We start from the raw sequence: 288,358 nt of genomic DNA, 5'->3' as shown, positions 1-288,358 counted from the left end.
TGGTCAATCTGATGAAATTCTGGGCTCTACCCCAAACCCCAGAAGAGCTCAGATTTTATCTGCTGCAAAAACTGAAATTCCAACTAAGATTTCATTTGAAAATGAGAGTACAGCTGCTTTTAACAAACTTTAAACCACTATATTATACCATGCTATCTTATGTTCATAAAATTGTAATTGAAGCTATAGAAATTAATTATATTGCTAAATTAGAAGACTTGTGGCAAGAAGGTACACCCTACTTTTGTCGGGTAAGAGAATGAAGAGGGAAGGTAGAAAGAAAACAGAATGGTGAAGTAAAACAAAAACCTAGGAAGGAGCATTTCTAAGAGGAAGGTGCAGTAGACTGCAGAAAATTCTATACAGAGGTCATAAAGAATGAAGACTAGAAAAAAAGATACCGTGTTTGGCAAGCGTGAGGTCACTAGTGATCTTTAAGAGATTAATTTTAATTTAGCAAGTGAAAGCACAAGTTATACTACAAAATCTTCAGAGGTGGAGTGAAGGTTGAGCAAGGGAAGGTAACAAATACAGCATACTCTCAACAATTTTGAGAAAGGCTATTATAATAACAGTGAATGTGCTAGAACTCATTCTAACTGCTTTACATGTTAACTAATTTAATCCTCAAAACAACCTACGAAGTAGGTACCATCATTCTGTTCCTTTACAGTTGAGGACACTAAGACATGGTAAGGAGACAGAATTGCATGATGGTGTGTATGTGTATATATGTGTATATCAATATACATATATGGTAGATATATACAAATATATATATATATATGATAGTAAAGAGTTCAACAATATAAAATTGAGTGAGAGAAAAGGTTAGCATGATTAAGAGTTTTCTCATGATAGGGAGCCATAATGTGTTTACACTGCTAATAACATCAGTGTAAGCTGGTGATGCTGGCCAGTCACGTCAGTTTACCAGGTATTGGTAGACTTAAAACGAAATAAGAATAGGCTGGTTTTTACTGAAACTATCAAAGCTACAGGCTCCCATTCAATAAAACCACGAATGAATAGGGGGGAAAATGTAATTATCTCCAAGGCTTTCAAAGACACAATACATTTTCCTGGTGCTTACAGACCACAAGATAATGAATGGATGGACAAAAAGCTATTTTGCTGATTAGCTCCATCATGTATTTGTACCTAAAAGAAGAAACAATTTTTTTAAAAGGAAAAAGAAAGGATTATCTGAAGATAACTGAGCTATTCTACAGCCAGAAATCTGTAAAGTTTACAATGAGAAAAAAGTATTAGTATCTAGTAACATTTTGTCATCTTCCTGCCTTCCAGTATTACTTTTTTAAATCAACTGTGTACTAAAGTTATAGGGCATGTAAAATGTTAATGTAGTAATGTAATACAGAAGGAATTTCATGAAAGGTTAATCTAACTTGTAAGCAGTAAATAGATGTTTCAATCTTTATTGCAATATTAGACATAATTATGATATTTCTTATAAGTGGAAATAAATTAAAATAGAGTAATATATCCAGTTGTCCCCATTTCCCCAGTGAATCACTTCCTACTCTTTGCCCCCATAGAAACTACCTCTATTATTCCAAAACATTGTGTCAGATTCCATTTAATATGTGTATCCTATACTAAACTGTATACTACTTTAAATATAGAAGTTATGTTCTATTTTATACAGAACATTAAAAAATTAATTTTTATAAATGAATACATGAGTGGACAAACATGAAGAAAATTATAGCTTGGCATTACATTAAATACAAGTGGCTATTGATGATTGTGAGAATGACAATTTTTTTTTTTTTTTTTTTTTTGAGACAGAGTCTTACTCTGTTGCCCTGGCTAGAGTGCAGTGGTGTCATCACAGCTCACTGCCACCTCAAACTCCTGGGCTCAAGCAATCCTCTCACCTCAGCCTCTGGAGTAGATGGTAGTACAGGCATGAATTTTTGTATGTTTTATAGAGACAGGGTCTCACTCTTGCTCAGGCTGGTCTCAAACTCCTGACCTCAAGCGATCCTCCTGCATCGGCCTCCCCGAGTGCTAGGATTACCAGAGTGAGCCGCCTCACCCAGCTGACAATGACAATTTATATACTTTGGAATAAGACCTTTCCAAAGAGAGAAACATTCTTTAAGTGGTAAGAGAATAACTCTCCTTGAGATCCATCAATAAACCTAAAGATAGGTGAAACAATAGATAGAAAAGAAAGTTGACATGGTCCATAGCATTTGTGGAGTAGAAATTACATAATATTTTGATTTCCAACAATAAGTTTATAAACATTGATAACACTAATAAAGGTGATCATTTTTCTACAGCAGCATTTCTCATCTTTGGCTGCACATAAAACTACCTGGGAACTTTTTTAGAATTTTGAAATTGGGTCCTCATTCTCAACAAATTCTGACTTAATTCATTTGGGGTGAGTGCTGGTACTGTCATTTTTTAAAATCTACCCATGAGACTTAAATGTGAAATGAAGACCAGGGCCTATAATTCTTTTTAAAATCAAATTTTTGAGGTGTAATTTACATTCAATAAAACTTGCCAATTTAAGCATATAATTTGATAAGTTTTGACAAACAAATGGTCGGTTAACCACAACAATCATGAACATTTCCATCACCCAAAAAACTTTTCTCATACCTGTGAACCTGAAAAAGCCAATCCGTCAAGATGAACTTAAGCGGCTAACTGGGCCTACATTTAAAATAGAGCCAAACATCCATTTGCTTACTAGAGGTCACACATTCTGAATTCCTGGAAAACCCACACAGCTGCTTAACCCTAGGACTTTTATAGCTGACTGTTCTGTCCATGTGCCTGAACCAATCAATAGGCCATGGCCTGTATTGACCAACCAGAACTAAGCAAGTTTGAATCCTTTGTTTACATAAATGGATCTGACTGGGAATCTGGATGAGACCATTCCCTATAAAAGCCAATCCTTTCCTCTGTTCTCTGGCATGCACCTCCCTTTTACACCAAAGGCTGTGTCATCCCAGTTTGCAAACTTTTCCCTGGAATAAATTCTCTTTCCTCTAAATTCCATTTCAGGAAACTTTTGTTCACACACCCTATTCTCCTCTCCCCTAACAACCACTGATCTAACTTCTATCATTATAGCTTTGGGCTTTATAGAATTTCATATACATGAAATTGTATTGGATGCAGTTTTTTGTGTATGGCTTCTTTTATTTATGATAATGCTTTTGAGATTCATCAGTGTTGCTAGGCTAGCAGTAGTTTGTTCGTTTTATTGCTGAATAGTATTCCATTTGTATGGATATACAATAATTAATTTACCCATTCACCCATTTGGTAGGCATTTGGGTTGTTTACAGTTTGGGGCTACTATAAATAAAGCTGCTATGAATATTCAAGCATATGTCTTTAATATGAACATACAAGGTTCTTCAAAAAGTTCATGGAAAATACTTATTATGAAAAGATTATGCATGGATTTCAAACTTTTTGCACCAAAATAAATTCATACTTACTTGCTATGTCTGAACAGGATTCAGTTTGAGATACTAAGAAGAATCAGACAACAGTTTGAAAAAAGCCCCTATGAAAGGAACGTGAATTCCACTAAAATTGAAGCAAGACAAACATCAAATTTACTAAAAAGTGTGGGTAGAAGAATAGTGAAATCACCGATATTTTGCGAAAAGTTTCTGGGGCCAATGCCCCAAAGATATCAGCAATTTACACACAGGTGAGGTGGTGCACAGCAGCTACTCAGGAGGCCGAGACAGAAGAATCACTTGAGCCTAGGAGTTTGAGACCAACCTCGGCAACATAGTGAGACCTTGTCTCTGAAAAAAAAGAAAGGGAAACCACCAGTTTACAGATGGATAACTCATTTTAAGAAGGGATGAGACAATGTTGAAGGGGAAGCCTGCAGCAACAGACCATTCACATCAATTTGTGAGGTGAAAAAATCATTTTGGTCCTGCCCTAACTGAAGAGGACTAACAATTAACAGCAGAAACAATAACCAACAATGTAGACATCTCAATTCGTTCAACTTACACAATTCTGACTGAAAAAGTTGAGCAAACTTTCCACTCAATGAGTGCCAAAACCACTGCACCCAGATCAGCCACAGCTAAGAGCAGGGCTTTCAGTGGAAATTTTAAACAAATGTGATCAAGATCCTGAAGCATGTTTTTTTTGTTTGTTTGTTTTTCTGAGACAGAGTCTCACTCTGTTGCCCAGGTTAGAGTGCCGTGGTGGCAGCCTAGCTCACAGCAACCTCAAACTCCTGGGCTCAAGCAATCCTCCTGCCTCAGGCTCCCGAGTAGCTGGGACTACAGGCATGCGCCACCATGCCTGGCTAATTTTTTCTATATATATTTCTAGTTGTCCGTATAATTTCTTTCTATTTTCAGTAGAGACAGGGTCTCGTTCTTGCTCAGGCTGGTCTTGAACTCCTGAGCTCAAATGATCCACCTGCCTTGGCCCCCAGAGTGCTAGGATTACAGGCATGAGCCACCGTGCCTGGCCCTGAAGCATGTTTTTGAAGATTATAATGGGAGATGAAACATAGATACCAGTACAAGCCTGAAGACAAAGCACAATAAAAGCAATGGCTACCAAGAAGTAGAGGTAGTCCAGTCAAAACGAAAGCAGACTGGTCAAGAGCAAAGATCACAGCAATAGTTTTTTGTGATGCTGAAGGTATTTTGTTTACTGACTTTCTGGAGGACCAAAGAACAATAATATGTGCTTATTATGAGAGTGTTTTGATATAGCCAAAGGTTTAGCAGAAAAATGTCCATGAAATCTTCAACAGAGAGTCCTTCTTCACCACGACAATGCTCCTACTCATTCCTCTCATCAAACAAGTGCAATTTTGTGAGAGTTTTGATGGGAAATCATTAGACATACACCTTAAAGTCCTGATTTGAGTCTTTCTGACTTCTTTTTGTTTCCTAATCTTAAAAATCTTTAAAGGTCACCCATTTTTTAATCAATAGTTAATAATGTAAAAAAGACTGTATTGACATCATTAAATTCCCAGGACCCACAATTCTTTAGGAATGGACTAAATGGCTGGTATCATTGCTTACAAAAATGTCTTGGAAAAAAAAAAAGTGTCTTAAACTTGATGAAGCTCATGTTGAGAAATAAAGTTTACATCTTTTATTTTTATCTTTTTATTCCACCTTTCCACAAACTTTTTGAAGCCCTTTTGTATGTTTTCATTTCTCTTAGGTAAATATCTAGGAGTAGGATTGCTGAATTTTATGGTTAAGTGTATGATTAGCTGTATAAGGAACTATTTTCCAAAGCAGCTATACCACTTTGCATTCCCATTAGCAATGTATGAGAGTTCCAGTTGCTCCATATCCCTGCCAGCACTTGGTATTGTTGTTCTTTTTGGTTTTAGCCATTCTAATGTGTTTGTAGTATAGGTATCTCCTTGGGTTTTAATTTGTAGTTATTTCTCTAATTATTAAATTATAATAAGTATACAAACAACTTTTATTAAGGCAAGGAAACCGCTAGGGAGAAGAGAACTTCACCTTTAGCTTCAATAGTCTATTTCTTAAGAATATAACAATGTTATACTGCCTTGAATACCACATTCATCACTCCATAATAAAGAGAAACAAGCAAATGACCAAAAAACCTGTATACATAGAACTTTTCAAAAACAGGTTTCAGAGACTCTTAGAGTTATAAACCCACTCAGTTTATAACCTCCTGCCTACATAGGATGGCAACAAAATGTAATCCTTAGAAGTTTAGGCTTTAGTGTCCAACCTGGGTTTGTACTCTAAGACAGGAAAATACAAAGTATTATAGAAAGACTTCCACCAAGAACAGGTGAACAATTATTTACTGAGCCTTACACATAAGTGACTAAATGTTAATTCGATGAATGAATCAAGAACTAGTTTGGCCAGGCATGGTGGCTCACTCCTCTAATCTTAGCACTCTGGGAGGCTGAGGCAGGAGGATTGCTTGAAGTCAGGAGTTCTGAGGCCAGCCTAAGCCAAGAGACCCCATCTCTACTAAAAATAGAAAAAATTAGCCAGCCGTGGTTGTGTGTGCCTGTAATCCCAGTTCCTTGGGAGGCTGAGGCAGGAGGATCACTTGAGCAGCATTCTAGCTCAGGCAACAGAGCGAAACGCAAAAAAAAAAAAAAAAGAACTAGTTAATTATAAGCTTCAAGGGTATTTTTTATCTATGTAATGTTTTAAAAATCAGAAACATCCAGAAATTAAGCCACAAAATGCTAGTAGTATCTTGTAGGCTCCAGTTACATTTAAGAGATATATCATACTACATAAATATAAAAAAGTTATAAAAAAGTTCTTTCAATAAACACTTACTGAGCACCAGCCTAGGGCAAATCATATTACACATTCTAACAGGGAGAACAGTTATACTGAAAACCAAAACTTAATCAGTTGACTATAGATGCTTATAGAAAGTATCACAGTAATTTAGCATATGATCATACAACGTTAAAGCTAATATTAAAATGAGTGTTGATTTCCTTAGTCTACCAGCTTAATGATAGGCTAAAAGTGTCCAAGAAGCATGCTGTCTATATCAGGAAATAAATGAGCCTATAAATAAACCACAAGGTAGAAAATTCAAAAGTAATCTGGAATAAATTTTGAACATCAAACACTAATTCTAAGATACATGAATTTAGGGTTTGGGAACAGAAGTTAAGACACTGTTCATATGCCTTCAGGGTTATCCATTTCACAAGACAAGTTATAAATAGTATGTGTGAAAAAGAATCTCATAGTAATCTGTTCATTCATACATGTATACCCTGAGTACTGTATTGCACAGTCATCATTTTTTATCAAGAATGATGACAAGTTTAACCTTTAAAAAACAACCTGTTTGTCAAAAAAGTTCCACACATATCAAAAATACTAAATAATCAGAGCTGGGGACAGTGGCTCATGTCTGTAATCCCAGAAACTCGGGAGGCTGAGGCAGGAGGATTGCTTGAGCCCAGGAGTTCAAGAGCAGTCTGGGCAACATAGTGAGACCCTGTCTCTAAAAAAAATAAGAAAAATTAGTGGGGAATTGTGGCATACTCCTGTAGTCCCAGCTATTCAGGAGGCTGAGGTAGAAGGATCGCTTGAGCCCTGGAGTTCGAGGCTGTAGTAAGCTATAATCACACCACTGCACTTCAACCTGGGCAACAGAGCAAGACCCCGTTTCTAAAAAAAAAAAAAATATATATATATATATATAAAGTAATCAATCATACAAATTGAATGAAGCAAATTGAAATAATGCTTACCTAAGCTTACCTAATAAAATGAATATGATGATATCTAATTTAAGTCATATTCAATGTAATAAAGTTTAAAATTCACATGAAACTCTGTTATGTAACAAGAAACAAATATGACAAGATGTTAAATGGGTTAAATTGTGTTACCCCCAAAAAAGATATGTTGAAATCCTAACCCCAATAACTCAGAACGTAACCCCAGTCTTTCATAATGTGACCTCAGAAAGAGGGTCACTGCAGATGTAATTAGTTAAGATGAGGTCATACTAGAGTAGAGTGAGCCCCTAATCCAACATGACTGGTGTCCTTGTAAGAGGTGGCCATGTGAAGACAGAGACATACAAGGAGAACGCCACATAACCATGAAGACAGAGACTGGAAGTTTTGCAGCTGTAAGGCAAAGAATCCCAAAGACAGCCAGCAAATCACCAGAAGCTAATAAGAGGTAACAAAGGATCACCTATAGGCTTCAGAGGGAACATGGCCCTGTCAACACCTTAATTCCAGACTTCTAGCCTCCATAACTGTGAGACAACAAATTTCTATTGTTTTAAGCCAACCCAGTTTGTGGTACTTTGTTACAGTAGCCATAGGAAACTAATACAGCATTTTATACTATTAATAATACATACATTTCTCCTATACAATAATTTACTGACTTAATGTTAATGCATTGATTTTCTAAAGTATCATACAATAAACGACTATTTTTGGTGTATAGTTTTATATATTTTAACACATGTATACACTCATATAATCCTCATCATAATAGGAAGCTGACAGTCAATGCCCTGATTATTAATAGCCATTGCTGAAACAAGAAAAATAAAATTATTTCACATAGGCATAAATAAATTTCCAGCCTTTTCACTTTAAAATTTAGAAGTTATACTCATACTTCAATAACATTATATTTTAAAAATTCCTGAAATAGATATAACCTCTAAAATAAAGTCCACTATGTTTAGTTTATCTATTATCTTTAAAATCTAAAACTTTACCTTGAGAAAGTCACCTTTTATAAGAATTCATTTAAATCTTTCATTTGAAGAAACTGACAAATCACCATTCTTCACACAAAACAGATAGTCAACATAGAAGACGCACTTATGTTGTAACCACTCTTCCTACTTAATGCTATCAGTTTATTATATGCACAAGTCTGGAGTTTTCCCCAGATCTTCCAAAACCACACTCATACTAAAAATTATTCAGGCTTATCTCTCTCTATCTCTCTCTCTCCTCTCTCACTCTCTCTGTCTCTTTCTCTCTCCCTCTCTTCTTCCCTCCAGTTTTACAACACTGAGAAGTCCATTCTGAACATTCATTTATTATCTAACACGCATTTATGGAACATTAAGATGTGTGCAAGTCTGATCTGTTGGGGTGGAGGGCAAAGGAGAGAATTCATTGCTCAAAAAGAAGGCAATGTGACTTAAAACTTGGTATTTCTACGCTAAAAATGTTACCACTTATGCTTTCAGGGAATCCAATTGCCTTCTGTGACAGAATATATTAAATATAAATTAAGTCATTTTCCCCACATGAAGTTTTATTATGACTTTATCTATTCTATTACAACTTACACGTGATGGTGTAAAGATTTTTAGTTATAGATATCTTTTGTTCCCCCAAACAATATAGATTAAAACAAATTACATATAAAAACCAACAACTATAATACTTATTACTGATCCATTTCACAAAAGTTGTACTATAGAAAAATTTCACAGACACGTTTATTGATGACACACAAATGCACATAATTAGAAACTTACTACGTGATGTTTAAGTTGTGGGCACTTCCTGAAATGGGCCTCTTTTTATTACTATCACTGACTTTGTAACTGTACCTTTTCACATAAGGTAATACTTAGCATTGTGGCTCTAGTCTTGAAGACTATCCAAGGATAAATTATGTGTTTATTAGAAAAACTATAGACTAAAAATATGGGGTTTTGTTGAAGTCAACTGCTAGAATCTACTAAAAATTTCTGGATAAATATTTATATAACTAAGATATACCAGGTATAGAAGGCCCCCTGCATGCCTTTACCCCATTTTTAAAAATCAAAATATCCAAACAAATATTTTTGTGTTTAAGAGAGAAAAACTGCTAATGCTTCCTTTCCTTCAATCAATTCAGATTTCCCTGAGAAGCCACAAACCTTTAAGTTCTACCAAACACAGAGAAATTAATTTAAATATGGTGGATAGCAAAAGGGTCAAAATCTTTTAACACTACTTGTAAATCATAATTGTTCTAGTCTTATAGTATCTGCAGATTCCTGAATAAGTATTTTCCCAAGGTTTATTACTCCTATTTCCATGGGCTTCCAACACAGGTTTAAATGCAGATGCTTAAAACATCTGAATATTATTACCTTTATAATGCTGAGACATCAGACTGTAAGTCTATTGACACAGCTTCAGACTTACAGACATCCATGAAAAGAATAATTTGCAATTTTTCCCTTTTAAAAAGAATAATACTTCTGATTCAGTACTGCTATATAAAAGAAATGTTCCTGTGAGCATAACAAATCTGTAGTTCTCTCATTTGTTACATCAAGCTGCAAAAGTTTTATTTCTGATTCAAAATCTCATGTTTTCTTCAGAGATTCCGATTTTTTGCCAGAGTCTATGACTTCCCATCACCAGATTCCATGTGGAAAGTAATCAGAAATTACAGAATTTACTCTACTTACTCTTTGTACAAGTTTTTGTTTGTCTTTAATTTCCTTAAAAACTTTTTTGTGTTGTTTTTTTTTCATTTAAATTCCCTTATGAATCTTTTCTTTAAAAGGATGTTGTTATAGAAATACCCAACTTTCCTTCCTTCCTAAAGCATCGGCCTTCAGTAATCTCCCAGTTCTGAGGTTCTATGGCTTGGAACAGTAAGAAAATAGGTAGAATTCTTAATTAGCACCATTTAGAAATTAAATTGAGTTTGAAGTGAGGTTATAAATTTAAGAACACGATTACTATCTTGTTATATACAAATCACTTCCTCACTCATCTCTTGGCAATACTTTTATAAAACCCATCATCTAGATTAAGTCATATACTCATAATTTTAAATTTAGGAGATGAGGAATTACTCTCTAGTTTTAAATATTACAAGGCGATTCATGAAAAAACACAGAACTCAAAAAGATACAGAGAATTGTCCTTCTCTTCCATATTTATTAACAAAAATTAAGGTCAGAAAAATAAAGATTACACAGCTAGTGGTTCTTAAATAGCATTACCTAAAAGTGACTCATTCACCTATATTCATCTTTAAGATCCAAAGTGAATCAGAAACTACGTTTATATGTGTCTTTTTTTCAAGGTCCCTGAAACTATCATATTAGAAGCCGTCACCCATAAGCACACCAACTATCATATTGTAAAGGAGAAATACCTGATTCAAACACAATCTAGATTACAAAAAAAATCTGATTTCATCTGGAACTTGACATTTTAGTCACTTTAAAAACAGATAACTGACATGAACAGAAGCCTTTTCGAAAGAAGTTAGACAAATGGCTGATAAACATATGAAAAAATGCTCAACATCACTAATCATCAGGGAAATGCAAACCAAAATCACAATGAGATGTCCCTTTACCCCTGTTAGAATGGCTTTTATTAAAAAGTCCAAAAACGATCAATGCTGGTGTGGATGCGGAGGGAAAGGAAAGCTTATACTACCTTGGTAGGACTGCAAATTAATACAACCTCTATAGAAAACAGCACGGAGATTTCTCAAAGAACTAAAAGTAGACCTACCATTCCATCCAGCAACGTTCAAAGGAAAAGAAGTTATTTTATCAAAAAGGCACCTACACTTGAATGTTTATTGCAGCACTATTCTCAATTGCAAAGATGTGGAATCAGCCCAAGTGTCCATCAATTCATGAGTGAATTAACAAAATGTGGTGTAGGTATACCATGGAGTACTACTCAACCATAAAAATGGACAAATTAATGCCTTTTGCAACAATTTGGATGGTACTTCAATTTTAATTTGGATAGGTACTTCACTTAGGATAAGTGAAGTACCTAAAGAATGGAAAAACAAACACCTCGTGTACTCGCTATTAAATTGGAACTAACTGATGAGCACACGTGTACAGAGGGAAATAAAACTCAGTGGAAATCAATCGGGGGGAGGCAGGAGAGGGGGAGGAGGGAAAATCTACCTAACAGGTACAATGAACACTATTTGGGTGATGGGCACTCTTATAGCCATGACTCAAGCATTACAAAAGCAATCCATGTAACCAAAAACATTTGCACCTCGTTAATATTTTGAAATTTAAAAAAATTATAAAAGAAAATAAATACCTCTTTAAAAGTCTTCCTCTCTCTCATTTGCTCCCTCAAATTTGAAAATTCTTTCAAATATATCTCTTACTATAAGACAAATAAAGGGCCAATAACCAGAATCTACAAAGAACTCAAGCAAATCAGCAAGAAAAAAAATCAAACAACCCCATTAAAAAGTGGGCAAAAGACATGAACAGAAGCTTTTCAAAAGAAGATAGACTAATGGCCAATAAACATATGAAAAAATGCTCAATACCTCTAATTATCAAGGAAATGCAAATCAAAACCACAATGAGATGTCACCTAACTCCAGTGAGAATGGCTTTTATCAAAAAGTCTCCAAACAACAGATGCTGCTGTGGATGCAGAGAAAAAGGAACACTTACACACTGTTGGTAGGACTGCAAACTAGTATAACCTCTATGGAAAATAGTATGGAGATTCCTCAAAGAACTAAAAGTAGACCTACTGTTTGATCCAGCAATCCCACCACTGGGTATTTACCCAAAGGAAAAAAAGACATTTTGTCAAAAAGACACCTGCACTTGAATGTTTATAGCAGCACAACACACAATTGCAAAGACGTGGAATCAACCCAAGTGCCCATCAATTCATGAGTGGATTAATAAATGCAGTATATGTATATCATGGAATACTACTCAGCCATAAAAAATGAATTAATAATATCTTTTGTAGCAACCTGGAAGGAACTGGAAACTATTCTCCTAAGTGAAGTATTGCAAGAATGGAAAAACAAACACCACATTTAATACTCACTATTAAATTGGAACTAATCCATCAGTAATCATGTGCACATATGGAAGTAAAACTCAACAGAAATCAAGCAGATGGGGGGTGGGAGGAGATGGGTAAAATGGTAAAATCACATCTAACATGTACAATGCACACTACCTTGGTGATGGGCACACTTATAACTTTGACTCAAACTGTACAAAAGCAATTCACGTAACCAAAACATTTGTACCCTTGTAATATTCTGAAATTTAAAAAATCTTAAAAGTTAACTAAACTCATAGAAAGATTAAAGTTTACAGATTAATGGAGAAATACCTATACTCATTTTCATGTTCTCAACATTTCTGTATCAAAGCTGTACACCTTAATTACCTGTTTATTCAAGTCATTCTTTCAAAAATATACACAAATACACAAAGGACTAATCTCTTTCAAATAAACAAAATTTTCTCAATCCACTGCCATCATATTCTGGGATAAATTTACATTTCACATTTGCAAAACAAATTGTGGCATGCTGCTGTTTAAGAAACAGAAGAGTCAACAATTTTCAATAACCAGAAGCAGATTACTTTATATAAAAACATCATGAAGTACTACTCTTCAAAGGAAAAGATTTTCAAATATGTTAGTTTTACCTGAGAAGAGGGCTAGATGTTTGCGGTTTGTGTGTATATATGTCTGCCTGCGCTTGTTTAATCCTAAAAACAACCTCCCTTCAACTCCTTTAAAAAATCAATGTTTTCTTCTATAAATATGAGCACATAATGTGCAATAAAATGCATAATGTGTACTTCCAGAATGCTGTAATAATCCAAATAGACAAAAATTAGTGTTTTAAGTTTCCACACAGCAAGTCAATGTTAAACAATGTCATTCTTTTTCTCCTTAACCATTCCACAAATCGGAAGCACTGTATTCATATATTTAACATAATTAACAAACTGACTAGAAGCTCGAGAGGAGTAAAAGAAAAAGAAATCATTTTTCATTTTCCCACAAACAAAAAGATAAAACAAAAGCAAATGCAATGACTTGTTAAATGAGAAGCATTTGAAAATCCCAACGTGACCAGCTTTTGATTTACCCTCGTCTGACAAGGAAGAGAGACCCAACCCCCATTCCAGATTGTGTGGCTTCCCCCCCCCTTGGGTGGGGGCGTGGAGAAGAGAAGCTGTCACATTTCCATCTTCGGTTATTGTTAGTCTGCAGCCTAGATTCCCAATCATCACTGGTCCAGGGGAAAAAATACTAAAGGAGACAATTAAAATTGTCTGAAACGTGCAGTATTTTGTTGGGTTTTTTTTTCTCCCAATGTTAATTACACCCAGATTCAATCTGCTAGGACCATAGATTGCCCGTGACAGGCTGTCCCTCAAACACTCCCTCTAAGAACGCTTGCTCCACATTCACTAACAATTCTTACCTCCCTAAGCTTAAATTAGAAAAACGCATTTTAGAAATTATTACATCCAAAAAGGCATACCTCCCCATTCTCTTTGCCTTTGGTGTGAGGAGTAGAGTGAAGAGTGAAAAAGATCTATTCGCTCTTCTAACAAAAAGAAATGGGGGTAGAGGGCCAGTGTATAAAAGAGCAGCAGTGGATCTGAATGAAATGTTGAGAAAAGTTTATGTGACTTGTTTGTCCTTCAGCAGGGGTACAAGAGTTGGGCAGAAGGCCAAGGTCTCGGCCCAGGGCTGGGGCAAAGAGGAGGCACCTGCGAAGAGGAGGCCGGGGATCAGAGAGGAGCCAGGGGAGAACCTACCGACTTGCAGCACGTTCTCCACGGAGCCGCTGTCCAGCAGACGGATGCCCCGGCGGAACGGGAGCCCCTCGCCACCGCAGCCAACCGCGCCAGCCCCCGCGCCCAGCCCAGGGGACGCTCCCGCCGCCGCGGCCCCGGGGGCGGAGCTGGCCGGAGCCGCGGCCCCCGGGGGTGGCGGCGGCCCCTCCTCGGCCGGCGAAGCCCCCGTGGCGCCTCCAGCCGCGCCGGCGCCGGGGCCGCCCCGGTACTGGAAGCTGGAGTACATGCAGATCTCCCGCTCATTCCGCGGGAAGGACCAGTAGACGATGCGGCGCTGCACAGGCTCGGGGATCCGCTCGAAGCGCTCCTCCACCCGCTCGTACGCCCACTTTTCCGCCACCGTCTTAGCGGCGCAGTCCAGCAAGGACTCCGGCTGCAGGTGGGGGCGGGCCCCGAGGGCCAGGCAGCTGCTGCCGACGCCCCCCACTCCTCCACTGGCTGCCCCGGGCGAACCGCGAGGGTGATGAGCCTGCGGGCTGGACCACGAACACAGCCGCTTAGCCGGAGAGACCGGCGGTGGCGACAGCAGCTCCTCTTGCTCACCTCCTTCCGCCATTGCTGGGGACTGACTGACTGACTGAGGCGGCGGCGGCGGCGGCGGCTCTGGCTGAGGCTGAGACCCCGGCCACGGCCACGCGCCCCGCGCAAGCGCCCGGCGGCGGAGCCCCGGGGAGTGTTAGGGGCGGGGCGAGCGAACCCGCGAGCCCGCCGGCCCGAGTGGGGAGTCTGGGCCGGTCGGTCCCGTGCGCGCGCCGCGAGAGCCGCCTGGGGCGGCCTGAGGACTAGCGGCAGGCCGCTGTCTCGCGCTGCGGGCGCGAGAAGGGACGGGAGCGAGCGCGGGCCCGCAGCGCGCCCCAGGCGCAGACAGCCTGGAACGCGCGCCGAGCGCTCGCAATGGGCCGGCGGCCGCCTAGGAGCGAGGAGCGCCCCACACCCGTGTCCACCCGTGCGCCTCCAGACCACCTGCCGCGGCCAGAAAGGAATGGACTGTGCGGCCAAGTGAAATGGCGGGGCCATAAACCGTCCGAGGAGCTGCCTCCGTGCAGTTATAGGCTTGCGGGGCATGAGAAGAGAAAAACTCAAAATCAGCTCCAGAGGTACCTTGACGTGACAGGAGGGAGACTGGCACAGCCGAGCGGAGGATCGAGCATAAAGATACTGGGAAGGAAGACACTAGGAAAAAAATCAGTAAGTTCGAGTGATGAAAGCCCCACTCACGCCACAATATATTAATCAGATAAAGTCTGTGGGCCCCAGCCCCCTCCCCCAACGAGGCAAAGTCCCACCAGCCCCTGATGGGACAATGGGGCGCCAAAATCTCACCGCCAGGTGGGGTTTTTTGGAGGGTTTAGCACCTTGCATCTTAGTATACTAAACGCTTTTTATGTGGTTTTTGGTAGAATTCTCTGATCCCCTACCTCCAGTCTAAATTAGGTCTTTCATGTTTTCCTTACTTGGCTCAGTCTTCTACACCTTTATACAGTATTGCTTATAAAGTTGCACACATACTTTTATGTATGAGTATTTGTTTAATGTCTGACTGCCGAACTGACTGTAAACTCCGTGAGAGTGAGAAGCGTGTCTATTTTCTTCATTATAATTTATCCTCCCCCTGGCACATAGTGAGTGCTCAAAAATGGCAACTTCATAACTAACTCCTCCATAAACAACACGGAGTTGTAAGTGACTTGCTTCCTGCTCAGTCAAGAAAGCTCAGATTATTTTAGAATTTGCTGATAACTAATCTCTACAACTTTAAAAGTTTCCAGGAACTATATTGAAAGAGTTCCTGTAGTTGAGTTTGACCTTCAAAATGAACAAGTTCTGGAATGTAGGATAAAGTCAGAAGAAAGTGTTTCGAGACACACTGGGGCCAAAGTAGTTCGGTTTTGCTGCAATCTCAAAATTCAAGACCACAGGTTACACAGTCAGAATTGGGTGTGAATCACACGTGTTGTGTGTGATGCTAATCATGACTCAGTTAAATCATTTGTAAAAGGTCGCTTACAAGAATTAGAAATAATTCAAACTGAGTGCTTATTCCGTGTAGTAGGTTTTCAGTAAATATTTGTTTATATCTGTAAATATCTGTAAACGGATTACTGTGAATTATCATAATCCCTACTCCCCCTTGAATCTGGTACCACATTTATAGGCTTTCATGACACATTCTTTTCCTTCCTACAACTTATCAGAGTTTATTTTGGGAATGATTATTTCTTTAATGCCTGTCTCCCTGACTAGACTATGAGCTATGTAAGGGCAGGAACCATTTCTATGTAAGGGCCTATACCTAACACTTGCCGTAATGCCTGCACATGGAAGATGTTTGAAAAATATTTGCATTTTGAATTAATGAATATGCCACTCTAATTTAATCAGTTGTTAATAGAGATTGGGACATAAGAAGAAAAGTTACTTAAACATATTGTGTTAAGCTTGATTCTTATAAGTTTAACTTAACTCGGTATTTTTTATTTTTATGACATTAAACAATACAGAATAGCACAAAGAATAGTGTATGCCCATATTCTCACCACTCATAATTAATCATTATTTAATATATCTAAAGTCTACTTTAACCACCTCCATATAGCATCCCCAGGAGCAACTATAACCTGATTTGGAGTCTATTTTAAATTGGGTGTATGTGTATATGTATGTAACACTGTTTCGTGTATATTTCATTTAATTAAATGGTATCACACTGCCTACAATTATACTGGTTCCTTGCTGTTCCTATGGGTACACAAAAGTCTCACTCATTCCTTTTAAGTGCCACAGTATAGTCCATCTTAAGAACGTATCACAGTTTATTTTAAAGCCTAATTCCACTACTTGTTAGCCCGAGAGAGAGAGAGAGAGAGAGAGAGAGAGAGAGAGAGAAGTGATGTAAGCCTTCTATATTTCAGCTTTCTGGTTTGTAAGATGAGGAAAGTAAGAGTACATACCTAATAAGCTTGTTTTGTAATTAATATATGTGAATTGCATAGAATGTACCTAGCACCTGGTAGATAATAAATGTTAGCTATTTATGTATTTATTTCACTAATGATGGACATTTAGGTTTTTTGTTTTCCTTATTACAAACAGTACTTCAATGAACATTCGGTGCTACAATGAACACATTTGTCTAGGTCTCCTTATGCATATATTCTAGAAGTTCTCCTGGGTATACAGCTAGAATGGAATTGCTGATTATAGGATATAAACACTTTCTATTTTACTAAATGCTGCCAATTTGTGTGCCAGTGTAGCTGTACCAATGTATTAGTTATCTAGTGCTAAGTAACAAAGTACTCCAAAACTTAGAGGTTTCAAACAATAGCAATTTATTATCATTCATCGTTTCTATGAGTAGGGAATTTGGGAACAGCTTGGCTGTGTAGTTCTGGGGTTCTGCCTCAGGATCTCTCGTGAAGTTGGCAACACATGTTGGCTGAGGCTGCAAAGTCTTGACTGAGGGCCAGGTGCAGTGGCTCACGCCTGTAATCCTAGCACTCCGGGAGGCCGAGGTGGGCGGATCATTTGAGCTCAGGAGTTTGAGACCAGCCTGAGCAAGAGCGAGACCCCGTCTCTACTAAAGAAAATAGAAAGAAATTATATGGACAACTAAAAATATATAGAAAAAATTAGCCGGGCATGGTGGCGCATGCCTGTAGTCCCAGCTACTCAAGAGGCTGAGGCAGGAGGATCACTGGAGCTCAGGAGTTTGAGGTTGCTGTGAGCTAGGCTGACGCCACGGCACTCTAGCCCAGGCAACAGAGTGAGACTCTGTCTCAAAAAAAAAAAAAAAAACAACAACAACAGAGTCTTGACTGGGACTGGAGGATCTTCTTCCAAGTGGCTCACTCACCTGGCTGGTAAATTGGTGCTGGCTTTTGGCAGGAGGCCTCAGTTCCTTTCCACGTGGGCCTATCCAATGGGCTGCTTGAATGTCCTCACAGCACGGTGGGTTTCCCCAAAAAAGAATCAAGAGAGTAAGATAGAAGCTGCCATGACTTTTATCACCTCGCTTCTGAAGTCACACACCATCATTTGTACTATATTCTATCCTGTCAGGCCAGCCCTGATAAAATTCAGTGTTGGAAGAGACTATACAGAAGCATAAACACCAAGAGGAGGCAAAGATTACTGGAAGCATGTTGGATATTGTCTAGCATGATCAACTCCCACCAGCACTGAATAAAAGTACTAGTTTCCCTATATCCTCACCAATGTGCAATGTTGTCAGAACTAATAATTTTTGACAGACTGTAAACAAGAAATGTTTTCTCTTTATTTTTCTTTGGTTACTGATAAAGTTGAGCATCATTTTATACATTTTTTGGTTATCATATGTCCTCTTCTGTTAATTTTTTTTTCTACTGGATTGTCTAACATTTTCTTGATTTGCAGTATTTTATTTGTTCTGGATAGTACTTCTTTGTTGTATGTGTTGCAAATATCTTCTTCCAGTATGTCTCTTGTCTATTAACTTTGTCATTGTATCTTTTGCTATACTTTGCTATACTGAAGTTTTAAATTTCAATGGCATCAAATACCTAACTTTTCTTTTATGTTTTGCATGTTATTTTATTTAAGGAAGCCTTTCATATTTTATATTTTCTTCTAGTAGTTTTGGAGTTTTTCACTTTTAGATCTTTTTTTCTCATCTGGAAAATTTTTCTATGTATCTAATTTTAATCTTTTCTATAAGAAGAGCTGTTAATTGCTCTAAAACCATTTGTTGAATAGTTCAGTCTTCCTTCCATTGATCTGTGATATTTTCTTGTCTTATATTCATGGGCTTTTTCTGGGTCTTTTTCTGTTTCACTTTTTATCTATTCCTCTTCTGCTAATACATTGTTTGAACTAATAATTAAATTTTGTAACATGTAATTAAATTTGGAAATGTGCAAATGACTGGTAAGCTCTTCGTTGTCCTTGTTTTTTGAAATTTTCTTAGCTATCCCTGCACTTCTTTAATACTTCCATATGAATCTTATAATCAATTTTACTACATTTCCCAAAGAATCCTGCAGGGATTTTTCTTAGAATTACATAGAATTTATCAATTAGTGAGTATCTTTATAACTGAGTCTTCATATATATTGCATATCTCTTCATTTTTTTATTTCAGAATATTACAGAAGTACAAACGTTTTGGTTACATGAATTTCTTTTGTGCAGATTAAGTCAAAGTTATAAGTGTGTCCATCACCCAGATAGTATGTACTGTACCTGTTAGGTGTGAATTCACCTATTCCCTCTTCCCCCCTCCCACCTGCTTGATTTCTGTTGAATTTTACTACCATATGTGCATATAAATGTTGATCTATTATTTGCCAATTTAATAGTGAGTTCATGAGGTTTTTGTTTTTCCATTCTTGTGATACTTCACTTAAAAGGATGGTCTCCATTTCCATCCAGGTCACTACAAAAGGCATTAGTTCACCATATTTTTATGGCTGAGTAGTACTCCGTGGTATACATATACCACATTTTATTAATACACTCATGAATTGATGGGCACTTGGGTTGATTCCACTTCTTTGTAATTGTGAATTGTGCTATTATAAACATTCAGGTGCATTTTTGATAAAGTGTCTTTCTTTCCTTTGGGTAAATATCCAGTGGTGGGCTTGCTAGATCAAATGGTAGGACTACTTTTAATTCTTTGAGGAATCTCCATACTATTTTCCATAGAGGTTGTACTAGTTTTCAGTCCCACCAACAGTGTATAAGTGTTCCTTTCTCTCCGCATCCATGCCAGCATCTGTTGTTTGGAGACTTTTTGATAAAGGCCATTCTCGCTGGAGTTAGGTGATATCTCATTGTGGTTTTGATTTGCATTTCCCTGATAATTAGAGGTATTGAGGTATTTTTCATATGTTTATTTCATATGTTTAATTAGAGGTATTTTTCATATGTTTATTGGCCATTAGTCTATCTTCTTTTGAAAAGCTTCTGTTCATGTCTTTTGCCCACTTTTTAATGGGATTGTTTGATTTTTTTCTTGCTGATTTGCTTGAGTTCTTTGTAGATTCTGGTTATTAGTCCTTTATCAGATGTATAGCATGCAAATATTTTCTCCCATTCTGTAGGTTGTCTATTTGGTCTATTGATTCTCCTTGGCTATGCAGAAGCTTTTTAATTTAATTGGGTCCCATTTATTTATTTTTGTTGTTGCTGTGATTGCCTTTCGGGTCTTCTTCGTAAATTCTTTGCCTAGGCCAGTATCTGTAAGAATTTTTCTAACTTCTTCTTGTAGAATTCTTACAGTTTCATGCCTTAGATTTAAGTCTGTTATCCATCATGAATTACTTTTTGTGAGTGGTGAGAGGCGCAGATCCTGTTTCAGTTTTCTACTTGTGGCTATCCAGTTTTCCCAGCACCATTTACTAAATAGGGATTCTTTTCCCCACTGTATGTTTTTGTCTGCTTTGTCATAGACCAGATGGCAATATGATGGTTTTAGATGGGTTCTCTGCTCTGATCCATTGATCTAGTCTCTGTTCTTGTGCCAGGACCTTACTTTTTTGGTTACTATATCCTTATATTAGTAGTATAACTTTAAGTCTGATAGAGTGATGCCTCCCAATTTTTTCTTTTTGCTTAAGGTTGCTTTGGCTATTTAGGGTCTTTTCTGGTTCCATACAAAGCATAGAATTATGTTTTCTAGATCTGCAAAAAATAATATTCGTACTTTAGTGGGGATTCCATTGAATCTATAAACCACTTTGGGTGGTATAGACATTTTAACAATGTTGATTCTGCTGATCCATGACCATGATATGTTTTTCCATTTGTTTATATCCTCTGCAATTTCCTTCCTCATTGTTTTGTAGTTCTTCTCATAGAGGTCTTTCATCTCCTTGGTTAAATATATTCCTAGGTATTTTGTTTTCTTTGTTGCTATTGTGAAAGGTATTGAGTCTTTGATTTGATTCTCAGCTTGACTGCTGTTGGTGTATAGGAATGATACTGATTTGTGTACATTGATTTTGTAGCCCTGAGACTTTGCTGAATTTATTTATCAATTCCACGAGTCTCTTGGCAAAGTCTTTGGAGTTTTCTAGATATAAGATTATATCATTAGCAAAGAGCAATAGTTTGACCTCTTCTTTCCCCATTTGGATATGCTTGATTTCCTTCACTTGCCTGATTGCTCTGGCTAGGACTTCCAGCACTATGTTGGACAGAAGTAGTGACAGTGGGCAACCTTCTCTGGTTCCAGTTCTAAGTGGGAATGATTTCCATTTTTCCCCATTCAGTATGCTGTTGGCTGTGGCTTTGTCATATGTGGCTTTTATAATATTGAGGTATATTCTATCTATGCCTATTTTCTTAAGAGTTCTTGTCATAAAAGGGTGGTGAATTTTGACAAATGGTTTTTCTGCATCTAGTGAGAGGTTCATATCATTGTTGTTTTTGCTTCTATTTATGTGGTGAATCACATTTGGACCATGCTTGCATCTCTGGGATGAAGCCCACTTGATCATGGTGGATTATTTTTTTTGATGTGCACCTGAATTCAGTTTGCTAGGATTTTATTGAGAATTTTTGCATCTATTTTCATAAGGGATATTAGTCTATAGTTTTTCTTTTGTTGTGCCCTTTCCTGGCTTTTGTATCAGGGTGATATGGGGAGGATTCTTTCCTTCTCTATTTTATGAAATAATTTCTGCAGTACAGGTTCCAGTTCTTCTTTGTAGGTCTGGTAAAATTCAGCTGTGCAACCATCTGGTCCAGGACTTTTTTTGTTGGGAGATTTTTTATTGCTGCTTTAATTTCATTACTTGATATTGGTCTGTTCAGGAGTTTTATTCCTTCCTGATTGAGCCTAGGGAGGTTGTGTGTTTCCAAGAATTTGCCCATTTCCTCAACGTTTTCAAGTTTATGTGCATAGAGATTTTTATAGAATTCAGAGATGGCACTTTGCATTTCTGTGGTATCAGTTGTAATATCTCCTTTTTCATTTCTGATGGGGCTTATTAGGATCCTTTCTTTTCTGTTTCTGATTAATCTAGCGAGAGGCCTGTCAATTTTGTTTATCTTTTCAAAGAACCAACTTTTTGTTTCATTAATCTTCTGTATAATTCTCTTATTATCAATTCCATTTAGTTCTGCTCTGACGTTACTTATTTCTTTTCTTCTGCTGGGTTTGGGATTGGTTTGCTCTTCCTTTTCAAATTCCTTGAGATGATTCATTAGTTGTTGATTTATGATCTTTCTGTCTTTTGGATGTATACATTTATGGCTATGATTTTCCTCTTATGACTGCTTTTGCTGAATCCTACCGATTTTGATAACTTGCGTCCCTTTTTAATTTAGTTTGAAGAATCTTTTGATTTCTGTCTTAATTTCCTCCTTGACCAAATAACTATTCAGCAGTAGATCATTTCATTTCCATGACTTTGTGAAGAGTTGAGTGTTTTTGTTGGGATTGATTTCTAATTTTACTCCACTGTGGTCTGAGAAGATACATGGTATAATTTCTATTTTTTAAAATTTGTTGAGGCATGTCTCGTGGCCTACAATGTGATCAATCTTAAAGAATGTTCCATGAGCTGATGAGAAGAACGTATATTCAGTGGTTTTGGGGTAGAATGTCCTATAAATGTCTGTCAGGCCCATTTGTTCCAGAGTTCCATTTAAGTCCATTGCTAACTATGTTTAACACTCTTTGCTTATTTTCTGCTTGGAGGATCTGTCCCATTCTGTCAGTTATGTGTTGAAGTCCCCGGCTATTGCTGTGTTGCTATTTATCATTTTATTTAAATCAAGTAAGGTGTGCTTTATGAATCTAAGCTCACCTGTGTTAGGTGAATAAATATTTAGGATTGTTATGTCTTCTTGTTGAATTGTTCCCTTCACCATTATATAATGACTATCTTGTTCTTTTTTTACTTTTCCTTTCTTTCTTTTACTTTTGCTTTTCTTTCTTTACTTTTACTGATTTGAAGTCTATGTTATCTGATATGAGAATGGCTACACTAGCTTTCTTTTGGTTTCCACTTGCATGGAATATTGTTTTCCATCCCTTCCCCTTGAGTCTGAATGAGTCCTTGTGGGATAGGTGTGTTTCCTGGAGACACAGAAGATTCTATGATGGGGTATATCATTGTTCTCCCTGTCATTGGTTAATATTTGTGTGATAGCAGATATTTGTGTGACAGCAGATACTTGGTTTGTATTTTTTTATCCATTGTCCATTTTTAATCCATTTTAGCCTCTGTCTCTTGAGTGGGGAGTTCAAGCCATTTACATTTATTGAAAGAATTGGTAAGTGGGGTGGATTTCTGTTCATCCTGTTGAGTAGAACTTTATTGTTTTGTTTTACCTCTTGAGCCATTGTGGTATCTGAGCTCTGAACTTTAGCGTTTCAGTGGTTTTACACTGGTGGGTGTGTATTGTTGCCAATTCATGTATAATGCAGTTCTGAGTACTTCCTGCAGGGCAGGTCTTATCTTGACAAGTTTCCTCAGTGTTTGCTTGTCTGAGAAAGTCTTTATTTCTCCCTCATATAAGAAGCTTAATTTTTCAGGATATAAAATTCTAGGCTGGACATTATTCTGTTTGAGAAGACTGAGAATGGGATCCCAATCTCTTCTAACATGTAAGTAAGGTCTCAGTTGAGAAGTCTGGAGTTAGTCTGAAGGGTTTTTCTTTGTAAGCTGCCTCCTGCTTTTGCCTTACAGCTCATAGGAGTGCCCCTTTTATGTTTACTTTGGCCAGTCTAATGCCTATGTGTCATGGTAATTGCCTCTTTGCAATGAATCTCCCAGGGGTCCTTTGAGCTTCTTGAACCTGGATGTCTAGATTTCTAGCAAGGCCAAGGAAATTTTCCTCAATTATTCCCTCAAGTAGGTTTTCCAACCCTTGTGTATTTTCTTCTTCACCCTCAGGGATGCTTATGATTCTTATGTTAGGCCTCTTTACATAGTCTCATATTTCTTGCAGGTTTTGTTTGTTTCTCAGTTCTTTCTCTTTGACTGTCTTGTTTAACTTGAAGGTGTTGTCTTCAAGCTCTGAGATTCTTCTGCCTGCTTTAGTCTATTCTTAAGGCTTTTCAGTATGTTTTGTATGTCCTTGAATGAATTTTTCAAAATTTTTTAAAAAATAATTCAATCTCCGTAGTAAATTTTTCATTCATTTCTGGCATTGTTTTTATGGTTTGTGTTGTGTTTCTATTTTCTCTTGTATTTCATTGAGCTTCCTTACAATCCATATTCAAAATTCTTCATCTGTCATTTCAATCTTTTCATTTTCGTTGGTATCCATTGGTAAGGAGTTATTGCTTTCTTTGGGGGGTGTTCTTTCTCTGTGATTTTTTTCATGTTTCTGGAGTCCTTTTGCTGGTTCCTTCTCATCTGGCCTCTTGGTCAAGACCTGAGAGTGCCAGGCCTGACTTATGGGCCTGTCTCCCAGTCCCCCAGGATCAATCCCTGAGCATGCCAGGCAGAGGAGTGCTGGTCCTAATTTGTGTATGGGGTGTTCTAGCAGGTTTTGTGTACCTCTCGGGTTACTCTGACCTGCTGTATTCCCCTGTTCCCAACAGTGTGTACTGAGTTAGATCCCCCAGCTTACTTTTGGTCATGATGGGTGGTACTTATGAGTGTGAATCAGCCACAACCTGTTTGCTTGAGTTGGAAGATTCTATGATAGGCTATATCATTGTTCTCCCTGTTATTTGTTAATATTGGTGTGATAGAGACAGCTGCCAAGGTGTTCTTTTGTCTCTTTGGTAGACTCTGGTCCCCTAGGTGTAGTACTTGAGTGCCCCAAGCTTTAGGAGGGAACCTGTAGCTCCCAAGGGGTTTCTTGATCTCCGTCACCCCCAAGGTGGAGAGAGGAGCAAGGCAGTTTCTGGCTAGGTTGTGTGATGCTGAAAGGTTTTGCCAAGTCTCGGCAGGGCTCAGACATTGCTTTTTCTATCTCTTCATTTATATAGGTCTTCTTTAACATGCTTTGTTAAAGAACCAGATATTTTATTATTACTTTTATATTTATTCTGTGGCCTCAGTAATTGCTAGTTGTTTCCAAGATACCATTAAAAAAGAAACAATCTCAACTCTGGTACTTTGCCATCTAGTTAGTGAGATAAGATGAAACATATGAAAGGTTAAATAACAATAGAATCCTTGGCTGGGCACAGTGGCTCATGCCTGTAATCCTAGCACTCTGGGAGGATTGCTTGAGCTCAGGATTTTGAGACCAGTCTGAGCAAGAGCAAGACCCCATCTCTACTAAAAATAGAAAAATTAGCCAGGCATCACGGTGTGCGCCTGTAGTCCCAGCTACTTGGGAGGCTGAGGCAGGAGAATCGATTGAGCCCAGGAGTTTGAGGTTGCTGTGAGCTAGGCTGATGCCACAGCACCCTACTCAGGGCAACAGAGTGAGACTCTGTCTCACAAAAAAAAAACACACACACACACACACACACACAAAAACAGTAAAAGCAGTAGATATAATAAACTTCAGATGATTGTCAAAAAACTTGAAAAAGTAGTAATTATTTTGAGAATCAAAAGAAAGGTCACTCTCAGTAGAAATTGTGAGAGAAATCTCTACTAGATTTATTTCATCTAGATCTTGGAGAATGAATAGGACTCAGATAGGCCCACAGTCTTAGGGAGGGAATTTCAATTGGGTTGAACAACTTCAGCAAAAAACCAAAAGCTGGCAAATATAAAATATTTTTATGAAAAATAAGTTTGGCTATAAAAGTAGAAAATAAAGATTAGAAAGGTCTCTTAAAGACAAATTATAGTTAATCTTAAAGGCCAAAGTAAGGAATTTGAAATTGAGCATATAATATGGGCAATGGGGAACAAAGACTGTAAAGATTATTAGACATCCATATGGCATTATAATGCTGAATATAATGTATTTTTGACATCTTTTCCCCATTAGTCTGTGCTTTGTATTTAGCACATAATACATCCTCAATAAATGTTTTCTGAATAAATGAATTATTTGGAGAAGCCATTTGAAAGGGAGAAATGGGAGACATAGAAACCTCTTAGGAACCTATTCCAATAATCTGGTCATGACTTATTAGTGGCCTCAATTTAGATAATGACAGTATGAAAAGAAAAAATTTCCATGAATATAGTTTGTCTGTCTTGTTGTTCCTAAACACTGACATAATAAATATTTATTGGTTAGTCTAAGTGCAGTGGTGTTTACAACTAATTTTTGTGTAAACACACAACATGCAACCAGTGTTTACAACCAGTTACAGATTCCTTTGTTCCTTCTCCACTCCCAGTGCTTCCCTTGACCAGCCTTAAATAAATAAATAAACATTTATTTATTACCATCAATGCTGTGCCTTAGAGTAACAAGATGATTTTTTAATACACTGTTAAGCTACATTTCATGTTTTATAATATATTTGCCATTTTAAAACAAATACAAATAAATAAACTACTAGTTACGAGACATTGTAAGTTAAATATATTGACAGTTACCAAGTTGTTAAGACCATTTGGGCATTAAGAATGGAAAAAATATATATGGGACTGTTCTAGGACTGAGAATTGATACAGAAGTTGTTTCAGGAAGATAAGGAGGCAAGGATATCTAATATTAATGATATTTAAAATTTATAAAGTGCTTTACAGTTTTCAGCTGGGAAATAAAGCATTGCTGAAGAAAATCCACTGACTTATGCCAGCCAAGAGTACTACCCCATCCTAATTTCAACTGGGTCCTAAATTCTGCTTAGTAACCCTATTATTCATTCCTAATTGATTAGTACCTTTATCCTTATTTTATATATGAAGGAAGACTCAGAAAAGTTGTGTCTGAAGGCCACTAGCAAGTGAGTGGCAGAACCAGGACTCAAATCCAGTTTGTTGACTTCCGAGTCCAGTGAATTCTCATTTCTACAATGAGGAGCCAAAGGATTTTGTAAGGGTAGCATCAAAGTGACCATATATTATATCTCCTGGATAGGGACTCAAATTTGGCCAGAAAGGGCTATCAGACTGATTAACCTAGAAGGGGATAAGCAATTAGATTTCTCAATGAGGTATGAGAACCTTTCCGTTGTCTATAATCAAATAGTAAAACTGGAAGGAAAGAAGGAAAAAGAAAGGCAAGAACAAGAGGAAGGATATGAAGAAAACGAAGGAAGAGAAGAAAAGGTGAAACAGCAGTGACTGTGGTAAGAGACCATAATGCATTGGAAATAGCAGCAGGTGGGATAACAATGAGATCCAAAGCAAGGACTTGTTGATATGTGGCTTGTATGGAGTAAATATGGAAGTCCGTAATGTTGCTGAGAGCTATGTGAGGCTATTGTTGACATCTGCCAGCTCTTTGCAAGGTTAGCCTAAACCCTGGCTCAGATTAAAATAATACCAGTTTGTTGATGCTGATGTTATTGTTCTAATGCTTTAAATACAAAGGTCAACATACAGACAATGTGGAGCTTATAGTCTAGTTTAGGAAACAGACATTAAGCAAATAAACACATAAATATATAAATACAGATGGTAATAACATGGCATACAAAACATTTGGGAATCTGCAAGATGTGGCTGGGAATAGCAAGTACATTAAATTGATTGGAACTTAAGTTTGTGGTGAGAAATAGTGGGAAAAGACTATAAGAGAGACAGGAGACATTGTGAAAAGCTTTAAAATGCTAACTTAAGGAACCTGTGTTTTCTTAGGTTGGCAGAGGGAGGCTGATAAAAGTGTTTTGAGCAGGTGAGTAACATGATAAAGGGCAGTGTCTTAGGGAAATCAATCATTCAGAAATATGTAGGATGAATCAGGAGGAGGATAGAGCCCAGGGTCAGAGGATGAGTTAGGAGCTATACCAGCAGTGTGAGAAGGAGATAATAAAGGCCTGTAGAGGGCATGGGACATATACACATCTAGACATAGGGCAAACAGGGGCTGAAATCTAGCTTGGATTCCATGTGCCCATCCCTGCACCAGCCGGGTTGCACCTGGGTACATTTTACTAATTCTCATCAAGTGACCATATGGGCTAGCAAAGGCTCTGGGCCTGTGTTACTTCTGTTTGATCCCTCTCCTCTGGTGAGAGAATTGATCCATTTCAAAGAGATTTGGGGAGTCTGAAGATATTAGTATTTCTTTTATAAGCATTGCAATGTCCAAGGTGAAAACACAAATATCAAAATCAATGACCAAGAATAATACATGACGTGTTAATACAGCTGTTTAGATGTCAGGAAAATTTTGAGCCAACCTCAGAAACAAATTTTTTAAATTGCATTTGTGAAACAACCTCAACCACTCGGCATGGAATGAAAATCAAGTGATAAGATGAGGGTAAGGGATAGAGTAATGCTCAGAGATGAGGATTCAGGGATCATCTGGCAAGTAAACTATATGCAACCCAGAGTCACTTATTTAATAATGAAATTTATCCTGGTTTCCATTTCAAAATGTGGAAGATAGACACTTTGTGCTTCCTGATAACACTGACTTTGACTGGGGACATATTAAACACTAGATGAAGTGGGGATGGGGAAAGATATTTGGGAAATGGAAAAGAAGACCATGACTCAAATGATTTGAATTGATTGGACTTACTACCCTACTGCCATTTTTCTTGTAGTAGACTTTGTGGTTGTCTTCTTTAAATCCATTACACTACTCTCCATTTGTGGAGCAGCCATAAAATTAGAGGACTTTAGTTCCAAGGGTAAGCCCCTATTTGTCTAATCATTTGTGTAATCCCATATCCCATTCCAAAGTGATTTATTCTGGGATAGATATAAGTCAATAAGTGTATGGTATTTTCCCGGTCATAGGGATTGGTTCAGGAATGAGTATAACCCACTGAGCCTATGAGATATGTGGTTTGCTAGCAACTTGCAGGAAAAAAGAAATGTTCTCACTCTCTTAAGAGAGCTTGCAAAAGCAATTCTCCTAGTGCCCTGACACAGAAAAGGAGGTTGTTGGTAGCATGTTGTGAATACAAAGGTAACCCAGGCTTGGGTTGAAGCTGACACACCAGAAGACTTATGGGAAAGATGGAAAATAACTAGATTTCTGATGGCATTGTTGAATAGCTGAATCAAACCTACTTGAAGCCCTCAACTGACATCTAGTTACATGAATCAATAAGTCCCCTTTATTATTTTTTCAGTACTTTATTGAGGTATAATTTATGTATATTAGAATGCAAAAGCCTTAATTATACAGGTTGATGACTTTTTACATATATATACACCCATGAGGCTTTTATGTACATCAAAAGGTCCCTCATGTCTCTCTCCAGTCAATAACCCCCCTCCTGAGATACCTATTATTCATTTAAATGAAATAATATGGTATGAATTCTTTTATGTCTGGTTTTATTCACTAAGTATAATGTTGTTGAGAGTCATCTATGTTATTCTCATGATAGTGTGTTCTGTTTTTATCCTGAGTAGTATTCCATTATATAAATGTACCACATATTCTTTGTCCATTCTCCCTCTGATGGACATTTAGGGTGTGTGTTAGTCAATATGGGATTACAGGCTGGGTGCAGTGGCTGACGTATAATCCTAGCACTCTGGGAGGCCGGGGCAGGAGGATCACTTGAAGCCAGGAGTTCAAGACCAGCCTGAGCAAGAGCAAGATCCCCGTCTCTACAAAAAAAATAGAAAAACTAGCCAGGTGTAACAGTGCACACCTGTAGTCCCAGCCACTCCCAGGATACTGAGGCAGGAGGATCACTTGAGCCTGGGAGTCTGAGGTTGCAGTGAGCTATGATGATGCCACTGTACTCTAGCCCAAGTGATAGACTGAGACCCTGTCTCAAAAAAAAAAAGAAAACACCCAAGATGGGATTATATGTGCAAGAGATTTATTAGAGGTTATGCTTAACAGGGAACACAGGGAGGAAGCTAAGAGTTAGGGAAGATTGTGAGAGCCATCAGATCTCGATGCAGATGAAGCAGAAAAGAAAGGAAGATTGAGTGGGAGGGCCTTAGACTGCAATGCAGTTCTAAGAAAGGCAAGACCAAATTAGCCCATCAAAGAAGTCCTGTATCTCCCAGGAATGGGCCTGTCTTAGTACCACTTTTGCACCCAGTCACTGGGTAGGAGCAGTTTATGGAAAGCATAGCCTGTGGGTAAATGCAGGGGTGGATTTTAGAGCACAGCAGCTAAGGCTGTCAGTAAAGTATGCTCCCTTACAGCCAGAGATCTGAGAAGAGCATTTTCATGCTGCCACAGTTCATTTCTTGCACCTAACAGATTTATTTCCCCAGGCAAGATCAGACAGCAGATCCTTCATGGTTCTCTTCCTGAGGGGAAACTCAGAAGAGGAAGGTTAGTGGGATGAACTGCATTCCCCATCACTACAATTGGTCTTGGAGCCACAGCTAGTACTCATCTTCCTCTTCCTGCATTCTCTATTCTGAATTCCCTTCACCCTCAGTTATCACCTAAGCAGATCTTGGAGCTTGCTTAGTGGTATGACCCAAAACCTCAGTTCATAGGGTTCTGAGCCCTTAGCAATCATACCTTTCTAGGCCAAGATCATCTCATGTAGTCACAGTTATAGTGGGGCAGGGAGGGACCCAGGTAGACCCCTTCAGTTCTACATGTATTCTTCCTTGCGTAAAAGGAACACTACCTCCTTCTGCTTGTAGGTCAGTGACTCCTGCCAGCATGCTAACTCCTCTTCTTACCTGCTAGTCCCTAGGCACAAGGAGTCTCTGGTGCCCTGGCAGCAACTATAACTTAGGGTGCAATGGATTCAGACCTTTAATCCTGCAGAACCTAAAGTTGTGGGGACAGGAAGCACAAAGTCTCCCAGAAGGTCATTGAGAATGATGATAAGTGAGGCCACTCCTTTTTCTACTCCTTGGTTTCTGCACCTACATCTCCTTTCTGTTGGATACTATATAGAGATCCCTAATTTAATGCATAATCATCATCTTGAAGAATGGCACCCCATCCCTTCAAAACATTGTCTCTGAGCTGAGCACTTCAAATGTGCCTGTAAAAGGACATTTCAGCATTTCATGAGGCTGGCTGGAAAATGTGTTATGTGATAGACCAAGGCCTTCCCTTCTACCTGCATACCATCCCAGCTCACTACTAGGGAAAGTTTTAACAATGGGACTGACACTTTATTGCACCAGGGGATGTCTGTGCATCATTTAACACCAAGGATGGGGGCCTCATTACCAGTCTGCATCTTATTTCCTGTTTTCTTGGACTTCTTCTGGTACAAACTGTCCCAGATTGGTTCTCCAGGAAGCAGAATTCAAGACAGACTTGGGAATGCAAAAAGTCTCTTGGTGAGTAACACCTGTGAAAAGAAAAAGGAGGAAGTGGGATGGGCAGGCAGAAGGGTCAGACCATGATGCCAACCTGACAAGGTCTCTGCCAGCCCAACAGAGAGCTCCAGGGCAAAAACTGCCCATTAAAGGAGTCCTGCATTAAGCTCACAAGCTGAGGCAGACCCTGATGAAGCTAACAGCTATTAACAGAAACTTAGCTAAACACATTCCTTGCAGCTGAGCAGAAAGTTCTCCTGAAAGGGCCATATGAGTGGCACAGTTGTGTGTCTGCCACCTTTCCCTCTCTTCCGTGCACCCACCCTATCAACTTTTCCAGGCACCTCCACGTTCTGAGCTTTCCTAAAGTTTGCAATATAAATAAACATTCTTCTTTGTGGATTCCCCCAGACCCCCATAAAGACTCCTGGGTTTCTTCTTTCTCCATTCTGCAAAGACAGTTGTGCAACTCAACCACACTGTGACTTAAAACTGCTGCAATTTGATTACTGGTGGATCTGTGACACTGTTGTTTAGAAGCCAATCCAAGAGGCCTCCAGGGTAAGAATCAACACAATTAAAGAAGTACTATGCCAGAAGTAGAGAATAGAATGGTAGTTTCCAGAGGCTGGGGTGGTTAGGAGGGAGGGGGAGTTAGGAAGATGTTGGTCAAAGGATATGTATTTATAGTTAGATAAGAGGAATAATTTTAAGAGGTCTATTGTACAGCATGGTGACCACAGTTAATGATAATATATTGCATTCTTGAAAAATACTGAGAGTGGATGTTAAGAGTTCTCACCCCAAAGATAACTATGTGAGATAATGCATTTGTTAATTAGCTAGATTTAACCATTCCATATGTATATACACTTTAAAATGTCATGTACATGATAAATGCATTCTATTTTATGTCAAAATAAAAAATAAAAGAAGTACTATGCCAAGTTTTCATTCATTGACTACAAGCTCAGTTCCACAAGCTAGAAACAGCATTCCTTCCTCAGAAATCCCCACAGTCTGTGTTGTAGTGAGGGCTGTTTGCTGAGAGGGCACCTGAGAACCCAGCAGGTGGGAACAGAGGGAAGGTAGGGGAGAGAGCCCAGGAATGAGAGAGAAAGGGAGAAGAGATCATATCAAAGGCAAAGACCCTAAAGATAGTCATTGGTCCAGGAAAAACCAAGGATGTTGGCTGCTTTTTGCTGTTTCTTGCCTCTTCCCTGCATAGTGTCATTAATTGTTAATCAAAGAATTTAGGTTTCACATTTCTTCACTGTTCCTCCGGATCATTCAGCCAATAGCTCCTGTAGAGACTGTAGCAGTAGTTACTGCACTGGACTGCCAGGATAACTGCTATTCCCAATCATTTTGCCTTTAATTTGGCTAATCCTCACATAGGATCTTGCTCACAAGGAGAAAACAGGAAGAACTGTCACCATAATCACCACAGTCTTCTTGAAAAGTGGCAATCGCAACAAAATCTGTGGAATTTGTGGCATTTCTTTTAATGTTCCATATGTCAAAGAATTCTGCACAGATATATAAGCAGAACCTTTTAACCCTAATTTCTGCATAAAATATTTTTAAAGTTGGTTGGTTCTCTGATCTATTTTCCAAGGTGGCTATTCCAAATCTTCTTCATGAAGACACTACTTAAAGCTCTGAACCCATCATTCTTATAATTTATTTTTATATTTATTTTTTAATTAATTAATTGATTGATTTTTTTTTCTTTTTTTTTGGAGACAGCGTCTTGCTCTGTTGCCCCGGCTAGAATGCAGCGACATCATCATAGCTCCCTGCAACCTCAAACTCCTGGGCTCAAGCAATCCTCCTGCCTCAGCCTCCCGGGTAGCTGGGGCTACAAGCACACACTACTGACGACCGGCTAATTTTTCTATTTTTAGCAGAGATGGAGGCTCACTCTTGCTCAGGCTGGTCTTGAACTCCTGAGCTCAAGCAATCCCCCGCGTTGGCCTTCCAGAGGGCTAGGATTACAGGCATGAGCCACCCCACCCAGCCAATATGAATTTTTTTAATGCTGAAAACATATGGAGATAGGGAGTTTATTTGACAAGAGGGAACATAATGAGCTTTAATTTGTCTCAGTTGCCCTATTTAGAAAGAACATGGGTGTGGGACTAATGAAGCTTAAAATTTTGGAGAGAGAGGTTTAAAGGAAAGATAACTCTTAAGGTCATTGGCAGTTATTCTTAGTGATAAGTAGTAGTACCTTAGGTCCAAATAGAACGGGGAAATAATGCTATGGGGAAAGCAGCATTAGAAACATAATCAAGTCACATAAATTGCTTGAAATTTCTAGGAATGATCATGTATTTACACTAAGCTTCTAATTCTTCTTGGGCTGAAGTGAGAGATCTGGAGACCGAAAAATAGAAAAGTAACATATTCATCAGAAAACATATAAAACATAGGGGGGAATGAAAAGTCCACCTGGAATCTGTGAATTACAAATGTTTATACCTTCTTTCAGATACATTAAAACACTACATCTAATGTTACACTCTCTCATTTACACATTAAATGATGCACCTTTTCTGGGCCTCTAAACCATGTCGTTCAACCTCCCACATCCATCTGTAAGTAAATTATGAACTACTTTTGTTTCTTAAGTTCAAACCATAACTCTCTCATTTTAACCCTCACAGATGTCCTTTCAACATGTTACTCATATGCTGAGTGGAGTTCTGACCATGAAGCCATCAGAACTCCTCACTAGAAAATATCTAGCCAGCTAATTACTTTGTATTTCTATCAAATGCAGTTGCTTTTTATGCCACAAGTTCTACGGGAATCAAGATTTTAAAATATAGGAAATTTACTGGGTGCAGACATAATTCAGATATAGAAAGAAAAACCACTAACTCTTTCCTCCCAGGAACAAAAGCTAAGAGCAGGTAAGAATTCAGAAAGTTACTCATCAGTGCAGAAGTATAGGCTTAGAGTCTTTCCTTTGCTGCCAGGGTGGTGCTGAGTTCAGCATAAAGGCATCCTTCAGTTGAAAGGCCTTGCCACTCATCAGCGATGCTCCCTTTGGTTAATTAGAAATACTAAAATAACATGGGAATAATTTTGCTAGCCTAAAAGAGCATGAATAAATTATATAAAAGCCATGAGTAAACAGAACATTCACATTAGCTTTTCATAATGGTTCCCAGCTCAACTTCACAGACTTGAAAAGGCTCCAAAATTCAGTGTGATGAAAAGTCACATTCAACTGGCCCCAGCCACACTTCAGATGCATAAGTAGCTCTTGTGCAAAAGACAGCATGTGTAGGGGTAAGGAATCTGTTTCCCTGAAATGTATTTTGGCCGTGTTATCTTGTGTACTTAAATAGAAATAAGGGGTGAATTTTTTGGCCCAGGATGCAGTATGACCTTGTAATAAATTATTTCTTATGATGACCCACTTCAGGGGCTTTGGTTGGGTGGGGGTGACAATAGTGAACTTCTCTCAAGTCCCAGAAGGATACAGAGTAGTGGTTCTCACCAGAATGAATGTTCTCACAAAGAGGAGGACAGAACTCTCATGATACACTGTGTCCCTCCTCCCCTAAGGGGGACAACCACACACCTGGTCAGGGCTGCCCCTAGGGAGTGCAGGGTACTAGAAAAAAAATTTTTGTCACAGGGCCCCTGTCTATACAAACAATTTAATTCACCCCAAATCAATACCATTCTGGTAGCCTAATTTCGTGCAATTCTATTTAAGAAATGCCTTGTTGGCTAGGGAGTATCCAGTCTCCAGGCCACCTTTTTAGAACTGGGACCCAGCCATGGAACCCTGGAAAGACTCCATAGCATGAGTCTCACAGTTCCTCAGAATATCTGATCAACTCAATTACATGAAGTAAAAATAATTAGAAAATGATATTTTAAATAATTCAGTTTTCAATAGTATCAAAAATCATGAAATAGGTATAAATTGAACAAAGCATTTGAAAAACCTGTACACAGAAAACTATAAAACATTTGTAAGTGATATTTAAAAAGATACAAATAAATAGAGAAATATATCATGTTCATGGATGAGAAGACTCAATATGGGTGTCAATTCTCCCCAAATTGATCTATAGATTTAATCAATTTAGGCAGGGTATTTTTGGGTAGAAATTAAAGAGCAGGCCGGGCGCGGTGGCTCACGCCTGTAATCCTAGCTCTGGGAGGCCGAGGCGGGTGGATCGCTCGAGGTCAGGAGTTCGAGACCAGCCTGAGCAAGAGTGAGACCCCGTCTCTACTAAAAATAGAAAGAAATTATCTGGCCAACTAAAAAATATATATACAAAAAAAATTAGCCGGGCATGGTGGCTCATGCCTGTAGTCCCAGCTACTCGGGAGGCTGAGGCAGTAGGATCGCTTAAGCCCAGGAGTTTGAGGTTGCTGTGAGCTAGGCTGATGCCATGGCACTCACTCTAGCCCGGGCAACAAAGTGACACTCTGTCTCAAAAAAAAAAAAAAGAAAAGAAATTAAAGAGCAGTTTCTTAAATGTATATGGAAATGCAAAAGACCTAGAATGGATCAAACAATCCTAGAAAGGGAATAAAGGAGAGGACTTACACTACTTTACTTCAAGACCTATTATAAAACTATCATATTAAGGCCAGGCGCGGTGGCTCACGCCTGTAATCCTAGCACTCTGGGAGGCCGAGGTAGGTGGATTGCTTGAGCTCAGGAGTTTGAGACCAGCCTGAGCAAGAGCAAGACCCTGTCTCTACTAAAAATAGAAAGAAATTATATGGACAGCTAAAAATATATATAGAGAGAAAAATTAGCCAGGCATGGTAGCACATGCCTGTAGTCCCAGCTACTCGGGAGGCTGAGGCAGGAAGATTGCTTGAGCCCAGGAGTTTGAGGTTGCTGTGAGCTAGGCTGATGCCACGGCACTCTAGCCAGGGCAACAGAGTGAGACTCTGTCTCCAAAAAAAAAAAAAGACTGTGTGGTATTGGCATAGGATAGACACATGGGTCATTGGAGCTGAACGGAGAACCCATAAACAGCCTCACAGGTATATGGTGAGTCAAAGGCACCAAACTGACCTGAGGAAAATGGAATCCTTTCAACAATAGTACTAGAATAGATGAATATCCATATAAATAAAATGAACCTCAACCCCTACCTCACACCAGATAAAAAAATTAATTCATGACAGACCTAAACAAAAAACCTAAAGCTGGACTTCCAGTGGCACAATCGGTTAGTGTGCGGTATTTATACAAAAAACCCAAATTTAAAACTTTTAGAAAAATGGAGACCTGGGAGTAGACAAACTTTGTTAGACATAATGCAGAAAGCAATAATCATAAAAGATAAAAGTGACAAATTAGATTTCATCAAAATTAAAACTTATACTCATCAAAAAATGTCATTAAGAAAATTATAGGCAAAACCACAAACTAGAAGAATATGTTCACAAAACACATCTGACAAAGGACTTATATTCAAGATATATAAAGAATTATTAAAATTAATGTTAATAAACAGGCAAATTAGTTGAACAGACACTTAAAAAAGAAGACATACAAAAGGCCAATATGTACACAAAAAAGTGCTCAATATCACTACTCACCAGGAAAATGCAAATTTAAACCACTATGTGATACCACTAAATACCCACTAGAATGGCTAAAATTTTTAAAAACTGGTATCATCAAATGTTGGAAAGGAGAACTCTCATACGTTGCTAGTTGGAATGTAAAATGGAACAACCACTTTGGAAAAATGTTTGGTAATTTTTTATAAAGTCAAACATAAACCTACCCTTTGGCCAGTAATTTCACTCCTATGTATTTAGCCAAGGGAAATATTAATAAGAAAACATATCCACAAAAGTATTTGTACAAGCAAATAACCCAAACATTCTTCAGCAGTTGAATGGGTAAACAAATTCTTACAAGTTAATGTTACTAAGAAATAAAAAGAAACAAACTACTGATACATGTACCAATGATGGAAAAATCTCACAAACAATGCTAAGCAAAGAAGCTATGCACAAAAGAGTACGTACTGTATGATTCCATTTATATAAAGTTCTAGAATAGGCAAAACTAGTCTAATGTAAAAAATAATCAGAACAGTGGTTGTCTCTGGAGGTTAGAAGGAGGGATTGATGGAGAAAGAACACAATAGAGCTTTCTATATCATAAAGGTGTGGGTTATAGAGGTCTATCCACTTGTCAAAATTGTATAATTAATTTTTTTTATATTTCAGTATATATAAATTTTACCTTAAAAATGATTGTAAAAACAAAATAAGGTGAGGTGAGTGGGTGGATGAAACTAAAATGGCAGAATGTTGGTAATTACTGAAGGTGGGTGATAGATACATCAGTTCATTATACTACTCTGTTTACTTTGTATATGTTTGCAGTTTTTCATAATAAATGGTTTTTTTGTTTTTGTTTTTTTATTTCAGCTCATCATGGGGGTACAAAAGCTCAGGTTATATACATTGTCCATGTCCCACCCATCCCCCTGAGTCAGAGCCTCAAGCATGTCCATTCTCCAGACAGTGTGCCTGGAACTCACCATGTAGTCTTACCTCCATCCCCTCCCCCCACCCCTCACCTCCCCAAGTCAGCACCTTCAAGCATGACCATTCCCCAGATGGTGTGCAATGCACTCATCATGTAGGCGTACACCCATCCCCTCCCCCCACCCCCCGTCTCAGTCTGATATCCAGTTGGTATCCTTCCCTGATGTGCATTTAGGTGATGATCAGGGAAACCAATTTTCTGGTGAGTACATGTGATGCTTGTTTTTCCATTCTTGGGATACTTCACTTAATATAATGAGTTCCAACTCTCTCCAGGAGAACCAAAGAGATGTCGTATCATCATTATTTCTTATAGCTGAGTAATACGCCATGGTATACATATACCACAGTTTACTAATCCATTCGTGGATTGATGGGCATTTGGGTTGTTTCCACATCTTTGCAATTGTGAATTGTGCTACTATAAACATTCGGGTACAGGTGTCTTTGTTATAGAATGACTTTAGCTGTTTGATGGGTGGCAGGCCCGGCTGATTTTAAAACCATTTATTAGTTTTTCATAATAAATGGTTTTAAAATCAGCCGGGCCTGCCACCCATCAAACAGCTCATCTAGCACCTAAAGCCTATTTAAAATCTCTTCTTCCACTCTGCTCAAACCCTCCATCTCCCTTCCCATTCTCAGTAGATGACCTTGTCTCCTATGTCACAAAGAAAATAGAGCCATCTGACAGAAACACTTTTGACCTCCTACCCCTAAACCTACAGCTCTACCAGCATCTGCACCCACACCTTTCTCTTTCCCTCCTGTTTCAAAGAAAAGGGTAGCATTTCTTCTGTCCAACATCAGTCCCTCTACGTGGGCCCTAGAGCTTCCCCTAACCACCATCTCACTTTCTCAGAGACCTCGTGCCTCTGTCCTCTACCTTCTCCCTGGCTCCTTCCCATCAACATTCCACCACAATCAAGTCTCTCTCATCCTCCAAACAAAGCAAAATGAAACATAAAACCCTGACTCCACATTTTCCCCTACTACTATTGTATTGTCCCCCCTCCTCTTCCACAACCAAATTTCTTCAACAGTTGTGACACGTATTGCCTCAACTTCTTCCCATTTTACTCACTCTTTGGCCACATCAGTCTGGTTTCCATTTCTACCACTTCATTGAAATGGCTTTTTACTGAGATCACCAGTGATCTCCATGTCACTAAAGCAGAAGAATATTTTTTAGTCCTTATCTTGCCTGCAGCCTCATTTCACAACTTTCTCCCTCAGTCTCTATATTCTAGCTATCCTAGGACAAGTGTGGCAGTTGAGTCCTCCAGGAAGTAGATGCTGAGATGGAGCAAAAGGTTTACTGGGGAGCAGTAGCACTTGTGAAGGGAAAAGGGAGGAAGCAGCTTTGGGGCAGAGGGAGCCGTGAAGGTGCCATGCAGAACTGTCAAAGTCTATGCCAGTCCAGTGGGAGCTTTAGAGCAAAGATTGCAGGAGTCCCACATTGGGCAGAAAACGCCAGGACCTTGTCCGACAGTCTTAGTCACTGGCTGGGCCATCTGAGAAGAAACTGAGGTGGAACTGAAAGAGTTAACAGCTAGAAACTGTCAGTTAACCTTACTCCTCATGGTCTTTTCTTTTTCTATTTTTATTTATTTATTTATTTATGTTTATTTTAATTTTTGTAGAGACAGGGTCTCACTATGTTGCCCAGGCCAGTCCCGAACTCCTGGGCTCAAGCAATCCTCCCATCTCAGCCTCCCAAAGTGCTGGGATTACAGGCATGAGCCACCCTGCGCAGCCTCATGGTCCTTTCTTGAAGGGAAGCAGCCATTTCAGTGTCTGTCACAAGGGGCCACAGAACAAAGGCTCCTACTAAAGTCTAGGGGATTAGGGAACATTTCCTAAGGAAGTGACATTTAAACTGAGGCCTACCGGATAGATGAAAGTTGCCCAGGACAGTGAGAATATCCACACTAGGGAATAGTATGTGTGAAGCCTCTAAATGGCAAAGGTGTTAGATCCTTGGAAAAAAGACCCATATGGTTGAACACAATGTGCTTAGCACATACAGTGCACACTCAAGACATGACTCTTTTTCAAACTGAGTGTGTATAAGACTTTCTTGAGGATGTCTAGTAAAAAATGCAGATCCCTGAGCCCCACCCAGAGGTTCTAGTTCAGTAGGTCTAGTGCACAGCCCAGTCCCTGTATTTCAGTAATGACTTTCCCCAGGGATTCCAGCCTAGGCATTCACGAAACACATTTAGAAGACTGTGATAAACAGCAGCTGTTATTATTATCTCTTTACTTGTCTGTCTCCCATGACTACGGGTTCCTCTTAGAGAGTGTTCTAGTGTAATTGGTTCCATGAACAAATTTCAATGACCTCTATATGTTTTTTTAATAATCCTCTCCCTTAATTATTAACTACTTGAACTTTTGTGTTTGTTTCCCAGAAATGATGGATTTTCTGTAAGCCAAAGAGTTGAGATTCTGAAGGCCCCAGGGCAGACTTCCTGATGCCAGGACTCACCACCCCTTCAACCTGCCCCAAGGCACATGCCCCCTCCTTAAAAAGCCCCAGATCTAAATTAGTCAGAAAGACGGATCTGAGGCAGCTTCTTCCGTTCTCCTGACAAGATGTCTGCCACATTAAAAAATTCCTTTCTTGTTTGGCAATACTCGTTGTCTCAATAATTGGATCTTTGTGCAGTGGGCAACTAGACCTAAACTGAAACCCCCTTGTGATTTTGACAAATACTAGCACTGTGTATAAAATATGCACTCCATAAACATTTGAGGAATGAGTAAATGACAAAAAATTGAGGCAGGGCCATGCAATACCTACAAGTACTTTGTAAACTATATGTAACAAGTTCTATGCCATAAAGCAGTGACTTTCAAACTTTCTGACCATGTCCCACAGTAATATATACATTTTACACAGTGACCCAGTACACACACAAACACACACACACACAACTAAAACAAAAGTTTCACATACTAATACTTACCCTTACTGCATGTGAAGTATTTTGATATTTTCTATTCTATTATCATTTTCCAAAAAAATATTGTTTTCATGTCCCATTAATGGGTCTTATGCAGTTTGAAAAACAATGGGCAAAGTGCTTTCTCTGCCACTCCCCCCTCACTGAGCCTGCTCCCATTCTACCAGCTATGATTTGCCCTTGCTAACTTAGCAACAAGTACCCAGGAGTACTCTGCATGCTTCCTTCTCAAGTATTGCACATGCTGCTTCCTCTGACTAAAAGGTCCTTCTCACATTCCTTACTTGAATAATTTCCACTTATTCTTCCTGTCCAGTAGCCTGAGATGCTTTCCCTTCCATGGGCTAAGGACAGCACAGTGTTCTTATCTCTGTCCAACCACTTACCACTCTGTATGGCAATTGTCTGTTTACCTGTCCCTATCCTGCAGCATGCTGTGAGTACTTGGAAGTCAAGAATTGGACAAAACAAGCACTCAAAAAATGCTTGTTGAATACCTGAATAAAATGCAAAGTATTGTTATGTGCTGTTTTGAGAGGGGAAATCTGGGTCCTATGAGAAGGGAGAGTGAGCTGAACGATGCAATTATGTTGTTAAAAAACATGAAACTTCTGTAAACAGACCAGGAGAAACTTCATTCTTCTATGTTTCACTATAGAAGGTTCCCTCCAGTTTCTATGACTCACTAAAACTATTCACTATTTTAGTCAGGTTTTAGTTCAAATAGAGTGTAGATTTTTGCTGTGTGGTTTTCTTACAGAGCCTGAATATCTAAGAATTCTAAACATAAATGTCAATAGAAATATTGATTCACAGAGACATGATAAAAGCTTTGGTGCTGGAATCAAATCAGACTGGGTCAAGTTCAAGACAGTGACCTGAAAGTGCCCAGCATGATGGCCATGAAATCAGCTGGACACACAGCCCTTAGAGAAAGGGAGGAATTGATATTACAAGGTCTTGGCCAGAGCTGTGGCTCACGCCTGTAATCCTAGCCAAGGATTGGAAGGCCAAGGCAGGAAGATTGCTTGAGGCCAGGAGTTTAAGACCAGCCTGAGCAAGATGAGACCCCCATCTCTACCAAATATTGAAAAAATTAGCCAGGCACAGTGATGCGTGCCTGTAGTCCCAGCTACTTGGGAGGCTAAGACATGAGGATCGCTTGAGCCCAGGCATTTGAGATTGCAGTGAGCTATGATGATGACACTGCACTCTAGCCTGAGTGACAGAGTGAGATCCTGTCTCAATAAAAAACAAAATTAATTAAAATATTAATTAGAAATAAAACAATTTGCAGCTCGTCTACTGCCAGACACTGACTCCTAGCCCCTGTTCCACAAGCCGTAACTATAGCTTTCACTGAATAAGAGACTGATCCCAGTAACTTTACCCTGATAAGAAGACCACCAACCACAGACTGGTTCTGGCTGGTTTACTGAGGCTGCACACTTGCATGCCTTTGTGTCCTGAAAAGACCTTTTGACGTATAGGCCTAATTGTAAACATTTAAATGTTAAGTCTACACCCCAAATTAAACATGGTTCATATGTAACATACATGTTTATTCAATGTGCATGCATTAGGACCACCTTCCTGAATATTCATAGCTCCTCCTGTTACATGTTGAATATGTATGTATACTTGACAATATTTAAACTTAAATTTCTGTCTTACCCCTCCCTCTCTCCAAGTGCCTATTTCCAGGCTTTGGCCAGAGGTTATACTGCCCAGCCAGTCAGAATGGCCACCTTGCAGGCTGTGACCATTTATTAGAAATAAGGCTTTCCTTTCTACATTATAAATTGTATGATTTTTAAGTTAACAAGGCTAAAGGAAAAAACAGACTGGCTTTTTCCACTCTACTCTCACATCCAACACAATGCACTTCTGTGACCACAGGGGTTTTTTCCCACACACACCAAACAAGTCTCCAGCAGACACTAACAAGGTATCCTATAAGTCAAGTCAATTCTGACACTATTTACCTAGGATGGTGTCAGATCCTACAGGTTGAGGGCCCAGTTCTGCAAGACTGCCCCCACTTATGACACCAATTGCAAGTAGTAGGTTGTTGCCTATACTTCTGACCCACTGGCTACAAACTGGGGTTCCCATAACCCCCTCCTTGAGTTCAATTAATTTGCTAGGACAGCTCACAGAACTCGGGAAAATACTTTACTTACACTTACCAGTTTATTATAAAGGATATTACAAAGGATATAGATGAGCAGCCAGATGAAGAGATGGATAGGGTGAGGTATGGTGGTGGTTGGGGCAGAGCTTCCATGCCCTCTCTGGGTACCACCTTCCCAGCACCTCCATGTGTTCAGTGACTCAGAACCTCATCAACTCTCATTTTCTTGTATTTTTGTTTTTTGAGACAGGGTCTTGCTCTGTTGCCTGAGCTAGAGTGCAGTGGCATCATCATAGGTCACTGCAACCTCAAACTCCTGGGCTCAAGCAATGCTCCTGCTTTAGCCTCCCAAGTAGGTGGAACTACAGGTGTGCACCACCACACCTGGCTAATTTATTTTTTATTTTTTTGTAGATATGGGGTCTCACTCTGTTGCTCAGGTTGGTCTTGAACTCTTGGCCTTAAATGATCCTCTTGCCTCGGCCTTCCCAAATGCTGGGATTACAGGTGTGAGCTACCACACCCTGCTGATATTCTGCTTTTTAAACACAATATTCTACAGAATTATATTTTAGTGTATTGGACTGATAGCATGCTTACTTTCAGTGCTGTTAAATTTATGTCATTTTTAGTGATTCTGTTATCCTCTAAACTTGAATGTGAAATATTGTTGACATTAATGAAAAATCTAGTGACAAGTTCTTCAGATTATATGAACAAGTAAAATAAACCACTCATGGAAGCTGATGTATCATAACAATGATCATAACACATCTTTGGTGTGGTCAAGAGTTTAGGGCCAAGAATTTCAGTCAATACACTGATTTATTTGTTTATAACAAAAACATCCCATGAGTGCTCATGCGTGCCAGTATGTGGTAGCAGTGGGGAGTACAAAGATGAATCAAACCTGGTTCCTGACCTCAAGAAATGCACTGGATCTATCAGCATTTTCCCAAAACCTGATTCTGAGTTTGTAAACTTGTTTTCTACATGTTTTACTTTGATGTAGCAAAATTCAGTAGGAACTGCAAACTTTAGATCTTTGATAAGTGTCTTCCATAGGGCAGCCTGGACATTATTTCAATCTTCCACAGACTGACAGTGAAGCCACAGGACTGTGGTGTCTGACTGAAAAGAGATCCTTGCATATCATTGTTTATGTGCTTCTAGAATTTGACTTTCAGCACATAACAATTCTTAGAAATATAAAGGAAAACTGCATAAATGGACACAGAGATCATACTCCTGGATGTCAGTCCTTTCCAAGTTAATATACTGTTAAGTGTGATTCTAATCAGTCATCGAATTAATTTTTTAAATATTAACATGGTTTAAAGATAATTCAAATATCTTCTGAAAGAATATAAAAGTCAACATTTTAAAAAATAAGTGAAGATTAGTCCTTCAGAGAAGCTTTAAATATTTTACAAAACAATTAAAACAGTGGTAAATTAGTCGTAGCCAGAGCAATCGGGGAAGAGGAAGAAATAAAAGGCATCCAAATTAGAAAAGGGGAAGTCAATTGTCCCTCTTTGCAGACAACATGATCTTATATTTAGAAAAACCTAAAGAATCTACCAAAAAACTCTTAAAACTGATAAATTCTGTAATGTTGTAAGATGCAATATCAACATACAAAAAGCAGTACCTGGCCGGGTGCTGTGGTGCATGCCTGTAGTCCCAGCTACTCGGGAGGCTGAGGCAGGAGGATTGCTTGAGCCCAGGAGTTTGAGGTTGCTGTGAGCTAGGCTGACAGCACAGCACTCTAGCCTGGGCAACAGAGCAAGACTCTGTCTCAAAAAAAAAAAAAAAGCAGTGGCATTTGTATACACTCATAATAAACTAACTGAAAAAAGAATCAAGAAGGCAATCCCATTTACAATAGCTACAAAAATAAATAAATAAATAAAATATTTAAGAATAAATTTAACCAAAAAGAGGAAAGAGGCCAGGCACAATGGCTCATGCCTATAATACTAGCACTTTGGGAGGCCAAGGCAAGAGGATTGCCTGAGGCCAGGTGTTTGAGACCAGCCTGAGCAAGAGTAAGACCTGTCGCTACAAAAAAAATAGAAAAATTAGCTGGGAATGGTGGCATGTGCCTGTAGTCCCAGCTACACGGGAGGCTGAGGCAGGAGGATTGCTTGAGCCTGGGAGTTTGAGGTTGCAGTGAGCTATGATGATACCACTGCACTCTACCGAAGGTGAGAGAGTGAGGCTCTATCTTGGAAAAAAAAATTGTTAAAATGACCATGCTAGCCAAAGCAATCTACAGATTCAATGCAATCCCTATCAAAATACCAATGACATTTTTCACAGAAATTAAAAAATCTTAAAATTCATATAAAACAAAAAAACAGCCTAAATAGCCAAAGCACTCCTGAGCCAAAAGAACAAAGCTGGAGGCATACCACTACCTGACTTCAAAATATATTACCTATATTAGGCTATAGTAACCAAAACAACATGGTATTGGTATAAAAACAGACAGTTATACCAATGAAAATGAATAGAGAACCCAGAAATAAATCCATGTATTTACAGCCAACTGATTTTTGACAAAGGCACCAAGAACATAGATTGGGGAAAGGATAGATACCCTCCTCAATAAATGGTGCTGGGAAAACTGGATATCCATACACAGAACAGTGAAACTGGACCTCTATCTCTTGCCATATACAAAAATCAACTCGATGTGGATTAAATACTTAAACATTAGACCTGAAACCATAGAACTACTAGAAGAAAATATAGGAGAAACACTTCAGGACATTAGTCTAAGCAAAGATTTTATGGTAGACCTCAAAAACATGGGCAACAAAAACAAAAACAGACAAATGCGACTATATGAAACTAAAAAGCTTCTGCATACTGAAGAATACAATCAACAGAGTAAAAAGACAACCTGTTGGATTCGAGAAAATATTTGCAAACCATTCATTTGACAAGGGACTATTATCTAGAATATGCAAAGAATTCAAACAACTCAACAGTAAAAAAACAATCGCATTAAAAAGTGGGCAAAAGACCTGAATAGACATTTTTCAAAAGAAAACATACAAATGACCAGCAAGCATATGAAAAAATGTTTACTATAACTAATCATCAGGGAAATGCAAATCAAAACCACAATGAGGTATCATCTTACCCCAGTTAGACTGGCTACTGTAAAAAAGACAAAAAATAACAGATGTTGGAAAGGATGCAGAGAAAAGAGAACTCTTATACACTGTTGGTGGGAATATAAATTATTACAGCTATTATGGAAAACAGTATGGAGATTTCTCAAAACACTAAAGATAGAACTTCCATACAATCTAGGAATCCCACTACCAGGTATTTATCCAAAGGAAAGGAAATCAGTATATCAAAGGGATACCTGCACCCCTATGTTTATTGTAGCACTATATACAATAGCAAAGACATGAAATCAACCTAAGTGTCCATCAGTGGATAAATGGATAAAGAAAAATGTGGTATATATACACAATGGAACACTATTCAGCCATAAAAAACAATGAGATCCTGTCATTTGCAGCAACATAGATGGAAGTGGAGGTCATTATGTTAAGTTAAATAAGCCAGGGCCAAAAGATAAATACTGCATGTTCTCACTCATATGTGAGATCTAAAAAGTTGAAATCATGAAGGTAGAGAGTAGAATGATAGTTACCATAGGCTGGGAAGGGTGTATGGGGTGGGAAGGATGCAAAGAGGTAGGTTCGTGGGTACAAACATACAGTCAGATAGAAAAAATAAGTTCTAATGTTCAATAGCACAGTAGGGTGACTATAGTTAAATGTATTGTATATTTCAAAATAGCTAGAAGAGAGGATTTGAAATGTTCCCAACACATAGAAATGATAAATACTCGAGGTGATAGATAGCCCAAATACACTGACTTGATCATTATACATTCTATGCATAGAATATATATATAGAATATATAAATGCATAGGTTGGTCCAAGTGCAGTGATGTTTACAATTAATTGATCACAACTAGTTATAGATTCCTTTGTTCCTTCTCCACTCCCACTGCTCCACTTGACCAGCCTTTAAAAAAAAAACTATTAAAAAAAGAGAATATATAGGCCGGGCGCGGTGGCTCACGCCTGTAATCCTAGCACTCTGGGAGGCCAAAGCGGGTGGATTGCTCGAGGTCAGGAGTTCGAAACCAGCCTCAGCAAGAGCAAGACCCCGTCTCTACTAAAAAATAGAGAGAAATTATCTGGCCAACTAAAATATATATATAGAAAAAATTAGCTGGGCATGGTGGCGCATGCCTGTAGTCCCAGCTACTCGAGAGGCTGAGGCAGTAGGATCGCTTAAGCCCAGGAGTTTGAGGTTGCTGTGAGCTAGGCTGACGCCACGGCACTCACTCTAGCCCAGGCAACACAGCGAGACTCTGTCTCAAAAAAAAAAAAAAAGAATATATAAATATATACAAATATTATGTATCAATTAAAAAAGCACAGGACATTAAAAAAAAAGAGTGAATCTTCTCTCAGAAGAATTCTAAATAATACATGTAGATGCTCCTACCTTGAGGAAGTGGAGATGAATTTCTGCCCTCTCCCTTTTTAGGATGAGCTAGACATAGTTACTCACCATGAAAGGCTAAAGTAGAGAAATGGGGAAATAGTAACTTTATAGTGTAGAAATCTGGCAAACACCACCTTAACCAAGTGATAAAAGTTAACATCATTAATGATGTCCTGTGGGTATCATTTATTGTTGATGGGATATCATGAGAAGCACATTTCACCTCTGTGATATTCTTTCCAAAAATCTATAGGTCCAGTCTAATCATGAGAAAACACTGGACAAACCCATATTGGGGAGCGTTGTACAAAATACCTAGCCAGTATTCCTCAAGACTGGTAAGGTCAGGAAAAACAAGGGAAGACTGAGAAACTGTCACAGACCAGAGAGACAGAGAAGACATGGCAACTAAACACTAGCATGTAGACATATGGATAGAGAAAAATTAATGTATTGGAGATGTATTTAGAGACAGAACCAATAGAATTTGGAGTTGGAATTGATGTGGGAGTAAATAAATTTGAGAACTCATGAATAATCTCTAGCAGTTTGGCTAAGCAACTACTGGGTGGTGGAACCATTTGGTAAGATGGAGAACAACGGAAAAGAAGGTGGGAGCAGGCAGAGAGGATGATGGCAGTTTTATATGTATACAGTTGAAGAGAAAATTCTTGCCTGGAGATAAAGTTGAGCAAAATTGGCATATAGATGGTAACTGAAATAATGACCATGAATGAGATAATCTAAGGAGAGAGGTTAGTGTGGCAAGAAAGATAAGAGCTAAAGAAATAGTCCTAAAATATCCTAATGTTAGAGGATGCATAGGGGAAGAAGAGCCAGGCAGGAGACAAGGAAGAAGCAATCAAAGATATACAATAAACTTCAAAAGAGAATGGCAACATGGAAGCCAAGAATAGAAATTGTTAAATGCTGCCAATGGTTGAAGTTTCCCTTGGATTTAGCAACATGAGGTTATTGACCATCTCAATAAGAGCACTGGAATGATAGGAATATAAGCCAGAGTAAGTGGTTTGAAAAGGGAAAGGGATAGGACTTCTGGTTTTATTTCATTTTGTTTTATTTTCACTCCCTCCCCTCCCCTGTGCCAGGACTTCTGGTTTTAAGATGGCAGAATGATCACTTACAGTGGTCTCCTAAAGATATAGGACAGGCCTTTAGCCTTGGCTTTGAGAAATGCATTGGTGGGAGGAGCACCAGCATCCCTGAATGGTTCTATATTGGCCATTCTTCACAAGTTAGGAATGACAGTGGGTGATGCTGCCATTGAAATGAGCTCCCTGAATTCAATGTGTTTGATAAGATCCCAGGTGGCAGAGGCCAAGCAGAGCACTCAGGTGTCAGAGATAAAGTGGCCATCTCTCTTGCTCTCTCTCTCTTATTCTCTCTCTCTAGTGTGTATGTGTGTTGTAAAGACAACCTGAAGGAGAGTGCTTTGGTAGAGATAGACAGAAGTACACCTTCCCTATCCTGCCTCAAGTCTGTGTCGACTCTACAACTCTCTGTCATAATCTAGTTTGAGGAGACTTGATCATATCACCTTTCCACGTCACCTAACCAACCTTCACAAATAGTTGACGTTTTGCTGACTGTACCTAATGAACAAGAAGTCACATAACAAATACCCTAGATGCCTCTGTAGGACACATGCATACCAGAGGCTGGGAAATAAACATCATAAAAATTAAGGAGACGGCTATGTTCTTAATGTTTATGCCCCCCACCCCCGACCAAACTCATATGTTGAAGTCTAATCACCAAGATAATAGGGCCTTTAGGAATGGAATATGTGCCTTTATAAAAGAGGCCCCAGAGGGTTAGCTAGCTAGCTCCTTCTATCCTGTGAGGACACAGCCAGAAGGTGACCATTATGAATGAGGAAACAGGCCCTCATTTCCATGTAGATGCTCCTCACCAAACACCAAATCTGGCAATGTCTTGATCTTGGAGTTCTTAGCCTCTAGAACTGTGAGAAATAAGTTTCTATTGTTTATAAGCTACCCAGTCTGTGATATTTTGTAATAGTAGCTGAACAGATTAAGACAGAGACTATTATATTGAGGAAGTTTCCAGGGGTCTAGTGGTCTAAGGCATATCAAGATATGTTCTGCAAGGTGAAGGACAAGTTGCATTTTACACTACCCACCAGTAAGGAAAGAGTATAGTGCCTAGTGAATCTCTTTAGATTCTGGCAGCACATACACCACATTTGGTCCTGTTGCTCTGACCAAGTAACCCACAAGGTTGCCAGGTTTTGGGGGGGTTGGGTTTTATTTTTAGAAACAGGGTCTCATTATGTTGTCCAGGCTGCTGGAGTGCAGTGGCTATTCACAGGTGCAATCATAGCATCTTACTACAGCCTCAAACTCTTGGACTAAAGGGATCCTCCCACCTCATCTTCCCGAGTAGCTGGGACTACAGGCACACACTACTACCACACCTGGCTTAGGCTGCCAGTTTGTTTGTTTGTTTGTTTTTTGTGACAGAGTCTCACTTTGTTGCCCTGGCTAGAGAGAGTGCCGGGGCATCAGCCTAGCTCATGATAACCTCAAACTCCTGGCTCACGCGATCTTCCTGCCTCAGCCTCCCGAGTAGCTGGGACTACAGGCACAAGCCACCACACCCAGCTAATTTTTTGTTTCTATTTTTAGTTGACTGGCTAATTTTTTTCTATTTTTAGTAGAGACAGGGTCTCGCTCTTGCTCAGGCTAGTCTCGAACTCCTGACCTCAGGCAATCCTCCCGCCTCGGCCTCCCGGAGTGCTAGGATTACAGGCATGAGCCACCGTGCCAGCCAGGCTGCCAGTTTTGGACAGGGCCCAGATCAAGGAAAGGAAGCAGACCTAGACTTCCATGCAAGCTGGTCTGCTCCTAGGGCCATATGACCAGCAGATCCAACGGTGCTCAAAGTGTTTGTGGCAGACAGAGATAAAACAAAACCTCTGCCATGTCATAATAAGATAATCATAGCTTAAACCGTCAGTACTTTGGAAGAAAGTTATGCTTTCTTCTGCAAATGAGCATTCTTTTTATGAAAAGCAGCTCCCATAGAGACTGAATAATGTGACCAGTGCACATCAAATGTTATCATGTGACCTGAGCTGCCCGTCATGAGCTAGATATTCTATGACCCTCCAACCCATAAATTTGACAGGTGCAGCAGCATTCCATCATCAACTGGAAGTGAGAGATACAGATATGTATATACATGTCTATATCTCATATAGGACATATATGATATTGGCCTTGAGCTGGTCCTGAAGATACAAGTGAGATGCATGAGCAGGTGACTCAGACTCCTATGGCACCTACTCCTGCTGCATTAACTCCCATCCTTCAACTCACTTTTATAGTCTATGACCAGTTAAATGAGGAAGAAAAAATCCAGGCCTGGTTTTCTGATGAGTCTGTCTGCACAGCGCGGGGTGGGTACCATCTGAAAGTAATGGCCAAAGCCCACAGCCCCACTCAAGGTTGGCTCTAAATGAACGGGAAATCTTCCCAATGTACATAACTTTAAGCAATGCACTTGATTGTTCACTTTGCCTGGAAGGCGAGATAGCCAGAGGTGTGTGTTTACACTACTTCAAGGACAGTGGTTAACAAACAGTGACTTAAAAGAAATGAGATTGGAAAGAAGTCTGAGTAAGAGGCATGTGGATAGACCTCTCACAATGAACACAGAATATGAGAATATTTGTATCCCATGTGAATGCTCACCAAATGGCAACCACTTCAGAGAAGGCTTTTAATAATCAAGTGGACAGGCTGGACACAGTGGCTCAAGCCTGTAATCCTAGCACTCTGGGAGGCAGAGGCGGGAGGATCACTTGAGCCCAGGAGTTTGAGGGTCCAGTGAGCTATGATGATACCACTGCACTCTACCCAAGGCAACACAGTGAGACTCTGTCTCAGAAAAAAAAAATCAAGTGGACAATGTTACATATGCTATAGATGTTAGTCAGCCTCTTTTTCCAGCACCCTACCTCCCACCATTCTTGATTAATAGGCTCATGAACACATGGGCCCTGGTGACATGGATGGAAGATATGCATGGGATTATCAATATCGGCTTCCTCTTACCAAGGCTATAGTCACTGATGGGTGTTCAACCTGCAAACATTAGAAACCAACATGAAGTCTTTGATATGATACCATTCCCTGGGGGACCAGCCAACCACCTTATGGCAGGTTTGTTATGTTGGCCTCCTTCCATTATGAAAGTGCAGCAATTGATCTTAGCTAAAATAGACACTTATTCTGAATATGGATTTGTCTTCCTGGCCTGAAATGCTTCTGGTAAAACCATCATCCTTAGATTTATAGAATTCGTAATTCACTATCATGTTACTTCACACAGCATCTCTTCTGACCAAAGAACTCACTTTGTGGCAAAGGAATAGCATCAATGGGTCCATGTCCCAACATCCTTAAGCATCCTTAAGATAGAACAGCAAGAATGTCTTACTAAAAACTAAGTGATTCTGCCAACCAGGTGACAACATCTCACATGATTGGGAGGCTGTCCTTCAGGATACATGCACTAAACCATTAATCAATATACAGTGCCATTTTTCCCCTTAGTCAGAATACCTGGATCTGGGAGCCAAGGGTTAGATATGAGAGTTGTGCATCTTCCCATTAACCTTTACCACCAAAAGTAAGAGTACTGAGAATTACCTTGAAATCCCTTGTGTTCCACACATATTCCTCTCTACTCCTATCTCTAGCATCCCTAATATTTCACTTGAAAATGTTTGTTTCCTATACCTATAACTTTGGGCTCTCTGCGTTTAGGGGTCTTAGTTCCAAAAGAAGGAATGATTCCACTAGGGTACACTCTACTGAAAGGTGAGACTGTGACTTGGCCACTTTAGGTCTCTCTGAACCAACAGCAAAGAAAGGAGTTAATATATGGCCACTGTAAATAATATTATCTTTTTCAAAGTTTTAAATTTTTTAATATAGAACACTTCACAAATTTGCATGTCATCCTTGTGCCAGAGCCATGCTAATCTTATTTGTATCATTCCAATTTTAGTATATGTGCTACCAAAGCAAACAAGATAATATTGATTACCATGAGGCAATAGGACTGCTAATAACACAACAGGAGCAGAGAATTTTACTGTGTATAGAGGTATGTAAATGTTGGACAATAACTGTACATAAACGTGTATAAAAATTGGACAGCAATTCATTTCCCATCTCATGTGAAAAAGACATATTAAAAATTGGACAATGTTCATGAAAAGGCCAACAATTAAATTTCTTCTTTTGTTTAGAGAAAATGCTTGTCAGTTGTATCTGAATTAATAGCAGGGAATCTGATGAAACAGCAGAACAAAAGTTAGCATCATTTAACCTCTCTCTGCCTTTCGGAAGTTTGGAATAAAGACCTGCAGGGTCATTAAGTTCTCTCTGTGGTAGCAGGATGGATGTGGTAGTCTCAATCCATCTATAATAGATGGGTATCTAGTCTAGCCTTAGAAATCTACTCTTATGAAGATCGCTCCACAGCCTCCCTTGGCAGCTCTTAAGTGTTCTTAGAATTTTAATGTTTATTAAATCCAAACCTCATCAACTTATTTCCAAAGCACAGACAATGGCAGGCAGAATCTATTGTAACGATTAGTCACCTGTCTCTCCCTTGCCAGGTTCTCATCCTATATGGGCACTTTCCAATGTCAAACTACTTCCTTTCTCTCCCAGTTGCCAGCCTTCCTTCTACTCAGTCTTTCTTACATCAGCTCTGCCCTCTTCTGCTCCCATGCACACCCCGAGTCTCTTTTTCTGGGTACTTGACTCTCAGTCTCCTCTAGACTGAATTGTGGGGGTGCTCCTGATTCCAGTTGGTAGTTTGAAACTTTTTAGTTGCCTGTCTTGCTTTTTCTAAAGAGCATTGCTTTAGGCATGGGATTAATACTATCTAATGGCATATTACTGTACCTGGCTAAGGTAAATTGATGCATGTCACAAATGTTACCTTTGTGAGAAATAATCTAGCTTTGAAACTTTTCACTTAGCGATGCTTATATTACCTGTTTAGCCATTTTTACACCATTTTCAGCTATATATTTTTTACTTATTTTTATTGACAAAGAAGACCGAACTGCCCTTAGGATGGTTTGGCCAATGTTTGGTTGGGGAGTTATGAAAAGAGTAATTTGATTTTAAATGTTCCTGCTCTGATCATTCATCCAACAAACACTCATTACTTATTAAGCACCTATTATGTTCCAAACACTGGGCCTTTAGCATGAATAAGACTCAGACTTCCTTTCTAGCACTCACCTCCTCAGCAGGGAGCCAGGCATTTTGATTAATAATTCTAATAAAATATAATAACTGCTCTAAGTGTCATAGGAGCACAATGGAAGTCAGCTTAGTCCCAAACATTTCCTGAGTGACTTCAGTATGACTGTCAAGAGCTGTGCTGAGCAGAGAGGGGTGGTAGGGGGGCTACACAGATGAACCATATATGGTTCCTACCCTCAGGAGCTCACAGCCTGGTGGGGAAGACCAAATGGGGCAAGAGGCCTTGAAGTTTACCAAGAGAAAATGCCTGGACTGAGTCTTGCAGGATGAGAAGATAGTGGGCACAGAGAGGTGGAAGAGGAAACTCTTTAGGCTGGGTAACAGCCTGAACAAAGACACAGAGGCATAAAGCACGGCGTGTGCTCAAAGAACCACAGACATTTGGTACTCAGGAGGGTAAAGAATAATCCCAGCAGTGGTAAAAGATGAGACCACAGGGAGACACAGAAGCCATGAATGAGCTACAGCAGTGGTAATAGAGAAACCTTTGTGTTTTAGAAAGATCACTCAGGTTGTGAGGTGGAGGGTAGGGTTTTGGCTTGGGCAAATGGGTAGATTTGGTTCCATTTACTAGCTAGAGAACATTGGAGGAGAAGATATGTGTCATGCAGGGAGTGAGGGAGGGGGTACAGAAAGTTCAGTGTGGGGTACATTGAATTTGAAGTGTCTCTGAGACATCAGAGAGGAAGTATTTAGCAGGAGCTTGAATACATTATGTGGTATATCCAGGCAGATGTCAGGACTGCAAATTTGTGAGTGGGCCGGGCATGGTGGCTCACGCCTATAATCCTAGCACTTTGGGAGGCTAAGGAAGGAGGATCACTTGAGCCCAGGAGCTCGAGACCAGCCTGAGCAAGAGCAAGACCCCATCTCTTCAGAAAACAGAAAAATTGCCAGGCATGGTGCCACTTACCTGTAGTCCCAACTACTTAGGAGGCTGAGGCAGGACGATCACTGGAGCCCAGGAATTTGAGGTTGTAGTGAGCTGTGATGAGGCCACTGCATTCCAGCCTGGGGGACAGAGTGAGACCCTATCTCAAAAAAAAAAAAATTGTGAGACATCAGCTTATAGGTGGTAGTTAAAACCAGGAAAAGTAATAAGACCAAATATGCCCAAACGTTAAAATATTAATATATAAAAATGAGTGCCAATTTCTTTATGACAATCTTCTGGTCAATAAAATGAATAACCTAAGTTGCAATAATATAGTTTTCCCCATGGTATTTAATGAAGCTTCATTTAATTTTCCATTTAATTTTTATTCCATTTGAATATTTTAAAATGCAGGAAGAAAGGAATCATGGAGGTATGAGCTTGGGACAACTTTTCAGTGAAAAAACCTGGCAAACACTAACTCAGGTAGGTGATCGAGGTTAACATCATCAGTGATAAGTTACGTTCATGGCACGTACCCTTGATACGGAGGGCATTGCTCCTCTGTGGTCTTCCTCCCTAAAAACCCATGACCCCAGTCTAACTATGAGAAAAACATCAGACAAACCCAAATTGAGGGACATTTGCAAAAAAAGCAAAAAACCAAAAAAACTCTGGCCAGTGCTTCTCAAGGTCATCAAGAACAGGAAAGTAGAGTATCATAGACCAGAAGAGGCTGGGAAAACACGGTGACTAAATATAACGTGGTATCCTGAATAGGAGCCTGGAACAGAAGGAAACACTTCAGGGGAAAAACTGGCGAAATTCTAATAAAGTGTTTAGTTAACAGTAATATACCAATGTTGGTTTCTTAATTGTGATTCATGTACCACGGTAATATAGGATGTTAACAATAGGAGAAACTGGGTGAGGGGTTTATGAGAATTCTCTGCACTATCTTTGCAACTTTTCAATGAATTTAAAACTATTATAAAATAAAAAGCCTATTTAAACAAATACAGCCACTAAACATTTTGTCCCACAGGCAAAAAGAGGCTTTGTGAAATGAAAGTTTCAATAGTATTGCTCGTGTGCCCACTGATGAGTTCAATACAGTGCTTCTCAAACTTTAATGGGCCTCTGAATTACCCAGGGATCTTGCTTAAAAGCTAGTGCTGATTCAATATTCCAGGTAGAGGCCTGACAAGCTCTCAGGTGATGCTGAGACTGCTGCCTTGTGGATCTTCTCTTGAGCATCAAGGGTCTAAGCAAAAGATCAACAACCTTTTTCTGTAAAGGGCCAGATACTAAATATTGTAAGCTTTGTGAAATGTGCGTCTCTGCTGCAACTGCTCCACTCTGCCATTCTAGAACGAACACAGTCATAGCCAATATGCAAACAAATGGGCATGGTTGTGTTCCAGTGAAACCATATTTACAAAACAGGAGGCCGACCAGAGTTGACCTGTGGGCTATAGTTTGCCTCGTCCTGGTCTAATAATGTATGTAAAATCAATATATCATTCTTGTAATTGACATTCATGAGCTTATCTCCTGAGTGCCCAATAATTCCCTCAGACAGTATATGGTAATTTCCCCTACCTGCGGACCCACCTCCCACACCCACAACCTATATGGTTCCAGGAGCAGAGCACCCACTGCCAAGTTCCCACAACAGGACTCAGACTCCAGCCTCCAGCTGACTGGCTCCCAAGGAGCATGATTTATAACACATTCATAGACATTCATAGACTCATAGACTTTCCTCAAGATTCTGGAATAGAGTCTAGGAGATTCCTGCCTCACTCTGCCAGTCTGTCTTTTTAAATGGGGGATATATAAATGTGCAGAAGAAGGTTTACTTTTTTACCCAGTGGATTGGGATGCAGAGAAAGTCACTAATGAGAAAGAAGGAAGGAAATATGCAGAGAGATACCAGGGTGAGAGCTGGTAAGAGGCTTCCTAGGTGCCCCAGAGCACTGCAGTCCCTGCTCCAGGCCATTGCTGAGGTCCAGCTACTTCCTGGCCCGGGGGTGTCGTGAGATGATTCTTACGTGAATTCTTTTTTTTTGTTTTGTTTAAATCTAGTATACTTCTGTTGCATGTAAACCACAGTCCTAACAGCATTAGCAAATAATAAAAGAGTACTTCAATAGAATTCAAATTTGGGAGGATTTTTAAAAAAAAAAATCAATTTATAGATCATTGCAGGAGCATATATTTTCATTTGAAACTGGATCTCCCTGACAAGAGTATGTGAAATTTCATAAATACTAAATTACATCTGTATCTAATAATCTACATAGTAATAAATCATTTTGTCAGTTGTATAGTAACTCCTAGCCCCTTACTTTAGTTAGGGCTCAGTGGCAGAGAAGAAAAAACTACTGCTTTGTACAGCAAGGTATTAAATGACTTACGAGACTGGCCTGTAAAGGAAGCTGTTGCTCTCTCCAAGAACAGGAAACTACCAGTAGCCACTAGCTCTGGAATCATACACCTCTTCCACTTCAGGAAGCTACCTGCCAAATTAGGGAACCATCACTTGCACTTCCAGGTCCAGACCAAACTGCTGTATGACCACTGGGACCAGAAGGATAGATGCCTCAAATTCTCCTTCTCTTTCTCCCCACTTAACTCAGTTTATTTTCAGGTTCTATGTGAATGCATTTGATTGAAGGAAACTAAAAGTTTCATTCAGAACCCTGGCAGCAAAGGAGAGGAGTCTGGGAAATGTAGTTTAGCTTTTCCGTCTCTGCGTTGCAGGAAGACATACTGTAATGAGACTGGAGCAGATGTTGAGTGAGCCAGTCCACAGAATAAGCCGCACCCCTAATTCACCACACAGTTGTAAAACAAAATTATATTTTTGTGAATAAAATATAAACATGAGCAAACAAGAAATAACACAGTAGCTCACTGTACTTGTCAGACGGATGCTACATAATTCAGACTTTTCCTGTTTCTGCCAGACAGTGTTAGTTACACATTCATTCCTACTTAGCCAACTGGAATAGCATTTAACATCTGAATGTTTATGATGAGTAAAGAGATTTATTCACTCATTCATTTACTCAACAAATACTTTTTTGGGTGCCTGCTGTGTTTGTGCCAGGCATTACTTCTGTGCTGGGCTCTAGCAGGAAATAGTGGATGTTACAGCTTACCAGGTCAACACTCCCTGTGAAAATTCTCTCTTTATCCTCCATGAGGCTGAAAGGAGTCAAAGGGTCTGTTGACAAAGGCAAAGACAAAGCAGTTGCAGTGGTTGATGACCCTTAAATATTTGGCTTCTTTTAATCCCAAAGGTATAAACTTTTGGTCAAAGCATATAATGAAATATAAATCAACTACTGCCTTAAATATTGGGTAAAAAAAATCTACATTTAAGAATTACTGATTTATGCCTGCTATGATTTGATGTGTCCCCCAAAGTTCATGTGTTATAAATTTTATCTCCAGTACAACAGTCTTGGGGGGGTGGAGACTGATAGGAGGTGATTAGGTCCTGAGGGCTCTGCCGTCATCAATGGAATAATCTTGTTATCACGGGAGTGGGTTAGTTATCTCCAGAGTGGGTTGTTATAAAAGTGAGTCTGGCTTTCTTGATCTCATGTGCACTCTCTTGCCCTTCCACCTTGCACCATGAGATGACAAAGCAAGAAGGCCCTTGCCAAATACGAGCCCCTCAATCTTGGGCTTCCCAGCCTCTAGAAGTATAAGAAATAAATCTCCGTTCTTTTTAAATTACCCAGTCTGTGGTATTCTGTTTGTTAGAGCAACACAAAATGGACTAAGACAATGTCAAACCAAAGGGAAACAAAGAATTGCTCATGAATGTGCTGATTCATTCATTCAGTATTCACTGAAAACCTATTTTATTATATTATCTATTATGTTATCTATTGCTGCATAACAAATTACCCCAGAACTTAGAGGTTTAAAACAACAATAATCACTTATTATCTCTTAAATATTGTATCTCTCACAAGATACAAGTTGGTGGGGTAGTTCTGGCTCAGAATCCCTCAGGAGGTGGGAATTGAAGCTGAAAGTGTGGATGAGCTTACAACCCAGGGAGAGTGCTCAGAGGGAGAAGCACAGGGGACCTAGAGTTTCTGCATCTCCAAATCTACTAGAAGGCTCGAGGAGCAGGGATTGAACCAGTTATGGTTCCTGCTACGGAGGGGCTTCCTGTCTGATGGAAGAGATGTATCACTGACCACAATTACAGATGGACCCAAGCTGTAGCTGGGTCTGCCTGGAACAGCAGAGAGGGTTGGCATCCCGGTTGCATATTAATAACTATGTGATTTGGGGCAGGTTACTTAAGCTCTCTGCTTCAGTTTCCTCCTCTGTAAAGCTCCCTATACATAATAAATGTCAAATAAATGCAACTCCTATTATCCACATTATTATCATATTTAGGTGTTGGGAAGACATTGGATGGATTTCAGCAGGAAAAGTATCCTGGTCAGATCTGTGTCTTGGTTAGATGGCTTGGACAGTTTGTGCTCTGTCCCTGCTCTGGGCTAACTCTTCCCCTCACTGAGTTTCCTTCTAGCTGCCCCACGACTGAGCCCCACCAGATCCCTCCCGGCCCCAGCAGCAACTCCACAAACTCTGTTGGTTTTTGCTATGCTCCTATGCCTTGGAATCAGGATGAATTATTGTTCCTTGTTTCACCGCTGTCCACTTGCATTGTTGCTGCTCAAAGAAACTGATCAGGTTTATTAAGCATGACCTCTCTTTTGTGAGCCCTATTCAGGGTCTGCTGATCTGTACCTGTCTGCTGCTTTCATGGCTCGGCTCTAGTGGAGAAGCCCTAGCCTCCATTACTGCGCTGGTGGGGGCAGGGACAGGCGGCTGGGTGGCCACATCTTTTGTTGTTTGCAGAGACTAATGCACCGAGCTGGATCAGACAAAAGCAGGATGCTCTGCTATAGTGAGCACAAGGCCCTTTGTTGCCATGGCTATGGAAAAAAATAGGAACAAAGAGGATAAACGTTGCATCCAAATATGCTAATAATTAACACTTAGCACCATCGATATAAAAAGCACTTAATGCTAAATTACAATGATCATAATAGCTATTCTTTGTTCAGCCCTACTCCATATGGCTCCATGGCTTGGTAGCTAAGCACATGCGAGCTGGAGCCTAACTGCCTGAGCCCAAATCCTGGCTCTGCTATTTACCATCTCTGTGACCTCGGGCCAGTTACTGCAGCTCTCTTGTCTCAGACTTTTTCTATAAAGCACAAGCACAGCCAAAGAATGTACACAACCCACAGGGCTACATGAGTTCACATTGTGCTTCTAAAGCCCTTAAACATGGCCTGCCACATAATAAGCACTCAATCAATATTGTATTTTTATTTTATTTTTCCAATGTTATCCTTCAGAAATGATGTATTTTTATATGCTAGATTTAGGACTTTTATACACATTGATCAGCAAAGTTAGACCTCAAAACAAACTTGTGACATAGATATTATTATTATCCTTATTTATAAGTTGAGGAACTCAAGACTCAGAGAGGTTGAGTAACTTTCACAAGGTCACCCAGCAAGAAAGTAGCAGAACCCAATTCTGTCTGACTCTAAAGTCACGTGTATTCCACTACACCAAGTCACTGTACTCCATAACCTCCTGGCAAGAGGTCCCATATCAATGGAATGGCAAATTGTTGATGGCTGTCTCACAAATCCCTCTTCCCTTTGGTCACAGTTGGAACACACTACGTGTTTTCAGAATGAAGGACAGAGGCGTCCTGTGTACAAGGAAGCTTAATCAATGGTTTTCACCTTCTCCAGCCCTGAATTATGCCCAGGCCCCCAGCCTGCCCTAGAATGTACAAGGCTCATTTCACTGGTAGAAAGTAGAAGGCCAGCTGGGGACGGACAGAGACGTGACACAGCTCTGGTGAGGATTTGCTCAAGCTCCACCTCTCTGATGACTTGGCTGGCAGACTGGAGCCACAGGGGAGCAGAAACTGGCCACAGGGAACAGCTCATACCAGGTCCAGGGGCTGGGCATGCCTGAGGCCAAGCTGGCCCAGGACAGATTTTGCACGCTACGAGCCTCTGGACATCACCAGGGAAATGCAGTGAACCTGCATAGCTCAAAGTCTGTCGTATTTGCATAGCAGCTTCCTGCCAGAGATCTTAAGATGACTGAGGGATGTTTGTATTTTGTTTTCTAATGCAAAGGACTCCCAGAGTCTGCCTTATTACACCTCCCGTGGAGGGGACATCTAGCAGCCAGACCAATGAGTGCCCATCAGGGCTCTGAACCCTGCCCATCCCAGCCAGGCCTCAGTCCATATCCCTACACAACCAACTCTCCGTTTAGTATTCAAAAGCAGCTCGACTCCTAAATGACCTCCAGGGCAAAAGAAAACTTAGCCTTACAATATCTCTGGGAAGGAGAGGAGCCTGGCTATATCATGAATTGCAGCCACTCCCTGAGCGTGACCCTGCCACAGCCCCCCATCCCCCGACCCCTCACTTGTTCCTCCCATTTCTGGTGAGCTCCTGGTGACTCCTCCCTGTGCCTCTCCCATGTCCAGATGTCCATTTGCAACCAGGTAAGAGCTGGCAGGGTCCATCCTGGACTCTGGGAAACACAGCCCTGGCTTTCAGTGAGGACACAGCCTGGTGTCGGGATAATGGATGTCCTAGGGTATGTCCACACCTAGCTCAAGGCAGCGGAGCCCACTCATGTGTGGACAGGAAAGCTGTCAATGCTATATGCCCATCCCCCACCCCCTCCCACTCCACCCCCCACAACCCCGCCAAGCCCCGATCACGGGCCCTCTTCCTCAATTTCTTCCACCTGCACCTGCCTCTTGCTTCCCGCTCACATCCCTGGGCTCCCAAATGAAGACCAGAGCAGCAGGAAAATGGCCAGGCTGCAGATTCAGTGAAAATAGCAGGAACTCTGTAGTTGGACAGACATGAGTTTGAATTTTGTCATGTCACTTAACAGCTGTGTAACTTGGGTTGGTCACTTAACCTCTCTGAGTCTCAGTTTTCTCATTTCTGAAACGGAATAATCTATACTCTTAGGGTTTCTATGAGGATTAGAAACAACATGTTATAAGTGTTATACCCTGTGGCACTCGCTAAACGGTGGCTACTGCCAGACAAAGGTGGGTCTCTTTATATTCATTTAAAGTGTATATACTTTTGCTCCCTAAGTTCTTATAACCACCAGGCTGCATGCAGGGTCCACCTGCCAGTTATGTTGCTGTGAGGGGCTTGGCTGGGTTGGAGCTAAGTGCTCTTGCTGGGCCCAGATCTTGGTCTGAGGCAGACATGAGAGTTTTGTCCCCTCTGTCTGTGGTTGGGTTACCAAGTCTCACCATTTCCTGGGATTGCCCCAGTTTTAGCACTGAAAATTCCTTGTCCTTGGAGCACTGAAATTTCAGCCCTGGGAAAACTGGGGTGGTTAGTCACCCTATCAAGGCAGCTAGCCAGGGTGGATGAAGAAGGTGTCAGACCTGAGAGAAGAAGCTGGGCTTCCCATAATCCTTCCCAGTTTGCCAGATGGATATACCAAACTGGGCACCACTCAGCCCTTCCTTTAGTCCCCAGCCAAGACCTGGTTCAACTGAGGCCAAGGGTGACACCTAGAGATTACATGAAAACTGCAGTCTGGGAATCACCCAGTTGGAACGTAAGGCCTTAGCCGGTTCATTAATAAATATTTACTGAGCTCTCAACAAGTGCCAGCCCTTGTGTTAGGCTCTGGGCATAGGTCTCCAGGGTCTTTGGAGGTATCCTCAGGTGAGTGAAATGTATGCAGAGACCTAGTGGTTGAGAAACTATTAGCCAGATCAAGGTAGTAGGGAAAGAAAACATTCCAGGCAAGAGAGAACAGCAAAGACAAAAGCTCTGAGTGGGAAGGAACATGAAACTTTCAAGAAACTCATTACAGTATGGGGAAGGGAGATAGTGGTGACCAAGAAAAAGCTGCATAGTTTGTCAAGGCCTACTAACCTATGAGAAAAGTTTCTGTCTTTACCCTAAGAGTGATCAGAACTTATCAAAGGATTTTTAAAAGTAGGACAGTAACAGAATTAGGTCTTCATTTCTCAAAGCTAACTCTGGCTGCACCATGGAGATTGATTTAAAGAGTAGCAAGCCTGGCTGGGCGCGGTGGCTCACGCCTGTAATCCTAACACTCTGGGAGGCTGAGGCGGGTGGATCGCTCGAGGTCAGGAGTTCGAGACCAGCCTGAGCAAGAGCGAGACCCCGTCTCTACTAAAAATAGAAAAGAAATTAGCTGGACAACTAAAAATATATAGAAAAAATTAGCCGGGCATGGTGGCGCATGCCTGTAGTCCCAGCTACTTGGGAGGCTGAGGCAGAAGGATTGTTTGAGCCCAGGAGTTTGAGGTTGCTGTGAGCTAGGCTGACACCACAGCACTCTAGTCCAGGTAACAGAGTGAGATTCTGTCTCAAAAAAAAAAAAAAAAAAAGTAGCAAGCCTAAAGCCAGAGAGGCAGTTAGGTGATTTCAGTGTCCAGGTGGCATAGACAATAGTGACCTGGATTTAGGTGGTGACAAGAGGAGGAAGAGAGATATGATGGTTGGAGAGATATTATGGAAATAGAATGGGCAGGGCCATGGTGAGTGACTGGAGGAGAGAGTTGAGGGATAGGGAGGTCATTCAAAAATGACCTGCAGGTTTCCGGCTAGGACCACTGGGAGAGCAGTGGCACAGCTGCTGAGATGGGAAGGACAGGGAGGACAGGGAAGGACATGGGAAGATGGGAAGAGGGAGGACAATGTTGAGCATGATGGATTCGAGGTGCCTTTGGGACATTCAAGTCAAAATGGCAAATAAGCAGTTGAATAAAGGTTAGGAAAGGAGATTTAACTTATGGACCATCTGCACGTAGATGGTAACCAAAGCCCTCAGCAGCACCAACACTTAAAAGTGAGCAGAAGAGGGCTAATATGGCAGAAGAAAACCAGGCGAGTATGGCATTATGAAAGCAGGGACAAGAACGTTTCAGAAAGGAGAGAGTGGTCGACTGTGCAAAGACTTTTTGAAAGGCAGTGAGATGAGATCTGAAAATTATCCACTGGACAACATGAAGATCATTGGTAACTTTAGAGCCTTTTAAGGTGGAGTGATAGAGAGAAACCAAATTAGAATCAATTGTGCTGAGGCAGGAGAATTGCTTAAGGTCAGAAGTTAGAGACCAACCTGAGCAATATAGCAAGGCACCATACAGTCCAGGCCATGAAGTGAGACTCTGTCTCTTAAAAAAAAAAAAAAAAAAAGAATGAGCTGTGGATAAGTAGGAGGTGGAGAGGTGAAGAGGAAGGGAGTATAGGTAAATTGAATAAATATGGCTAAACTATCACAAGTCACCAGTGGGAGTGTAAGTAGGTATAAGCATAGATTTAAAATACACATAGGCTTTACCCCAACAATTCTACATCCAAGAAATTAGTCTACAAATGTACTTCATATGTGCACAAAGACCCCCAGAGAGGATGTCTACTGAGGCATTTAATTATTTTATTTATTTATTTATTTTTGAGACAGAGTCTCACTCTGTAGCCCTGGGTAGAGTGCAGTGGCGTCATCATAGCTCACTGCAACCTCAGACTCCTGGGCTCAAGCCATCCTCCTGCCTCAACCCTCCAGGCAGCCGAGACTACAGGCGCATGCCACCACACCCGGCTTATTTTTCTATTTTTAGTAGAGACAGGGTCTCACTCTTGCTCAGGCTGGTCTCGAACTCCTGACCTCAATCAATTCTCCCGCCTCAGCCTCCCAGAGTGCTAGGATTACAGTTGTGAGCCATTGCGCCTGGCCTACTGAGGCATTTTATAAACAGCTAAAATGTAATACAGCAGCTAAAATGTTCCTCAGTAGGAACATTTTAACACCATTAAATTAACTATGACATATCCATACAACAGGCTATTACAGAGTCATTAAAATGATCATGGTAGATTTATATATAATGAAATGGAAATATATCCAAGACTGGATGCATTAAGAAAAAAGGATAGCCATATATAAGTTTGTATAAATGCACAGAAAATGCTAAAAAAAAAAAAACAAGATACATGAGAAACTCTTCTTAATGGTTAGTTACCTCTGTAGGGTGGTCAGGGTAAGGGGAACCTTACGTTTCATTTTATGTTTTTTGGTATGTTTGGATTTTTATTTTGAGCATGTACAATGAAGATTATATAATATATATCTTTAAAAACTAATTTTTAGACGTTTGCTACAAAGGGGAGCTAAAACAAAGCTAAAACAACAGTTGTAGAGATAAGCAGAATAGAGAGAGAGATTTCTCTCTCAAATCTCTCTTTTTTTTTTTTTTTTGCTTGTTGTCCTTTTTTCAGGTGAGAAAGACCTGAGAATCTCTCTTAAAAGGGAGAGAGTGAAGATACAGAAGAAAGAGGAAGATCAGTTCAGCAGGCTCACAAATGATGAGAACTTAGGTGACATCTTGGTGTAGTCTTAGCCAGGTGGGATTCTTCCTTCATCATGGCAGAAGAGGAGAGGGTGTTTTCAGTAGGTCTCTGGATTTGGTGGCAGTAAGTTAAAGTAAATACCAACAGATAGTTCTCACTCCCCTTCTATATCTAGCTAGGGCCCCCAGAGACCTGGAGAAGACCCTGCCCTGGGTCTATTGAGTTGAAAACCCACCTCTTCCCCAAGAATCTCCCAGTCTAGGGAAGCATTTGGTGACTGACAATTGCCAATGAAGCCTCCAGACCTTCGCATAAGCTGTGCCCTTCACCTGGAACACTTCACTCCTTGCCTACCTTCCAGCCATAAACACACCCTTGTCAATTCCTACTGGACCTTCTGGTAGTTGAAAAGTCCCTTCCCCTGGGAAGCCTTCCCTAGTCCTCCAGACAATATTCCAAGCAACAGCCTCCTCACTGGCCTCCCTAATCTGCCCTTGCTCCTGTCCAACCTATTATCAACACAGCAGCCAGAGAGGTTCAGTGGAAATGTGGAGGCCAAGCTTGTCACCCCTCTGCTCAAAACCCTCCAATGGCTTCCTATCTCAGTCACAGTAAAAGCCAAAGTCCTAAAGTGCTACAAGATTTGGCTTGTGACTGCTACTGTCCCCACTCCCTATCTTCCTCCAGCTGCACTGGCCTTTTGATCTAACACACCAGCCCCATTTCTGTCTCAGGGCTTTTACACTTTCTCCTCTACTGGGAAAGAACCCTCCTCCCCAGACAGCCATCTGGCCGCTCCCTCACCTCCTGACACAAACTACCACAACATTGAGGACTGCACGCTAAGTGAAGTGAGCCAGTCATAAAAAAGACGAATACTGTATGATTCCCCTTACATAAGGTTCCTAAAGTAGTCAAAATCACAGAGACAGAAAATAGATTGGTAGTTGGCTGGGGCCAGGGGAAAATGGAAAATTATCGTTTAATGGGTACAGATTTTTACTATAGTTGGGGAAAATGAAAAGAGTTTTGCAGATGGACGTTCGTTATGCTTGCACAGCAATATGAATGTACTTAATACCACTAAACTCTACACTTAAAGATACTTAATATGGTAAATATTATGTGTATTGTGCCATAATAAGAATGTTGGGTTTTTTTATTTCAAAATATTAAGGGGGTACAAATGTTTTTGGTTACAGGGATCGCTTTTGTAATGCCTGAGTCAAAGCAATAAGTGTGCCCACCACCCAAATAGTGTTCGCTGTACTCCATAAAAGATGTTTTTAATGTTACCTTCTCTGAGAGGTTTTTCTGGGTCACCTGTAGTAAAATGTCACGCCCTCCACAAGCCGGGAAAGGGACGGAGACACTTGGGAGCGAGGTAGGGGCGAGTCCGGCGAGGCAGGGGCGTGTCCGGACAGGCGCGAGCTTCCGGGGCCGCCTCCGCCGGGAGGGGGCGGAGAGGCGCCTCGGGAGAAGCTAGAGAGGGGAGGGGACGGGGTCAGGATTTCGGAGCAAGGGGAGCGTCCCTCGGTCACCCGCTGGGCCTAGGCCGAGGGCTGCTGCAGGGACGCGGCTCCGCGACCTCGGTTCCTGGGCCCTCCACCGGCAGCCTCCACCTCTGCTGCCCCGACCGCCGCAGAAGCGGGAGCGGCGGAACCACCACCCTGCCCCTTGGCCCCGCGCGCCCTCGCGTGGCGTCCGCCGGTTCTCCTGCGTCTCGACCTGGGCGCCTACCCTAAGCACCCGTAGCCCCAGCAGCCCCAGTCGCGGCCAGGCTTGGAGAACCCATTTTGCGAAAGTTCTGCAGGGCCCTGACTGTAAGGGAATCGTGGGTCACGGCCCGGACGCCAGCAGAGCTGCTGGAAGTGGATTCTGGCCGCGACGGAGACCAACATCCTCGAGCACTTCTACTCCGAGCCCGCCTCTTCAGAGACCAGACTGTGCCCTGGGTCAACGTCAAGCACACCATGCCCAGCCAAAATCGCCCTTTTCTATCAGACAGCCCTCATTTAGCCTCCAGAAACCTTCCCCTCTCCCTTGGGAGTAGGTGCGAAGTCAAGGGCCAGGAGTCCTGTTTTGCTCCCTCTGCCTGTACCTGGGGCTCTTGAGTGGAAACCCCTGTGGCTGGACCAAAGGCCTGGAGGCTCTAGAGCTGGTCACTTGGGCCCCTGACTATGAAGGGTCAAGATAGCTCATTCTGCCCCAGCACTCACAAAGCCCTACTATCAAGTTCCCCAAGAATCCACCACCAAAACCACCGCCCTCCCAGTGCCTTCCCAGTGCTCAGGCCTAGAGGGGAGTAGCCCTACTATACCTGTTATTCGTGATCCTACTGCAGTCTCTCTCTTTGTGACCCCATGACCTTTGCTACTTTATCTACCCTGGCCCCACAGACAGCCAGGTCAGAGCCACCATCTGTACCAGCCCTGGCCCTACACAGCCAGGCCCAGGTTCACAGGCTAAAACCTGGGCTTCTTGCCAGGCTGTAACTCCCTGGCTGCACACACTGTGCACCCTGAGAAATCTCAGCACAGTCTAGTAGCTAGTAATGGAGACACTTTCCCATTGGTGGGGAGGGCAAATGAGGGCCTCTAGCTACCCACTGTCTAGTCTCTCATCATCCCTGAAGTCATGTAGGACCCCAGCACAAGACCAGGGTTCAGCATCATCCTGTTCATCATGAGGGATCTGGGGAGGAAGCAGAGCTGGCGTCACACTCCTAGTCTGACAAACAGGAAAAGCTGAGCATTGCCCAAGGCCATCTTGTAAGTGAGCAATAAAATGGGGCTGGGCATAAGCTAGGGCACCCTTCCCCTGTGGCAGTCCCCACTCTTTCCACTGTGCCTGGAAATAAGGGAGAGTGAGAATGAAGAGGAAATGATAGGAGTGAGCCAAGGTTTTTTCTGGGCCATTACTGAACTTCACATTGACAAGGCTGTCTGTCCTTTGACCCATGCCAGTTTCATTCCTGTCCTCATCCCTCTAGCAGGCCACACACCACCCTCTAGGAGGTACCACTGGCATTGTATGAGATAGAATAAAACAACAATAACTACAATAGCAAACAGCTACTATTTACTGAACACTTACTCTATCTCATTTAATCACAACAACCCTACAAAGTAGGTAGTATTATTTCCATTATTTGCTCCAAATGAGCAAACTCAGAGAAGTTAAGCAACTTGCCCAAGGTCATACAGCTGGTAAGTGTTGGAGGTGGATTTCAAACCTAAGTATGTCTGGTTTTTGGAACACACAGTCTCATATTCACTGGTCTGCAGTAGCACCAAGTGCCTTTCACCACCACTGACCAGCTTCTGGGTACTGCCCCCCTGCCTGCAGGCCTGATCACCCAGCCAGGCCTCTGTTTTCTAAGCCCTGGCCCCCATGGCATCTTCTCCCTTTTGCCAACAGATGAGGCTTCCTGACAAAGGAATCTCTTGCCATGCCTTGGAGTGTGGTATTCATGTCACATGCCTCCCCAACAGTATGCGCCATTGATGCTCTGAGAATCTGGCTCACATTCGCACTGAATTTTTGCTTATGCCTTTTGTCCTTCTTGGATGCCCTTCCCTAACCCTTCAAGGGCCACCCAGCTGAAGTCCCAGAAGACTTCTAATTGCCTCGATTCAGTCATCTCACACAATTGGATCCCAGGGCTGGAAACACCCCTAGAAAACTCTTCTGGTCCTTCAAGTCAGGAAGCTGCAAAGAGCAAGGAGGGCCTTAGGTTTAATCCTAATAGGGTGGGGAGGGGGAAGGAAGACACCTGTGCAATGGTTCCTTTCGGTTCTTGAACCATCAGGTTTTTCCTCCAAATCTTGCCTGGGACAAGAGGATAAACGAAGTTGAAAAGCCGGGTGTAGTGGCACCTGCCTGTAGTCCCAGATACTTGGGAGGCTGAGGCAGGAGATCCCTTGAGCTCAGGAGTTGAGACCAACCAGAGCAACATAGCAAGACCGCATCTCCTAAATAATGATAAGAAGAAGATGCTGAGAAGAGTAGTATTGAAGAGACAGGGCTGAGAGATTTGCCAGAATGAAAGGAGAAACATCTAAGAGCAATATAGATGGCCCATTTTCCTATAACATCAAATTTTCTGGATCATTTTGGGGAGGGAGTGAAAAATCTGTAGCTTAAAATATTTTATTATTTTATTTTATTGAGATAGAGTCTTGCTAGAGTACAGTAGTATCATCATAGCTCACTGCAACCTCAAACTCCTGGGCTCAAGTGACATTTTAATATATTTTTTAAAAACATTGAAAAGAACATTAAGATTTAGAGGCAAACTCCAGAACTGTAAAGAAAAAAAATGAAAGCTAAGAAATTCCGTGCTTTTGGAGGGAGAATTCGTCCGCCTCCCCCAACCCGGCGGAGTCCCTTCGCTGAGCGGTGGGGGGATGAGTGAGAGCCTTGAGCCTGGCACCGAGTGAAGGCAGCTATTGTGGTCTCTTGGTCCCGGGCAGGGAGGCTAAGTGCCCAAGGTTGCGACCCGGCCTGAGGCCCTGGGAAGGAGAAGCCCAGCGTCCCCGCTGTACCCTCTGCGACTGGCCTGGCGAGAGGGGTGGAGAGTGTCAAAGGCGGAGTCGGGAGCTCCGCCCCTTTTCTCCTGCTCAGGCTGAGCTGCGGCTCCGCGTGGTTCTCACAACTCGCAGCTCAGCCCCAGTGGACGTCAGGCAGCTCCAACTGGGCCGGCGCTGCAGGAAGAACCGCGAGCCTCAAAGGGGTCGACCAGCGACTTCTCCCTGGAAAAGAGCGAGGAACGCGCTCTGCAGGAAGAACTGGACTCCTCCGGCCTCCGATTACCAGCCTGAGACTGAGAGCACCGGAGTCCCAACCCACAAGTGAGCGTCCCCAGGAGGACTAGTCGAGGTCGCCATCCCATGCGCCATGGCCGCGCTCGCCCGCCGTCTGTGCCACATCGCCTTCCACGTTCCCACCGGGCAGCCCCTTGCCCTGGACCTGCAGCGTTTCTTCGGCTTCCGACCCCTGGCGGCGCGGGAGGCGGACGGCTGGCGGCAGCTGGCCCTGCGCAGCGGCGACGCTGTTTTTTTGGTAAACGAGGGCCCGGGACCCGGGGAGCCGCTGTACGGCCTGCACCCGCGGCACGCGGTGCCGAGCGCCACGAACTTGTGCTTCGACGTGGCGGACGCCGGTGCCGCCGCCCGGGCGCTGGCTGCGCGGGGCTGCCGCGTTCTGGTGGCCCCTGTTAGCGTCCAGGACGCGCAGGGCGCCGCCACCTATGGCGTGGTCAGCTCGCCCGCCGGCAATCTCAGCCTGACCTTGCTGGAGCGTGCCGGGTACCGCGGGACCTTCCTCCCCGGCTTTGAGCCCGTACCCTCCGCGCCGGGCCCCAGCTGGGTCAGCCACGTGGACCATCTGACCTTGGCCTGCACCCCCGGCAGCTCCCCCTCACTTTCGCGCTGGTTCCACGACTGCCTGGGCTTTTGCCACTTGCCGCTGAGCCCAGGTGAGGATCCGGAGCTGGGCCTCGAGGTGGCAGCAGAGTCCGGGCCCGGGGGGCTGCGGCTTACCGCCCTGCAGACCCCACCAGGCAGCATTCTTCCCACCCTCGTGCTGGCTGAGTCCCTGCCGGGGGCCGCCGGAGGACAGGACCAAGTGGAGCAGTTCCTGGCTCGGCACAGGGGGCCGGGCCTGCAGCACGTGGGGCTGTATACGCCCAACATCGTGGAGGCCACCGAGGGGGTGGCAGGGGCCGGGGGCCAGCTCCTAACTCCCCCTGAGGCATACTACCAGCAGCCAGGCAAAAAGAGACAAATCCTAGCGGCAGGGCGGGAGCCTAGCCTTCTGGCCCGACAAGGAATCCTGCTAGATGGTGATAAAGGCAAGTTTCTGCTTCAGGTCTTCACCAAGTCCCTTTTTGCTGAGGACACCTTTTTCCTGGAACTGATTCAGAGGCAGGGGGCCACAGGCTTTGGCCAGGGCAACATCCGGGCCCTGTGGCAGTCCGTGCAGGAGCAAGCTGCCAGGAGCCAGGAAGATTGAGGAGGGCCATAGCCACCAGTCCTGCAGCTCTGGGCTAGCTGAAGCTGAGAACTGCAGGAGGCGGAGCCAGTGAAAGGCTTTCCCCGGGGCCAGGTGTGACCTGCTCTTCAGTAACTGCCAGAAATTGAGTCTCTCACTGGACTCCAAAGGGAGAACATTTTTAAAACTATAGACCATTTCTTACAAACAACTTATATCTAATACATACACACAACATAAGGAATAAAAGAATTTCACAATCAGGAAATAGAATGTAACCAATACTTTTGAAGCCTGGTTGGATCCCATTTCCTTCCCACTCCCCCCCCCCCCAAACTCTGAGATTATGAACCCTTTTTCTGTATTGTTTCACTACATATGTATCCCTAAAAAAATGATTTCGTATTTGAAGCAGGAATTTAAGCACAAATCCTCCCCAGTGCTTCCCCTGCCCCTAGGGAGCAACCGCTGCAAGTGGGGAGTGGCTGAGTCAGGACTGAGCTTCCAACCACCTGCTCTAGGGTGACGCCCCTGCTCCAGTCAAAGCTGGCCTGAAACCTAGGCAGAGAGAGTTGGGTGTCAGCCACTGGCTGGTGCTCCCTGCAGCTGCCTTCACCCTCTCCTGGGGGCTGGGGGCAGAGAGATCACTCTGGACAGAACACTCCCCCTCCATCTGCCCAGGACTGGTTGGGAGCTCAGCTGGTGGAAGTCAGGACCAAGAAGGACTTCACCACTTTCTGGGTCCCTCAGAGGTGAGGAGTGAGGGAGCTAGGGAGAGGGTAGAAAGCTCTCCAAAATGACTACAAAAATAAGCACTTTATTAACAGCAGGATTCTCAGGTGGTGGGGTCTTCCAGAGGTGTCACTCGGTTACACTGTTGGGGATGGGTGCATCAGTGGAGACAAGGGGCTGAAAGAAACTATCCAGGATTTGCTGGCCCCGGCTGGTCTTTTTCCGGCTGGATGGAGTGGACACCCGGGACCTTTTGGAACCCTGTGCAGAACAGAGGGGGCACAGGGAATCCTCTCCTCCCCCGCTTGCCCCACTCTGCTTATTTAGCTCAGGTTCTATGCTGGAATGTTGATGAGCCTTCAATCTGCCACCAGTATCTGCCCCTTCAATCAGCTCTCCAAAAGGCTGCCCCAGGGAATCTTCCTAATATGCAAATCTGACTCCCTTGGTCTCCTGAGGTCTGGTGTTTAAGCCCTGACTTGAGCTGGGCAGGCCCTCCTGACCTCTCCAGATAAACCAACTGCTCACAACCGCAGACCGTATTGTGCCCCACCTTTGCTTATACTGCTCTTAGGCCTGGAAAGAACATCCTTACTGCTGATTCCTCTCCTAAACCTGGAGAAAACCAATCATTTCTGGGACCCAGATTACCAGCTGCTTCCTCCAAACAGCCTTTCCTGATCCTTGCCTCCCAGATAGAACTGATGGCTCCGTACCTCATATCCCACAAAACCTAGTACACATATTTCATTCACCTGTGACACTGGACTGTCACTCATCGTTTTGCTCCTGTCCCCTTACCCTGCATCCCACACTAAAAGGTCCCCAGGTCAACAACTATTCCTCTACCCCTAGTGAAACCGGAAGTGGAGAATATTCATCCAAACGTGCATCAGTTAACTAATTGAAAACTGTGGATTCAGACCTGGAGAGAGATGGTTGGGTGAGGACAGAGACTCACCTTGCAGGTCCCTGGCTGTTGGCCCTCATATACACGGAACACCTAGCCAAGAAGAGGGGGAGAGGACAGGGCTGGCACCTTCTCTGAAAGAGCCAGACCCCTGTGTTCTGCCTTCAACTTCATGCCCCAGCACTTCCGTTTAAAATATGCTTTTTTGTCCTGTTTACACAGTAATAGGCTCATGTAGAACATGTAAGAAACACAAAAAAGCACAAAGACAACAAAAGTAGTGCCTTTTTCATGGCAGTGGAGACAGCTGCGGTGTGAAATTCCTCCCGTGTCAGCCAGCGCGCGCCAGGTGGTGTGGTGGTCACTGGGGTCTGCCCCTCCAGGGCCAGACCATATACTTGGTATGTCAGCTTGATGTGAGAGAAGATGTGGACCACCTGGGGGTGGGGGCAAGAGGCTTAAATAGCCTGTAGGTAGATATGGCCTCAAAAGCCATCATTCCTGGCCCCTCCATTGCTCACTCACCTCCCCAAGGTGCCGGAGGTGGGCGGCTGGGAGGGGCCCAGCCCAACTCTGCAGTTCCTGCAGCAGGGCCTTGTACTGATGCTTCTCTGAGGGCTCCAAGGTCACAGATGGGAACTCCCACAGTCCTGCCAGCAGACCTGAGGGAGGGCAACAAGGCAGTGCTGAGGGGCTGGTTAGTCCTTCAATCCTCCCTGGCTGCACATGCCTCTGCTCTCCAGGTACCTGACTTGGGCCTCTGTACCAGCAGAATTCGGGCACCCCCAAGGGCCCTGGGCTGCTCCAGAACGCAGGTAGCCGAGCATTCCTCCCTGGGGGGCCTGCGGCTGGCCTTTCGGGGAAAGTTGGCTACTCCCAGCGTCCAGTCCCAAGGCTCTGTGGTAGGCAGGCACAGCTGGCACTGTCCAGTGGTGGGAGCTGGGAATAGAGATCCCCGTGCTCCACTCAGGCCAACAGGGCTTAGGTGCCAAGCCCAGAGAGCAGGCCTTAGCCCAGCTCTGCAGAACCTTACTTGGGTTATAGGAAGAACTGGGATGAGGTTTCTGCAGGCAGCTCCCTCACAGGGCCAGGAAGGGCTAGGGCAGGGGCTAGGGCTGCTGCTCACCACACTCCTCCACGTCAGGACTGCCCAGGAGGCTCCATGAGGCTGAGAGCTGCTCCCGCTCCACCTGAGAGGCATAAGGTGGGTGTCACAGGGCAAGGGTCACTCCGGAGGACCCCTCACTGCTCCTTCCCCGGTAGGCTCACTCTCTGGTGTGCCCGGCACAGGCTCTGCACAGGACACTGGCTGCAGTGTGGACGCTGCGGGGTACACACTGTGGCCCCCAGCTCCATGGCTGCTTGGTTGAAGTCCCCGGGCCGGGCTGGGTCCACCAATTGCTGGGCTAAACTCCTATAAGAAGGGATCATCACTGTGAGCCAAAGCCCCTTGGGAGACACCCCTTCTAACCTCCCCCGTTATACAATACCCTACCAGAGCTGCTGGGAGATAACGGTGTTGCTGGGATCAGCACCAATGGCTCGAACACGGCACAGCACCCGTACCACATTCCCATCCACCACACCGGCTGCCTGGCACAGAGGAGCCTGGGAGTCAGCCTGGGCTGACAGGAAGGAGGCTGAGCATGCACAAAGTGGGGGTGGGCTATGGACTCACCTGGCCAAAGGCAATGGAAGCAATGGCCCCAGCTGTGTACCGTCCCACGCCAGGCAGGAGCCGCTGCAGAGTCTCTGCTGTACGTGGCATGTGACCCCCTAGCTCCTCTACCACCTGGTTAGGGTGGGAAGACTCAAGTTTATGAGACACCAAGGTCCCTAGACTCCTACCCTCCTGCCACCCCCTTACCTTCCGAGCTCCCTCCTGCAGTCGCCGGCCTCGAGAATAGTAGCCCAGGCCAGCCCAGAGCTGGTTCACCTCCTGTGGATGATGTCAGAGGTCAAAGAGATCATTGGTCAGTCCCTCGGTTGTCCCCATTCCCCCTACCTTAGTGTGGTTCTCACCTCCAGGGAAGCATTGGCCAGGTCCTGCAGTGTAGGCCACTTCTAACCCCCAAGGCAGGCAAAAAGAGATGAAGTCAAAGGTGAGAGTGGTGGAAGAAGCCTCTACACTCACCCCAAAGTACAGGTTCTCATCTGGGTCTGACCCATGACCCCCTCCCCTTCCTCCCTCGGAGTCACCTGCATCCATCGGGTATAGTAGTTGATCACCGTGGCAACCTGGGTCTGTTGCAGCATGACCTCTGATACCCACACTGGGGGAGAGGGGGTGGCATGAGGGCACTGCTGATCTGCCTTGTTCCCATCCCGCAGCCCCCAGACCTGAGGGCTTCAAAGCAAAGTGGCCCTGCTCTCAGGAGAGGTACTGACCAGCATATGCCCGCCTGTCCAGGTCCACCTCATCCTCCGCCTGTTAATGCAACCCCAGATGGGGAGTTAGTGTGGAGGGGGCTGGGTGCCAGCCTCCCCCACCACTGTCCCTCGCCTGCCTACCCGTCTTCTCCAGGGTAGGTCCCGCTTCTCTCGGTCGTACCAACTCAGCAGTTTCTCCCGGAAGGCTATGACTTCAGCTGTGTCTCTGAATAGATGGTATGGGGAGATGGAGGCCTGCAATACCACCTCTTCAGGCTGCCTGGCCAGACCTGCTGAGACCTCAGGACACTCAGGAATCGTCCCTGCACAGCCTGTACACCAGGGGCCCAGCACACAGCAGCTTGTGGCAGTGTGTTTCTGCTTAGGGATTCCCCCACCCCAAACCCTTGCTTAAGCTCTGGAGCTGCAGTCAGACCAGAGTTGTGTATAGCCATGGCCAAGTTTCTGGCCGTAATTTTCCCAGAGTGGTACTGTTGGCTCTCTTGTCTCTAGGTCATAATGAAAACCTAATAGTTTCAGCCAGGCATAATGTATACCTGTGTAGGGCCTTCCTATTTCCAAAACATTTTCAGGCTCATAAACTCATTTGATCCCACAAAAACCACATGAAGGAAGAAATGCAGACTACTGTTCCATTTTACTGGTAAGAAAACAGTGATGTAGAGCAATTATCCCAAAGTCACACAGCAACATAGTCAGAATTAGACCCTTAATTAGTCTCTTAATGTCTTCATACATACCATGCTCCCTTCCCAGCCTAAATCGCCCCCTTTCGTGGCCAATGAAACCAGCCTTGGGCCAGGACCGAGATGCTCACCATCAGGGCCAGAAGGCTTGGCCTGGCTGCTGAGGGCATCTTTCTCCCTTCCCTCCTGGCTGGCTGCCTGCTTCCTGTGACCACTTCCCATGGCTGCTCGTGGCTTCCTCATGGCCTGGAACAGAGACACCCAGCTAGAATAGCCACGATGAGGCTGAATCTTGAGGCTCTGCAGAGCTGGTAGCCACCTCCCTCCCTACACCATTCATATGGTGTCTAGCTTTTCTCAAGCACTCTCTAGGTGCTCATGGGTTTCCTCTTGCTGTGACACTGAGGTGCGACCAGTATGGCTAAGCAAGTGGCCTCAGGGGGACTCCAGCAGAAGTATAGCCCTGGAGACATGCAAAGAACAAGAGGACAGGGCTGGACCAGAGCCTCCTGTTTGGGAGCACTGGTGTGTCCAGGACACGTATTGTGACTGTGCTCGTGGATAGGGGTTGTTTATGGGTATCTGGGAGCATGGGGCAGGGGACAGGTGTCTCTGATTAGAGTTATTAGTATGGTTACACTGAAATAGCCTTTAGCAGTCATCTAGTCCAAAACCTTCATTTTATAGAAAGGAAAAAATCAAGGATCAGAGAGGGGAAAAGATCTGCCTGAGAACAGATGGCCAATCAGTGGAGGAATAGAGATGAGCTACTTTTTATTCCTAATTCCTAATCTTCCTGATCTAGTAAATCATAGCTGGCTAACCATTAGTAGTAATGAGAAAATGCAACCGGTTGATCTTTACTGCTCCCTGACTGTTCTTCTGGCTGTTTTCTCTAGTAGCTAACAGCACTTAGTGAACGCTCACTCTGTGCCAGACCCCACAAAGTGCTTTACTGGAGCTCTCACCAAGGTACATGCTAGAATGACCTCCACCTTAGTTATGAGGAAACTGAAGCTTGTTGAGACTAAGCAACCTGTTCTTTCAAATCCAGTGCCTGCACTCCTACACTCTGCTATATTGCAGTCTGTACTGAGCCTCTGTTTCCAACTTGGAACCTTTGACTTCACCGCCTCATTATCATCAAAAGAGCTTGCTTCCTCCTTGAGAAAGAAAAAAAAATGATACAAAGCACAATCAGCAAAGAAAAAAAACCTGAATGTACAAACCTACCTCCATTTGCACTGTCCTAAGCTCCTCCTCCTCAAGGTCTTGCTCCTTCAATCCCTTCCAACCAACACCACCCTCTCCATAGCCGAACTCACCTACTGCCATATTTCATTCTACAATCCACTCTCCAAAGAGCAAAGCAACCTTCCAGACATGATCATGTCACTTCCTTCCTTAAAACCTTCAATGGCTTACCATTAAATCCTTGAACAAATATTTATGGAGTGCCTACTATGTGCCAACCAGTTTTAGGTAATTAGAACGCTTCAGTAAATAAAACCTTAAAGATTCCTGCCCTCATGAAGGTTATATTCTAATGGGGACAGATGACAAATAATGCATGTCAATAAGTTATATATGATGTTGTGATAAATATTAGCATAAAAAGGGAAAGCAGAGCAAGTGAAGGGGACAGAGTGCCAGGGTGCGTGGTGGAATGTTGCAATTTTATTTTGTTTTTGGGGGGTTTTCTTGAGACAGAGCCTTGCTGCGTTGCCCAGGCTAGAGTGCTGTGGGTGTCAGCCTACTTCACAGCAACCTCAAATTCCTGGGCTCAAGCGATCCTCCTGCCTCAGCCTCCCAAGTAGCTAGCACTATAGGCGCATGCCACCACGCCTGGCTGGTTTTCTCTATTTTTAGTAGAAATGGGGTCTTGGTCTTGCTCAGACTGGTCTCAAACTCCTGAGCTCAAGCAATCCTCCCACCTCGGCTAGTACTCCCAGAGTACTAGGATTACAGGCGTGAACTACCACACCCAGCTGGACTGTTGCAATTTTGAAGAACCTGGTCCTATGACTTAAAGCATATGGATATCCATGGGAAAGGCATTTCAAGAAGAAATGAGTGCAAAGGCCCTAAGGAGGGTGCCTGGTCTGTTTGTGGTATGGTAAGGAGGCCAATGTGGTTAGAATGGAATGAGGCGGGGCCAAGTAGCAGGACGGTGTGGGAGGTAATCTCTCTTCCATAGAAATGGGGCTAGGGTCACAAAGTACCTTATAGGCCACTGGAGGACTCTTTGGCTGTCACACCCTTGCTCTTAGAATAGGGGCCGGGTGCAGTGGCTCACGCCTGTAATCCTAGCACTCTGGGAGGCCGAGGCGGGTGGATCACTTGAGCTCAGGAGTTCGAGACCAGCCTGAGCAAGAGCAAGACCCTGTCTACTAAAAATAGAAAGAAATTATATGGACAGCTAAAAATATATATAGAAAAAAATTAGCCGGGCATGGTGGCACATGCCTGTAGTCCCAGCTACTAGGGAGGCTGAGGCAGAAGGATCGCCTGAGCCCAGGAGTTTGAGGTTGCTGTGAGCTAGGCTGACGCCATGGCACTCTAGCCCGGGCAACAGAGTGAGACTCTGTCTCAAAAAAAAAAAAAAAAGAATAGGAGCCAATCCTCTTACTACAGCCTTGTGTGTCCAAGGTCAGGGCCCCACCCACCTCATCCCTTTTCACTATGCTCTAGAGCCATGGTCACCTGAATTTAATTGCTTCAGTTGCCTACGTGTTTGTCTCTCTGTCCAACCTGGGGCTTCACGCAATCCATTTCCTCTCCTTGGACATCTCTTCTATGCTTGACCTAACATCTAATCAGTTTTCAGGTCTATCCTTAAATGTCCAAATCAGGTCCTCCAGTCTTACCCTCTCATGTACTTCACCATTGCAGCTCTTCTTCCAATTTTAACTTCACATGTATTTGTGATTCTTCTGGTCAGTGTCTGCTTCCCCCACTTGTTGTAAAAAACTACATGAGTCCAAGGACTGAGTCTCTTCTGTTGACTGTTGTCCCCAGAACCAGTGCCAAGTAAACTATACATAATAAATACTTGTTAAATGAATTAAGGGTAATAGAATGGCAGATAGTCAAAGGAGATTTTCCCTCTTTTAAGACGGGAGAAACGCAAACAGTTCTGAATAATAATAAAAAGGACTCAGAAAAGTTGAAGATGAACTAGAAACAGTGAATAACCAAGGAGAAAGCGTTAGTGGACCAAGAGGGGACGGGAACCAGAATGCTTGGGAGGGACTGGTCTCCAGTAGAAACAACGCTCTTGAGTCATGTTCAATCACCCTCTACGTCAATTATACCACCTAACCACTGTACAATTTGTCCCTTCCTCGCCATCCCTACTCCCAGAGTTTTAATTCAAGTCCGCATTATCACTTGCTTGGATTATTTCAAAAGCTTCCCTGACGGTAGCTCTACCTTCTCTGCAGCTTTGTCCTGTGCCCTGAGCTCCGCCTTTCACTGAGCTCTCCATCCTCTCCCGGGATTCGCCCATGCCTAGAACATCCTTCTTCCCCCCCCACCACCACGCCCCTCTCCTTGTCTAACTCCTAGATGTGCTTTAAGGTCAAATTCAGGCAGTGCCACCTGCCCCACCCGACCCCCGGGCCGCGTGGATGAGGACAGCATGACACCGAACCCCCACGTTCCCGCCCGGAGGTACTGGAAGAAGACATTACCTCCCGAGCTGCCTCCCGCGCCGGCGCTCCGGCGCACCCCAAGGGGCGTGGCTCCGTGCGGCGAGCCCGGTGCACCAGCCAATAGGCTCTTAGCGCGCGCCGGGAGGACTCCCCCGCGCCCCCCCACGGAGGGCGAGACCCCGCCCCATCCCCTACGGCCGGAGCCGCGCCAGGAGACGAAGCGGAAGTCCCGCGTGCCCACAGGCGACTCAAGCTGGAGACGCGCAGCGTCATGGCCGCCGACAGTGACGATGGCGCAGCTTCAGCTCCAGCAGCTTCCGACGGTGAGCGCCTTCCCAGGGGTCGCCTTAAAAGCCTGTGCGCTCCAGGGAACGGGTAGGCCTCGGGTTCATAGTTGTAGAGGCAGACCTGAAGTCCAGAGGACTAGCTCCGCCTGAAGCAGCCACGAGCCGACTACAAGTCCCGGTGTGCACTACAGCGCGGGCGGCGAAAGCCTCAAGCGTTGGGAACATAGTCAGGACTGGTGGCGTGTCGGGAGATGTAGTCTGGAGCTCATAACTGTTAGTAGATGTGATTCAGTTCAGTGGAGCAGGTCCACGAGAAGTATGACGTATTGGGAGGTCTCTTGTGGGGCATTATTTGTCTGGCTCTGGGGAATACTGGGAACAAAAGTCACTTGTGGCTGCTGGGAACAGAAGTATGGATCCTTGTGGTATATTAAAGGAGTTGAAATCCTCAAGCCCTACAAAATATTTTCTTGCAGCACGTGGGAAAAAGGAACCTCAAAGGTCATCTAGTCCAACTTTGCCCTTTACAGATTGTGACATTAATGGGGAAGTAATTTTCCCAGGCTCACACAGGCCACTAGAAGACCCAGGCTTTCTCTCCCCAAATTCAGGGTACTGTCCTACCGAGAACACATGAAATACAAAAGCTACCAATGGAAACTGCCCCCGCCCCCCAATGGCCTAGCTTGGTGACTGTTTCCCCGGCTTGGGTCCTTGGGTGAGCATGAACATCCATCACCTTCCTTACTCTCAGGTGGTGTCAGCAAAAGCACAAAATCTGGGGAAGAGCTAGTCCAGGTTCCTGTGGTGGATGTGCAAAGCAACAACTTCAAGGAGATGTGGCCATCCCTCCTGCTGGCCATAAAGACAGCTAACTTCGTGGCTGTGGACACGGTGAGGGTTGGGAAACAAGGAGGGTGGGTGGTTATGGAGAGGATGGTGATGGGGGCCTATCACCACTTCCCTTTACCCACCTGTAGGAGCTGAGTGGGCTTGGGGACAGGAAGAGTTTGCTGAACCAGTAAGTATAAGCGCTATTCTCTTTAGTCTCAGACCTCAACTCTGGAGGGGGTGGAGGGTCACAATCCTGGGTGGTTTGGGTCGTTCATCAGGCTAACTCCCAGCCACAGCCACCGCCAAACCCAACCCCAAGGTGCATCGAGGAGCGTTACAAGGCTGTGTGTCATGCTGCCAGGACCCGTTCTGTCCTCTCCCTGGGCCTTGCTTGCTTCAAGCAGCAGCTTGACAAGGTATGGGCTGATCTCTTCCCCATCCCAGGTCTATAGCTGGTGGGAGGAGGGTTGAGGTCCTGGGGAACATCAGGTATGAGGTTTTTTTTCTCCCAAATCTTGATACAACAGATGCTCTTTCTCTCCCAGGGCAAACATTCCTACCTGGCTCAAGTGTTTAATCTCACCCTGCTTTGCATGGAGGAATATGTCATAGAACCAAAGTCTGTGCAGTTCCTGGTACAGCATGGCTTCAACTTCAACCAGCAGTATGCCCAGGGCATCCCCTACCATAAGGGCAACGACAAGGTAGGCTTCCAGACTCGAGTGTGCCCCTTCTGTGACTTCATTTCTTCCTATACTAGGCTGGATGCCTGCGGAGAATCTGCTGCTTAGGGAGTATGAGGAATCACTAGTGACAGGGCTGAGGAAACAAGACTGATAGGAGGGTGGGTAGCATTGGGTTAGGTAGAGAGGGAGAACTTTCCAGGTGGGGGGAGCCTGGGATAAGTGTCCTACAGAAGAGGCTTTGTGGGGGACTCTGTCCTTCCCAGTAACCCCATTACTTCCACTTAGGGTGATGAGAGCCAGAGCCTGTCAGTACGGACACTGTTCCTGGAGCTGATCCGGGCCCGCCGGCCCCTAGTGCTACACAATGGCCTTATAGACTTGGTGTTCCTGTACCAGAACTTCTATGCACACCTCCCAGATAATCTGGGAACCTTCACCGCTGACCTGTGTGAGATGTTTCCAGCAGGCATTTATGACACCAAATATGCTGCTGAGTTTCATGCTCGCTTCGTAGCCTCCTACTTAGAATATGCCTTCCGGAAATGGTGAGGAAATGCCTGAGGGAAAGGGGTGGGGCCTGATAAGTGCCTATTTCATTCACTTAAGATATTTATTGAGCTCCTACCATGTGCCAGGCACTGTTTTAGGTGCTGAGGATTCAGCAGTGAACAAAACAGACAAAAAACCCTGCTCTCATGGAGCTTATATGCTAGTGGACCAATACCCTTTGCGCTGTTGCAGTGAACGGGAAAATGGAAAGCAGCGGGCAGCTGGCAGCCCACACCTTACCCTGGAGTTCTGCAGCTATCCTTCTAGCATGAGGGCTCATATTGACTACCGCTGCTGTATGCCCCCTGCAACCCACCGCCCTCATTCCACCAGTGTCTGTGACAATTTCTCGGTGAGAATACCTGCCTATTTACTGGGGGAGGGGAGGTTCTAATGCCTGGAACCCCTTTCTAAGCCTTTTTCCCACCTCTAGGCCTATGGCTGGTGTCCCCTGGGACCACAGTGTCCACAGTCCCATGATATTGACCTTATCATTGACACTGATGAGGCTGTGCTGGAGGACAAGCGGCGACGGCGACGGCGTAGGGAAAAACGGAGGAGGGCTTTGTTGAACCTGCCTGGGACACAGACCTCTGGGGAAGCTAAGGATGGTCCTCCCAAGAAGCAGGTCTGTGGGGATAGCCTCAAGGTTGAGGAAAAAGAGCAAAGGGTGGCTGATGATGAAACTAAGAACCTGTCTTGCTCTGAGCAAGGTCACAAAAATGATACGGAGCTGGGGCTTAAGGCAGCAAGGCCTGAAAAAGCTGACATGGCTACCTCAGAAGTGCCAGGGAGTCAAGCCAGTCCTAACCCAGCACCAGGGGATGGATTGCATCGGGCTGGTTTTGATGCCTTTATGACAGGTTATGTGATGGCCTTTGTGGGAGTGAACCAGGAACCTCAGCCCTACAGCTCTGGACCCTGGCTCCCTGAATGCCACAACAAGGTGTATCTGAGTGGCAAAGCTGTACCCCTCACAGTGGCCAAGAGCCAGTTCTCCCGTTCCTCCAAAGCCCACAACCAGAAGATGAAGCTGGCTTGGGGAGAAGCTGACCCAACTTCTACCTAGCACTTGGGGCCCAGGAAGAGCAACTGAGGGTAGAACAGAGGTATCTGGGTCCCTCTAGCCTGTAAATGTCATACTCAACTACTACTGAGTTTGGGGGAGGGGGAGTGGTCCTGGCAAAGATACTGCTGCATTGACCTGGACATTCTCCTTCACTCCAGAGGCTGAGGTACAAGGGCACAAGAAAGTTGACCAGCACCTGTAATACCAACTTTATTTATTTTTAAATCTGAAAGTGTCTTGGGAAAGTTTTACAAAAAAAAAAAAAAATCAACAGAAACAAGTTATGAAAATATTTGACCAGCTTCATCTTTGGTTATTTCTTATTGCGGCTCTATAAGGACAGACTGTTCCCGAAGCTCCAGGCATAGCAGGAAGGGAAGAAAATCAGTCCGTATATAAACTGTTTAACCAATTGAGTGTATCACATGTTGACAAATACATAGAGCAGACCCTACGGCCTACAAAACCAGCCCCACTCCCAACCACAAGGTTGAAAGTTTTATGGGGCAGAACATTAAGACTCCATTATAAATATGAAAATAGATTAATCAACTGGAAAAGGTTTTTGAATAGGTTAGCTAAGAGCCATGACCACCATGCTGCCTTGCCCTCCCCTTGCATAGAAATGTGACGTGGTCTGACCACGCAGTAAGTGCAAACAGCAGTTATTCAAGTGTCTTAGACATACTGGCGAGAAGCACCCCAGTCTTCAAGTCTGGGAAACAGTCATGCCCTTTATGGCCTTTTGGTCAGCTCTACGGTCCATCCAGTAGCCTTATTTGCCCCAAGAAAGGGCAAGAAACAGACTTGGGGTGGGAAAAGAAACAGGGGTCATAGCTGCCTGCCAGCTCAGCCTAGAACTAGGGGTCCTCTGGTCCTATATGGGGTCGGGGGTCGGGGGTCTGGTGGGAGCCAGAGCTCCTTGCTGGATTTCAGAGGCTTGGTATCAGGTGTTGGCCCTAGCTAGGAAAGCCTCTCACTGCTGTCTCCCCTCTCATACACAGCCAGTGGGCACTGGGAGCCCAAAAGTTGAGCCTGGCTTGGTCTAGCCTGCTTGCTTTGTGGGCTCCAGGGAAAAGTCAAGGCTGTGTACCAAGGGGGCCCTGTGGCTTCAGCTGAAGGTCCATCCCAAGGTGTGGCAGGGACCAACTCCCCTCACCCATCCTGCTCTCCCTGGGTTTGCCGGCCTATGCCTGAGATGGAGAAGGAAGCTGGAGCCAAGCCTCTTGGCTTTTCTTCTTCTACCTCCATCTCCTCAGAGGCACTCGCAGGGCATGTACTGGTCCCCTGGGGCCTGGGCCCAAAACCGTTTTCTTCCTGGAGACTAGAGCAGTCCATGGCCTCATGGGTTGGAGCAGCTGGTAGGGCAGATGCCCGGAATGGTGGGATCTCCTTTACTCTGTACTTGAGACTACTGAGGCGTGGTGGGGGCCCATCAGATAGTGATTCTTCCTGGCCCACAAATGGACAGGCTTCTTGACGTAAGAATTCAGGTGACCCAGGCAAGGAACGCCACCGGCGAGCAGGTGGTGGGGCCAGGGGCTCCTGCCAATCAGCCAAAGGCATAGTTCCGGGCCCTGGTGCATCCAGGTCAAATACAAGGGAGATGACAGACTTGCTGGGCAGGTCAAAGAGCTTGATCTTGCCACCCTTGAGGTCCTGGCGAGCACTGAAAGGGTTGACTTTGGGGGTATGGGTAGCACCATCTCGTGGCCGGTAGTAGGGATCCAAGACACTCACTGTACGTGGGGGTTTACGGGAGAAGATGTCTGACTGGCTTCGAGACAACCAGATGGTACGTCTTGGGCGTGGTGACTTGGGGGGGATCTTGTCATCCAGTGAGCTCAGTCGCTTCACCCCAGGTACTTTGTCCAAGAGTCCTGAATAATAGTGAGTCAGTCTGGATTACTCTCACTAGTCATAACAAATAGAAGCAGTACTTTACCACAAAGTGTTTTCACTCACGAGAGCAAAGTAGGTACTGTTCCATTTCATCAATAAACAGACTCAGAGGAGGGAAAAGCCAGAACTCTTACAGAGTCCCATACTTTTTCCATCATCATTCCCTCCCCTTTTGCTTCTGGTCCTGGGATCTTGCAATCACAGCCCTAGAGGGCAAGACCCCACACCCTAATTTCCTCCCTTGGGGTCAGGTTGGAATCTTTGATCTAATCTCTTACCCTTGGCTGTGGGCTGTAGCTTCCTCTCTCTCTCCTGCTCTTCTTCCTGTAAGCGGCTCAAAATTTCCTCCAGGGTCTTCCCAATCTCCACAAAGGATGGGCGCAGTTTGGGGTCCATCTGTAGGCATCCACACCAGCCATTAGCCTTGCCCTCCATCTCCCACCCCAAGGATAGCATTTGAGTCTGTTTCTGGCATCTTTTAAGATTCAGATAGACAGCTAAGAGATCTTTTCTATAGGCCCCAGGTAATGAGGGTGATTCCCAGGGCTAAGGCCTAGGAAGATGCTATTGCCTACGATCCTCCTCTGTCAGTCTCCTTTATGTGAGTTTCTTATGTGCCTTATTTGGCACAAAACCCTCCGAAAGTATGTTCACATTGGTTTATTCTGTTCCTGAGTTCTGTTGCTAATGTGTTTCTGGGAGGTACCTGATCAAAGCCCAGTCACTTGGTCATAACAGGTAGGTCCAGCCCACCAGAGCTGTACACATGAAGGCTAACAAAAGCCTTTCTTGTGTGCTTCAGGACCAGCTGGATCCACCATCCAACAATAAACCCTGACCAGAATCCCATCGACACCCAAGGCAAGGGGTGGTGGGTCTGTCCTGCAGACTGAGGACCAGATAATACAGAGCAAATTTTTCTTTTCTTGGTCCAGGGCACTGGAGAGCCTCACCGGGCCCAGAGGGAGGGGAAGGTATGGTTGCTGTCACTCTTTCAATGAAAATGAGGCCTTCTGAGGCTAACTAGCAGCCTCTACAGTCCTAGCCAGGTGAAAAGGGTTCGGCCAGCCTCTGACCAAAGCCAAGGGGAGAAAGACACTCACATTACAGCAGTTGAAGGTGAGCTGCAGAAAGTCTGGGGGACAGTCTCCCACCATGTGCTGGAAAGCGTCGTAGTCCAGCCCGAAATTCTGTGGATGGGTATGGTGGGGAGGGTATAGGGGACATGGGTAGACAGGTCATTAATCTCCCTACTCATCCTGGCCTGCTCAGAAGAAGAGGATGGGAGCTGCCCCTGAAAAGTAGCCACACACTCAGTTCCAGCAACTCCACCCCAAGGACAAAGCAGTTGCAGAGCCTCAATCCAGCCCCATCCCAGTGGCGCTGATCCCCATGCCTGCAGCTCACCTCTGTGCGGGGAAGATAGTCCGGATCAGCCTGGATGCGGGCGATGATCTCGCAGAGGATGATACCATACGAGAACACATCTGCCTGGTGGGTAGTCAGACCTCGGTTTCCCTCTCAGTGGGCTGAGGGGTGGGGTGTCTGCCCCCCCATGTCTAACAGCCCAGGCCTGGGCTCTATTGCCCATATTTCATCCAAGCCACCCACTGGGCAGCTGCCAGTACCAGACCTACTCTTAGCAAGAACACCCTGAACATAAAGGGTGATCCTGGACACTTTCTGCTAAGAGTAGATTCTAAAGAGAACCAGGCCTTGAGATACCCCCAGACTTACCTTCTCATTGTAGGGCTCATCTCGGAGAACCTCAGGTGCCATCCAGAAGGGTGAGCCCACTACGGCCAATTTCTCACACCCCATGCTGTGGAGGAAGATTATACAGAAAATGAGCTTGCCACTTCCTGGCACAATGGGATCTTCCTCTCCTCCAAGGACTAGGACTGACCAAATTTAAGGGAGTTGAGGTTGAACTGTAATCAAGTGCTGGAATTTTCCCTTAGTTTCAGCCCCCTTTCCTCAGACCCCAGCATTCATTAGGGCTACTCACCTGACATCAGGGATCTTCTCAGCCAGGCCAAAGTCAGCAACCACTGCAGAATAACCGTTCTCATCCCTCTTTATCAGGCAGTTCTTGGGTTCCCAAAGAAGAGAAGATAATGTGGCTCAGACGTAGGGATCATCCAGCCATAGTTATCACCCAACCCTCCCTTCCTATCACAGGGCACCATGTCCTCTGCTCCTTGGTGAAACACACTCTTAGGCTGGCCCCAGTAGTCAGATCTGGGGGCACTAAGCCATGTGAAATGAATTAGTCCTGGATCTTGGGTGGCTTCCCTAAGATTCACTTCATACTCCAAACACAATTTGTTTTTGCTTTTTAAGTGCTAGGTGCACTTTTAGAGATACCTCAATGAACAAAACAAAAACTCTTGTCCTCTTGGAGTTTACAATCTTAGTGGAGGAAGACAGACTATCAAGCCCCTGCTTCCTCCACCCTCAGGATGCAGAGACCCCAAAACCCAGGCCTGACCTTGCCAAGTTAATAAAGCATAAGACAAGTGCCTACATTAACTTTCACTGCCCACAGGATCACAACTAACCTCTATGGCATTAAAAGTCTATGATTTGGCTCCATCCAACTGGCTTACTCCCCACACTCCTACTCCTGGTGCCCCTATGCACATATTCTCATCCAGACTTGTCACAGACAAGCTTGACTTACCAAGCCTAAGCAGGCCCTTCAGGCCTTTGCCTTTGCTTATACTGTTCCTTTCCACTTGGAATATGCTACACTTTCACCTCTCCATCTCAAACTCCTTTAACTCCTCCTCTATGCCACTTCCTCTTGCAGTCGAGCAGAGAGGCTGTGAGCTCCTCAGGAGCAGGTTCTGGTTTGGGCCTGCCTTCCTTACAGTATTTAATTCATGGGAGAAGCTGAGGATATGCTCGCTGAACAAATGCTCCCATCTTCAGAGAAAGGGTGAACCCAAATGACCTATAAACAAACATAGCAGCAACTAGCTCTCCCCACATAGCTGCATTCAAAATAGCCCTACACCACTCTGGCTTAAGAGGCACCTCACCCCACCCCCTTCTCCAGAGGCAGCAGAGCAGGGATCCTTGGCTCACAGAAACATTTCTGGGGCCAGCAAGACCCTATCTGACCCAAACCATCCCTCCCTCCTCCTTGCCAGCCTTGGCATCTAGTTGCTAAGACATTGCCAAATCACTTCCCTGCTTACTCCGCATCAGGTACAAATTAATCCCTTACTCTGGCCTTAATGTGATTACACTATTCCCCATCCCCAAGCTGGAAGGAACCTGATTCGTCACATCGCCTACCCTGGATCCCAGGTAGAAATGCATCATCTCTGGCTTCCAAGTAGGACAGTCACTGTGCTTGTCCTGGTTTTGGCCCTGCTGGCTCAGCACCCTAGTCCCCTGACTTTGACTGTCTGTGGGAAGATGGCCCTAGGCCAGCCTGCCTATTAGGCAGCCAAAGCCCCAGCTATCGGGCACCAGCCTGTGAGGTAGTGGCAGCTCAGATCTGTCACCTATTTCTCTCCCATCTTAGAAGACAACTTGCCTAGAGTAAGCACTAAGAGAGGCCCAGTCAGACTTCCCTGAGACAAGAGGTAACCTTTTCAGGTTAGAAAAGCAGCCCAGGCTGCTGCTGCCTGGCTCCAGTTCCTCTTTGTCCTCACCCCTACTATAGTACATCACACTGTTGCAGAGTGACTTACATGTTTGCCTCTTTAAGGGCGGGAAAGGATCCCATTCATCTCTGTATCTCTAACCTAGCACCGGCACACAGGAGCTTGGCAAAAGTTTATTAAGTGAAAGTTTGATCTGATGACTGAAGCAGCTGAGCTTCTTTTAAAAGCATGTGTCAAATGCAAACAGTAATCATACATTTGACTCCATAGTAAGGACGGAGCTGACAGAGGCCACAAAAGGGTGGCCACGGATGATGCATCTCCTGGAAACCTACACAAATTCTTCAGAACTAGGCCAGAGTAGACACCTGAGAGAAGTTCCTGAGGTGTCTTGGAACAGAACAGTCAGTATTGACACTGAATAAAACCACCTGAGCAGAGAACTGCCGCGTCCATTTGTTATTGTTTGCTCTAAGCTAAAGCTATTTCCATAACAACAATAAAAAGGCTTTCAATGTGCCATCACCTCTTTCCCCTCACCCCCAACAAACTCCATAAACCCAGTTAGCATCAGGTAGCAAAAGACTGGTTCTACATCTCAAGAAAGGTTAACATGTTCTTTTCACAGCACAGGGAGATCAGTGACTGAACTGCCTCAGAGACTGCTATAGTCAAAGTCTCTTAGAAGATTATCAGTTTTGTTTTGATGTGTTCCATCCCTTGCCCTCAACCCTCTCATGTGGTCCCATACCTTTACTTACCATAGCTGTTATGTAATGACCTCCTCACTTATCTGTCTCCACAACTAGACTAAAAGCCCATGGAGTGTACATATTGGATTCCAGTCATTTCTATGTTCCCAATACTGTGTCCTCTAATAGCACAGTAAAATGGTTCTCAGAAGCTATTGATGGTTCTCATTATAAAAAATAACTCCAGTGTTCCCTAATAGCCACTCTCTACATCCTTCCAGCATTCAACTTTGTTCCTAATTCATGTTCTCTCCACTCTCTGAAAATTGGCAGTTCTGTTCCTAGTTGTGTGGCATAGCCTAAGACCATAGCCAGATAGGCTTTTCACTCTGGGGAAATCACCAGAGTGGCTTCTATGGAGTCAACATGGAACAACAATCAAGAACAACCAAGAACTAAAGGTCCGATTCGTAATTCATACACATACTCCCAACAGTAACCACAGTGGTGCTTTCTTGATGCCAGGCTGTAATGGTATTAAGCAAAAACAAACTGCTCTCTTAGCTACTTCAAGAGCCAAGGCTCATGTATACTTGTACTACTTACTTCTAGAGCTACTGGTAAAAGCTTGTGTGTGGTTATTGCCAGTTCTTTATGGAGCTCATGAACTGAATATTTTTAAAGCCACACTGCCTCCCACTCCCTTCTAAGTAAGCTCTGCACAAATCCATTTCAGGCTGCTGCTTACAAAATTAGACCAGGCCGGGCGCGGTGGCTCACGCCTGTAATCCTAGCACTCTGGGAGGCCGAGGCGGGTGGATCGTTTGAGCTCAGGAGTTCAAGACCAGCCTGAGCAAGAGCGAGACCCCGTCTCTACTAAAAATAGAAAGAAATCATCTGGCCAACTGAAATATATATAGAAAAAATTAGCTGGCCATGGTGGCGCATGCCTGTAGTCCCAGCTACCTGGGAGGCTGAGGCAGTAGGATCGCTTGAGCCCAGGAGTTTGAGGTTGCTGTGAGCTAGGCTGGTGCCACGGTACTCACTGTAGCCCGGGCAACAAAGCGAGACTCTGTCTCAAAAAAAAAAAAAAAAAAAATTAGACCAAACAGCTGTATCTGGCAGACTTTTCATTCTTAAAGCAGTACTGCAGTAGCTGCTGACATGTAAATCCTACAAAGGCAATACTACTTGCAGGAGGTATGCTGATAGGAAAGTAGGGATCCTTTTGCCGCTACCACAGGCTCAGAACCATTTGGAAAAGGCATCTACTTCTCTCTGTCCTGGTTTACCGACTTAGAACATGTTCCCACTTTAAATCCCTCCTGTTAGCTCTGGTCTGAGAAGCATGGACTAATCACTCCTGTAAGGTCAAGGATAGAATCTCTTTTACAGACTGGGAACACTGAGGTCCCAACGGCACTGAAGTAATTTGGAAAGGTGGGACAAAACTGGGCCTGGGACCCAAAATCTCATCTCTGCAGCAGATGTTTTGGCCTCTTGCTATCAAGCCCATTCCCCGAAACAGAGCCAGGAAGCCCCCACTCTCACAGGCTCTGTGCTAGGTGCTATGAATACAAAGGTAAATAAGAGGAGCGCTTGAGAAACTAATGCGCTGATGGGAAACACAGAACAAAACAATCAAATATGAAGTGTACACTTCTAAAATATAGGTAACACTGATCTTAAAGAAATCAAACATGGACCCAAGGTTGACAATGAAGACATAGTCTGGAAACCTCAGAGCCCTCTGCTGTCCCATGAGCCTTATTTCTCCTTGGGGCTTCTCAATCTTAGGGTCACTGCCACCACCACACAAGTGTCCTGGGTGGGGCTGCTCTGGCCTGGGTATGGACATACAATCTTCTCCCTGATTCCTGCAACATATACAACAAGGCTGGAACATTCAGACAAAACTTTACCACAAAAAGCTCAGAGATGATAAAAGGGTAATGAACACAAAAAGAATCTCAAATTAGATAGTTTATAAAGTTTATAAGACTCACTTGTCTTCAACTTGAGATCCCCTACAGTGCCTTCCTCTAGAGCTTGCAAAGGTCATTTGTTCTTTTTTTTTTTTTTTTGAGACAGAGTCTCACTTTGTTGCCCGGGCTAGAATGAGTGCCGTGGCGTCAGCCTAGCTCACAGCAACCTCAAACTCCTGGGCTTAAGCGATCCTACTGCCTCAGCCTCCCGAGTAGCTGGGACTACAGGCATGCGCCACCATGCCCGGCTAATTTTTTTTTTCTATATATATTTTTAGTTGTCCAGATAATTTATTTCTATTTTCAGTAGAGACGGGGTCTTGCTCAGGCTGGTCTCGAACTCCTGAGCTCGAGCAATCCACCCACCTCGGCCTCCCAGAGGACTAGGATTACAGGCATCCTAAGTCATTTGTTCTTTATCCTTAACACTTTAAAATCCAGACCCAGGAAAGCACAGTGCAGAAACAGAGTTCTTTCTCCTAAGTTCCTAGTTTCTTGTGTCAAGCCAACTGACACTGGGAATACCCACTGCCTATGAGAAAAAACAAAGGACAGTGGTCTTACCCTATAGTCCAAAAAGGTTAGTCATTTTTTACAATACAACACAACAAGCCCACACAGAACCACACTTGAACACTAGTGTGGTGGGACAAAGTGCTTTCGGGGCATAGAAGGGAACATGATGAACTCTCATGAACTCTCTTCCTCCAGAATGATCTTCCCTGCTCTGAAAACCTATGTAGCTTAACACTCACTTATAAAGTGCTGTGCACTGTCTTTTAATTATTTCCCAACAAGACTGTAAGTATCTCCAGATCAGAAATTCTTCTTTTCTAATATTCCTTCACCCATGGAGCCAGGCACAGGAGATACTCAGGTAGGTGTGGGGAAAATATCTGTATAATTGATGGATAATTTGTCACAAACTCCGTCCACCTTAGAAGAAATAGTACTGAGTAGAAAGCCAAGATTTGCTTTTGACTAGATGTCTGAGGCAAGAGTATCACCTTAAGGAAGTTATCTAAGTTGATACAATCCCACCCATTTGCCTAAAACAAATGCAGTTTTCTTAGTCTGGATTTTCTAAAACATTCTCACGGAGAAGAAATGACTGATGAATAAATAAAATATCACCTTCCAGGTCCCAACTGTCCAGTTCTTGAAGTACTAACATAGATAAAGGGCTTCTTACAGCTAGGTCTCAGCTAGTTTCCAGTTCTACGTGTCAGTCTTGTGCTCCTATAGTGCGGCTGACTGTAAATGACTCTGCCACACCCAGTGGCCCTACAGTCACCTCCCCAAAGGTATTTTCTGTACCATAGTTTATAAACCAACAGCCAGGGTCTATCAGGTGGAGTACTGCTGTTTGAAACACCAGAACCGTTCCAATGGTATGGTAGCCAGGCACTTACTTATTAGCTCAGAGTACAGCTGTTTTGGTTCTCTTTGCAAACTTCTTCCTATAACAGGCTCCTCTCCCCCCTTATCTGTGACAGAAGTGGTATAGGATTATGTGTATGCATGTATGTATGTGTGCACGTGTATGTGTAGAGAATGGGGAATGAAATGACAGCTGTTCTTAGGCAGGTACAAAACTGCTATACATCTCCCTAGAAGACTTGAATTCGGTTCTTGGGCAGAAGTCATATTAGATATGTTAGATGGCCTTATGGTTCATCCATTAATCATTAAACAGTACTATTTATATAAGCCTTGTCACAGTGGTATCCTGGGCCATTTGGCTTTAGGGTGCCAGGTTTGTAGCATGGCCAACATCCTCTGAAAGCAACTCTTTTCTAAACTGGTCACATAGCAATTTGGACAAGAGAATACTACAGAGACCAGCTGACACCAAAGAGGAACTGGCAGGGTGGCAGAAACTCAATCACACAGACAGAAAATGGGTCAGTACATTATGGCCCTCAAAACCTGTACTCAAGTGACTAAAAATCATTGAACTCCTTAGCTAAGAGCTATGTCCTGGGGGCCATGGGAGAGAAAACTGACAGGCCCCCACACCGCCTTGACTGCTGTCACTCTTACAGAGCAAGAATCTCTGAACCCTCCTCCTGTCATCTGCTCCTGCAACACACATTCAGGAGAACTGAAGTCAAATGTGAAGGTTCTCAAGATGAATGTGTTGCCTGGCTCAACACTGAAAGGTACCTGCTCTGAGCTGATATAGGCTTTTTAAGGACTAGCTACCTATAAAGAGTAATGAGTTATGTCCTCTGTGATTAAATGTTAAATCTATAAGAGATCTACATATTTCTAAACTCATTAGTGACTAATTTCTTAACACAGTTTTCTTGGTAAAAGAAAAGGATAGTGTCTCTCAAAGATTTGTCAAAGTAAAGCCTTCATACCTTAGACGTGAGGTCCCGATGAAAAATGCCTTTGAAGTGAAGGTAGCTGAGGCCCACTGCTATGTCATAAGCCAGTTTTACCCTCACAGTCCAGGGCAAATGCAGGTTACTGTCTAGCAACTGTTCCAGGTTCCCGGAGTTGATATACTGAAAAACAGAAGGAAAACCCAGCTACCATTTATCAGAAGTGTTTAGGCTGATGATTTACAGAGTAGACACCTAGAAGACAGAGACCATATGTTTTGTTTTGTTTTGTTTTAAGTTACTAAGGGCTTATTCTGCATCCAAGCACTATGGTGGGTGCTGCACACAAAGGTATCTTCCTTTTGAGGAGATCCCAACCTATTAAGGGATACAAATAATATCATATGGTAAATATTAAAATGCAGTTATATGCAGACATGCACCACTCAGGATAAAGTTACTAACTCTGTCTGAGCATGACAGAGGAAGCTGCACAAGGAAATGAGGAGTCAGAAAGGATGACATGAAGTACCAGGAAAGATGGACAGTCCACACAGAGAGAACAGCATATGCAAAGCTATAGGTTAAGTGCATTCAGGAAACTAATTTACTCAATATGGCCAGAGTGCATGTATAGGAGAATCAGGAAGTGAGGCTGATATGTTTTGCTAAGACATGTGGACTTTATCCTGTCTGTAGGGAACAAAAGAAGCCTTTTAAACAGGGGAGCAACATGGTCATATTTTCTTTTTAAAGAAAAGATTATTTTAGCAATAGTATGATAGACAGATTAGAGTGGAGAATATAAGAAAGGAGAAACAAGTGAGGCAATTATCCTGGTTAGAGAAGGGCATCTAAGTCAACGCGAAAGTAGAGTCAATGGGACAAGGCAAGATTCAAAATGTAGGTAGATGGCAGAGTAAAGAAAACTTGATGATTGCCTGGATCAGAGAATGGGGACAATAAAAAGCTCTAGGATGATCCCAGGCTATTGGTCCCTGGATGTCATTACTAATTATCTAGAATATAGGGAAAGGATTAGATTTTTAGAAGAGGCAATGTTAAGAGATACTGAGTTCAGCTGGGACAAGTTGAATTTAAGGTGGAGATGTCCTATAAAGAATTATTTTAGGCCGGGTGCGGTGGCTCATGCCTGTAATCCTAGCACTCTGGGAGGCCAAGGTGGGTGGATCGCTCAAGGTCAGGAGTTCGAGACCAGCCTGAGCAAGAGCGAGACCTCGTCTCTACTAAAAATAGAAAGAAATTATCTTGCCAACTAAAAATATATATATAGAAAAAATTAGCTGGGCGTGGTGGCGCATGCCTGTAGTCCCAGCTACTCAGGAGGCTGAGGCAGTAGGATCACTTAAGCCCAGGAGTTTGAGGTTGCTGTGAGTTAGGCTGACGCCACAGCACTCACTCTAGCTCAGGCAACAGAGCGAGACTCTGTCTCAAAAAAAAAAAAAAAAAAAAAAAAGAATTATTTTAAAGTTTAAGAATAAAGTCTGGGCAACAACATTGAGCTGAAGCAGTAATGGAGTCCAGGGAATGTATAAAACTGTCCAGGGGTTAACATGTAAGATGGGAAATTAACAGAATCCTAAGGAATGGTAAAATTTAAAGGAACAAGCAGAGGAAGAAGAACCAAGCAACAATGTCATCGTAGATTTTAAAGAAGGACAACATTCTAAAAAGAAAATGACCAGAATATCAAATGCTACAGATCAAGTAAGATGAGCTTCAAAAGTGTCCACTACAAAGTCACTGACAGCCTTAGCCAGAGAATTTTCAGTAAAGTGGTTAAAACTAGAGTAAGACTGAAGTGAACTGAGGAATGCGTAGGAGATAAGGCTATGGAGAAATTATGTGAATATGTACTCTTCAAGAAATGTGGCTATTCTTTATCATTCCTATATACCCATAAAGGGCTGATTTTTGCTCTTTTTTTAAGAGGGAATAAGTATATTTATACATAGAAAATAATAATAGCAGCTAATATTTAATGAAGTGCTTACATTGGGCCAGTACTATTCTAAGAACTTTACATATATTATCTCATTATTCTGCACAATAACTCTATGATATAAATGTACTATTGCTCTCATTTTACAGAAGGCATTTAGAGGTTAAGCAGCTTGCTCAATGTTATCCAATTATTAAGTGCCAGAGACAGGTAGGCTCTGCAGTCTGGCTCTAGAGTCCATACTCTTTACCACTACATTGCACTGGAGAGTCAGAGAGACCATGGCATCTGAGTCAGAGAGCCTCATGTAGCATAGGAGCTCAAACATGAATTTACTCAAAACTTACATGATGTATTCTCTCTCTTTCTTCCAAGGGAGAAAAAGGGAGAAACTCCTCTAAGCCTAAAATTCATGTCTTAATACTTATTTTTGGGGTGTGATGTTGAATTTACAAAGTACTGGGGAACCTAATGGGATAAGAGGCAAGAGATCTAAATTCTAGTCTAATTCTGCCTAATTGCCACTTACTTTGGACAAACCAACTAATGAAGTTATGTATCCTTCATTTTTCTCAACTACAAAGTAGTTATTATAATTCCTGATCTACCTAATTCACAATGTTATTATGAGAATCTGATAAAACATTTGAAAGTGCTTAGAAAAAATTTAAATGTCATATGACCTGAGATTTTCTGTTGTGATAATATGAGCACCAAAATGAACCAGTTGGGGGCAGCACCATGCAGCACTTTAGATCCTTGGAAAGGACAGATCAGTTTGGCAAGACAGAAAGAATGGCTAAAATAATACATCCTCTAGTCTAGCTTCTCAAAAGAGAAACCTATTGATCTGCTTCATCCTGCTTGATAATCCATCTTTGAGAATCTCAAAATAAGGAATAATGACGGCATAAGTACAGTGCCTTCTTCTCTTCACTCTACTTGAATCTACCCAAGGTTCACATTTGAGCTGCCCATTTTCTGAAAAGAAACTGAGCTTGTGAATTCCAAGCTACAAGGCGGCAATGAAACTGACATCTAATCATGCAGGCAAATTTCTTTCTTACTTTTTTAATTTATGTTTTGAGACAGAGTCTCGCTCTGTCACCCAGGGTAGAGTACTGGTCTCAAACTCCTGAGCTCAATCTTCCCACCTAGGCCTCCCAGAGTGCTAGGATTATAGGCGTGAGCCACCACACCCAGCCCAGGCAAATTTCTTTAGCTCTGAGAGTCAAAAGGTCTGAAGAGATGGTTCGAAGGTCTTTGGCATGGTGACAGTGTGATGGAACCCCTGTCTTTACAAGCCACTCAGGTTTCCCAACTGAGTGTCAGGCAGAAGAGACTATGATGGGAACACTGTATGTGCACACTCTGCAGGCCAAGTGAGGCCAGGACTCTTGGTTCTGGTTCAGAGGAACACGTTTACTCTGTTCAGCAATGTCTCTAAAGGCCTGAGAAATCCACAGACCAAGCCAGAGAGAGGAGCACAGGAAAAAGGTGAGACAAGATGAGGAATCATGCTGCTAATAGATTTTGGCTTTTCTAGGCAAGATGGAAAAAGCATAAACCAAGGACCAGAGAGGGAAACCAAATGGAATTTGCTTTTACAACCCATTTCTTTTGCCTGCCTTTGATGAATACATTGGTGGGATGATAAGCCTCTGGGCCCTCAGAAACCACATCTCAATGTCTCAAGACCTTTGCATATATGAGGAAAGGTTTGAGATCTGTCAACAAGGAAGATTTCTAAGTTGCTACATACTATATGTGCCCATTAGTTGGAATGTTCACTTCCCCATAGGCAGTTCCCAGTGCAGACTCAGCTGGTGTGGCCTCTGAACAAATCCCTCTGCAGGAAGCAGAGGCAAGAGCAAACTGCACTAGCACATTCAGCTATTCCGGATGGGGATAACAGCTGCTTTGCTTTCGTTTTCTTCCAGACCACTCCCTCAGGCAGCCCTATAAAACAATCTAAGGCATTGGCAATACATTTAAATAACTTAATAGAGAAGTTTTAACATTTTTATTGTTATTTTAAACTTTCAAGTTCAGAAAACTATAATACAGCCAATCAAATGTGTTATAGATACTTCAAGACCTCTCACTGACTGTTATCTCTAGCAACTTTACCTATACCAAAACCTACATCTCTTCCTCATGGTCTAATAAAATATTATAAAAGAGTTTCTTCCATTTTTCTTGTATTTGATACTTGGTTTCATTAAAGATACAGATTCTTTTTCCTAGAAGGCACTGAATAACTAAATATGTCTTGGCAACTAAATCATATTATGTAAATAAACCTTTATTACTAAAATGCAAGAAATCATATGCCAACATCTTTTTAAAAATACCAAAGGGGGCCGAGCATGGTGGCTCACGCCTATAATCCTAGCACTCTGGGAGGCTAAGATAGGAGAAGTGCTTGAGCTCAGGAGTTTGAGACCAGCCTAAGCAAGAGTGAGACCCTGTCTCTACTAAAAATAGAAACATTAGCTGGATGTTGTAGTGTGTGCCTGTAGTCCCAGCTACTCGGGAGGTTGAGGCAGGAGGATCACTTGAGCCCAGGAGTTTGAGGTTGCAGTGAGCTATGATCACACCACTGCACTGTACCCAAGTCAGCACAGCAAGATTGTCTCAAAAAAAAAAAAAAAAAAAAAGACATATAATCAACTAACAATTTTTTTTCCACACAAGAGAATAACATGATCAGATATGCTACACAGAAATATCATTCTAACAGTAATGTAAAAACTGTATGGAAAGGCCTGGAAATAAGGCTGGGAGAACAGATAGGATAACAAAGCCCTGAATAGGACAATGGCAGCAATAATGGAAAGGAGGTTAATATCTGAGAGACAACTCAGAAGTAGAATCAACAGGATTTGGTATTTGATCAAAGGTAGGGAGTAATTAAAAGAGATAAGTTATACAAAGACAGACCAGCATGGTGTTTAGCTGCTACTACAGTACTAATTCTTCTCACTATCAATATCTTATTATTATTCTCATCCCTCCCCTAGGTTATTCCACTAGCCTTCTAATTAGTCTTCTTGCCCCCTTTTGCATCTTGAAAAGATTTAGCCCTCATTCCAATCCATTTTCCACAATTCAGACAAAATAATCTTTCTGAAATGCCAACCTGAAGTCACTCACCTGCTAAAATTATGCAATGATGCTCTATTACTCTTAGGATAAAACCCATAATCCTTAGCATGGCACACAGAGCCTTTCAATCCTGCTTATAAAGGTCTGACACCTGCTTACCTGCACATGTGTACACATTGCTGGTCCCTTTACCTAGAACATCCTCCTCCACCTAGGCCTGGTTAATATTCACTCATTATTGAGGACTCAGTTCCATTTACTGGCAACCCATAGGCAAGGTCAGGGGTAAGAAAGACATTCTATGCAAAAGGAACACAAAGATAACAAAATAAAGGGATTATCAGTTATTCTTTTTTTTTTCTTTCTTCATAAGTACGGGAGAAGGGATGAAGCTAAAAAGTTAAGATGGGCAGTAGAGTGTAGTGGGGAAGCCCACAGACTACAGTTAGACTGCCGAGGATTGAATCTCATCTCTGACTACAACTAGTTGTGTCAGTAAGTTGATATATGTAAAATGCTAAGAATAATGTCAAAGAAAGTTATCAATATGTCAGTTGTTATTATTTCTATTATCATACATATTATTAGTATAGAAGTTCTGGTATACCAAGATGAAGTATCTATAATTAATTTGGCAGACCATGGGGGGGACCACTGAAATTTTACAGGTAAAGGTACAATATGATCTGATAAGGACTGAATTATATCCCCCAAAAAGATGTGTTCAAGTCCTAAACCCTAGTAACTATAAATGTGACCTTACTTGGGAATAGGGTCTTTAATCAATTTAAGATGAGGTCATACTGGAGTAGGGTGGGGCCTTTATCTAATATGACTGGTATTCTTTTTTCTTTACTTTTCTTTCTTTTTTTTTTTTTAGAGACAAGGCCTCACTCTGTTGCCCAGGCTGGAGTGCAGTGGCACAATCACACAATCATAGCTCACTGCAGCCCCGAACTTCTGGGCTCAAGCGATCCTCCTGCCTCAGCTTCCCAAGTAGCTGGGACTATAGACACATGCCACCATGCCTGGCTAGTTTTTTTTTTTTTTTTTTTTTTGTTTGGAGAAGGAGTCTTGCTATGTTGCTCAGGCTGGTCTTGAACTCCTGAACTCTGGTATTCTTATAAAGAGAGAGAGAAGAAACACAGATACACAGGGAAAATGTCATGTGATGATGGAGGGAGAAATTGGAATGACACATCTGTAAGCCAAGAAACACCAAGGATTGGTAACAACCACCAGAAGCTAGGCAGAGGCAAGGAAGGATCTTCCCCTAGAGCCTTCAGAAAGAACATGGCCCTGACAGCACTTTGACTTTGGATTTCTAGCCTTGAGAATAAAGTTTTGTTGTAATAAGTCACTCACATTGTAGTGCTTTGTTATAGCAGCTCTACAAAACTAAAATGATCTTTCTGGTAGCAGGACAGAAGAGGAAGTAGAGGCAGTTTTGGAGGGTGTAACAACAGCCAGATAAGAGGTGACCAAATATCTGACTTAGAGTGCTGTTATGGGCATGAAAAAGTAGACTAGAATCAATATGCAGAGGTAGAATCCAAAGGATTTAGCAACTGAGTGGTAGATATGAGAAATGACAAAAAAGAGTCAAAGGCAACTCAGAGGTTCCAAATTTGGATGTTTAGAACAGCAATGGGAAGGGATATCAGACTCTTACCTGACTCATTGTTTCATCAGTAAGTCAGAAACCTGTCAGAAACCAGCATCAATATCAAACAGCCAAGTCAGTGGCTTATCAGACCTTCTGCTCTTCAGATGAGCCCTGTGCAGAGAAGGGCTTGCGCCCCGACCTAGTTTTCATTGTAGCCCAACAATGCCTTTGTGCTAGCCACTGTATGTTTGTTGGTCAGCTCCAAACACAAAGGCTAGTCGACATCCCATCCTGCTGGCTTGGTTTAAAGAAGAAAAGAAAGCTTTGTTACTGCCCTGGGTAATTCCAGGACAGGCATCCCAAGAGTGCCCTGTGGGAGGCTTGTGTTCCAAAGGAGCCTCCTGTTCTCAGTTTGAGGATCTACAGCCACTGCCAAGACCTGAGTTTGCCACAGTTCAGCCTCTACTCCAGGAGGTTCACCAGGGCCTGCCTGACTCAAAAAGAGAAAGAGAAGACCAGTTCTGGGTACAAAGTAAAAGGCTTTACTAACCCAGTATGTGTTTCAGAATATTTAAATGTTTCACTCTCCCTGCCTTCACATATGGCTTATCTACTGCCCAGAATATCATTCTTCCCCTTTGTAGCTTTGCTAATTTTTATTTGTCCTTTTAAATCCAACTAGAGGCCGGGCGCGGTGGCTCACGCCTGTAATCCTAGCCCTCTGGGAGGCCGAGGCGGGTGGATCGCTCGAGGTCAGGAGTTCGAGACCAGCCTGAGTGAGACCCCATCTCTACTAAAAATAGAAATAAATTATCTGGACAACTAAAAGTATATATAGAAAAAATTAGCCAGGCATGGTGGCGCATGCCTGTAGTCCCAGCTACTCGGGAGGCTGAGGCAGTAGGATCGCTTAAGCCCAGGAGTTTGAGGTTGCTGTGAGCTAGGCTGACACCACGGCACTCACTCTAGCCCAGGCAACAAAGTGAGACTCTGTCTCAAAAAAAAAAAAAAAAAAAAAAATCCAACGAGAGCCCCTTATGTAAGAAGGCATTCCCTGATACTCCATCCCATTCTTTGTGCCACTTTAGCATCCTGTACATATTTCCACTATTGCTTATTACACATCACACTGCACTATTACTTTGATGGCAGGAACTAGGTCCTTCTCAACTTTGTAAGCCCAGTATCCAGTGAACAATAAAATTGCTGAACGAACAAATGCACAATTGTAACATCTTGAAACATTCTTGTCATCCTTTATTTTAATAAATGATGAAATCAAGCCCAGTGAATTTAAACAACTTGTCTATGATTATTCAACTAGTAAACAGTAGAGTCTGGATTTGCATCCAAGCCTTTTGATCTCAAAGCCCAGGTTTCTTCTACTCCAGGAGCTTACACTTGTGTAGGGAAGCTAAAGCAAAAACAACTTTAATAAATGGAAGAATGTGTAATAAGAGAGATACAAAAATACTATATAGGAAAACATAAGTGGAGGGAAACATTATGACCAAATAAGTGGTGGTGGTTGGCTGGGGGGGGGGGTGGAGGAAGGCACACCAGCAAGAGAAAAAGAATCAGAAAAGGGTTTATAGGGATAAGTAGGCTTTGGGCCAGGTCTTGATTGGAGGAAGATTTCTATAGGACAGAGAGAAAAAGTATTTTCCAGTCTGAAGAAACAATATGAATAAAAAGGCAACACAACAGACACAGTGTCTCATGCCTATAATCACAGAGCTTTGGGAAGCCAAGGCAGGAGGATTGCTTGAGGCCAGGAGTTCAAGAAAAAAGCAAGAAAACACAGATCATGTTCAATAAACAACAAAAAATCCAGTTTGCCTGAATTACAGAGTATTTGCTAAAAAAGAGGAGAACTAGGAGAAAAAAGGTAGGATTATGCTAGGGCATAAAGGACTAGTGTTTATCCTGAATTCCATTTTTTAAATTTAGCTGTGCATCAAAATACTCTGTAAAGCTTTATTTACTTATTTAATTAAAATTTTATTTATTTTTTTATTTTTTTAATTTCAGCATATTATGGGGGTACAAAAGTTTAGGTTACATACATTGCCCTTGCCCCCCCCAAAATCAGAGCTTCAAGCGTGTCCATCCCCTAGACGGTACACATTGCACTCATTATGTATGTATACACCCATCCCATCCCCCCAACATCTGCCCGACATCCGATTAATGTTATTCCTAAATGTGCTCTTAGGTAATGATCAGTGAAACCAATTTGATGGTGAGTACATATGGTGCTTATAAAAAAATTGTTTTATATAGACAGGATCTCGTTATGTTGTCCAGACTGGTCTCGAACTCCAGTGACCTTCAAGCAGCCTATTTATTTTTAAATACAGATAGATACCTGGGCCTCACCCAAGACTTTAATCAATGAGGAAATCACTGAAGGTTTTTGAGCCAAGGAATGCCATTGATTATTCATTTATCCATTTAATCAACAAATATGATAAGCAGCTACCATTTGTCAGGCACTGTGCTAGGAACCAATGGATGTCAATGTAAATAAAACGGTCCTTGCTGTCTAGGAATTTATAACTTACATATACAAGCAGTCAATTTAAATCAATAATAAATACTATTTTATTATGAGAGCACATAGGAGGGGTAATAAACTAATCTTAGGAGATCAGAAAAGGCTTCTCAGAGAAAGTAAAATCTCACCTGGGGCCTGAAGAATTGGCTGGGTCAAGGGGAGATGGAGAGATGTGTTCTGGGCAGAGGAAAGAGCTGATGCAGAGACCCAAAGGTGAAAAGGGTCACGTCCCACTTGTGGAACTGAAAGAGGTTCAGTACAGCTGTAGTTCACAGTTGAGATGAGCAGAGATGCTAGAGAAGTAAGCAGTGGGGCCACAGAGATAAGCAATAGCACAATCAGATGTTTTAACTTTACCCTGAGGACAATGAAGAGCCATAGAAGGGTTTATGTGGGGAGAAACAAAATTAGATTTGTTTGGTTTCAGAATAAGAAAAAAAGAAAAAGAAACAAAATTAGATTTGTATTAAACACTGGTACTGGCATAAAGACAGATACATAGACCAATAGAATAAAATAGCCCAGAAATAAACACTCAAGTATCAATGGGGAAAGGACAGCCTCTGCAACAAATGAGAAATGCAAATCAAAACCACAATGAGGCCGGGCGCGGTGGCTCACTCCTGTAATCCTAGCACTCTGGGAGGCCGAGGCGGGTGGATGGCTCGAGGTCAGGAGTTCGAGACCAGCCTGAGCGAGACCCCGTCTCTACTAAAAATAGAAAGAAATTATCTGGCCAACTAAAAATATATATAGAAAAAATTAGCCGGGCATGGTGGCACATGCCTGTAGTCCTAGCTACTCGGGAGGCTGAGGCAGTAGGATCACTTAAGCCCAGGAGTTTGAGGTTGCTGTGAGCTAAGCTGACGCCGTGGCACTCACTCTAGCCCGGGCAACAAAGTGAGACTCTGTTTCAAAAAAAAAAAAAACCACAATGAGGTACCACCTTGCACTCATTAAGGTGGCTACTATTAAAAAAATAAAATAAAAAATAAGTGTTGGGGAGGATGTCGAGAAATTAGAACCCATATGCACTGTTGGTGGGATTGTAAAATGGTGCAACTACTATAGAAAAAAGTATGGAGGTTCCTCAAAAAATTAAAAATAGAACTGTCATATGGTTCAGCAATCCCCCTGCTGAGTATATACCCAAAAGAATTGAAAGTAGGGTCTCAAAGAGATATTTGTACACTCATGTTCATAGCAGCATTATTTGCAATAGCCAAGAGGTGGAAGCGACCCAAATGTCCATTAACACATAAGCAGATAAACAAAATGTGGTATGTACATACAATGGAATATTATCCAGCCTTAAAAAGGAAGGAAATCCTGTCACATACCACAACATGGATGAACCTTAAGGACATTATACTAAATGAAACAAGCCAGTCACAAAAAGACAAATACTGGCCCAGCACAGTGGCTCACATCAATAATCCCAGCACTTTGGGAGGCCAAGGTGGGGGAGGATTGCTTGAGCCCAGAAATTCAAGACTAGCCTGGGCAGCATAGCAAGACCCCATCTCTAAAAAAAAAAAAAAAATAGCCAGGCGTGGTAACATACGCCTAGCTGAGGCAGGAGGATCGCTTGAGCCCAGGAGTTGGAGGCTACAGTGATCTGTGATCATACTACTACACTTCAGCCTGGGCAATAGAGCAAGATCTTGTCTCTTAACAAAAAAAAAAAAAAAGAAAAAACACAAGTACTATTGATTCCATTTATATGAGGAGTCAAATTCATGAAAACAGAAAGTAGAATGGAGGTTACTAGGGGCTGGGGAGAGGGGGAAATGGGGAGGAGTTGGGTATAGAGTTTCTGTTTTACAAGATGAAAAGATCTGGTGGTAGTGCATGCCTATAGTCCCAGCTTCTTAGGAGGCTGAGGCAGGAGGATCACTTGAGCCCAGGAGTTCGAGGCTATAGTGCTTTGTGATCACACCTGTGAATAGTCACTGCACTCCAGCCTAGGCAACATAGCAAGACCTTGTCTCTAAAAGAAAAAAGAAAGAAAGAAAAATATCTGGAGATCTATTGTACACAATATGAAAATACTTAATGCTAACTACTGACCTATACACTTAAAAATGGGTAAGATGGTAAGAAAAAAAAGGATTTGTATTTTAGAAGGACCACTCTGACTGGCAATATAGATTATAGATTTAAGGTTTGAAACAAGACTGACAGGGAGACTAGTTAGAAGGTTGTGGCAAGAGATGATGATGGCAGAAAGAATTGGCATAAGATAAATGGATCCAAGATAGTAAGGAGGTAAGATGGACAGGACATGGTAATTGGTAAGATGTAGAAAAAGAGAGAGGTCAGGGACAAAGGAAAAGGGAACTATCATTTCTATGAGAGCTAAGTATTATACTAATACTTTTATAAATTATTAATTCATTTACTATTTATTGAGCGGCTACTTGTGCCAAGTACCACAGAAGACTTCAGACAATTATTCTGCCACCATTATAGAATAGCTTCTCACTTTTTGAGGTTCATTAAACTGGCCCTTGACATAGTCTCTGCTTAATAATTATTTCTTGAGTAGGAAACAGACACAGCAATTGTTATAGGAGGGTGAGATGAGCTAAAATGAGCATGTAAGAAAATAAATACCTATGATTGACTTTGGAGACTATTGATCTAAAAATTTCTTATCTAAGTAAACAATGGTGACTAGGATAACAAGACAAGACCAACATAAAGAGAAAGTAAAGGCAGAAAATGATTATGTATCAGGTACAGGAATGCAGACATATCCTTGAGTAGTAGGAAAGTGTTAGAGTATATTGGGAGACCACCTTCCTTCCATAGTCCTACTTGGTATAGACTCCAAAGTAGGAAGAGCTCTCAATACAGCCTATACAGATCCAACTCCTTGGCATGATACCACTTATCAAGTTAAGAAAAACACACTTGGCAAATCTTCTATTAGAAACACATCTAGCCTAAACTAAAAAAGAGTTCTGTGAATTCAACTGTCACACTAGTTTAACAATCATGAGGGGATTAGGAGAAAGATTAGCTAGAAATCCCCCAAAGAACTTTCTGAATCCTTCTGCTGTCCTCTCATTACCAACACTGTGAAAGGATTCATCAAACAGATGGCCAAACTGACCTTGAAAGAGGCAGATATCTTCGTGGCTAACAGTTTAACTGTTGGCAGCTAGAATGTTGAGAAGCACTATTCATTCATTCATTTATCCATTCATCCAACAAATATTTATTGCATACTTTTATGTGCCAGTTACCAACAATGGCCAAGCCCAAGGAGCTTAAAGTTTAGTAAGTACAGGATTATTGTCAATCAGAACTTGATTTAAATCCCAGCTCTGCCACTTAGTTATGAGACCCTTAGATAAATTAATCTCTTTCTGCACCTCAGATTTCTCATCTGTAAAATGGGGAAAATATTACCTATTTCATGGTATTGTGTGATAATTAAACAATATATTGACAGAAAGAAAAAAAAGCTTAGCAGGCCCTGGCACACAGAAAGCATTTAGTAAGAAAAACTGGCCAGGCACCGTGGCTCATGTCTTTAATCCCAGAACTTTGGGAGGCTGAGGTGAGATGATCACTTAAGGCCAGGAGTTCAAGACCAGCCTGGGCAACATAGCAAGACCTGTCTCTACAAAAAAATAAAAAAACTAGCTGGTGGTTGCTTGTAGTCCCAACTACTCAGGAGGCTGAGTGGGGGGGAATCGCTTGAGCCCAGGGGTTCGAGGCTGCAGTGAAGTATGATCATGCCACTCTACTCCAGCCTGGGTGACACAGTGAGATCTTGTCTCAAAAAAAAAAAAAAAGAAAAGAAAAGAAAAGAAAGAAAGAAGGAAAGAAAGGAAAAACCACCTAGTGATTTTCTTTATTTTTGCTGCTCAGGAGGTAATGCAGCAGGTGAAAAAATGAATTCTTCCAAATCAATGAAATGTTTTCTAATGAAAAGGTTGATAAACAGGATTTAAGCAAGAAAGGTATCACTCAGAGTCCTCCAAACACTGACTCTATGAATATCTCTCTACTTGGCTGTCCACTAAATATTTCAAACTTAAACCTGGTGTTCAAAACTGAACTCTTTTTTTTTTTTTTGAGACAGAGTCTTGGTCTGTTGCCGGGGTTAGAATGCAGTGACATCATCCTACATAGCTCACTGCAACCTTAAGCCTCTGGGCTCAAGTGATCCTCCTGCCTCAGCCTCCCAAGTAGCTGGGAATACTGGCATGCACCACCACACCCAGCTAATTTTTTTTTTTTTTGAGACAGAGTCTCACTCTGTCTTCCTGGGTAGAGTGCAGCGGTGTCATCATAGCTCACAGCAACCTCGAACTCCTGGGCTCAAGTGATCCTCCTGCCTCAGCCTCCTGAGCTGCTGGGACTACAGGCGAATGCCACCATGCCGGATATGATAGAACACTTTCATGTCTACACAGCTGGTTCCCTCACCTCTTTTAAGTTCTTGCTAATTTTTTCTATTTTTAGTAGAGATGGGGTCTCACTTTTGGTCAGGCTGGTCTCGAACTCCTGAGCTCAAGTGATCCTCCAGCCTGGGCCTTCCAGAGTGTTAGGATTACAGGCACGAGCCACTGTTCCTAGACCCCTTGGACATGATATAACACTTTCATATCCACAGAGCTAGTTCCCTCACCTCCTTTAAGTTCTTGCCTCTTCTGTGAGGCCTTCTTAGTCCACATATTTAAAATTGCAAACCATTTAGCGCTTAACACCATATATATTACAATTTGTTTTCTTATTTAATCTAACTCCTCTGCCCATCCTTTGCTGATTAAAATGTAAATTCCAAGAGGGCAGGGATTTTTATTTGTTCATTATGGTATTTCTAGTATCTGGAATAGTGCTGAACACATGGTATGAACCAAATAAATATTTTTTTGAAGAATAAATGAACCTGAAGCAAGCAAGCAAGTCAGGGAAAAACTGCTTTGGATAAAGTAAACTAAATGAACTCTTCTATTATTTGTGGGCTAGATTGCCAACCTCAAATTCTTGTTTCTCAAATGTCATAGGGAGTTACTAAAAATAAGAGGAGAAAACATGTATCACAATTTAGAGATTTTTTTGTTACTAAATGACCAAAGCAAAAAATTAAATAAAAGTTACCTTTTTCAAAAGTAAAGCAAATGCCAAAACATATTTATAGAAACATTGTTTTGCAAGTAGAAGTTTAAGTGAAATAAACTTCTAATTGTGAAAGGATTTGAGATGTGACATTTCACACTATTTTTGATTTCTGGTTCTTTCTACTAGGGCTAATTCAGCTTTCCTAGAGCTGGATCTACACTAGACAATCAACTATAAACACATCCTAAGCATATACTATGAGCCCAGCCACACACGGCATTATCATAGGCCCTATCCAGAAGACTGAGTTCCATTAGAGAACCTGGGATTTGACACAGCTTGAAGAGTAGGAAGGAAAAGAAAAATAAGGGCATTCCTAGTCCTGGAAGACACACCTAAAGCCAAGGTGTGCAGAAAACAGCAAAAAGTCCCACCTAACTAAAGTGAGGGATTCATATTCCAAAACCAGATTAGAAAGGGTCCAAAACAGAAGTTTTTGGACAGAAGCATTACGTTATGCCTGATGAAGATTATTCAGGTACTGGTATATCAAAAATGAAGCAAAGGCTGGGCACGGTGGCTCACACCTGTAATCCTAGCCCTCTGGGAGGCCGAGGCGGGTGGATTGCTCGAGGTCAGGAGTTCGAGACCAGCCTGAGTGAGACCCCGCCTCTACTAAAAATAGAAATAAAAATTATCTGGACAACTAAAAATATATATAGAAAAAATTAGCTGGGCATGGTGGCACATGCCTGTAGTCCCAGCTACTCGGGTGGCTGAGGCAGTAGGATCACTTAAGCCCAGGAGGTTGAGGTTGCTGTGAGCTAGGCTGACGCCACGGCACTCACTCTAGCCCGGGCAACAAAGTGAGACTCTGTCTCAAAAAAAAAAAAAAAAAAAAAATGAAGCAAAGAAAGACTACAGACAGAAAAACCAGCTACAAAGCATTTGTATTAATAGGAATCCAGGTATGGAATAAGATCATGGCAGTTGAAATGGAGAGAAAGAAAAATAATCAGACATCACAAAGAAGAAAATAGGATAGGACTAGAGAATGATTAAATTCAAGTGATGAGGCCAGGTATGGCAGCTCATGCCTGTAATCCCACACTTTGAAAGGTCAAGGTGGGAAGATCACTTGAGGCCAGGAGTTGGAGACCAGCCTGAGCAACAGCAAGACCCCTGTCTCTACCAAAAATAGAAAAAATTGTCCAGGTGTAGTGGCACACACCTATAGTCCCAGCTACTTGGGAATCTGAAGCAGGAGGATCACTTGAGCCCAGGAGTTTGAAGTTGCAGTGCACTACGGTGATACTACTGCACTCTACTCAGGGTGACAGAGTGAAACTCTGTCTCAAAGGAAAAAAAAAAAAAAAAGACCCCTGTCTCTACCAAAAAAAAAAAAAAAAAAAAAGATACTGCAGTGAAATAAAGATGGTAATTGAGAGATAGAGTCTAAGTCCTCTACTCTTGCATCAGAGCTGGCCTTAGTAACTTGCTTGGCCAATAGAATGCAGCTTAAGAGACCTTCTGGAACTTCCAAGGCTAAGTTATAAGACATCTCTTGCAGCTTCCACTTGGGTGGCTTATACATCTCACCAGTTACTGCAAGTTAAGTCTAACTATCCTGAGATAACCATTCTGTGGGAAGCCTAAGCCATATGGAGATAATCTAGAGAATGAGACCCCATGTGGAAAAAGAGGAGTCAAGGAGCACCACAGCACCAGACATGCAAATGAAGAAGCCATCTTGGAAGAAGCCAGCTGAGCCCTCATAGCTGATACATATGGATCAAAGACCTAGCCCTTTTGAATATCTGAGCTATAAAATCACAAACAAAATAATTTTTTTTTTTTTTGAGACAGAGTCTCACTCTGTTGCCCGGGCTAGAGTGCCATGGCATCAGCCTAGCTCACAGCAACCTCAGACTCCTGGGTTCAAGCAATCCTACTGTCTATAGGCATGCGTCACCATGCCCAGCTAATTTTTTATATATATTTTTAGTTGTCCAGCTAATTTCTTTCTATTTTTTAGCTAGAGACGGGGTCTCACTCTTGCTCAGGCTGGTCTTGAACTCCTGAGCTCAAATGATCCACCTGCCTCAGCCTCCCAGAGTGCTAGGATTACAGGTGTGAGCCACCGCGTCTGGCCCAAAATAATTTTTTTTAAGCCACTAAGTTTTGGGATAGTTTGTTATACAACAATAGATAATGGGAATAGGCATCTTTTTTATCCTAAGCCAGAGCTTAGCAAAGTGCCTCGCCCACAGCATAGTCACTCAAAGTGGTGTGTGTCAAGGGAATCTCTCTCTTCCCTCATATTTTCTCATATTTTTAATTTTCACATCTTTGTCATTTCACATCCTTGCAACTTCGCACCCAGCTCAAGGCAAATAAGGCCAGGAGACTACTCTATACTGGGCCACACAAAAATAAGAAACAAAACAGGCAAAACCAAAACCAATATCACAGCATACCAAGAAACTGGAATCGGGGTCGGGCTTGCTCATTTTTATAAATAATGCATGAGTTTGGTCACTGAACCCATGGAGTTTCCTTTCATTGTAAGCCGTCTGATTATATAAGGCTTATTATAAGTCTGATCAAACCAACTCAGAAGCAACACGTATCAACCCATATAAACAAGAAATTTCCAAAGTAACTACTCTAATAAAGAGAGAAGGTATACGGTGAGGTGGGAATGAGGAATGAGAGGAGGATGAGAGCTATATAAATAAAAAACTCTTTGCGACAGCCTGCAGGGCTAATCCATTCCATTCCCTTATGAGCCAAAAGCATTTCTTTCAGTACTAAATGTCTGTTTGACTGAGGTGGCTTTGCTATAAAAAGACAGAATCATCTCACTAGGCCAAGGAATATTCTGCAATTACAGAATTAGCTGAGTGGCTCTCATTGCCACAGTAGAAAACAAGAATAGTCTCTCCATAACAGAAAAGGCAAGAGAGACCTAGACACCAAGCAATTCAATTGTTGTCTCTTTTGACAGAGAGTATTGTCTGGCACTTGATACCCCTGCCTCACAGCCATATACCCTACCCAATTCCTCAATGCCCAATCTTCTAGCCACTGAGAGGTTCTGCACTAAGAAGTTCCCATACTGCTTGATTGGAGGATATATCCTTCCTTGTGCCTTTCCTAACAATATTTAAAAAGAAAACATAATCTGTCCAGAGGCATCTGTTTCTCTTCTCTCTCTCTCTCTCTCTCTCTCCACCCCCCCAGCCCCTACCCATCTTGGATATGGAAGAGAAAATACATATATTAATATATAAGTCAGTGGAAGCTACTTTTTGATTATGAATGATACACAATTTTGCTTTTTGATGAACTTACAATGAGAAGGAACAGGGTCTCTGAATAGCATCTATTTAACTGCTGAATTAAACCAATACTTAACCTAATAAAGTGCTAGAATTCCAGTTATATGAGTTCTTTTGTTGTTTAAGGCCATTTAACTATTTTCTGTTACTTGCAACCAAATACTTTCTTATATACCCAATAACCAAGAAATAGCTTTTCCAAATAATCCAGAATACATAAAAAGTGTGTCAGGGAACTGAATTCTACAAAAACTACACATGCTACACAAGACCCTCTGCTTAGCACTATGTGGAATATAAAAGCGAATTAATGACAGCATGTTGTAATAGAAATAGGCTTAAAGTCAGATAAACCTGGATCCAATCCTACTTTGGGGAAGTCACTTAATTTCCTTAAGCCTTAGTTTTCTCATCTATAAAGTGGAAGAAATAAGACTATATAATTGTGAGAATTATATCTAATATAAAGCACCAAGCATAGTGCTCAGCCCATAGTGAGTATTTAATAATTAGTAGTTGTTATGGTTTAAAAAATGGGAGAAAGCATGGTGAGGTGGTTCACCCCTGTAATCCTAGCAACTCAGGAGGCTAAGGCAGGGAGACTGCTTGAGGCCAGGAGTTGACCAGCCTGGGGTGCATCGTGAGACCATGTCTCTAAAAAAAACAAAAAAATGAAAAACAATTAGCCAGGCATAGTAGTACACCTGTAGTCCCAGCTACTCAGGAGGCTGAGGTGGGAGGATTGCTTGAGCCCAGGAGTTAGAGGCTGCAGTGAGCTGATGGCTCTATCCTGGGTGACAGAACAAGACCCTGTCTCTGTTTTTTTTTGGTTTTTTTTTTTTAAAAAAAAAGGAGAGGAGAGGAGAGAGGGGGAAAGAAGGGGAGAGAGAGAGAGAAAGAATCTTACCCTCAAGTAGGGTAGAAAAAAAATAATTATGATCTGCTGATTGGAATATTTATAGGGTATGGGAGATTGCCAACAAGGGTTTCAATTCTTCACCCCCTACTGAATCCATGCCCTTTGATATACAACTTTGCAGTACAGTCCTGATGTGGAGAGGGCATAATTTCCACCCATGACTCAGGCATGTGATTTGCTTTGTCCAATGGGATGTTAGCCAAGTAAACTTGAAGATAAGCAGAGTCATGAAAAGCAACTGTGCGAATGGGCCGGCATACTATTGCTATTCTGGCATCATCTTAAAAAAGGACATGTCCAGACTAGCCCACTGGCCCCAGGAGGAGGAGGAGCTAGAGCAAAGAAGCCTCAGCAAATCCCAGCCTAGAGTAGACCACCAGCTGACCTGACCTGCAGATGCATGAGTGAGCCTAAGCAAGACCAGCAAAACTGCCCAATCTAGTCCAGCTCAGTTCAGCTGACCCTGGAGATGTATGAGAAAGAAATGTTTATTGTTGTATGCTTTTGAAGTTTTGTGTGAAGTGAAGATAAATGACTAATCGTGGCCGGGCAAGGCTGCTCACACCTGTAATCCTAGCACTTTGGGAGGCCGAGGCGGGAGGATTGCGGGAGGTCAGGAGTTCGAGACCAGCCTGAGCAAGAGCGAGACCCCCATCTCTACTAAAAAATGCATCAGGCAACTAAAAATAGAAACAAAAAATTAGCTGGGCATGGTGGTAAGCACCTGTAGTCCCAACCACTCCGGTGGCTGAGGCAGGAAGATCACTTGAGCCCAGGAGTGTGAGGTTGCTGTGAGCTAGGCTGATGCCACGGCATTCTTGCCTGAGCAACAGAGCAAGACTCTGTCTCCAAAACAAAAAGACTTATGGTGCTCAAGGGCTGTGCTAGATATTAATAATTTGTTTTTATGATCCTTAAAGAAAGCAAGTCAAATTATAAGGCAAATAAACTTAGAAGTCTCCAGAGACCTGTGCCATCATGGTCTTTGCCAATCCCCTTCTGAAAATAACCAAGAGCATTTAGATATCTGGGCTTCATCACCATCAGCCTATTAACATCATAATAAAAATATTAAATATCATGACACAGGGAGAACATCATGTGAAGATGAAGGCGGAGATCAGGGCAATGCTTCTATATGCCAAGGAACACCAAAGAGTGCCAGCAAACCACCAGAAGCCAGGAGAGAGGCGTGGGACAGATTCCCCCTCCCATCCCTCAGAGGGAACCACCCCGGCTGACACCTTGATCTCAGACTTCTAACCTCCAGAATCACCAGACAATAAATTCCTGTTGTTTAAAGTCAAAAAAAGATATTAATATCATAAGCTATGTCAATATCTCATTAATGATACTGGAAAGACTGGCAATAAACACTCTTTCATAAAGCACATATTGTATGCTGTATATGGCTACAAACAAGCTAACAAGCAGCAGATTAAGTAAAACATGGCCAAGAGAATGTTGCATTATGATCATTCATTTCTGCCATTTCCACTACACACCCCGCTTTTAAATAAGTCACATGATCACAGATTTTAAAGGATGTTCTCTGTCAGCAAAACCAACACACAAGCCTTTCCAATGAACTCACATTTCAGAGAACAATCATATACACAGAAAATGCAAAAAATACTTCTACGTTTATTAGTGTCAGAACTCTTGTAGATAGAAGGCTTGAGAGAAGGGGAGAGCTGTCTTTGAAGAATTTATAACTTCTAAGAATAGAAATATACAGAAAATGTTTCTTGATCTGGGGTGCTGGTTATGGGTGTGTTCATTTGTAAAAGTTTAATGAACTGTACCTTTCATATGTGTGCTTTTCCTGTTATGTCAGACTTTGGTAAAGTCTTAAAAAATTTAATGATACTAACAGCAGTATAGTACTAAGTATAGAATGAAAAACATTAACAATTCAAAGTTCAAAGGAGGGATTAGTCACTGTTAATAATACAAGTTCTAACAGTTAACATGTATTAAGCAATTTCTATATGCCAGCACTGTGCCAAATAAGTATTTTATATTTCATCCTCACAACATCCCTACCAGGTCAACCTATCAGCAGCATTTGCCACAATTAATTACTTCCTCCTTCAAACTTTCCTTTCTATTCCAGCCCAACATGCTCTCCTGGTTTTCTTCCCACCTCACTAGCTGCTCCTTCTCAGTCCACCCTTCTCCCCAGACTTAAAACTGAAATAATACTCTAGGGCTCACCTCCTGGTCCTCTTCTCTATCTATACTCCCTGGGCCAGGTACTACCATTATTATTCTCATAATACAGATGAAAACACTGAGGCACAAAGAGATTCAAACCTAGGCAATCAAGACTTCACAGACCATGCTCTTAACCTCCTCACCATTCTGCCTTCTTTGGCATTTCATTTAAGTGGCTGGACACAGTTATACACATTCCATTCTAGTGCCTTCAGTAACTGAGAAAAGAGTGAGGCACATGGGACCCTGCTTCATAAGATATTAAGGACTAATATCAGGCACCAAGCCAGCAGGAAACCAATACTCTTGCAAATTCTATTAAACAACTTTCCTTCCTAAGTTTCTTCACTTTGTACTTTGGTAATTACTGCTCAAGGAGGAATGTGAAAACATTCTAGAACATAGATTCTCAAAAGTAGATGCTCATGAAATAATCTGGGGAACTTTTAAAAATACAGATGTGCTCTATGCAGACCTATTAAACCTAGAAGATTCCAGGAATCTGTGTTTTGAAGGAGCACCCAAACAAATTCTGAAGCTGATAACTTGGTAGCTGAATTTGTTCTAGAGAGAGTTTTCTGGGGCTTCAGTGGATAAGTAATGAATATCACATATTTATTTTCCTAGCAGAGGCTGGAAATGAAATGAGAATGGAGATGTAAACTGATTCCAACAGGTAATGAGACCAATCAGGAAACCAGAGAAACAACTGTGGAATTCTAGATCAGGACATCAAACATTTCCAGGTGGTCTGGGAATCTGTTGCCACAAGACAGTGTGCAGTCAAGTGATACCATCCCTTGGCTTAGGAGGGAGTCATCCAGGCAGCAAGAACTAATTTTACACTTGAGCACTCATATTCTCAGAGTACTCACCAAGTGTTATGAAGGAATATAAGGATATTAAGAGATACGGCCATTGTTCCCAGGCACCAGAAGAAATCGCTGTTAACACTACCATTTTCACATACATATATGCACATACATTTTGTTTACATATGCAAGCAACACTGTGGAACCATAAATTCTGAAACTAAGGCAAAGAAGTCATTTCAACACACTTTTTGAAGTCTTACCTCTGTAAGTGCATGCAACTGTCCTTGATGAACACACACACCCATGAACCTAAAAAACAAAAAAGATTTTAACAAATGAAACGAACACAAACATAATTGTCATATGGAGAAACTAGTTAACTATGCATTAGAATCAATCCAATACCTGTGAAGCCCCCTGGATTCCTGTACAACCCTGTAGCCTCTTAATCATGACTGAGATGCCAGGTTGATAAATTTCTAAATTTACCACGAAATATCTGGTTGTAGCAAGACCTAGTGGTAAAAAGAAGTGGAGGAAAAGGGAGGGTAGTAAGCCTTAAGAACAGCAGGATATAATGGAAAAAGCACCAAATGGAAATAAATAAATTTGATGCTGGTTTCAGCTATGCCAATACCTGACTACATGCTCACCACCCTCCCCTCCCCCCACAAAAAAAGAAAAAAGAAAAAAGTCACTAACTCTGCGACTCAGTTTCCCCATCTATAAAGTAAGCAGGTTGGACTACCCAATCTGAAGGTCTATAATTTAAAAACAACAAACTGGAAAAAAAAAAACCCATACATTTGCTGGGTGACAAAGGACTAACTTCTTTAACATACAAGGAATACGTCCAAATATATAACTAAAAAGATAACTCAATAAAAAATAAGTAAAGGTATGTACATAGTTTACAGAAAATTAAGTATAAATGGCTAATAAAAATACCAAATTATGCTCAAAATCACTCATATTTAAAGAAATGCACATTAAAACAAGGAGATACTACTTTTTAAATCTATCAAATGAACAAAAAGATTAAGATTGATAATGCTCAGTGTTGTCCAGAAGGTGAGGAAACTTACATACACCATTGAGTTCTTGGCACAAATTTTTCAAAGGGAAATTGACTATATCTAGCAGAATTTTTAACTGCTCCAACTATTCCACTTCTAGGAGTTTATCTTACAAATATATTCAATACAGGTGAGCAAAAATACCTGTAAAAGGATGCTATGGTCTAAACTATTGTGCCCCTCCACCCCCAAATTCATATATTGAAACTAAATCCCCAGTATGATAGTAGTAAGAGGTGGGGTCTTTGCGAGATGATTAGGTCATGAGGGCTCTGTCTTCATGTATGCGATTAAGGCCCTTATAAAAAAGATGCCCAAGGGAGCTTGTTTGCTCCTTCTGCCATGTGAGGGCACAACAATGAGGCACCATCAATGAAGCAGACAGCCCTGCCAGACACTGAATATGTTGGCACCTTAATCTTGGACTTCCTAGCCTCCAGAACCATGAGCAATAAATTTCTATTGTTTATAAATTACTCAGTCTAAGGTACTATGCTATCGCAGCCTGAACAAACTAAGACAAAGGACAGCTACTTTAACAGTGTATATGAATCTAAATATCCATTAAAAAAAGACTGCTTAAATATTTACGGTATACTCACGGACTGAAATGCTATATGGCCATTACAAAGAATAAAGTAGATATTTATGCACTGATGTGGGAAGATGTCAAAAATATATAGTTAAATGAAAACATCACGCTATAAAACAATATAGCATGATTCCATTAGTCTAAAAAACTGTTTATATATTAATAGAAAATGTCTAGAAGCATTAATAGGTGGTACTGTACAGAGGAGGTAAAAGGTGATTTGCATTTTTTATTTTACATACTTCTATTATATTTGAAGTTTTTTTCAACCAACAGGTTATATTTATATTTAAAAATAAAAACCATAAATCAATGATTATGACTGATGACCATAAAGTAGGAGAAGATAAATATCATAAAGCCAGTAACAATAGGGGTTTGGGTTACTGAGAAGGAAGTCTCATTAATAATACCAAAGTCTAAACTAAGTTCTATTATAGTTTAGAAGGGCAAAGAAAAGGGAAGAGACTGACTATAGCAGGAGTGCAAGGCACATCAGTGACTGTGTTGGAAAGGACCATAAAGTTCCATGAAGGCAGACAACATGTCATATTCTTCTGTGTGTTCACAGCACCTAGCAAATATTAATAGTATGAAAATTCAGTAAATGATTGCCAAGTGAAATGGAACCGAGTAAGGAGAGTGCCTAGTTGGCTATAATATCACAGTAGAGTTTTGAGACATGCTGCTTCCACATTTCAACTAATCTGGAACTATCAGTTTCTCCAAGGGGTGGTTTCTGGACTGCTAGTTTTCTATAAGTTCATCTAGAGACATGACGGGAACTGGAGAAAGGAAAGAACCTGAGGAAAGATCTAGTTAGTACTGAAAACAGGATGCAGGCTCCAAAGATTAGTTGAAACTTACCTCTGGCTTAAAAGAGATGGGAAGTGAAACAACAGAGTAATTAAAAGGGCTCTGAAATTAGAGGATGTGGGTTCAAATTCCACCTCCACTACTTTTACTAGCAAGCATTAGTTTCCCCTCTGTGAAAAATGGAGATAATAGTGTCCACAACATAAGGTTGTTAGAAAAATTGAAATAATAAATGTAAAATATATAGCACCGTGACTGGTACATAGTAAGTTCAAAAGAAGATAAGCAATTATCATAATTGTAACTCAGAACGGGACTAGGTAAAAATCAAATTTAGTCAAAAATCAAATTTGCCAGATGGCTGGCAAGAAGCTGGTTTCTATATACTTACTCTCCTCTCCATTCTTCAACTGTTGTCCCTAACCCTACTTCCTGCTTTGTAGAAGTGGAACATTTGACTTCATTCACCTGTCATTTTCTTCACTATGTAACCCACCACCTAATATGGAAGAGAGTGAGCAGGGGGAATGTGAAGCAGGTAAAAGGCTAACAATGAATACAAGCAACACAGAGTGCTGAAGGATTAATGTGGGATGCTGAAGCTGTTTTTAGCCAGCATGGCAGTATCTATGAGATATACACACAGAGCATCTGAGAGTTTCTGTCAACATCAATAATTTTAGCTGGGTAAAAGAAAGTAAGCTGCACTGAAGTAGAGGAAATTTGGACAAGATGAATAAGAAGACAACTGATCTAAGAGAGCATCATTTGTACAGATGTCTTTAAAATAGGCTGCTGAGTACAGTGACGTGAGCCTGTAGTCTCAGCTACTTGGGAGGCTGAGGCGGAAGGATTGCTTGAGCCCAGCCTCGGTAACATAGTAAGACCTCACCTAAGAAAGATAAGAAAATAAATAAAATAGGTCACTCTTCTTAAAATGTTATATGAACAATTCCCCAATCACTGGAATTATGAGAGTGAATATGCCATTTATTTATTAAACAGGCCGGGCACAGTGGCTCACGCCTGTAATCCCACCACTTTGGGAGGCCAAGGCGAGAAGATCGCTTGAGCCCAGGAGTTTGAAGTTGTGGTGAGATATGATGGTGCCACTGCAATCTAGCCTGAGTGACCAAGTAAGACCTTGTCTCTTAAAAAAAAAAAATTATTAAACAATTAGTTATTGAGTGGCTACTATGTGTAAGGCATTAAGGACAGGACAGCAAATAAAACAAAGTCCCTGCTCCCTGCTCTCGCAGAACTTTCATTCTAGGGTCATTCTGTTGGAAAGCAATTGTAATAAAAAGATAAGTGGGTATTATGCAGAATGTGGTTAAATCGTATTCATAAATTGCTATTTCTAGTCAACCTCTTACAGAAAGAATGCTTCTCTGAGATTAAATGATATCCTGCTTGGGAATAATTCTATTCCCATTGTCTTACCATAGCAAAAAGTATTAAATTAAAATATGATAAGCTACATTTCCTCCCTCATTAAGGCTTTCCAAACTATGATGGGCACTAGCAGGAGTTGGCTAACTATGCACCTGTTTTTATAAACTCAGTTTTATTGGAACATAGCCATGGTATTGTCTATGGCTGCTTTGGTGTTATGACAGCAGAGTTGAATAGTTGTGACAGAGACTGTATGCTTGCAAAGACTAAAATATTTACTATCTAGCCCTTTATACGAAAAATCTGCTGACTACTTCAGTTTGAATGTCCCCTCCAAAACTCATGTTGAAACTTAATTCTCAATGTGGCAGTATTAATAGGTGGGGTCTTTAAGATGTGACTGAGTCATGAGGGCAAAGCCCTCATGGATTAACCCATGGATGGGCTCAAGTGATTCTCCCACCTCAGCCTTCTAAGTAGCTGAGACTACAGGAGTGAGCCACCATGCCTGGCTGGTGGCTTTATAAGAAAAAGAAGAGAGACATGAGCAAGCACCTCAGCCCCCTTGCCACATGATGCCCTGAGCTACCTTGCAACTCTGCAGAGAGTCTCCTCCACCAGCAAGGACCTTACCAGATGCAGCCCCTTGACCTTGGACTTCTTAGCCTCCATAATCATAAGAAATAAAATTACTTTATAAATTACTCAGTTTCGGGTATTCTAAGCAACAGAAAACAGACTTAGACACGAACCTAGAGCATAGGAATCTACCCATTTCTACCTAGGAGACATTAAACAAGTTAATATTTATAAATCTTTTCCTCATCTGCAAAAACAAACATGAAAATAACACTACCTTAAAAGGCTGTTATGAGAATTAAATGTAAAATTTCAAGCACAGTTTTCAGCAGTATCTAGTGCATGCTCAAATAAAGATCAGTGACGTTTATTAACAATCCTAAATCATGCCGTCCTTTACATGGCTACCAGTTACCTTTTCAAAATACAAAATATGTCATTCCCTTCTTCATAACCCTTCAATGGCTCCTTTCTGCCTATAGAATAATGTCAAAACTCCTTACCACAGCATTTAAAACTCACCATCATCCACTCCAACTAATCTTTGGAACCTCACATTTTTCCATGCGCCTTATTCTTCACCCATCTCTCCCTCTCCTCTGGCTCTATCATTCTGGCCTACATATATATACTTAAATTTCCCCCATCTTAAAAAATCATTCCCTTGCTCTCTCCCTAAAATGTGAATCTAATTCACACTTTTCATTTGTTACCAAACTGTAAGAGTAAGTTACATTCTCTATGTATATTTCTTTAATTTTTACTCATTCCTAAATTCATTATAATCTGCTTTCTGCTCACATAACTCTTTTGTAACTTTTTTCACTATGGAAGATTCAGAGCTTTATTTATCTCTGCATTTCCAGTACCTAGTATATCATCTGGCACACAGTAAACAAACTCTCAGTAAAGATTTTTTGAACGGTATGAATGATTTTTATGACCTGGAAATGTGGTTGAAGTTCCTCCCTTGAACTGGAATATTATATTTACTGGAAATCATTCTTACAAGATTAGCTAAAAATTCACCTTCTCTATAAGAGATCTCCTGAATGCCCTCAGTTAGCATCAATCCCTTCTCTCTCTCTCTCCCTCCCCCCTACAGTACTGCTAGCACTTTTCACTCTCCTTTGAATGATTGCTAATTAGCATTATGTGAAGTGGTCTGGGTCTGGTGTCGGACTGCTTAGATTTGAATCCTGGCTCTGTCACTTACTGGTGACCTCTCTGCATTTCAGTTTCTCCACGTGCAAAATGGGAATATTAACATTACCTAATCATCTGGTCATTGTAAACACAAAATGAGATAATCTGGGTTCCTGAAACATAATAACATAATAAGCACTAGAAAATGTTAGCTCTTCTTGTAACATTTCTTCTGACTCCTTTCCCAGACTGGAATATAAGTAAGTTTTTCTGGTTTTGTTTTTTTTTTTAAGAGGTGAGGTCTTGCTCTGTCGACTAGGTTGGAGTGCAATGGCACGATCATAGCTCACTGTAATCTCAAACTCCTAGTCTCAAGCAATCCTCCCACCTCAGCCTCCTGAGTAGCTAGAACTATAGGTGTGTGCCACCATGCCTAGTTAATTTTGTATTTTTGTAGAAACAATCTTGCTATGTTACCTAGGCTGGTCTCAAACTCCTGGCCTCAAGTGATCCTCCTGCCTTAGCCTCCCAAAGTGTCGGGGTTACAGGAATGAGCCACCACACCCAGCCCTAAGTAAGGTTTTTAAGAGTACAGATATTGTCTCATTTGTTTCTATATACCGTGTCTGACACATGTTTTGTATGTAAGATGCTAAATAAGCATTTATTGAATAAAGAAGCAATAATCACCAAATTAGTTTCACAATATAAATTCATTTTACAAGAAAGAACATCTAGAGGCAGGTACAAGGCTAGAAAGCCAAGAGGGATTCGATTTGATTTGATTTGATTTGATTTGATTCAATCAAATATTTAAAAAGAAGCCAGGCAATAGGATTCTACTAAGAAAACAATCACTATATTCTAAAATCATGGATCTTCTAGAAGCTGAAAAGACCTGGTTTGGGTATGATACACCCTTGCTTCCCTTGCTCCCAGGCCCACCATCTCTACGTCCACACCATCCACATAGGTGTCACACACAGCACATTCAGGCAGGCACTGGCTTCACATGACACTTTTCTGCCTTCTACCCATCCCCTAACTCATATCACTATATCACAGTTGTATCACCCAACTCTACTTCTGTGTGCAACTTTTCTGCCTAACCTCTACCACCTCATTCCTTATATAGAAAACCACCACCACCACATCCAAAATGGTGTCACAGAGCTGGCAAGCTGAGACAAGCAGTAGCTTTATATTGGAAGAAGAGCTTGAGTAGAGTTAGTCAATCCAGTTGCTATAATCAAAATATACTTTAAATGGGAAATATTACTCATCCTCGACAGGGAAGCGATATGTGCCTAGGAAAGCATGTAGTATCAATAATAAGTTTCTACCGAGATTTTTATTACTAATTAAGTAGTGGATGAAGCCTAAAATCTTTTTTGGTACAAGACAGGACCCAAAATAAATAACGTTCTGAACGATTCTTATCCCTTCCCCTCCAAAATCATGCCAGCTAGAATTACTTAGCTCAGGAAGGGAGTGCTTTCTTTAATGTATGTGCTTAAGAGTGAGTGATTACTCAACTTGTTATTTTTAGTTTCATATTATACACACATTCATAGGGAGAAGAAAGAAAGGTTGCTTTTGTATTTCAGAACAGTGCTCCCCAAATTTTAATGTGGAAACTAATCAATGAGAAATCTTATTAAATTGCAGGCTCCTATTCTGTATGTCAGGGGTGGGGCCTAAGAGTTTGAGCATCCAAACTCCCAGGTGATGCTGATGCTGCTCGATCCAGGGACCATACACTGAGTAGCAAGACTCTGTCTAGACAAAACAGTTTATTACTGCTCTAAAGTTAGTAAAATCAACAGGAAACTCTCAACTCTGATACTATTGGTAAACTGGACTTTGACCAGAGACTTAATTTAATTTGCCTAAGTCTTTCCTATAGCATGACTTACTATGCCCCATAACATGTCATTACCATGTTTTCCTGCACCTTTGCCTTTTCTCAGGCTGGTCTCACTGGCTAGAATGCCCTTCCTCTCATTTCCACATACAGTCATGCTTAATGATGGGAATATGTTCTGAGAAATGTGTCATCAGGTGATTTTGTCACTGTGCGAACCAGGCAACTCCCCACCTAGGTTATATGGTGCATTCTATTGCTCCTAGGCTACAAATCTATACAGCATGTTACTGTACTGTATATGGTAGGCAATTATAACACAATGTTAAGTACTTGTATATCCAAACATAAATAAAGGTACAATAAAAATACAGTATTACAATCTTATGGGACACCACTATCATATATACAATCTGTCAATGACTGAAATGTCAGTATGCAGTGCATAATTGTCATTAGATTCTACCCATCCTCAAAGCCCAGTTTTGTTTTGTTTTTTATGAAGGGGGTGGGGGGAGTAAAGTTCAGTTCTTTTGGTTTTGTTTTTCTGAGACACAGTCTCCCTCTGTCACCCTGGGTAGAGTGCACTGGCATCATCATAGCTCACAGCAACCTCACTCCTGGGCTCAAGCAATCCTCCTGCCTCAGCCTCCCAAGTAGCTGGCCCTGCAGGCACACGCCATGACACCTGACTAATTTTTCTATTTTTGGTAAAAACAGGGTCTCTCTCTGGCTCAGGCTGGTCTTGAACTCCTGAGGTCAAGCAATTCTCCTGCCTCAGCCTCCCAAAGTGCTAAGATTACAGGCATGAGCCACCACACCCAGCCAAAGCCCAGTTAAAATACTTCCTTCCCATGCTTCTGAATTACCAAAGCATACCATCTATACTACTTTCCTATAGCATCATTTCTTATCTTAAACTATGTTTTATCACATGCCTTATATCTTCTCCACTAGACCATAAGCTTCTTAACAGCAAGATCTCATTCGCTTGCCTGGTATATACACTTGCTGGATAAATTTAAAACACAACTCTGATCACACCAAATTTTCTGAGTGCCTACTATGTGCCAGGCACTGGTAATAATGATAATGACGACAGTAATAGCTAACTCATATTATGCAGGCATTGTTCTAAGTGCTTTACATTATATTAAGTCATTTAATCCTCACAATAACCCAGTGAAGTAATGCTTTTATTATCCCAATCATACCAGTAAAGAAACTGAGGCACAGAGAGATTAAGTAACTTGCCCCAAGTCATAGAGCTAATAAGTGGCAGAGCCAGGAATCCAACCTAGTCAGTGGGTTGCAGAGTCTGTACTCTTAATCACAATGTTGTATTACCTCTCCATACAGTTATAAAAAGGATATAAAGATGAACAAAATACAATCTCTTCCCTTGAGAAGCTATATGCTACTCAAAAAACTTTTGTAGCAACTCGCAGCTTCTGATTAAAGTCCAAACTCCTTAGCATGTTATTCAAAGGTCTGAATTATCTGACTCAAACCTCTCTTGCCTTATCTCCTATTATGTCTACCTGCATTCTATTTTAGTTATATAACCTGCCACTCCTAAATATGTTCTGAATTCTTCCTCTTCTATGTTGTTGTTAGAATGAGGCTATCTGCAATCCATTTCTTAAAGCTCTACCAATTGTTAAAAACTCAGCTCAAAAACATCCCCAAATAATGGCAACAACAATAATAGCACCAAACATTTACATAATATTTAGTGTGCCACACACACAGCCACATATTAAGTCATTTATTAATAATCTCTAAGTTAGAGATGTAATTTCAGATATTTCTCTGATCTTTCCAACGAAAATTAACCTTTCTCTTCCTTATACACTCATATCAGTCTATTTAAACCTCTATTGTAGTACTTACCAGGTCCTGCTTTCTATATCGAGTTTTATCTACATCTACCTCTTCCACTAAACTAGAAGGTTCTTGAGGGCAGAGATCCTATGTGTCAAAGAGAATGGCTACTTGTTCATCAAATTCCTTCCCTTTTCCTCCTGAAGCAGACTACATTTCCCAGTGTTCATTACAGTTGGTTAAGACCATAACAGTAAGTTCTGGCCAGTGGTATATGGGCAGAAGTAACTATGCTATTTCCAGGCCTGTCCCATAAAACTTCAACATTATTCTCCATTCTTTCTTCCTTCATGCCAGCAGATACAGAAGATCCAGTGGAGGAATCGAAGGCCCTGTCCTAAGTGAAAAAAAGCTCCTCTTCTACCACCATCTAAGATGCATTGGCCTGGGACATGAATAAGAAACAAACCTTACAGCCAATAAGATTTTAAGTTGTTTATTACAGTAGTCAGCCCACCTGGACTAAATACACCATATAGTTTTATGTTTCTTTATATATTTAAAACATTGCCTTATTCATAGTTAGTGCTCAGTAAATACTTACTGAATTTAATTAAAATTGTTATTCCAAGGCATGACCTTTCCTAAGCCCTACTATTAGCCAGCAGTCTCCAAAATGGGGAATGAGCAAGACTATCCATTGGAGGATAGGAAGAAAATTAGAACTTATTTTTTATATAAAAAAGAGAAATTGAGTTTTATTAATATTAAATTATGGGTTAATAGTAGCACATGGGGATGTGCTTAAACATATTTTCCTAACCGGATATTCTGACAGGCAGACTAATTCCCCCATGCCCGGATGTCCATGCCCTAATCCCCAGAACCTGTGAATATGTTCTGTTATATGGCAAGGAGAATAAATTAAAGTTGCTAGTCAGTTAACTTTAAGAGAATCTGGGCACGGTGGCTCATGCCTATGATCCTAGCACTTTCAGAGGCCGAGGTGTATTACTTGAGCCCAGGAGTTCGAGACCAGCCTGAGCAAAATAGTAAGACCTCATCTTTACAAAAAATAGAAAAAAAAATTAAAAAATTAGCCAGGTATGGTGACATGAGCCTGTAATCTCAGCTACTTGGGAGCCTGAGGCAGGAGGATTGCTTGAGCCCAGGAGTTTGAGGCTGTAGTGAACTATGATGACACCACCATTGTACCCTAGCCTGGGCCACAGAGCAAGACTCTGTCTCAAAAAAAAAAAAAAAAAGAGTTGGGGGAGATTATCCTAGATTACAAGGTGGGTCCAGTGTAATCACAAGGGCCTCATAGGTGAATAGGAAGCAGAAGAGTCAGTATCAGAGTGATGCAATGTGAGAAAGACTCAGCCTCATTGCTGGTTTTGAAGATGGAAGGGGGTTAACGAGCCAAGGAATGAGAGCAACCACTAGCAGGTAAAAAAAAGGAAATGGATTCTCCCCTAGAGTCTTCCAGAGAGGAATGCAGCCCTGCTGACACCCTGATTTTAGCCCAGTGAGGCCCATGCCAGATTTCTGACAAACAGAACTGTAAGATAATAAATTTGTGTTGTCTTAAGCCACTAGGTTTGTGGTCATTTGTTATGGCAGCCACAGAAAACTAATTATAAGTCCATAATCAAAAAAAAAAAAAATTATGGGTCGCTATTCTGTGCTACAATGTTCAGAGACCTAAGACAGATTTTAGGCTTTGGCTCTTTCTAAACCAGCATAAGGAAAATAACATTAACATGTTCCTTGGTGGCATTCACATTCAGTCAGTCAAATATTTATCCAACTCACAGTTCCACATAAAGCTAAGAGGAAAACATTAAAGGTTAAATGTTGTCCCTCCTCAAAAAGTTAACTAAGAAAAGTGAAGAGAGAGATGTGATAGCAGTCTAAAACACATTGTGTAAGCCAGGTGCCATGGCAAATCCTTGTAATCTCAGCTAGTTGGGAGTCTGAGGCAAGAGGATCACTAGAGTCCAGGAGTTCAAGACCAGCCTAGGCAACACAGGGAGACAGCCCCCCATCCCAAAAAATAATAAAATAAAACACATCTAGCTGTCCTTATTCTGGTAAAAAAAAAAAAAAAAAAAAATCACTGACACAACCGGGTCAGGTGGCTCACACCTGTAATCCTAGCACTCTGGGAGGCCGAGGTGGGAGAATTGCTTGAACTCAGGAGTTCAAGACCAGATTGAGCAAGAGCAAGACCCCATCTCTACTAAAAATAGAAAAAATTCACCGGGCATGGTGGTGTGCGCCTGTAGTCCCAGCTACTTGAGAGAATGAGGCCGGAGGATCACTTGAGCCCTGGAGTTTGAGGTTGCTCTGAGCTAGGCTGATGCCACGGCACTCTAGCCCGAGCAACAGAGTGAGACTTTGTCTCAAAAAAAACCACACTGACACTGCTGTTAGACATGGACCTCCCCAAAACTGCATAACAGCACTTGGTAGGAAGAGTTCTGTGGCCACTGTGTCAAAGCTGTCAAGACAATTATTATTATTATTATTTTTTTGTGTGTGTGACAGAGTCTTGCTGTGTTGCCCGGGCTAGAGTGAGTGCCCTGGTGTCAGCCTAGCTCACAGCAACCTTAAACTCCTGGGTTGAAACGATCCTACTGCCTCAGCCTCCCGAGTAGCTGGGACTACAGGCATGCGCCACCATGCCCGGCTAATTTTTTCTATGTGTATATATATATATATATATATATATATATATATATATATATATATTTTTTTTTTTTTTTTTAGTTGGCCAGATAATTTCTTTCTATTTTTAGTAGAGACGGGGTCTCGCTCTTGCTCAGGCTGGTCTCGAACTCCTGACCTCGAGCAATCCACCCGCCTCGGCCTCCCAGAGTGCTAGGATTACAGGCATGAGCCACCACACCCGGCTAAGACAATTATTATTTATTGCTCACCTACAATATCCCTGGAAATTGTGCTAGGTGCTTTATATGTATTACCTGAGATGAATTTACCTTCATTTTATCATCAAGGAAAATGAGGTTCAGAGCATTTAAGTGACTTGACAAAGGTTAGAGAGAGTACTAGAATCTGGATGTCTGGCTTCAAAGCCTATGTTTTGCCCTGTGACAATGGGTAAGAAGAAAAAAGGCCAATGGTTCCATAACTTAATTTCTGAGTAATAAAAAAGAACTGCCTATCTATGAACCAATGAAAATCTAGCTGGTTTGCTTTATAAGCTTTTCTGCTGCCAACTTTGAGCAATAAAGCAGTGTCCATATCATAGGAGTTCTTCTGACCCATGTGGTCTTTCCAGAAAATTATTTGACTCTAAAAGTTATGGCAATACCAATTAAGAGGCTTGAAATAAACCTATAACACAGTGTTAAAATATGGGCATAATTTTGATACTAATATACTTTTTAAAAGGCCTACATTGGGCCCAGTGTGGTAGCTCACACCTGTAGTCCCACCTACTCAGGAAGCCAAGGAAGGATTGCTCGAGCCTAGGAGTTCAAGGCTGCAGTGAGCTATGATTGCACCACTGTACTCCAGCCTGGGTAATGGAATGAGACCCTGTCTCTAAAAATAAAATTAAAATTAAAAGGCCTACATCTAAAACACTGAAACTCTTCTACAAAAATAACCACTTAAAAAAGAAAATAACTAGACATGCACATGATTTTCAAAAAATTCTCTTTGTTGCATTATTTACCACTGTGATAATTTTGAAACAACTTTAATGTCCAACTATAATTGAATATCTAAATAAAATTTTTATATATAGTGATATATTTGTTAAAAACACTGAAACTTATATTGGTTTACTATTCTTTTAAAACAGTACGTTTTTCCATAAGTTTTGATGTTTTTATCTGATTTCCTCCCATAATTTTGGAAGAAAGGGACCTGTAGCACACTCTACCAGACTCCACTAAGTTTTAACATGTGGCACAAAATGAACTGCTTTGTATTTTATTCACAAATAAAGCAAAGATACCATCACTCTCTTAGACTATAAAAAATTACCAATAACAACAACAACAACAAAAAGATGACCAAGAAGAGAAGGCAATGGCTCAGCTCTTAAGTCCCAAAAGAACTATGAATCTAGACCCATAAAAAGGCAGTAATATCTTTGAGTAAGGCTTGCTGCAGTTCAAACATGTTTTAGAGGTATTACATCATGGAAAACAGGTTGTGCTAGGTCCTAGATATGAGAACCCATAAGGAAAACTCAGCTGAACAGACATTAACCACCGGAGCCTCACATCGGGTGACACTAAACAGAGCTGACTCAGTCTGGCTTTCTCTCTTCTGCCTACAGTTTTTACAGTCCAATTTTAAGATAGCCAAAGGCCAAATAAACATTGTTCAGCAATCAGATCATGTCGATAGCACTACACATAATAACAAGAAAACCAACCAAGTTCATGGTCTAATTTTACTTTTTTCTTTTAGTAAAGCAGTACAAGTATCTAAAAATTTAAAAATTAGATCTGCTTGCTTATAAATATTAAAGCAGTTTAATAAATATAAAAACACTCTAGATTTCTGGGAAGAAAACAAGTGTCCTCTATCTTGAATAACAACTGAAATTAATGAGACTAAGAGCCAGGCACAGTGGCTCACGCCTGTAATCCCAGTACTCTGGGAGGCCCAGGAGGGAGGATCGCTTGAGGTCAGGAGTTCGAGACCTCAGCAAGAATGAGACCCCCGTCTCTACTAAAAATGGAAAAAAATTAGCCAGGCATGGCATGGTGGTGCACGCCTACAGTCCCAGCTACTGGGGAAGCTGAAGCAGGAAGATGGCTTGAGCCCAGGAGTTTGAGGTTGCCGTGAGCTAGGCTGACACCACGGCACTTTAGCCAGGGCAACAGAGCAAAACCATCTCAAAAAAAAATAAATAAAATAACATAAACTTTTTGTTAAATACTTATAGATTGAATTCATTCTTAGTCTCAGATTTTGTTTTTTTGTTTTTGTTTTTTTTTTTTTGAGATAGAGTTGCCTCTTGCTTCAGCCTCCTGCATAGCTGGGACTATAGGCGCACACCACAACATCCGGCTGATTTTTCTATTTTTAGTAGAGACGGTCTCACTCTTGGTCAGGCTGGTCTCAAACTCCTGAGCTAAAGCAATCCTCCTGAGCTCAAGCAATCCTCCCGCCTCAGCCTCCCAGAGTGCTAGGATTACAGGCGTGAGCCACCACGCCCAGCCATTACCAAAAAATTTTAAACCACATTGCTCAAAACTGCCATGCAAGCGGCAAAATGTCAAGTCTCCAGACAAAGGCATAACTATTAATACATATACATGCAGCGACTTTAAGTATTGCAAAAATGCTTTTTTTTTAAATTCAGGAAGTTCAAAAGAGAACTAATGTCCATAAACCCAAACCCGAAAAAGCTTATTCTTCCTTCTCAAATTTATCCTTTATTCTAACATTACTTATAAACTCACATCAAAATGGCAAAATGTAAATATAGACTTCAATTTATGTGAGCATACTTCTGAAACAATATTCTCACAATGATTTATTTCTTCTCCCTCTCCCAAAGTGAATGAAATGTATAGAGGAAAGAAAACTTCAATCTAACAAGCATGTTTCAAGCAATTACTATGTACAAGGTTTGTGCTCTCCACAGATAAACAGAAGACTTAAAAATTTTTACTGCCTATCAGATATATATTAAGCACAGTGCCAGGCAAGTAGGGGTTATAGAAATAAACATGATGGTCCCTTCTTCAAGGAGTTCACAGACAGCAATGATGGTGATGTACAACATTTGTTCAGCACTTAAGAATATGTCATACACTGTTCTGAATACTTACCTCATTTAATCCTTATAAAAACATATGTGATATTATGTTTTAAAGATCCCTTGGGGGGGAATATATGTATGTGATAAGTACATCTCCATTTTACAGATAAGAAAACTAAAGAGATTAAATGGCTTGCCCAAGGGCACACAACTGGCAGAGTTGGGACTGGATTCTTAACTCTCAAACATTAAGCTATAAAGCCTCAAAATATGATGCTTCAGATTACTGTAACAGTAATAACAATAATAAAAATTATAATAGTTAAGATTTAATGCCTTTGTAGTGTGATAAATTATTTACGTGTATTATCTCATTTAATCCTCCCATCAACCTGGTACATACCTAACTCCCTATTTCACAGATGAGAAAACTGAGATTACAGATATTACACAATTTGATCAAGGTCCCCTAATTACCATGAGACTAAACCATCTTGAATCTCTCCTCTGAATTCCAGACTTCTTGGTCCAACTGCTAACTTGCTATCTCCTGATCTCCCATTCCCCAAACCTGTTCCCCACAAAGTCTTCCCCAGTGTGATTATGGCCATTCACTTCCTCCAGTTGTTCAAGTCAAAATATAAGTAAGAGTCATCCTTGACGCCTCCCTTCCTGTGCCAATATCCCACATCCAATCCATTAGGAAATGCTAGGCCTCTTTCAAAAATATTCAGAATTCAGCTATTCCTCTCCACCTCCACTGCTACCACATGGTCCCAGCCACCACTGATTCTATATGGATTATTGCAATAGCCTCCTAATTTGATTTTCATCAGGTATACACTTACATAGCTTCAAATAGGTATATAATGAAAAATAACAGTCCCCCACCCTGCCCATACCACACTGAATCTACTCCCCAGAGGGAACCACTTTCAACCCTTTTAGCTGTTTCTTCTATTTTCCTCCATACATCTAGCTAACATACTTACACTATTATTTCTGACCTTATCTACTGACTTGCCAGTGTAGAGGCTGACGATTCAGGACTCTTAAACTACTTCCCTTCCAATACTGTTATAACACAATTTTGGGTAAAATCAATAGGGGGGAAAATCCAGACTCAAATATTTACATTATTTTCACTCATTATAATTACTACTAGGCCAAGTACTATATTATGATTACATTTTTATTTTTTGTGTTTTACCTCTTTTTCATTTGCTTAGTTACTATATGCCTACCACTAACTCATTTCAGAGCCTCCAATAGAATTGTAAAGTTCTGGCCGGGCGCGGTGGCTCACGCCTGTAATCCTAGCACTCTGGGAGGCCGAGGCGGGTGGATCGCTCGAGCTCAGGAGTTCGAGACCAGCCTGAGCAAGAGCGAGACCCCGTCTCTACTAAAAATAGAAAGAAATTATCTGGCCAACTAAAATATATATACAGAAAAAAAAAAACTTAGCCGGGCAACTAAAATATATATACAGAAAAAAAAAACTTAGCCGGGCATAGTGGCGCATGCCTGTAGTCCCAGCTACTCGGGAGGCTGAGGCAGTAGGATCGTTTCAGCCGAGGAGTTTGAGGTTGCTGTGAGCTAGGCTGACGCCACGGCACTCACTCTAGCCCGGGCAACAAAGCGAGACTCTGTCCCAAAAAAAAAAAAGAATTGTAAAGTTCTTCTGAATATGGATTTCCACCCTGCCAAACACATCAAAAAATCTATAAATTCTGTTCTCATAGCCCCTCCCCAACATCTCTGCTGGACATCGTAATCCTTCTGCACCAATTTGAACTGCTTATTCTGTAGACTGTTGCATAGCAGTCATCTTGGGACTTCCTGTTATTTTTCTACTCCCCTTCTTTCTAGATGTTATAGCTTCCATTTTATTTTTATTCTGTTATTTTGTTTACCCCTTGTTTTGATGGGACACATCCTCCAGTACGTTCAGAATAAAGGGCACATGAGAGGCAAATTTTTTGAGAATTTGCCTGTCTGAAAATGTCTTTCTTCTCTCATGCTTGACTGGTAGTTTGGCTTGAGACAGAATTCTAAGTAGGAAATGATTTTCTCTCAGAAAGCACTGTTCTATCGCTCTAGATTCCAGAGCTGGTGCTGAGGCCTAATACCATCCTGATTTTCAACCCTTTGTATGGAATCTGGGGTTTTTTTCCTGTAAGTGCTTAGAATCTTCTTTTTATTACCTATATTCTAAAACTGCATAATGATTTGCTCTGAAGTGGGTGTTTTTCTTTCATTGTCCTGGGCACCTAGTGGACCTTTTCTTTTCTCTCTTTTTTTTTTTTCTTGAGACAGGGTCTCGCTCTGTCACTCAGGCTGGAATGCATTGGTGTTAAATCATAGTTCATGGCAGACTCAAATTCTGGGCTAATTTAAAAAAAATTTTGGCCAGGTGAGGTGGCTCATGCCTGTAATCCTAGCACTCTGGGAGGCCGAGGCGGGTGGATTGCTCAAGGTCAGGAGTTCGAGACCAGCTTGAGCAAGAGTGAGACCCCGTCTCTACTAAAAATAGAAAGAAATTATCTGGCCAACTAAAATATATATAGAAAAAATTAGCCGGGCATGGTGATGCATGCCTGTAGTCCCAGCTACCCGGGAGGCTGAGGCAGGAGGATCGCTTAAGCCCAGGAGTTTGAGGTTGCTGTGGGCTAGGCTGATGCCACGGCACTCACTCTACCCTGGGCAACAGAGTGAGACTCTGTCTCAAAAAAAAAAAAAAATTTTTTTTTAGAGACAGAGTTACCTATTAGTTGCAAGAAATGGGGGTGTGTAACTTCCAGGCCCAGTCATCCCTTAAAAGACTTTCAATAGTCCTCCTATTTTTAGCCCAAGCCTGATACTCACCTTCAGTTCCTGAGCTTTTTAAAGTTTCTGTGATGCAAACTGACTTGTGTCTAATTGGTGTCAGCTTCCAGAGATATCTCTATAGGTACTGCATACAATGGTGAACAAGATAAAGTTCTACCTGCATGGAGCTCATCCAATATTGGAGGCTTTAAGCAATAAGTAAAAAAAAATGAATGAATAAGATATTTTCAAAAGTGATAAAAGCTATAAAGATAAAGCAGGGTAAGGGAATCCACAGTGATATGGATGGCTATTTTAGAGAGGCTAGTCAAAAAGGTTTCTTTGAGGAGGGACTATCTCAGAAGCATGTCATATGATTCTAGGATAAAGACAATCTAGGAAAAGGCCAAAAGTAAGTACAAAGACCTTGAAGGGAGGGAGGGGGAAGCTTGGTGTGTTTGAGAAACAAGACTACTCAGCGTGGTTAAGAATGGTGATCTAGGCCCTTTTGTTATAACAGTGAACACTGTTATATGGATGGAAACATCCAATATGTGGAAACAATAAAAAAACAAACAAAAAAAACAGAATGGTGATCTATCAGAAATAAGGTCAGAGCAGGTAGGCCAAATCATTTAAGGCCTGGTAGGTTGAAGCACAGAGTTTGGATTTTATTTGAAGGGTGACAAAAAGCCATATTAGGAAACTCAGCAGAGAGATGACATGATCTGATTTACCTTTTAAAAATTCATTCTGGGCTGGGTGAGGTGGCTCAAAGCCTGTAGTCCTAACACACTGAGAGGCGGGGGCAGGAGGATCACTTGAGCTCAGGAGTTTGAGATCAGCCTGAGCAAGAGTGAGACCCCATCTCTACCAAAAATAGAAAATATTAGCCAGGTGTGGTGGCATGCATCTATAGTCCCAGCTACTCAGGAGGCTGAGGCAGAGGATCACTTGGGCCCAGGAGTTTGAGGTTGTAGTGAGCCATGGTGATGCCACTGCTGTCTACCCAGGGCAACAGAGTAAGACTCTGTCCCCAAAATAAAAATAAATTATAATTCTGGCTATTGTGGGGGAAAAGGGAAAACCAGGAGATCAATTAGGAGAGTTAAGCCAGAGTAGTAAATGTGGAGGGGGTAAGAAGTAGTCAGACTTAGGACATGCTTTAAAGATAATGCTAAACTATTTGATGGTTTGAAATAGGGTGTAAGAGAAAGACATTAAAGATGACTTTCAGGTTTTTGGCCTAAGTAACAGATGAATAGTAGTTTCATTTACTGAAATGGGAAAGGAATGGAAAGGAAAAAATGGAGTAGGGCAGGAAATTAATCAATAGTGGGCCATAATGGGTACTCAGTAAATGGCAGCCATTGTTTATATTAAAAGTCATCCTCTTTCTGGATTGTACTACTTCACTACCCACAGACAATGACATAAATATTACTAAAGCTTATTCTATATTTTATTTTACAAAATTTTTCTGGTTATATGAAATTAGAACTTAGACTTGAGTCCTAAATCATTGGACCTTCTACATTGGCACAGTGAAGAGAAAAAAATGTTAAAACACCCTTACCAATATGTTTTATAGTATTACAAAAGATGCTTTGAGAACTCTCTTTAGACTCTTTCACCTAGTCACCCACTAGGATTACACTGGTAAAATCAGAGAGATCCACATGAATCCATCATTTTCAAATACTGCCCATTTATTCTGGAACACACCCAACACCCACACTGACACATCCCTAAGATAATATATTTTTAAAACCTAATCATTTAAAAATTATTCAACATGAGGTGAAATAACTTTTCCTGGAAACACAATTAGGAAATGGTGGGGCTGTATAAAGTATATAAGAGAAAGAGTGGACAATAAGGCTGGAAAAACAGATTAAACCTTAACTGTCAGTCTAAAGGATTGATTGATGGATAGATGGATGGATGTCTAAAGGATCTTTGACTCAAATCTGAAATCAATGTGAACCAGGAAAGGTTTTTAAGAAATAAACTATAAAATTAGATGTGTGTATTAAGAAGAATAAAAAAGAGAATGAAGATTTAGGGGAAATAATTCACTTCAAGTAAAAATTAAGAGGGCTGAATTATAGTAGATATATAAGGGAAGGAATAGATATAAGTCTTTATTGATTTAGAATCAAAGCTTAGCTTCTGATTAAAAGTAAGGAACAAAAAGAATAACTAAAGATAACTGTGGGATATATCAGAATGGGTAACTGGAAAAATGGCTATCTTATCTAAACAAATGAGACTGGACAAATATCCTGCCATGTCCTCATAGCATTAGCTGATGTTAGTCTGTTTCCTACATGTTGTTTTTTTTTTTTTTGAGACAGAGTCTCGCTCTGTTGCCCGGGCTAGAGTGAGTGCTGTGGCGTCAGCCTAGCTCACAGCAACCTCAAACTCCTGGGCTCAAGCGATCCTACTGCCTCAGCCTCCCGAGTAGCTGGGACTACAGGCATGTGCCACCATGCCCGGCTAATTTTTTCTATATAGATTTTTAGCTGTCCAAATCATTTCTTTCTATTTTTAGTAGAGACGGGGTCTCACTCTTGCTCATGCTGGTCTCGAACTCCTGAGCTCGAGCGATCCCCCTGCCTCGGCCTCCCAGAGTGCTAGGATTACAGGCGTGAGCCACCGCGCCCAGCCTTCCTACATGTTTAATTTACTTCCTAAGGAGACTATCTGGGAGACAATCTGCCTCTATTTCTCTTGTATTCATCATGTTATTACCTAGCACAGGGATGGACTGAGTAGTTCCAAGTAAATATTTGGTGAATTGAAGGCATATTCTTCATTTTAACACAATGACAACCATATTGTTGCAAATGAATTTTGAAGGGGAGCTAAAACAGTTTTGAATGAAAATTAGTAGATCATAATGTGGCCTAAAAAGAAGTTAGCATAAGAGTGTGAATGAGGAGTCTAAAAGAAATATTAAATTTCTCATGGCATGAAGAACAACAAAGAAGTATGAGAACAAACCCTAGTATAGGTCCTCAGAAAGGCCATTGGGGAGTAGAAGTGAGCAGGGCATGGAATTGGGTTACAGATCTTGAGCACAAGACTTCCTGGCATAAACAACGTTATTCAGAAAAGGTCCAAACAATCAGTCCCTACACTCAACAAAGTACTTCACTGTTCCTCTTTTTAACTGATAACTTAGAGCAACTGATGATAAAACTATCAATCTTAACTGTTCCCATGTACAAAAAAAATACACACAAAGGAAGAAAATTTACATACCTACTGCCTCTATGACTTACCAGGACCACTCTTTTCCTTCCAAATAGCAATTATAGGAGGGAGGGAGACAAAAGGAAAAAGGGAAGTACAGAGTTGGGGTCAAGAAAAAAAGAGAAAACTACAACAAAAGTTCAGCTTACTCACTCCTGCTGGGCACACAATAGCTCTGGCAGCTGAGGACCAAGGCATGCCCAGAGGATTAGATGCCTTACCATCTGGCAGATCATGCAGATAGTCTTCCTTCCCAAGTAGACTTTCCAAATCATGAACACAATAATTTTCAACTTTTCTTTCCTTTTCTTTTTTTTAAGCAGGAGACTCTTTCTTCAAACTCTTAAACATAAGTTCAATATGAAACAGATAAAAAGTGGAGCTGTACTGGCTAGATGAAGCTGAGAGGTGAATGGAAACCTCATCAGCTCAGCAACCTCCCTCCCCTGAGACGGGAAGATCATTCGAGGTCAGGAGATCAAGACCAGCCTGAGCAAGAGTGAGACTCCATCTCTTAAAAAAAAAAAAAAATAGAAAACTTAGCCGAGCGTGATGGCATGTGCCTATAATCCCAGCTACTTGGGAAGCTGAGGCAGGAAGATCACTTGAGCCCAGGAGGTTGAAGTTGCAGTGAGCTATGATGATGCCACTGCACTCTAGCCTGGGTGACAGAGTGAGACTGTCTCAAAAAAAACAAAAAAACCTCCCTCCCAGGGCCAGCTCCTGATTTAACATCTGTGAAATATGCTAAGGTTCTATGAGATGGATTCTTCTGAATTTAGATCTAATCTCTATTTGGGAGAAAACTCTTTCATACTTCTGCCTCAGCTTCTGCACTTATAAAAGAGAGCATTCAGTCCAGCATGGAGACTCACACCTATAATCCTAGCACTTTGGGATGCTGAGGCAGGAGGATCTCCTGAGGCCAGGAGTTTATCAACCTGGGCGGCATAGCAAGACCCTGTCTCTATAAAAAATAGAAAAATTAGCCATGTGTGGTGGTGTGCACCTGTAGTTCCAGCTACTCAGGGGGCTGAGGCAGGAGGATCACTTAAGTCCAAGAGTTTCAGGTTGCAGTGAGCTATAATGATGCCATTGCACTCTAGCCCAGGCAACAGAGCAAGATCTTTTCTCAAAAGAAAAAAAAGAGAGAGCGTAGAGTATTTATAGCTTGAAAACAGACTAAGAGCCATATTAACAGTAACCAAAAAATTTACATCATTTAGTGTTAAAAGTAAATTGCTAATACAACTAAGAAGCATTCAGAAAACACAGATTCTAAGAACTTTAAGAATAAAACATAGTCATGCTCAGTTTGATATTTAAGGAGTCCTAGGGAAGTATAATAAATGTTTCTAGTGCTTTAGTACTGCCTCTGGGTAACAAAAACAAAGAGGACTTAGCTTGCTCTAGGCCACTGATTAGGATAATTTCCTTGTATTATATTCAAAATATACAATGAAAAGTGAAAACACAAAAACATGAAAGATATAAACTTAGAAGCTTCTTTTAAAAATTAATTCACTTCCAGGCTTTTAAACTGCAGTATATTGTAGACAGATGGCTTATGCAGAACAAAAACAATTACTATCATAGTACAAAACCACTGTGGTTAACAATAATTATAATTGTCATGTATTATACTTAGAGTGTGACAGTTCCTGTGATAGAACCTTTATATACATTATCTCATTTGTCCACTTATTATGAAGATCAAGATAGAGTTAATACTATCTTTCTTTCTTTCTTTTTTTTTTTTGATACAGGATCTCACTCTGTCTCCCAGACTGGAGTGCAGTGGCGTGATCACAGCTCATGGCAACCTCCGACTCCTAGGCTCAAGTGATCCTCCTGCCTCAGCCTCCCAAGTGGCCGGGACTATAGGCGCATGCAACCATGCTCAGCTAATTTTTTTATTTTTATAGAGATGGGGTCTTGCTGTGTTGCCCAGGCTGATCTTGAACAGAACTCCTGGTCTCAAGTGATCCTCCTACCTTGGCCTCCCAAAGGCCTGAGATTATAGACATAAGCCACGGCACACCTGACCTAATGCTACCTTTTATACATTAGAAAACTTAGCTGAAAGCAAAGAATATTACATTTTGTAAGTTGCAGGCAGGAGGATCATTCCTAAACAATGGGAACAAAAGGAGATAAGCTAGGAAAGCCTCTCGAGGAGACAAGGAATAGGAATGGTAACAATGGTCTCATCACAACACTATATGTTTCTAGCCTGGAACACATGTATGTCTAGTGAAACAAGGGCAAAGACATAGGTGGACTCTAGCCCAGCATTGTCCAATACAATGGACATTAGCTTCATGTGGCAATTTAAATTTAAACCAAATCAAATAAAATAATTTCTTGTTTGCACTGGCTAATTTCAATGCTCATTAGCCACATGTGGCTACTGGACAGCACAAATATAGAACATTTCCACCACTGCAGAAAGTTCTATTGGTCAGCACTGCTTTAGCAAAAAACCCTTGAATGTATTAAAAACAGTAGTAGGCACACAACAAATATTTGGTGACTGACTGAATGAATAAAAGACAGACAAGCTGTGTACGGTAGCTCATGCCTGTAATTCCAGCTATTTGGGAGGCTGAGGCTGGAGGATGGTTAGAGCCCAGGACTTTGAGGCTATGAGTTTATGATGGTGCCTCTGCACTCCAGTCTGGATGACAGAGCAAGACCTCATGTCTTAAAAAAAAAAAAAGGACAAAAAAAAAAAAAAAAAAGACAGAGAGGCTGCTACACGACAGAGGAAAATAATAGGTAACATTTACTGAGCTCCTACAACAAGCCAGGTACTATTCTAAGTGCTTTACATGTACTAATTTAATTAATCCTCAATAACTACTTCATGATGTATTTATTACCATTATCTTCATTTTACAGATGGGAAAACTAAGGCTCAGAGAGGTTAAGTAACTTTCCCAAGACCCAAGATTTGAATCCAGGCAGTTTAATCTATAATCTGGAGCCTTCATTTTTAATCATACTCTATTACTACTTTTATTTAATACACAAATCATTACGGTATACTTTTATGGGATATAATGTGATGTCTTGATATAAGTATATAATGTGGAATGATCAAATCAAGCTAATTAATATATCTATCACGTCATCATTTTTATAGTGAAATATCTGAAATTTGCTCTTAGCAATTTTGAAATATACTACATAATATGTTATTAATAATTATAGTCACCATGCTATGCAACAGATCTCAAAAACTTATACCTCCTGTCTAACTGAAACTTTGTCCTTTGACCAACATCTCCCCATTCCCTCCCCCCAACTCCCACCCTATGGTAACCACCTCTACTCTTTACTTCTATGAGTTCTAGTTTTTCAGATTTCACACATAAGATCATGCAGTATTTTTTCTTCTGTGTTTGGCTTATTTCACTTAGTGTAATGTCCTCCAGGTTTATCCAGTTGTCACAAATGATAGAATCTCCTTTTTTTTTTGAGACAGAGTCTCACTCTGTTGCCCAGGCTAGAGTGCAGTGGCATCATCATAGCTCACAGCAACCTCAGACTCCTAGGCTCCAGGGATTCTCCTGCTCAGCCTCCTGAGTAGCTGGGACTACAGGCAGGCATCACCACACCTGGCTAATTTTTCTATTTTTTGTGGAGACGGGGTCTCACTCTTGCTCAGGCTGGTCTCAAACTCAAGTGATCCTCCTGCCTTGGCCTCCCAGAGTGCTGGGATTATAGGCGTAAACCACCTCGCCCAGCCTGAATTTTCTTCTTTGTAAAGGTCGTAAGTATTCTATTGTGTATATATGCCACATTTTCTTTATTAATTCCTCAGCTGATGGACACTTAGGTTGATTCCAAATCTTGGTTACTGTGAATAATGCTGCAGTCAACATGACAGTGCAGCTATCCCTTTGACATACTGATTTCAATTCTTTTGGATACATCCCCAGAAGTGGGATTGCTGGATCATGCAGTTCTATTTTTAGTTTTCTGAGGAATTTCCATAATGGCTGTACTAATTTACATTCCCACCAACAGTGTTCAAGAGTTCCCTTGCCATCACTTGTCATCTTTCATCATTTTGCCAATAGCCAATCTAACAGGTATTAAGTAACGTCTCATTGCGGTTTTGTTTGTCTGTCTGTTTGTTTGTTTGTTTGTTTAAATAGGCAGGGTCTCAGTTTGTTGCTCAGGCTGGAGTACAATGGCATCATCATAGTTCATGGCAGCCTCCAATTCCTGGGCTCAACTGATCCTCCTGCCTCAGACTCCCAAGTAGCTGAGATTATAGGCACGCCCTACCACGTCAGCTAATTTTTTTTATTTTTCGTAGATATGGGGTCTCACTATTGCCCAGGGTGGTCTCAAACTCCTGACCTCAAGTGATCCTCCTGCCTCCTCCCAAAGTGCAAGGATTACAGGCGTGAGCCACTATAATCCAAAAATTTACTTAAAGTCACTCTTTCATGCATTTGCCCATCCAGTTCACGGTGAGGAGGATAAGGAAAGGAATGAGGAAATAGAAAAAGGTTGGCAGGAAATATGCCAAAATGCTAACTAACATTCATCTTATTCCTAGATGCTGAGATTAAGGGCAATTTTTATTTTCTTGTTTTTACTAACTCTATTTTCTAAATGTTTCCATAGCAATTTTGTATCACTTCTATAATAATAGTGAAACAATAAAAATATGACTTGAGCAAGATGAAAATATGATCATCTTAAAACTTCCTAAGCAGAATATCAAGTCAAACCTCACTCATTCACTCTCAAATATGGTGGAAGCTCAAACCGATTTCTTGGCACCAGTCTTCCTAAAGCTAAACCATACTGTATCTTGCCGTCAGTTACCCTGTCATGCTATTCCCTTCTCAGAATCCAATATACAGAGCATAAAACACAAACTTTTTGGCTTTCTGCAAAGCATTTCTGAATAATTTGGCTCAATTTTACCTTTCTACCTTTATCTACCAATACTATCAAGTCCTCAGTTTTTCTAGGAGAAACCTGGTACAAAGAACTCAGGCCTCAGAGTCAAAGACCCTAGCCGATACATAATCTCTTGGCCTCAGTTCCTTCAATGGAGAACAGTTGTGAAGATTAAATTTTTAAGTAAGTAATGCACTGAGCATTCAACAAGCCTTCAATAAATGGCGTTTCTCATTATTGTCATTATTAGCCAAATGGGCTTTTATTCACTGACTTCTTAAAAAGCTTTGCACGTTTATATCTGTGCTTTATGTATCACTATTTTGCTCCTTTCTGAGTTCCTTCCCTATCTTCTAAAATCCTATTAAAATTCAAGGTCCAGTTCAAGTCCCCTCTTCCAAGAAGGCTTCCCTTGACTCTGCCAAGTTAATATGCTCTCTCACTCCTTTGAATTTCTACAGCACTTAAAATTTATTCTACCCAAATGGTGGTGTCTTAGTTGATTTATTAAATATTAGTTCTTTTTCCATCAATGTAAGTCCCCAAGCAGAGTATAATTCCTTGCTAGCAGACACTCTATCTTATATATACCTTGATACCTTTCTGATGTCACACACCTAACCAGGCATAAACTAGATGCTCAAAAAATGTGTTAATCTGATTTATGGATTTGAAAGAATGTCATTACAATAAAAATACTAATATTTTTTGTAGCGGACTATAAAGTCTACATAAAGATAGAAAGTTTCAAGTAAGCAGTATAATTTAATTTCATGATTTAGTACCATTGACCAAATAAATAAGACATACTTAAGCCATATGATTTCTCTCTAGTGCAATATAAGTATATAAAATATTAGCAATAAATGACCCTAAGTAGATAGCACTTTAAATTTTTCAAAGTGTCTTACACATAAGCCCTAATTAAATTTATATTGAATAAATTGTCTTATTTGGTCTCATTTGAAAATATATTGCCTCACTAACATATCAAAACAATGAAAGTGAGAAAGATTCAGATACCAATTACTAGAAAGTGATGATTATAACCTTATTACATAAAAAAAATAATTCTCAAAGGCAAACTGCGTCTCCTCAACTGAGTGCTAAAAGTTAAGGGTAGATAGTTTCAGAGCATAATTTCAGTTTTATTTTCACTCACCAATTTAATTATGATTCTTCATAAAGCAATTAGGAAAATTAAATAACCACATGAAGACCAGTCTTTTCTCTATGATAAATTACTAATCAGCAATAGGAAACAACTGCTCTAATGAGTTGCTACTAATATTGTAATGAGAGTAAAGCAACTTGAGAGACAGAGGAAGTTGCTTTATTAAATGCAGTTAATTACCAGAAAATTAAGTCTCAGTGGGTAGAAAAAGACCTAGAGTATTGCTGAACCCCAGCAAGAGAGATTCAGCATGATAAATCTTGAATCCATCTCTTTAGCTGTCAGTGCTATTCTAGAAAACCTCCAACGTTTTAGCTTTCTCACTGGTCTCCAGAAGGAAGGAAAAAGCCATTACCTAAGGATGTTGGGATGGGAGAGTCGATTCATGAGCTGCACTTCTTTCAACATGTTTGCCCGGTTGCTGCTCAACGTGTTCATTTTAAGAGCCATCACCTGACCAGAAGCTCGGTGGCGCACCTAGAAAATAAAATAGACCAAGAAAAGAAAGTCAAAGGGCAGCAGTTATACATGAGGTCAAAGTCTCCAAATGTAGAATATGCCAAGATATGTTAAGGCCAGTTTAGATAAAATAGACATTCAATTACATTAAAGTCTCACTTCCATTAATGAAGATGAATTTATTCCACCCAAGACCAAAATTGTTTCACATTATCTGGGCAAAAAACATTGTTAATAACATGTTAATACTTTAGGAAAAATATGCAGGACATTTTTTAGGCTGCTTCCTTATGACTGACATCAGTGAGTCTTATGATACCAACAGAAAAATTCCCTTCTGTGGAACTTTTAAGTGTGTACAAAAAAGATATATGCATAAGCCTTATATAACACTTAACGAACTATAAAACTGTCTTTATAAGATACTAAACCTACATACACAACATCTCCCCCAAGCCCCATAAAAATATATCTATAAGAAAAAAAGCATTGCATGTTAAATATATAAAAAAGTCAGTAAAACTTTTATAACTAATCTTGTAGTAACTCTACCCAAATAACCTTATAATTACTTAGAGACACAAACATGGGCCACATCACTTGCACCACCATAGCACCCTGCAGCCTCCAACACCTGGGCTCAAGACATCCTCTACCTCAGTCTGCAGAATGCCCTACCATGCCTGCCAGTTACGAAAGTCTGCCTCTAAAAGCATTCATCCTCTATAGAATTCAATCTATTTTACATGTGTAAATATTATTTTATCATTTCAATGACACTTCACAGGTTTAAAAAACATAATACTTTACTTGTAAAAGAAAAAACAACTATGTTTTCACCCTCTAAATGTGGTCTCAGTAGTAGCAAAATGAGACTACCAGCGAAAATATTTTACCTTACTCAAAAGAAGTTCAATTATTCACTGAGATGTGTGTGTTTTCTGATGAGGAATTATGAATGAGGCAGTACAAAAATCATGAAGTACAAAGATTTCACTACTTTCTGATTAAAAAAAATTCACTTCAGGCCAGGCGCAGTGGCTCATGCCTGTAATCCTAGCACTCTGGGAGGCCGAGGCGGGAGGATTGCTTGAGGTCAGGAGTTCGAGACCAGCCTGAGCAAGAGTGAGACCCTGTCTCTACTAAACATATAAAGAAATTAGCCAAACAAAAATAAAAAAAATTAGCTGGGCATAGTGGCACATGCCTGTAGTCCCAGCTACTTGGGAAGCTGAAGCAGAAGAACTGCTTACGCCCAGGAGTTTGAGGTTGCTGTGAGCTAGGCTAATGCCACGGCACTTTAGCCCAAGCAACAGAGCAAGACTCTGTCTCAAAAAAAAAAAAAAAAAAATCATTTCAGAATTTGCACAACAGGGAGGATTTGATATACAAAAATGTCAATATCCTATGGACTTTAGGAATATTATTTCAATATGTTATACTTGACCATGTATTCCAATAGAAAATGTGACAACCTATTTCACTTTTTAACCTCCAGAAACTCCTTGTAATGACAATAGCCCCAGAAGTTTAATATAGCTGTTAATACAGGACAGACATCACAGCTTATCTTAGAATTCAAAGAAATAATGTTTCAGAGTGGCCAGAAAGGAGGAGGGAAGTGGGGGGCGGGGCAAAACACTCAGAGCCACAGGAACCTTGATCAGAAAAACTGAGGCAGAGCACTGGCTGCCTCTCTCCTCTTCTAGATCACTGAGTGAGATTTGGAACCCAATTCTCTTCTCAGTGCATCAATGATTCTGTTGTCATGCACCTCGTGACTGATGAAAGAGAAGTAGCTTTCCTTTTCAGATCCTGCATGGATAAGTTAAAAGAAACATTTATATACAAAGAGCTCACTGACAGTATTTTTCCAACTCTATTTACAGAAGACATCTGTGTTTTAATAAGGGCTCTTCATCTTTTTTCCCCCCATTATCTGAAAACTATCATCCTGAGCTTTTATCAAAATGTCTGTTTTTAGGAAAGTCTGATATTAAAATAATGCGTGAAATTCAGAGATAGCTGCATTTCAGATTAATCAGAAAAAAACTCACTTCCTTAAGCAAATGGACAAGATGTTGAGCATGTACATAACTTACTGTATTTTATCTTTCATCTGTATAAAATATTCTTTCTCTTCTCGCCTCTTATCCCCCTGCCCCAATTCTCCTTATCTTTCAAGGCCACATTCAAATATCTCCTCCTTTGTGAAACCTTTAACTCTCTCTAGGAACTATTTGTGGTTTCTTTCTTTATACCACCTCAGAACTTCATTCATAACACCAGTATAATACTCATCACATAGTTGTGTACATAAATATCTTCTTACTAGGTTATAAAGTACCTTGAGATCAATACCTATACTGCATTCATCTTTTGTCTTGCAGTGCCTTGAAAGCTTGGCACATCATCAAGGGCACAGTGAAAATAGTGGCAACATTAAATGATACTTCTAATATACTAATACTTTCTTACTGGCTAGTGTATCATTCATTTATCCAGGTATTTTGGGGGGGGACGGTGCCTGGTCTCCTTTCTTGCTTCCTTCTCTCTCTCCTTCCATCCCTTTCTTCTTTTTTGGTAGCAGAGTTGGGGGAAGGATGTAAACAAAAAAGTAGTATAAGATTTGGTCACACCTTTCCGAAGTTTATTGTCTGTAAAGAGGCAAACAGTAAACTATATGACTAGTCAGATAAGAAAGAGAATGAAGTGTCTAAACACAGCACAAGAGATATTTATATAAATGTTGATGGGATGAGCATGTAGGGAAAAACTTCAACAGACTTCAGTTAAACCTCAAGGGATTAATAGATTTAGATAGATTATGTTTTTCTTTTAAAGTATAGAACAGACTATAGGTGATAAAGGAAGAAAAAAGTACCATTAAAATCAGGGGTCCACAAAATATGAGGAATCTGCCTAAATGCAGGAGGATCTTCATTCTAAGTTACCAAACATAATAACCAGAGGCAAAACCACAAAAATTAATTAGCTCTCAAATCTACTTAGATTTTCAGAGTAAAGGGAAAGTTTTTCCTTTATACATAGATACTTGTTATTACTAATAAAAGGATTTCAAACAGATTTATATCTTTAAACATATTTAAAAATAATGTCCTCAAAAATTAAAAATAGAATTACCATATGACAAAGCAACTTTATTAGTACTTCTGGATGGCTGGGCGCGGTGGCTCACGCCTGTAATCCTAGCACTCTGGGAGGCTGAGGCGGGCAGATTGTTTGAGCTCAGGAGTTTGAGACCAGCCTGAGCAAGAGCAAGACCCCATCTCTACTAAAAAAAATAGAAAGAAATTAGCTGGACAACTAAAAATATATATAAAAAATTAGCCGGGCATGGTGGCGCATGCCTGTAGTCCCAGCTACTCGGGAGGCTGAGGCAGGAGGCTTGCTTGAACCCAGGAGTTTGAGGCTGCAGTGTGCTATATAATCAGCCACTGCACTCTAGCCCAGGCAACAGAGCAAGACCCTGTCTTTAAAAACAAACAAACAAACAAATAAAAAAAGACTTTTGAGCCAGGTATGGTGAGTCCTGAGTAACTGGGACTACAGGCGTATGCCACTATACCCAGCTGATTTTTAAAATTTCTTTTTTAGAGATGAGGTCTTGAGGTTTTGAAGTCACACTATATTGTTCCTGGCCTCAAGCAATCCTATCGCCTCAGCCTCCCAAAGTGGTGGGATTACAGGTGTGAGCCACCAACTTTACAGGCATGAGCATCCAACTTAAAGGCAAAAGTTCTATAGACCAGAGGCTTCTATTTCACATGCTCAGAAGTCCAAGGACCCTGTAGGTTCTAAGGAAGTTTCAGCAGCAAACCAAAACAAGCAAAAGCCACAAATATCATCAAATAACAATACTAAGTCAGTAGAAAAGTCTGGGCAAACAAGAGTTTCTCTACCAGCATGGTGGTAACCTAATGAATATACTCTATGACCCCATTAATTCCTCTGGACAAAGCATAAACAAACAGAAGATAAAAATAAAAGGCCAATCAGAAGGCAGAAAACTATATAAAGGATGATCAGAAGAATCTCATCACTTCTTAAAGTTATTGATCATAGACAACAAGAAAACATAAAATGGCATTAGGTAAGTAACAACCAGGAACAGAGTTTCTCTACACTCTGCATGAGCCACTACATCCAGCCAAGTGAACATTTTACAAAGAAACACTCAATAAATTTGACAAAGATATATCATGTTTCCTCGTTTTCGCTCCTTCCTCAATCTAATTTGTCTTGGCAAGCTATCCGTATTTCAATTTAAGTCACTTCTCTCTTTGTCTTATCATATACAAATAAATCTAGCCTGTTACAACATTTTTATTCCAATACCCACTAGCATCTCTGCTCTTTAGTTTTCCTTCTTACAGAGTGGCTCTGATTGTCTTCCCTTAAGTCTAAATTTAGTTTATGAGAGTAAAAGCATCTAACAACTTCAATATGTCTTCTAGAATAGCCAGACCCCAAAATGTGCATATTGAAATCTATGTTTTTAGGCCAGGCTCAGTGGTTCACACCTGTAATCTAAGCACTTTGGGAGGCCAAGACAGGAGGATTGCTTGAGGTCAGAAGTTCAAGACAAGCTGGAGCAAAATCGAGACCCCACCTCTACCAAAAATAGAAAAATTAGCTGTGTGTGGTGGTGCACAACTGTAGTCCCAGCTATTCGGGAAGGTGAGGCAAGGGGATCACTTGAGCCCAGTAGAGTTTGAGGTTGTGGTGAGCTCTGATTGCACGACTGCACTCTAGCCAGGGTAACAGATCTGGTAAGATGCTGTCTCGAAAAAAAGGAAAAAAAAAAATCTACATTTTTGCTAATTTAATTTTTAATTTTTCCTTTATTATACAATTAGGGTATCATGTTGGGTTTTTTTTTAATTATGAGGAATGTACTAACGTAAGTTACCTATCAATTTCATTTCAGGGTAGTTAGGAGTATGTTTAAAAAGTTATAAAATAGCAATAACATAGCTAACATTTATAGCACACTACGTTCTTCTGTGCAACTGCTTTATATATGTTAAATCATTTAATCCTCAAAATAATCCTGTGATGCAGATATTATTAATATCTCCATTTTACAGCTATAGAAGCTGAGGCACAAATAGATTACATTACTCTCTCAAATCATGCATCTAGTAAATGGCAAAACCAGAATTGGAATGCAGACTATGCAAAGACTATTGGGCCTGATAGGATTAGAACAACTGATCTAAGGGGAAAAAGCACTGTTTGAACACTGCATAATAATTACTCTGTCAAGGAATAATAATCACGATCTTATATGTATCTAACAACATAGTCTTATAATATATAAAACAAAAACTGACAACATAAGGCAAATTTGACAAATCCATGATCTTCGTGAGATATTTTAACATACCTCTCAGAAACTAAAAGCTCAAGAAGACAAGAAATGTGTAAGGATATGGAACATTTAATAAGAAACTTGACATGCTTGATCGAATCCTGTCTCAACAAAGATAGGCTTTTATTTTTTTCAAGTATACATGAAAAAATTTGCCAAAATGCTACTAAATGAAAATTATAGGAAGCCATTGGTTTTTTTTGTTTGTTTGTTTTTGTTTTGTTTTTTTTTTTGAGACAGTGTGTCGCTTTGTTGCCCTGGCTAGAGTGAGTACCATGGCGTCAGCCTAGCTCACAGCAACCTCAAACTCCTGGGCTTAAGTGATCCTACTGCCTCAGCCTCCCGAGTAGCTGGGACTACAGGCATGCGCCACCACACCTGGCTAATTTTTTCTATATATATTTTAGTTGGCCAGATAATTTCTTTCTATTTTTAGTAGAGACGGGGTCTCGCTCTTGCTTAGGCTGGTCTCGAACTCCTGACCTCAAGCGATCCGCCCACCTCGGCCTCCCAGAGTGCTAGGATTACAGGCGTGAGCCACCACGCCCGGCCGGAAGCCATTGTTTTGAACTAAACTCCTGCACTAGGCCCCAACAGACCAGACTAACAATTAAAATGGAGTCACCCAGGCTAAAGTTCCATGTCACCAAATCTAAACTAACACTACTTTAATCCTTACACAAAAGAAGTAGCCTGAAGTAATCTAATGTTAACTAATCAGTTACTTTTCTATTATTTTATCTCCCTGTCCCTGCCTTATAAGATCTTTGAAAGGACTAATACATATCCTTCATTCTTTGCTTCTGGCTTTCTTCACTCTTCTCTGTCTATAAAGCCAACAACTTCTGCTCAGCTCACTGGAACACTTTGTTTTAGGACATGAAGTGTTAACAGATTCTAGAATAACAATAAAGATAATTGAGATCTTTAAACTAAATTTGTTATAATTTTATCCTTTGACAGATCTAGCTACCACGAAGGGACCTGAAGGAGACTGCTGGTGACCCTGAGATTCTTTGAGGAACACAGAAAGGTGCTAACCTCCGCTTCCCTTGCCCCTCTTTTTTTTTTTTTTTTTTGGAGAGAGAACCTCTGTCTTCCTCATGGACCCTTGAGAGTTGTGAGTAAATCCCTCTCAGGTCTGAGCTCTGCTGTCTTTTGCCTTTGGTCTTTCTGATCTCTTTGGCTTTTGGGGTACCAAGGATTAGTTTGTGCTGTGAGAAAGTGCTTTACAGTGGGGTACCTAGGGTTAATTTGTGCTCTGGCAAGGCACATGACTTTTGGTTTTGCAGTCATTGACAAATCTCTGGTAAGGGGTGCAGCTTTTTGCCCCCTCTTTGGAGACATCTCATCTGTGGTTCCATAAAAAGTTTGAGTCAAGTACCCAAGAATATAGCTGGACAGAAATATGGGTTACATCTCACTTGCTGCTGGTATATGGATGGACAGAAATGTGGGTTGCATTCCATTTGCGGCTAGTGTAAAAGGCTGCAGTTTTATAAGATAGAACCACCTGAAAATTCAGGAGTGACTTAAAATTTCCTGGACAAAAACAGAGCTATGGCCTTGAACTCATCTGTTATAATAGAAAACAAGTATTAGTGGACAATACTAATTATCTACTCAACATGTATTCTCCCCTTTTGCCTGACTGGTAGAACTCCAATTAATGGCAATGTGCTCAGTTAAAACACTCAATCTGGCAATCTTCCCAGCCCCTAGAAGAGTCCAGGTGGCATAGCCCTAGTAAGAAGTCCCAAGTGGGAATTGCTAGGTGGGATTTCTGGGAATGCTACTGTTTTCTTGATGAAACTGTCCTTTTTCCTTCACCCTTTTTATAGCCTGGAGCAAAGATGTGATGATTTTATCAAGAGTAGTTATATCTGGGAAGGGTGCTAGGGAATATAGTACTGCACAACAGCTACACAGCATAGAAGTTTTTTTCAAGATTTCTTAGGGAAAATTAATCTCTTATTTGAATAAGCCTCTGTATTCAGGTTTCTCTAACATACTAGAAAAGACAATCCTAACTCAACTGCAAAAGATTAAAAACAAATGGATTAAAGTTCAACTGCAGATGCTAGAAAAACAGAGTAAACCTAAAAAAAACTATAATAATAAAGATAAAGCCAAAATTATAAAATAGAAAACAAAGAAACAATAAAGATGTTCAACACACCAAAAGCTAATTTTGGGGAGGAAAAAAACTAATAGAGATTGAGTATAACTAATCTGAAAATCCAAAATCCAAAATTTTTTGAGGGCTGACATGACACTCCAAGGAAATGCTCATTGGAGCATTTAAGATTTCAGATTTTCAGGGGATGTTCAACTGGTAAGTATAACACAAATATTCCAAAATCTGAAATCCAAAACACTTCTGCTCCCAAGCATTTCAGATAAGGGATACTCAACCAGTAAAATGAAGAACCGTATCTCTCCAGTGACTCTGATCAAAAAAAATCTTTTGGGCAAAGACTCTGTCTCAAAAAAAAAATTTTTTTTATCTTCTGGTCCCTGCATTCTAGACTCATCTGAGGCCTGCCATTCCTTTACATGCACCCACTAGACTTTAAGGCAAACCCAATTTCTCACCATTCCTAGAATATCCCATGCTCTTATTCCTTTGTACCTGTGTACATGCTTTTACACCTGCTTGGTATATCCTTCCCCTGCTTGTCCTGCCTGACAAGCTCTTTCTTATCCTTCAAGAAAACTCAAGGGTGACCTCCTCTAGGAACCCCTTCAAGCAAGGTTTTTACCTGTATCCAGTACTAAGGCATACTTTCACACACTTAGCAACTATGTATTGAGCAATAGCAGACCCTTACAAAATGCTCTCTTTTAGCAGATATTGTATTTTAAATGTACTTCCTGTCTTCTTCTACCCTAGGCAAAGAACTCTATTATGGCAGGATTTTATCTTATTTATTTGTCTATCCCTGGCACCTAGCTCAATATCCTACATCTAAATAGCATTAATTAAATATCTACTGAGTAAATAAATTAATATAGTAAATAATTACAATGTTTATTACATGCTAGAATAGAGGTATCAGCAAAGTGCCATGAGATCACAAAAGGGAAAACAACCACCCTCTCTCTCTTCTCACTGCAAAATAACACACTCTAGAATCAGCTTTTTGTAATCATCTTTCACATGTTTTCATACATGTCATTTACAGAAATACTTCTGTGCACTGAGTGAATCCAGAATGTACATACAACTTGTTATGCTTTCAGTTTTTGTTTTTCCAGCTGGATAATCAATAAAGGAAAAGATATTAGGACACAGTTCCTAGCGTGAATTAAAAGTAAAACCCAAAGCCCCCCACTAACTGAACGGACCCCATGCCAGTCCAGGGGACCCCAGAATAACCTTAAAACTGAGTTTTCAGCCATTATGGGATGGGAGGTGTAAAGCACAATTACACTTGTGAGTTTTCTCCTCATAAATATTCATGACTCCTCCTATAGCTTGTTAAATATATATATTTAGCCACCCCACTCAGTATAAAATCTGTTCCCACATATTCCTGGTTTGTGGCCAGAGCAGTGTTTCCCAGCCTGTCAGAACGGCCACTACAGGGTAAAAACTCTTCACAAGAAATAAAGCTCTCCTTTTTCCAAAGTATAAAGCTTATGGGGTTTTTTTTTTTAAGTTAACAGCAGCAATATGCACACAGTAAAATTTGCTGTCTTTGGCTAGGCATGGTGGCTGACACCTGTAATTGTAGCACTCTAGGAGACTGAGGCATACACCTGTGGTCCCAGCTGCTCAGGAGGCTGAAGCAGGAGGATGGGTTGAGCTCAGGAGTTTGAGGTTGCAGTGAGCTATGATGACACCCCTGCACTCTACCTGGGGCGACAGAGGGAGACTCTATCTCAAAAAAAAAAAAAAAAAAAAAAAAATTGCTGTCTGATAAATTATCCCTTCATGTCACCTAGTGCTGAGCTTAGCCCACAAGAGGCATTTGCAAAATTCTTTTCTAATTAATTAGTAGCCCAGCTTTCCACATCAGCTCTGAAGCAAATGCTAAATGTACTGAATATGACCAAAAATTACAATCACACACTGCTGTGTATGAATTGTAAGTATACATGTGATACAAATGAGAAAGATCTTATATGAAACACATCAGTTCACATACCCCAAAACATTGAACCTCTCCAGGAAAGTTCCTTCTTGAAAACCCCAGTACTTCAAAGGGGTTGCAAAATAAATAAATGCAACAGGGAAAACAAAAGGAAATTTAGCAAGAAGCAGTTTTGAAAAGCAATAAGGAAATGTAACAAAGACCATTTCCAAGGTGTGGAGCCCCAAGAAGCATTAGGCCATTATCATCTTCTTCCTCCCAGCCTTTTCAATGCTAAAATCCTTAAAAAAGAGTGGTGGGAGGTAGGAAAGTAAGTTCTTTTCCCTCTTTATTCTCTCTTTTGTAAATCCCTCCAATATGTTTCACTGTTTGGAATTTATGTTTCATAGATTTGGCAACTTTCCTGATCTTTAGAAACTTATCTCTGACTGCCATTCCTCTTTCTTGCCATTTTGTTCATTTCTCTAAGTCTGAACTGGAGACAGTTTGCTACTCTCTTTCTTCTCCACACCCTCTGCCAAATAAAGGTAACTCAAGGTTCAATACTTGTTGCTCTATTCTTTATTCATACTCTTTTCCTTGACTTTTTCTTTTGTTTTTTATTTTTTGGGTTTTCTTTTTTTTGGAAATAAATTCTTGCTATGTTGCCCATAGCAACATGGTAGTGGCTCATGCCAGTAATCTTAGCACTTTGGAAGGCCAAGGTGGGAGAATCACTTGAGACCAGGAGTTTGAGACCAGCCTGGGCAATATAGCCAGACTCCATCTCTATTAAAAATAAATAAATAAATAAAAAGTAAATAAAGTAAATAAAAACATTTTCTAATGGTTAATAATATACTCAATTCCCAAACAAGACTGCTTTTATGTAAGAATATTATTGTATAATTAAGAGGTTTCTCTACATTTGTTATTCCTTATACCCTATTCCTTTTTTTTAAATTAATATATAACATTTGTATAAATTTATAAGATGCATGTGATATTTTGTTATATGCATAGAATGTGTAATGATCAAGTCAGTATTTGGGGTATCTATCACTTTGAGTATTCATCATTTCTATGAGTTGGGAACATTTCAAGTCTCTCTTCTAGCTATTATACTTAGAAATATACTAGCTATTAACATTGTTATTAACTATAGTCACCCTACTCTGCTATCGAACATTAGAACTTATCCCTTCTATCTAACTCTATGTTTGTACCCATTAACAAGCTTTCTTCATCCTACATATCCTTCCCAGCCTCTGAACTATCATTCTACTCTCTACCTCCTTGAGATCAACTTATATAGATCCCGCATATGAGTGAGAACATGTAACATTTGACTTTCTGTGCCTGGCTTATTTCACTTAACATAATAACCTCCAGTTCCATCTATGTTGCTGAAAATGACAGGATTTCATTCTTTTTTTTTATGGCCGAATGGTGTTCCATTGTGTATATATACCACATTTTCTTTATCCATTTATCCACTGATGGACACTTAGGTTGATTCCACATCTTTGCTATTGTGAATAGTGCTGCAATAAACATGGGGGTGCAGGTATCCCTTTGATATATTGATTTCCTTTCCTTTGGATAAATACCTAGTAATGGGACTGCTGGACTGTATAGTAGTTCTATTTTTACTTTTTTGAGAAACTTCCATACTGTTTTCCATAGTAGCTATACTAATTTACATTTCTACCAATAGTGTATAAGAGTTCCCATTTCTCTGCATCCTCACCAGATCTGTCATTTTTTGTCTTTTTGATAATAGTCATTCTAGCTGGGGTAAAATGGTATCACACTGTGGTTTAGGCTGGGCACAGTGACTCACGCCTGTAATCCTAGCACTCTGGGAGGCCGAGGCAGGAGGATCACTTGAGCCCAGGAGTTTGAGGTTGCTGTGAGCTAGGCTGACACCACGGCACTCTAGCCCAAGCAATAGAGTGAGACACTGTCTCTAAGAAAAAAAAAAAAATTATGCTTTGATTTGCATTTCCCTGATGATTAGCAATGTTGAACATTTTTTCATATACCTGTTGGCCATTTGTATGTCTTATTTAAGAAATGTGTTTATGGCCGGGCGCGGTGGCTCACGCCTGTAATCCTAGCACTCTGGGAGGCCGAGGCAGGTGGATCGCTCGAGGTCAGGAGTTTGAGACCAGCCTGAGCAAGAGCGAGACCCTGTCTCTACTAAAAATAGAAAGAAATTATCTAGCCAACTAAAAATACATAGAGAAAAAAATTAGCTAGGCATGGTGGCACATGCCTGTAGTCCCAGTTACTCGGGAGGCTGAGGCAGTAGGATCACTTAAGCCCAGGAGTTTGAGGTTACTGTGAGCTAGGCTGACGCCACGGCACTCACTCTAGCTCGGGCAACAGAGTGAGACTCTGTCTCAAAAAAAAAAAAAAAAAGAAATGTGTTTATGTCCTTTGTTCACTTTTTAATGGGATTATTTGTGGGGGTTGTTTTTATTTTTACTGTACAGTTGAGTTCCTTGTATATTCTGGATATTAGTCCCTTGTTGGATGAATAGTTTGCAAATATTTTCTCCCATTCAACAGGGTGTCTCTTCAATCCATTGTTTCCTTTGCTGTGCAGAAGCTTTTTAATTTGATATAGTCCCACTTGTCTATTTTGTTGTTGCCCATGCTTTTGAGGTCTTAGCCATAAAATCTTAGCCTAGACCAATGTCCTAAAGTGTTTCCCCTATGTTTTTTCTAGTAGTTTTATAGTTTCAAGTCTTATGTTTAAGTCTTCAACCCATCTTGATTGGATTTTTGTATGTGGTGAGAGATAAGGGTCCAGTTTCATTCTTCTGCATATGGATATCCAGTTTTCCCAGCATCATTTATTGAAAGGGTGTCCTTTCCCCAATGTATGTTCTTGGTGCCTTTGTCAAAAATCAGTTGGCTGTAAATATGTGGATTTATTTCTGAGTTCCCTATTCTGTTCCACTGGTCTGTGTATCTGTTTTTATACCAATACCATACTGTTTTGGTTACTATAGCCTTGTAATATATTTTGAAGTCAGGCAGTGTAATGACTCCAGCCTTGTTCTTTTTGCTCAGGATTGCTTCAGTTATTTGGGTTCTTTGGTTATATATGAATTTTGTATTTCTGTGAAAAATGATATTGGGTTTTTGGGTTTTTTTATAGCTACTATAAATAGGATTATCTTCTTGGTTTCTTTTTAAGTTCATTATTGGTGTACAGAAATGCTACTGATTTTTGTACATTGATTTTGTATCCTGTAATGTTATTTTACTGAATTTATCAGATCTGAGAGATTTTGGTGGATTCTTTAGGTTTTTCTAAATATAAGATTATGTCATTAAAATAAAGATTATCTGCAAAGGGGGACAATTTGACTTCCTCTTTTCTAATTTGGATGCCTTTTATTTCTTGCTCTTGCCTCATTGCTGCAGCTAGGACTTCAAGTACCATGTTGAATAAGAGTGACAAAAGTAAGCATCCTTGTCTTGCTCCAGTTCTTAAAGGAAAGGCTTTCAGCTTTTCTCCACTCAGTATGATGTCAGCTGTGGGTTTGTCATATATGGCACTTATTATGTTGAGGTATGTTCCTCCTTCTATGCCTAGTTTGTTGAGAGTTTTTATCTTGAAGAGATGTTGCATTTTAGCAAATGCCTTTTCTACGTCTATTGACTTAACCCTATTCTTGATTTTGAAGGTTACCTTGACTTCTGACTACCTGGAGCAGTTCGATTCTGAAATGGCTGGTTTGATATGAGGAAGCAGATAAGCATACATGCACACGCACACACACACACACACACACACGTTGCTTATGGATATTTTGGGGGTTGAGGATGGTTCTGAATATTCCTAGAACTACTTTGCTTCTCAAATAATCTTAATATGTACTGACATCTTATTCAGAGCAAACACTCTGAAAACTGGTATGTCACAAATGCCTAATAGGCTTTCTCCTAACCTTTACCTTCAAGTAGAACATCTACTACCTGACATCATCCTTACTGTTCAGTTCTTCTTAGTCATCTTACAAAAACTGCTTTATATACCTCCAGGACTATAGAGCTTAACTCTTTTCTGACAGAGCGGTTATTAAAACAAACAAGCATTGCATCTTGTTAGAACAGTATTACACAGGTTTGATGAAAATTCTCTTTACAATAAGGTCTCAGAGAGCCATACAAAGAAGTACAAACACAACCATAAAATAAGACATAGACAATTTGAGAAAACCCTTGAGTATTTTAGATTCAGGCTGCAACAATGGTGACATTTAAAAAGAAAAAGCTTCACTCTCTAGAAAATTTCACAAGTTACAGTTTGGAAAGTTAAAAAAATTATAGTCAGTTTTTGGTACAGTTGCGACACTGAGGCCATTGCAGAAGCATTAGCATTTTGACACCCAGTATCTAAGTTCTCAGATCGTGACCAAACAGAGAATATAAAACCTTTACCTATCCAAGCACAAAAACAAAACATCCCCAAACAAAATAACATTCACTTACTAAATTATTCCTCTTCCTTTCCTTAAACTGCAATTGTTAATATTGCTACAAATTTAATGTTTGCATGATAAACCACATGTGCACTAAATAATAAATATATAATCATGAATGTGAATAAATCAATTTTTCAGTACCAAACAGCTGGCAGATATCTCGCTCTTTTAGTTCATAAGTTTACTGTTTCTTACAACTTGGCATTTCTAAACACAAGTGCTGCCAATTTGGGAAAATACATGGGGTACGGGCAGGGGGACCAGGCGAGGGAGGGAACATCGGCCTCTATCTAATTAGTTATATACTTGCCATACAAACTGAATCAAGTTGAACTTTATAAGACAGTCAATATATGTATAAATATCATATTCCACAAACAGTACCATAATATGTAAACATTAATAAAACAGTCTATTTCCTTCTTATATAATGGATCAAAATTAGATACAATCTTCCCTTCATCAATTGGGTAGATGGGAATTCAGATACTAGCTGCACCACTTACTTGTGGTATATCTGGCAAGACACCAAACATCTTTGAACCTCAGTGGCCTCATTTATAAAATGGAAGTGGTTGGTCTGATGGTAGTGGTTATCAGAACTTATTAACATTAGTTGGTATTCCCCCCCTGCTAAATTTGACTGGCTTAAAAAAATAATAAAGTGGAAGTGTTTAACTACTTGTAGGATTATTATAGATACAAAAACAAAATAATATATAAATGTTCTTAATACAGTACCTAGCACAAAGAAAGAGCTCCATAAATATCAGCTGCCTAGATAATGGAATATCTAGTCCTTAAATAGGGTGAATTCTGTATATTCCAAGTGTTTTACATATATTAGCTCCTTATATCTTCTCAACTACTCCATAAGGCAGGTACTATTACAATCCCCATTTTGCAGATGAGGAAATGTAACTGCATCAGAACAACCTGGTTCAACTTTTCTTTCTAATTTTTTTTTCTTCTGTGTGTGTATGTGTGTAAAGACAGGGTCTCTCTATGTTGTCCAGGCTGGTCCTGAACTCTTGGTCTGAAGCCAATCCTCTTGCCTGGGCCTCCCAAAATGCTGGCATTACAGGCGTGAGCCACTGTGCCCAGCATAGTTCAGCTTTTATACAACAAAGTTGTAAACTGGGGCCGGGCAAGGTGGCTTATGCCTGTAATCCTAGCACTCTGGGAGGCCGAGGCGGGAGGATCGCTCAAGGTCAGGAGTTCAAGACCAGCCTGAGCAAGAGCGAGACCCCATCTCTACTAAAAATAGAAAGAAATGATTTGGACAGCTAAAATATATATATATATATATAGAAAAAATTAGCCAGGCATGGTGGCGCATGCCTGTAGTCCCAGCTACTCAGGAGGCTAAGGCAATAGGATCTCTTGAGCCCAGGAGTTTGAGGTTGCTGTGAGCTAGGCAGACGCCACGGCACTCTAGCCCGGGCAACAGAGTGAGACTCTGTCTCAAAAAAAAAAAAAAAAAAAGTTGTAAGTTGTTTTTCAGTGGCCATGGACCTCCAAGTTGAAGGTCACCTAAACTTAGCATACCCAAATAAACCCAGCATGCAACCATGGGTGGAACCTAAATGCTCAGACCAACGAGCAGAGACTAAATTAAAAAGCATACACCACACGGCAGGATCCAGGATTCAATCAGATCAAGCCTTGGCATCACCCCATGGCAGGATCCAGTCAGAGTATGTTTCCTGGCATCATCACCTCATCACAAGATCCTACCAGATCACACCTTATTAGTCTCTGACTATAAAACCTGTCCCAACCCCCAGGTTGGGGAGATAGATTTGAGTCCAACTCATGTCTCCTTATTTTGCCTGCCTAACAATAAACCTTTCTCACTACAAAAACCTGGTGCTTAGGTTTTTGGCTTTCTGTTGCATGCAGGCAAATGAACACAGTTCAGTTCAGTTATAGAAACAAAAGCACAGAAGTCAAGTAACTTGCACAAGTTCAGAAAGTTTATAAAGTGGTAGAGCCAAGATTCAAATCCAGCTGGGTGCAGTGGCATGTGCTTACAGTCCCAGATACTAGAGAAGCTGAGGTGGGAGAATCGCTTAAGCCCAGGAGTTAAAGACCAGCCTGGGCAACACAGAGACAGCACATCTCTAACTAACTAACTAAATAAATAAATAAACAAACAAACAAACGAATAAATAAATAAATTCAAACAGAGATAATCTAGGTCCAGAGTCTCTGCTATGTTGCATCTCAATGGATTCTTACACTACATACACTCGCACACGTTTTTTTCCCCTCATGCAACAAATATTTAACGAGTATACTCTATGTGGCAAAGTCTGTGGTAGGGACTGAAAATACAAGAGATGAAAAACACAGGGAGTTTCGATCTAAGAAAGGCAAACAGATAAAAAAAAAATCATAAAATGTTTCATTGCTCTGATAAAAGTCTATATAAAATATATAGGAGGCACAAAGGCAGTAATGACCAATCAAGCCATGAAAAATATAAGGGTAAGAAAATAAGGCATCTGATTTCACATAATCATCAAAAATAAAATCACATCCGGGCACAGTAGCTCATACCTGTCATTCTAGCACTTTAGGAGGCTGAAGTGGGAGGATCACTTGAGGTCAGGAGTTCAAGACCAGCCTGAGCATTAGCGAGACCCTGCCTCTTTTTAAAAATATAAATAAAATAAAATAATATCTAAAAAATAGTGAGCTGACCTAAGATCACATTTGAACTGCTATATAAAACTGAAAGAGAGAAAATAACATCAAAAATAATAAAAGTTATTTGCTTGATGTACTAGGCACTGTATAAAGTACTCTATATATTTCATTTGATCCTTGTAACACTACAAGCTAGGCACTGTTACAGAGTACAACAAAAATAACACAAATTTTGTACTCATCTTAGGTTCATATTTCTTCAAGTCTCTTTCACTCAATCACTAACACACAGATACACACATGCACACTGGTTCTCTCATCTCTATTGCTACTCCTATTCAGGCACCTCTGCCAGCTCTTCCTTCCTTTATTTACCCTTAAATGTTATAGTTCCTCAGTGATTGGTCCCAGGCCCACTTCTATTCTTAGTCTATTTGCAGTCCCTGTATAATCTTATTTTATACCCATGGTTTCAGTTACTCCATGTTTGTTTGGGGGTTTTTTGGTTTTTTTTTTTTTTTTTTTTTTAGAAAGACGGAAGTATCTCTATGTTGTCCAGGCTGGTCTTTTTTTTTTTTTCTTTGAGACAGAGTCTCACTCTGTTGCCCAGGCTACAGTGCCATGGTGTCAGCCTAGCTCACAGCAACCTCAAACTCCTGGGCTCAAGTGATCCTCCTACCTCAGCCTCCAGAGTAGCTGGGACTACAGGCATGTGCCATCATGCCCGGCTAATTTTTCTATATATATTTTAGCTGTCCATATAATTTCTTTCTATTTTTAGTAGAAACAGGGTCTCGCTCTTGCTCAGGCTGGTCTTGAACTCCTGACCTTGAACGATCCTCCCGCCTCGGCCTGCCAGAGTGCTAGGATTACAGGCATGAGCCACCACGCCCGGCCCCAGGCTGGTCTTGATCCCCTATCCTCAAGTGATCCTCCTGCCTCCTCAACAGCTGGAATTACAGGTGTGAGCCATTGCTCTCAGCTCAGTTACTTTATATTAATGGCTCTTATATCTACATTTCTGAGCTAGATCTGTTTTCTGAGCTCCAAATTTTTATAAGCAACTATTTATTGACCATTTCCATGTGTATGTCCCATAAGTACCTCAAACTCTAGTCCAAGCCTGAAATCATCAAATATACTTCTCCTTTGGGGTTCATTTAGTTGCTCAAACTTGAAATCATCTTTGATTCTTCTTTCCCTTCAATATCGCATCCAACCATTCACCAAATGCTACAGATATCTAATATCTAAATATCTCTCAATTTTTACAAGCATATTTAAATTGGTAAATTTAAAAACATGTTTAATATTTCAAATAATTTGACTCTTTTCCATCCCCATTGCCAACCCCCTACTTCTGATATACAAATCATATCACATCTTTCATCTGGACCATTGCCAAACTGAAATCTATTCTTACCCTCTCCAATTCATTTGATGTCTCACAGTCAGAGTAATCTTTTTATAAAGCATATCAGAACACATTACCCCCTGCTTAAAAGCAAGTCTTGTAAGATAAAATGCAAAATCCTTACTGCTGAGGGCCTCTATAAATGATGAGATCCTCAACAATAAACCTCTGCTTACCTCTGCAACATCATTTCATCTATTGCTAATCTCCCTTTGACCATCCGCTCTGGCCATTCTGGACTTCTTTCAGATCCTCAGTTACATCTCAGACTTCACTCATCTAGGCCTATGAATAAACAGTTCCTTCTGCCTGGAATGCTTACCTCTAACATATTCCTTTTGTAAAGAGACTTCACCTAGCTAATTCGTACTCACCCTTCAGGTCTCAATTTAAACTCCCCTTTCTTAGGAAGAGCATCCCCAATTTATATTATGGTCTTTTTGCACTCCACTATAATCTGCGGTTGGAAACAAACTCTAGGTTGCTCCTATATCCCATCTCCTGATGTTCATACTCTTGTGTGATCCCCTCCCCTTAAGCATAAGCAGGATCCGTGATTTGCATCTAACAAATACAATATGGCAAAGGTGACTCTAATCTAAATTAAAAACATTTTTAAAAATTTACCAGCCTGAGCAAGACCAAGACCCCGTCTCTACTAAAAACAGAAAGAAATTATATGGACAGCTAAAAATATATAGAAAAATTAGCCGGGCATGGTGGCGCATGCCTGTAGTCCCAGCTTACTCGGGAGGCTGAGGCAGTAGGATCACTTGAGCTCAGGAGTTTGAGGTTGCTGTGAGCTAGGCTGATGCCATGGCACTCACTCTAGCCCGGGCAACAGAACAAGACTCTGTCTCAAAAAAAAAAAAAAATTAACTGTAACTTAAATGTAATGATGTTACATAAGATTACAACCCATTTTGGTAGGAGACACTCATTTGCTGGCTTTGAGGAATAAGCAGCCACATTGTGTGCTGTCATACAGAAAAGGCCATATGGCAAGGAACTGAAGGCAGCCTCCAGCAAGAACCTGAGGTCCTCAGGTCAGCAGACTGCAAAGAATTGAATGCTTCCAACAACCACAACAATCACATGAGTTTAGTAGCAGATTCTTCCCCAGTTGAGCTTCAGATAAGATGGCAGACCTAGCTGATACCTTGACTATAGCTTTGTGAAACCTTGAAGGGGACCCAGTCAAGTCAGACTTGGACTCTTAAACTACAGAAACAGATATAATAAATGTGTGTTCTTTCAAACCCACTGCATTTGTGGTAACATTGTTACCACAAATTGTTGTAACAATTGTTATGTAGCAAGATAACTAATATACTCTGCTTCCCTTTGTGTTGCACTCATTACTCTTATAATTACTTAATGTAAGTATTTATTATTAGGTTATAAACTTCACGAGGGCGGGAATAAGATAATCACCACAGTATCTCAGCATTTAGCACAGTAAGATACAGAGGAACCACAATATATTGACAGAATGAATGAATGAATGAATGAATGCCTTAGTGCCAGCCACAGTGCTATATCTTAGAGAAATAAAACTAAATAAAACATGGTCCCTATTCTCATGAAGCTTAACGCTAAGAAGGATGGCAGACACTTTAAATAGATAATTTCAGCAGAATATAATAGAGACAACATACATTGCTGTGAAGATTCAGAATATGGGCACCTAAGTCAGATTGCAAGTGTCCAGGGAGGAGAGAGGAGAGAATCTGCTTCCAAAAACAATAAGACAAACAAGGCTTTTTTGGTGACCATATCAATACTATGAGGAGCACTCTCTCAGGGTTGATTTCATTACCAATAAGCCTTTAGAATATAATCTGCTTCCAAAGCAACAGAATATTTTGGTATGGTGGGTTTAAAAATAAGCAGTCATATCCCTTGTGGTGTGACAAGACACATTTTAAGTATTGTATAACCCGGTTAACAAGAAAACCTGTGATTTCAAAGTAGTTCAGTTAATCTTCTCAAGGAGTGTCTGGTGTTTGGGAATCAACTCTTGAGAGATTATTTATGCAATCAATATTTACATTGATCAGATGATATAATTTTTTTTTAATTGAGACAGAGTCTCACTCTGTCACCCCAAATGGAGTACAGTGGCATCATCATAGCTCACAGCAACCTCAAACTCCTGGGAGTGATCCTCCTACCTCAGCTTCCCAAGTAACTGGGGCTACAGGCTAATTTTTTCTATTTTTAGTAGAGACAGGGTCTCGCTCTTGCTTAGGCTGGTCTTGAACTCCTGAGCCCAAATGATCCTCCTGCCTCAGCCTCCCAGAGTGCTAGGATTACAAGCATGAGCCACCATGCCTGCCCAGATGATATGATCTTGTATATAGAAAATTCTAAAAAATCCAGGCCGGGCGCGGTGGCTCATGCCTGTAATCCTAGCCCTCTGGGAGGCCGAGGCGGGTGGATCGCTCGAGGTCAGGAGTTCGAGACCAGCCTCAGCAAGAGCGAGACCCCGTCTCTACTAAAAGTAGAAAGAAATTATATGGCCAACTAAAAATCTATATAGAAAAAATTAGCTGGGCATAGTGGCGCATGCCTGTAGTCCCAGCTACTCGGGAGGCTGAGGCAGGAGGATCGCTTAAGTCCAGGAGTCTGGGGTTGCTGTGAGCTAGGCTGACGCCAAGGCACTCACTCTAGCCTGGGCAACAAAGCGAGACTCTGTCTCAAAAAAAAAAAATCCATACACACAAGACTCTTAAAAGAAATAAAACAGTTCAGCAAGGTTACAGGATACAAGGTCAATATATAAACAGCAATTGCATTTCTCTACCCTAGCAATAAACAATGTGAAAATGAAATTAACAAAACAATTCTATTTACAATAGCATCAAAACTTAAGAGTCAAAACTATAAAGATGCTCAACATCACTAGTCATTAGGAACATGTAAATCAACCACAATGAGATGCTACTTCACACCCACTAGGATGGCTATAATAATTAAGAGAAAAAGAGAGAGAAAGAGAAAATAACAAGCACTGACAAAGTTGTAGAGAAATTAGAACCTTTGTACATTGCTGGTGGGAATGTTAAATGATGCATCTACTGTGAAAAAGTTTGGTAGTATCTCAAAAATTAAAACATAGAATTACTATATGACCCAGCAATTCCACTCCTAGGTATATAAGCAAAAGAACTAAAAACAGACATTCAAACAAATACTTACACATAAATGTTCATAGCAACACCATTTACAACACCAAAAGGCAGAAACAACCCAAATGCCCATCAACAGATGGATATATAAACAAAATATGGTACTGGCCATAAAAAAGAATGAAGTACTAATATATGCTATAACATGGATGAACACTGAAAACATTATATCAAATAAAAGAAGTCACCACAAAAGGCCATATATTGTGTGATTCCATTTATATGAAATGTCCAGAATAAGCAAATCTATACAGATAAGAAGTAGATTAGTGATTGCCAGAGGCTGGGAGAAGGGAGAAATGGAGAGTGACTATTAATGAGAAGTGAGTTTCTTTTTAGGATGATAAAAATGTTCTAAAGTTAGATAGTGGTGATAGATGCACAACCTTATGAATATACTAAAAACCACTGAATTATTTATTTTCCTTTTTCCACTTAGACATAGAAAGCAGAAATTGTTTATTTGAAAAAGAAGACTTTTATGGTATGCGAATTATTTCTCAGTAAAGCTGTTATTTTAAAAAATTTACATTGATACTTTGTTCTAGAATGGGATTCCAGGTTTTATAGCTTTCGCAATACACGCTGACAGACAGACTTATCTCATGGGTAATGAAGGGTACTTGAGTTATCTTAAGAAACTGGAACAATCATTTCCTTACAAGATTTCCAGGAAGGAGACTTTCTAGGAAGTCTCCAATTATGCCCCTAAACAAGGACTAGTATAAAAAGAAAGTAAGAGCCTTCTACTGTATCCCAACAAAAACACTTTTTTTATATGCCTGTACCCTCAAGCACTATTAATTTGAAATATTAAACAAGTTGTCAAGCCACTGCTACACTGGAGCTGAACAGATTTTCCACTTACCAGAGGATAAGAGGCTAGGGCCATTATGCCACTTGTTTTTACATTTTTATGTCTCACAAGTGTATACACAAACACGTGTGTCACCTCCACTTACACGTACTTCAGTTCTTCACTAAATAGATTTCACTAACATCCAAAACGTTCCAATTTTCTTAGAAACAATGGAAGTACCCTAATCTCTCTTTCATGGTTTTTAAAAAAAGATTAAGAAAGGAAAATATTTGAAGCTCACAAATGGTTTTAAATGTAAACCCAATCTGTTTTGCTTCTGAAAGTATATTTTTCCCCAAATGCAGTAATAGAGATCATAAAATACATTCATCTTTTCCAATGCCTCTAGGCCAGGGTTTCATAACCTCAGCACTACTGACATTTTGGGAAGAATAATTCTTTGTTGAGGGGAGCTGTCCTGTGCATTGTAGGATGTTTAGCAGCATCCCTGGGCTCTACCCACTAAATGCCAGTGGTACCCCCTCCCCAGTTGTGGCAATTAAAAACATCTCCAATTGACAAATGTCCCCTGGGAGGCAAAATTGTCCCCAGTTGAGAGCTGCTGCTCTAGAGTATCTAACTCAATTATTTCCTAACAGAGCAAATTAAACTTATCATTCAACTCACAAACAAATAAATAGATTTTTTTGAAATACAGAAGCTAAATAAAACTTAAAAGAGGGTTTTTTTGTTTTTTATAAACCTATTTCTGGAACTATTATAAAACTAATATTTTAAATAAATTTCTTAATTATTCATATATATTCCCAAATATACAGTATGGAAAAAATAGAACTATGCCTCACTACTAATGAATTTAGATTTCCTTCTATACATACATATCCTAGGATATAAAAGTACCTGTGCTTTTCTCTTTCTCTCTCATAATCAATAAATTGTAGGTATTGAAAAGGAACTCTATGTCTCAAACTTTCTACTTCTACCATGGCAATCTGTAGAACAATGATAATTAATTGCAACCTAAAATACACATAACCCAACAGAAAATTAATATTTTTTGAGGTCCTAAGAGATTAAAGTCCATAAAGATAACCCAAGTTTAGCCAATAAAATTAGCAGGTTAATTTAAGAAATATGTTGTTACTACTGACAGTCACAATCTAAAGGAGCCTAAGTTCCTTCCAAACCAACTGCTCAAATAGATGTTTTTATAGCTATACAATTAAATAAGATTGCTTAAGACAAGATAATTTTTTAAAATAATTTTGGTAAAGAAAATGACAAATTATGCTAATTATAACTTATGGGGTTACTACTGATCCACACAATGTATAATACAATGAAGATCATGAGGACTTTGTTAGTCATGGTTTTTCATCTTTCATAAAATACAGCCTATAAGTTTTTTTTGTTTGTTTGTTTTGAGTCGGTGTCTCACTTTGTCACCCAGTCTAGCCTGCAGTGGCACAATCATAGCTTACTGCAGCCTTGAACACCTGGGCTCAAGCAATCCTCCTGCCTCAACCTCTCAAGTAGCTAGAACTACAGGAACATGCCACCATACCCAGTTACTGTTTTTATTTTTATTTCTGTAGAGACAGGGTCTTGCTATGTTGCCCAGGCTGGTCTCAAACACTTGGCCTCAAGTGATCCTCTGCCTCAACCTCCCAGAGAGCTGGGATTATAGGTATGAGCCATCCTGCTTGGCCCTTATAAGTGTTTGTTACTTACCTAGAGCCAGGCTTGAGAACTAAATGAAGAAGAGTATAAACTGAACAGATAATATAACTAAAGTCTATTTTTAAGGATGACCAGAATGTCCTAAATTCCAAAACTGAATTATTTTAAATAAGTTATGATACATAAGCTACAGAAATCCACATTCCTCACTGTAAAGTCATCCATCAACCAATCTTTATTTTGCTATCTAGGACAACTGAAAGTCCTTATGTCACCTGCATAATTTATATCTCCCACACCAGAAGTCAAATATTTCCTTACATTGCCACTGATACACTTTTTATTTAACCTGACCTTTAAAGCTCTATGACCATCTGTACTTTGTAATCAAAGATAAAAACTAACCACCACCTATCTATGCACTATATCTATCAGATCAGGGTTGACAAACTTTTTCTGTAAAGGGTCAAAACAGTAAATATCCTAGGCTTTGAGGGCCATATGGTCTCTGTTACAACTCCTCAATTCTGCCACTGTAACAGAAGAGAAGCCATAGAAAATATATTAACAAATGTGTGCAGATGTGTTCTAATAAAACTTTATTTACAAAACTAAGCAGCAGGCCAGATTCAGTCCAAAGGCTACAGTTTGCTAAACCCTTTATCGGACTATTACATGTGATAAAAAATAAATGCACCTCTTCTTCCCTTTCCTGATGATAATGGTCTCACCATAAAATTAACTAATTACTTTCTAAAACACCATAAAATACTATCAACTAGCTTCCCCTATTTTGTAATAGGCTTTCATAGCAGGATAATGCTATCCCTATTGCCTTGATGAAAAATAAGAGCCAACTATGAGAATCAGGTTTAAGATTGAAATTTGTACTATACACACTGCACAGAAAGATTGAGCCAACAGATCCAGAACCCATATGACCCCAGCAGAGGCAAATGTGAGATCACCATATTGAAACATATCCATAACCTAGAATACAAGAACCCCCAGGGAAAATATCTCCCCCTGAAAATGGGCTTTTAATAAAAAAAGTTAAAAATCAAAGGAGAAATAAGCCATGAAAAAGAACCACTAAACACAATTAATAGCAGGATCTACACTCTTTAGAGTTGCAACTAATCTGAAAAAGACTTAAAACAAAGAAAAAAATATTAATAGTCAAATTTTACTCAGCTCTATATAAGTAAATTAGAAAAGCCATAAGAAATTATCATTTTCTAATAAAATGTAATGTACCAAAATTGACTTCAGGAGAAACAAAAATTTAAATAGACCAATTACCCTAGAAGAATAGGAAAAGTTTTCAAAGTACTTCGGCCAGAACTTCACAGGGGAATTCTACCAAATATTTAAGGAATAAATCATTCTAATACTACTCAAACTGTTTCAAAGCATAGGGAAAAAACAACTTCCAGATTATTTTTATGAAGCAAGCATAACACTGCTACCAAAACCTAGCAATAAAAGCATGAAAGAGAAAACCACAGGCCATTCTTACAAATATCAAGGCAAAAAAACCTTAGCAAAAAGAAGTTACAGCACATTAAAGAATACACCAGAGGCCAGATCTTGTGGCTCACACCTGTAATCCTAGCATTCTGGAAGGCAGAGGCAGGAGGATCGCTTGAGCTCAGGAGTTTGAGACCAGCCTGAGCAAAAGCGAGACCCTGTCTCTACAAAAAACAGAAAAATTAGCCAGGCGTGGTGGCACAATGCCTGTAGTCCCAGCTACTTGGGAGGCTGAGGCAGTAGGATCCCTTGAGTCCAGGAGTTTGAGGTTGCAGTGAGGTATGATGGCGCCACTGTACTTTACCCAGGGCAAGAGAGTGCGGCTCTGTCTCAAAAAAAAAAAAAAAAGAAGAAGAAGATATTTCAATCAGTGGTAAATATATAATAAATGTTACTGGTACAACCATGTAGCCATCCTGAAAAATGAATTCCAAAAATAAATTCATTCCAAAAATGAATTTAAATATAAATAGAAAATGTCTTCCTAAATAATTAAAGAAATAAAAGCCAGAAATGAGAAGATAAAGACAATAAACAACAAAATAAACTATTTCTACACTGCAAAAATTGTTACAAGCTAGTTTTTAAAAAAACTGAAAAGCTTAGAGAATATCTATAATTCATAATACAGATAAATGATTAATTTTCCAAAATATAAGGGAGTTCTATATCAAGCAGTAGGATTAAAAAACAACCTTGTAGAAAAAATGGGTATTGTGCCACGTAGATTTCTAGACATTGGGGATGGAGCAATGCACAGAGATAAAAGAGATAAAAATCCCTGCCCTCATTGAACTTAACACTTTATGAGTCATTTACCTTGGAGCAGGTAAGTAAGTAAGTAAATAAATAATTTTTTAAAAATCAAGGCCCTAATCAGGACTTACATCTTTTTGCCAGAAAAGTGCTAATTTATGCACAGAATATCTCCAGAAAGGTATATAAGGAACTGTTAATATTGGTTGCCTCCATAAAGGAAAACTTGAGGGACAAAAGAAGGTAGACGATTTTTCATTAATTAGCCTTTCATGCCTTTTGAGTAATTTTTAAAACAAATTCAATTAAAATTAAACAAAATTAGACACTCAAAGAAAAAAATTTTTAAAAAGAGATTTAGTTAAGAAAAACAAATAGTCTACAAAAGAAAAATAAAGCATTGAAATTTTTTTTAAAAACACAATGAATGTAGACAATGGATGTAAACAGAGTAGATGCAAATGAAAAGAGAATTAGGTAATTAGGGAAATGAGCTGAGAATCATCCCCTCCCTGCAAAGGCAAAAAAATCAAGGAAATAAAAAACATGAAAGAGAAATTAAGAGACATGAAAGATAGCATGAGACAATCCAATATCCATATAATGGGACTTGAAGAGACCAGAGGAAAAAATAGAATTTGAAAGGATAATGCCCAAGAATTTTCTAAAATTGAAGACAGACATGAGTTCTTAAACTGAAAGTATACCAAGTCCTCAGCAGAAAGAAAAGACTAACTGAAACGAATAGTAACAACTAGACTAAGATTTAATTTATCAGCAATAGAGGTCAGTAAAAAAAAAAAGGAAGGTCACTAAGCGTGGTGGTGCATGCCTGTAATCTCAGCTACTCAGAGGTTGAGGCCAGAGAATAACTGGAGCTCAGGAGCTCAAGTCCAGCATGGCAACACAGTGAGACCTTGTCTCTTAAAAAATAAAAAAAGAGTATGTTCAAAGTACTGAGGAAAATAACTGTTGTCCTAAATTCTATACTTATTAAATTACCATTTAAGAGTTTATTCATGGGACTGCAAACTAGTACAACCTCTGTGGAAAGTAATATGGAGATACCTCAAAGAGCTACAAGTAGAACTACCATTTGATCCAGCAATCCCATTACTGGGCATCTACCCAAAAGAACAAAAGACATTCTATAAAAAAGACATCTGCACTAGAATGTTTATAGCAGCACAATTCACAATTGCAAAGATGTGAAAACAACCCAAGTGCCCATCAATACATAAGTAGATTAATAAAATGTGGTATATGTATACCATGGAGTTCTACTCAGCCACAAAAAACAATGATCTAGCACCCCTTGTATTATCCTGGATAGAGCTGGAACTCATTCTACTAAGTGAAGTATCACAAGAATGGAAAAAGAAGCACCACATGTACTCACCATCAAATTGGTTTTAACTGATCAACACTTAAGTGCGCATATAGGAATAACATTCATCAGGTGTCAGGCAGATGGGAGGGGGGAGAAGGGGATGGGCATATTCACTCCTAATGGGTGCAGTGTCCACCGTCTGGGGGATGGACATGCTTGAAGTTCTGACTTGGGTGGGGCAAAGGCAATAGATGTAACCTAAACATTTGTACCCCCAAAATATGCTGAAATAAACATTGATACCAAAACCAGGAAAGGATGCAACAAAAAAAGAAAACTACAGACCAATTTCTCTCATGAACGTAGATGCAAAAATTCTCAATAAAATCCTAGCAAATCGTATCCAAGTGCTGATTAAAAAAATAATTCATCACGACCAAGTAGGCTTCATCCCAGAGATGCAGGGGTGGTTCAACATATGAAAATCTATAAATGTAATTAACCACGTAAATAGAAGCAAAAATAAAGACCATGTGATCCTCTCAATAGATGCAGAAAAAGCATTTGACAAAATTCAACACCCTTTTATGATAAAAACACTTAACAACATAGGCATAAATGGGACCTACCTAAAAATAATACAAGCCATATATGACAAACCCACAGCCAACATCATACTGAATGGGGAAAAACTGAAAGCATTCCCACTCAGAACTGGAACCAGACAAGGCTGCCCACTGTCCCCATTACTTTTCAACATAGTATTGGAAGTCCTTGCGAGAGCTATCAGACAAGAGAGCAGAATCAAAGGTGTCCAAATAGGGACAGAAGAGATCAAACTCTCACTCTTCGCTGATGACATGATGTTGTATCTGGAAAACCCCAAGGACTCAACCAAGAGACTCCTGGAATTAATTAACGAATTCAGTAATGTCTCAGGTTACAAAGTCAATACACACAAATCAGAGGCATTCATATATGCCAATACCATTCAATCGGAGAACCAAATTAAGGACTCAATACCTTTCAAAATAGCAACAAAGAAAATAAAATATCTAGGAATATATTTAACTAAAGAGGTAAAGGACCTCTATAAAGAGAACTATGAAACGCTAAGGAAGGAAATTGCAGAACACGTAAATAAGTGGCAATCCATACCATGCTCATGGATTGGAAGAATTAACATCGTTAAAATGTCTATACTACCCAAAGTAATCTATAGATTCAATGCAATTCCTATTAAATTACCAACATCATTTTTCACAGATTTAGAAAAAATAATTATACACTTTGTATGGAATCAGAGAAGACCCTGTATAGCAAAAGCAATCTTAAGCAATAAAAACAAAATGGGAGGTATTGATTTGCCAGACTTCAAACTATACTACAAAGCTGTGGTTCTTAAAACTGCTTGGTATTGGCACAAGGGCAGGGACACAGACCAGTGGAACAGAACAGAAAACCCAAATATAAAACCATCCTCATATAGCCATCTAATCTTTGACAAAATAGACAAAAACATACTCTGGGGACAAGAGTCCCTATTCAATAAATGGTGCTGGGAAAACTGGATAGCCACATGTAGAAGACTGAAACAGGACCCACAGATTTCACCTCTCACAAAAATCAAATCACGGTGGATAATAGATTTAAACCTTAAATGGGAAACGATTAGAATTCTAGAAGAAAATGTAGGAAAGACTCTTACAGACATTGGTCTAGGCAAAGAATTTATGAAGAAAACCCCTAAGGCAATCGCAGCAACAACAAAAATAAACGACTGGGACCTGATTAAATTAAAAAGCTTCTGCACAGCCAAAGAAACAGTCATGAAAATAAACAGACAGCCTACAGAATGGGAAAAAAATTTCGCATACTACACATCAGATAAAAGACTGATAATAAGAATCTATTTAGAACTCAGGAAAATCAGCAAGAAAAAATCAAACAATCCTATCAAAAAATGGGCAAAGGACATGAATAGAAATTTTTCAAAAGAAGACATAAGAATGGCCAAAAAACGTATCAAAAAATGCTCAACATCCCTAATCATCAGGGAAATGCAAATCAAAACCACAATGAGATACCACTTAACTCCGGTGAGAATGGCCTTTATCAAAAAATCCCAAAACAACACATGCTGGCGTGGATGCGGAGAGACAGGAACACTCATACACTGCTGGTGGGAATGCAAACTAGTGCAACCCCTATGGAAAGCAATATGGAGATACCTTAAACAGATTCAAGTAGACCTACCATTTGATCCAGCAATCCCATTATTGGGCATATACCCAGAAGAACAAAAGTCATTCTTTAACAAAGAAACCTGTACACGAATGTTTATAGCAGCACAATTCACAATTGCAAAGATGTGGAAACAACCCAAGTGTCCATCAATCCACGAATGGATTAGTAAACTGTGGTATATGTATACCATGGAGTACTACTCAGCTATAAGAAATAACGATGATACGACATCTCTTTGGTTCTCCTGGAGAGAGCTGGAACCCATTATACTAAGTGAAGTATCCAAAGAATGGAAAAACAAGCATCACATGTACTCACCAGAAAACTGGTTTCCCTGATCATCACCTAAATGTACATCGGGGAAGGATACCAATTGGATATCAGACTGGGATGGAGAGTGGGGGGAGGGGATGGGTGTATGCCTACATGACGAGTGCGTTGCACACCCTCTGGGGAATAGTCATGCTTGAAGGTGCAGACCCGGGGAGGTGGGGGGGGGAGGGGATGGAGGTATGATGAGTGCCAGGCACACTGTCTGGAGAATGAGAACGGACGCGCTTGGGACTCTGACTCGGGGGGATGGGCGGGACATGGACAATGTATATGACCTAAACTTATGTACCCCCATGATGAGCTGAAATAAAATAAAATAAAAAGTAAAATAAAGAGTTTATTCAGTATAAAGATAGAAGCAACCACAACAAATATAAACAGATTACAATCTCTGTCCCTTTTTATAAGGGCAAATTTATTTATTTGTTTATTTATTGATTCATTCATTCATTCATTCATTCATTCATTTTGAGATGGGGCCTATGTTGCCCAGGCTGGTCTTGAACTCCTGGGCTCAAGCAATCCTCTAGCCTCAGCCTCCTGAGTAGCTGGGATTACAGGCGTGTGCTACTGCACCTGGTTTATAAGGGCAAATGTAATTTTGGATTTAAAAAAAATCTAAGGCCGGGCACAGTGGCTCACACCTCTAATCCTAGCACTCTGGGAGGCCAAGGCGGGAGGATTGCTTGAGCTCAGGAGTTTAAGACCAGCCTGAGCAAGAGTGAGACCCCATCTCTACTAAAAAAAATAGAAAGAAATTATATGGACAGCTAAAATATATATAGAAAAATTAGCCGGGCATGGTGGCGCATGCCTGTAATCCCAGCTACTCGGGAGGCTGAGGCAGAAGAATGGCTTGAGCCCAGGAGTTTGAGGTTGTTGTGAGCTAGGCTGATGCCATGGCACTCTAGCCTGGGCCCCAGAGTGAGACTCTGTCTCAAAAAAATAATAATAATAAAATAAAATCTAAATATAAAACTGTTTCCATAAAACATACTATTACAGATGGAATAAAAATAGAGATGAAAAAAAGATATACCAGGAAAAAAAATTAAGAAATATAACAATATATATAGGCAAATGCTTACAATGAGGAAGAAAATATGTAATGTTGGTGGCAAATAAAATAAGACAAAAGCTAAAAGCATAAAATGGAAAATGGAAAATTCATATTGATAAAGTATACAATCCATCTATAGTATACAACCCAACAATAATCATGAGCTGCTATTAATATATACCTCACAAGATGGCCCAGAAACAACTGATAGAAACACAAGGAGAAATCAATAAGACTTTTTCTAAGAAACAGATCAATTAGACCAAAATAAGGCCATAGAACAGTTGAACAACCCTGTAAAAAAAGCATCTAAGAGAGATATATATCAAACTTTATACAAATAAACCAAAACAGAATTCATATTTATTTCAAATAGATGTGTAGTGTTAAAAAAATCTGACCATTAGGCCAAAACAAAATTGAAATATACTCCTAAAAGCAGACATAATATAGGCCATTTTCTCTGATCATGATGCACTAAAATTAGAAATTAAATACAAAAATATTAGCAAAAATTTCACCACATAGAAATTTTTCTTTTTTTTTTTTTTTGAGACAGAGTCTCATGATGTCACCTGAGTAGAGTACAGTGGCATCATCGTAGCTCACTGCAACCTGGGCTCAAGCAATCCTCCTGCCTCAGTCTCCCAAGTAGCTGGGACTACAGGCATGTGCCATGATGCCTGGCCAATTTTTCCATTTTTTAGTAAAGACAGTGTCTTGCTCTTACTCAGACTGGTCTCAAACTCCTGAGCTCAAGCCATCCTCCCACCTCAGCCTCCCAGAGTGCTAGGATTATAGGTGTGAGCCACCACATCTGGCCAAATCTTGAAACTTATATAATTCTTCAATTATAAAAGAAATCAAACCAAATTATATTTAGAAATGAGAGAACATAACCTGTGATATGGCCAACTCTAGAGGAAACATTAAAGTTAAATGTATATATGTTAGAAAATATGAAATACTGGAAAAAACTGAGATAAGTACAAAATTCCAGAAGCTAGAGAACAAACAAAAAGGCCCAAGAAGGTAAGCAAAAGAAAGTAATGAAGACAGAATCATCAAACACTGAACCATAAAACACACAAAGCACATAAACAGAAGATAATCAGTAGAATCAAAAGGTAATTATTTGACTGTCAGGTTCTTCCAGGGTGGAGTTATAAGCAGGTCTGGCAAACAAACAGAGTCAAACTTCCCTGGCGTAGGTACAGGGGCAGGACCAAAGAGACTTCACAGCTATTAATATATCCCCAGCCCCTAGAATCCTTCATTTCTTAAGCCTTCCATTTATCAGTAACAACAGCTAATCTAAAATTAAAAAGGGAAATCCTTTGAAGGGAAACATAATATAAATTGTGTTAAGTGTGATTTAAAAAATAGAAATAAGATACAAATAAACCACATTAAAAAAAGGAGATAAAAAAGATATAGATATGTTTGGTGATCACTATATTATAAGTATTAGGCTTAGCTGCAACAACATCAAATTTTTAAAAGTCTTAAACAAGATTTTTTCTCACTTAAAAGTCTAGAGGAGGCAGTACAAGGCCAGGAGCTGTGTTTCATACAGTCTTGAAGACCTAGGCTTTAGCGTATTGCTTTGCCACAGACGGCCTTCATTTCCAAGGCGACCTCATGATCCAAGATGTCTACATTCCAATATGAAAGAAGAGACAAGAAATATTTCCAAAGGCTCCCATATGACACTTCTGCTTACATCCTATTGGATAGAACTTGGTCATATGGTTATAGCTAGTTATATGGAAAGTTGGGAGATGGCATCCATGTGCCTAATTTAAAGATGTATTAATACAGAATAAGAAAAATACAGCTATTGGGAAAACTATAAATCTGTGCAACATCCACTATGTACAATCTTCATGTCTACAAGTCTAAAAATCTAGATGAGATTAATTATACACTAACAAATAAAGTTAAAAATTATTAAGGGGTGGCTGTAATCCTAGCACTCTGGGAGGCCGAGGCGGGCGGATCATTTGAGCTCAGGAGTTCAAGACCAGCCTGAGCAAGAGCAAGACCCTGTCTCTACTAAGAAAATAGAAAGAAATTAGCTGGACAACTAAAAATATATATGAAAAATTAGCTGGGCATGGTGGCGCATGCCTGTAGTCCCAGCTACTCGGAGGCTGAGGCAGTAGGATTGCTTGAGCCCAGGAGTTTGAGGTTGCTGCGGCTGGGCTGATGCCACGGCGCTCTAGCCCCGGCAACAGTGTGAGACTCTGTCTCAAAAAAAAAAAAAAAAAATTTATTAAGGGGAAGAAAATCTGAAAAAACTTATAACCAATTTTTTTAAAACATTGAAAAGGGCCAGACATGGTGGCTCATGTCTGTAATCCTAGTCCATAAAAGACATAATATATCAAAACTCACACAAGAAGAAATGGACAATTTTAATAGGCCTTTATCTATTAAAGAAATTAAATCAATAATTAACAGCCTAATAAAATAGAAAGCACCAGGCTCAGATGGGTTTACTGGTAAAATCTACCAAAGATTTAAGGAAGAAATTATATCAATTCTCTACAATCTCTTCCAGAAAATGGAAGCAGAGTGAATACGTCCTAACTCATTCTCTGAGGTCAGTATCACCCAAATAACAAAACTAAAAACATTACAAGAAAAGAAAACTACAGACTCATATCTCTTATGAACATAGATACAAAAATCCTCAACAAAATATTAGCAAATCAAACCCAGCAATGTATAAAAAGAATGATATGCCATAACCAAGTGAGATTTATTCCAGGTATGCAAGATTAGTTCAACATTCAAAAATCAATTAATGTAATCCATCACATCAACACTCTAAAGAAGAAAAATTGTATCAATAAATACAGAAAAAGCATTTGACAAAATCCAACAACTACTCATGACAAAATTGTCAGCAAACTACAAATAGAGAGGAACTTCTGCAACTTGATAAGGAACATCTACAATAAACTGACAGTTGGCCGGGGGCGGTGGCTCATGCCTGTAATCCTAGCACTCTGGGAGGCCGAGGCTGGTGGATCGTTGGAGCTCAGGAGTTCGAAACCAGCCTGAGCAAGAGCGAGACCCCGTCTCTACGAAACATAGAAAGAAATTATACGGACAGCTAAAAATATATATAGAAAAATTAGTCGGGCATGGTGGTGCATGCCTGTAGTCTCAGCTACTCGGGAGGCTGAGGCAGTAGGATTGCTTGAGCCCAGGAGTCTGAGGTTGCTGTGAGCAAGGCTGACGCCACGGCACTCTAGCCTGGGCAACATAGTGAGACTCTGTCTCAAAAAAAATAAAAAATAAAAAATAAAAAAATAAAATAAACTGACAGTTAACATCATACTTAATGGTGGGAAATTCGAAGCTTTCTGCTAAGATCAGGAACAAGGCAACACAGTCCTCTCACCACTACTTTTCAGCATAGTCTTGGAAGTTTAGCAAATGCAATTAAAAAAGGACCCCTGGCTGACGAGTGACTAGGAATAAAAGAAAAAGAAAAAGAAAGAAAAGGTACACAGATTGAAATGGAAGAAATAAAATTGTCCTTGCTTGAAGATGACAGGATAGTGTATTTAGAAAATCTGAAAAGAAATCAACAAAAAAATTTCTGGAATTAATATGTAAATATAGCATAGCTGCAGGGTATCAGGTAAATGTACAAAAATCAATTGCTTGTCTATAATACCACCAATGAACATATGCAATTTGAAATTAAAAACACATCATCATTTACATTCACATCCCCCAAAATGAAGTACTTAGGTATAAATCTAACAAAACACAGACACACGTTGCTTAACAATGGGGATACATTCTGTGAAACGCATCGCTAGGAGATCTTCCCTCCTCAGCCTCCCAAAGCACTGGGATTACAGGTGTGAGCCACCACACCCAGTCAACTTTTTTTTAAGAAGTAGAAGGAGTACACTCTAAAATGATGATAAAGTAGCAGAGCATGGTGGCACATACCTATAGTCCCAGCTATAGGCTGTGCCAGGAGGATCACTTGAGCCAAGGAGTTCAAGGTTACAATGAGCTATGATTGGCCTGTCTCCATTGACCAAACTTGGCTGCTTAATTGCAAGTGCCCTCACCATTTCATCCAGTTGGTTGCAGTAGATATCCACTGTAATGGACTGACCAGGTTTCATGAAGCTGTAGTGGATAATACCAGCACTGGTCACCAAACAGACACCATTAGCTTTTTTTGATGAATATTCAGTTTTGGACTGTGTTTCGGCACAGTCCAAACTTTATCTAGCCATTGTACCAAATGCTTGAGATTGTCAAAAAGAATCTATTTTTCATCACACATAACAATACGGTGTAGAAATGGTTCACCTTTAAGTTGTAACAGCAAAGAAAGGCAGGCTTCAAGACGATTTCTCTTCTGACACTAGTTTAATTCATGCAGAACCCATCTATCTGCTTCTTTACCTTGACCATTTGGTTCAAATGGTCCAATATTGTTGGAACAGTAAAGTCAAACCTTGCTGTTAATTCACACATAGTTTGAGATGGATTCACTTCCACTACAGGTTCCAGCTGATCATTATCCAACTGGTCTCAGGTTGCCCACATGGCTCATTTTCAAGATTAAAATCTCCAGACCAGAATTTCTCAAACCATCGATGTAGTGTGTGTTCATTAGCCACATCCTTCCCAAACACTTCATTGATATTGTGACCTGTCTGTGCTGCATTGGTTCCACGATGGAACTCACATTTGAAAATAACATGAATTTTTTACTTATTCATGGTTTCACAAAATTGCTCTAAAAAAATTTGAAAGATAATCATAAGCCAAGACATATGTTTGAAAGACTGAGGATGTATCTTCACAATAAAAATAAAACAAGAAACGTCAAAGTAAAACATCACAGATACTTGTATTTTCCTGGATAGAGCTGGAACCCATTCTACTAAGGGAAGTATCCCAAGAATGGAAAAATAAGCACCCCATGTACTCACCATCAAATTGGTTTCACTGATCACCACCTAAGAGCACATTTAGGAATTACATTAATTGGGTGTCGGGCAGATGTGGGGCTGGGGAGGGGATAGGTGTATACATACATAATGAGTGTGATGCACACTGTCTAGGGGATGGACACACTTGAAGCTCTGATTCAGGAGGGCGGGGAGGTAAGGACAATATACGTAACCTAAACTTTTGTACCCCCATAATATGCTGAAATTAAAAAAAAAATCACAGATATCAACTGTCAAACTTAGCACTTAAGGAAATTGGACATTTCATACTTAATAACCTACGTTGTTAACGATGGGAGTCTGTGGAAGTTCTCTTCTGCTTGCTTCAATTTTCTCAGTGAATTCAGAAGCAATTCACTAATTACTGACAAGGAGGACTAGAGAGGAAATACTGGGATTTGAGAAGAGAAGAAAAGGTACAAAATAATCTTCTGGGAGAGTGAACGAATTTAGGAAATATGATTTCTTGGGAGCATTCATGGCTCCATTTTTTTTTGAGACAGGGTCTTGCTATGTTGCCCAGGCTGCTATCAAACTCCTGGCCTCAAGCAAGCCTCCTGAGTAGCTGGAACCACATGCACACACCACCATGCCCATCTATCAATTTTATTAAAGATAAGCAAACAAAAAACTATATGTGTGGGTGGATGTATACATGTATACATATACATATATGGGTGTGTATATATATAATTTTTATATATGTATGTAAGGTGTGTGTATAATATATGTGTAAGCACAGAAAGGGTCCAGAAGTATACACACCAAATTGTTAATAGTGGTTATCATTGCAGAATATATATACATATATACACACACACATATATGTGGGTGGGGGCAGAGGTGGTATGAAAGAGGCTCCTATATTATTTTGAATTTTTGATCAGTATGTATTATTTTTAGGATTAAAACAAAATATCTTACAAGTTAACAAACAGCTTGAGAAGAGAGTTTAGAATAGTGTTCAAGATCCACAGCACCCTGACTTAGGCAAAGCCTGTGTCCTAACTAAACACAACTATCAACTCTCTACAGTAAATCTGATCATCAGCAAGACAGTATAAGAAAAGCTGAGGCATCACTCACCTTGAACACTTCAGAGAAGAAGCCAGATCCTATTTTTTCACAGGTGAAATCATCCAAACGTGTCAGTCTGGAAAAGGCACTTATAAGAGCTCGATATGAAGACGGCCAAACTCTTCCCACCTGAGTCATGTTCCCATCCCCTCCACCACCTCCTTCAAATTCTTCAAGACGCTCCACTCGTGGAGGAAATCCTGCAATTGAATTCCGTTTGCTCCGATCCATAGTCTCAAAAAACACTTTTTTCTTCTTTTAAGAAGGAACTCCACACATAAATTTTTGTTGAATTTTACTTCTCTTCCGGTTTGACACTAAACAAGAAATAAAAAAAGAATATTTCTTGAAACCATTAATGAATAAATACATGCAAAGTAATGAACGCTCAATGCAAAAATACTTCCTTTCACATTCTAGCTCTCGGTTTTCAGATCTAAAAAATACTTTATGTCTTTATCCTCAAACAACACTGATATATTTAAACCCCAGGATGTAGTCAGTGTTTAACATGAATAGAATATAATGAAGATCATCAATTACATTCTAAGTAACAAAATAACAATAATTAATATCTATCATTGATTGAGCACCTATTTCCAGGAAACATAGTATAGGAGCTGACATATGTCAAGTCATTTGATTCTCATATAATCCATGATATAAGGATTATTATGTTCATTTCACAGAGAGATCAAGAAATCAGTCACTAAATGGCAGAGACAAAATTAAACTACAAAGCCTATCTGATTCAAAAGCCTGTGTTCCTACCAATGCCCTTTATATCCTCATATAATTTTCCCTTCATTTGAAAAATTAAGTCCAAATATGCAAAGCAAAGATGACAAGGAGACTTCAAAATTATATGTTATATAATTTTACAGGTTTGTTTTTTCTTTTTCTGAGACAGGGTTTCACTCTGTTGCCCAGGCTAGAGTGTAGTGATGTCATCACAGCTCACTGCAACCTCAAACTCCTAGGCTCAAGTGATCCTCCTATCTCAGCCTTCAGAGTAGCTGGGACTACAGGTGTGTGCCACCACACCCAGCTATTTTTCTATTTTGGGTAGAGACGGGGGTCTAGCCATGTTGTTCAGGCTGATCTTGAACTCCCAGCCTCAAAGGATCCCCCAGCCTCAGCCTCCCAAAAGTGCTAGGATTATAGGCATGAGCCACAATGCCCAGCCTATATTATATAATTTTAAAAGAAGAAAACTATATTCAAAAGCAATCTAAAAATTCATTGTTGAGTAAATGGCACAGTCCAGTAGAAGTAACTATAGAAGGCTCTATCCCATCTGGTACATAACTAAGAATAAAAGCACAAGCCCACTTTTTCTTTAAGCCTGTCTTTCCCTACTTCTACTTTTTTTTTTCCACGAGACTCACTTGTGAGGGTTTTATGCAAAACATAACATGATTCTTTAATTAGCGAAATGCTTTCATAAACATGGTAAATACCTACCCAGCCTACTTCCACCACATTAACCAAGCCCTGCCATTCCAAGAATAGTGGCAGGGCCCCTTGGGCCATCCTTACAACATAACCCTGCCTCTCTAGCCATAGCCAGAAGTCAGCACTATACTCAATATGGACTGATCACAGTTCCTTTCCTGACAATTTGGAATTGTAATTAAGATATTCTAGGCTTAATATGGCTGCTTTCTAAAATGGAGATCATGTAAACTCGGGAGCTGTTAACCATGGACATTTTCCATCACACAGCCTGGAAGGCAGAAGTCAAGACACTGAGACCAATTTGCAAAGAAAAAAAAAAGAGACAAAGAGAGAAATTTTTTATTTCCCTATTGTGCTCTGAGGCCTAACTGCATCCTGGCTTAAGGTTCCATGAGATATCCCTGCATCTTTAAAATAAATTATTTTTGCTTAAGCTAGTTCCACCATAGTCTTCAAAAAAGGAAGAATAATGTGAGTTCCCAAAGAATAAAACATTAAGTACCTCTTCTGAACCTATGCCAAAAAGTGGCATCAGCACCACCAGACCAAACATTTACAGTCACAGGAACAAAAATTTAGGGTTATAAGACCAAAAATGGTAGAGACCACCAAGTTCAGTCATTCATCTTATATTTGAAGAAACATAAGGCCCAGAAAGTAGAAATACTATAAGAAAATGCTATAAACTATTTACTAGCAAAGCTAGACTTGGAACCAAGAAACCAAGGGTAGTGTATTTCTTGAAGTGTGCCTGTTGATCATCTGCTTCAAATTACCTGAGGAGCTTGTTTAAAACCCAGAGTCCTGGGTCTCACCCTTGATCGACCTACTAAGTCAAGATATCTTGGAATGAGGCCTGGAAATTTAACTAAGCTCCTCAGTGATTCCTATGTACACTAAGAGTTGAGGATCCTCCCTCTACAGCAGGGAAGGGGAATATTAATAGCTTTTTTTTTTTTTAAACACCAGGAATTTTATAAGCATTTTCTCATTTAAACCTTAAAACACTCCACCAAGGTAGTTGTAATTTCCATCTTACAGAAAAAGAAATGTAGGCTCAGGAGGTTAAGTAACTTGCCTAAGGATACATAGCTGGTAAAACCAGAACTGGAACCAAGCTCTATCCACCACCAAAGCTCAAACTTTTTCCATTTCATTATTACTTAGTTCAGTGTTTTTCCACTATGAGAGTTACAAGGAGTTAAGCTAGTCATTTGGGTAGAAAAGAAGACAGAGACTTAAATGCAGAGGAATGCTAAGCTGATTATAATTTGGACAGAGACAGAAGAAAAAAGAAACTTATCATTAGCAAAATAAAAGATATTCAAGCAATATATAAAACATATGTAAAATATATAAAACAGTTGAATATATAAAATATAGTTGCCTGCTAAATTAAGTGAACAATTTGATAGGTTTGCCATCTACTGACTTTTTCATTTTTTGAGATATATTTCATTTTTATCAAAATACATTATTAACCTCTTCAGTGCCCTCAGGGTTCTGCAGGGATGGGAGATCCCAGTTTTCTACACTAAAGCACAAAAGACAGAATTGCTCACTGCAGCTCAACAGGTCTGATTTTACATTCTCAGCTAGGTAGGAGGAGGTAAGGAATTGCTAATCGCAACTGAGCTGGTTTGGTAGGAGTCCTGTTACAAGTTTTACAATAGCACAATAGACTGACAATTTTGATGTTTTTGTTTTAAAAAATAAATAATGTATCTTGGCTCACAGCCCTTTTCAAGAGCAGGAAAAGTATTTTTAAAGTTATATGCTTGGCCGGGCGCGGTGGCTCACGCCTGTAATCCTAGCCCTCTGGGAGGCCGAGGCGGGTGGATCGCTGGGTCAGGAGTTCGAGACCAGCCTGAGCGAGACCCCGTCTCTACTGAAAATAGAAATAAATTATCTGGCCAACTAAAAATATATATAGAAAAAATTAGCCGGGCATGGTGGCGCATGCCTGTAGTCCCAGCTACTTGGGAGGCTGAGGCAGTAGGATCGCTTAAGCCCAGGAGTTTGAGGTTGCTGTGAGCTAGGCTGATGCCACGGCACTCACTCTAGCCTGGGCAACAAAGTGAGACTCTGTCTCAAAAAATAAATACATAAATAAATAAAGTTATATGCTTAAAGAAACACTTGCACATAAGCACAGGAGACCTGAACAAAGATACTCATTTCATTTTACCATTGTGTGTAATAAGGGGAGAAAAAAGGGAGCAACCTAAAGTTCATCTATAGAAGCAATAGATAAATTGTAGCATATTTCTCCATGAAATATAAAGCACCTACATGAGTGAATGAATTATATCTAGAAATGTGGATGTATTACGAAACTAATGTTGAGGCTGGTCCGAAGGTAGTGAGTTATCTCACTTGATTGTTCACAGTCAGTTACAGATTGAACTCCTTGTTCTACTACTTTCCCCCCTCCTCACTACTGCACTTGACTAGTCTAGAAAAAAAAAAAAAAAAGGAAAAGACTAATGTTGAGTGGGAGAAAAAAGCAAGTTGTAGTGCCAAAATTTAATTCAAAAAAATTTTTTTAAGTTATAAAAAAATTGCATGACCACCCCTACAGTATACTTTTCATAAAAAATGTGTTTTTCAAAACACACAAAATAATATATTTAATATATGTATTATAGAGAAACAGAATAGCATAGTGATGAACGGTATGGCATCTACAAACAATCTGGGTTCAAATCCTTACTCCATAACTTGTAGTTATATGAACCTGGACATGTTACTCAACCTCTCTACATCTGTTACAGTTCCCCATCTGTAAAGTGGAAATAAAAATAGTGCCTATGTTATAATATTTTATATCTATTAACTCATTTAATCCTTACAGTAACCATAAAGTTATTGATTAAATGAACAATACCTGGCGATCAGTAAGCATTCAACTCCTTAGTTATTATAATTATTAAATATATTACATATGGCCAGGCATGGTGGCTCACACCTGTATTCCCAGTGCTTTGAGAGGCTGAGGAAGGAGGATTGCTTGAGGCCAGAAGTTCAAGACCAGCCTAGGCAACATAGCAAGACCTCATTTCTCAAAAAAAAAAAAAAAAAAAAAATTTTTTTTTTTAAATTAGCCAGGTGTGGTGAAATGCTCCTATAGTCCTAGCTATTCAGGAGGCTGAGGCAGGAGGATCACCTGAGCCCAGGACTTTGAGGTTAAAGTTATCATCCATGATTATGCCACTACACTCCAGCCTAGGTGACAAAGTAAGACCCTGTCTCTAAAAAAAAAAAAAAAAAAAAAAGGAGGAAGGGTGAATGAGACAAGGAAGGCAAAGAAAAGAGACATCCACTATTCAAATAATATTTTGTTTTCCTGACATGATGAGGTGGCCAAGTGGTTAAGGCAATGGACTGCCAATAATATTTTGCTTTCTTTTATTCAAAAATCCCAGCCTATAATCCTAGCCCTTTGGGAGCAGTCAGCAGGAGGATGGCTTGAGGCCAGGAGTTCAAGACCCCGAATAACATAGCGAAACCCTGCCTCTACAAAAAACAGAAAAATTAGCCAGGTGCACAGCTGTAGTCCCAGCTACTTGGGAGGCTCATGAGACCTTTGGATCACCTGAGCTCAGGAGTTTGAAGTTGCTATGAGCTATCATGATGCCACCGCACTCTAGCCAGGCAACAGAGAGAGGCCCTATCTCCAAAAAAAAAAAAAAAGAAAAAACCTGTAGCAAACAATACAAAATAGTATATTTGTTATTTTTTGTTTATTCATATTTGTCAATTCTGGGTGGTATTTATATATTGTACTCTTTTCTGTTTTTAAATTTTTTTGAAATTTAAAAAAAGTAAAACTCAACAGAAACCAAGCAGGTGGGAGGGGGTGGAGGGATGGGTCAATACATGCCTACTGGGTACAGTGCATACTATCTTGGTGATGGGCATACTTATAACCTTGGCTCAAACTGTACAAAAGCAAATCATGTAACCAAAACATTTGTACTCTCCTAATATTCTGAAATTTTTAAAAAAAAATTTAATGGGTTTTTTTTTAACTCTATTGCTAATATAACAGCTATGTAGTATGCTTAGGCCAAGAAAATTGAAAACAATTTGGCAAATAAATAGCATCCCAGTGTGCAAGCCAAGCTTCTAGATTCTCAAACTTTTATTCTGTAAAAGTTCTGCTATAGTTTGTGGTCCAAGGAGTATTTATATCTTAGACTAAAACTTCAAAAGCATTGGGTGAATTTTTGGATAGCCTAACTTAATCTAGTCCACAAACTTAAAATATAAAAGGGCTCATAACAAACACTAATATTTAGTGTCCCTATCACATGCTAAAGTAATACTAATTATTAGATAGCAGAGATGAAATAAAGTCCCCTTTATGGGAGTAAGAACTGTATTAATCCATTTTGGAAAAGTACTGAGCAAGGGAAAACTTACGTCCAAACCACGCCTTCTGCTTCCTTGGCCAGCATACTAAATGACCACATTTTAAATGAAATCAATCAAGCTACAATGGCTGTCAATTTAGTCCGAAATTTTTTAACAACTAATAAAAGGCAGGAAAGGTGGATATGGACAGATTCTAAAACCATGCTCAATTTTTTAAAATCTGAAAATTATTAATTTTAAAATAAGAAAACATATTATTTGCAAAGTGACATTTTATGATGGTTTCTGCCTCTTGATTCTCTCTCTTGGTCTTATTTATGGAATATTATCTTTTGATACCAATAGTGCCCCCTCAAAATATACATTTTTTTGGAATAGAGATAACTACAGTTACCCTCACATTTACTAGAAAGATATAAGGAATTATTGTCACAATGGCGGGGGTGTGGGATGGGCACTACTGGCATTTTAGTGGGCAGGGGCTAGGGAAGCTAAATGTCCTACAATGCACAAAACAGTCCTGCACAACAAAGAATTGTCCTACCCTAAATGTCAATGGTGCCCTGGTTGAGAAACACTGTTAGAAAAGCGTAATCACTTTTGTTCTTAAACTAGGAAATAGCCTTTAGCAGTCTTTCAAAAATGCCAAAATTATGTGACTTACAAGGACACAAGTAAGTTTTTAGCAACTGTGTTCTCAACTTCAATATTATAAACCTGGAAGTTTAAAACTTTTTCTTTCTTTTCTACATAGGTAGGTTTGTCTTTTCAAAGATTAATTTCAATTGTATCGAGGTTGATTTGTTTTTCACAAAGAAAGCAAAATTAAAAGCTATGATTGGTATAAGTATTAATAATTTAAAAAGCTCCCAATAAAAAAGTTAGTGAACTAAATATCCTATACTCACTATCATATATTTTATTTTTCCAAAGTAGGAATTCCACAAATCATTTTCCAGAGGATCAAGGAAACTTAAGGACTCCCTGTTAGACCACACTCTTATTTAAAATGCTTCCAGGAATAATAACTGAAGACACAATTTACTATGGGCCATGCATTCTACCAAGTGTTTAGTATGTGATTGCTAGTCTTTGTGACAACTCTGCAAAGTATATATTATAATATCACCTCAATTTAAAGAGGAAGAAATTAAGACCTTGAGAGATTATGACTTCTCCAACCACAAAAAGCTAGTAATACACTTAGGATTCAAATCCAGTAGTTTTAAATCTAAAACACTTCTCATTAAGACATGTCTCCTCCAGAAACACAGTTAAATTTCTGTGAAAAATGGTTTGAGGGTTAGCTATCAAAAGCTACCACTATTCCTCTCCCTCCCTCCTCACCAGGGAGACTAAAAAATGTACAGATGATAAGCTGTACAGCTTGTGAGGCAAAAGCCTTCACTCATTCAATCATATTCTACAGACCAAAAAAATCAGCATTGATTTTAACAGACTTTCTAATGAATGGATGCCAGGCTGACAGGAAAGGTATGCCAAATCCCAATCATTCCTTCTTTTCTATTTTAAGGTATAATATCTGTTGTTTCTTACCCCTTCACAGGAACAAAGTAATAAAGCTTCACAATAGTGTAGACACAAAATCCTGCAAGGTACTGAAAAGCCATTAACCAACAGGTAGCAAAATATGGCAAAGTGCTAGCCAGCAAACAAAAATCTTCAATGTCCATCCAAATACGGAATCGTGTGTACAAAGTTGGCAATGAAATCCCACAAAGTGAGTAAAAAGGATTTCTGAGAATTCAGTGGACTTTTACACCCTAGGTATAAAGAGTAGAAAAAGAATGTAAACATAATATGCTAATATCCTAATCACATTTTGTTTTCTTTCTAGGAATCATAAAAAGTCCTTAACTAATCCAAAATAAAATTAGGATTCATTATGAGTGATATGTAGCCCAGAAAACTGGCCATTTTCCAGAACAGGAATACTGATAAGGACATTAGCTGGTGTCAAGACCAAACACATGGCAAATCTACATGACAGGTCTGCTCAGCTCTTATCCTTTCTATGGACCAACACAGCAAATACTGACACATTTCAGGATGACTGCCTAATTAAAAATAAAAGCAATACTGCTGAGCTTGCCATCCTGCTGTGAAATAATGAGTTGCAGTTTCCATTCAAACCAAAGGCAATCTAGCATAAAAAGTGGCATCCCCTATTTAATTACCCATGAATATACACAATAACATATATTAGTGCCAGACAGATCAAAAGCCAGTTTTTTTGGGGGGGGGGATTCTTTTGGGTTTTTTTTTTTTTTGGTTTTTTTTTTTTTTGAGACAGAGTCTTGCTATGTTGCCTGGGCTAGAGTACAATGGCGTCATCATGGCTCACTGCAACCTCAAACTCCTCAGCTCAAGAGGCCTTCCTGCCTCAGCCTCCTGAGTAGCTGGGACTAGAGGTGCATGCCACGATGCTCAGCTAATTTTTCTATTTTTAGTAGAGACAGGGTCTCCATCTTCCTCAGGCTGGTTTCAAACTCCTGAGCTCAAGCAATCCTTCTGCCTCGGCCTCCCAGAATGCTAAGATTACAGGCGTGAGCCACTACTCCTGGCCAAAACCCAGTTCTTAAAACTGTGTTAGTTCTTCTGGGTAAGCATCATATTTGCTGTGTAACTACAGTCCACCAGGCCCTGAGCCACAACATAAAACAGAAACTTAGGTTTAAAGCTATAACAGTATTTAGAGGTTAACTAGTTTAATCTTTTGTCCAATTCAGGAATCCCCCCTATTAACGACTCAAATGTTAATTGGGTCCCCACTAGGAACAAGGCATTATGACAGGTGTTATAATTTTTTGCTGAGCATTTACTATAATCTAGACACTTTTTCAAGTGCTTTTCATTTAATGTTCATAACAGTCCTATAAAATAGATACTACTATTATCCCCATTTTACAAATGGTAAACAAAGACGTGAAGGAATTACTTAATTTGCCTAATCTTATAACCAAGAAGTAGGAGAGCCAGAATTCAAACCCAGAGCCTATACTCTCAGTCACTATATTAATACTGCCTCTCCAGTAGGAGGATATATAAAATGGAATAAAACACCCTTCCAGGAGCTCAGTCTTCCAGAAAGATACATGCAAATCCAGAAATATAATACAGTGCAATAAGATAATTGCTAATGACAGATTAGAAGGAGGGCTTAGTTAAGGTAATGGCAGTGAGGACAAAGAAGTGGGTAAGGATATAAACAGTTCTCATTATGTTGCCCAGCCTGGACTGCAGTGGCTATTCACAGGCATGATCATACCACAACACAGCCCTAAACTCCTAAGCCCAAGGATCCTCCTGCCTCAGCCTCCTGAGTAGCTGGTACTACAGGACTGCCCCACCATGCCTGGCAGAGATAAGTGACTTTAAAAAGGTCATCAAGTGGATGTAGGAGGTACAAGAAGTACCTAGGATGACTCCAAGTTTAACTAGGATCCCTCTCATGTTTTTCTAGTTTGGGTGATTGGGAGAATGACTAGGCATTCACCTAAAGGAAATGATTTGTAAGGTGATGTGAATTCTCTGATCTTAACTGAGTCTGAGGTGCCTGAAGGAACACCAGTAAAATGTCCAGAAGGCAGTAGGAGACACCACACTGGAGCTCAGGAGAGAGCACTAGACTGGAGATGTACATTTGAGAGTCACTAGCACTTACTAAAGAGTTTCCCATAGTAGAGAATATGACTAATAGATAATACCGAGTTCCTACAATGTCCCAAAGCCCAGGCTCCTTCTTTATGTCCTTAGGTGAAAGCAGGTAAGAGGCCAAGGAAATAGCAACATATACAGGACCAAAAAAGGAAGAATATAAAAATGGGACTAGGCCGGGCGCGGTGGCTCACGCCTGTAATCCTAGCTCTGGGAGGCCGAGGCGGGTGGATCGCTCAAGGTCAGGAGTTCGAGACCAGCCTGAGCAAGAGTGAGACCCCGTCTCTACTAAAGATAGAAAGAAATTATCTGGCCAACTAAAAATATATATACAAAAAAAAAAAAAAAAAAATTAGCCGGGCATGGTGGCTCATGCCTGTAGTCCCAGCTACTCAGGAGGCTGAGGCAGTAGGATCGCTTAAGCCCAGGAGTCTGAGGTTGCTGTGAGCCAGGCTGATGCCACGGCACTCACTCTAGCCCGGGCAACAGAGCGAGACTCTGTCTCCAAAAAAAAAATAAATAAATAAAAATAAAAAATAAAAATGGGACTAAAAAGGAACAATGCAAGAATAAAACCAAGAAAAAGTATGTCACATGATCCAAAGGTGAAAAGAGCAAACATCAAATACCACAAAGTATGTTAGTATCCACTGGACTGGACACTACAGAAGCCAGAGTTAGCTCAGCCTACTGAAACAACACCAGTAACAAAGAGCTCACTAAATCTGCCTGGTCTATTACCGGAAAGTTCTGATTGTTACAAAGTTTTTTTCTTTCCAATGAAAGAAAAGCAAAGGCTTTGGAGTACATAGTACTGTGTTCTAATTCTGACTCTTCAGAAGACTTAAAACAACTAAATGCAATGATGATACTTGGCTGGATCCGAATATGAACAAATCAGCTATAAAAGAAAATTGGGGTAATTTTAATAGGCACTACTACTAGACAACAGTAGAAAATTATTGTTAATTTTGTTAAGTGTAACAATGATACTAAGATTATGTAAGATGGCCAGGCGCAGTGGCTCATGCCTGTAATCCTAGCACTCTGGGAGGCCGAGATGGGAGGATCACTCGAGGTCAGGAGTTCGAGACCAGCCTGAGCAAGAGCGAGACCCCGTCTCTACTAAAAAATAGAAAGAAATTAGCTGGACAACTAAAAATATATACAGAAAAAATTAGCCAGGCATGGTGGCGCATGTCTGTAGTCCCAGCGACTTGGGAGGCTGAGGCAGAAGGATTGCTTAAGCCCGGGAGTTTGAGGTTCCTGTGAGCTAGGCTGATGCCATGGCACTCTAGCCAGGGCAAAAGAGCGAGACTCTGTCTCCAAAAAATATATATATATATATATATATATATATATATTATATAAGATTTCTTTTTGGAGATACACACAGAAATAAAGATAAATATCATGTCTGCATTTACATTAAAATATACCAGCAAAAAAAAAAAAGATGTGGCAGATTTTACAGAATGTTAATAACTGTTCAATCTAGATGATGGGTAAATGGATGTTCATTACATTTTTTCCATAATAAAAACAAAAAGAGCTTCAAAAGTAAATGATGGGCCAGGAGCAGTGGCTCAAACCTATAATCCTAGCACTCTGGGAGGCCGAGGAAGGAGGATCACTCGAGGTCAGGAGTTTGAGACCAGCCTTGGCAAAAGCAAGACCCCGTCTCTACTAAAAATAGAAAGAAATTATATGGACAACTAAAAATATATATAGAAAAATTAGCCAGGCATGGTGGCGCATGCCTGTAGTCCTAGCTACTTGGGAGGCTGAGGCAGTAGGATTGCTTGAGCCCAGGAGTTTGAGGTTGCTGTGAACTAGGCTGATGCCATGGCACTCTAGCCTGGGCAACAGAGTGAGACTCTGTCTCAAAAAAAAAAAAACAAAAAAAAAACATAAATGATGATAAACTTGTGTCAATAAAAAAAAAAAATTCCAGCAAGTGAAAATAGCATAGAGATCACAAACACCAACCCTAGAAATGAAAAGCCCACTTGGCTTTATGTTGCATGAATATTTTTTGCTTGGGATAAAATTTCTAGTGAAGCAACATATATATATTCAAAAAATGCTGTATCTCAAACAGCTCAGAAAGAAGTTCTTGATGACATATCATGGCAAACTGTGCCAGATAATTCAAAAAGGATCTAGTGATGGCAAAGATACAGAGATTGGAAATGCATGTAAAGACGGATAATATTTTATGTAATAATATTGGAAAAAAGCAATCTCACATATTATTGTATATTGTTGAAAACTACATATGTATATGTATATCTGAAATAAATTAAACAGAGCAAGTTTTTAAAATTCTGATTCCTACTAAGTAACCGAATGATCTTGGGCATATTACTTAACTTCTCTGAGCCTCTTATCTATAAAATGGAGATAAATGTGAACTATATTTCATTGAGTTATGAGAATTAAATGAGAATATACTAAAGGATTAAAGGATAAAAATGGGTATCTAAAGCACTAGGCAAGGTACCTAACATACAGAAAGCATTTAATAAACATGTATTCCCTTTCCTCTTCCTCTTCCATGCTACCTGCAAGCTTAGTTCTGGCTGCTGCAAGTACACAAATTCAGTCTGTTTTTTTCTTTTTTTCTTTCTTTTTTTTTCAAGAGACAGTCTTGCTCTATTGCCCAGGCTGGAGAGCAGTGGCGCGATCATGGCTCACTACAGCCTTGAACTTCTGGTCTCAAGCCATCCTTCCACCTCAGCCTCCCGAGTTTGTTTTCTTCTTTATGATAGCTTTTCACCCAGGACAAATATAACCAAGTCTTTCAGGTATCCCATAGAACATGGCATCAATATCTCCACAGTCACTTTCTTTAAAGTTTAGCATTAGAAGCTTCAGTAGCCTAATGAATAAGGCATTGGCCTCCTCCTGAAGTTTAGCCTTAATTGCCCTCCAATCTGTCAAAGTCACTCTAAAACACAATAGCAAAAAATGTGCATAATATTACATATACGATCTAACTAGGACAGAATTCAATAGGACTACTGTTTCCCACAATCCAGATATAAAGAATATAGTTTCTGATCTTCCATGTACACTAAATGTAAACTTTATCTGCAGGAACATGAAATGATATAAAACAAACTGATATTGGACCCCATGCAAATGATTTGAGATGCTAAAGTACTAGGGGGATGTATGAATTTCCACCATATCTCTTTTGATCAATTTTCCTATTTGAATATAAGAAGGCCTGAACATGACCGCCTGAGACAGAAAGGCAACTCACCTCTTCTGATGTTAGAAGGCTCTTCAGAGACTATGGGAAGGAAAGCAGTCAAGAGGAAAGAAGAAGTTAGGTTCCTATGGTTTAGGGTAGGCTGTTGTATAGTTTACATTTCAAAGGTTAAGAGAGGAATTTGATAAAAGGGAAAATAAAATTAATAACATGAAGGATTATCTAAAGTTTGCCAAACAATATATTTTTATTCAATCTTGTTTTCTTTCTCAAATGTATTACTTCCATTACAGGGAATATTTTATAGCCATAAAAATATTCTTTTCCTCCCTGGCTGCCTTAGGATCAACTGCCATCATGAATGACACCGTAAGTATCCGGAACAGGATGTTCATGACCAACTGACTACTTCAGGAAACAAATGGTCATCAATGTCCTGCACTTCTTCATCCTGGGAAGACAACAGTACCTAAGACAGAAATGCAGGAAAAACTAGCCAAATGAACAAGACCACACCAGCTGTCATCTTTGCGTTTGTATTTAGAACTCATTTTGGTGGTGGCAAGACAATGGGCTTTGGCATGAATTACAACTTATTAGATTATACAAAGAAAAATGAACCCTGGCCAGGTGCAGTGGCTCATACCTGTAAGTATTTTGGGAGGCCAAAGTGGGAGGATCACTTGAGACCAGGAGTTCAACACCAGCCTGACCAACATAATGAGACACCCCCCCCATCTCTACAAAAAATTTTTTTAAAAAATTAATGCACCTGTAGTCTCAGCTACTAGAGAGGCTGAGGTAGGAGGATCACTTGAGCCCAGGAGTTGGAGGCTGCAGTGAGCTGTGATCACACCACTGCACTCCAGCCTGGGCAACACAGTGAGTCTCTATCTCTTAAAAAAAAAGAAAAAAGAAAAAGAAAAAGAAAGAACAATGAACACAAACATAGACTTGCAAGACAGCCTATATAAGAAGAAAAAAACCTCAAGAAAGCAGAGAAAGGAACACAAGAACAGAGTGAAGAGTCATGGAGACTGTAAAAGCCAATAGTGGTGCTGGCAAAAAGCTGAACAAATAAAGATTCTGCAATGATGTTATCTGAGGCCATTGTGTGGATTTTTCAGAAGAGCATTAATAAACTAAAAACTTTAAAAAAACAAAATAAAATAAAAACTTTCATGTGGGCCAGGCACAGTGGCTCATGCCTGTAATCCTGGCACTCTGGGAGGCCGAGGCGGGAGGATCGCTTGAGGTCAGGAGTTCAAGACCAGCCTGGGCAAGAGTGAGACCCCATCTCTACTAAAAGTAGAAAGAAATTAGCTGGACAACTAAAAATATATATAGAAAAAAATTAGCCGGGCATGGTGGCACATGCCTGTAGTCCCAGCTACTCAGAAGGCTGAGGCAGAAGGATTGCTTAAACCCAGGAGTTTGAGGTTGCTGTGAGCTTGGCTGACGCCATGGCACTCTAGCCTGGGTAACAGAGCAAGACTCTGTCTCAAAAAAAAAAAAAAACTTTCATGTGAAAAAAATGACAGTTGCTATAAGTACATAAAGACATATGTACAATAATATTAACTTATACATTATTAATAACAGAGAAAAATTGGAGCTAATCCAAGTGTCTATCAATAGGGATAATTTAAATTATAGTACATTTATACAAATTAGTATTATGTAGTCATTAAAAGAATGAGAAATTCTACACATAGTAACATGGAAAGATGTCCACGTTCCACTACTAAGTGACAACAGCAAATTGCAAAAAAGAATGTATAGTGTGATCTTGTTTTTATTTTTTTAGTATAATAATAGTAAACATTATTAAATGCCTAGAAAACAACTTAGAGGAATACATACACTAAACTGTCATCTTGGTGAAGGAGAGGGTTATAAGACACTCATTTTTTTGTTATAGAATGCATTTCCATGAGGTTGATTGAAATTAATGGTCCAGCATTACTTTTAAAAAAAAAAAAAGACAAAAAGATTAGAATAACGAAAAATCATTCTTTCCCTCTCCCATAAATAGTATCTTAGACTATGCAGCTACATGAGATAAAATTTAGTTAAATAGGAAGACAGAGGGCAGAGAATGTAAAAATTGAATAATTAAATGATTATAAGTATGTAAACTTATGCACTGAAAAAAATCAACGATTATAAATGTGTAAACTTAAGCAGTGAGAAAAAATTTAACAAATACTTGCTAAAATAAAAAAATTATACCAAAGTGATAATGTTATTTTGGGGTGGAAGGATTATGGCTTATTCTGTACTTTTATTCTAAACTTTCTTGGCAGAGCATAGTGGCTCATGCCTGAAATCCTAGCACTCTGGGAAGCCACGGCAGGAGGATTGCTTGAGCTTAGGAGTTCGAGACCAGCCTGACCAAGAGCAAGACCCCATCTCTACTAAAAATAGAAAAAAAAAATTAGCTGGGAGAAAAAAATTATTTAAAAACTTAAAATAAAAGACAAAAAATAAACTTTCTATGTTATATTACACCTATAATTATAAAAATATCAATTTACTAATATAAAAAATGTAGCATAGTGCACATAATTTCACAATGTTTAATGATCCTGAGTCTCTTAACATTCAATTCTGAGTATACAGAAGTATAAATACAAAAGATATAGTCATCAAACTGAATTCATCCTAACTGCAGCATAATAACCGATATTTCTTTAACTTTCTGATAGAGGTTTGCTCCTTTAAATATTGTCTTCCTGATAAAAGTTCATTGATCCCTCACAAAAATCAATTCATGATAGACAACAGACTTAAACCTAAGGCATGAAACCATAAGCATTCTAGAAGAAAATGTTGGAAAAACTCTTACAGACATTGGTCTAGGCAAAGAATTAATGAAGAAGACTCCAAAAGCAATCACAGCAACAACAAAAAAATAAACAAATGGGATCTGATCTAATTCAAAACCTTCTGCACAGCCAAGGAAACTATGATTAGAGAAAACAGACAACCTGCAGAATGGGAGAAAATATTTTCAAGCTATATATCTGATAAAGGGCTGATAACTAGAATCTATATAGAACTTAGGAAAATCAGCAAGAAAAAATCAAATAACCCCATTAAAAAGTGGGCAAAGGACATGAACAGAAATTTTTTAAAAGAAGATAGACTAATGGCCAACAAACATATGAAAAAATGCTCAACATCTCTAATCATCAGGGAAATGTAAATCAAAACCACAATGAGGGCCAGGCGCGGTGGCTCACGCCTGTAATCCTAGCCCTCTGGGAGGCCGAGGCAGGTGGATCGCTCGAGGTCAGGAGTTCGAGACCAGCCTGAGCGAGACCCCATCTCTACTAAACACAGAAATAAATTATCTGGACAACTAAAAATATATATAGAAAAAAAATTAGCCGGGCATGGTGGCACATGCCTGTAGTCCCAGCTACTTGGGAGGCTGAGGCAGTAGGATCGCTTAAGCCCAGGAGTTTGAGGTTGCTGTGAGCGAGGCTGACGCCACGGCACTCACTCTAGCCCGGGCAACAAAGTGAGACTCTGTCTCAAAAAAAAAAAAACAAACCACAACGAGAATGGTTTTTATCAAAAAGTCCCAAAACAATAAATGTTGGTGTGGATGCGGAGAGATAGGAACACTCATACACTGCTGGTGGGACTGTAAACTAGTACAACTAGTAAACTAGTACTCTATGGAAAGTAATATGGAAATACCTCAAAGAACTAAAAGTAGACCTACCATTTGATCCAGCAGTCCCACTACTGGGTATCTACCCAAAGGAAAAAAAGACATTCTATAATAAAGACATCTGTACTTGAATGTTCATAGCATCATAATTCACAATTGCAAAGATTGGAAACAACCCAAGTGCCCATCAATACATGAATGGATTAATAAAATGTGGTATATATATACCATGGAGTATTAATCAACAATTTTTAAAAATGGTGACTACCTCTTGTATTATCCTGGATGGAGCTGGAGCCCATTCTTCTAAGTGAAGTGTAACAAGAATGGAAAAACAAACACCACACGTACTCACCATTAAATTGGTACTAATCGATCAACACATATGCACATACAGAAATAACATTCATGCAGTCGGCCGGGCGCGGTGGCTCACGCCTGTAATCCTAGCACTCTGGGAGGCCGAGGTGGGCAGATCGTTTGAGCTCAGGAGTTCGAGACCAGCCTGAGCAAGAGCGAGACTCCATCTCTACTAAAAATAGAAAGAAATTATACGGACAGCTAAAAATATATATAGAAAAATTAGCCGTGCATGGTGGTGCATGCCTGTAGTCCCAGCTACTCGGGAGGCTGAGGCAGGAGGATTGTCTGAGCCCAGGAGTCTGAGGTTGCTGTGAGCAAGGCTGACGCCAGGGCACTCTAGCCCAGGCAACAGAGTAAGACTCTGTCTCAAAAAAAAAAAAAAAAAAAAAAAAATTCATGGGGTATTTGGCAAGCAGGAGGGGGGAGAGGGCATGGGTAAATTCACACCTAATGGGTGGTATGCACGCTGTCTGGGAAATGGACACACTTGTAGCTGTGACTCTGGCGGTCCAAAGACAATTTATGTATCCAAAATATTTGTACACCCATAATATTCTGAAATTTAAAAAAAAAATCTAAAGACAAAAAAAAAAAAAAAGAAAAAGTTCATTGCTGTTTTATTTCATGAGTTCAATAAAAAAGGTTCAGGAAGATAAATTCCAGTTTCAGTTAAAAACGTATTCTATAATATAATTATGGAGCTTTAAAAGGCCTTTTAGGGCCGGGCATGGTGGCTCACGCTTGTAATCCTAGCACTCTGGGAGGCCAAGGCGGGTGGATTGCTCGAGGTCAGGAGTTCGAGACCAGCCTCAGTAAGAGTGAGACCCCCATCTCTACTAAAAAATAGAAACAAATTATCTGGCCAACTAAAAATATATATAGGAAAACTTAGCCGGGCGTGGTGGCGCATGCCTGTAGTCCTAGCTACTTGGGAGGCTGAGGCAGTAGGATCGCTTAAGCCCAGGAGTTTGAGGTTGCTGTGAGCGAGGCTGACACCACAGCACTCACTCTAGTCCGGACAACAGAGCAAGACTCTGTCTCAAAAAAAATAATAAAAATAAATAAATAAATAAAAGGGCTTTTAATGTGATTGTCCTAAACTTGTTGTGAAGCCTCAACAAGACCAGAGCTTCACCATGCCAGGAGAGTTATCAGGTCTTACGAATCCAAAGAAGACAAACATACAACTTTTATTATAAAAGGTATTTTCACACAATGCTTATTTTCATGTCATATATGTATTAGATATATATATTCCTTTTCAAATAGTCATTTTTCAGTCCAAAATTTCACTCCTTTTAAGATAGAATTTTCTTTAATAATATTTCTACTATTTCATAGGCATGAAAGATTTCAACAGCATTTCAGACTTGCCAGAAGGAAGCAAATTGCAACCTCTAACAGTTCACATAACATACATGACAATATCTGTTGCTTATAAAATTCCTTAGCCTGCCATTCAAAGAATTTGCTCCACTAAAATTAGCCTAATCATTATCCCCCAGACTTAACCCACCTTTCTAGTGCAGTGTTCCCTTCCTACCTCAGCTTAAATGATGTTTACCTCATTCTAGCTCTGGTAGCACTTTTTTTTTTTTTTTTTGAGTCAGTCTTGCTCTGTCGCCCATGCTAGAGTGCCGTGGCATCAGCCTAGCTCACAGCAACCTCAAATTCCTAGGCTCAAGAGATCCTCCTGCCTCAGCCTCCTGAGTAGCTGAGACTACAGGTGCATGCCACCATACCCAGCTAACTTTTTCTATTTTTAGTAGAGATGGGGTCTCACTCTTGCTCAGGCTGGTCTTGAACTCCTGAGCTCAAGCAATCTTCCCGCCCCGGCCCCCCAGAGTGCTAGGATTACAGGCATGAGCCACCATGCCCAGCCTCTAGTAGTACTTTCTGACTATACTACTTACTTGACACTCAATGTCTCTTAGTCTTCCTAACCAAGGAAGACTAGATTCTTGCAATCTATTCTCCAGGCTGAGTAAACTTTTGAGAACCTTTCATGTGTCATACAGAGACTCTGCCTCATTTGGTCCCTACCCACATCTCCAGCCCCATCTATCTCTATTTCTCCATCCACAGACACTATCTACTCTAAACATAGAGAACTACTATATTTGTAGGCCCCCTGGTCACACTTCAATGCCTATGCATGTAATATTCTTTCTCCCTGGTGCGCTCTTCCCAGCCTCTTCCACATGGATCTCTCAGTAATCGCCTCATATGGGTAGTGTTCTCTGACCTCTCAATCTTCTTTTTCTGTGCCTTGATAATGCCCTGCACAAATCTCTGTTATTACAGTTATAATATAGTATTTTAATTGTTGCTTATCAGTCTCTTTCACTGGACTATGAACTCCATGAGGGCTTAGATTCAAACTTTGTTACTTTCAAATGAGCTATGGCATACAAATTTTAATACAATATGAACCAAAATTTACGGTGGAGAAAAAAATAAATAGGACATTGAAGTTCCACACTATGTAAAAAACATATTCAGTCTTTCATTCACTCAGTAAACAAATATTTACTTAGCACCTTTAGGGGCCAGGCACTATGCCAAATCCTGGAGAGTTGGTGATGACAATATATACATACACAGAGAAAGATTCTGAGAGGATAAATCCCAAAATGTTAACATTGGATATTAATTCTTTGAATCTTGGGCAGACTAAGAATAATTTATATCTTCTCCTTTAAAATCTTCCTTAATTTTACAATAACCAAAAAAATTTTTGGAGTCCTCCCAAATTACAAATTCCTACTAATCAGTAGGAATACAAAACCCAAAGTAAATGGTATGCAATGTGAAAGTGAAACAAATTTTGAGAACTTTTAATCAGATTCTAATTATACCTAATACAAAGAAAAACAAGACTAAAGTATGCAAAAATATTGCAGGATTTCCACAGTGAAGTTATTGTGGAAATCATTTTGAAAAAGATCCCATGCAAATCATTCAAGGAAAACACTGACCATATGATCAATACCACCCTAGTTTTCCACACTGCAGAAAGAAAATTATATCATTCTATTCTATTTGATGCAGGGGAAAAGATGACAGCCTCCATACAACCTGATCAGAGGACAAATTAATAAATAACACCATATTTCATCTGTATAATGATTTACAGTTTACAGTTCACAAAGCACTTTGACCTTCACAATAATTGTTTTTCTGTTCCCGTTGGATAGATTAAAAAACTGAGGCTTGAAATGCAGAATGCCCTTCTATTTTTTGACTCAAAATCCAAAAGCTATGAAAGAAAGACTGAGACGTTGTCTACATACAAATCTAAAACTTGGGAATAAAATAAAAGAAGTCAAAAGACAAATATCAAAATAAGAAAAACATATACAATACATATCACAGAAAATGTCTCTTTTTATACATAGAGAGTTCTAGAAATCAATAGGAAAGTGACGTTGACTCAACAGAAAAATAGGTAAAGGATTTAAACAGGCAGTTCACAGAAAAGGAAATACGAGTAACTCAAACATATAAAAAGATGCTTAATGTTACCATAATTTTTTTAAAAAATTAAAACTATTCTGAGGTATCATTTTTTTTATCAGATTGGCAAAACTCCAAGTTTGATAATAGCAAGGCATAATATTAATAACACTGATCCTGGAGCCAGAGTGGTTACTTTGAATTTCTGCCACTTAGAGGCTGTGTGATTTCAAAAAATCACACTTAAACTCTCTATTCCTCAACGTATTCATCTGAAAAAAGGAGATAATAATAGTATCCACACCTCAAAGAAATGTTATTAGATTAAATGAAGTAATGTATAAAAGCACATAGAACAGTACCTGGCACTTGGTAAGCACTATGTAACTATTAGCCATGACACAACCAATATTAGTGAGTAAACAGGCAATGTAAATTGGAACAACCCCTAAGGAGGGCAATTTAGCAATGTATTTCATAGTGATAAATGCACATATCCTTTAACTTAGAAATCCCACGTCTGTGAATTTATCCTGCAAGTATCCTTGCACACATATAAAATGACATGTTCAAGGGTCTTCTTTACAGCATTGCTTATAATATTAAAACAGTGAAAATAATATAAATGTTCATTATAAGGAATTAGTTAAATAAATTATGATACATCCGTCCAATGGAATACTATGGAATACCATGTAGGTGTTTAAAAAAAATGATTAAAAAAATAAGAAAATTTAGGCCAGGTGCGGTGGCTCACGCCTGTAATCCTAGCCCTCTGGGAGGCCGAGGCAGGTGGATCGCTCAAGGTCAGGAGTTCGAGACCAGCCTGACCAAGACCCGTCTCTACTAAAAATAGAAATAAATTATCTGGACAACTAAAAGTATATATAGAAAAAATTAGCCGGGCATGGTGGCACATGCCTGTAGTCCCAGCTACTCGGGAGGCTGGGGCAGTAGGATCTCTTAAGCCCAGGAGTTTGAGGGGTTGCTGTGAGCTAGGCTGACGCCACGGCACTCACTCTAGCCCAGGCAACAAAGTGAGACTCTGTCTCAAAAAAAAAAAAAATTAAAAATAATAAGAAGAAAATTTAGAATATATATGTAAAACAAACAAACAAAAGAATGAAGAAACTTTCTATGTACTGATCTGGAAAGGCCTCCAAACTATATTAAGTGAAAAAGCAGCTTTGGAGTATGGGGAGTGCAGAATAGGAGGGAACCATGGGCTAAATTTTATATGAAAAATGGGAAAAATAAAATTATATAGTTGACCCTTGAACAACACAGGTTTGTGGGTCTACTTATACACAGGGTTTTTTTTTTTTTTCTTTGAGACACTATGTTTCCCAGGCTGGAGTGCAGCAGCTATTCACAGGTGTGATTATAGTGCACTGAAGCCTTGAACACCTGGCCTCAGCCCCCTAAGCTGGGACTACAAGCAAGCCTGGCTTACACACAGATTTTTTTCAATAAATATACTGAAAATATTTTTGGAGATTTGCAATAGTTTGAAAAAACTCACAGATGAACCACATAGCCTAAAATGTCAAAATAATTATGGAAAAGTTAAGTATGCCATGAATGCATAAAACATACATAGATACTAGTCTCTTATTTACTACCATAAGATATACACAAATCTATTATAAAAGTTAAAATTTATCAAAACTTACACACACACAAACCATACATGGCAACACTATCAGTAGAAAACAAACATAATGATGCATTATAGTACATACTTGTGTAATAATTTTAGAGCCACCTCCTGATGCTGTTGCAGTGAGCACAAGTGATGCAAGTGTCCCTTAAAATGCTGCGTGACACTAGTCATCTCCATGTGAGCAGTTCCTCTCTCTAGTAAATTTCATGTTGCAGTAAAAAGTGATCTCTCGTGGTTCTTGTGTATGTTTTATTATGTTTAGTGCAATATGGTAAACCTTGAATAACACCATGACATCCATTAGAAACTGCCACTAGTAATGCTGGAAGTGCTTTCAAGAAGCAGAGAAAAGTCATGACATTACAAGAAAAAGTTGAATTGCTTGATGTGTACCATAGGTTGAGGTCTGCAGCTGCAGTTGTCAGCCATTTCAAGATAAATGAATCCAGTATAAGGACCATTGTAAAAAAAAAAAAAGACCAAATGCATGAAACCAGGCAGCAGCTACACCAGCAATAGCAGTAGTTAAATTTTGGGGGAGTCAAAATTTATACCTGGATTTTTGACTGCATGGGAGTCAATACCACAATACCTGTGTTGTTCAAGGGTCAACTGTATATTCATATTTGTACGCATTTGCCTAAAGAAAGGCTAAAAGAATATAAAGAGACTATTAAAAGTGTTTGAGAAAGGGTATGGAACTGGGTGGATGGAGGACGGGCATGGGAGTAAGACTTTTCACTGTTTATATAAATTTATATATAGGACTTTCCTAATTTTTTTTCTTTTATCATACTGCCTTTCTGAAATTTTCAGGAAAATTTATCACAAGTAGGCTTTTCTCTGAAACACACACTCCTTCTGAGTGTTCAGCAAAAATAACACTAGTGAGACCACACTGAAGTCATCTCCATATGATGACTTGGAAAAAAGTATAATACCCATTGTTGGGCCAAAACATTCACCATCACCCACACAATACAATGTAATGATTGGGCTTCATCCACTAGGAGACAAAATTCCCATAAATGTCCTTATCATAGGTTTCAAATTCCAACACAACATTCATTTTGCAAAACAAAATGAAGTGTATGACACTAAGAATATATCTATAAACATTTTCACTTGCTACTCTAAATAAGCCAGGGAATGAACACATGTAAAGGCATACTTTTCTTTTTATAATTAGCTCAAACCTTAAGTACAAAATGTTATTGGGGATCCTGGGGTGGAGAGTCCCTAGCCTCCCAGCACAAATATTTTTAAACAGAATTAAGGCCCATCATATGCCCAAGTACAAAGGATTTGTGTTTGAGAGTCCACCCCAAATATACATCTGCAAGAATAACACATCATATATATCCAGGGCATCAGGTATCTGATGATATCACCATTAATTCACACACAAACATCTGTACCATCTAGTACTACTTTCTAACAAGAGCTAAGGAACCTCCAATCCAATTCTGGGTCCCTCCTTGATGAGCGGCCCCACCTATAGGACCTAATATCTCCTCTGCTCCATCTCCTGCTACCATACTTGGAAACTATGATATTCATATTGATGACATATTCAGCACAGCCCCCTAACCTCCCCCTACATCAATAACCTACACCTCCATTCCCCTTCAAAAGCACTGAGATAGTTACACCAGTTTTTGTCTTTTTCCTTGAAATACTGAAGTCTGAGCTTTCCAATTATGAATTTCTTGCAAAACCTGGTCTTCAACCATGTTTCTGATTGTCTCTTTATTCTCCAAGTTCACCAGCCTCCTTATAGGTTTTGCCTCTTATAATCCCCAGCTTGGACCCTCAGAGTTGATCATATCTCCCTACCACTAGCAGGGTAAAGTTGCTCCCCACTTTATCTTTCTGTCCTGTAAATTCCAATCATGGATCAACCCAATCATCTTTTTTGCCCTCCTCCTCTTAGGCTGTTGAAGAAAGTGTGAAATCCATGCTACTGGGCCCCATTACAAATATATTATTTCTAACTAACTGGGCCCTCAATGTAATCAGCAATCTTTTAAAAAAATCCTTAATCTAGGCTGGTGTGAAGGTAGTGAGTTATCTCACTTGATTATTCACAGTCAGTTACAGATTGAACTCCTTGTTCTACTACTTTCCTGCCTTCTTACTACTACACTTGACTAGTCTAAAAAAAAGAATCCTTAATCTATTCCCCTTTCATTTTCCATTTAAGATTCTCATGGCCGTAACACTCAAGTCAGAAACTCACCACAGTTTCTTCAGTCTCCAAAGATAATCCCCTTCACAGATAACTGATCACATCAAGAAAATAAGGCCATCTATCAAACTCTCTCACCTTCCTTCCATTCTACCACATCATTATCCATCTTGACTTCTATCTTTTTGGTATCAAAGAATGAAATGCCTGACATATTTCCTAAGTAAACTTTTCCCTCAACCTACAAAACTGTTTCATCCGTACTAAAAAGAAAAACACATGTGCCATAATGGAAAGAACACAGGTTTCAGAACTAGACATACCTATTCAAATCCTTGCCTATAGTCTTCCTAACTGTGAAAGAGGGATACTGACACCTAAACCGCAAGGCTGCTGTGATCTATAAAGCATCTTTATGCTACCTGGCATACTCAATAAAGAGGAGTATATTCTCAATAAAGACGAGTTTCACTAGTACCAGTTCTCCTTCACAACACTGTTGAAAGAGTAATTTCACTCACTGCCTGTCATTTATTCCTCAATCCATCGTGATATGACTACTGTCATCATTGCCACCACTATACTACCTAAACTGGCTTTCAAAGGAAACAAGTGACTTCCTAATTGCTAAATTCAGTGGCTTCTTCCTAATTGACCTCTGGAACACCTGATATTGATAGTCATCCCCTTCCTTCTTGAAACCCTTTCTTCCTTTGGCTTCTATTATAATGCCATTCTGTTCTAGTTCTTGTCCCATTCCTTTAACCTCTCTTTTTCAGTGTCTAATACCCTTCAAACAATGATGTTCCTTCTGGTCCACAGCCCTTTTCTTCTCTTCTTTCAGTATTATCATCCCATACCAAGACTTCAAATGTCCCCCATAGTCTCTTGACCCTCAATTTTATGTATTCAGTTCCAACCTATCCCCCAATTTTCAGACCCAAATTTCCAGCTACCCCGAGTGATACCTGAAAAACACCTCAAACTGAACTTGTCCAAAACCAAATTTATTACCTTTCCTCAAAACTGTTTCTTTATGTTCCCTATTTCAACTAACACTACCAATTCACACCATCAGCCAAGTCAGAACCCTCCCACTAATCCTCTCAACACTATTTTGGACAATCCCTCTTGGAACTGCACGTCATTCTCTCACCACTACCCCAGTTCATTCCCTCTCGCCGGGATTAGCACCCTAGTTTCCTGCCTACCTAGGTTTTTCGCCTCCAGTCTTCACTTTCAATTCTTCCTCTACATTTTCACTACAGACAATGCCATCATATCAACCTTCTGCTTACAAAACCTTCAACGGTTCCCCAAGCCTACAGAATAAAGTCCAAATTCTTTAACAGTTTTTCTCAGAGGTATAATGTAAAGGTTTTTTAATTAGACAAATCTGGATTTCATTTCCAGCTAAATATGAATACTGGCTTCGTCCAGAATCTTGAAAGTGAAGGGTAAAACGCAGAGGAGGGAAAAGGAGGGGAGAGGAGATGATGGGTGACCAGGGAGAGGAGAAAAGAGGAGGAGGAAGACAGTAGTGTCTGAGGGAAGTATTTTTCGAGGGTAGATAGAAGTGGACGTTTTCGAGAGAAGAGCATGTTTGAGGGAAGTAAAGTGAAAGAGTCCAGCTCTCGGAGGGAGGAGTGGGGAGTTGGAGGTCTCCGAAACAAGAGTTTTAGGAGAAAACCAAGGATTCCTTAATCTCTGAAGTGAGGAAGGTCCCCGATGAGAGGCAACTTCTAATGCCCCTGAGGGGGAGAAGGCGCTGGGGGTGGCGGGGCTGTCCTGGGACCCTGAGGGAATTGAGAAGGGAAGGGGAAAGGAGCAGAGAAGGGGAGCGTCCCCAGCCGCTGAGAAGATCTCTGGGAAGCTGAGGAGTCCCCTCGCGTGCTAAGAGACCAGATTGCCAAAGTTTCGGGGCGGAAGAGGTGTAACAGCCGCGCGCGCGGGCCGGGATGCCCCCGGGGTTGTGCCCCACGCACTCTCTTCACGTTACCTGAGGCAGGACTGAACAGCCAGAGGGGTGCCTGCGCGGGTGGGAGGGGGAGGAGGCTGCAAAGAGGGAGCATAGTAACCCTCACAGCTCGGTGGCGGCAGCGGCTCCTTAGCCTGCGGAGGCGGTGGGGGTCCCTCGCCCAGAAGCCGGCGACACGACGGGGCTAGTGGTGGCGGAGGACGAGGAGGCTACTGCCATGGCCCCACAGTCGGGCCGCTTACCCCACCCCGCCTGTTTGGCTGGGCCAGGAGGACTATTCAACCGGCGAGACTGAAAGGCCAGCTGCTAGCTCCACTGACCTCCGGGCCGCGAGCGACTGAAACGTCTGCCCACCTCGACAGGCAAGCTGGGGGCGTGGCGTCAGAGGCCCCGCCCCACTCCTCGAGCCCTCCCTTGGAGCAGCCAATCAATCGTCAGTCCTTGATAAACGAGCTAGTGGAATTGCCCAATTACCGTTAGGAATGCCACGTGGTATGAGGGTGGGCACAATGGGCGTCCAGAAAAGCCAATCAACAGCCCTAGGCGCCAACTCTGGAGGACGAAGGGAACCAATAGGAAGGAAGAGAAGGTAAAAACAGAAGAGGCAGTGTGTTGGAAAGGCGGAACCAAGGAGGGAATACACCTGGGGGAAACCCAAGTCCAGGAGCCTCTCAGAGGGAGGGACAGTAAACACAAGATGGACCAATCAAAATGCTAAACACAGAAGCGATCAGTAATTGATAAACCCGATTGAAAATGGACTAGACCCGCGCGGCATTCGGGTTTAGCTGAGTAAGGAAAAGCGGTAAGAATGAGGCGTCCTGCAGTATCTCAGTATAATGAGAAAAAATTGATACATACATCATTATTAGCGACTTGAGATAGTAAGAGCATTGAGTAGAGCCAAACAAAATGCTGAGGGAGCAATAGACTGAAAGATTCGATGATGTGACGGCTTAGAGAAGGTATAATAACACTTGAGCTAGCTTGAAAACAGAAGAGACTTTGAAAGAGCTGGATGAAGAATAAAAATTCTCTCCAACTGTTCAACAGGCACATATTTCCTCACGCTTTCCGTATGCCTGAACCTCAGGAACTCATAATCTCATACCTGAGCAGAATGGAACAGGAGAACGGCAAGAGCAGACAGGAACAGTGGAGTTTGTGCATTACTGCACCAGCACTCCCTGTGGCTAGAGACCTTTCGGATATCTTTAGACTTCTCTTCTCCTGGAAGGGGGGTGGGGGAGTCTTGACAGACGAATGGGATTGAATCATTGAAGTGCATTCTTGGTGACTATAAAGTTTGAGAAATATGTGTAGTAGAAGATATTGGAGAGAAAAGAGACTGAACGTGCGTTGGGCTTAAATGTCAAATTTGTGCTTTATTTTTTATGTTGTGAGAGCTATTCTTGAGCAGGAGTGTAACCTAAACAGGGCACTGTTTTAGGAAGATTAAATGATAGCTCACAGGATCTCTGGAGAGAGAAAAGAGCCCAGCCCAGTCCCCCTGGCCCCAAAGCCTTTTTGTTACCATTCTTCTGGCAACAAATCATGTGCTGCCACCTGGTGACAGTTCAAATATCATTGTTCCACCTTGCTATTTATTATTTCTGTTGCGAGAACCTTGGAACCCCTTATAAGCCTGTCTCCCACAGAGCTTGATGCAAAGTAGCTGATAAATAAGTAAAGCACTGGTAGCAAGCAGAATTGAATAACGTCACCATGCCAGATGTATCACCTGCCCAGTGAAAGATGTAAATGACAGGGCTTTCTTGCACCTGCTTCAACAGGAAGATGAGGTTTGATGAGACATTTTTGTTTTTTTAAACTGGGTCTATTTGACCCATGTCTGATCTTTGTCATTCCACTCTCACAGTCTCCCAATGCTGAAAGAACAGAAGATTGCCCTGTACCTTGAAGGCCTTCTCCCCATGACCTGTCTGCTAGTCAGGACAGGGCCTTGAATGTACCCCATAACTGAAGGTAATTCCTACCCTACTCACCTCAGCCTTTTATTATGCTTTTATTTCAGATAATTGTCTCCTTTCTCTGGCACGACTGATCTGAGAACTGAGAACTTCACATGAGTCCACTGCACATTTAGCTCAGGGAAAATACATGACAGGATTGCTCTCAATAAACATCCACTGGTGGTCAGATGGCATTATCTTTTGACTACATTTAGCAGTAGAAGAGGCCTTATGAGGCCTCAGTGAGACACTGCTGCCTTTTAGGAAATCCTGGACAATACTGTCTGGAACACAAAGCCCAGTGAGGAGAAAGTAAAGCTGCTCTTAGTCACATAGAAAGATGTACGCTCGTCCCTTGGTATACCTTGGGGAATGGTTCCAGGACACTGAGAATATACCAAAATCTATGTATACTCCAGTCTCAAAGTCACCCCTGAGGAACATAAGAAAAGTGAGCCCTCTATATACACAGGTCTCACATCCCAGAATACTGTATTTTTGATCCATGTTTGGTTGGAAGAAAATCTACATATAAGTGAACCCTTGCAGTTCATGCCTATGTTGTTCAAGGGTCAACTGTACTTTCCAGGCAGCAACTAAGTGGTAAAAGGATCAGAATCATTAGCCACAAGGTTTTTTTTCTTTTTTTTTTTTTTGAGACAGAGTCTCGCTGTGTTGCCCGGGCTAGAGTGAGTGCCGTGGCGTCAGCCTAGCTCACAGCAACCTCAAACTCCTGGGCTCTAGCAATCCTACTGCCTCAGCCTCCCGAGTAGCTGGGACTACAGGCATGCACCACCATGCCCGGCTAATTTTTTCTATATATATATATTTTAGTTGTCCATATAATTTATTTCTATTTTTAGTAGAGACAGGGTCTCACTCTTGCTCAGGCTGGTCTCAAACTCCTGACCTTGAGCAATCCACCCGCCTCGGCCTCCCTGAGTGCTAGGATTACAGGCATGAGCCTCCGCGCCCGGCCACAAGGTATTTTTTAAATGAAATATAATCAAAATATCAGAGTGTTAATCCCAACACTTTGGGAGGCTGAGGCAGGAGGATCACTTGAGGCCAGGAGTTTGAGACTAGCCTGGGCAACATAGCAAGATCCCATCTCTACCCAAAAAAAAGAAAGCAATTATCAAAGTGCATCACTCATAGTAAGAATAAGAATTAAGGCTGGGCATGGTGGCTTACGCCTGTAACCCTAGCACTTTGGGAGGCCAAGGCAGGAGGATTACTTAAGGCTAGGGGTTTGAGACCAGCCTGGGCAACAGCAAGACCTTGTTTCTACAAAAACTAAGAAAATTAGCCAGGCATGGTGGCGCACACCTATAGTCGCAGCTTTTCAGGAGACTGAGGCAGAAGGATCACTTGAGCCCCCAGTTTGAGGTTTGAGGTTGCTATGATGATGTCATTGCATTCTAGCCTGGGCAACAGAGTGAGACCCTGTCTCAATTAAAAATAAAAAAAGGGTCAGGCGTGGTGGCTCATGCCTGTAATCCTAGCACTCTGAGAGACCGAGGCGGGAGGACCACTTGAGGTCAGGAGTTTTAGACCAGCCTGAGCAAGAGCGAGACCCTGTCTCTACTAGAAAGAAATGATCTGGGCCGGGCGCGGTGGCTCATGCCTGTAATCCTGGCACTCTGGGAGGCCGAGGAGGGTGGATCGCTCGAGGTCAGGAGTTCGAGACTAGCCTGAGCAAGAATGAGACCCCGTCTCTACTAAAAATAGAAAGAAATTATCTGGCCAACTAAAATATATATATATAAAAAAAAAAAATTAGCCGGGCATGGTGGCACATGCCTGTAGTCCCAGCTACTCGGGTGGCTGAGGCAGTAGGATCGCTTAAGCCCAGGAGTTTGAGGTTGCTGTGAGCTAGGCTGACGCCACGGCACTCACTCTAGCCCGGGCAACAAAGCGACACTCTGTCTCAAAAAAAAAAAAAAAAAAGAAATGATCTGGACAGCTAAAAATATATATAGAAAAAAATTAGCCAGGCATGGTGGCACGTGCCTGTGGTCCCAGCTACTCAGGAGGCTGAGGCAGAAGGATCGCTAGAGCCCAGGAGTTTGAGGTTGCTGTGAGCTAGGCTAACGCCATAGCACTCTAGCCTGGGCAACAGAGCGAGACTCTGTCTCAAAAAAAAAAAAAAAGAATTGAATTATGAAAATTTTGTTTCAGTATAAACTGTATTTCTTACTGGTGGTCACACAAAAAATTCTGAAACCCTCACAATTAGAGGCAGAGAGACTGAAAGAAGAGAGACCATGGAGAAGTCTGCCACAGAAATTCAGGCTGGGCTGCTGAGAATGAGAAGGTGTGGAGAGGCTGGAGTGAACCTCAAGAAGCAGAAGCTAGAGATAAGGAAAGGAAGCCTCCTACTATCTAGGTCCCGGTCTCACCAGAATATCTCACCCCCTCTACATCCCCACAGCACTATTGCCTCAGAGCAGTGTCCTACCTCATTCTACTCACCACAATGGGAGCTTCTACCTCTTTCCAAGTTCAACTCAGCTTATACACAGAAGTTACAGCAATAAGTGTCTATGAACTTGGATTTCAGTGGTAAAGGTCACAGGAAGCAGTCAAGTAACAGGAGCAAGAAAGGGTACAGCTAGTCTATCCCATGTGGGTGCTGATTTACAGAAAATACATCAGGGAAGGTTAAACTATTTTATTGCAGTTGGGGGACAGGGATGGGCAGGCAGTGAAAAGCCTCAGTAGAGAAGACAGATAACAGCTAGATCAAGAGGGGAGGAGCAGGTGGCCTAGAGAAAGGGCCTTGGAGGGGAGGGTGGGCAATGAAGCCTTCATCCGACTACTCTTTATAAGTCCTTATAGGTCACTCAGGAGCATCTTGGGGCTGTGAAGGAAAGTCTCTTGCTCAAGACTCTGGGAGTGGAGGTGAAAGCTTCTGGGCTCCAAGTTAGAAAGGGTGCTCCTCTGGAGACCTAAGAGGAAGGAAAAGAGAAGAGAAAGCAAATCATCAGCAAGCACTATGATATGCACAGAACTAGGCCCTGGGCCTGTGTGATGGGGAGGGACATACAGGCCTAACTTGAGATAAGTAGCAACAGAGATGGATGAATTCACAAACAGGCAGAGACTCCCTTCTACCCAGTGCTAAACAATTAGGCAGCTGGCATTCAAGAACCATTCAGATTTAGCCTCCCCCAAAACTGGGATCCCTGCTCTTACCCCTGCCTAGCTTCCATAAAAGTTCCCAGCTACTGTTACTGTCCAGAAGACTGACTTCAGAGCTAGATGAAGAAAGACATGGCACAGGTGGTGACCAGGGGCAGCTTAAATTGGAGGACATGAACGGAGGTCCTGGAAAGGGGAACAGATCAGTGGCAGACACGGTGATGATATGTCAAGGGAGCCCTCCCAGCACAGAACTGTCCTCCTTTGTGAGTCTCCTCCCTCTTTATATCCATACATATAAAGACATCTCAGTAACTCTGTATCAAGTAAAGAATGCCCAATGCTGCCCGTATAGGCTACAACCCAGAAACTACCTCTACCAGCCCAGGCCAAAATCTAGGATAGCTGAACTTTGGTCCCCAGTGCCTGACCTCTGTGAAAAAAATCCCCTCCACTGCCACAGCACCCATACCCCCTGACCTGAGGAGGTCATGTTCCTGCCAGGCATCCTGGGCCTCTGTCCTGGCAGCTTCCAGGGTGTGACCTTTGCCTTCCTGGCCACTTTGCAGCTGCTTCAACATCTGCCAGACCACAGGCTCAGATAGGACCAAAGCTCTCCCTCTCCCCTCCCCATAATTGTCCTCTTCAGCACACTTGGAACCTTCATGTGGCCAATGACAGTTTCTCATGGCCTAGAGCAGAAGGATTGAGAAGAAGAGCTCTAGAAAGAGGTAGAGTCAGCACAAGGAAAAGAGATGGGGGCAGGAGAGGGTATCCTGGCCTGCCTGCCAAATAGGATAGACAGAGAAAGGAAGGGGCCTCCATGGAGAAATATGCAGAGATGGGTACAATCCTGATCCTACCTTCCAGCTACAGGCCTGAGTCTGCCGCCCCTCAGAGATCTGTTTCAGCAGCAGCTCCTGGTGCCGGTCTGCAGGTGAGAGAGAACATAAGAGAGCTCTTCCCCAACTTCTTTCCTTCATGCTCCCTGCCTTGTGACCAGCCTGTTGCTGAAAACTGAGACAGAAGCATTCTGGTCCAGCTTTTGGGAAGCTTCCAAGCTGACTGGAAAGATTAAACTTGCACCATGAGAGACAAACAGCAAGACAAAAATACTTGGCCAGACTTCTCAGTAGCTCAAGCAGTCAGAGCTAAGGCCACTTAATGGGAGAGCAAGAAGGCTTTCCAGAAAAGAGGACAAGCGAAGACATATTCACCCCTAATTTTTCACTTACTCAGCTGGTCCCGCAGCAACTTCAGTTCCTTCCGCAGAATCTCTGACTCCTCCCACAGCTTTTGCCGCCTGCAGAAGCATCAGCAGTGTCAGTCAACAAATCCAGAGTGAGGAGGCCACCAGCCTCCCAGAATGCCACAAGTTCAGAGGCCCCCAAGAACGCAAAGGCTTGCCCATCACTTACTCTGTCTGCAGCTCCTGATGAAGCCCACTGGTAGTGCTGCAGTTTAATGGTCCTGTTTGCATTTGGGCTTGGACTTGGGCCTGCTCCTGCACCTGGCTCCAAAGGCCCTGAAGGTCCCTTCTCAGCTCCTCCAGGCGTTGCTCCAGAAGAGCCCTCCCCTCTGGGCCCCCCTGCAGCAACCTTAGTGATGCTGTAGTGGGACAAGTTGGGGGTCAGCCTCTCTAAGAGCTTCACACATGAGCCTGACGCTCTACTTGCAGATCAAGACACATGTGCACACACAACAGGTGTGTGGCAAAATTGTGTACATACATATGAAGTTGTGTGTATGAAGGGGCCAGATACCTTCCAGGGCACTGATCTGGTACTTCTGCTGTTCTCGCTCTTCCAGCAAGCCTTGTACAGCCTGCCTTAGTGCCTCAGTCACCTACCCAGGCAGAAAAAACACATCAGCTACTGTGTAAGGAGCTTTTCCCAAGCCCTAGTATTTTCATCTCACACAAACATCACATATACACATCTAGGGTTCCCAGCCTCACCTGAGCCTGAAATCGAAGCTGGGATTGGAGAATAGTAACTTTATCCCGGAGATGGGAAAGACTGTAGGCCTCAGGCCAGCTCAGCCGCTCTGGGACTGTGGGAGTCTCTAGAGCCCAAGGCTGTTGAGCTTGGTCTCCTAACTGGGGAGGCAAGTCATGAGAGGAAATCCAGGTCCCAGGCAGCTCCCCTGCTGAGGGAATAAGGAAGGGATAAGTGCAGGGTCTATCTGTGTGGGGGGAACAGAGCTGAGGAAAGGAAAGAGTTGGGGAATTTGGAAAGAGCAGTGGATGATACAGATCCTGGAAGAGGGCAAATCTTGGAAAGAGAAAAGGCTGGGAGTAGTAGAATGGAACAATACTTACTTGCCGTGGAGACCCCAAGAGGATACAGTCGCTGCTGCAAAAGAAACAGTTGCTCAGGCCAATGAGCTCTGAGAGTCCCTTAACGTGGTCACGCAAGCTGGGTGCCCCCGCCAACCCCTCACCTTAATCCGAGCCACATTTCCATCGGTAGCATTGAGAAGTGCATCAAGCTGCTCAGACCAGCTCACGCTACTACTCATGTCCTGTGGCAGGGGTCTGGGTCCGTGGCGTCTTGTGTCCTTGCTCTCCCAGCAGGGGATACCCCGAGGTACAGCCCAGAAAAGGCCACAACGTTAGATCGAAAGAGGGAAATGGGGATGCAATACTAGGACTAGGGAATGCAGTATCAGACCAAAATTGCGACTCTGCGACTAGGGAAGGGAGCGGCGCTCTTGGAGAACTGGGGGAAAAGCGGTATACCCTGATGATACGCAGATATCAGGTGGGAGTTGAAGGTGCCGAACCTTGGTCGAGACCACCCCAGATCCAGGACACTGGTGCCATCATGCCAAACCTGTGCCAGCGACAACTGCCGCCGCTGGGTTCAAATCTTTGGGTAGGTGGGGAAAATCTGACATCGGGCTGGCTGCCGCAGGGCCACCTGGGAAACTGAGTAGGCCTCTCGCGCAGACAACCGGCGATGGAGGCAGCTGAACTGCGTTTCCCTGGAGCGACACGTGCATCCACACCCTCACCGTGAAGCCTGCCGGGAAACCGAGTCCTACTGAATCTCTGTGATTGGCTCCGAGGGCCAAACGAACTACGCGCCCCAAGATGCATCGCGCAGGGCCAGCGATGTCCCGCTCCTGGTCCCAGTACTTTCTGGGAAATGGAGTCCAAGTGTCAGCTAAACGTAACGGTCCTGTTATCTTTGAGACTCCATTCCCCAGCAAGCTCAGCGTGCAGCGTGCGCTATGGAGCCGCGAGTCGCAGAGCTGAAGCAGAAGATTGAGGACACACTGTGTCCTTTTGGCTTCGAGGTGTACCCCTTCCAGGTTGGTTTATCCCTCGTGCGTTTCTAGGGCGAGGTGTATGACTGGCCTCGTTGCAAGTGGTGTGAGGCCCCAGGGGCCTCTGATCTTCCCCGAGCTCCTCTGGCTGGTGTCCATCTGAGAACTGGGACAAAGTGTTAGCGGGGAGTTCGGTTAAAAAGGTAGAGAAGCGGTTGCGTGTTTGTCCTTTTACCCCCTATATAATGCCAGATTGAAGAATGGAAGATACCATATGTTCCAGTGACCTGTGTGACTCTGATTGTCACCTACGTAATTTACAGGAAAAGGGATCTGAAGGGTAGAGTCACCTTGGAAGCTTCCTGAAAAATTTAGGAGAGGGCAAGGCCTGAAAAGTTTGCATGAGTATGATTTAGGTCGTCTAAGGAGGGATGGGCATTCCTGGTGACGAACACACAATTGGCTGGTTTGTTCATCTACCAACAGAAGGATAATTCATGATGTTGCCAATCGTGAGTGCCAGGCTGGGTATAGAAACTCTGTGCACTGCCTGGCACGGAAGTCTCGGCACCCTACCCCCATCTCCGTTTACAAAGGTCGTTTTTCCCCACATCAGTGCCCGTGCACTGAGCACTATACTTAGGACACAAACTCAGCATGAGCCTTTTGCCTGATCCTTAAGAAACCACCTGCTTCCCACTCTTTCCACTGAATGGCTCACATCAGTGCTGGGGGAGGATATAGAAGGAAAAGTAGGTTGGGTCTAGCTTAACAGAGGACTTGCCAGAAAAAATTAAATTGAGCTATATATGAAAAGATGGATTGAAACGAAGGAGCATCATTGTACATCCCAAACATCAGGAAGAGCCTGAATAAAGGTGTGGAGATAGTGGTAGATGGCAGGTGTGGGAGAGAGAGAGAATGCCTATTTGGCGAGTTGGATAGACCTGGGTATTAGGAGCTATTGTACTAAACAGAACCAACTGCAGCCCTGCCTGTCATCCTAGGCTTCTACCTCTCACCTCCCACCCCACATCCAATCAGCCACCAAGACCAATCAGACTTTGTCTACTGAATTTCCCAAATCCATTCCGTTCCATTTCACCCATCTATGCTCTGGTCCAGGCCACCATTTCTCACTTGGATTATGGTAATAACCTCCTTGCTGTCACCTTGCCTCCAATCCATCCTTCACACTGCAGTCAGATCTTTCTAAAACTGATCATATCAGTTTACTCCTTAAATCTTCAATGGCTCCTCACTGTCACCAAATTAAATCCATATTCCTTAAATTGGCATTCAACTCACAATCTCACTCATACTTATCTCTCCAGCCTTATCTCCCTCTGATCCCCTCTACAGACCCTTCACTTCCACCAAACTAGACAATTTGCTCTTCTTCAAATATGCCCAGTAATTTTCTGCCTGTATCTTTGCTTATGCTGTGACCTCTGTTTAAAATGCACACCAATTCTCCTCCCCATGTCAACCTGACAATTTAATTTCCAGCCTTCAAGACTTAACCTTCTGGCCGGGGGCGGTAGCTCACACCTGTAATCTTAGCACTCTGGGAGGCCACAGCGGAAGGATTGCTTGAGCTCAGGAGTTCAAGACCAGCCTGATCAAGACAAAGATCCTGTCTCTACTAAAAATAGAAAAAAATTAGCCAGGTGTGGTGGCACACACCTGTAGTCCCAGCTACTTGGGAGGCTGAAATAGGAGGATCGCTTCAGCCCTGGAGCTTGAGGTTGCTGTGAGCTAGGCTGATGCCACAGCACTCTAGGCAGGGAAACAGAGCAAGACTCTGTCTCAAAAAAAAAAAAAAAGACTTAGCTTCCAAGAAAGCCTTTTCTGGTATCAGAGGACCCTCATTTGGTCCTATCATAGTGTAGTATAATCAAGTTTACATCAATCGCATGTTTGCTTTACTGGTCGGTCAACCTCAAAAACATACAATTGCTGATAGGGGTTTTATAGACCAATATGGTGTTAAGTGTAGTAACAAGAAGGTCCATCAAAAGCAGGAAAACCCCTACGCCACCATGCCCAATGGGCTCAATGTCAAGGGTTAAGTATGTTGGTAGCCTCAATTCATCCTTGACTGAAAATGAAAAGAATGGTGTTTTAAGAAACTGCCTGCAAAGCCAATGTCGAGAGTTAGTGTTATATAGCCTGAAACTGACCTTATTTTTGAGCTCTCTGTATGGAGATAGTTTGGACGTGGTTCAGTTTTTAATCTATTATGATACATAAAAAGCAAAACAGCTTAAAAGATTTTTTTTTTTGGCTATATAGCTATTGTTTAGACACAAAGGAGGGGAATGGTAAATTCTGGGAATGAGCAAAGGTCAGGAACAGCTTCAGAGGAAGTAATGCTTCAGCTTGAGTCTCCTCTCTTAATTCAGCAAGCAGAAGCTATTTTAAGTGACGTTGCAGTTATAGTTGTACCTGGAATCCATTTGGGCACAGCAAACCCAGAAAAGGACAGGTGTTTCTCTTGGTCTAATAATTCTCTGTGGTTGCAAGTTTGGGGATTCTTTAGGGGCTAGTCAAGCCATCGCCTGGTGTTGAACTACACTGGCATAATCAAACCATGTACCAAGAGTCTTCCTGATCTGATCTTCCGCCTCCTTGAACTTTACTGTCTCCAGGGCAACTGAACTGATCAGGATGGTGCCATCCATGCAGTGATCTAGGTATCCCTTTATCATGTTATATGTAGTCTAGGTCCCCTTTGCAACCATGCAAATTTGCTCCATTAGCTCCTTTCCAAGAGATTGGATGGAGACATTGAGTACTTGCAAGACTAGTGTGCAGGCCCAAGGCTGGGAAATGATCCAGTCCCCTAAAGCCCCAGATGGATAGCCAAGCAAGAAGTTTGCTGTATCTTTGTGCTCTTGCCAGCCCGTTGAGATCATAACTGCATTAAATTTCTCCTGAACCACTCTGCATTGGCTCTTGCTTTGCTTGAAGACCGGAAAACCACACCTATCAGGGTATCATAAACAACTCTATAGATTGAAGCAATTTCCATCATGGAGAACTCAGGGGTCTTATCCTTAAAATCAGAATGAAAGAGAGCTCACATGGCAGCCATCTTTGGTACACCATTTTCATAAACTTGTATAGTTGTTCTCTCTTGGACCCAATACCATTAAGGGCATCATGTAATCCATCAATAACAAAACAAGAATACAAGTCCCAGAGTGACGTCACTGAACTTGCTTCTCCACTCCGCATTGAGCATCAAGTTGCCATTCCTCTCCAAAGCTTCAACCTTTCCAATCCCAGGTTACTCTGTCCCTGCAACATATGGAAACCCCCTGAACCTTCCTGTGATGGATGAGAACTCGCTGTCTCCCTCTGTTGAGGAGTTCTAGTCACTGTCATCTGTGTGGGGCCTCTTTCCTGGGTTTTTCATTTTCATTGGTTCATGGGGTTTATAGTTGGATGAGGCCTGAATTCTTTGTTGGAAAAAAAAAAAAAACTAAAAAAACTAATTCCCTGTCAAATTCAGATGAGTTCCCCATAAATATGTATCATACAGCATCAGTGAAAATTTGTTGAACAAATGAGATAGAGGCTGGGGCAAAATGTATGAAGCCTTCAGTATCAGGTTAAGGTGTGGGCCTGGCTAAAGTCTGGCCTGAGCTTTCTCTCTGTTCCAGGTGGCATGGTACAATGAACTCCTGCCTCCAGCTTTCCACCTGCCCCTGCCAGGACCTACCCTGGCCTTCCTGGTACTCAGCACACCTGCCATGTTTGACCAGGCCCTCAAGCCCTTCTTGCAGAGCAGCCACCTGCAACCGCTGACCGACCCTGTGGACCAGTGTGTGGCCTACCATCTGAACCGTGTTAGAGAGGTGAGGAAGGTTCAATTTTCTTCCAGCTCCCAGACCTGTAGCTGCTTTGAGCCCCTCCTAGCTCAATGCAGGAGAAGCTAGATCCAGAGCTAGTCACTTGAAAGGAGAAATGATACCAAAAAGCCAGCCTTGACAATCTGTGATCTCTCCCCATTCTGCCTCCTCATACCCAGGTTCCACCACCTTCCTCTAGAAGACCCACAGTCTGAAACCAGTTTCATTCACCCTACACTGATGGGCAACTATACGTACCAAAGACCTGGCTTTCCTTGGTCTGCAAGTGAAATAGGAATGAGCCCAACATTCCCCAAGCATTGCTTACCTGACTTTGCCCTAGACCTGCAAGCTTTATGCTGTCTTTGGGTCCTTTTGAGAATAGAACAATATTCTCCCACCACACACTTAACATATATGCACATACGTATGTAAACACACACTGGGTCTCCCCAGAGCTGGACCATGTGTTTCTCCACACTGGGACTTGTGAATTTCCCTTCAAACATGGAGAAGTATAACTCTCTCCACAGTGGAGGCCCCCAGGTTAAGGTCGGTCATGTTTTCCCTTCAAACAGGACTTCTGAGGACAGGACTGTGTCAACACACCAACTAGGACAAGGTGATGACTCCCCTTGTGCTAACAGGAGCCTTTCTCTTGTCCTCTGTCCCAGAGCCTCCCAGAGATGCAGATTGAAGTCATCGCCGATTATGAGGTACACCACAACAGGCGCCCAAAGATTCTGGCCCAGACAGCAGCCCATGTGGCAGGGGCTGCTTACTACTACCAACGACAAGATGTGGAGGCTGACCCCTGGGGGACCCAGGTCAGAGAGCAAGTGTGAATGAGTGGGGACTGAGAGAAAATGGTAAAGGCCCCTCAAGATAGCCCTATCATGCCCCACATTCCTCAGCCTTCCCTGGATGAAGCATTTGTTAGATACAACCCAGGACAAAAGAAGCTGTGTCTGCCCTGCAGTCCAGTCCCATTACATGTTTTCTGGAGTTTACTTGGGGACACATCAGGTCAGAAAACCTGGTGTGTTCTTAAAACCCTACATGGAAGGGGCCAAACAGTGATCAGGAGACCAGTGGTGACACTGGGAAGCTGATTGAGACCCAGCCCTTCCTTGTGCTCAGAATAAATTTTTGAGAGGGTCATCCAGAAGACAGGGACAGGGCTTACATGTATAATCAGTGTCCACTGAGTGGGAAATAAGTGGACAAGCCTAGCTTGCAGTAATGGTAGCTGGATTCAGTGCCAAAGGGACCTCCATGACTTTGCTTTTCTTCATCCTCTCCCCAGCGCATATCAGGAGTGTGCATACACCCCCGATTTGGAGGCTGGTTTGCCATCCGAGGGGTAGTGCTACTGCCTGGGATAGAGGTGCCAGATTTGCCACCCAGAAAACCTCATGACTGTGTGCCTACAAGAGCTGACCGTATCGCCCTTCTTGAAGGTTTCAATTTCCATTGGCGTGACTGGACTTACCGGGATGCTGTGACACCCCAGGAGCGCTACTCAGAAGAACAGAAGGCCTACTTTTCCACTCCGCCTTCTCAGCGATTGGCCCTGTTGGGCTTGACCCAGCCTTCAGAGAACCCTAGCTCTCCATCCCCTGACCTTCCCTTTACCACACTCAGCTCCAAGAAGCCTCAGAACCCCAGCAAAGCCCGGGGCTGGCTCAGCCCCAGTGTCTCACCACCAGCATCCCCTGGCCCTTGATACCTTCCTCCCCCATGGGACCCCGAATTATGGTGGTACTTGCTAGGACTTAATTGGCTTTGCCAAAGCAAGACAGGTTTTATTTTTGGTACAGGATGGACTATTTTTAGTAATATAATAGAGATCTTCCACGAAGATGATTAAGAAGTTAAATCAGGCCAGGCCCGGTGGCTCACGCCTGTAATCCTAGCACTCTGAGAGGCCGAGGCGGGTGGATCGCTCAAGGTCAGGAGTTCGAGACCAGCCTGAGCAAAAGCAAGACCCCCGTCTCTACTAAAAATAGAAAGAAATTATCTGGCCAACTAAAATATATATAGAAAAAAAAAATTAGCCGGGCATGGTGGCACATGCCTGTAGTCCCAGCTACTCGAGAGGCTGAGGCAGTAGGATCGCTTAAGGCCAGGAGTGTGAGGTTGCTGTGAGCTAGGCTGACGCCACAGCACTCATTCTAGCCAGGGCAACAAAGCGACACTGTCTCAAAAAAAAAAAAAAAAAAAGTTACATCAAGGGCCGGGCACGGTGGCTCATGCCTGTAATCCCAGCACTCTGGGAGACCAAGGCGGGTGGATCGTTTGAGCTCAGGAGTTCGAGACCAGCCTGACCAAGAGCAAGACCCCGTCTCTACTAAAAATAGAAAGAAATTAGCTGGACAACTAAAAATATATAGAAAAAATTAGCCAGGCATGGTGGCACATGCCTGTAGTCTCAGCTATTAGTGAGGCTAAGGCAGGATTGCTTGAGCCCAGGAGTTTGAGTTTGCTGTGAGCTAGTCTGACGCCACAACACTCTAGCCTAAGCAAGAGTGAGACTGTGCCTCAAAAAAAAAAAAAAAAAAGGTCGGCCGGGCGCGGTGGCTCACGCCTGTAATCCTAGCACTCTGGGAGGCAGAGGCGGGTGGATCACTTGGTCAGGAGTTGGAGACCAGCCTCAGCAAGAGCGAGACCCCCGTCTCCACTAAAAAAATAGAAAGAAATTATCTGGCCAACTAAAAATATATATAGAAAAAATTAGCCGGGCATGGTGGTGCATGCCTGTAGTCCCAGCTACTCGGGAGGCTGAGGCAGAAGGATCACTTAAGCCCAGGAGTTTGAGGTTGCTGTGAGCTAGGCTGACGCCACGGCACTCACTCTAGCCGGGCAACAGAGTGAGAGTCTGTCTCAAAAAAAAAAAAAAAAAGTCAAGACAAGTCAGGCCAAGTTAGATCCCCAATTCCCATCTGCCTTTGAATATGGAACTCTTCCATCTGTTACCACAGCTATGCAGTGCTCCCAAAATGCTACTTGTTAGAGGGCCTATGGGGTAAATATCCCCTGAAGAGCTCCTACCTCACAGGGTTGTTGTGGGGACTGAATAAACACATGTAAAGCACTTTGGGAAAATGCCTGGCACATAGTAAACAGTTAATGTTGGCTGTTAGTGCAGGCCCTGGGAATCCTGTACTGCTGCTCTTAAGTCTAGTCTAGGTTCTAGAGGGGTGGGCAGGCTTGGGTGGCTGATAAAGTACCAAGTGGCTAGAAAGGCATCACACAATGCACAAAAGCATCCTCGGTTCTTAATCTACCCTAGCCTCAAGGGCCCAGGAAGAATCTTTTTGCTGACAACCTCCCGCAGGACAATAATATGAATGAGGATCAAAAGGAATATCCTCTAATCAAGGCTAGAACCCAGGGAAGGTAAGAAGTGCTTAGCACTGTACTTCTACCATTGAAAGCTCTACCCAAGACCGGGAGCCTTGTGTTTGTCTTCCTCTCGTAATTTCAGTTCAAAAGGGAAAGAAGCCCCCAACTCTGTTCTTTTACAGAGCAGGTACCAGGCACTTATTAGAAGAGGCCAAGTTTCTGGTTCCTGTGTAGCCCTCCCAGTAGTGTAAACATAGGTGTCCACATAATCTCATTGGGACCTTAACCTGCAACCCAGCCTATGGCATAAGTTGTGGTGCCCCAGCCAACACTATAGCAGGGCTTGCTCTTCTCCCCATATGCAGTAAAACAAAATGTGACACCTTGGTTCAGTTCCATCACCTGCGTCCATCTGCATTTCCCCTCAACATAATTCCCTGAGTCTGAAGTAGCTCTCCTCATTTTCTGATAAAGAGGGAAAGCAAAGAGTAAATTCCTCTTACAATGAAAGGCTAATGCCCCCTTAAAATAAAGACTCATCAAGGTCTCAGTTCAAGTTTAATAGAAACTACAAAAGATCAATGGGCTGATGCCCTCTACTGATACATCGTACAAATCAGATGGGCTGCCCCACAACACAACTCAGGCCATTCCCACCAAGGGAAAAAAAGCTGGCCTCCCAACCCCTGTAGGAAAGGCCTGTCTTGTAACACACCACATCTCGCCTGAATCTAAAGTCTGTGTCTTGTGTTTTACATGTGGGAAAAAAAGCACAAAAGAGGTTTTGTTCACATGGCTGCCCACTGCAGCCAAGCACTAAAGTGGCCCAAGACTCATTTCTGCTTGGAGAAATATTCTTTGCTCTTTTGGACATCAGGTTTGATGGTATCACTGCCAGGCTTCCAGCCAGCTGGGCACACTGCAAGAGAAAGGTACCACTAATTAATAACCTGCTCAGTGGCGTGTACCACCTTCCTCCTATGGACAAAGGGTTGCCTCAAAACCAGGTCTGAGCCCTAGAAGGTCTGAATACTCACGACACCAGGAAACCTACCCTGCAATCTAAGATCATCTAGCCTTTTAGTGTTTAAGTCTAATCACTTTACAAATATTATGTAATTTAATCCTCACCACAGCCCTAATATACAATTATGCCAAATTTACTGAAGTAATACCTAAAATTTAAAGAAATTAACAACTTTAACCATAGGCTTTGTTCTAAAAATAGTCTGTTCCAAGCATATACAGAAAAAGATTAAGATTTGTTAATGGTAGGTAGTAGGTAAATGGGTATTCATATGTTCCCCATAATTTTATGTATGCCTCAAATACTTTTTTTAAAAAAAGCTCAAGGCCAGGTGTGGTGGCTCACATCTGTAATCCTAGCACTCTGGGAGGCCGAGGCAAGAGGACTGCTTGAGCTCAGGAGTTCCAGACCAGCCTGAGCAAGAGCAAGACACCAGCTCTACTAAAAATAGAAAAATTAGCCTGGCATCATGGTATGCACCTACAGTCCCAGATACTCGGCAGGCTGAGGCAAAAGGACTATTTGAACCCAGGAGTTTGAGGCTGCAGTGAATTATGACGGCACCACTGCACTCTACCCAGGGTAACAAAGAAGACTCTGTCTCAAAAAAAAAAAAAAAAAAAAGCATCAATGACCTAAGAGCTAAAACTCTTTGAAGAAAACAGGGGGAATCTTCATGACCTTGGATTTGGCAAAATTAAGAACTTTTGTACATCCAAGGACATTATCAAGAAAATGTAAAGAGAACCCACAGAATGGTAGAAAATATTTACAAATCATATATCTGGTAAGGGGTTAGTATCCAAAATACATAAAGAAATCCTATAATTCAGCAACAGAGACAACCCAATTCAAAAATGGGCAAAGGACTTAAATAGACATTTCTTCAAAGAAGATCTACAAAGGGCCAATTGGGTATATGAAAATATGCTCAACATCACTAGTCACCCAGGAATTACAAATCAAAACCATCATGAGATACCACATCACACACATAAGGATGGCTATAGTAAAAAAATAGGAAGTGTTGGCAAGGATGTAGAGAAACTTGAACCCTTGGCATTGCTGGTATGAATGTAAAATGGTGCCAATGTGGAAAAGTGTGGCAGTCCTTCAAGAAGATAAATATGGAATTACCACATGACCTAGCAATTCCATTCCTAATATACCCAGGAGAATTAGATACAAGGTCTCAAACAGATACTTGTTCACCAATAATCTAACAGCATTATTCACAACAACCAAAAGGTAGCAACAACTCAGTGTCCACCAACAGATGACTGGATAAACAAATTGTAGTACATACATATAGGGAGTAGCATTCAGCCAAGGAGAAATGAAGTTCAGAGACAGGATACAACATGGATGAACCCTAAAAATATTAAGTGAAAGAAAGCAGACACAAAGGGACAAATATTGTATGATTTCACTTACATGAACTATCTAGAATAGGCAAATTCATAAAAATAGAAAGTAAAACAGAGGTTACCAGGGGCTACAGAGAAGGGGAAATAGGGAATTTTTGCTTAATGGTTAGACTATGAAAAGATGAAAAAGTTCTAGAACTAGATAGTGGTGATAACTATACATTATGAATATAATTAATGCTATTGAATTGTACACTTAAAATGAGTGATTATGTCATATGTTATCAAAACTTTCCAAAAAGAAAAAAAAGGACAAAGTTTAAATGACTTGATTTGCCAGCACCCTCCCATCCCCAAGGGAAACAAAGCAAGCTAAATAAATGACAAAGCTAGGATTGTGTAAACGCTAACACTAAGCTGCTGTTTCCCTCTGGCAGCCCTTGAGAGATCTGAAAGCATCAACCTCAGTCTACCTTCTCAGCATTCTTTTAACTCTGCCAAACTGCATAGCCTCAACTACGATGATCAGGACCTTAACAGAAAGCCCTGCTTGTTTCATTGAGTAACTGCCTTCTACCTTTGGAAAATAAAAGGCAGGGTATGAAATCTTTTACACATTTATACAGAAAGCATAGCCTTCAGCTTTTTCTTAACAACCCCCAGCTAGCAATGTGCCTTAGTCTAGCCTGAGGAAAGTGAGACAGGAACCAATCTCTGATTTTTCAACTTCCATTTGCTGTCAAATTCTAGAAGTCATAGTCACCAAAGTCTATAACAGAGCAGCGAGTCTCATTTGCTCAAGTGAGAGATAGGGAAGCCCCTTTTTGGTCCAAGGATATCATAGCATTAGGTGTCATGACTCTGTAACCAGCTCTCTGGGTATAGGGTAAAGATGGAACAAAAGCTAAATGGAAGGCCCAGCTACCATTATTTTCCTGAAATATCCATCTGGTTGTTAGTTATTGGCTTTAGTGGCACCAAATGGTTACAACACAGGTCCTGAACATAAAACAAGCTGCAGAGAACAAAGAGCAGCATGAAAGCAAGACCAGGTCAGAGCCAGCTAGAAGTCTGCCAGTAGGTTCTAACAGGCGAACAAAAAAGATTCCTCTGTTCAGGATGACACAAAGAACTGGGCCTTACAGTTAAATAGGAGGAATAATGGACCAAAAAAGACCTTGGCAATTCAGTCTCTTTGGCTCTAAGGCCTCATGGCTCTTACACTTGTATTAGTTGACAGAAAGATCCCCACTTAAATGTTTCACTCATACCCAACGGTGTTGCTTTTCTGGAATTAAAATGGATTCCAGGAGAACACGTTGAGTCCCACGTAAACCAGCCTTCAAGTACAGCAAAAGGGTCATGACTTTCCAAGCAGAAAATGACAATAGACACAGTAACCTCAGTATGAGAGAAGTGCCCTAGTACAGAAGGCCCTAAACAGAGTCCCTTTTCACCATTTTAATTACATACAAAAGAAGGAGGGCTATGAATCTGGATCCCAGCTCCACCATTTACTATGAATAAATGGTGTATTTTAAATATTGGTTTATTGGTCCTTAAAAAGAATGTAGGATTATTTGTCAAACAGAACATGTGTAAAGTACCTAGGATAGTGTGTTTGGCATTTATAAGCTCTTAAACGGTGACTATTAAAAAGGCTGTACATAGAAAGCTGTGCATGTTCTAGTGGGATGAGAAGCAGCAGATACATGCAGATGTCAAGATGAGATTTAAAAAAGAGAGAAGCAGCAGAGACCAATACAGAGCCTGAAGAAGCAAGCTAAAGACTCACTTCAAGCTTGGGTTCAGAAGTCTAGCCTACATGTAAGGTCCTAGGGAAAGTCCAGCTCTGTTTAGTGCTGAACCTCATTCCCCACTAGGGGGCAGTCTCAGCAGGTGTCAGCTCCTTCATTGGCCAGGCTAATGCTCACACATGCTTCTGCAAATTACCATTACCTCCTGGTTACCAGTGCTCACTGATCCCTATATTCTCAGACTTTTACTCTAGGGAAGCTAGCACCTTTGGGTATGTTAAACACACAGCACTAATCCAGACTCTAATAACTTCATTTTCTTTAAGTCACATGATCAGAGAGCTAAAATGGGCCGTAGAAAGCTAGTCTGAACTACTTGTCTCCAGAAAAAGATGATGAGGTGTAGTGAAGGAATAAGTTCGTCCAAGTCCACCTCTGCCCTTGATTTGATGTCAACAGCACTAGATCAGAATTACCTTATCCTTAATTACATTAAGCTGGAGAGAGTAGTCAAGATCCTCATTCCCCCACACACCCAGCACTTTGCTGGTTCAGGAACTGAGTTCTTTTTTTTTTGTAAGGCAAGCACAAAAATGAGGTTTATTGAGGAGAGAAAGATAGGATTATAGAGCAAGAACAAGATATGGGTTTACAGAGCATGATACATATGCCACAGATGACAATGATGACCAGACCCACTGTTGCAGCAAAAGGAGAGCAAGAGGAAGGGTGCAAAAGAGGGCAACTGAGTTCTTAAAAGCTAACTCTTAGCCAGGTTAAGGTCATTTCCTTCGAACCACAGCCACACTCTAAGAGAAGGGGAAAAAGTCAAAGAGCCTTACAACTCAAAAGCCAGGATTCAAGTGGTTCAGTACTTTTTTTTTAATTACAACAATGCTATGAGAACAGGTAAGGAGAGAGAAGTACCAGTGCTGTGGGAACAGGGAAAAAAAGGGCCTGCACTCTAGCAAATGCTAGATAAAAACCAAAAGTTGAATGTGTCCAGTCATGTTTAAGTTTTATAAAGACAGGCTTACAAAAACATTATCTTTAATCCTGAGACTCCTAATGAAGAACTTTGACATTTTACCTGAAACATCCTCCACCCCTCCTTTAAAATAGTTTTTACATAAAACATTTATGTAATTTGGTATTTAATAACTGTAACTTACAAATTCAACTATCATATTGTATAACAGAATGGATTTGTTTTTTTTTTTTCAGAGGCGGGGGTCTCTCCTTTGTTGCCCAGGCTTTGTTGTACAGTGGGTACTCACAGGCTTCATTACAGCGCACTACAGCTACAGCCTCAAATGCCTGGTCTCAAGTGATCCTTCTGCTTCAGTCTCACAAGTAGCTGGGACTAGAGGCATGTGCCACCATACCTGGCTACAGAATGGAATTTTAAATAACAGAACTGTATTAACTGCATCTGCCTATTGTCTTTGGGTAAGTTATCTTAGTCCTACTTTTATTTTCCAAATTTCCAAACTGCACACATTATTTTTGAAAACTCCAATAAAAACAAATAGGAATGACAGGGATTAAAGCTCTACTCCCAATAAATTGTCAAAAGTGGCATGCTTTATCACTAGATGTGATTCTCAACCTTTTTGTTTTGCCCTAATACATCTATGAGATCCTCCTATACTCTAGTAAGTTAGATCTGTAGCAGTGATTCTAAATGAGGACAGAAGACGGGAGTATGCAGTTGGAACAAAAAGCCTTTATATTCTCATCCCCAAGCTTTTCCATTACCCCCACCCCCACTGTAATCCAGACTTCAATTTCTTGAAGAGACATACTCACCCTTTTCTTATTTGGTAGACTTTGGTCCTACCATCTTTCCCCCACCCTGCCACCACTCTGTTGTCCTGTTACCAGACAGATAACTTACCTTCCCCATGTTTGTCAGTGAACTGGAAGGCCTGAACTAGTCTCAGAGTCTCATCCACAGAGCGACCAACGGGGAGGTCATTTACAGTGATCTGCCGAAGGGTACCCTTATCATCAATAATAAAGAGGCCCCTGGAAGAAGGAGATTAAAGGAGAAGCAATACAGGTTTAGAAATCTGCTTTGTTAGAATGGAGAAGCTTCAAGTCCTTTGGAAATGGACTGGTCTCCAAGACTTGTAGTGGCTTTGCCCTTAGTGAGGTGGCCCTTGCATAAAAGAATGAAATGAAGGAGACTCTGCAGATCAAGGCTCTAGCTTTCTCCAAATAAATGGCGTTCAGCCAACTGGATCCTTTTTTTTTTTTTTTTTTTTGAGACAGGGTCTTGCTCTCCCTAGACTCTGGCTAGAATGCAGTGGCATCATCACAGCTCACCGCAACCTCAAATGCCTAGGCTCAAGCGACCCTCCTGCCTCAGCCTCCCAAGTAGCTGGAACTACAGGCTCATGCCACCACACCCAGCTAATTTTTCTTCTTTGTAGAGATGAGGCTCTTGCTTTTGCTCAGGCTGGTCTTGAACTAACCGAACCTCTCATCTTGGCCTCCCAAATGCTAGGATTAGACACGAGCCACTGCACCCAGCCCCAATTGGATAATTCTGATGACATACCTGAACGAGATGCCTTCATCAGCCTTTAAGACCCCATAATCCTGAGCAATGGCACGCTTGGGGTCTGATACCAAAGGAATGTTCATGGGTCCCAGGCCTCCTTGTTTCTTAGGTGTGTTGATCCTACAGCAAAAGGCACATATACAATCACATTCATTCAAGCTCTTGTGTAGCAAGACATTAACTGTACCTACTCCTCCTTTCTCTTTCCCATATTCCTACTCTAACTTACCCAAAAACACTTCAAACATTTTCCAGCAATAAAGTAAATGGCTGAGAACAGTCAAGGTAGGTAACCACGGTACACTCAATTGTAACTTAACCTGCTTCTCCTCTGTTGCCAGGTAAAGAGAACAAATGAAAGTCAGAGCCTTTGCACTCCTTCCATGAGGAGCCAGAAACCAATACCTTAAAGTCTACTTCCAAAGCCTCCCAAGCTGCTGCTTCAAAAGTCCACATGCCAAACGGACAAAGAGATTTACCATGCCAGGTGACAGAAGTGAGAATCCACAGAAGCACCAATCACTTGGCAGTTGAGCTTCTTAAATTCTTCTGCCCTATCACTGAAAGCAATGATCTCCGTGGGGCAGACAAAGGTGAAGTCAAGAGGGTAAAAGAAGAACACAACATATTTTCCTGGGGAAAAAAATGGGAATCATCGGTTAGCCTCTGAAGCAGATTTCCTTGCTTTATAGAGACTAAGTCAAAGACATTTTCCTATGGAAAAAGAAGTTTTCTTTTTAAGTTGATGGCAGACAAAATAATCACTAAATGCCAAGATATTCAATATCGATGTCTCCTAGTAGCTATTTTTAGAACCTGTTACAGCAGGAAGGCCTGAATGAAAAGTTCCTTCCGGTTCCAGCTCTACTTTCCTGCCTCCATATTCTTAACTGCCAACTACAGAATAAACACTGTTCAGTCTAATTTTGATCTTCTCTGACTAAAATTAGCATAAACGCAAAGTTCTCCAATGAAGAAAACCAAGGATGTAATTATCTACTGGACAGCCTAATGCCAATGCTTACAAACTGCCCAGAAAAAGCTGAATTGCTGGGTTCTCCTCTGCTGTGAAGCAGTAGGACACCAATAAGAACCTAGGGCCTTTGTGGTTTTTGTTTTTTTTTTTTTTTTGAGACAGAGTCTCACTCTGTTGCCCGGGCTAGAGTGAGTGCTGTGGCATCAGCCTAGCTCACAGCAACCTCAAACTCCTGGGCTTAAGCGATCCTACTGCCTCAGCCTCCCCAGTAGCTGGGACTACAGGCATGCACCACCATGCCCGGCTAATTTTTTATATATATATTTTTAGTTGTCCAGCTAATTTGTTTCTATTTTTTTTAGTGGAGACAGGGTCTCACTCTTGCTCAGGCTGGTCTCAGACTCCTGAGCTCAAATGATCCACCCACCTCGGCCTCCTAGAGAGCTAGGATTACTGGCATGAGCCACCATGCCTGGCCTAGAGCTTTTGTTATTTCTTCCACAATGAACCGTGGTAATGGTTTAAGTGACCACATGTGTTCCTAACATGCCTGACAGGATGAGAAAAACAAAATTTTAAGCTTGGTGCAGTGGTGCGTGCCTGTAGTCCCAGCTTCCCAGGAGGCCAAGGGGGGAGGATCCTGTGAGCCCAGGAGTTCAAGGCCAGCCTGAGCAACATAGCCAGACTCCATCTTAAAAAAACATTTGTAAGACAAAAGTTACAAAAGTACTGGTAGGTGACAGAACTTTTAGCAGCAATTTTAATGAAGTCACTCAGATTACCATTGCAGTACATCTTCAAACTGGCCAGGCAACCTCTCACCACACCTGAACCACTGGAACAATTCCAAATATTCACTCATTTTCAGGTAGCAGCAATACTTCAAAGTCGAAAACAAGTGGCCCTTTTTGACTTTTGAGGTTTACCTCTTTGAAAAGCAGTATCACTAGAAACTGACTCATCTAAACAACCTCTCCAGGGCTTTGCCTAACAAGCACTTTGAAGCCTCTGCAGGTCAAGCCCTAGAGGGCAGAGAGCAGCTCCTCCTAGATCTCCTTATACCCCTGGGTCAGGGTCTCCTCCTTAGGGTGTTATTTACCTTGTTTGCCAGGAGGAGCCCCAACAACCAAGTGTGATATGTCAAGCAACCTAGTCAAATGTTCTACACAAACAACTACTTCCAAGAATTAATACCATACCATCAAGAAAAAGTACACTCGACACCCGAGTTTCAGGTTTGCATTCTAAGGAAATCTACATCCTCAATTGTCCTAGAGTCTCAAAAGAACTTGCCAAGTGTCTGCATGAAACTAGGACAACAGGAAAGGAAGCAATTCCAACTGTAACACCAATTCTCCTCTGGGGGCAAAACAGTCAAGGGAATGTACCTAAGCCTCTGCCTAATATAACATCTGTGACACACACATTTCCCAAACAAACTAAACGAGCAGTATCACAGCTCCAAAGACTTGAGCTTAGACTTTAAATGTAGACGACCTCTTGTAACAAGAGATAATAATAAGAATTTCTCCAATAATACAATTGAGGAGTACTAAAAAGATAATTGAACTAATATGTCCAGCCATAATGAAATGTGCTTTCTCCATAAGTGGTCTGGACCTAGGATATATATCCTGTGATCACTGTTGATAATCACTACTTCAACAGGAAGGCAACAGCCTTGTGATCTAAAGATTCCATCCCAGGAGACATAAAACATTTTACAGTAAAACGTAACAGTGACAAAGCACCACATGTACTCACCATCAAATTTGGTATTAACTGACCAACACTTATGTGCATATATAGTAGTAATATTCATTGGGTGTCAGGCAGGTGGGAGGGGGGAGGAGGGGATTGGTATATTCACACCTAAAGGATGTGTATGATGTGCACCGTCTGGGGGATGGACACGCTTGAAGCTGACTCACGTGGGGCAAAGGCAATATATGTAACCTAAACATTTTTACCCCTGTAATATGCTAAAATTTAAAAAAAAGAAAAAAGAAAAAAAAATAACAGTGACACAAATCTAACAAGCAATCTCTAGATTACAAAATAATTCCACCTCAATGAGTCCAATGTAGTTACTTTTACCTTTGTAGTCAGATAGGCTGATATCTTTGAACTGACCATCTGGCATAACAGCTGTGGCTTTGAAGTTGGGGGCAGGGTGCCCAATTTTGGCATTTCCTGAAGACATGTTGCTATTAGCTGGAAAAGATAACAGAAAAATTAGAAACAAGTCTTACTTTTCTAGATAATCAGCAACCTTCACTTAGAGACTCTGCTATAGAACAATCAAAGAATTGTCTAGTGGCCCTGAATACATTACATTTTATATTAGTAAGAAGTGCAGGACAGCAGTCAAGGATCACAATCTGAACTTTCCAACTTTTGGAACAAAACAAGCCTCTGAATCTCAGCCTTTGTTTTCATTTAAAAACAGCAAGGCAATTTCTTTATAAATTGAGGTCATCATTGTCACTCTTTATGAGCCTTTGTTTGTGCAATGGCAGTTTCTTCTGTACATTATATAGAAGCAGAGTAAAAAAAAAAAAAATGCAGCGGAGTCTGAGGGGGGTGGAGATTCTCAAACCGGAACACAAATATACAATGCCACAAACAAAAAGTCACATTGCCCTTTATCTGCATGCCTCCACCTGCCTTCATAATGTGGGAAGCACACTTGACTTTTCTCCAGGTAGATTTGTCCAAGCCACCACACAACCTAACACCAATCCAACATTTTAAGAGGCAAGACCAAGATATTGGCGTCTGCTCAACAGTAATGCTTTCCGTACTGTGTTTTAAGTCCTAGAAGTCCTTTCAAATATGGGTTCCTGACCTCGGAGCTAATATCTTGAGGCATAGATAAGTAAAACAAGACTCAATTTATTGCTGAAAGCAACACTGCACCAAATTCACTCAGGTCAACACCAAGGTAAGGACTTAAGATTTAACCCACTAAGTCATGGTCTGAAAGTTTTTCTAACAAGTCCGAATTCTTGGTTCATAACATCACAACCAAAAGAAACCTTGTGAACATGGATCATTGCGAACTTTTTACTGCTTATTTAAAAAAAAAAAATCTTTTGACACCTTTAACAAAATAAAAGGCATAGCTTGGCAACCAACTACAGGGTGTGACCCTAAATGGCCTTCTCGTCCAAACCTGCTTTTCCAAGTGGCCCCCCCACGTCCAAGGCCCGACCAAACCGGGGTAAAGGCTGCTGGACTTCTAGCCGGTGCAGAGCCCCTTCAAGGGATCTGTCCAGAAACACTGGAGAACCCCTAAACTCCATTTTAGGTACCCTCCTGCCACTCCCACCATCACCCCCGTCCTAGCACTTCGGAAATCGCCAGCAGAAAGAGTGCGCAGTCCTCAACAAGGACATTTGGGATCATCAGAAGCTTTATTTTCCACGGACCTGAAAATAAAGACAGTTGAAAGGGAATCTCAGCGCCCGAAGCTCCGCCGCTAGTCAAGGCTCAGGGACGGGAACAGCCTTTACCCCGTCACATGATGGTCAGGACGCAGGTCCACTCAAGCAGCTTTTCGAACCCGCCCAGCCCGGCAGGAGGCTGAGTCGAGAAGACACCGACATCACCACCTCCACCACCACCACCCGACCCACGCCACCGCAAGCTAATCATCGGCCTTTGCTCGGGTTGCCTGGGGAAGAGATTCGAATCAACGGAAGCCTTGAGCCACTCCCATCATCACCCCCGCCCTAGCACTTCGGAAAGCACCAGCAGAAAGAGTGCGCAGTCCTTAGCGAGGGCATTTGGGATCATCAGAAACCCCATTCCACGGACCGGAAAATAACGACAGGAAAGGGAATCTTAGTGCCCGAAGCTCCGCGGCTAGTCAAAGCTCAGGAACGGGAACAGCCTTTACCCCATCACATGATGGACAGGCGGCCTTCTACAGCCACAGGTCAGGATGCAGGTCTATTCAAGAAACTTTCCCGATCCGCCCAGCCGGGCAGGAGGCCGAGTCAAGGAGACCTCCCCACCGCTACCGGCCCGCCCCCCGCCGCGGAGAGCCCATCAACGGCCTGTGCTCGGGTTGCCAGGGGAAGAGGAGACTCCAGTCGAGAGAAATCTGGGGGTTCAACCAGGTCCCGGCACCCACTGGGGTGAGCACGTGGGCGTTCACAGAGCGCTCGAGCTCTCTTGGGCGCCAGGCCTTGACTGGCCGCTTCACGCGCCGCAGCATCCCCACCTGAGGGCGGGCGGGCCCGGAGAAGGAAAAAAAGGCGACAGGCGGGGTGTGGGACGCTGCGCCTTACTCCGCCGTGGTCACGCTACCCACAGACTCACCTGTTCCAAAACAGAAGTCGTCGACGACTGAGACACCCACACCAGCCAAGAAGACGACTCGCAAAATGCGCGCGGGGCGCTGCCTATATAGCCTGTAAGGCTCTCGCGAGAGTTAGAGGGGGCTCGGGTGCGGGAGGAGGATGTCGCAGGGGGAGTCTGGCCGAGCCCCGCCACGCCCCAGCGTGCCCCTCCGGAATGACTCAGCGCTTTCCCTCGCTGGGATTGGCGTGGGCCCAGAAGGAACTAATCCTCCTTCCTGCCGCGGATGGCTGAGGTTGGAGAGAGAGGCGAACCTTTTGACCGCCCCCAAATCCAGACGCTAAGCCGGGATCTCTTCCAGGAACCAGGATTTTATTTATTTTCGTGATCCCTGAGCACTGTGCCCCCAATGCTAGCTGCTGCCTACATTTAATCCCACCAAGCCCTGAGAACTATCTAAATATTTCTAAAGTTCGCAGCCTCGGCTCTATCGTTGATCCTAAGTAACCCTCACCACTTAGGCACTTTTCTTCGTTGTTATCTTTGATTACAGGGTTGCTGCTTTCTATCTCCTGTTCATTCTTTCCACTGCGGCTGAAGGAAATCTTTTGGAAATGTGATCACGCCACTACTCTTATTTGTGGTTTTAAGAAACTGTGGCTAGGATGGACGGGCAGGGTGACTCACACCTGTCATCTCAGCGAGACTCTTCCCTTGAAGCAAGGAGTTCGAGACCAGCCTGGGCAACATAGCGAGACCCTGTCTCTACCAAAAAAAAATTGTTTTCATTATCCAGGCTGGGTGACACGCGCCTGTAATCCTGCCTACTCCAGAGGATTGCTTGATCCCGGTAGTTTGAGACTGCAGTAAGCTATGATCGCTCCACCGCACTTCAGCCTAGGCGACAGAGCAAGACTCTAGTCTCCAAAAAAAAAAAAAAAGACAAAAAATAAAACTGGAGCTCTGTAGTCAATTTCTTGAGTTAAAATGTCTCATTTTTCAGCCAGGCGCAGTGGCTCACACCTGTAATCCTAGCACTCTGGAAAGCCAATGCGGGAGGATCGTTTGAGACCAGTCTGAGCAAGAGCGAGACCCGTCTCTACTAAGAATAGAAAGAAATTAGCTGGACAACTAAAAATATATAGAAAAAATTAGCTGGGGAGGTGGTGCATGCCTGTAGTCCCAGTTATTTGGGAGGCTGAGGCAGTAGGATTGCTTGAGCCCAGGAGTTTGAGGTTGCCGTGAGCTAGGCTGACACCATGGCACTCTAGCCTGGGCAACAGAGTGAGACTCTCTCAAAAAATAAATTAATTAATTAAATAAAAATTAAATAAAATAAAAAATTCCTCATTATCATTTTATGTGTGACCTTAGGCAAGTCTTAATCCTGTTACACCTTGGTTTTCTCATCTGTAAAATGGGAATAACATTAACACTTCACCGAGGTAATCTTTGTAGCTCATTTAGCATTTAGCACAGTACCTGGTTCTTTTTTTTCTTGTCTCGTCTTTTTTTTTTTTTTTTTTTTGTAGAGAGGAAGTGTGACCATGTTACCTAGGTTGGTCTTGAGCCCCTAGTCTCAAGTGATCCTCTTGCCTTGGCTTCCCAAAATGCTGGGACTACAAGCCTAAACCACCGTACCTGGTTCCTAGTTCTTATTATACATTAGAAATGTTAGCTAAGATGTTACTATAACTCTTCCATCATCCTCACCTATAACAGCCAGAACAGAGTGTAGCTTTTGTTCAAAACTGGAAAACCCATTCTCTCCCAATTGGGCTAGAAAAGCATGTCTTTGAAGAGTCAGCTGAAGCATTAGTTCCTCTGAAGCTGTTCCTGATCCCAGCTCATCCCCAGAATTTACCATTCCTCTCCTTGGTGTCCAAACAATAGCCTGTATAGCCAAAAAGAGAAAAATCTTTTAAGCTATTTTACTTTTTACATGTCTGCCTCTCCCTGCCAGACTGACTTTCTGGACAGTAGGATTTGGGTCATATCCATCTCTATGTCCCAAGTCACAACACAGCATCTAACATAAAACAGAAGCTCAGTCAGTAAGCATTTAATAAATATTATGTCCCTCTCTCTGTCCCCAACCACCACTAACGCCCTTGGCCTTTACAGTAGGATAAAAAATGAGGAAGTGCTGTGTCATGCTGGTTGAGCATCTCAATTTTTATTTATCATCCTACCTTGCAGTAGTGATTTATTTGCTTTTTCCTACTCTGCCAGAGGCTGAACAGTTATTTGGCATTATCATTTCTTTCTGGAAGGGGCCGAACAAACAAGTTCAGAGCTTAGTAATGGATAGTTATTGGCTGGGGGCAGACTAAACCAACAACACACAATGATACTTCAGCCAGCCCCAAGAAAATTGCCGTCTATCGTATCCACCATGTGCCAGGCACTTGAGCTTATTTGACTCATTTAAAAACCAAAAGAAACAAAGGCACGGTGGTCCATGCCTGTAGCCCCAGCTACTCAGGAGGCTGGGGCAGGAGGATCACTTGAGCCCAGGAGTTTGAGTCTAGCCTGGACAGTATAGTGAGATCGTGTCTCTTTAAAAAAAAAAAAAAAAAGTTATCCTGGCCCAGAGAAATGTTAACAATCCATCCCTTTGGGAATATAAAAAAAAAAAATGAAATAGCTGTACAGAGCACTGAAAAGAGAAGAAAACTGTTGAACACTTACTTGCCTTTGTGATTGCAGAGTCTCCCCAGAGAATAGCAAAGCTTTCAGAACTTCGGGGAGGAGGCTTTCTCACAGGGTCTGGTAAATACCTCTAGCTCTTTTTTTTTTTTTTTTTTAAGACTAGTCAAGTGAAGAAGTGAGAGTGGAGAAGGAACAAAGGAATCTGTGACTGTTAGTGATCAATTAGTTGTAAACACCACTGCACTCAGACCAGCCCTCTAGCTCTATGTTTACACATAGCCCATTATATTATTGTTATGTTTTCACCAGCAGCCTGGAAAGGATTCATTCGGTTTTACTTATCGTTAATACCAAGTATCGCTAGTACCAAGCCTAGCACAGTGACTGGTATAGAAGAGCTTAATAAATATTAGAATGTATTGAAGATTTTTGAGATATGGAATTAAATGATTTGAACTATGTTTTAGGAAGATGACTCTGGCAGTTGTGTGCTGGATGAATTTAATGACTAGAATATTAGGCAAAGAGACCAGTTGGGAGGCCACTGCAATAGTCTAACCAAGAGAAGTCTCAGAACTGTAATGTGACATTGGCAGCAGGATGGAAAGAAGGAAATACAAGAGATATTTCTACAGGCTTTAAGATTAATTGGATTTAGGATGAGAGGAAAGAGTTAAATCTGATCCCTTGGTTTCTTATCTTGGTGACATGAGTGATGTCATTAACCAGTGACATTGGAAACACTGGAGGAGAAGCAGGTTTGAGGTTAAAAATAATGACAAACAGGTAGGAAAAAGAACCCTATGGCTGGGTGTGGTGGCTCACGCCTGTAATCCTAGCACTCTGGGAGGCCAATGCAGGAGGATCATTGGAGGTCAGGAGTTCGAGACCAGCCTGAGCAAGAACAAGATCCTGTCTCTATCAAAAATAGAAAAAATTAGCTAGGTGTTGTGGGGCACACCTGTAGTCCTAGCTACTAGGGAGGCTGAGTCAGGAGGACTGCTTGAGCCCATGAGTTTGAGGTTGCTGTGAGCTAGGCTGATGCTATGGCACTCTAGTCCAGGTGACAGAGAGAGACTCTGTCTCAAAACAAATGAGCAAACAAACAAACCAAAAAAAAAAAAAAAGGAAAAAGAGCCCTAATTTGTAGGATTTGCCTTGTTCCATGTTGTAAATATTCCCATTGTAGTTGATTTCAAGCTAACTGTATGATATCACTGAACACAGTTGAAAAGAGATGTGCTGTAGCACATAATTAGGTAATACTTCTACTATACAGATACAATGGGTATAATCTCAAGAGCATGGATAATGCTGAATATTTATTACCTTTGTTTATAATATAAATTATTTCAATTTAAATTTGTATAATTTAGTTCTTAATAATGACTCTGTTTCACAACTGGCACACAAAATTCCTGAAAATTTTTTGATCCACTTTACGAACCACCACTAGCTACAAGAAATGTCAAAAGCCAAATAGCTGGCTGGAGTACACCACTGATCTTAACACACAGTGAAAGACCCCAGCCTGACTCTAATAAGAACCCTGTTGCTATGATTTGAATGTGTTTCTCCAAAATTCATGTTGGAACATAAAATCCATGAGGGCTCTACCCTCATGAATAGGATTAGTGCTAGTAGAGGCTTCAGAGAGCTGCCTGGCCTTTCCATCTCTTCTGCCATGTGAGGACATAACATTTGTCCCTTCACCCATGTGGGGACACAGCAACACAGCACCATCTTGGAAGTGGAGAGCAAGCCTTTATCAGATGCCATGATCTTGGACTTCCCAGCCTCTAGAACTGTGAGAAATAAATTTCTATTATTTGTAAATAAAAAAAGACAATCCTGTATTGAGTAATACCTATACTGTTTTATAGATGAGGCACCCAATGCCTGAAGAATTTAAGTAAATTGTCCAAGGTTACAGCTAATGGGTGCTGGAGCCAGATTCTATCCCAGGCAGTAGAGCCATCATGTTGTGTAATATGCAAATGTGATATTTATGTAGACTATAATGTGAATGGTACCCCCTGGAATTGTGTTTCACAGTGGTCTGACCAGGCTCTGTGACTCTGGAGACCACCGTATTACTGCCTCCTCTCTTAAGGGAGAAGATCAGTTTGGTTTGGGGCAAGCAACACTGAGATGCTTATTAGACATCCAGGTGGAGGTGTACAGAGGTTCCCTTTAGAGATGTAGATTTGAGAATTAGTGACACAGAAATTTAGTTAGATATTAATATTTATTGTACTTCTCTTTATAGCAAGCCTACCCCTCTGTTAAGTACCAGGCATGCAAAGATGAGTAAGACCATCCCCTGAGTGTTTTGAAGGATCACAAAACAGTTAGCTAAAGAGAAGTGAGAGAAGAGTTCCAAGCAGAAAAAAAACCAAAAGAGGTAGGAAACAGTATAATATATTTGGGCAACTACAAATAGATCAATAGTAGTAGAATGTAAATGCCAAAAAGTAGAATGCAGAGAGAAAGAACATAGACAGAGATAGGTTATAATGTATATGTCAATCCAGGCTAAGGATTTTGGATTTTATCCCAGCGGGTAAGATTGAGTATGATAGTGTAGAAAGAAATTAAGTTTTGACTAGGAGAATGATCACATCAGGTTATATTTTCTTTTCTTTTTTTTTTTTTTTTTTGAGGCGGAGTCTCACTCTGTTGCCCAGGCTAGAGTGAGTGCCATGGCGTCAGCCTAGCTCACAGCAACCTCAAACTCCTGGGCTCAAGCGATCCTTCTGCCTCAGCCTCCCGAGTAGCTGGGACTACAGATATGCACCACCATGCCCGGCTAATTTTTTCTATATATATTTTTAGCTGTCCAGATAATTTATTTCTATTTTTAGTAGAGATGGGGTCTCGCTCTTGCTCAGGCTGGTCTTGAACTCCTGAGCTCCAACAATCCACCCGCCTCGGCCTCCCAGAGTGCTAGGATTACAGGTGTGAGCCACCTCGCCCGGCCTATATTTTCAATCATTCTGGCAGCTGCAGAGAGAACAGCTGTAGAGGAACAAGAAGATATGGGATGAGGAGACCTAAGCAGACTGTTGCCATGACCAGAAGAAAAGAGGTCATAAACCTGAAGGAGAGCAATGGCGCCAGGGATGGAGAGATGAGATTAGGTGGCAAAGTTTGGAAGATTTGGGCATCAGATATGGGATTGAAGGAGAGGAAGGAGTTAAAGATGAGTCCCAGGGGAAACAAATGAAAATGGTACAATTCGCAGAAATGTTATGAAGCAGATTTTGGGGGGAGTTGCTGAAGAGCCCACTTTGGGGCATATTGAATTTGGGATTCTGGGCAGAGATGGCCAGGCAGCAGTCAGAAGTGTGAAAACTTGAAAGAAAGGCTATAGGAAAGCAGGGACCCCTACCTATCTTGTTCATCATGTTATAACTCTAATACCTTGCAGCATGGTTCATGGCTCATGGTAGGTACAATAGGTATTTGTTAAATAAATTAATAAATTACATATATTGATTTCAACATCATGCACAATGTCAAGGATACTTGAAACTGTGGGAGTGAATGAAATCCCTGAGAAAGAGGTGAGAGGTGAGCCAAGACCAGAACCTCAGAGAGTGTTTATGGGACTGGGAGGAGGACAAAAGCAATCAAAGGCACTGCAAAACTAAACCAAAAGGAACCTTTTGTGGGTAAAGAGTCACTGATGAAGATGAACTGTTTCAACTAGATTAATTTCCTTTGGTTCTCATCATCAGCATTGGAATTTTTTGCACCTGGGAAAGGGTAATAAAAAAGGAGTTAAGGAGTCAACTAGTAGATATACAAGCTGCTACCTGTGAAATTTACTTAATAAATTTGCTCTAAAATCCTTTAAATAAAAAAAAAATTCTCTTACTAAATTGCTGGTTGATGAGGGCTTTAGGTGGGGCTTTGTTAGGAAGAATTGCTTAGGATCAGGGCAGCCACTGAGAAAATGCTTGCATGAATCATAGTTTGCTCTGTTTTTTAGAAGTGAGGGCCTTAAAATTTTTCTCTGCCCAATTCAAATAAATATGGCTCTTCTTCTCTGGGCAAAGCACTGGTTCCCAACCCAGTTCTTCAGAAAATAGAGCTCCTTCTATCTATTATCTTAAAGTAATATTCTCAAACATGAATAACCTGAGGTCCCTTGTGAAAGAAAGAAAATTCGTGAGGATCTTCAATGTTGGTTTAATTTATTAAATTGATTTTTTTTTTGAGATAGGTTCTAATTCTGTCCCCCTGGGTAGAGTGCAGTGGCATCACTGTAGCTCTCTGAACCTCAAACTCCTGAGCATAAGCAATCTTTCTGCCTCAGCCTCCCGAGTAGCTTGGACTACAGGCGCACACCACCGCACCCGACTAATTTTTTCTGTTTTTGGTAGAGACAGGTCTTGCTCTTGCTCAGGCTGGTCTCGAACTCCTAACCTCAAGCAATCCTCCTGCCTCAGCCTCCTAGAGTGCTAGGATTACAGGTATGAACCACCTCACTCAGCTTAAATTTAATTATTTAACTTTCTTTAATTTTATTTGATTTTTTCATTCAAACTAATGTTTTACTAGGTTGCCCTATGATGCAATATTGAGAATAATTTTAAATAGTTTCATGAAAATATTTTCTTGTTATTTACTATTATCATTGTTGCTGATGAACTACTGCAAGTTGGAACAGTATACAAGATAGGTTCCTGCAGGCAGTGCCTTCCATGAATATGGTCCTGACTGCTGCAGTGCAGCTTCTTTTGGATTCTGCATACCTATACTGCTTATGCCCTGGGATGATGACTCAATTCTTCCATCATCTTTTTCTTTGTTCAAGCTAGCATGAAACCTTGGTTTATACAGTGTTCATTGACATCATCTAGACTTCACTTTACAAAGCAGCAGTTACACAATTTGCTGTGGGGGACAATTACCTGTCTCTTTAACAGCCTTCTTCATAGCTAACTAGATATAACAAGTAAGGCAATTTGAGGTGAGTATAAAGCAGATGTTCTATGACAGTGATCATCTTTTTTTTTTTTTGAGACAGAGTCTTGCTCTGTTGCCCGGCTAGAGTGAGTGCCACGGCGTCAGCCTAGCTCACAGCAACCTCAAACTCCTGGGCTTAAGCGATCCTACTGCCTCAGCTTCCCGAGTAGCTGGGACTACAGGCATGCGCCACCATGCCCGGCTAATTTTTTCTACATATATTTTTAGTTGGCCAGATAATTTCTTTCTATTTTTTTCTTTTTGGTAGAGACGGGGGTCTCACTCTTGCTCAGGCTGGTCTTGAACTCCTGACCTCGAGCGATCCACCCGCCTCGGCCTCCCAGAGTGCTAGGATTACAGGCATGAGCTACCATGCCCGGCCGACAGTGATCATTTTAACATTAGGACTTGCTAACCTAATAGCAGCCTGCCATAAACTTATAAACCATTAAAATTAAACCTACAAACCATTAAAGCTAAATGCTTTCATGTACTTGTAACAACAAATGCAAAATAAAATCATGGAAACCACAATCACAAGACAGCACTCATTTATGAGGTAATCCAGATGATTCAGACTATGTTTATGTTCATTTTTTTAGATTATTCTGAAAGAAAAATATTTAACAATACTTAAATTTATAAGGATTCAATTTATAAAATTATATTTGGACATACAGAGGCCTACAGATACTAATTTGAGAAACATTGTTATCAAGGATGATAGAATTTGTTAAAATTTAGTACAGCTGAAAGTAACAGATAAACTGCAAATAACAAGTTTAACCAAATAGGGGATTAATTTTTCCCATTTAACAAGTAGAGGCCCCCCTGTAATCCTAGCACTCTAGGAGGCCGAGGTGGGAGGATTGCTTGGGGTCAGGAGTTCAAGACTAGCCTGAGCAAGAGTGAGACCCCCTTCTCTACTAGAAATAGAAAAATCAGCTGGGTGTCTTGGCAGGGGCCTGTAGTCCCAGCTACTTGGGAGGCTGAGGCAGGAGGATTGCTTAAGCCCAAGAGTTGGAGGTTGCAGTGAGCTTTGATGACACCACTGCATTCTACCCACGGTGACAGGGTAAGACTCTGTCTCAAAAAAAAAAAAAAAAAACAAGTAAACAAGTAGAGGCTGGGCACCATGGCTTACACCTATAATCCTAGCACTTTGGGAGGCAGGAGGATCGATTGAGGTCAGGAGTTTAAGACCAGCCTGAGTAAGAGCAAGACCTCATCTCTACAAAAAAATAGAAAAATTAGCCAGTTGTGGTGGTACACACCTATAGCCTTAGCTACTTGGGAGGCTGAGGCAGGAGGATTGCTTGAGACCAGGAATTTGAGGTTGCAGTGAGCTATGTTGATGTCACTATACTCTAGCCTGGGCAACAGAGTGAGACAAGTAGACAGTCCAAGGCTGGTATGAACATTCCATGCTGCTATGAGGGACCCAGATTTCCTTTAACTTTCTGTTCCCAAATCCCTGGCAAGCAGCTTTTATTCTTATGATTACCTTATAGTCACAAAATGTCTACTCTGCTTCCAACCCTTTGCCTGTATTCCAGACAGGGAAAAGGAATAAGGCAGCCAAAGGGATAGGGGCTATAACCAGGAAGCAAAGCATTCCAGAAGCGCTCAGTTTATATATCATTGGCCAGAACTGTCATATTGCTACTCCTAGCTATAAGTGGGGCTGGATATTGTGTCTTTTAGTTGGGAGTATTACAACTCCTAACAAAATCTGAGATTTTGTTAGCAAGGAAAGAAGGGAGAAGGATATTGGATAGGCAACCAGAGTGACTGACCTTAATGGAATTAGAATGAAGCTTAGGATTCTGACTGTGGCCATGTATGCATCTTGAGACATCAGAGAAAAAGAGACTAAATTGTATTACTTGGGTTTTTTTTCCTAACCTTACTAAAAGTGGCAATTTGCTTTATTAAAATTACTTTATATAATATGGGTCTCTGTGTTATACAACTTCAAGAGGTGATAGTATTCACATTGTATTCTCTGTGAATAGTGCTTCTGGAATCGTGTAACACAGCAACCCCATATGTAGTAATGCTTTTGGTGTTGCAGATCTTTCATGAAGTGATATATAACGCTTAATTACTTGCACAATTACATATTTAAATATAAACTGTTACCTCCTTGAAAAATCTAAAGCCCTAGACCCTCAGATTTGGAAGGAACCACAGTTAACTAATTCAACAATTAAGTTCCCACTGTGTGCCATGCATTGTCCCTGTACTTTATGCCCTGCATGGAACATGGAGCTTCACATCCAACCTTCTACTCGTTATAAGAATCCTATCTTCAATGACCTGACAGTCACTGGGCCTTCTTCCAGGGTTATCCAGTAATAACCCTTTCTGTCTTGGTCACCCTCTTCCAGGTGTTCATATTGGTGCTCTCTGGGCTGTCCATGGCCCCTAAAAGTGGGCAAAAAACTCAACTTCATGTAACTGTGGTATTAGCCATGTAGAATACAGCAAAACTGTCTCTCTACCTTGACCTACCCACCAAGTTCTAGAGTAGTTTATTACACACAGATAGAAAACTCAGATCCCAGGTAACTTCCCCCAGCCTCAATTTTCTCCTCATTAAAACGGTATGACATAAGTCCTGCTCCAAAAAAACCATGATTTTCAACTTTTCTGTAGATTTCTTTAGTATTTACTTGAATATTTCTGATTATATTATTTTTGTTCAATTTATAAATTTCAAACATCTGCTATATTCTTATTAAATAAAAGTTTGGCATGCTTAAAAAAAAACAAAAAAAACGGTATGACAGAGTTTTCTCTGGCACAAAGTAAGTGCTTAACACACGATAATTACTATCTTCATCATCATTATCATTATTATCTATGTTAAAATTTGTTGGTTTGGCTTCAACCCATCATTTGAGTCTATCAAAAAATAAATGAAGCTAGGTATAGTGGTGTACCCTGTAGTCTCGGGAGGCTGAGGTGGGAGGATCACTTGAGCCCAGGAGTTCAAGGCCAATCTGGACAACATAGCAGGACCTAGTCTCTAAAAAAATAATAATTTTTTTCAGGCCAGGTGCAGTGGTTCATACCAGCACTTTGGGAGGCCAAGGCAGGAAGACTGCTGGAAGCCAGGAGTTCAAGACCAGGCTGGGCAACATAGCGAGATCCCGTCTCTACAAAGAAAAATTTTTAAGTAGCCAGGCATGGTGGCACACGCCTGTAGTCCAAACTACTTGGGAGGCTGAGGTGGGAGGATTCCTTGAGCCCAGGAGTTCAAGGGTGCAATGAGCTATGATCCAGCCTGGGCGACAGAGCAAGACCCTGTCTCAAAAATAATAATAATAATAAATTTTTAAGATTCATAAAACAAAATGTATTTAAGTATTTCTTTACCTAATCTTTATTTGAACTTGTTTTTTTGTTTCTGCCTCAGCCTCTCAAAGTGCTAGGATTATAGGCATGAGCCACCTCACCTGGCCTGAACTTGTTTTCGAGTTTACATTGACTTCCACACATATTTTTGGTTTTTTATTTCTAAAAATCTGACATCTCAATTTCTACATTTTCAATAGATTCCAACCTTAAATTCAGATAATGACTTGGTATTTGTTGTTGTGTCGCTGTCCTATTTTATACTGAGCTGCTGCTTTTCATTATTAAGTAAGTTATGCATTAAGGATATTGGACTCTATGGATATTAGGATCAAGTTTTCATCTTCCTCCCACACCCAGCTAAAAACATAAAGTGTTCTTCTCTTCCTCCATCTTCCTTTCCCTCCAATTTTATGAGATCTAGAATGAAAGCCCAGACGCAGTCCAGACCAGAGCAGTAAAAGGAATGTGTCCAAACTGGATCAACCATTCCCCCCTTGGCAGCACATATACTAAAATTGGAACAATGCAGAGAAGATTAGCATGGTCAAAAAGAAAAAAGAAAAACTGGATCGAGGTAGTTGTGAGCTAGACCAACAGAGGACTTGCAGTTTAAGTTTATAGAATTAAAGTTGGCTTTTACCTCTAACCATCTGATGCTTCAGGGACTAATTACTTCTCAGATTCTTTTTTTTTTTTTTGAGGCAGAGTCTCACTCTGTTGCCTGGGCTAGAGTGCTGTGGTGTCAGCCTAGCTCACAGCAACCTCAAACTTCTGAGCTCACGAGATTCTCCTGCCTCGGCCACCCGAGTTGCTGGGACTACAGGCAATTGCCACTGTGCCTGGCCACTTCTCAGCTTCTTTTTTCCAGAACCAAATCCCTATAAACAGGGCCTGGTGCTATGGCTCACACCTGTAATCCTAGTACTCTGGGAGGGTGAGGCAGGAGGATCGGTTGAGCTCAGAAGTTCGAGACCAGCCTGAGCAAGAGCAAGACCCTGTCTCTACCAAAAATAGAAAAAATAAGCCAGCCATGGTGGTGAGCGCCTGTAGACTCTCTCTCAAAAAAACAAACAACACCCCCCCCCACAAATCCCTATAAACATAAGCATTTTTCAGTTATTTCTCAACCTCAGCACTATCAACATTTTAGGTCTGATAATTCTTTGTCATGGAGGGGCTATCCTGTGCCTAACAGTATGTTTAGCATATCCTAGTCTCTCTCCTCTAGATGCCAGTAGCACCTCCCACCTCCCCACATTGCCAGTTGTCCCCCTAGGTTAAGAATTGCTGAGTTAGAGAAAGTCATATAAATGATTAGAGGACTCCTAGCCTCCTAGCCTATCTAAGCTTCTGACCTATTTGTCCTGGCTGGCAGAGTCAGCTTTGCCTGGAAGCAGAAAAAAAAAGTCCTTTACTTCTTTCATGTATACACACTTTACTTCTGGCCATCCATCTTGGCCAAATCTTCCAGGAAAGGGAAACTTGGCCAGGATGGATGGCCAAGCTTGCCAGAAGCACTACAATTAGGAGAGTGATGATGTTCGGACTGGAAAGACTCACACCCACTGTACTGTCTCTTTGGCTTGCTCTTAGGAGCCACTGTGCCACTGACAGATGGGAGAGAAAGGGAGATAAGATAGAAGGCTCAGAGAAAGCATACAGATGGAAAAGGAGGGCTTTGCCTCTGAGCAAGAAGGCTTCACTCTGATTCATTCCTTGCCCTAACCACCACACTTCTCACCAGAAGGTGGGATCCCGTCTTTCATGATACCCTTAGCCATGTTCTCTTGGCCCACCACAGGGTATGATTCTGCAACCAGAGGCATCTCTATATTCTCTCCTTCCATCTTCCCTAAAGAAATGTCAGGGCTGACAGATGGTCCCTAATCTGAGAACCCTAAGACCAGAGTGGGTTTGGAGGAAGGGCCATGCTATACAGTTGAAGAGTTTGGGCACCAGACAAAAGGGGCTGATGGGAGGTCTGGTAACCTGCTCCTAACCTGTGTATCATGTATGGTTCACCAAGCCAGGAGAAAGCTTGGCCCTTTCTAATTCTGAAGTATCATAGAATAAAAAACTCAGTATGTTTTTGAAACCAGGAGATTTATTTCTCCTAACTCTTCTCTTCTTCAACTTAAACAGCTCCATTTCCCCAACTGCTCCTTACTGTGACCTGATTTCCAAACCCCTGCTGATGTCTCCCAGTAGCATTTAGTTTAGCATCAAGTTCAACCTCCTTCCTTAGCTTGACGCATGAGGCCCGTTACCTTCTGACCCCTGGTCTCTCCTCCTTCACGTACACCTCATGCCGCTCTAGCCATAAAGTCCTATTTGCGGCCGGGTGAGGTGGCTCACACCTGCAATCCTAGCACTCTGGGAGGCCGAGGCGGGTGGATCGCTCGAGGTCAGGAGTTCGAGATCAGCCTGAGCAAGAGCGAGACCCCGTCTCTACTAAAAATAGAAAGAAATTATCTGGCCAACTAAAAATATATATAGAAAAAATTAGCCGGGCATGGTGGCACATGCCTGTAGTCCCAGCTACTTGGGAGGCTGAGGCAGTAGGATCGCTTAAGCCCAGGAGTTTGAGGTTGCTGTGAGCTAGGCTGACGCCACAGCACTCACTCTAGCCCGGGCAACAAAGTGAAACTCTGTCTCAAAAAAAAAAAAAAAAAAGTCCTATTTGCAATCCTCTGAGTGTATCATGATGTTTCAGATCTCTATGCTCTTCCACATCCTGTTTGCTCTTTGCCTAACTCCTACTTGTCTCTTAAAACTGGGCTTAGGTGTTACCACTTCTGGAATACCTTTCCTGACAACCTCCCCATTCCCAGTCTGATTTTCAGTGCCCCTTCCTCTATATTTCCACCATGCCCTATGCATATTTCTATCATAGATAGCACTTATTACATCATTCTGTAATTGTTGATAATTTCCTTTTCTCTTCCCTCTTCAGACCATGATCTTGATGAGTCAAAGTTATGGTGCTTGTAAGTACTTCAGAGCACTGAAGAGAAATAGACTGAGAACCATTGCATTGAACTTCCTAGAGGGCAGGGCCATGTCTTCACCTCTGCATCCCAAAATCCAGCATATGGCCTATAAACATTTGGTGCTCAGTGAACGTGGAATGAATGCATGAATTCTTCGGGCAGGAGATTGATTTTAAGTAGCTTAGCCACACATTTGGCAATCTTATTTTTGAGTGTCATACAGATACAGATGCAAAGTGCACAAGCTGGACTCAGGAGGCTGATGAATCCTTACCTCACCCCATTCATCTGTATCTGTCATAAGTGTGCAAGTCCCATATTCATGTCAGGTGCAGAGAAAGTGCTGAACAGGTATTTGCTAAATTAATCAATGACTCAATTTCCCCACTTTCAAGGACTGAGATACCTGCTTCCCTCTACCATAGGCTAGCAAGAAGGTTAAATACAAAACTAAAAAAATAGTTCTCCCAAGTATTTATTACTACTTTATGAGTTCCCTGGGGGCAGAGAGCATTATGAGTCAGCCTCCACTAAAACTGAGCCAACCACAGCCACTCTGGATGGTGAGTGGGAACTGCTGACAGGGGGGAGCTTTACTTACGGGGAGCTAACCTAGGCCTGAGAATCACACTGCAACTTCTATCCTCCTCTTTTCCGGAAAGAAAAAAACTGCAGGCATTTTTTAAGTGTCTAAGAATTGGGCCCCTAGTACCTTAGGTGGCACAAACCAGTGTGGGGATTTTCACTGAAGAATGTTTTTGATGATTGTTGTAAACTGGATGTACTGCTTCAGTCTCAAGAGAGTTTTCAGGCAGGGCCTGGTCAGGGAGTTTCAGAGCTCTAATTAGCTGCTAATTGGCCATTTAAGTAATAATATCTTGGTCTGTCCAATGATCAGATTTGATCTAATGAAGAAGGTATTTTGCTTCTTACTGGAAGCTCAGGCTTATGTGAAATGCCTACTATTTTACTTCTGGGGACCTTGAAATCTCATGATCCTTTTGCTCTTCAGAAATGGACTCAAATATCTTTTCTTCAATTGGACAAGAACATGACTGAGCCAAGCAGCTTGGCTATAATTGGTCTATGACTAAAAGGGCAGCATTATATCAAAGGCTTATCTGCTAGATTCCCTAAAAAAAGGAAATCATGGGGAAAGGGCGGCAGGTGCCATGTCTGGCCATGATGGTGGCAAGAAGAAGCCCCTGAAACAGCCCCAAAAGCAGGCCAAGGATATGGATGAGGAAGATAAGGCTTTCAAGCAGAAATAGAAAGAAAAACAGAAGAAACTCAGGAGCTAAAAGTGAAGGCCCTGGGGAGGGCCTGGCCACTGGTGGAATTAAGAAATCTGACAAAAAAGAAGCTGTTCCTTGAGCTTGAGGAAATGGTGACCCTAGATTGCATTCCTATTTAAACACATGTATTCCTTGCCCTAACATCTTTTGCCACCTGTAGCTGGAATGAAGTGTTGTCTTGGAGCCTGTTCTGCATTTAAGAATAAACTTTTAGGCCGGCACGGTGGCTCACGCCTGTAATCCTAGCACTCTGGGAGGCCGAGGCAGGTGGATCGCTCGAGGTCAGGAGTTCGAGACCAGTCTCAGCAAGAGCGAGACCCCGTCTCTACTAAAAAATAGAAAGAAATTATCTGGCCAACTAAAATATATATACAGAAAAAAATTAGCCGGGCGTGGTGGCACATGCCTGTAGTCCCAGCTACTCGGGAGGCTGAGGCAGGAGGATCGCTTAAGCCCAGGAGTTTGAGGTTGCTGTGAGCTAGGCTGACGCCACGGCACTCACTCTAGCCCAGGCAACAAAGCAAGACTCTGTCTCAAAAAAAGAATAAACTTTTATTTATTTATTTTTTCATTTTTTTTTTTTTGAGACAGAGTCTCGCTTTGTTGCCAGGGCTAGAGTGAGTGCCGTGGCGTCAGCCTAGCTCACAGCAACCTCAAACTCCTGGGCTTAAGCGATCCTCCTGCCTCAACCTCCCGAGTAGCTGGGACTACAGGCATGTGCCACCACGCCCGGCTAATTTTTTCTATATGTATATTTTAGTTGTCCAGCTAATTTCTTTCTATATTTTTAGTGGAGACGGGGTCTCGCTCTTGCTCAGGCTGGTCTCGAACTCCTGACCTCGAGCGATCCACCCGCCTCGGCCTCCCAGAGTGCTAGGATTGCAGGCGTGAGCCACCGTGCCCGGCCAAGAATAAACTTATATTAAAAAAAAAAAATCATGCAGTGACTCATCATCTCTTTAGTTGTTTCACTCAGCTATTCCCACCTTAGCTGTGAATTTAAAGTAAACCCTGCCCAGAATCCTACCAGAGTGTGCTCCTTGGTTGTCATTACCCTAAATACTATATCACCTGGAATTAAACTAACTCCTTTGGGGGGGGGAAAGAAAGAAGGAAAGAAAGAGAAAGGAAATCAAATTCTCAAAGCCCAGCATTAGCAGGGCTCAGAGAAGTCACCTTCTTACCTTAGTGAAGCAGGAAGGGCACCAATACATACCTGGTACTTGGGACTTTAACCTTCACCCACATTCTGCCTGGAGAAAGAAATCTGGGCTGCAATGCAGGGATCTGGCTTCTGGGCTCTGTCAAGGCTGAGGCAGAGCTGGAGAAGAAATCCCTATCTCCACCCCAGGCTCAAGCCCAGCTCCCTTATCTTGCCCAACCTTGATCCAGGGACAGGAACTGGCACACTGGACTTCGGAAGCCTTAGGACTTTCATCTTCAGAGCTGAATAAGCAGAACAGCGCTAGTGCCAAGGCCACTTTTGGTAACCCCATAATTTTTTCTCCCACTTTACATATCATGGACGTTTTCTCATGACAATACTTATATATCTACTTTATCTTTCTTGCGACTATATCATATGGATGCACAATAATTTCTTTTGGCTATTCTCTTCCTATGAACATTTGGATAATTTCCTCTCCTCTAAACAATGCAGTAAACATCCTTGTCACTTTTCTACTATTTCCTTAAACTAAATTCCTAAAAATTGCTGGATCAGAAGGCATGCACATTTATTTTCATATCTATTACCAAATTACCCTATGGAAAGATTATACTATTTTGTACTCCCATCAATGATGTACAAGTAGATCCCTTTTTTCATATTGCCCCCAACACTGGGACTTGATATTTTAATTTTATCAATGTGACGGTGAAAGTGATTTGTATTTGATTATTAGTGTGTTTGAATATCTTTTTATTTATTTATTTATTTTTTCAGAGACAAAGTCTCACTCTGTTGCCCAGGTTGGAGTACAGTGGTGTTGTATCTCACTGCAACCTCAAACTCCTGGGCTCAAGCAATCTTCCTGCTTCAGCCTCCTGAGTAGCTGGGACTACAGGTGTGTGCCACTATGCCCAGATAAATTTTGTTTCATTTTTTATAGGGATGGGGTCTTGCTATGTTGTGCAGACTGGTCTAGAACTCCTGGCCTCAAGCAATCTTCTTGCCTTGGCCTCCCAAAGTGCTAGGATTACAGGTGTAAACCATTGCAGCCTGAATAATCTTTTTATAGCCATTTTTCTTTCTTCTTTTGAGAGGCACCTGTTAAGAACCTTGCTTATTTTTTATAGAAATATTTGTCTTTTTCTTATTGATTTTATAACAGTTCTTTATGTTAGGTCTGGAGCTGAAAGAGAGACTCACAAAGCCTCAGGTGTAGCAAAATGCTGTTTATTTTGAGTATCTGGGTGCAGATGGGTGGAGGCCAAAAAAGGCGGTCACAAGAGAGAAGGAGAGAGAGAGCCTTGGGTTTTATAGAGGGTTTTCTGGGAGGAGTAAACAAATTCTTTTCAAACAACTGGGAGGGATAAGGAAAGTAAGTTCCCCTCTTGCATTCCATTCCTTTATCTCCCTAGGGGTCTGGCAAAGCCTATGTGCCTAATACACTCCTAGGAAGGGGAGAGGGGTGGGTTTTATAGGAGATTTGGATGGAAGTTTGGGGAGGGTGAATTCTTTAAGCCTAACACTTTACAAAATAAGATTTGAATCCTTTGACCATTAAACATTGCAAACTCTTTTCCTAGTTTGTCATTTATCTTTTAATCTTGCTTATAATACCTTTCTGCCCAATGTTCAGTTTTATCTAGTGAAAACTATCAATATTTTCCTTTTGGCTTTCTAACTTTGGTTGTCAAGCTAAGTAAGACCTTTTCCACTTCAAGATTATATAGATATTCACCTATTTCTTTAGTGCTTTATTTATATTCAAATCTCTAGGGTCTTGCTCTGTCTCCCAGGTAGAGTACAGTGGCATCTATCATCATATTTCATAGCTCACTGCAGCCTCAAACTCCTGGGGCTCAAGCAATCTTCGTGTCTCAGCCTCCCGAGTAGTTGGGACCACAGACTCGTGCCACCACACCCAGCTAATTTTTCTAGTTTTTGTAGAGATGGGGTCTCACTATTGCTCAGGCTGGTCTCAAACTCCTGGCCTCAAGCAATTCTCCTGCCTCGGCCTCCCGAAGTGCTAGGATTAGAGGCATGAGCTACTGTGCCTGGCCCTGAAATTTACTTTTGTATCTAGTATTTGTTAGAAGTCTGATTTTTTTCCCTAACTGGTTAGTCAGCTATGCTCTTTTCTTATCAAACCACATATAGTTACTGGAATGTAACATCCTGCTTCCTTTCTCCACAACTTGGCACATGTTAGCTCCTCTACTCAGACTGCCCTTTTCTAGCTTCCTTTAACTCTCTAACCAACAACAGTCTAGTCTTCAAAAAAACTCCTGGCACATGGTAGATATCATTATATGTCTGTCGATTGAATAAATCAATCAATCACTTCTACCCACTTTTAGCACAGAGCAGCCTCTGTGGGTAACATATGCAATATAAGGATGTAAAATTAGGAAATGCAGCTGACTGGGGAAATCCGCACCACCATATGACAGGCTATCTGCTTCCTTCGGTGGTTCTTCCCTTGACTTGCCAGCCCTGCCCACACCACTTCCTCTTCTTCTCCCTCACTTTCCAGCCTTAGTGCAATGGTTTTGGTTGGCTGCAGCCTCCTTTCCACCACTTCTCTGCAACATTGATCTTTGTGACTGTGATTCCTGCCCTGATAAACTATAGCTTTTATGCCAACAGCTGTAGCTCTCTACATAATTGTGTGTGTGTACTTGTGTAAGTGTGCCTGTGTGCGTGCATGCATGTGTGTGTGTGTGTGTGTGTGTGTGTGTGTGTGTGTGTGTGTGTGAGAGAGAGAGAGAGAGAAAGAGAGAGAGAGAGGAGAGTGCAACCCTGTACAGAGTCCTCCTCCATTCCAGAGTCCCGCTGTCTCTGTCAGGGCTGGATAGCAGTTTTTAGTAGCTTCACTGGATGGGGTAGGAGAGGGGAGGGAACAGTTCTATCCAGCTTAGCTTGCAGCAGCCTACTCTAAATACAAATCATAATCGTTACCACTGTTAGGTAGATAGTGAGGGATTCCAGGTCTTCTAGGGACAAAAGTGGGGGCTGTTGCCCCCATATAGGTTCTGCCCAACCCTAATTTTCCATACCTGGGAGAGGAGGGAATACCCTACCAATCTGCCAATGAAAACTTGGCACACCAGCTGCAAAAGAATGCAGAGGACTCTCTAGCCCATGGGCCAAGCCACATGGGTACCATAAAGTCCGGAAAGTGACCTAGCACCCATATGCATAGTTAAGGTTTGGGTCATGTGACTCCCAACTGTCCAATCAAAGTGGTTCCACGGTGATCTCTGAACCACAAGGGAAGTCCCTATCCGGACACTATAAAATAAGATGCAGACCACAGCCAAGCTCGCTCTCTCTTTGCCCTTCCTTTTGCCTGCCCTGCTGTGACAATGGGTCTGGTTGTCATCTGTGGCATATGTACCATGTTCTGTAAACCTATATCTTGCTCTTGCCCTATAATCCTATCTTTCTCTCCTCAATAAACCTCATTTTCATGCTTGCCTAACTTTGGCATGTCTGGTCATTCAGCCATGAGCGTGCCAAGAACCCATGGCTTCAGACTGAAACCTAACACCACTTACTGAGTCTCTGCTATATACCACCAGGCAATTTACATCCATTGTTTCATTTAATCCCCACATAGATCGGAAAGCTAGGTATTAAAATCTTCATTTCACAGAGGAGGAAATTTGCCCAAGATCACACAGCTACCAAGGGGCACAGCAAGAATTTAAACACAGCTGTATCTAAACAACTATCCTGGTTAATTCACAACCAGTCTAGTTGGGCAACCTTCAGGTTGGAGCTTCAGGGCTGTGAGATCTCCAGTTCCTCAACCTGACATTCTAGGCACTCCACAACAACTATCCAACTTCTCAGTATACTTCTATGTACACCCTTCATTCATTCAACAACCTTTATTGATCTTGGTGAAATGAACACTCTTTGAAATTAGTCGAACATTTTATTTATTTATTTATTTATTCATTCATTTATTTTTTTTTTTTTGAGACAGAGTCTCGCTTTGTTGCCCGGGCTAGAGTGAGTGCCGTGGCGTCAGCCTAGCTCACAGCAACCTCAAACTCCTGGGCTTAAGCGATCCTGCTGCCTCAGCCTCCCGCGTAGCTGGGACTACAGGCATGCGCCACCATGCCCGGCTAATTTTTTCTATATATATATTTTAGTTGGCCAGATAATTTCTTTCTATTTTTAGTAGAGATGGGGTCTCGCTCTTGCTCAGGCTGGTCTCAAACTTCTGAGCTCAAGCAATCCACCCGCCTCAGCCTACCAGAGTGCTAGGATTACAGGCGTGAGCCACTGCGCCTGGCCAGTCGAACATTTTAATCCCATCTTCACCACTATGTCATCTTAGGCAAGTCAATAAACCTCTCTTGATACTCAATTTAAAATATGGATGATAATACCAACATGTTGGATTACTGCAAAGATTAAATGAGATACTAGAGATCAGGAGGCATCAATTACTATTTTTTTTAATTTTAAAATTTTTTATGTTGCATGTTCTTCCAATGAAGGCATCAATTACTTTAGAAAGTATTTATTAGTCTGCTCCCCTAGTGAAGGCCTAGAATACATGAAAGTCTAAGTCCTCTTGCCTACTCAAGGATATGGCTTCTACAATTATTGTCTCTTTCTCCTGGGTTGTTAATTTTCCTCACTCTGCTAGAACAGCACATAACCTACTGTAATACTGTACCTCCCAATTCAGGGGAAAAAAATCCTTCCCTTGACTTCATGACTTCTCCTACTGTCCCATTTTGCTATAGCAAACTCCTAAAAGAGTTGCTTATATGCACTTTCTCAGCTCCAATTCTTTTCTTAGTTTGCTCTAATCAAGCCTTGTCTATACCACTTCACTGAAGCCTCTAGCACCAAGATCCCCAATGGCCACCATTATGCCAAATCCAACGGCCAAGCCTCAGGCCTCGTCTTACCTGACCTCTTAGTAGCATTTATCCTAGCTGGTCATTCTCTCCTTGAAAGGATTTCTTTACTTGGCTTCTGGGATTTTGCACTTTCTTGATTTTTCTTTTATTTTATTGTTTGTTCCTTTTCTGGGTTCTTTTCCTGACTTCTAAATGTTGCAAGGCCCTCCAAAACAGAGTCTTTGGTCCTCATTTCTTTCTCCCTCCCTCCCTAGGTGAGCTTATCTAGTTTCAAGACCTTAGACATAATTTATACAGCCCACACTCCACCATTGCGCTCTGGACCCCTATATCCAACAACCTGCGTGGCTCCCCTCTCTTATGTCTTATAGGCATTTCAAATTCAACTTGTCCAAAAAGAATTCTTTCCTCCCTGCTACTCATATACTGCTTTCCTAGGGGTCTCCATCTGGTATAGGGCACCTCCCATTTGCCCAGTCACTCAGGTCAAAATCCCAGGGGGTTATCCTTTATTCCTCTTTCCTTCATACCCTCATCTAATCCATCCTGTCAGCAGTCTCTTCAATATATATTCTAAATCTGACCACTTCTTACCACCTTATCACTTCTACCCTGGTCTAAGTCACTATTACCTCGAGTACGGTCTACTCTTAGAGCTTCCTAACTACAGTCATGCCCCACGTGAGGATATTTTGGTTAGTGACAGATCGCATATACTACAGTGGTCCTGTAAAATTATAATGGAGCTAAAAAATTACTATTGCCTAGTGACGTAGTAACCATCATAATGTCATAGTGAATGTATTACTCACATGTTTGTGATTATGCTGGTGTAAACAAACCTACTGCACTGCTAGTCATATAAAAGCATATAGCACATACAATTATAGTATGTATTAGGGTGTGAGCTAGTGCATGCATGTTTTGAGAAAGATTTCTCACACAAAGATTAGGATAGCAAGAAGAAAAGTTTATTTTACTTTTTTTCAGATGTAAAAACGGCCAACACAGACGTGAAAGAGGAAGAGTGGGTTAGGTGTAGAATACCGGTTACTCAGGCTTTTTATTTAGGGGTTGTAAAAAGGGTGAAGGTGATTTATGGCCATATCCTAATTAGCTGGGTACTGTTGTATCCACTTCTCTTTTTTTCTTAGTTGTAGGCTGAAAACGGAAGCAGCTGTCAAAAGATCTTGTTGGCTGGGCAGGAAGTGAGGCCTGAAGCTCACACCACGCCCACCCCCCATTCAAGAACTCCTGATGGCTGTAAGGCAAATAGGTCTGGACAATGTAAAACAGAAGAATTTTACATTTCCTCTCTGTCTGCTCAGCTCTTTTCAGATGTTGTGAAAACAGAACTCCATGGGCTGCCTGTTAGCCAGAGAGCTCATATGATGGATCTTAGCCCTTTCTGAGAAGCTAGATAATTTTTCTGTTATTTCACTAGCAAGGCAGCCCTTTCAGTACGTATGGTACATCATAGTAGATAATGACAATAAACAATTATGTTATTGGTTTATGTATATACTATACTATATTTTTTATCATTATTTTATTCTCACTCTGTTGTCCAGGCTAGAGTGCAGTGGCCTGATCATAGCTCACTGCAACCCCCAACTCCTGGATCAAGCAATCCTCCCACCTCAGCCTCCCGAGTGGCTGGGACTACAGGCTGCCACATCCAGCTAATTTTTCTATTTTTGTAGCGAAGTGGAGGTCTTGCTATGTTGCCCAGGCTGGTCTCGAACTCCTGGCCTGAAGCAAGCTTCCTGTCTCAGACTCCCAAAGTGCTGGGATTATAGGTATGAGCTACCATGCCCAGACTTTTTATCATTATTTTGGAGTGTATTCCTTCTACTTATAAAGAAAAAATTAACTATAAAACAGCCTTGGGCAGGTCCTTCATGAGGTATTCCAGAAGAAGGCATTTTTATCATAGAAGATGACAGCTCCATGCATGTTATTGCTGTGAAGACCTTCCAGTGGGACAAGATGTGGAGGTGGAAGACAGTGATGTTGATGATACTGACCCTGTGTAGGCCTAGGCTAATGTGTGTGTTTGTGTCTTAGTTTTTAACAAAAAAGTTTAAAAGTAAAAAAAAAATAAAAATTTTAAAAATAGAAAAAAAACTTACAGAAACCTTTTTTTTTTTTTTTTTTTTCCCGAGACAGAGTCTCGCTTTGTTGCCTGGGCTAGAGTGAGTGCTGTGGCATCAGCCTAGCTCACAACAACCTCAAACTCCTGGGCTCAAGCCATCCTCCTGCTTCAGCCTCCCGAGTAGCTGGGACTACAGGCACACACCACCATGTCCAGCTAATTTTTCTACTTTTTTTTTGGAGATGGGGTCTCACTCTTGCTCAGGCTGGTCTCAAATTCCTGACCTCAAGCCATCCTCCTGCATCAGCCTCCCAGAGTTCTAGGATTACATGTGTGAGCCATCGCGCCAGCTGCTTATAGAAACCTTAAAGAAAATATTGTTGTACAGCTGTACAATGTAATTGTGTTTTAAGCTAAGTGTTATTACAAAAGAGTCAAGAAGTTCAAAAAATTAATAAAGTAAAAGTTACAGTAATTTATCATAGAAGAAAAAATTTTTTAAATAAATTTAGTTTAACCAAAGAGTAGTGTTTATAATGTCTACAGTAGTGTACAGTAATGTCCTAGGCCTTCACATTCATTTACCCCTCACTTGCTCTCTTACCCAGAGCAACTTCCAGTCCTGCAAGCTCCAATCATGGTCAGTGTCCTATATAGGTGTACCATTTTTTATCTTTTATACTGTATTTTTATTGTACCTTTTCTATGTTTAGATACGTTTAGATACACAAATACCATTGTATTACAATTGCTTACAGTATTTAGTACAGTAACATGCTGTACAGGTGTGTAGCCTAGGAGCAATAGGCAAAACCATATAGCCGGCCGGCCAGGCGCAGTGGCTCACGCCTGTAATCCTAGCCCTCTGGGAGGCCGAGGCGGGTGGATCGCTTGGAGGTCAGGAGTTCGAGACCAACCTGAGCGAGACCCCGTCTCTACTAAAAATAGAAATAAAAATTATCTGGCCAACTAAAAATATATATAGAAAATATATATAGAAAAAATTAGCCAGGCATGGTGGCACATGCCTGTAGTCCCAGCTCCTTGGGAGGCTGAGGCAGTAGGATCTCTTAAGCCCAGGAGTTTGAGGTTGCTGTGAGCTAGGCTGACGCCACGGCACTCACTCTAGCCAGGCAACAGAGCGAGACTCTGTCTCAAAAAAAAAAAACCCCAAAAAAAACCCAAAAAAACCCCCCATATAGCCTAGGTGTGCAGTCGGCTATATCCCATATAGGTTTGCGTAAATACATTCTAATCACCTAATGACACATTTCTCAGAACTTACCCTCATCATTAAGTGATGCATGACTGTATTCACACAGCACCCACAGATGCAGACTGGATGCTTGGGCAAGACTTTGCTTGGTTACTGCAGCCCAGGACCTAAGCCTCCTATTCAATCCTTGTCAGAGAATCCTAACTCAGAGGAGTTTACCAGCATTTATGGACTCAAAAAGGACTGATATATAAGTTAGAAAATCAAAAAATATATTAATTTACCATGGGAAGTTTGCTTTTCATGAATGGGTATGTTCCTATATGCCCCCCTGGGATACTCTCTGCCTGGCATTAAAGAATATAAGAAGTCAGGCTGGGCGCAGTGGCTCATACTTGTAATCCTAGCACTTTGAGATCCTAAAGTAGGAGGATTGCTTGAGGCCAAGAGTTTGAGACCAGCCTTGACAACACAGCAAGACCTTATCTCTACGAAAAATAGAAAAATTAGCCAACAGTGGTGGCATGTCCCTGTAGTCCCAGCTACTGGGGAAGCTGAGGCAAAGGATCACTTGAGCCCAGGAGTTTGAGATTGCTGTGAGTTATGATGATGCCAGTGCACTCTAGCCCAGAGGACAGAAAGAGCCTGTGTCAAAAAAAAAAAAAAAAAAAGAATACAAGAAGTCCAATATTACTATTAGGTCATTAAATATGAAATGTCTGATTTCAAATCAAAAGTGTAGTTTATTATATCTCAAACAAGAAGCAGTACAATTGGCCAGGCGCGGTGGCTCATGCCTGTAATCCTAGCCCTCTGGGAGGCCAAGGCAGGTGGATCGCTCGAGGTCAGGAGTTCGAGACCAGCCTGAGCGAGACCCCATCTCTACTAAAAACAGAAATAAATTATCTGGACAACTAAAAGTATATATAGAAAAATTAGCTGGGCATGGTGGCACATGCCTGTAGTCCCAGCTCCTCGGGAGGCTGAGGCAGTAGGATCGCTTAAGCCCAGGAGTCTGAGGTTGCTGTCAGCTAGGCTGACACCATGGCACTCACTCTAGCCCGGGCAACAAAGTGAGACTCTGTCTCAAAAAAAAAGAAAAAAAAAAAGAAAAGAAGCAGTACAATTAATCAAAGTATATGCCTAAACTATCAACTCAGTTTTGCCATCTTAATGGTAGCTTGTTTATGCCACCAGCAAAGAATCCTGGAGGGAGAGTGGTGATGAAATCACAAAAGGCATTTTCCACGGTTTCTTGAGAACTGAATAATTTTCCGTGCACGAAGTGGTCCAAAGCCTGGAAGAAGTCAGTTGGTGCAAGGTCTGGTGAATATGGTGGATGACAGAGTTTCCAAGTCCAGCGTCTGTAGCTTGAGCAGTGTCGTTTTTTGTGACATGGGTCTTGCAAGAGGATTGGCCTGTCTCTATTGACCAATCTTGGCTGCTTAATCACAAGCATCCTCATCATTTCATCCAATTGGTGGCAGTAGACATCTGCTGTAATCTACTTACCAGGTTTCATGAAGCTGTAGTGGATAATACCAGCGGTGAACAACCAAACAGACACCATTAGCTTTTTTTTTAATGAATATTCAGTTTTGGACTGTGTTTTGGCACTTCATCTTTATCCAATCATAGTGCTGAACGCTTGTGATTTTCAAAAAGAGTCCATTTTTCATCACACGTCACAATATGGTGTAGAAGTGGTTTAGCTTTACGTTCTGACAGCAAAGAAAGGCAAGCTTCAAGATGATTTCTCTGCTGATGCTCTTTTAATTCATGTGGTACCCATCTATACAGCTTCTTTACCTTGCCAATTTGTTTCAAATAGTCCAATATTGTTGGAATAATAAGGTCAAACCTTGCTGCTAATTCACACATAGGTTAAGATGGATTTGCTTCCACTACAGCTTTCATTCAGCTCACCATCATACATCTTGGTCTCACGTCATCCATGTGGCTCCTTTTCAAGATTAAAATCTCTAGAACAGGACTTCTCAAACCATCGACGTACTGTGTGTTCATTAGCCATATACTTCCCAAACACTTCATTGACATTTCTAGCTGTTTGCGCTGCATTGGTTTCATGATGGAACTCATATTCAAAAATAACACGAATTTTTGACTTATCCATGGTTTCACAAAAATTGCTCTAAAAAAAAACAAGGTGAACGATAGTCACAAGCCAAAACATGCATTTGAAAGAATGAAGATGTACCTTCACACACACACCTCCCCCCCGCCAAAAAAAACCAACAAAAAAACCAAGAAGTGTCAAAGTGAAATGTCAGAGATATCAACTGTCAAACTTAGCACTTAAGGATCAAACATTTCATGCTTAATGACCTAATAAGAACTTTGCTTTGGCCGGGCGCGGTGGCTCACGCCTGTAATCCTAGCACTCTGGGAGGCTGAGGCGGGTGGATCGCTTGAGGTCAGGAGTTCGAGATCAGCCTGAGCAAGAGCGAGACCCCGTCTCTACTAAAAATAGAAAGAAATTATCTGGCCAACTAAAAATATATATAGAAAAAATTAGCCGGGCATGGTGGTACATGCCTGTAGTCCCAGCTACTCGGGAGGCTGAGGCAGAAGGATCGCTTGAGTCCAGGAGTTTAAGGTTGCTGTGAGCTAGGATGATGCCACGGCACTCACTCTAGCCCGGGCAACAAAGTGAGACTCTGTCTCAAAAAAAAAAAAAAAAAAAAAAGAACTTTGCTTTGATGCACTGGAATCAGGGAAAAGGCAATGAAATGCTTCTGAGGACCAAGTCACTCTAGTGGGAGAAGGAATTGAAGCTCATATCCCAATGGATGAGGTAGCTGCTGCATGGTGCAGTCATCAGGGCCTGGTGCCAGCCTTGCTGGGTTTCATCAGGCACTTGAATGGGACCACAGGATCTAAGGAGCCTGAGAGAGAGAGTAATGCCTCAGTGCCTAACCTTGGCAGGGACTGTCACTATTTTTGGGAAATTTAGTCAGGTCTTCTCAAGTTGGTATCATCCCTTCCCTCCAGAAAAGTTACCGTTTGTTTCTGAGCTGGCCAGAGTTTAGGAATGATTCTGCCCTTTAGAGACATTCATGGATTGGAAGGAACTCAGGCTTTCCTTAAATGTGTTGCTGCCCTCACTACAATGCCAGTAGAAGGTCAGCTCATGAAGTCAAGATCTCATTCAAGGTATTCCCCAGCAGCCTAGTAGAATATCTTGCACATAGTAATTGAATGAATGACACAATACTGGATGGAAAGATACTCAGCTGTGAGCTCCTGGGGGTGTGAGTCTAGATTTAAGGTCTCCCTTTCTTTCTGAGAGTACTAACTGATGAGGGGTCTAGACCCACAGGTCTGGGAGGCCATGCTGGCGGCCAGACCAGAGGGTATAGACTAGCATCTCCCTTCACTGTCTTGCCTCAGGTTTTGTTCACCTAGGTAAGGAACATAGGGCTGTCCCCTGCTTCTCTTGGCTATGAGCTTCTGGGGTGACCCCCTTACTGCCCTGCTTTGTACATGGGTTCTCTGGGAACCTGAACTCTGTTCTTCATTCTCACTCAGACAGCCTAGCCTGGAGTAAGCAGGAAGTGCCAGCAAATAAAATACTGTGATAGCCCTGGGACAGACTCAGAGACCTGGGCAGAGGGCAGTTTTCTCATTCCCCTGAGTTGGCCACATTCCTCTGATAATTTGTCCTTCCCTCCCTCCCACCTAGTTGGTAGCGCTTCTCACTTTCTAGCTCTTCATCAGTTTCAGCCTCTTCCTCTTGCACCCTACAAGGCCACCTCTGTGCACACACATCTAGATATGCATTCCACCTGTTCTACCTTAGCCTCTGGACTGTGAACCTTGAAGCCAGAGGACAAGAGTGGCCCATTTTTTTATGTCCATTTTTGTGCCCAGTGCAAAGACTAGAGCATAGTAAATGCTCAGTATATGTTAGCCAAATGCATGATTCCTTCCGTTATTCTCTTCACTTTCATATCTCAAATCTCTTCCACTGGACCCTTCCCCTTAGCACATGATCATGTTCATATTTCCCACATAGTGAAAAACTCTCTTTCCATCTGCATCAAGCTACCAATCCATCACTTTTCTTCACCTTAATACAATCTTCTTTTAATTTTTAAACAACTAAAAAATTTTTGGATCCTTTTGTAGTTCATAAGCATGATGACTGGGTTTTCACATGCATGTGTGAGAAGTGCCTCCCTCAGTCCTTGTTATGATGTTGGTACGTTACCTGTCTGACATGAAAAAAATAAAAAATAAATAAATAAAAAATTTTAGAGATAGGCTCTGGTTCTATCTGTCAGGCCAGAATTCAATGGCATCATCATAGCTCACTGCAGCAGCCTTGAACTCCTAGGCTCAAGGGGTCCTCCTGCCTCTGCCTCCAGAGTATTTAGGACTACAGGCACATACCCACCACACCTGGCTAATTTTTCTATTTTTGTAGAGAAGGGGTCTCACTATGTTGCTCAGGCTGGTCTCGAATTCCTGGGCTCAAGAGATCCTCCCACCCAAAGTGCTGGGATTATATGTGTGAGCCATTGCCCAGTGCCTCCCTTACTATATTCTTGAGAAGTCCTTCCTCTGCATCTCCAAGTCCTCATCTCTTGTTCACTTCTAAATCCAGGCCATCTGGCCCAGGATTAACTATTCCACTGAATCAACTCTCCCCAGGTTACCAATGACCTTCATTTCAACCAAATCCAAAAGTTTCTGCTGTGGAGATTAGATAGCACAAATATAAAAAGTATGGCAAATTGTGGATGCTCAAAATGGTAGTTCTTATTTCCCTTAGTTTCCTTAACATTATACTCACTTCTGATTCTTCTTTTTAATATTTTTTTTTCTCTCTCCACTCATCATAAAATTAATGTAATTTTAACTTAGCCTGTTTCTCTAGAAAACCAGAGCTCAGGGCAAAGCTTACATGCTAAGGCTTTAATGGGAGGTACAATCTCAGGACAACAAGAATGAGAGAAACACAGAAATGAGCCAAGGAAGATAGGAAAGAAAACAAAAGGTGGTGTGCTATAGAGCTAGCTATAGCTTTATAAGTGTTAGGTTTGGTCCAAGTGGAAACTCGAAAAGTATGTGTGGGACAGGGACACAAAAGTGGTTAATGGAAAACCGAGGTTTGTGAAACATAGCTGCAGGAGTCTGGAGAGTCCCCGGAGGTTGTAAACCTAACACACAGCTGCAGACCCCAGCATTCCTATCCCCCTGATAAGAACGGAACTACCCTCCTCCACTATCTCTACGGGATGAGACTGATCCAGGGATCCCAGAAATTGGTTGTTAAAAAAAAATTTTATTACAATGGCTGTTCTGGCTCAGGTACTCACTCCCCTCTAAGAAACCCTCTATACAACCCAAGGCTTTCCCCTCCACTCAGGGAGGAGGCTCTTTGGCCTCCACCCATCTGCCCCCAGATGCCCAAAATAAACAGCACTTTGCCACACATGAGGCTTCATGTGTGCATCTCTCTCTTGGCTCCAGACCTGACAATAAGAAGACATAGCAAGTTGCTCAGTTATATAGGACTGAGAAGCTGTATGAAACCACTGTATGGTCTAGGAACCATTTTATAAGGGAAGGAAGGGAAAACTATCTTTGGCTCTTTCCTTCTGCTCTTTCTCATTTGTCACTTTCCTTACCCCCAATGAGACATTAACTCCCCTGCACTTCCAGGTTGTGTTATCTAGCCCCTCTAGGCAGCCTGGGAAGACTGATCCCAATTCTCACAGCAAGTGCTTCAGCTTACTCTGGAAGTGGTAGAAATGGCAAGATTCTCTGTGGGTCTGATTAAGTGAGACCTGAGTGCCATAGTTGTTGCAGTTCCTGCTATACCAGGTGCAATAGAGAAGGTATAGAAGTCTGTTCCACATACTCCGGGGAGGCTAAGACAGACAACTGCATTTCTTTCTTTTTTCCACTTAAACCTATGGATGAATATTACTTATTTTTAGAATGAGACAGGGTTCAGCATCAATTGCATTCTTGTTTTTTATTTTTATAGATAAAAGCACTGAGATATCTTGTCCACGTTAAGTAGGCAAATATAGAAGTTTTGCTAAAGCAGTGTCACTCAATTGTTTTGATTCTTTCCAAGTTATATGCCCCAAATCATAAAATCTATCATCCAGAATTTTTTTTTTTTTTTGAGACAGTCTTGCTCTGTTGCCCAGGCTAGAGTGCGTGGCGTCAGCCTAGCTCACAGCAACCTCAAACTCCTGGGCTCAAGTGATCCTTCTGCCTCAGCCTCCCGAGTAGCTGGGATTACAGGCATGCGCCACCATGCCCGGCTAATTTTTTCTATATATTTTTAGTTGTCCAGCTAATTTCTTTCTATTTTTTTAGTAGAGGTGTGGTCTCCCTCTTGCTCAGGCTTGTCTTGAACTCCTGAGCTCAAAGGATCCGCCTGCCTCGGCCTCCCAGAGTGCTAGGATTACAGGTGTGAGACACCACGCCCGGCTCAGAATTACTTTTAATGGTCTAACAGCCTTTACCAATAGTTTTGAAAACAAAGAATTAGAAACAACTTGTATAAAGGTTTATAAATGCAGTCATTACCACTGTTAGGGTGGAAAACCTAGTAGGTTGCTCATGGTGCAGGTGGAGAAAGATTTCTCATGTAGAGATTAAGATATAAAAAGTTAAAAGTTTATCATCTCAGAAGGATAGAATGAGAGAGTGAAGGGTCGGGGGGCAGAAGAGAGTAGGGAGCCAGTCTGGCATCCCAAAGAAAGAGAAGGGAGATGCCAGCAGCTAGGCCAAGTGGCTTGCTGCTTTTACGGGGACAAAGAGAAAAACAGTAATTGTGAATTGCTGTATCTGCTCTTTCTCTTCTTAACTGCAAGCAGATAATGGAATCTGCTGTATGAAACTGCTGCATCCTTTCCCATTGCTTTAGGGATAAAGTGACCATGCCCTCAAGATACGATTTTGGGCTAAGTTTGATGTCTGGAGATTGTCCCCCATGCTGTCATCCTGGAACTTTTCAGGAACTACTCCATGCTATAGAAACAGATGCTTAAAAAGGCAGTTTTAGTCAGTAAGTCTAACCACTGTAAAAAAATTTTACATTTCCTTTTTGTCTGCTGGGCTCTTTTGAGATGTAAAAACAGAGCTCCGCAGGGCACCTGTAGGCTAGGTGGAGAGGGAGGGAGAGAGCAGAGAGCTGATTTATTTTACTCACAACCCACCGTCCCTTCAACCACTACCAGTATTTCTAAGCGTCTCTTTGTTTAGGGCCTCAAGATTTTTACATGGGGCAGTGCACCCTAGAAGCTGGCTGAGGAGCATGTCTTTTGTAAAATGGGAGGATGATTGTGAAAGGGATAATACGTTCTCAAACACCAGTTTTAGAAAACAGTACACCTTTAAGTTGATAACTATTGCTCTGAAAACTCTAGGAGGGCTAGGGCTGTGCCTTGCATCTAACAATCCTTATGGCTAGAACTGAGAGCAAAAGCCCTAAAGCTGGAGGAATGAGAGGGCTGGGTTACAGCAATGACTCAGCAGTTCATCAATCTGCTAATTGGGGTCCACGGTCCAGATAGAGCAGGGACCAGGAACTTTCTGGCATCTGGAGTCTGCAGATCCGAGGTCTTCTCCGTTCTGGCCAACCTTTGTGTGGTCGCTGCTCTCTGGGCCTGTTTCCGGAACTAAACAACGGTGCCAATTTAAGTGAACTTTGGGAATCCAGTTAGAATCGTATGGAGAGAAAGACAGGATTGGGAATCCATAGCTACGACACATACAAGAACCCGCAACGTGGCACCTCCTGCATTGCTTCCTCCGCAAGGACTGGAGCAACGTAGCCGAGGCGCGCGGTGCAATCTGGGCCAGAAAGAGGTGCGGCCGGCTCCGCCCCGCCCCCAAGACGTCCACGTGTTCCGCGGCACCGCCGCGCTGCGCCCGCGAGTTTTCCAAACTCACGCTGTGGAGTGAATGTCCAAGCTCCTGCCTTTCTGGCGTTCACCACCTAGGGGAAGGGAGGGGACGGTACCGCCTCCCAGCTCTGGCTTCCATCCCCTTCCGCTGCTTCTTGGGGAGGCGGGGGACGGGGTCCGCCCTGCGCGTGATCCGTGATTCCTGGCCCCGGCCCCTCCCCCCGGGTGGAGCTTCCTCATCACCGCCAGACTTAAGCTGAGGCCCAGTGGATCTCTGCCAGTTGCGAAACTGAGCTCAGCTCACGCTACTCTGTTCACGCTCTGTGCTTTTGCCGAGGTGAGTTTCTCCTGCTGCTGGTCCATCTTTCTCCCGGAGATAGCTTCGATTCTTTACTGCTGAGGCGTCAGCCTCTGGGACTGAGCGAAGAGCTTGGGCACTGGAGGGGACCAGACGAGGTTTCGGATTTGAGCTCTTTCTCTTGTTCTCTGTGTGATATTGTATAACTTATCAGTTTCTCTGAACCTCAGTTTCCCCAGCGATAAAACGAGTTCCTACATCAGAGCTGTAGCGAAAATCGAGTGCGCCCAGCACATATGATGCACTGGAAGTTTTAATTGCAATCTTTTGTTTGCTCGCCTGCACTATTTTTCCAGGTGCTCCGGCTTTCCTATGCAGGTGCAGGAATGCTTCTCAGAAGTGACTGGAAGTGGGGCAGAATTCTCTTACTTAAACGCCTACCATGGGACTGGGAAATCCAGGCATGTTATTCTGTTGCCTCTAGAGTTCTGTTAAAGTGTGACCCGGATCTGAACCTTCACCAGATGTTGAAACTATTAATTAAGTCTTCTCTTAAGATTGTCCTTAGTCAGAGCTGCAGAACCTCCCTGGAAGAGTCTTGATGGTTCTTATTAGGCCTGTTACTTTTTCCAAGGTCTGATTTCTCGTCTGCAATACAGAAGTAATCTCAGTATGATTCTGTCTGGTCCGCTGGGATTTTTTTTTGCCAAAGATAGTAAAGTGGTTTGGTATTCTCTGGAGATTATTCCTTCCAGGTTTCCCAAGAAGTAAAGGAAAAGGTGACAGAGGTAATGACTTCCTCAAATGTCCCTCCAGCTGACCAAACTCCAGCTGTCAAGATCTGTCCCCCATTAGCCTCTGTGTGTGTGCAGTGTGTATATATGTTTGTATGGGACAGGTACTCTGGTAGGAGTGAGAGGTTCAGACAGGTGACAGGCCCTGACCTCAAGGAGTAGCTAGGTTTGTGCGGGAAATTTATATATAAACAGAAAAATGCTGTGATGTGCACAAGCTATCAGTACATGGGAAGAGCCAGAAATTTAAAGTGCTAGCTGAAGGATGAGCAGCAGTTAGCCAGGCACAGGTGGGGAAGGAAAGTGTTCAGAGGCCTGGAGTCAAGTAAGTGGTGCAACTGTGTTCAAAGTCTGGAACGTGGAGTCTGAAATAAGGAAGTGGAGAAATGAGGAAGGTAGGAACCAGGTTTTAAAGGAGCCTGGACTTTGTACTGAGGGTTGGGGAGAACTGCTGGAAGTGTTTCAGACTGAGAGTCACATGTTTGGATTTGGTGAATAGATTGCGGGAAAGAGGGCCACACTGGAGGCAGAGATTTGTGGTTTAAGTAAGGAATGATGGTGGTCAGAGTTAGGGCAGTGGCAGTGGAGGTAGATATGGATCTTTCTCTCTGGAGAAAGATTTAGGAAATATTTATTTAAAGATAGGATCTTGCTGTCTCTCCCAGGCGGAATGCAGTGGTGCAATCATAGCTCGCTGTAACCTTGAACTCCTGGGCTCAAGGGATCCTCCTGCCTCAGCCTCCCGAGTAACTAGGACTACAGGTACACATTACCATGCCCAGCTAATTTTTCCAAATTTTTTTTAGAGATGGGATCTCACTATATTGCCCAGGCTGGTGTCAAACTCCTGGGCCAAGTGATCTTCCTGCTTCAGCCTCCCAAAATGCTGGGATTACAGGTGTGAGCCTGGCCGGAAGTATATATTTTTAAATTCTTCTTTCCACATACATCAATAAGGACATGAAGTATTATTGCAGTCTTAGGTCTTACATTATATATATATTTTTTAATGAAAGGGTGGGAGGTGGTGAGGAAGGGTGTTCAGTTGGCTTTTTTTGTTGTTGTTGAGACAGTCTCACTCTGTCACTGTGGGTAGAGTGCAGTTATTGTAGCTCACTGCAACCTCCAACTCCTGGGCCCTAAGTGATCCTTCTGCTTCAGCCTCCCTAGTACCCGGCTGGTTTTTTTTTTTTCGTTTCTTTTTGGTAGAGATGGAGTCTCACTCTTGCTCAGTCTACTCTCAAACTCCTGAGCTCAAGCAATCCTCCTGCCTTGGCCTCCCAGAGTGCTAGGATTATAGACCTGAGCCACCTCGTCCGGCCTTACATTACATTTCAGAGGAAACAGTATGTCTTTCAATATTTACTTACAAGTATTAAAAAGATTTTTAACCCAGCGAAATAGGCCAAATGTGGCCAACATTTACATATTTAAGCATATTTAAGGTGGTTTTCCAACTGGCTTCTCCTTTTTTTTTTTTTTTTTAAGAGACTAGGTATCACTCTGTCACACTATGTCCGGCCCCAAGTGGCTTGTTTAGAAGTATAGGAGAAGATGGCCAGGCAGTGGCTCACGCCTGTAATCCCAGCACTTTGGGAGGCTGAGGCAGGAAGATTGCTTGAGGGCAGGATTTCGAGACCAACCTGAGCAAAAGCAAGACCCCATCTTTACTAAAAATAGAAAAAATTAGCTGGGCATGGTGGTGCGCATCTGTAGTCCCAGCCACTTGGGAGGCTGAGGCAGGAGGATCGCTCAAGCCCAGGAGTATGAGGTTGCTGTGAGCTAGGCTGATGTCACAGCACTCTAGCTCAGGCAACAGAGTGAGACTCTGTCTCAAAAAGAAATAAAAAATAAAAAAGAAACATTATGGGACATACTGGTAAAGAGGTCCAGAGGAAGTTAGAATATATAGAACTGGGGTGGGAAGAATTAGGGCTTAAGGAGATAACTGAAGATATGAATTCAACTAGGGAATGAAAAGGATTGAGGACAAAACTCTGAGGGAAACCAGCATTTGTGAGAGGCAGAGGAAAGGCCCATGCAGCCAGGAAACACTCATGTAAATACTGTTTCCTTTTTTTCCTGGATCTGCATCCAGGCAGCAACTGTGGAGCCCTCCTCTGAGAAGGAAAGAATGAATACCAGAGAGAAGGAACCTTGGTGTGCTGAGTTGGGAATAATAAAACCTGAGTCCTGATACTACCCTCTTCCCCTATATCTTCCTCCCCTGTAGCTTCTCTCTTTTAAACTTCAAGATAATTTGAGGGTTTCTGAACGCTGCCTGAGGTCCTGGTAGGCAGTTCCTGACAGGCCTAGAGTCTGGAATCTGTTAATGCAGGGCTAGGCTGGAAAGCTGTTGCCTCAGGCAGAAGATGAAGTCAAGAGCTGACTGAGGATGACTTTCTGTCCCAGAGTAAAACATCTGTGTGGCCCCTCTATTCTTGCCTTGGGAACTCTTATTCTTTGCAGATCTTCCTTAGGTCTTCCTGCCTCTTTTTAATACTCATCCCCCAAGCCTCAGCCCTTTTGGTTTTCAGTTTCACCAGCAAAAGAAAGGGAGGAACAAGATTCAAGTTTCTTCCTTTTCCCTTTAAGCCAGGGTTTTGTTCAAGCTCTCACCCCAGGTGTAATTTCAGAGCCCTCCCATGTGTGCTGAGAAATCTGGGAGTTGCCAACAGGTCATTGTTTGGACATCAAGCCCAAGAAACCTGTCATAGACCCTGGTGGCAGCAAGCCACAAGATTCTTCCTGTGAAGTCCAGACATGCTTGCTTGATCCCTGGGAAATTTGTGTCCCTGGAAAGTTTGATTACAAAGAGTATTGTCCTCGGCAATCTATGGTTTGCTGTTCAGGTTGAACAGTTTTGTTTTCATTTTAGCAGAAAAGAGTGGTTTACAAAACCACGTTACAATAGACTGTAAAATTTTTCCTAGGTCAGAAGTACTAAGAAAGATAGTTTTAGTGTATTGGCTATACTCAGAATTTGTCTTATTACCTGCTTTATCTTATGTCATTTTAGAAACTGGAAACTAAAATTATATTTATAAAGATATTGTTGGCAGTGAAATCAATCCCAAGAAACTGATATTTATGGTACTGATGAGATAAGGGAAACTGTTATTTCTACCTCATTGGCTCTGCTTTCTCTTTCACTTGGGCAACTCTTGTTCATCCATTATTTAAAGCTTGACACTCAGGAAGGCATGGCCTTCAAGAAGCCATCCTTGCCAGGTTATTCTTTTCTTGCAGTCCTTGTGTAGCCCTTGTTCAGATTTTGATCAAAGATTTTGCAGCTCTAGATGTTCTTATCACATTGTACTGATATCATCTGTCCCCCTTACCAGATCATAAGCTGAAGGAAGGCAGGGACCCTATTTAAATATGTGTCTCTTGTTTAGCACAAGGGCTGGAACATACAATTTGCTGAGAAAATGAGTATTCCTGGGCATTTGGAAACTTCTAATTTTCATAGCTTTCAGTAGGGGGTAATCCAATTACCTGCTTTGTTCAGTTGGAAATTTTCTTATGTCTATAATTCCACTACTTTTCTGTTACACTGAAGCCACGTATCTAGCTTCCCCTTCCTGGCAAGACTTTTTTCCCTTTGACTCTTGGGAAGAGTCCAACACATTCTTAAAAGCCAATGTCAATATTTCTTGATCCTTGCGCTACAGAATTCACTTCCTTTTCTGTAGCACATTCGTACATGTATTTGTTGTGAGGCATAGCATATATATATATTTTTTCCTTTTTCTACTATGAGTTCCCAACTGAAAGCACATATATTTTTATAGGCCTGTGTTTACATGCCTTTTTCCGTCAACTCCTCCTGGGATCCTTGGTTCTGCCACTTACACTAATTCTTTTTTTTTAATTTTTTTATTTTTTAGAGGCAGGGTCTTGCTCTGTCTCCCAGGGTAAAGTATTGTGACACACTCATAGCTCACTGCGCCCTTGAACTTCTGAGCTCAAGTGATCCTCTTGCGTCAGCCTTCGCTGTAGCTTGGACTACAGGTGTGTGCTACCACACCTGGCTAATTTTTTTTATTTTTTTGTAGAGACGAGCTCTAGTGTTGCCCAGGCTGGTCTCAAACTCCTGGCCTCAAGTGATCCTCCAGCCTTGGGCTTCCAAAGTGTTGGGATTGTAGGCATTAGCCACTGCACCCAGCCATTCTGCCACTTCTTAGCTGTTGATTTAGGGCAAATAACTTCACCTCTTTGACCCTATTTTCTTATCTCAATAATGTATACCTCCCTTGTAAAAGCCCACTTAGGCGAACCAGTACAGCTGATGAGATCTCTGTGAGAGGGACTTAGAGAATCTCTGTAGTTCTGATAATCTCCTGGAGACATTCATTTCATCCTCAGAGAAGGAGCCCCTTCCTGGGCCTATTAAGTTACCTGGTCTCACTTTATCTCATGGCCTTTGCCTGTCTTACATTGGCTTGAGACCTTATTTATTCTAGGCTAGGTGCTTCTGTGGAGCCACCCCGCCTTTGTTTTTAGATATTAGAACTCTTTAACACAGGCTTTTAGCCTGATAGAAGGAAAGGCAGCCAGCCTGGTGGTCTCGTTAGTGTTTGTTCAGGAGCTATTGGCTTTGTTTGGTTTTGGACACCCTGTCTGTACTCCCTCTGCTCACAGGCACATATACAACCATGTGTTTGTTCTCCATGTCTGTCTCTTCTTCCCCACCCGCTTCTTGGCCCATGTTTTACAGTGTTCTTGACCAGTGGATATCTAAGACGCAAGCAACAGCACTAACCCCCACACCATTCTCTTCTCATCTGTGTTTCAGGGGGCAATGGCGGCTTCCTGTGTCCTCCTGCACACTGGGCAGAAGATGCCCCTGATTGGTCTGGGTACCTGGAAGAGTGACCCTGGCCAGGTGAGGGATGGGGGAGGAGAAGGGAGTACTTCTTGAGCCTCTGCTAGGGAAAAGGCAGGATTTAGAAGGGCCCTACATTTTCCTTGGCAGCCCCACCCTGTATTCAGGGCGTGAGAAGAGATAAGATAAGAAGAGACCAATAGTAAACCCTGGACTTCCCTGGCTGACTCAGGGCAGGCTGAGGGGCCCAACAGGGCCAACACCTTTTTCTAACTGGATCTGCGCTGAGTGCTGTGGCGGACATGGTGCCCTTCTGTGTTCAGCCCTGTGCTGTGACCCCCTAATACGGCACTTATCACCCTGTGCTGTGATCATGTTTCCTCTCCCACAACGGGCTCCTTGAGGGCTGGGCCTCTCCCTGGTGCTTAGTCCGGAATTAGGCGTATAGCAGGTATCAAGTTTGAAGAATAACTAGGTCAACTGTATAGACCAAAGTTCAGCAAACCTTTTTTTAAAGAACCAGATAGTTAATATTTTAGTTTTTAGTCGGACAAGTTACAAAATGGAGGTGATTATATACTTGTATAACGACTTAATAAGCAACCATTTAGAAATGTAAATGGTTAATTATTAAATTCTTAGCTCAATGTCTGTTAAAAAAAATGTTGATAGTTTACTGATCCCTGGTGTAGACCCTCATAGGTAAGGGGATCCTGGAAATGGAGACCTGCTTTCTTGGGCTGACTTAGCTATGAGATTCAGTTCCTACTTAGGGTGGGGCATTTCTACAGGGCTTCTTCCTTGGAAATCTGAGTCACAGTTAAGAGAAGTTTGGGGATTAAGTTTGAAAGAAGCCCCAGCAGGGAGAACAGCCTCCTCCTTCTGGGATTTAGGCTGGTATTTGTGGTGTGGTTGGGTGATCTCTGCATTTTTTTCCTTTTGCTTTTCTTCCTATACCTGTGTAGGACCCTGGAGCTGGGGTCCCAGTGTTCCTGGCAGGCACTTGACAGCCTGGGGACAAGGCCAGGAGCTAGGTCAAAGCAGGGGTGGAGTGGAGGCCAGAGCCAGGGGCAAGGTGCGGCATGGAGCTTCAGGATTCAGGTCAGGCATAGGGGAGTATATCTGAGGAGTAAGAGCTGCACCCAGATAGGGATTTTTTTTTTTTTGGTAGTTTGTTTTGTTTTTGTTTTTTGTATTTTTTTGAGGCAGAGTCCCACTCTGTCACCCTGGCTAGAGTGCTGTGGCATCAGCCTAGCTCACAGCAACCTCAAACTCCTGGGCTCAAGCAATCCTTCTGCCTCAGCCTCCCAAGTAGCTGGGACTACAGGCATGTACCACCATGCCCGGCTAATTTTTTCTATATATATTTTTAGTTGTCCAGCTAATTTCTTTCTATTTTTTAGTAGAGGTGTGGTCTCGCTCTTGTTCAGGCTGGTCTCGAACTCCTGAGCTCAAACGATCCTCCTGCCTTGGCCTCCCAGAGTGCTAGGATTACAGCCATGAGCCACCACGCCCAGTCTCAGATACGGATTTGATTTTTTTTTTTTTTTTTTTTGAGACAGAGTCTTACTCTGTTGTCCCGGCTAGAGTGCCGTGGCATCAGCCTAGCTCACAGCAACCTCAAACTCCTGTGCTCAAGCGATCTTCCTGCCTCAGCCTCCCAAGTAGCTGGGACTACAGGCATGCGCCACCATGCCCAGCTAATTTTTTTCTATTTTTAGTTGTTTGGCTAATTTCTTTCTATTTTTAGTAGAGACAGGGTCTCGCTCTTGCTCAGGCTGGTCTCAAACTCCTGAGCTCAAACAATCCTCCCGTCTCGGCCTCCCAGAGTGCTAGGATTATAGGCATGAGCCACTGCGCTGGGCCTCAGATAGGGATCTTGAATGGTGCACTAGGTACACACAAGAGCTTTGGGTGCTTTGTGGCTAGGGCTGGATGTCCTTGGTTCTGCTTCTGCTGCCATGTTTCTTGTCTGGTTTGTAACAAATTAACTGACCCATCCTTCTACTTGATGCCTATCTTCTCTTTCACTAGGGAGCTCTTTGCTGAGCCTCCAGCTCACTTCTCTGCCTTCCTTAATCTTCCCCGCCCCTCTCACCTCTTTCGCTGGCCTGAGCTCTCAGAGCTCACTCTATCTACATGGCTCCCTGAGGATCTCTCCCTGTGTAGCTTGGCCCAGGAATTTTTTTCCCATATCATGTTTCTCTCACCAGCTCCACAAGACTGGGAACCTGTCTTGATGATCTATACTTTTGTTTTCTGGCTATTTATCCATCATTTAAAAAATATTTGCTAAAGCCTTTTTTATGCTAGATGCTGGGAACATATTGTTAGTTTTTTGCTGGACCTTGCTGAGATGGCTTGGGTAGGAGGAAACCTTGGAGACTGATGGGGTGGGGGCAGGACGAAGGGTTTGGGGCCTCTGAAGAGGCTTCTGGTCTCCTAGACTAGAACCATGTTCCATCTTTTCACCCCCATTGCATGGATGGCCCTGGGATATTCCTGCCCTCCTAGCAGTGACCTTGTGCAGGAGACAGTTTCTGGCCCAAACCAACAGAGCTAAAACCTCTGCTTCTCTCACCTGGCAGGTAAAAGCTGCTGTGAAGTATGCCCTCAGTGTAGGCTACCGCCACATTGACTGTGCTGCTGTCTACGGCAATGAGACTGAGATTGGGGAGGCCCTGAAGGAGAACGTGGGACCGGGCAAGGTGAGGACTGTACCTGTGGCTGCAGAGAGGGGTACAGTGACAAAACTCAGAAGCTGAAGCTGGGGCTCAGCCTGGGTGGAAGGAATCTGGCATCAGCTTCCATCTAGTTTCTCTGCCAGAGTTGAGGGTGGGTAAGACTGGGTGCCCATGGCTCTTGTCACTATGGGCCCTGCACTAGGCGGTGCCTCGGGAGGAGCTGTTTGTGACATCCAAGCTGTGGAACACCAAGCACCACCCTGAAGATGTGGAGCCCGCCTTCCGGAAGACGCTGGCTGACCTCCAGCTGGAGTATCTGGACCTGTACCTGATGCACTGGCCTTATGCCTTTGAGTGAGCCTTGCCAGGGTCTTCATCTGGGAGTCACGAGGTTGAGTGGGGTGGTATTAGTAACTTACTGTAAGTTAAGCAGCAGAGCAGGATAGGAATACTCATCCGTGTAACAAGCTGAGGAGCTTGATGTGGGATCTTAGCCTTTTCTGTTACAGTAGCCAGGAGTTTAGCTCTAGAAAAAGGAAGGCAGCTTCACATGGTATGCCCTAGGGTGTGCTTGTGTGTCCCTCCTGGTCCCATTATTCATTCAGGAAATGTGCTGACCCTTTTGTTGAACTAGGTCCTGGGATTATAGTAATGAATAAGTCCCAGCAGAGGGTGTGATAAGAGCCCACCATCAGCACTGTGCCCTGTGCTGGAAGAATAGATAACTCCCCAAGGAGGAAGGAGTTAAGAAAGACTTCCCAGAGGAGAGGAGATAGGAGATAGCGGCTAGGAAAAGGAGGAGAGCGAATAGGTGTTTCATGTAGACTTAACACCTGTGTTACAATCTTGAAGGTTGAAAAAGCGTAGCTGTTCCTAGTTCTTGGCCCTTTACCCTCTCTGGGCTTGGAGTTTGGGACATAGAGTAGCTGGATGGGCAGGTACAACAGAAGCCTGGCATTTGTGCCCACAGTTGGGGGGCTCTCTCTCACTCAGGCGGGGAGACACCCCCTTCCCCAGGAATGCCGATGGGACCATCCGCTATGACTCAACCCACTACAAGGAGACCTGGAAGGCTCTGGAGGCACTGGTGGCTAAGGGGCTGATACGGGCACTGGGCCTGTCCAACTTCAACAGTCGGCAGATTGATGATATACTCAGTATAGCCTCTGTGCGACCAGCTGTCTTGCAGGTGAGCATAGCACACAGATCAGTGGTTTGGGGGTTGTGTGCACACAAGTGTAAGTGAGCAGGTGATGGGCCTACTCAATGGAGATGAGTTGTCAGAAGTATTGGTGCATAAAGGCGAGCACTGAAGCTTTGGGAGGGAATGGAAAATGGTGAGAAAACCAGGCTGAGTGGAAGTAGGGGATCAGCAATGGGGAGTTGGCCCAGACATGCATGACTAGGTGGGGCTGGGCAAACTGGGTATGACTATGCATGATGATGGCTTGTTCCTTGGCTCAGGTGGAATGCCACCCATACTTGGCTCAGAATGAGCTAATTGCCCACTGCCAAGCACGCGGCCTGGAGGTGACTGCTTACAGCCCTTTGGGCTCCCCTGATCGTGCTTGGCGTGATCCTAGTGAGCCTGTCCTGCTTGAGGAACCAGTGGTCCTAGCACTGGCTAAAAAGTATGGCCGATCTCCAGCTCAGATCTTGATCAGGTACGGGGCAGTCTTCGGGAAAGGGTTCCTGGGTTGGAAGGCAGGGGTAAGGGATTCCTTATTTTAGCATGTGAGTGGGGCTGAGGATCTTGCCATGTGATATAAGGGGAGGCCACTTGGCATGTTTTGTATTCCAGGGGTGCTCACGTGCTTCAGCAACTTAAGGAAGGCTACATGGTGGACTAAACAATGCTTATGAATACTGACTCCTTTTCCTCATCTACCTTAATCCCCAATTTAGGTGGCAGGTCCAGCGGAAAGTAATTTGCATCCCCAAGAGTATCAATCCCTCTCGTATCCTTCAGAACATCCAGGTACGTGGTAATGGGTTCTGTCTTCTGTAGCTCCCTGGGATACTTTCTGGCCCCAACTCTGCCTAGCTAAAAAGGCAGTGTCATGGGACCCCAGCTTCTGCTCACAAGGCTAGCTTTCCTGAACCCCTCTCTGTCCCCAGGTGTTTGACTTTACCTTTAGCCCAGAAGAGATGAAGCAGCTGGATGCCCTGAACAAAAATTGGCGATATATTGTGCCCATTCTTACGGTGAGGATGTATCACTCCCCAGAGTCAGGGAGTGTAGTGTGGCATTTGGGGTGTCTGGGTCTGGCCTCAGGCTTGCTGGTTGTGGGAGGGAGATGGTGGGATTGCTATCCTGGATATACTGCTCTCTTCACTTTCTTGAGCTCAGGGAAGTAGTATGGCTCAGATAAGGTATATAACCTGTGAGCCCGAGTCCTACTTCTTGATACCTTATGATCTAGAGCAAGTTCCTATCTGTAACATGAACCCAGCTCCTGACATGTAGTAGTTTCTCAGTAAATGATGCAAGGGGAGCCCAGAAGGCACTGTTGACCTTGGTAGAGGGGTTGGGTTCTGGGTAAAGTCTGCTGCACATGGGGATATAAATAGTTCCCGGCCACTTTGATCCTGGCTGAGACTACAAACTCTTAGGGCAGGAGCAGCTTTGTGTCAGGCCATGGGTTTGGTGCAGGAGTGCTGTTGATACTGTGGCATTGAGTGGGGGGTGGGGATCCCAGCCACTGCCACTTGGCATAGCGTTGTACACAGATAAGTTTGTTTAGGAAGATTTTAGGAAGATGCCCTGAGTGTTTGGAATGGCAGCTCCTGCTAATGGAGTCATCTATTTGTCTCTCTTTCCAGGTGAATGGGAAGCAGGTCCCAAGGGATGCAGGACACCCTCTGTACCCTTTTAATGACCCATACTGAGACCACAGCTTCCTAGTTTCCCTTCCAGCTCTCCAGTGATGAGGTCCTGCCACCCCAGAAAGAGGGAGTTAATAAAGTCACTGGAACGTCAACATTGCTTGCTTGTTTTATTTGTCTGGTCAGGATGGAAGCTGTTTCCCCTAGGGATGGCAGACCTAGGGGCTGCTGAGTGTGACCTGCCCTTGAAACCCAAACTTCTTATCTTTCTTGGTTCTGGAGGAACCTGCAAGGCCGCTGAATTTCACGTCTGTATTCCTGCATTAGGCACGTTGGGGAGTAGCGCCATTTAGTGGCAGATCTCAGCACTGCATGCTTCCCTAGAGTTTTACCAAGAGTGCCAAAAATCAGTCCCCTCAGGAGTGAGATCAGGGCAGTAGTTGTGTGGTTTCAAGGCAGTTTTAGACCTGGGCCTTCAGTTCCCATACCCCTATCCGGGTCAGTGCCTGGGTTTATGAATATGAAGAGCTGAAAAAAGTTATATTTAGAAGTTTGGAGGTCTCACCTTGCAAAATCAAGTGAAGCTTGCAAAAGAAGGTAGAGATGGGGCTTTTTCTCTTAGACACTATAATCAGTGTGCATAGGCTACCTGAAAGAGGTACAGTCCTGCCCAAACCTTGTTACTCTGCGCCTGAGGGCTTGTATACTTTTTATCTGGCCGCCAGTGTCCCGCTGATGAATGAGTCTTAGGAAGGTTCTAGGCAAATCTCTGTAAACTCCAGTCACACAAAACTCATTTTAGTTTTCAAGTTGAACCATTGCTCTTCATTTGAGAAGTATTTATTGGGCACTTATGGGTTAGGCACAATGCTAGACCCTGGGGATATAGCTATAACCAAGACATACCTATCCCTACAGTCTACCTGAGGAGACAGACACTAAGTAATTACATAATTAGTTTAATTACAGTTGGAAGTAGTGCAGGGTGAGAAGCTTACTTATTAAATCAGCTGAGATCTGAAGGATGAATAGGGATTAATTAGTTAAAGGAGGTGAAAGTGGGAATAGCATTCCATTCAAATTGGACAGCTTGGGGAAAAGCCTTGGAAACGGGAAGAAGCTGCTGGAAAAACCTAAAGAAGGCTTGTGTTCACAGAAACTAAAAGTGAATAAAGAGGAGTTGGAGGTGGGGGAATAGCATGAAATTATGCTGGAATTGGTAGGGCCTGGAAATGGAGGGCCTAGGAAACTGTTAAAGATTTTTTTTTTAATCTTTTTTTTTTTTGAGATAGAGTCTCGCTCTATTAGAGTGCCATTGCATCAGCCTAGCTCATGGCAACCTCAAACTCCTGGGCTCAAGTGATCCTCCTGCCTCAGCCTCCCGAGTAGCTGGGACTGCAGGTGCACACCACCATGCCCAGCTAATTTTTTCTATTTTTAGTAGAGATGGGGTCTTGCTCTTACTCAAGCTGGTCTCCAACTCCTGAGCTCAAGCGATCCTCCTCGGCCTCTCAGAGTGCTAGGATTACAGGCGTGAGCTATCACACTCGGCCTTTTTTAAAATCATTAATGCAATGTGAAGCCATGGAAAAGTTTTGAGCAGGAGTAACATGGCATGATTTGTGTCTTAAAAAACACAACCCTGGTACAGTGGAAGGAATGGATTAGAGGGGTAAAAAGTGGGTGGAAGGAGACATGTTGGAAGGTAGTTTTTGTTTCTAATCCTTTCTATACACTGTCCTGGCTAGAATAATCTACCACTTAGCCCACCCCTTAGTATTGGCTAACTCCTTTTAACACATTAACTGCCATGAGAGTTGTATTTAATTCATTCTAGCTTTGACCCTGGGGCTGCATGAAGCATATATAAAATCTTGTTGATGTTCTTAATTGTTATAATTAATATTGCCAATTTAATTCTAAAAACATGGACTAAATGAATAGAAAAGAAATGTATTTTTCTATTTATGTTTACCTTTATATTACACTTGAAGTTTTTATTCTATTTTCATAATAAAACTCTGTGGCCCCAAGGAAAAGTTTCTGTTTTTTTGTGTGTGGCAGTCAATGTGTTAATTATGTGTTTGTTTTACCTGTTACTTCCTGTGAGATGTCTTTCCTGAGCTCACCCTTGCCAGATGGCCTGCTATGTGATTCCACAGCTCTAGCACATGGTTTCATGATCCAAATTTATACAGATCTGAGGTATGGAAGTGTGTTAGGTTGCTAGGGCTGCCATAACCAATGAGACTGGGTGTAAACAGAAATTTGCTTTCTCACAGTTCTGGAAGCTAGAGGTCTGAGATCAAGGTGTTGGCAAGATTGGTTCCTTCTGAGGGCTGGGAGGGGACTGTACTAGACCTCTCTCCTTGGCTTGTAGATGGCCATCTTCCCCGTATATTTTCCCATTGTCTTCCCACTACCCATCTGTCCAAATTTCTTATAAGGACACCAGTCATATTGGATTAGGGCCCATCCTAACAACCTCATTTAAGTTAACTCTTTAAGGACCCCATCTCCAAACAGTCACATTCTTAGTTCCTGGGGGTTAGGACTTCAATATATGAATTTGGGGGTGGGGGCACAATTCAGCTCGTAACAGGAAGCAAAAGTGGTTATAACATGAAATTATTCACTAATCAACTACTTAGAAATTATTATTATTGTTTTTTTGAGATAGAGTCTTGCTCTATTGCCCAGACTAGAGTACAGTGGCATCATCATAGCTCACTATAATCTCAAACTCCTGGGCTCAAAGCAATCCTCCTGCCTCAGCCCTCTCAAGTAGCTGGGACTACAGGTGTGCGCCACCACAGCCAGCTAATGTTTTTTTTTGTAAAGATGGGGGTCTCACTATGTTGCCCAGGCTAGTCTCAAACTGCTGACCTCAAACAATCCTGCTGCCTTGGCCTCCCAAAATGCTAGGATTTGTATTACAGGTGTGAGCCACCATGCCTGGCCCAGAAATTATTCTTGACTCAAGTATCAGACCCTGCTTAATATTAACATTGTCTACTGACATCTTTGTCTAATCACTGGACAAAACAGTACACACCCATTGTAAAGTAAAATTGTGAATTTTGCAAAAGGTGCCATATTTTATGAAGCAATAAAAAAAAATTGGGGAATTTCATGAATCATACCCAAAGCCATTAAAAACTTAGGATCCACTCTGGGAGGCCGAGGCAGGTGGATTGTTTGAGCTCCGGAGTTCGAGACCAGCCTGAACAAGAGCGAGACCCCGTCTCTACTAAAAATAGAAAGAAATTATATGGACAGCTAAAGATATATATATAGAAAAAATTAGCTGGGCATGGTGGTGCATGCCTGTAGTCCCAGCTACTGGGGAGGCTGAGGCAGGAGGATTGCTTGAGCCTGGGAGTTTGAGGTTGCTGTGAGCTATGCTGACGCCACGGCACTCACTCTAGCCCGGGCAACAAAGTAAGACTCTGTCTCAAAAAAAGAAACATAAATAAATAAATAAATAAATAAAAAGTTAGGATCTGACAGTTAACCAAAAAAGAAAAAAAATCAAAGTTGAGGACACTAGACTTCAAAAGAGGATGTTTGGTGGAATATCATAGTATTAAGGATGGCTTTTAGGAAAACTATGAAGTCTTCAAATATTTCTGCAAAAATAATTCTTAATATGATTATTGGGGTTTGTTGTTTTATTTTTCTAATTTATAGAATTTAATTTATTTTTTTTAAGAGATGGGGTCTGACTCTTGCTCAGGCTGGTCATGAACTCCTGAGCTCAAGAGATCCTTCTGCCTCAGCCTCCCGGAGTGCTAGGATTACAAGTGTGAGCCACCACACCCAGCCAGGTTTGTTGTTTTAGAGACAGAGTCCAGCTCTGTTACCCAGGCTGGAGTACAGTGGCACAATCATAGCTCACTGCAACCTTGAGCTCAAGCAAGCCTCCCACCTCAGCCTCCTGAGTAGCTGGGACTACAGGCGTACACCACTGTGCCTAGGTAATTTTTCTTATTTTTTGTAGAGATATGTTCTCAGTCTGTTGCCCAGGCTGATCTCGAACTCCTGGGCTCAAGCGATCCTTCTGGCTTGGCTTCCCAAAGGGCTGCAACCAGTCTGATTGTTTTGAACAAAAGGCCACAGACTCAGAATTTGAAAATGAGACTTACCTTTATAAAAACTACATTGCTATGTTTATAGCAGCACAATTCACAATTGCAAAGATGTGGAAACAACCCAAGTGCCCATCAATACATGAGTGGATTAATAAAATGTGGTATATGTATACCATGCAGTACTACTCAGCTGTAAGAAACAATGGTGATATAGCACCTCTTATGTTTTCCTGGATAGAGATGGAACCCATTCTACTAAGTGAATTATCCCATGAATGGAAAATTAAGCACCACATGTACTCACCATCAAATTGGTTTCACTGATCATCACCTAAGAGCACATTTAGGAATCACATTAATCGGGTGTTGGGCAGATGTGGGGGAGGGGGGAGGGTATGAGTGTATACATACATAATGAGTGCAATGTGCATTGTCTAGGGGATGGGGACGATTGAAGCTCTGATTTGGGGCGGGGGCAAGGGCAATATACGTAACCTAAACTTTTGTAACCCCATATGCTGAAAGAAAAAAAAAAGAAAAAAAAAAAAAAACTACATTGCAGGAGGGAAGGAAGGGAGTACTCACTAGCCAGAAGCTAGCACCATGACATCCCAGTCCTTACATCAAAACTCTTTATATAGAAGTACAATCTAAGACTCCTTTCAGCAACTGCCTTGTGGTCTTCAAGGGAGGAGGGGCTCTTTCACACTGGCATATGAAATCTTCTGACACCTCCAGGGGAAGGAATGTGAACCTTGTGGTCAAAGGTTGGCAAACTTTAAAAAGGCTCCTTGAGAAAGGGGACTAATAACATACCTTTGAAAGAGATCATAGTATTAATATTTGTCTAGGAAAATATTAATATGATCTATGAAGGAGTCTTGATATTGGTTCAAGGCATTAAAACATTGAAAACTTCTTTATTGGTTGAGGTGTTAATTTTTAGACTATTCATTACTTTCTTTTAGAGGTGTCCTTTCCTAATTGGCATTATGGATTGATAGATCGTGTTAATAAGAGTGTAAACATCACCTTGAGCTATGATTATGAAGTTAAGAGCCATTTGATTCTGCCAAACAGAAATGAGGTAAAACTTCAATTTGTAGAGATCCAGGGTGTCACTTTTTGTATTAAAGCCCTACTCTGGAATTTCAGAGACATTTATAATGGCCCTTTCTACAAGCTTCTGCTAGGCAGCATAGGTATATTTCAAAAGAATATTGTCCCTGTTGCCAAAGGGTGGTATATCCAACAATCAGAGAGATTTAGGAAGATAATTAGGCCTGGTATACATCAGGTATCATCTAAGGATTGATTGATGAACCCAAAAAGTCAACAGACTATTTTTCTCCATTACCAAAGGAAAAATTATGACAGAGATGGTGAGGGACAAAAAGGAAGACCTTCCTGATAAGTAGCAACAATGTACAATAAATGGCAAAGCATGCTCAAGATTGTTTAAAATCTTATAATTAGTAGTAGCTTAGTGGTTTCCTAACACCAAATGGTTTCACAACACTAATCCTAAGGTTCTTTGTCTTGAATTTGCTTTAGACTTCTTTCAGACTTCCTTATGCCTTTTGTTTTTTTCCTTATGGAAGGTTGTGTAGAATACCCAGGACAAAATTAAACAGTAATGGTAATAGTTGGCAGTCTAGTCTTGGTTTTGGTATATAGTTTTTACAAACATAAAGGATTTAGTTAGGGCCAGGCACAGTGTGGCTCACACCTGAAATCCCAGCACTTTGGGAGGCCAAGGTGGGAGGATCATTTGAGCCCAGGAGTTATTTGAGACCAGCCTGGGCAACATAGTGAGACCCCCATCTCTAAAAATAATAATAATAAAAAAGAATTTACTTAGTATTTCAAGTTTGGTAAGAGTTTTATAGATCTAATTTTATTTTATATCTTAAGGTGGAAATTTATCTATTTCTTTCTACATTGATGATCATATGATTTTTTTCCTTTTAACTTTTTTTTTTGAGACAGAGGTCTTGCTATGTTTCCCAGGCTGATGTCCAACAGGCTGGCCTTGAACTCATGGGCTCAAGTGATCCTCTCGCCTCAGCCTCCCCAATAGCTGGGATTACAGGCACACAACATCAAACCCAAATTTTCTTTTAATCTTTATTGTAATAAATTACATTGATAGTTTTTCTAATGTTGAATTATCTTTGCATTACAGAGATAAATCCTACTTGATCATGATTTTTAAAAATATACTGTTAGTCACAGTGAGGTGGTAGTCATTACTGCTGTCCACCAAATATTTCAGTTCTTCTTTACAGTAAAGTTGTCTTTCCCTGCCTACCTGGATTTAGAGGTGGCCACATGACTTGTTTTGGCCAGTGAAAAGAGAAAAAGTGATACCTGTTGGTTCCCGGTAAAAACTTTAAAAGCAAGTGTGACTTCCAAAACATTTTCTCTTTCCCTCTGAAATGGTGACAAGCAATGCTTTATAGCCTATATGGTCACTGTTCCATCACCTTGAGATCCAGAGTGAGGATGACATAGAGCAGAGGCTTCAGCTGACCTGAGTTGAAAGTGTAGTATAAGTAGAAATTGAACCTTATTGGATGAAGCCATTGAAATTTTGGGGTTATTTTTGAGACAGAGTCTCGCTCTGTTGCCTCAGCTAGAGTGCAGTGGCACCATCATAGCTCACTGCAACCTCAAACTCCTGGGCTCAAGTGATCCTCCTGCCTCAGCCTCCCCAGGAGCTGGGACTACAGGCGCCAGCTAGCACGCCTGACTAGTTTTTCTATTTTTTGTAGCGATGGGGTCTTGCTCTTGCTCAGGCTCATCTGAACTCTTTGGCTCAGGCCATCCTCCTGCCTCGGCCTCCCAGAGTGCTAGGATTACAGGCATTAGACACTGAGACCAGCCATTGTTCTTTTCCTGGCTTCATAAGCTGAATTCTTAGGTCAGTTATTTTTGTTTGTTTGTTTCCTGGTAAAAATTTTTAAAGCTGTAATTCTTCATCTAGATACAGCTTTATCTATGTCCTATGAATTTTGGCATGTAGGATTTTCATTATCACTCAGTTCTAAGTATTTCTTAACTTCCTTCATGATTTTTTTAACCCAAGGGGTATTTTATATTGTTTATGCCATACATAAAACATTATTTGCCATGCAATAAAGCTTTATGGTTGGAGAACATAATCTATATAATAATGCTAATGATTTTTTGGAATTTATTAAGGCTTTCTTTGAGCCTTAATAAATGTGTGGTCCTTGTTTGTAAATGATTTATGATGTGTGAATATAATGTGCATTTGCTGTTTTTTGAGTACAGATTTCTATAACTGTTTAGTTATTTGAGCATATTAATAACGTCTTCAATATTTCTCCTTATTTTTTATCTGCTCGATATAATCATTTCTAAATGGCATGTGTTAACAATTTCAACTACAATTGTTGATTTATATCTCTTTCTTTTCCAATCCTAGTATTTGTTGCTTTTTTTATTTTGAGACAAGGCTGGAGTATAGTGGTAATCATAGCTCACTGCAATCTCCAACTCCTGCTCTCAAGTGATCCTCCTGTCTCGGCCTCCTGAATAGCTGGGACTACAGGCATGAGCCACCACACCTGACTAATTTTCTATTTTTTGTAGAGATGTGGGTCTCACTGTGTTGCTCAAGCTGCTTTCTATTAATAACTCCTGGCCTTGGCCTCCCTCTTCCCAAAGTAATAGGATTACAGGTGTGAGCCACTGTTCCTGGCCTATTTTGAGTCTTTATTACATATTTTTATATATATACATACACACACATAAACACATTTCTATGTATATATATATTTATGATGGATATATCTAACATGTTTATTTCTTTCTCATATAACATTTTAGGATTAAGTAGCCCAGAGTTGATATGGTGGCTTCATGATGTTAGGTACCTAGGCTTCTTCTGTCTTACTACATTGTCATTCCTGGAGCATTTCCCTGATTGACATATCCAACATGATTCACCACTGTATCTTCTGAAAGACAACCCCTTCCTTTTGCTGTCTGTACATGGAAATTGTGTATATTACTTCTGTTCATTTTCCATTGACCAAAATGTCATCATGTGGGCATTTCTAGCTCCAAGGGAAATTGACAGGTTTGGTTTTTATTCTGATGGATGTTCACTAAAATGAATACATAAATTAAAACAATTAGGGTTCTATTACTACTACAGAAGAAGAGAAAAATAGATACTGGGAGACAAACAACTAACAGTCTGTCACAAGGTCTCAACATTTTGTATGTAAACATTCATTTAATTCCTCTCTTTTCAATACCCTTCCTCTACCTTCAACTTCAATTTAGTTCAACATCTTTTTTGTTTTACCCTCTGTAGAAAATAAACTGTCAGTCTTCTATTAGCTAGGGGGAGATTTAGGGATCAAACTGCTTTTTAAAATATCTTTAACCTAACCCACTTTTTTCTTTTCTTTTTTTTTTTTTTTTGAGAGAGTCTCGCTTTGTTGCCCGGGCTAGAGGGAGTGCTGTGGTGTCAGCCTAGCTCACAGCAACCTCAAACTCCTGGGCTCAAGCAATTCTTCTGCCTCAGCCTCCGGAGGAGCTGAGACTATAAGTGCATGCCACCACGCCTGGGGATTTTTTCTATTTTTAGTAGAGACAGGCGTCTCACTCTTGCTCAGGCTGGTCTGGTACTCCTGACCTCAAGCAATCCGTCCACCCCCCAACCCCGACCTCCCAGAGTGCTAGGGTTATAGGTGTGAGCCACAGTGCGGGCCTGATTTACATTTAAAAAATATTTTTTTTGTTAGAGTTAAACAAAGACCAGAGGCTATGCAGTAGTATAGAGAAGAGGTAATGGTGTCTAGACTTGGATTAGAGTGATGCTAGTAAAAATTGAAAGAAGTAGATAGATTTAAAATACAGTACTTCAGAGGCTGAGGTAGGAGGATTGCTTGAGCCAAAGAGTTTGAGGATACAGTGAGTTACAATGACGCCACTGCACTCTAGCCCAGGCAACAGAGACTCTGTCTCAAAAAAACAAACAAACAAACAAAACAAAACAAAACAAAACAATATATATATGTTTCCCCTAAGACTAAGTTCTGCAAAGGCAGAGACCTTGTCTTTTGTCCCCAGGACTTAGTACAAAGCCTTGCACATCATAGGTGTTCAGTGAATATTAGTTTAATAGGTGAATGGTTCACACAAGTAACTGGACTGGGTTTCTGAAGGCTCTCGCCCTGGCTGTAAGGACTCTGGAGAGATCTTCCCTTTCCAACCCTCTGGTTACCATGTCATGAGACTGTGGTACCCATTTAATGGATGCTTAGCATGAGCTAGGCACAACACTAATTACTTCTAATTCTCCCAGTATCCTTATGAGGTGGATACTAATATTATCCTCATTTTACATTTAATCTCAAGAGATTACATGACTTGACTCAGGTCACTAAGAAAATAATAGGAGACCCCATGTCTGTTTGCCCCAGGAATTGGCATTTCCAGGTCCAGCTCTGTACCCCAAAGATTTCAACCTGCCTGAGCCTTGTCGGATTAGAATAAGAATCCTCCCCAGGAATCTTTCCTAGTCAATGTGTGTAACCTGAGGGAAAATAAAAACCCCTGTTCCGATTACCGTAGACTGGACCATAGTGAAAAGGAATGGATGATGCTTCAGGTGTGAGAAAGTGTAGCTTTTCAGCCTGCTAGTTATTTTTGAGTCAGCCAGTTGCAGGAAATGAGGAACATTGCTTGCCATAATCGACTTGTCTTGCTACTTTCTGAGCAAGTCACACACCTTCTCTGAACCTTGGTTTCTTTTTATACAACATAGCGCTAGCAGAGATCTCTCTAGTAGCACTGTTGTTTAAGATTAAATAAATGGCTAAATTAAGTTTTTTGTTTGTTTGTTTTTTTTTGTTTTTTTTGAGACAGAGTCTCACTTTGTTGCCCAGGCTAGAGTGAGTGCCGTGGCGTCAGCCTAGCTCACAGCAACCTCAAACTCCTGGGCTCAAGCGATCCTACTGCCTCAGCCTCCCGAGTAGCTGGGACTACAGGCATGCGCCACCATGCCCGGCTAATTTTTTCTATATATATTTTTAGTTGGCCAGATAATTTTTATTTCTATTTTTAGTAGAGACGGGGTCTCGCTCAGGCTGGTGACTGATCGCTCAGGCTCCTGACCTCGAGCGATCCACCCGCCTCGGCCTCCCAGACTGCTAGGATTACAGGCGTGAGCCACCGCGCCCGGCCTAAATTCAGATTAAATAAAACAGCTAATAGCTTTAAAGCATCTAAGCACAGTAACCCCACACGTAGTAGGCACTCAACAAATCATAGCCAAGAGTGGACGAAAAGAGCTGGGAGGGCCAGGCGCGGTGGCTCACGCCTGTAATCCTAGCACTCTGGGAGGCCGAGGCCAGAGGATCGCTGGAGGTCAGGAGTTCAAGACCAGCCTGAGCGAGAGCAAGACCCCCCGTTTCTACTAAAAATAGAAAGTAATTAGCTGGACATCTAAAAATATATATAGAAAAAAATTAGCCAGGCATGGTGGCACATGCCTGTAGTCCCAGCTACTCGGGAGGGGGAGGTAGGAGGATTGCTTGAGCACAGGAGTTTGAGGTTGCTGTGAGCTAGGCTGACGCCACGGCACTCTAGCCTGGGCAACAGAGTGAGACTCTGTCTCAAAAAAAAAAAAAAAAAAAAAGAGCTGGGAGCATTAAACGAGCCAGATTTGGAATCTGGGTAGGGCCTAAGAGGATGGTATCAGCGGATTGGGCCAGCCGACGG

At 41.6% G+C, this 288,358-nt stretch overlaps 8 protein-coding genes and 2 non-coding genes across 27 annotated transcripts; 5 read left to right on the top strand and 5 right to left on the bottom strand.

The window, feature by feature from the left end:
- Positions 1-52,570: 52,570 nt before the first annotated feature.
- LOC123636180 lies at positions 52,571-52,673 on the bottom strand. The gene has a single exon (XR_006734386.1). It is a non-coding gene; the product is annotated as a U6 spliceosomal RNA (small nuclear RNA).
- Positions 52,674-69,497: 16,824 nt separating this feature from the next.
- HPDL (4-hydroxyphenylpyruvate dioxygenase like) lies at positions 69,498-71,504 on the top strand. The gene has a single exon (XM_045545568.1). It carries the CDS (start codon positions 70,152-70,154, stop codon positions 71,265-71,267), a length of 1,116 nt encoding a protein of 371 aa, XP_045401524.1. The 5' UTR covers positions 69,498-70,151; the 3' UTR covers positions 71,268-71,504.
- A 539-nt stretch (positions 71,505-72,043) lies between these two features.
- Positions 72,044-79,719, bottom strand: MUTYH (mutY DNA glycosylase). Of its 8 annotated transcripts, XM_045545557.1 has the most exons (17): positions 79,658-79,689; positions 78,833-79,000; positions 76,097-76,211; positions 75,400-75,548; positions 75,277-75,316; positions 75,088-75,161; positions 74,911-74,952; positions 74,756-74,827; positions 74,567-74,680; positions 74,384-74,481; positions 74,158-74,302; positions 74,015-74,078; positions 73,636-73,827; positions 73,414-73,550; positions 73,173-73,325; positions 72,940-72,981; positions 72,044-72,239 (listed from the first exon to the last, which is right to left on the bottom strand). In XM_045545557.1, exons 3-17 carry the CDS (start codon positions 76,206-76,208, stop codon positions 72,108-72,110), a joined length of 1,566 nt encoding a protein of 521 aa, XP_045401513.1. In that variant the 5' UTR covers positions 76,209-76,211; positions 78,833-79,000; positions 79,658-79,689; the 3' UTR covers positions 72,044-72,107. The 8 variants fall into 8 exon arrangements, with proteins under 8 accessions (XP_045401513.1, XP_045401512.1, XP_045401511.1 ...); XM_045545556.1 differs by lacking the exon at positions 78,833-79,000 and having other exon boundaries at positions 79,658-79,719; XM_045545555.1 differs by lacking the exon at positions 79,658-79,689 and having other exon boundaries at positions 78,833-79,499.
- Positions 79,720-79,769: 50 nt separating this feature from the next.
- TOE1 (target of EGR1, exonuclease) lies at positions 79,770-83,337 on the top strand. 4 transcript variants are annotated; one of them, XM_045545566.1, is made up of 9 exons: positions 79,808-79,941; positions 80,660-80,799; positions 80,886-80,926; positions 81,059-81,155; positions 81,285-81,443; positions 81,711-81,970; positions 82,167-82,326; positions 82,408-82,602; positions 83,202-83,337. In XM_045545566.1, exons 1-9 carry the CDS (start codon positions 79,890-79,892, stop codon positions 83,265-83,267), a joined length of 1,170 nt encoding a protein of 389 aa, XP_045401522.1. In that variant the 5' UTR covers positions 79,808-79,889; the 3' UTR covers positions 83,268-83,337. The 4 variants fall into 4 exon arrangements, with proteins under 4 accessions (XP_045401520.1, XP_045401522.1, XP_045401523.1 ...); XM_045545567.1 differs by lacking the exon at positions 83,202-83,337 and adding an exon at positions 82,838-82,931 and having other exon boundaries at positions 79,809-79,941; XM_045545565.1 differs by having other exon boundaries at positions 79,810-79,941; positions 82,408-83,083.
- Positions 83,237-206,315, bottom strand: TESK2 (testis associated actin remodelling kinase 2). The gene is made up of 11 exons (XM_045545554.1): positions 205,982-206,315; positions 179,910-180,217; positions 142,737-142,858; positions 115,435-115,483; positions 93,606-93,752; positions 86,954-87,036; positions 86,683-86,767; positions 86,353-86,436; positions 86,049-86,135; positions 85,224-85,341; positions 83,237-84,923 (listed from the first exon to the last, which is right to left on the bottom strand). The coding sequence occupies exons 2-11, from the start codon at positions 180,129-180,131 to the stop codon at positions 84,199-84,201; spliced, it is 1,722 nt and encodes a 573-aa protein (XP_045401510.1). The 5' UTR covers positions 180,132-180,217; positions 205,982-206,315; the 3' UTR covers positions 83,237-84,198.
- Positions 206,316-210,592: 4,277 nt separating this feature from the next.
- CCDC163 (coiled-coil domain containing 163) lies at positions 210,593-215,926 on the bottom strand. Of its 6 annotated transcripts, none has more exons than XM_045545550.1 (10): positions 213,520-215,925; positions 213,398-213,431; positions 213,035-213,222; positions 212,841-212,922; positions 212,496-212,685; positions 212,313-212,380; positions 211,941-212,008; positions 211,558-211,769; positions 211,132-211,193; positions 210,593-210,884 (listed from the first exon to the last, which is right to left on the bottom strand). In XM_045545550.1, exons 1-10 carry the CDS (start codon positions 213,595-213,597, stop codon positions 210,769-210,771), a joined length of 1,098 nt encoding a protein of 365 aa, XP_045401506.1. In that variant the 5' UTR covers positions 213,598-215,925; the 3' UTR covers positions 210,593-210,768. The 6 variants fall into 6 exon arrangements, 4 of the variants coding, with proteins under 4 accessions (XP_045401506.1, XP_045401504.1, XP_045401507.1 ...); XM_045545548.1 differs by having other exon boundaries at positions 213,035-213,225; positions 213,520-215,924; XR_006733876.1 differs by having other exon boundaries at positions 210,848-210,884; positions 211,132-211,263; positions 213,035-213,225; positions 213,520-215,926.
- On the top strand, positions 214,034-220,011 carry MMACHC (metabolism of cobalamin associated C). Its single transcript, XM_045545553.1, has 4 exons — positions 214,034-214,392; positions 218,016-218,210; positions 218,879-219,031; positions 219,511-220,011. Exons 1-4 carry the CDS (start codon positions 214,312-214,314, stop codon positions 219,928-219,930), a joined length of 849 nt encoding a protein of 282 aa, XP_045401509.1. The 5' UTR covers positions 214,034-214,311; the 3' UTR covers positions 219,931-220,011.
- Positions 220,012-222,094: 2,083 nt separating this feature from the next.
- Positions 222,095-233,680, bottom strand: PRDX1 (peroxiredoxin 1). Of its 2 annotated transcripts, none has more exons than XM_045545546.1 (6): positions 233,569-233,680; positions 231,340-231,456; positions 228,746-228,899; positions 228,264-228,386; positions 227,598-227,728; positions 222,095-222,468 (listed from the first exon to the last, which is right to left on the bottom strand). In XM_045545546.1, exons 2-6 carry the CDS (start codon positions 231,443-231,445, stop codon positions 222,383-222,385), a joined length of 600 nt encoding a protein of 199 aa, XP_045401502.1. In that variant the 5' UTR covers positions 231,446-231,456; positions 233,569-233,680; the 3' UTR covers positions 222,095-222,382. The 2 variants fall into 2 exon arrangements, with proteins under 2 accessions (XP_045401502.1, XP_045401503.1); XM_045545547.1 differs by lacking the exon at positions 233,569-233,680 and adding an exon at positions 232,674-232,696.
- Positions 233,681-262,320: 28,640 nt separating this feature from the next.
- LOC123636308 lies at positions 262,321-262,424 on the top strand. Its single transcript, XR_006734495.1, has one exon. It is a non-coding gene; the product is annotated as a small nucleolar RNA U13 (small nucleolar RNA).
- Positions 262,425-266,071: 3,647 nt separating this feature from the next.
- Positions 266,072-277,660, top strand: AKR1A1 (aldo-keto reductase family 1 member A1). 2 transcript variants are annotated; one of them, XM_045545545.1, is made up of 10 exons: positions 266,104-266,412; positions 266,604-266,679; positions 271,966-272,055; positions 274,584-274,703; positions 274,882-275,033; positions 275,673-275,868; positions 276,144-276,343; positions 276,585-276,657; positions 276,798-276,884; positions 277,503-277,660. In XM_045545545.1, exons 3-10 carry the CDS (start codon positions 271,972-271,974, stop codon positions 277,566-277,568), a joined length of 978 nt encoding a protein of 325 aa, XP_045401501.1. In that variant the 5' UTR covers positions 266,104-266,412; positions 266,604-266,679; positions 271,966-271,971; the 3' UTR covers positions 277,569-277,660. The 2 variants fall into 2 exon arrangements, with proteins under 2 accessions (XP_045401500.1, XP_045401501.1); XM_045545544.1 differs by lacking the exon at positions 266,604-266,679 and having other exon boundaries at positions 266,072-266,412.
- Positions 277,661-288,358: the final 10,698 nt, after the last annotated feature.

The sequence above is a fragment of the Lemur catta genome, chromosome 3 (genome assembly GCF_020740605.2).
Source record: "Lemur catta isolate mLemCat1 chromosome 3, mLemCat1.pri, whole genome shotgun sequence".
Classification (NCBI taxonomy): Eukaryota; Metazoa; Chordata; class Mammalia; order Primates; family Lemuridae; genus Lemur; species Lemur catta.
The sequence above is the reverse complement of the archived record's forward strand: the minus strand, read 5'-3'. Positions and strand labels throughout refer to the sequence as shown.

What these genes read in the sequence shown, in the direction of transcription:
- HPDL (XM_045545568.1), top strand. Translation starts at nt 70,152, where the DNA reads ATGGCCGCGCTCGCCCGCCGTCTGTGCCACATCGCCTTCCACGTTCCC.
- MUTYH (XM_045545556.1), bottom strand. Translation starts at nt 76,208, where the DNA reads ATGAGGAAGCCACGAGCAGCCATGGGAAGTGGTCACAGGAAGCAGGCA. An exon ending in TCCTGACGTGGAGGAGTGTG is followed by an intron (nt 73,828 to 74,014) that starts GTGAGCAGCAGC and finishes CTCTATTCCCAG; the next exon opens with CTCCCACCACTGGACAGTGC. An exon ending in TCTCCACTGCCATGAAAAAG is followed by an intron (nt 72,982 to 73,172) that starts GCACTACTTTTG and finishes CTTCTTGGCTAG; the next exon opens with GTGTTCCGTGTATATGAGGG.
- TOE1 (XM_045545564.1), top strand. Translation starts at nt 79,890, where the DNA reads ATGGCCGCCGACAGTGACGATGGCGCAGCTTCAGCTCCAGCAGCTTCC. An exon ending in AGCTCCAGCAGCTTCCGACG is followed by an intron (nt 79,942 to 80,659) that starts GTGAGCGCCTTC and finishes CCTTACTCTCAG; the next exon opens with GTGGTGTCAGCAAAAGCACA. An exon ending in ACCATAAGGGCAACGACAAG is followed by an intron (nt 81,444 to 81,710) that starts GTAGGCTTCCAG and finishes ACTTCCACTTAG; the next exon opens with GGTGATGAGAGCCAGAGCCT.
- TESK2 (XM_045545554.1), bottom strand. Translation starts at nt 180,131, where the DNA reads ATGGATCGGAGCAAACGGAATTCAATTGCAGGATTTCCTCCACGAGTG. An exon ending in TCTTCTCTGAAGTGTTCAAG is followed by an intron (nt 142,859 to 179,909) that starts GTGAGTGATGCC and finishes TTTATTTTCTAG; the next exon opens with GTGCGCCACCGAGCTTCTGG. An exon ending in GCTACAGCCCACAGCCAAGG is followed by an intron (nt 84,924 to 85,223) that starts GTAAGAGATTAG and finishes ACTATTATTCAG; the next exon opens with GACTCTTGGACAAAGTACCT.
- CCDC163 (XM_045545548.1), bottom strand. Translation starts at nt 213,597, where the DNA reads ATGAGTAGTAGCGTGAGCTGGTCTGAGCAGCTTGATGCACTTCTCAAT. An exon ending in TCTTGGGGTCTCCACGGCAA is followed by an intron (nt 213,226 to 213,397) that starts GTAAGTATTGTT and finishes TTATTCCCTCAG; the next exon opens with CAGGGGAGCTGCCTGGGACC. An exon ending in CAGGAACATGACCTCCTCAG is followed by an intron (nt 211,194 to 211,557) that starts GTCAGGGGGTAT and finishes TTCTTCATCTAG; the next exon opens with CTCTGAAGTCAGTCTTCTGG.
- MMACHC (XM_045545553.1), top strand. Translation starts at nt 214,312, where the DNA reads ATGGAGCCGCGAGTCGCAGAGCTGAAGCAGAAGATTGAGGACACACTG. An exon ending in ATCTGAACCGTGTTAGAGAG is followed by an intron (nt 218,211 to 218,878) that starts GTGAGGAAGGTT and finishes CCTCTGTCCCAG; the next exon opens with AGCCTCCCAGAGATGCAGAT. An exon ending in CTGACCCCTGGGGGACCCAG is followed by an intron (nt 219,032 to 219,510) that starts GTCAGAGAGCAA and finishes TCCTCTCCCCAG; the next exon opens with CGCATATCAGGAGTGTGCAT.
- PRDX1 (XM_045545546.1), bottom strand. Translation starts at nt 231,445, where the DNA reads ATGTCTTCAGGAAATGCCAAAATTGGGCACCCTGCCCCCAACTTCAAA. An exon ending in CAGCCTATCTGACTACAAAG is followed by an intron (nt 228,900 to 231,339) that starts GTAAAAGTAACT and finishes TTTTTTCCCCAG; the next exon opens with GAAAATATGTTGTGTTCTTC. An exon ending in GATGAAGGCATCTCGTTCAG is followed by an intron (nt 227,729 to 228,263) that starts GTATGTCATCAG and finishes TCCTTCTTCCAG; the next exon opens with GGGCCTCTTTATTATTGATG.
- AKR1A1 (XM_045545544.1), top strand. Translation starts at nt 271,972, where the DNA reads ATGGCGGCTTCCTGTGTCCTCCTGCACACTGGGCAGAAGATGCCCCTG. An exon ending in AGAACGTGGGACCGGGCAAG is followed by an intron (nt 274,704 to 274,881) that starts GTGAGGACTGTA and finishes GCCCTGCACTAG; the next exon opens with GCGGTGCCTCGGGAGGAGCT. An exon ending in CCAGCTCAGATCTTGATCAG is followed by an intron (nt 276,344 to 276,584) that starts GTACGGGGCAGT and finishes TCCCCAATTTAG; the next exon opens with GTGGCAGGTCCAGCGGAAAG.